Genomic DNA, 288,358 nt, shown 5'->3' with positions numbered 1-288,358 from the left:
ACGCGTTTCGTCACTTCCGACTTTTTCACAAGGGATCTTGTGAAAAAGTCGGAAGTGACGAAACGCGTCAGGGTCGTGACGTCAGACGCTCAGACGCTGTAGCCGGAAGGAGCAGCGCGGCCATTTTTGTATCTGTGTGTAATAGCGAACGGAGGGGGAGAGATGGACGGTATTATCTAAGAATGTAAGTCTACCTAATTAAAGTATACTTTTTATTATACTCCACTGAGTCTGCTCCTATTTTCCCCGCGAGATACGGGGACCTCGGTGCTTTTGGGGATTTGACCTTGGAAGAAAGAGGGACCCCACTGTCCATTCCTGAGAGGAAGACGCACCTCGCAGGAAGGTTACCTTGGGGATTAAAGAATCTTATATGTCCTCTACTGACTACAAGAGGGTAATTGCAATCATATCCCCCAACAGAGTGTGGCACTGCTTTGGCACTAATGTCACGGATGTTATATTTTAGATTACACTGTGTGGTTTATTTTCACGATTGCAGTGTTATTTCACTAGGAGCACAGTATTGAGGTGATTCCACCTTTATTTATCCATTTATTTATATTGATCACTGGTGTGATTGCATGACACCATTTCACTATATTATGTATTAAGGATAATGCACTATATTATTTTTTGTTTTTTTGAGGATCGTTTGGATTGAGTAGGAAGATTTTGGACATTTTTTGGACATTTACTACACATTTGGACTATTGCTATATATTTTTGAATTTTATTTTTTTATTTTTTTCTTCTATTTTGGACTTTAAACATATATTTTCTATTGTGGATTGAGGTGTGTGCATTTATGTATATAGGATTGTGGGAGAGGGTTACATTGGATTATTGAAAAGGTTTTTGTTATAATATCATATTGGGCTAGTTTTACTGATGGAGATATTTCAGAAAAATCACCTCATTGTGGCCACTAGATGGAGCCGGTCATAGGAAATCACTGTGTTACTTAACATAGGGCCTGATGTTGTCACAGCTGGAGGAATGATTGTCTCATTGGTCCAATGAATGTTCTATAAATAGAGCCCTTGGTTTCCTTCATCAGACAGGGCTACATACTAATCCCTGAGGTCACACTCCCGCACTCTGAGGTCACACTCCCGCACCCTGAGGTCACGCTCCCACACCCTGAGGTCACGCTCCCACACCCTGAGGTCACGCTCCCGCACCCTGAGGTCACATTCCTGCACCCTGAGGTCACGCTCCCGCACCCTGAGGTCACACTCCCGCACTCTGAGGTCACACTCCCGCACTCTGAGGTCACACTCCCGCACCCTGAGGTCACACTCCCGCACTCTGAGGTCACACTCCCGCACTCTGAGGTCACACTCCCGCACTCTGAGGTCACACTTCCGCACCCTGAGGTCACACTCCCGCACTCTGAGGTCACACTCCCGCACTCTGAGGTCACACTCCCGCACTCTGAGGTCACACTCCCGCACTCTGAGGTCACACCCCCGCACTCTGAGGTCACACTCCCGAACTCTGAGGTCACACTCCCGCACTCTGAGACAGATAAAACTTTATTTTGGTGGTATTCAGTGCTGGAATTTTTATTTTTTTGCTATATAAATGAAAATGTCCAAAAATTAAAAAAAAAAGTGATTTTCCTATGAAATTTTGCAAATAAATAATCTTTCTTCATAAATCAGCCAACATTTATTCATCTATCTTTTAAGTAAAAAAAATAACCCAAAATTATAATTTTTCAAAAAATTTTTTTACATTTTTATTTTTTTTATATTATTATTTATGTTTTTTTTACACCCATAAAGGCTGTAAAAGCAATAATTTCTCCTTCTCTCTGGCTGCATTCTTTCAGCCATTGAGAAATACTGTGAGAGCTGTGATTGGTCAGAGCTTGTCACATGGTACAAGTCTGTTGGGAATAGCCCTGTACCATGTGACCTCGGTGATCATTCACAGATTTCACTAGTAGTAAGCAATGATGTCAGGAAGTGACGTCTTCCTTACTACTGTTCATGTGATCACTTGTCTTCAGTTCACTGGTCTTCCCAGTAAATGGCTGTGCAGGGAGGGGGTGTGAGGACAAGTCTGGTGATTGGATGAGAGCAGACTGAGCTCCCAGCAAAGCTACAAAACTGACCACACTGAGCTCTCATGCCTAATGTGGTCAGTTTTAATTGGGCATCAGAGGGACTGGCAGGATCACCAGGGATCTCACACAAAGGAGGCAATACAGAGAGAAGAGGAGACGTCTTCATACCAGGACATGGGACAGCCGGCACAGATCAGGAATAGGACATGTTGGAGGAACATATTCTTTGAAGGAGAAGTTCAGGCAAAGCTCTTTTGTCTGTACTTCTCCTGTGGATCAGAGGAGTGCAGTTCATTCTGAACTCCTGTGACCCGTTTTCAGGTGAAGCCCGCTGTCAGCTAACGTCACTCAGCCGGTCCAGTCTGGGGAAAGATCCCGAGATCAGAGTCTGGACCAGCCGCACCCTCCCCCTCCACAGCCCAGTGAGTGTGGGGGGGGGCAGGGCAGAGAGCTGTGATTCCAGATCATCATATACTAAGCAGGATTTGGATCCCGGTGGAGAACTTTCACCCCAAGAAAAAATGAGGGTGAGGTCAGCAGAGGAGCCCATAGTAAAGGAGGAAACTGTGAAATGTTTTCTTCAGAAGGTCGGAGTTTACTGGACAAGTGAATGTAAAATACACCATCAACGCGTTTCATGGCTTCAAAGTGTCACTTCATCAGGACAGGTGTAAGAAGACGATATAAAAATAGGGAATGAAGTAACAGTCCAGTATATGGTATTATAAAGACCCGAGTCACATACAATTCATGGACAGGACTGAGATTTATAGCATTCAGGATTTGTATGATGTTACACAAGGTGAAGAGATATATGGAGAGGATGATCAATACATGGAGAAATCAATCTATTCTATCATAGAAGGGAATCAATAGATCAATAAATGACATCAACCAATCAATAAGATCCATTTCACGGGATAGATTTATCATTCTGTGCACTGGTTATGTTGGAGGATCAAACCGTGATCACTGGATATTGGAAACATTCCTATTGATCTGATGATTGCTGGCATGGATTCCTGATTGATTATTGCTGGGAATAAAGTCCAATAAACACGCAGATTTGATGGGATTATTGATAGAAAAATCTCTTCATATTCCATGGAATAAATATGTGTAGAATAGTTTGGATTTGATGGAATAAATCTCTATAAAAAGACTTTGTGGGGTTTGTTGGTTCTTTTCTATTCCTCTCTAGGTCTGGATTTCAGGAAGAAGAAACAATTCCTCCAATTTCTAGTGGATGGTGAGGAGGGGAGAGATTTGGGGGAGTTTTGTACATACAGGAGGTAATAGAGAGAATCCGGCTAGTAATTGATGAGAGGAGATTTCACTGGAGAGTTCCATTGGTGAGAATTCAGGGCTGGGGGCACTGCTGGGGCCTGGAGGGTTCTGATTGGACCACCAGTACATGTGTCATATTAATCTGGGGGTGTGCACTGCTGGGGCCTGGAGGGTTCTGATTGGACATCCAGTACACATGCCCTATTAATCTGGGGGTGTGCACTACTGAGGTGTGAAGTGTTCTGATTGGACCAGCAGTACATGTGCCATATAAATCTGGGGGTGTGCACTGCTGGGGCCTGGAGGGTTCTGATTGGACCAGCAGTACAGGTGCCATATAAATCTGGGGGTGTGCACTGCTGGGGCCTGGAGGGTTCTGATTGGACCAGCAGTACAGGTGCCATATAAATCTGGGGGTGTGCACTGCTGGGGCCTGGAGGGTTCTGATTGGACCAGCAGTACAGGTGCCATATAAATCTGGGGGTGTGCATAAATCTCCCACTTTTGGTCTAAGTTCATTGCCAATGTGTATGCAATTGCACTGCGTGTTGGCAGATTGCATGGAGATTGTAAAGTAGCAGATCTGCCAGACAGAGATCTGTGTGTGTGTGGTGGCCCAGAAGAACAGTCTGCAGACAAACTGTTGGCTGGTGGCAAGCTACCATTTGTGGTGTGTCTGGTGTGGGGGGGTGTGGACAGTGAAAGAGTGATTAACACCGGGGTTCTGGCTTGTAGGATAGCTGGAGGAATCCTGGAAGGGTGTGCCAATTGCTAGACAGCTCCCCCACCCTTAGAGTGCACAAGATTGTATGTAACCTTTGTGTCTGCCTGTGTGTGGTCAGCCAGCTGGATTGGAGAGTCTCCCTCTAGTGGTGACCAGAGGTAGTGCGGGCTGTGAATGTGTATCATGGCCAGCCTTATATGCTCAGAGTCCCCCTCACTCCCTCTGTACCCCAGTCACACATGTGCACGCCTCGGTTATCTAGTCGCTGTGGTCATGTGTTTTTATCCCTGACACACCCTATAACTGATGGCCTGGTGGAGCTTCCCCAGTCCTCTATGGGCACTCTCCATTTTAGTTACTCTATGGGAATCCTCTTCGGGAGCTCCTAGACATAGCCAAGGAAACCTGGGAGGGGGAGCAGACACCCCACAAAGGTGTCATTGAGCATATCATATGCAGGACAGGATTACAGCGATCACGTCTATTGTAGAAGAACACGAAGTTCACACCCAGGAAGCCCAACAAAGAATATACAATGGGGTTTTCTCATCTGGTGACCGGGTCCTGGTGTTGGTTCCCACTGTTGAAAGCAAGTTCCTGGCTAAGTAAAAGGCTCCTTTGAAGTGGTTAAAATAGTTGGGGAGGTGAATTACAAAGTATATCAATCGGATAAAAGAAATCCTGAGCAGATATACCATGTACACCTGTTATACCCCTGGAAGGGTAGGGTGGCACTGACTGTGGGGTCTGCCCCTGGAACTCCTGGGAGTACTGAGTCCCCTCTAGTCCCTGAAGTCACAATTCCAGACAGACTGTCTCATTCCCAAAAGCAGGGAGCTAGAGAGTTCCTGATAAGGAACAGAGACACATTTTCAGAGTTACCTGGTATGACTTCAGTGGTTTAGGATGATATTATTACTGAACCTGGAGTCCGTGACAAACTCAAATCATACCGATTCCTGAAGCTAGGAGAAAGGACATCAGTGACAAAGTCAACAGGATGCTGGAGTTAGACATCATTGAGGGGTCTAATAGTGACTGGTCTAGTCCCATCATTTTAGTCCCAAAACCAGACGGTACTTTGAGGTTCTGTAATGACTTCAGAAAGATTAATTTAGTGACACAATTTACCACGTACCCTATCCTCAGGTAGATGAGCTCATGGACAGGCTTGGGAAGGGCTGTGTTCCTGAGCACTATGAACTTGACAAAAGCATACTGGCAAATCCTCCTGACTGAATGTGCCAGTGAAAAGATTGCATTTGTGACCCCCTCAGGGTTCATATAATATAAAGAAATGCCTTTTGGTTTACAAAATGCCCCATCAACACTTCAGAGGGCTATGGACAGGACCCTAGGACCTCCTCAACAGTATGGAGCAGTCTATCTGGATGCCATAGTGATACATAGCACTGAATGGGAATCTCACTTGCCCCTTGTCCAGGTGGTCTTGGATTCTCTCTTCAAGGAAGGTTTTATGGCAAATGCTGTATATTTGGGCTACACTATTGGACAAGGAGTCATAAAACAAAATAGAAGCCATCCAAGAATGGCCATGTCCTGCAAACAAAAAGCATATCTGAACCTTCCTTGGTATTGCGGGGTACTATAGGAGGTCTGTCCAAAATTTAGCAACTCTATCAGCTCTACTGGCTGACCTTACAAAAGGGAAAGACTTAGTAATGGTAAAATGGTACCCAGTGGCAGAAGAGTCTTCCCAAGTCCTGAAGAGGGCCCCCTTGTGCACACCCAGTACTGTACATCCCTGATTTTTCCAAGGATTTATGTGGTTTAAATGGATGCATCTGATGTATCGTAATGAACATGGAAAGAAATATGTTGTAATTGACAAGAAATGTTTAGCCATAAAGTGGGCCTTGGATGCTCTAAGATACTATTTGTTAGGGTGAGTTTGACCTGATAGCTGACCATGATCCCCTCAATGGATGGCCCAAAAGAAGGAAACAAATAGACGGGTGAACTGGTGGTTTTTGGCTCCTCAAGATTATTCCTTCATGGTAAAACACAGACCAGGGGCTAATATGGGAAATGTAGATGCCCGGTCCCGGGTTCACTCCTGTTGGGCCACATCTGTCCCAACCCTGGGGTTGAATCAAGGGGGATATGTAGCAGAGTGTCTCAGAGGGAGCTGGGAAAAGTTCTGTTCAGGGTCCATACATCTCCCAGGCTCCTCCTCATACTCTCTGATCCTTGGTCCAGCTCAGGTTTTACGCCTCTCCCTGGGTGTAATTTATACTCACCAGAAACATGCAGTCAGAGCTCTCATACCTGGGAACAGACAAGTCGTGTCTGGGAGAGATGGAAGGTTGGTGGAAGCTGTAAAACTGCATCTTTGGAGACTGACAAGCACTAGGCTTGCTCACCCTGATAGTACAAGAAATGGCCGCTGCCCCAGTCTATAACTGGCCTTCACAGCAAGGAGCACTTGAACGGGCAACACATGTCACACAACAAAAGAGAAAAGTTCCCGGCTCAACTTACCAGCCAGCCTGCAAACAAACCAAATTACCCCGTCTAACAGTATGCGTTAAAAACAGGGGTTTAGTTAGCACACATTTGCAATCACATTGTAAGCTACAGAGCCACGTCACGGCACCCCGTTATTCTGTAGTCCTAACTCTACAAATTTTGTGAGCCCCCATAGTAGAGGCATTTGTATTTAATAGCTAGACCAAGGGCAGGTGGACCTGAGGGATTCCACCCCTCCTTAAAGGTACCGGAGCGCACCGGACACCCAGCTTATAGCACAATGGTAGCCAAGGTGTCCAGTGTGTCTTCTCCCCAACAATTCAACAGAACAAAGAATGGCCACTGCCCCAGTACCCTGATAGTCAGGAATCGTGTTTGTGTAGTTAGTGCCGGGACACGGCTAGGATTTTGGTTTTGAGGTTTTTGCCGTTACTTTGTGGAACATTGTACAGCACCTGTAATCAGCACCAATAAACACTGCACTGTGTGACACCACATTGCTGGACTGGTATCTGTCCCTGAAAGTGTGCCCATCCCAGGGAGCTTTGTACCCGCTACCCATCCCCAGCCCACGATTCAGAAACATTGAACTGCAATTTCCACTGCTCTGACCAGTCTTCCAGCAACACCAAATCCTGTTCCATGTTACAGGTACCTCCAAGTTCTATATGTACTCTGGGGGTCCCTGTGGAAGTCCATGTGTGGACATTTCTACCTATGATAAATGACAGGCTAAACCCACCTGGAGACTTTCTCCACACCTGGAGTGTGCTGAGTTCTTGGAGAACGTCTACACAGTGTTTCCAGATTGGCTTTATCACCCCAACGAGCTCGCTCCAGTTCATGGATGTCATCATTATGTTTGGAGGATCTCACCAGTCAGGAGCCTTTCCTGTCATCCTACATGTTCCCTTCTGAGGATTGTTCTATCCTTCCAAACAAATGTATGAAATCATGGATGAGTCCTCCTTCTATGTGATCTAGAAGATCTTCAATCACAATGTCTTTATGGATGAAGTGGATGGCCCAGTTTATATATTATTTATTGCTTTACAGCTTTATTCCCTCCAGGATTCATTCTTTATTTATAGAACCATTCAAGGAAGTGTTCTTACTTTGAGAGATCTCCACCACCATTCCTCTGTGACCATTACATCCTTGTCATTTATGTCTAACATCTTCATTATGAGTGGATTGATAGATATTCTTATACTTTAGGATGTATTTTTGCATTTTCTTCAACAAAAGGATCAGGTTTGGTGGTATCTGTTTTAATAGCTATACATTGGTTTTTGTGTTCTGTGATTTTAAGACTTTTCTATATGTAATAAAATATCTTTATTAAACATAAGAGCTATTTATTATTATTATTATTATTTTTTAACTTTCCTGGTAGCCCTGTAAGGTAGATGGGTCCTGTAGCCATGTAAGGTAGGTAGGGTCCTAGGGCCCCTTCTCTTCTCCATCTACACCTCCTCCCTTGGCCAACTCATACACTCTCACGGCTTCAACTACCATCTCTATGCCGACGACACACAAATCTATCTCTCAACCCCCCACCTCACCCCCTCGGTCTCTGCCCGAATCACACACCTACTGAGCGACATATCAGACTGGATGCCGCTCCACTTCCTTAAACTGAACCTCTCCAAAACCGAGTTTCTTGTCTTCCCCCCAGCCCGGACACCACCCCCCACTGACTTCTCCATCATGTCCAACAACGACACCATCAAACCCGCCCCCCAGGCCAGAGTACTTGGTGTCATTCTGGACTCCAACCTATCCTTCCAGCCCCAAGTCCAATCTTTAACAAACTCATGCAGACTCCACCTCCGCAACATGCAGACTCCACCTCCGCAACATGCAGACTCCACCTCCGCAACATGCAGACTCCACCTCCGCAACATCGCCAAAATCCGCACGTTCCTAACCCCAGAAACCACTAAACAGCTCATCCACTCCCTCATCATATCACGACTCGACTACTGCAACTCCCTCCTCACTGGCCTGCCTCGCCGCTGGCTATCCCCGCTTCAGTCCATCCTGAATACGGCTGCCAGACTCATTCACCTTTCCAACCGCTCCGTTTCCGCCACCCCCCTCTGCCAATCCCTCCACTGGCCTCCACCCCCCTCTGCCAATCCCTCCACTGGCTTCCGATTGCGCAACGGATCAAATTCAAAATCCTAACACTGATGTACAAAGCCGTCCACCATACTGCCCCGAACTACATCACTGACCTAATATCCAAGTACCACCCAACACGCACACTCCGCTCCTCACAAGACCTCCTTCTCTCTAGTTCCCTGGTCTCCTCCTCCCATGCCCGCCTCCAGGACTTCTCCAGGGTGTCACCCATCCTCTGGAACTCCCTGCCCCAACCCATCAGATTATTACCTACTCTCCTCTCCTTTAGGCGCACCCTGAAAACCCATCTCTTCAGGGAAGCCTACCCCACCCCCTGCTATCCTGCCGACCTCCTCCACTCCTCCTACCACTCCATCCCCCACAGCTATCTCCTCCTGTACCACCATCCCCTCCCTCCTAGATTGTAAGCTCCAAAGAGCAGGGCCCTCGAACCCCTCATGTTTTGCATTGTATTGGTATTGTTCTGTCACATGTTCTGTCCCCCTCTGTAATGTACAGCGCTGAGCGAACTATTGGCGCTTTATAAATACTGTATAATAATAATGTAGGCCAGCTTTGTGAGCAAGATATATTATCATCAACTCCTCCCCCTGAAGGGGTTCATCTATATATTACCTCCTCTGCTGCTAGATCCAGGAATGTCAACTCTCTGCTTCCTCCTGATTTACCTCTCCCCTAAAATGTCCTGTCTGTATCTGACATCACTTCCTGTCTGTACCTGACATCACTTCCTGTCTGTTCTTGACATCACTTCCTGTCTGTACCTGACATCACTTCCTGTCTGTCTTCCATAGAGACTTCCTGTCTGAGTAGAAGTGAGATCCCCACCTTGTGGAGCTCAGAGGAACTGCAGCCCCGAGAAGCGTCTGGTAGTGTGACCCCGGCCTTGTGCTGAGTGTGTATGGACTGTAGATCCTTATAGAGGGGTCACCTCCACTCCCACCAAGGGGGACAGAAATATATGACTGCTCGGGGGAGGGGTTTTGGCCCCTTTGATTTTGCAGTAACATTGATTGCAGATTTAGTCCTGTAGAACATCTGGTATATGGATACAAAGCCCCCCAGCTGGGAGTAAAGGGTGGAAATGGCTGGTGACCCCCAGATTTGGGCAATGATGTCATCACTATAAATGGATAAAACCCGCGCTATGTGTAACAACTCCAAACCTACAAAAACCTTCTAGCGGACTGCTGCTGTAACAAAGGGAAGGATTCCCTGTCATCTAGAAGAGCATTATGTGTCACAGCGCTGTCCTATTGTGTGTGCACAGAAATCATCACAAATACACTACAAATATGTGGAGACATTCAGAGATAAAGAGCTCGGGGCTCCAAATCCTATTCTCTGCACATCCACTGCTTCCACTTTACACCCACTTCATTGGTCTTATGGGGTTTATCAATAAATGAAGGAAACTGAACCGTGTGCAAATCCATCCACAACATAAAGTGCTTTGTGCTCAAGATGCTGCTCCCTGCACATCCACTGCTTCCACTTTACACCCACTTCATTCATCTCATCAGATTTGCTGCTATAGGAAATCATCTCAAATCCTGTGCAAATCCATGGAGACAGACAGTATTATGTGCTCAGTATAGTGTTCTCTGCAAGTCCACCGCTTCCACTTTGCATCTACTTCAATCCACTTATTTTACTCCAAAAATCCACCAATCAGTGAAAAGTTGATAAGGTGTGGAAGTGCTCCGCCCTGCAAACTGTGTGGGCTGTAGTGTAGCCCCGCCTTCTTCCACCTCTTGTACACAGGATGGTGAGGGCGCCCCCTAGTAGTGCTTCCCCCTCACCACACCAATAGGACTCCCAGCTTTTCAGCTCCCAGAGTCACAAACATCCTTCACACTCTCCTCATCTCCGATGGTAAAGGAACCGGATCCTCCTCGCTCACTCCTGCAAGTCTGCTGCGGGTTCTGTCAGTCTCCCTCCTAGACTCCGCCTCCGACCGCCATTCCAGCAGGAGCTCCGCCTCTAAATACACACTCAGGGAGGAGAGAAAGGGGAACCCGACATCTTGTGACACCTTTTATTACATGGAAATACGAAAATCAACAGGACTAATGCAATCACATTTACTGCAAAATCAGAGGAGCCAAAATCCCTCCCCTGAGCAGTCAGGCTGCAGGAGATCTGCTGAGACATAGAGAGGGAAATGGGAGCTAATAGGCTGCAGGAGATCCGCTGAGACATAGAGAGGGAAATGGGAGCTAATAGGCTGCAGGAGATCCGCTGAGACGTAGAGAGGGAAATGGGAACTAATAGGCTGCAGGAGATCCGCTGAAACATAGAGAGGGAAATGGGAGCTAATAGGCTGCAGGAGATCTGCTGAGACAATGAAATGTGTGTGAAATGGATGGATGTGCAGACACTCCCAGAAGATGATGTCATTATGAGTGGATTGATATATATTTTTGCATTGTCCCCCCCAGAAGGATCAGGTTTGGCGGGATCGCTCTCATTAGCTATACATTTGTATTTTGTGTTCTGTGTTTGTAAGACTTTTCTATATGTAATAAGAGATGTTTGTTGAACAGTTGGTTACATAAGAGTTACATTTATTTCTTCTTCCTTTATTCAGTAATGTTTCATCTCCCGTAGTATCCCTGTAAGGTACATATTATACAGGAAGGGGGATTATGGGATGGATCTCGGGGCTGCAGTTCCTCTGAACTCCACAAGGTGCTGATCTCACCTATACTCACACAGGAAGTCTCTATGGAATACAGACAGGAAGTGATGTCAGGCACAGACAAGAAGTCTCTATGGAATACAGACAGGAAGTGATGTCAGGTACAGACAGGAAGTGATGTCCCGTACAGACAGGAAGTAGAGAGGAGACATTGGTGGAAGTGGCAGCAGAGGAGGTAAAAAGATGTTATGTTTTATTTACACCCAGTAACCCCCATCATGTCCGTCCTCTTCCTCCATAGTCACGTCCGTCCTCTTCCTCCATAGTCACATCCGTCCTCTTCCTCCATAGTCACGTCCGTCCTCCTCCTCCATAGTCACATCCATCCTCTTCCTCCATAGTCATGTCCGTCCTCTTCCTCCATATTCACATCCGTCCTCTTCCTCCATAGTCACGTCCGTCCTCCTCCTCCATAGTCACGTCCGTCCTCTTCCTCCATAGTCACGTCCGTCCTCCTCCTCCATAGTCACGTCCGTCCTCTTCCTCCATAGTCACGTCCGTCCTCTTCCTCCATAGTCATGTCCGTCCTCTTCCTCCATAGTCACTGTGACGTCTTTTATCTCCAGCAGATGATGATACACACATATATAGTGTGGGAACCCAGATGAACCCCTTCAGGGGCAGAACATTCCCCCACTTCCGGGGCCGGAACATTCTCCTCATTGTGGAGATAAATTCTAGTAATATGGTCCTCTAAACAAACAGCACTGACAATAAATAGACAAGACAAGGACCATCCTGACCATACATGGCCTACAAAGGACAATGATGACACTACACAGGCAGCCAATGGGCAATCATTACACTATGCAGCCAACACAATGATGGAGTGCCGGGGTCAGGAGTATGGAGCATAGAGCCCCTTACATTGCTGCTCAGGAGGAAGGAAACATTCCTTTGTAACAGAAAATGTATATAAATCTGAGGCTCTTTTAGGAATATCTGGGGTTTCAAAAATGAAAGTGGCTTTATAGCGATTAAAACATTTAATATGTGTAACATTGCGCTTTTTATCTCCTCCTCACCTCTCCCGCCTGTCTCCAGCACCCGGGGACTAGCAGGGAGGGGAGACTCCTTGCAGTGTAATGAGAACCGATTGGCTGCTCCTCAGAAAAGGGGAGTGTCCTGTTTATCCTTTCTTCCTTTCACTCCCAGAGCTGTTTTTACATTTTTTGCACATGTCTAAAAAATTATTTTAGTCCTGAAGATGACACAAAACCCCCAAAATATCGATTTTCTGAAAGTAGAGACTTTAGAGAATATAATAGCGGTAGTTCTATTTTTTATGTCACAAAATATTATCACAAAGTCTAGGAAATGCAAAATTTCAGTAAAAAATACACTTAAGTTAATTTCAGGGCACAAAAAGCAATAAATGACCCATTTATGTGTAAAAATATAAAAGCTGAGGTTGCAGCGAGTAAATAGATATCCAACATGTCAAACCTTAAGTTGTGTGTGCTGAAATGGTGACAACCTTTAGTCCCCGGTATTATCTATAGGGGACACATTTATAGCCCCTTCTAGGTCATCAGTATAGAGTACGGAGGAGGTCTGCTCCTAGAATTATCCTCTCATTCTGGTGTGACCGGCGATATGTAACGTGTATCACAATCAATGTTATCACGTGTAGGCGCTCCAGCGTGTGCGCTTACGTTTGGGCGTGCATATATGTGGGGGTGGGGGGCCTCAAACATTTTTAAGGGAAGAAGTTATGTACTTGGGTGTAACTTTCATTCTTTACAATTAAAAAAAAAAACATTTTTACTTAAGGGGACAAAGTCCTCTATGAGAGGACTTTTGATGACAGGTTCTCTTTATTGGGACATCCAGGGTCTAAAAGACCCACAATGTCTCCCCTGTACTCCATTGGATGTAATGTAGAGCACATCGCACCGCATTACATTCTTTGTCGGCCTCGAGGGTAGGAAAATCTGTCATAACGTCACTTCTGGGTCAGGACAAGAAGGGAGTGAACGTGTCCGCTCTCCTCCGTTGTCACTTACCTGGTGTGAGAGGCCAATGGAGAGAGGGCTTCCCTTGCAGCTAAGTTCCAGACTCCCCTGAGAGTGGGACAGCAGGAGTCAGGACCAAAGTGGCACAGGTCACCTGTAGGAGTGCTTGTTGGTGGTCCACTCAGGAGCACAGCTGATGCACTGAGATGCAGACAGGTGGCACCTGTGTGAGGTATGGAAGCCCTTCCGGGGAACAGAGGATTACTGGATAGCCGGTTCAAAGTCAAGGTTCCGTACCAGGTGGAGATCAGAACAGACATAGTCAGATGTGATAGCCAAGGTCATACACAGAGGAGCAAGAGAGAATATCCATTAGCCAAGCCGAGGTCAGGTCAGGGTTTAAGCAGAGAAGACAGGTCCAGGAGCAAGCCGAGTCAGTAACAGGAAATCACAGATCACAGTAGTACAGGAACAAGGTACTGGGGAGCCAGAGAGTAGTGCAGGGCTTCCTTATAAAGTCTATTTGCTGCCAAATTTGAGCCGATGTGAACTTCTGCGGCCATGCAAGGTACTGGCAGGGGTGTCAGGTCGCCTAACACCTCTGCCAAGGACAGAGCCCTGACAGTTCCCCCCCCCATAAAGGGCAGCCTCTGGATGCCTACTTGAGCCATCTTGTCTGGATATTTGGAGTAGAACTCCTGGAGAAGTCTGGGGGCATGTACAGTGGGGATCGAAAGTTTGGGCACCCCAGCTAACAATTTGTATTAATGTGCATAAAGAAGCCAAGGAAAGATGGAAAAATCTCCAAAAGGCATCAAATTACAGATTAGACATTCTTATAATATGTCAACAAAAGTTAGATTTTATTTCCATCATTTACACTTTCAAAATAACAGAAGACAAAAAAATGGCGTCTGCAAAAGTTTGGGCCCCCTGCAGAGTTAATATCTTGTACTGCCCCCTTTGGCAAGTATCACGGCTTGTAAACGCTTTTTGTAGCCAGCCAAGAGTCTTTCAATTCTTGTTTGAGGTATCTTTGCCCATTCTTCCTTACAAAAGTCTTTTAGTTCTTTGAGATTTCTGGGCTGTCTGTCACGCACTGCTCTGTTAAGGTCTATCCATAGATTTTCAATTATGTTGAGGTCAGGAGATTGTGAAGGCCATGGCAAAACTTTCAGTTTACGCCTCTTGATGTAATCCCCCGTGGATTTCGAGGTGTGTTTAGGATCATTATCCATTTGTAGAAGCCATCCTCTCTTTAACTTCAGCTTTTTCACAGATGGCATCAAGTTACCATCCAAAATTTGCTGAAATTTTATTGAATCCATTTTTCCTTCTACTCATGAGATGTTCCCTGTGCCACTGGCTGCAACACAACCCCAAAGCATGATTGATCCAACCCCATGCTTAACAGTTGGACAGAGGTTCTTTTCATTCAATTCTGTGCCCCTTCTTCTCCAAACGTACCTTTGCTCATTCCGGCCAAAAAGTTCCATTTTAACCTCATCGTTCCACAGAACTTGTTTCCAAAATGCATCAGGCTTGTCTATATGTTCATTTGCAAAGTTCAAACGATGATTTTTGTGGTGAGGACGTAGAAGAGGTTTTCTTCTGATGACTCTTCCATGAAGACCATATTTGTACAAGTATCTCTTTATAGTGGAATAGTGACCACAACTCCAGTGTCTGCCAGATCTTTCTGGAGGGATCGTGCAGTCAAACGTGGGTTTTGAATTGTTTTTCTCACAATCCTGCGAGCTGTTCTGTCTGATATTTTTCTTGGTCTTCCAGATCTTGCTTTAACTTCCACTGTTCCTGATGACTGCCATTTCTTAATTACATTCCGAACAGAGGATATTGACATCTGAAAACGCTTTGCTATCTTCTTATAGCCTTCTCCAGCTTTGTGAGTGTCAACTATTTTCAGTTTCAGTTTTCTAGACAACTGCTTAGAAGAACCCATGGTGCTGATTGTTGGGGCAAGGTCAGATGAGTCTGGGCATTTAAAACCTTTGAGATTGACATCACCTGGTCTTCCCAGACGATGATTGACAACAATCCATGACACTGGCAGGTCTCAGCTTTGCAAAGGGGGCAGTGCATGCTATAAATTCTGCAGGGTGCCCAAACTTTTGCAGACGCCATTTTTTTGTTTTCTGTTATTTTGAAAGTGTAAATGATGGAAATAAAATCTAACTTTTGTTGACATATTATAAGAATGTCTAATCTGTAATTTGATGCCTTTTGGAGATTTTTCCATCTTTGCTTGGCTTCTTTATGCACATTAATAAAATTTTTTAGCTGGGGTGCCCAAACTTTCGATCCCCACTGTATGTTGTCTTTGGTTCCCAGGAGCTTTCTTCAGGAGAGTACCCCTTCCATTTGATCAAGTACTGGATCTGCCTTCCTCACTTCTTGCAGTCCAGGATTGATTCTATCTCATATTCTGCATCCTCCCCAACTGTTATTGGTGGCGGAGGAGGTTCCACTCTTCCCGGAAATGGATCATGAACTGCTGGCTTGAGCAGAAAAACATGGAAGACTGGGTGAATCCCATATGATTCGGGAAGAGATAGCTCATATGCCACTGGATTGATTACTTGTTTGATCCGAAAGGGCCCAATGTATCTTGGTCCCAACTTCCACGATGGGCAAGGAAGTTTTAGGTTGGCTGTTGATAGCCAAGTCTGGTCTCCAACCTGCAGAGAAGGATTTCCCCTCCATTTCTTGTCATAGTATCTTTTGTAGTCAGTTTGCAATCTTTGTACGGATTCCTGGAGAGCTCAATAGTTGTCCTGTATCCTGCTGATTCTGTCATGAACTGCAGGTACCGAGGTTTTGAGTATGGTATCCAGCAGGCAAGAAGGGTGGAATCCGTAATTGGCCCAAAATTGTGACTGATTCGTAGCGAAATGGACGGAATTATTGTATGCAAATTATGCTAATGGGAGTAGAGATGTCCAATCATCCTGGGAAAAGGCGGAGAAACATTGTAGATATTGTTCCAACGTTTGGTTAGTTTGTTCAGTTTGTTTGCCCATTACTTTGAGGGTGGTAGGCCAATGATAGGCAGAGTTCAACTTTCAGAGTTTTACATAAGGCTCTCCAGAACCTGGAGGTAAATTGAACCCCTCGGTCAAACACGATATTGCTGGGCAGTTCGTGTAGCTTAACGATTTCCTTAATAAAGATATGTGCCGTCTCAGGCACCAAAGGAGTTCCTATCATTGGCAGAAAAGGGGTCATCTTGGATAGCCAATATATCACTACTAGGATGGTAGCAAACCCCTCAGAAGATGGCAAGTCTACAATAAAGTCCATTGCGATCATTTCCCAGGGATGATTAGGAATGGATAGGGGCCTCAGCAACCCCCATGCCTTGGCTTTGTCTCCCTTGCTACGTAGACATACTGTGCAGGATTTTACATAGGTTCTGCAGTCCTGACTTAAGTTGGGCCACCAAAACGATTGCTGGATCAGATCCATTTTTTTTGGGCTCCAAAGTGACCAGCCAGTTGATGGTCATGGAATGTCTTGAAAACTTGGGATCTTACCTCATGGGGTGCAAAGATCTTATCCTGGTACCACAGAAAGCCATCCTGCCTTCTTAACAAGTTCTGCTCAGGTTCGGCGCACCATGCAGATGCCTGTTCAATCAAAAGCTTCAGACTGGGCTGGATCAACAAAAAATGTTGGGCCGACAGTATGGTATCAGGAGGCGGTAGGTGATGTGAAAATTGAACCTGGAGAAATATAGGGTCCATCTAGCTTGCCGTAATCTTAGGCTCTTGGCAGATCTTAAATATTCTAGATAATTATGATTTGTGAAGATCATGATTGGGTGACTAGCTCCTTCCAAAAGGTACCTCCATTCTTTGAATGCCATTTTGATCGCCAAACGTTCCCTGTTGCCTACGTTGTAGTGCCTTTCAGCTTGGCTTAGTTTATTAAAGCAAAAAGCTACCGGATGGAGCAGAGCTTTTGGGCCTTGGCTCCTGTAGCCACCTCTGATGCGTCCACCTCCAGGATGAAGGGAAGTGTTGGCTCTGGGTGTTGTAATACAGGAGCAGAAGTGAACTGCTTTTTTAGCTGCTCAAAGGCTGTCTGTGCTTCCTGGCTCCAGAGAAAACTTGCATGCTGGCGAGTGAGTTGGGTAATGGGGGCTATAATGGTTGAGAAGCCCTTGATCAACTTCCGATAAATGTTGGCAAAGCCCACAAATCTTTGGACCACTTTTTTGTCACTAGGTGCAAGCCAATCCAATATGGCTTAGATTTTCTGAGGATCCATAGAGATTCCTTCAGTAGAGATTATGAGCCCAAGGACCTGGATGGACTGCTTCTCAAATTCACACTTTCCCGCCTTAGCATACAGACCATGCATCCTTAGTGTAGTCAGTACACTTTTAACATGGTCTCAGTGGAGTTCCAATGAGTTGGAGAAAATCAGGATATCGTCCAGGTAGGCGATCAAGAAGAGATTGAGGTATTCCCTGAAGATATCATCCACAAAGTGTTGGAATGTTGCAGGGGTGTTGCACAATCCAAACGACATCACTAGGTACTCAAAGTGCCCAAAGCGTGTTCTGAAACTGGTCTTCCACCCATTGCCCTCCCTAATCTGGCTAAATTGTAGGCTCCTCATGAATCTAGCTTGCTGAACACTCGGGCTGTCCAAAACCTCTGAACTGACTCAGGAACAAGAGGGAGTGGGTACCAATTTTTAATGGTGGTCTTGTTGAGTTTCCTATAATCGGTACAGGGACGGAGAGACTGGTCCTTTTTTTCAATGAAAAAAATACCTGCCCTGGCAGGTGAGGAAGAGGGACGGATGAATCCTGGCAAGGTTCTCGTCAATATATTGTTGGAGAGCTTTCAGTTCTATTTCGGATAGTGGGAGGCTTTGCCCAAAGGGTATTTCTGCCCCTGGAAGCTGCTCAATAGGGCTATCATGTGATCGTTGAGATGGTAAAGCGTCAGCTTTCCCTTTATCAAATACATCAAGGAAATGGTGGTAGGCAGGGGGAACAGATTGACTGGCATCTGATGTAGGCTGAACTGAGAGGTACACAGGGAAATTGGTGAGTGTGTGAGTGCCGCAGTGCTGAAGGCAGTAATTTGATGTGGAGGTGACTTCTTTCTTGAGCCAGTTGATTTAAGGATTGTGAGCTTGCAACCAAGGTATTTCTAGGATGGCTGGAAACATGGGAGGTCTCAGGACGTCGAAGCGGATGAATTCCTGATGGACAGAGTCAGTTGTGGCTAGGATGGGAATGGTTTCTTGGGTAATGGGTGATGAGCTAGGATTGGTGCCATCTGCTAGGAGTACATCAAGCCTTTGTGTTTTAGGACAAAGAGGAATACCTAGGTTCTGGGCAAGGTGGATGTCCAAGAAACAACTACAGGCTCCCGAATCAATGATTGCCCGCAACTTGACTACCTTTCCAGCCACCTGTAATGACATGGGTAGAATGACATGGGTGGTTAAGGTTCTGGATAAGTGGATATATGAAGGATGAGGCTGGCTGGACTTACTTGGTCGCACTGGGCAGTTGTGTAAGAAATGGCCCATGGCCCCATGACATAAATGTAAGATTCAAGTAGTTGAGATGTGATCAGTAGAAATATGTCATTATATATTTAGTTTCAGTCCATGTTATTAAAGATAAGTGTTCAGGATTCAGTCAGAGACATATGTTCACCAATTAGCATCTGAAAGGACAGAGCAGCTCAAAAGCTAGAGGTGACACCTAGATGTCAATAAAACGTTGTCACCTATGTAGCCAGAGATTGCCACCTTCTTGAAAACTAAAAGAAGAGCTCCAGCCATTTTGGCTTTGGGAAAAAGCAGGAGACCAGGAGAGGGCTCCGCTTTGTCTGCTAGCTATGATTTATATCCACAGATCAGAGGAATATATTTAATCTCTCATAAAAGATTCAATATTAGTTCCAGAGAGATGAAAATACTTTCTTCTGATTGGACACACTGTAAGCTACATCTGCATGTAAAACTGTATTTGTAGCCTCTGTAGAATCCCAGAGAAACACAGAAAACAGTTATATGGTGCCTGATTGCAACAGCTGAACAGATTGGTACTGTCACGATCGGATTGATGCGCTGGTGTTGGAAATTCTATCCCTGACTTGGTGATTCAAACCATTCCTGGTCCAATCGACTTTAGGCACTTCAGTACCTCGAATGTCCTGTGGGCTGGTACAGGAACACCCCCCAAGGTTGATTGGCCAAGGGCTAATGTCCAGCCTACGTCCATATTTCCATAAATTGAGGACCCTGAGATATGGATGGGGTGACTCGTACGGAGCCGGTTCTATTTGACTGGTGAATTGCAGACTTTCTCTGACTTGCTTCATTCACAGGATAACTCTTGGTAAAAGTTTTATTTCTGTTTTTATTCCCTTTAATGTTATAGTGAATAGCCAATTGTGTGTCTTTTTGTATGTTCTGTATTATTTGAAACTTTTTATACTTTGTACATATTTTATGCACTGCCCACTTTTGGGATATTAAATCATAAAATTAATAAGTGACTTCTGGGTACTTAAGCTCCGGCTCATATCTCCAGAGAGATTATTGTATTACAGTGTCTATATATGCTCGGTTTAAGTTCATTGCCAATCTGTATGCAATTGCACTGTGTGTGGGCAAGTGCGTGCGGTGTGGATCTGTGACAGCCCCGCAGTAAAGGCATAGGTTGCCTTGCCGTCTGCGTAATCTTTCCACTGGAGTTAAGGCAGGTCGGAGAAGGCCAATTAGCATGGGTTCTACTTCAGGATTTCCGATAGGCAGAGAAATAGGGACAGAATCCACTGGTCTTGGAACCCTTGGCAGAACCCTTGGCAAAAGGTCTGGGTACGTTTAGAACATCTCTCCCGTAGCTGTCAATCCAATTGGGTAGCGAGTTGAATAAGGTTCTCCAAGGAGGAGGGAGCCTCCACCCTAGCTAATTCATCCTTGAGGGACTCAGACAGACCTAGATGGAACTGGTATTTTAGGGCTGCGTCATTCCACCCGGTATTGGTGGACCATTTGTGGAATTTCACAATGTAGTCCTCCACAGCCCATCGGCCTTGTTGTAGAGCATGAAGGGCGGATTCAGCAGTAGAGGTCTTCTGGGGGTCATCATAAAGAGCTGCCATGGTTTCAAAGAATGTGATCACTGACTTCAGCGCTGGGTCCTTTTGTTCCAGTAAGCTGTGTGCCCTTGAGGTTTGTCAGATAGGAGAGAAATGATGAACCCCACTTTAACTGCCGCAAGTGAGAAGGTCCTGGGTTGCAGTGCAAAATACAACTCACAAGCATTCTTGAAGGCTCAGAATTTACATTGGTCCCCAGCAAGCATTCCGGAATGGTAACTCTAGGTAGTACCAAAGTGGGTGTAACAGTGGAAGGCGAACTGGCTGGTCCCACTGTAGGGATAGGACTAGGCAATGGATTCTGGTCTGCAGAAGGTGCAGTGGTAGTGAGTAAATGAAGATGTCCCTCCAGCTGAAAATATCCCTCCTGCAGATCCTTGACCACTTGCGTAAGTACCGTCATCTGTTGTCACAGGGCCTCTAATGCGGAAGCACCTCTCTCGGCCTCAGACATAATGGCTGGTTGATACTATCACGTACCTGGTGAGAGACGCCAATGGAGAGAGGGCTTCCCTTATGGCTAAGTTCCAGACTCCCCTGAGAGTGGGACAGCAGGAGTCAGGACCAAAGTGGCATAGGTCACCTGTAGGAGTGCTTGTTGGTGGTCCACCCAGGAGCACAGCTGATGCACTGAGATGAGGTCTGCAGACAGGTGGCACCTGTGCGAGGTATGCAAGCCCTTCCGGGGAACAGGATTACTGGATAGCCGGTTTAAAGCCAAGATCCAGTACCGGGTGGAGATCAGAAGAGACATAGTCAGATGGGATAGCTGAGGTCATACACAGAGGAGCAAGAGAGAATATCCGTTAGCCCAGCTGAAGTCATACACAGAAGAGAAAGAGAAAATATCTGTTAGCCAGCCGAGGTCAGGTCAGGTCAGGGTTTAAGCAGAGAAGACAGGTCCAGGAGCAAGCCAAGTCAGTAACAGGAAATCACAGTTCACAGTGGAACAGGAACAAGGTACTGGGGAGCCAGAGATCAATCAGAACCTGAGAGTAGTGCAGGGTTTCCTTATAAAGGCCGTTTGCCACCAAATTTGAGCCAATGGGAACTTCTGCGGCCATGCAAGGTATTGGCAGGGGTGCCAGGTCTCTTAACACCTCTGCTGAGGACAGAGCCCTGACATCTGTCCCCTCTACCCTCCGGCACCTGCTGAACTGCACCCACAAATGGGCAAGCAGAGCCGGGGAAGCATAGTAGGTACAGGAGAGGATCACACACACGGGGTGGCAGAGGCTGGCACCTGAAAGGAGAGCCCTGCGGCTTGCCCTCAGCAGGGATAAAGGTTAAAAACAATACTTGCCCGGCACCCAGAACTACATGTCCCGGGCGTCGGGTGATGTAAAGTGACCATCCCTGCATGATGAGCCGACATTGACCTCACAGCACTGCCTCAGAGCAAACAAGTCATAGGAAGGATCAGATTTATCATTCCTTGTCTGCAGATCTAAAACTCATCAAAACCAGTTCAGAGACCAAACAAACCCAACAGAGAAAAGGGTCCTCGGACCTCAAAACTGTAGTAAACACTAAACAGTCCAAACTAAATGTCTTCCCATGGGGGGAGTAGTCCTTCAATGTCCAGCAACCCTCCTATTCCCCCCTCACATCCACATCCTATTATTGTGTGACCAATACCATCCAAATCATTCTTACTTTCATTTCCCAAAGTTATCCGTCTACAAGGAGACCTGTATAGATCACATGATGGCACCAATGAGGATGGAGGAGGACCGGAGTCACATGACTGAGAAGATACTAAACCTCACCCTGGAGATCATCTACCTGCTGACCGGAGAGGTGAGGAGGATTCTGGGAGGTCACATGACATCACTCTTATCTCTATTAATAAAACATAGACCTGACCGGAGAGGTGAGGAGGATTCTGGGAGGTCACATGACATCACTCTTATCTCTATTAATAAAACACAGACCTGACCGGAGAGGTGAGGAGGATTCTGGGAGGTCACATGACATCACTCTTATCTCTATTAATAAAAAACAGACCTGACCGGAGAGGTGAGGAGGATTCTGGGAGGTCACATGACATCACTCTTATCTCTATTAATAAAACAGACCTGACCGGAGAGGTGAGGAGGATTCTGGGAGTCTAACATGATATTCCTATTGGTTCCTCAATACAGAGATTTCCTCTTCTGAAGTCAGGTGATCATATGACCATCACAGTGCCTCCATGTGACTCCCTAAACCCTGAGAGACACAACATGCAGAAGATTCTAGAAGTCACCAAGAAGATGATGGAGCTGCTGACAGGAGAGGTGAGCGTAGCTGGGAAAACTGGGACATTATCCAATCACTGATAGTATCATTAGGATCTGTACATTATCTGCATTGTTACCATTGAAAGGATTTGTGTTATGCATTCAGAGTGGAATCCTCGGGGATGAGAATATTGTTAAAGAGGAGGATGAGGAGTATGGAGTGATGGAGGAGTTTTCAGAAGGACACAAGGATATGATGGAGCCACCTAATACCAGGAACCCACCAGAGAGATGTCCCCGTCCTCTGTATTCCCCGGATTCCAAACAGGAAGATCACACCATCCCTCCTCATTACAAGGTTGGTTGTACAGAACATCTTGAACATGGATTTGAGGAGATAATATGTGGATTTTTCATGTTAGCTTATATTTATATATTATGAGAAATTTCGAATTTTCATGATTTAGAGTGGAGATCCAATCGATATAGAATTTGAGGTGAAAGCAGAAGAAGAAGAGGCGTATGTGAGGGATGATCAGCAGTCTATGGAGGAGGATGGAATAACGGGGACATTTATAGAGGAGGACACTCCTACAGAGATCAGCACAGGTGGGTCATGAACACTAAATCCATTCCTCCACCCATACTGCTCACTGATTGGTCCAGAGTAGGGCGGGGACTGGGTGATATCAGCCTGTAATCCCCTGGTCACTTTCCTGAGCTGTGTTCCCCGTCCTGTATTCCTGGATTTCTCTCGGACAATCTTCCTTCTCTGTGCTGCAGACACAATTTATGTATCTAGACTGGATTTATGGAGGTTCTGGGGTTCAGCTGGCAGAAAAATGTTCATTTTCACCCTAGACAATCCTAGACCTAGGCCCGTAGGGCATGTTCTTTTGATCTTTTGCACAATGTCCAAGTCTAGTAAGATCTCTGACAGAACATTTCTCCCAGGCTGTGCCGGGTGGAGGGATATGTCTGTAGTGTCTCAGACCCAAGTCACTGAGTGCAGTCTCAGGAGATGGGAGGCAGCGGTGTGGGATCTCTGCAACTTGTCTTGTGTAGACATTTAAAGTGGTTGTAAACCCTCCTGTAATCCCCTCATCACTGTCCCTCCTATAAAAGACAGCTCTGGTTGTTTCCTCACTCTCTGACTAAGGTCCATGAATAAAGAAATGACCTGGTAGGAGATCAGAGGAGCCATTTCCTAGTTCCCTTGAGGGTGGAATTGTAAGCTCCTTAGAGACCAAGCTGCCTGATGTGGGCGGAGTCCTGGTTTGGGGGAACCAATCAGCTCCTGTCTAGTAATCCTCTTTGCCTTTGTATTTTAGTCCATGGCCGGGAGATGAGGAAAACCTTCGAGGATTGTCTCACTTTGTCTCCAGACTGGAAAGTAGAAGATGAGGACATCACACAGTTTAGTCCAGGAGAAAACCCGGCTCCCTCCAATGTCCATCAGGCACCACCCAGTGTAGATGGACCATCAAATTCCTCGTATACTGAGGAACCTCAGACTGTGCGGTACTGGGCCGGCTTTCCAACAGCAAAGAGCTTCTCCTGTACTGAGTGTGGGAAGAGGTTCCATTCTAAATCCAATCTTAATGCGCATGAAAGATCTCACACGGGGGAGAAGCCGTATTCCTGTCCTGAGTGCGGGAAATGTTTTTCACAGAAATCCAGTCTTAACAAACATCAGAGATCTCACAAAAGGGAGAAGCCGTATTCCTGTCCTGAGTGCGGGAAATGTTTTTCAAGGAAGTCCCATCTTTACACACATCAGAGATCTCACACGGGGGAGAAGCTGTATTCCTGTCTTGAGTGCGGGAAATGTTTTTCACAGATGTCCAATCTTTATAGACATCAGCGTTTTCATACAGGTGAGAAGCCATATTCCTGTCCTGAGTGCGGGAAGTATTTCTGTTCTAAATCCAATCTTAATGTGCATAAAAGATCTCACACGGGGGAGAAGCCATATTCTTGTACTGAGTGCAGTAAATGTTTTTCACAGATGTATCAACTTTATAAACATCAGAGATCTCACATGGGGGAGAAGCTATATTCCTGTCCAGAGTGTGGGAAATTTTTTTCAGACAAGTCCAGTCTTCACACACATCAGAAATCTCACACAAAGGAGAAGTCATATTCCTGTCCTGAGTGTGGGAAATGTTTTTCACAGATGTCCAGTCTGCACACACATCAGAGATCTCACACGGGGGAGAAACCATATTCCTGTCCTGAATGCGGGAAATGTTTTTCAATGAAGTTCAGTCTTCACATACATCAGAGATCTCACACAGGGGAGAAGCCGTATTCCTGTCCTGAGTGTGGGAAATGTTTTTCAGAGAAGTCCAGTCTGCACAAACATCAGAGATCTCACACAGGGGAGAAGCCGTATTCCTGTCCTGAGTGTGGGAAATGTTTTTCACAGAAGTCCAGTCTGCTCACACATCAGAGATCTCACACGGGAGAGAAGCCGTATTCCTGTCCTGAGTGTGAGAAATGTTTTTCAGAGAAGTCCAGTCTGCTCAAACATCGGAGATCTCACACAGGGGAGAAGCCATATTCCTGTCCTGAGTGCAGGAAATGTTTTTCATGGAGGTCCAATCTCTCCAAACATCAGAGATCTCACACAGGGGAGTAATCACTTTCCTGTCTTGAATGAGGGAAATGTTCCTCACTGAAGTCCTGTCTTCCTGTACATCAGGGGTCACACACAACCCTGGAAATGTATTAGAGCCTTGAGTGCGGGAAATGTCTTCTAGATGAATGTTGCTGGACAACCCAGCTCTCATGTGGGGAAGAAGCACACTTTGATATACACGTCAGATACAGGTAAAACTCGAAAAATTAGAATATCGTGCAAAAGTTCATTTATGTCAGTAATGCAACAAAGGTGAAACTAATATATGAGACTCATTACATGCAAAGCAAGATAGTTCAAGCCGTGATTTGTCATCATTGTGATGATTATGGCTTACAGCTCATGAAAACCCCAAATCCACAATCTCAGAAAATGAGAATCTTGTGAAAAGGTGGGATAATCTCGGCTCAAAGTGTCCCACTCTAATCAGCTCATTCAGCCATAACACCTGCAAAGGGTTCCTGAGCCTTTAAATGGTCTCTCAGTCTGGTTCAGTAGGAATCACAATCATGGGAAAGACTGCTGACCTGACACCATCACTGACACCCTCCATAAGGAGGGAAAGCCTCAAAAGGGAATTGCAGAAGAAGTTGGATGTTCCCAAAGTGTTGTATCAAAGCACATTAATAGAAAGTTATGTGGAAGGGAAAAGTGTGGAAGAAAAAGGTGCACAAGCAGCAGGGATGACCGCAGCCTGGAGAGGATTGTCAGGAAATGACCATTCAAAAGTGTTGGGGACTTTCACAAGGAGTGGACTGAGGCTGGAGTCAGTGCATCAAGAGCCCCCACACACAGACGGATCCTGGACATGGGCTTCAAATGTCATATTCCTCTTGTCAAGCCGCTCCTGAACAACAAGCAACGTCAGAAGCGTCTTACCTGGGCTAAAGAAAAACAGACCTGGTCTGCTGCTCAGTGGTCCAAAGTCCTCTTTTCTGATGAGAGCAACTTTTGCATCTCATTTGGAAACCAAGAACCCCGAGTATGGAGGAAGAATGGAGAGGCCCAAGGACCCCGAGTATGGAGGAAGAATGGAGAGGCCCAAGGACCCCGAGTATGGAGCAAGAATGGAGAGGCACAAGGACCCCGAGTATGGAGGAGGAATGGAGAGGCCCAAGGACTCCGAATATGGAGGAAGAATGGAGAGGCCCAAGGACCCCGAGTATGGAGCAAGAATGGAGAGGCACAAGGACCCCGAGTATGGAGGAAGAATGGAGAGGCCCAAGGACCCCGAGTATGGAGGAGGAATGGAGAGGCACAAGGACCCCGAGTATGGAGGAAGAATGGAGAGGCCCAAGGACCCCGAGTATGGAGGAAGAATGGAGAGGCCCAAGGACCCCGAGTATGGAGGAGGAATGGAGAGGCACAAGGACCCCGAGTATGGAGGAAGAATGGAGAGGCCCGAGGACCCCGAGTATGGAGGAAGAATGGAGAGGCCCGAGGACCCCGAGTATGGAGGAAGAATGGAGAGGCACGAGGACCCCGAGTATGGAGGAAGAATGGAGAGGCACGAGGACCCCGAGTATGGAGGAAGAATGGAGAGGCACAAGGGCCCCGAGTATGGAGGAAGAATGGAGAGGCACAAGGGCCCCGAGTATGGAGGAAGAATGGAGAGGCCCAAGGACCCCGAGTATGGAGGAAGAATGGAGAGGCACAAGGACCCCGAGTATGGAGGAAGAATGGAGAGGCACACACTGCAAGATGCTTGAAGTCCAGTGTGAAGTTTCCACAGTCTGTGTTGATTTGGGGAGCCATGTCATCTCCTGGTGTTGGCCCACTGTGCTTCATTAAGTCCAGGGTCACCGCAGCCGTCTAGCAGGAGATTTTGGAGCACTTCATGCTTCCTTCCGCAGACGAGCTTTATGGGGATGCTGACTTCATTTTCCAGCAGGACTTGGCACCTCCCACACTGTCAAAAGCACCAAAACCTGGTTCAATGACCGTGGGATTACTGTGCTTGATTGGCCAGCAAACTCGCCTGACCTGAACCCCATAGAGAATCTATGGGGCATTGCCAAGAGAAAGATGAGAGACATGAGACCGAACAATGCAGAAGAGCTGAAGGCCGCTATTGAAGCATCCTGGTCTTCCATAACACCTCAGCAGTGCCACAGGCTGATAGCTTCCATGCCACGCCACATTGAGGCAGTGATTGCTGCAAAAGGGGCCCAAACCAAGTACTGAGTACATATGCAGCTTCTACTTTTCAGAGGTGCAATATTGTTCTATGTACAATCCGTGTTTTATTGATTGCATGGAATATTCTCATTTTCTGAGATTGTGGATTTGGGGTTTTCATGAGCTGTAAGCCATAATCATCACAATGATGACAAATCACGGCTTGAACTATCTTGCTTTGCATGGAATGAGTCTCATATATTAGTTTCACCTTTTAAGTTGCTGCACTGAGGTCACACTCCCGCACTCTGAGGTCACACTCCCGCACTCTGAGGTCACACTCCCGCACTCTGAGGTCACACTCCCGCACTCTGAGACTGGTAAAACTTTATTTTGATGGTATTTATTCACCGCTGGAATTTTTATCTTTTTGCTATATAAATGAAAATGTCCAAAAATTTTGAAAAAAGTGTTTTTCTTATAAAAGTTTGCAAATAAATAATCTTTCTTCATAAATCTTGGCCAAAATGTATTCAGATATCTTTTTAGTAAAAAAACAAAAAACAAATTAGTTTTTAACCAAAAATTATAATTTTTCCAAATAAAATTTACATTTTTGTTTTTTTACACCCTTAAAGGCTGTAAAAGCAATAATTTCTCCTTCTCTCCGGCTGCATTCCTGCAGCCATTGAGAAATACTGTGAGAGCTGTATTCACATGGTACAAGTCTGTTGGGAATAGCCCTGCACCATGTGACCTCGGTGATCATTCACAGATTTCACTAGTAGTAAGCAATGATATCAGGAAGTGACATCTTGCTTACTACTATTCATGTGATCACTTGTCTTCTGTTCACTGGTCTTCCCAGTGAATGGCTGTGTAGGGAGGGGGGTGTCAGGACAAGTCTGATGATTGGAGGAGAGCAGACTGAGCTCCCAGCACAGCTACAAAACTGACCACACTGAGCTGTCATGCCTAGTATGGTCAGGTTTAATAGGAAATCAGAGGGACTGGCAGGATCACCGGGGATCTCACACAAAGGAAGCAATACAGAGAGAAGAGGAGACGTCTTCATACCAGGACATGGGACAGCCGGCACAGATCAGGAATAGGACATGTTGGAGGAACATATTCTTTGAAGGAGAAGTTCAGGCAAAGCTCTTTTGTCTGTACTTCTCCTGTGGATCAGAGGAGTGCAGTTCATTCTGATCTCCTGTGACCCATTTTCAGGCGAAGCCCACTGTCAGCTGACGTCACTCAGCCAGTCCAGGCTGGGGAAAGATCCCGACATCAGAGTCTGGACCAGCTGCACCCTCCCCCTCCACAGCCCAGTGAGTGTGGGGGGGGCAGGGCAGAGAGCAGTGACTGACAGTCACCACTCTCTGCTCAGAATGGCTGTGAGAACTCATGTTCAGCAATCACATGATCGCTGAGTTCTCACACTTGGACCCGGCGGGGGATGGGAGCAGCATCCACCTAGGGGCAAGGATGATTTTACAAAGTCAAGAAATAAATGCCATACTTTTCTGGCCTTTAGATGGCGCTAAGTATCATAGAAACTAGAACCATCTTATTGCCAAATGTGGTATTCTCCATTTTATATCCATGGAAACCATTCACCCCGCCCAGCACAGAGCCTACTCCCTCTACTCCCCCCATCCCATTCACACAGAGGGAATGACAGGCACATTCACCGGGTGTATTGCTGTGCAATTGTTTTATGGACAGACTCCTAGATGATTACAGCTACTTATATAGGGCCATCAATTTACATATTACCCATCAGTCCCCGCCCCCGAGGAGCCTACAGTCCAAGGTCCTAACTCACATTCATACATACACATACTAGGGGCCAATATAGACAGGAGCCAATTACCTTCCAGCATGTCTTTGGAGTGTGGGAGGAAACTGGAGTACCCAGAAGAAACCCACGCAGGCACAGGGAGAACATGCATACTCCACACAGGTAGGGAAGTGGTTGGGATTCAAATCAATGACTAGAGCTGCTAGGAGGAAGTGCTAACCACTGAGCCACTGTGCTGCAGAATATGTTTCTATAAAGGTGGGAAGTATGTAGCAGTGAATAGACCTCCCAGCAATGTTATTACCAGGCTGCAGCTAGGGGGAGCTCTAATGTGTACAGTGTGACCCCAGCAGAGGGATCCCATCTAGCCCACATTAACCCTCTCACTGCCAGAGCTGTTTCTGCATGATTTTGCACACATGGGAAAATGCAGATTTTGGTCCTGAAGATGAGATAAACCCCCAAACATCTATTCTGTGACATCAGAGGCCCTGGAGAATACAATGGTGAGAGTTCTGATTATTTATGTCACATGATATTCGCTCCATCAGTACAAAATACACTAAATGTAATGTTTGAGAACACAAATACATTATTTTACCAATTGTTTGTAATATATAAAAGATGAGGTTGTGCCGAGTCAATAGATACCCAACATGTCCAGCCCTAAGATGGGGTGTGCCATTGAGATGATAAAAAACGTTGTTACTGAACAATGGCCCCTAGGTGGCACTTGAACCCTTTCCCTGCCATGGATGTACTGATGTCCTACTGACCTACAGAACTGCCTCCAGCTGGTCAGGTGACTACAACATACTGTCATGGCTTTCCCCCTTCTGCTATGAGTGCCTGGTCTGCTGAGCTTCCCTCCACTCCACAGCCCCTCTGCCTGTCCTCTAAGATGGCTCCCCACAGCTCTAACATCCCCTTGCAGCACTTATCCCCCCACAGCACCCATCCCCCACAGCACCCATCCCCCACAGCACGGATCCCCCCACAGCACTGATCCTCCCTATGCTGCACTGATCCCCCCACAGCACCCGTCCCCCCTCCTCCCATCACCGTTCCATCTGTGGCTCCCCTGCATCTGGTTTCTTCTCTCCCCTCCCACTGGCTTCAGCTGCTGCAGGGGAGCCATAAGGAGATCAAAATGTCCAAATACTTCCCCATCACTGAAACTCCCTCCCTGTGCTGGGACCTCCTACCGATACCCCAGCCCCCCTCTGCAGTGCTGCTGTCTGACTTCCCCTCCTGCCCCCCACACTGGCTGCTGCTAGGGTTGGAGATCAGTGTGGTGTTCAGGATGGAGAGTGGGGGGTTGGCATATCATGTTTACCAGCCCCTTTCTGAATGAACACAGTGAGTGATTGGTACTGATCACTCCTGTGGTCATTCACTGAAGCATAGTAAAGGGTGTTTCCTGGGCTTCAGTTTTGTGAATGAATAGGTGCCTCTGTACAGGATCTTCCTACAAATCCCACCCATAGAACAATATTGGAGATAACAGCAGTATTGTCCTCACCAATCACAGCCCGGATATTTCCCAGTATAGGTCAGGAGGGGTTATAGTACAATAAGGGGCCCATAGACATGACATGACAGAAACCCTCATAGATATGACTTTGTCATCTGATCTATCAGAAAATGACCAGATTGGAGGACAGTCTCATGTCTGGGGGGTACCTGCACACAGTGGGGGCTCCTCAGGGGATATTGTGATTGGACAGGGCAGAATACCCTATAGGTCCCCCTCATAAACCAACACTGGGAGGAGTCTGTGTACTCCTCCCCCTCCCCTCTGCATACAATTAAAGTAGACCTGTCATGAGAGCAATATGTAGAAATCCTCCAAACCATCAGGAGACAGGAAAAGAGGATAAAAGACCATGGAAGAGATGGGACTGAGTGTAGTGATGGATACCAGAAGGTGGGAGATGGTTCTAGAAGATGGGGAGAAGTACGGTGCATGTACTCACATCTGGGAGGTTGTGGGGAACCCATCCAGGGATCAGACAACCTATCTGAGGACTTGTGGGGAATATGTCTGTCTCCTCACTGAAGTCAATGGGTGGTCACCCTCCATGGTCATCGGGGAATTCCGGATCATCATATACTAAGCAGGATTTGGACCCCGGGGGGAGAACTTTCACCCCAAGAAAAAATGAGGGTGAGGTCAGCAGAGGAGCCCCATAGTAAAGGAGGAAACTCTGAAATGTTTTCTTCAGAAGGTCGGAGTTTACTGGACAAGTGAATGTAAAATACACCATCAACGCGTTTCATGGCTTCAAAGTGTCACTTCATCAGGACAGGTGTAAGAAGACGATATAAAAATAGGGAATGAAGTAACAGTCCAGTATATGGTATTATAAAGACCCGAGTCACATACAATTCATGGACAGGACTGAGATTTATAGCATTCAGGATTTGTATGATGTTAGACAAGGTGAAGAGATATATGGAGAGGATGATCAATACATGGAGAAATCAATCTATTCTATCATAGAAGGGAATCAATAGATCAATCAATGACATCAACCAATCAATAAGATCCATTTCATGGGATAGATTTATCATCCTGTGCACTGGTTATGTTGGAGGATCAAACCGTGATCACTGGATATTGGAAACATTCCTATTGATCTGATGATTGCCGGCATGGATTCCTGATTGATTATTGCTGGGAATAAAGTCCAATAAACACGCAGATTTGATGGGATTATTGATAGAAAAATCTCTTCATATTCCATGGAATAAATATGTGTAGAATAGTTTGGATTTGATGGAATAAATCTCTATAAAAAGACTTTGTGTGGTTTGTTGGTTCTTTTCTATTCCTCTCTAGGTCTGGATTTCAGGAAGAAGAAACAATTCCTCCAATTTCTAGTGGATGGTGAGGAGGGGAGAGATTTGGGTGAGTTTTGTACATACAGGAGGTAATAGAGAGAATCCGGCTAGTAATTGATGAGAGGAGATTTCACTGGAGAGTTCCATTGTTGAGAATTCAGGGCTGGGGGCACTGCTGGGGCCTGGAGGGTTCTGATTGGATCACCAGTACACGTGTCATATTAATCTGGTGGTGTGCACTGCTGGGGCCTGGAGGGTTCTGATTGGATCACCAGTACACATGTTGTATTAATCTGGGGGTGTGCACTGCTGGGGCCTGGAGGGTTCTGATTGGACCACCAGTACACGTGTCATATTAATCTGGGGGTGTGTACTGCTGGGGCCTGGAGGGTTCTGATTGGACCACCAGTACACGTTTCATATTAATCTGGTGGTGTGCACTGGTGGGTCCTGGAGGGTTCTGATTGGACCACCAGTACATGTGCCATATAAATCTGGGGGTGTGCATAAATCTCCCACTTTTGGTCTAAGTTCATTGCCAATGTGTATGCAATTGTACTGTGTGTTGGCAGATTGCATGGAGATTGTAAAGTAGCAGATCTGCCAGACAGAGATCTGTGTGTGTGGTGGCCCAGAAGATCAGTCTGCCGACAAACTGTTGGGTGGTGGCAAGCTACCGTTTGTGGTGTCTGGTGTGGAGGTGTGTGGACAGTTGAAGAGTGATGAACATCGAGGTGCTAGCTTGTAAGATAGCTGGAGGAATCCTAAAAGGGTGTGCCAATTGCTAGACTGCTCCCCAACCCTTAGAGTGCACCAGATTGTATGTAAGATTCGTATCTGCCTGTGTGTGGTCAGCCAGCTGGATAGGAAAATCTCCCTCTAGTGGTGACCAGAGGTAGTGCGGGCTGTGAAATTGTATCATGGTCAGTCTTATATGCTCAGAGTCCCCCTCACTCCCTCTGTACCCCAGTCACACATGTGCACGCCTTGGTTATCTAGTCGCTGTGGGCGTGTTTTTATCCCTGACACACCCTCATACTGATGGCCTGGTGGAGCTTCCCCAGTCCTCTAAGGGGCACTCTCCATTTGAGTTACTCTATGGGAATCATCCTCGGGAGCTCCTAGACATAGCCAAGGAAATCTGGGAAGGGGAGCAGGCACCCCACAAACGTGTCATTGAGTATATGGCTCATATGCAGGACAGGATTACAGCGATCACGTCTATTGTAGAAGAACACGAAGTTCACACCCAGGAAGCCCAACAAAGAATATACAATGGGGTTTTCTCATCTGGTGACCGGGTCCTGGTGTTGGTTCCTACTGTTGAAAGCAAGTTCCTGGCTAAGTAAAAGGGTCCTTTGAAGTGGTTAAAAGAGTTGGGGAATTACAAAGTATATCAACCGGATAATAGAAATCCTGAGCAGATATACCATGTACACCTGTAAGCCCCTGGAAGGATAGGGTGGCACTGACTGTGGGGTCTGCCCCTGGAACTCCTGGGAGTACTGAGTCCCCTCTAGTCCCTGAAGTCACAATTCCAGACAGACTGTCTCATTCCAAAAAGCAGGGAGCTAGAGAGTTCCTGATAAGGAACAGAGACACATTTTCAGAGTTACCTGGTATGACTTCAGTGGTCTAGGATGATATTATTACTGAACTTGGGTTCCGTGACAAACTCAAACCATACCGATTCCTGAAGCTAGGAGAAAGGACATCAGTGACAAAGTCAAGAGGATGCTGGAGCTAGACATCATTGAGGAGTCTAATAGTGACTGGTCTAGTCCTATCATTTTAGTCCCAAAACCAGACGGTACTTTGAGGTTCTGTAATGACTTCAGAAAGATTAATTTAGTGACACAATTTAACACGTACCCTATCCTCAGGGTAGATGAGCTCAGGGACAGGCTTGGGAAGGCCCGTTTCATGACCACTATGGACTTGACAAAAGCATACTGGCAAATCCTCCTGACTGAAAGTGCCAGTGAAAAGATTGCATTTGTGACCCCCTCAGGGTTCGTATAATATAAAGAAATGCCTTTTGGTTTACAAAATGCCCCGTCAACACTTCAGAGGGCTATGGACAGGACCCTAGGACCTCCTCAACAGTATGGAGCAGTCTATCTGGATGACATAGTGATACATAGCACTGAATGGGACTCTCACTTGCCCCATTTCCAGGTGGTCTTGGATTCTCTCTTCAAGGAAGGTTTTTTGGCAAATGCTGTATATTTGGGCTACACTATTGGACAAGACGTCATAAAACAAAATAGAAGCCATCCAAGAATGGCCATGTCCTGCAAACAAAAAGCATATCTGAACCTTCCTTGGTATTGCGGGGTACTATAGAAGGTCTATCCAAAATTTAGCAACTCTATCAGCTCTACTGGCTGACCTTACAAAAGGGAAAGACTTTGTAATGGTAAAATGGTACCCAGTGGCAGAAGAGTCTTCCCAAGTCCTGAAGAGGGCCCCCTTGTGCACACCCAGTACTGTACATCCCTGATTTTTCCAAGGATTTATGTGGTTTAAATGGATGCATCTGATGTATCGTAATGAACATGGAAAGAAATATGTTGTAATTGACAAGAAATGTTTAGCCATAAAGTGGGCCTTGGATGCTCTAAGATACTATTTGTTAGGGTGAGTTTGACCTGATAGCTGACCATGATCCCCTCAATGGATGGCCCAAAAGAAGGAGACAAATAGACGGGTGAACTGGTGGTTTTTGGCTCCTCAAGATTATTCCTTCATGGTAAAACACAGACCAGGGGCTAAGATGGGAAATGTAGATGCCCGGTCCCGGGTTCACTCCTGTTGGGCCACAGCTGTGCCAACCCTGGGGATGAAACAAGGGGGGATATGTAGCAGAGTGTCTCAGAGGGAGCTGGGAAAATCCTCTTCTGGGTTCACACATCTCCCAGGCTCCTCTCATACACTTATAGGAATCTCTGATCCTTGGTCCAGCTCAGGTTTCATGCCTCTCCCCGGGTGTAATTTATACTCACCAGAAACATGCAGTCAGAGCTCTCATACCTGGGAACAGACAAGTCAAGTCAGGGCCTGGACTGAGCGAAGTATAAGGGAGGGCCAGCATGACTGGGGCGTGCAGACGAGGCAGAGAGTGTAATTTGGGTGGAGTATTGGCAAGGAAATGGGGATGGGGGGTGGTTACTTACTTGATTGGTGTAGGCAGCATTGTGGGTGGTCTTGCAGGTTTTGAATTGGGGGGTTGTGTCTTGTCGGAGTCAGTCGGAGCTTGTGCCATCACGGAGGTGGTTTCTTCTTTTGCTGGTACCTGCGGCGGGAAACAAATACTAGGCCATGAGTGACTTGGACGGGATGCTATCCCAATTGCGGGCGGCAGCTGAAGCCAATGGCTCAGGGTGGTTAAGGGAGAGGCTGTCAGACATGCTGCAAGGCCCCAGGCCCGCGTCACCAGGCCCTTCTACTGGGCGCACACGTGCTCGGCGGTCTGTGCCTCCGGTGCGCTTTAGCCCAGAGGTGACAGCTAGGGTTCTGCGCCGTTCTGGGAGCCCCTTAGGGGACCCTCCAGCTCCGCCGGTGAAGCGTCGGCCTGCTTCTCCGGGGAGGGCTGGGAGGAATCCTCGTCGCTGGCGGACCCCTGGCAGGAGCACATCTACCACCACCCGCTCCCCAGCCAACTCACCTCTTAATCTGGACCATGCGGCTGGCCCTGCAGGCTCCGGGCCTACAGCGGTGGCAGCCCGGCGTGGGAGGAGTGGCGGGCGGCCTTCAGCGGGGACTGGGTCAGCGTCCCCTAGGAGCAGAGGATCGGGCTCTCCGGATTCACGGCGGGCCCAGGAGGGTGCCGCCTCGTCACAGGCCGGGACCACGAGGTCGGGGCCATCTTTGCGTGCGGTTCGAGCACGCAGTGGGCGGGGCTTAGCGGCTCGGAGCTCTGGGCCGGCAGCCGGTGATGACATGGCCCCTGTTTTAGGCCCGGGCTTTGGAGCCGGGGATCCACGTCTCCCTCACCGGCCTGCGGCTGCTGGGCTCCCCTCTGCCGCCCAGCGGGCCTCCCTGAAGTCGGCGGTGCGGAGCGAGAGGTGGGCGGGGCCTGATGACGTCACTCCCGGGCGCCAGCTGGGCTCGGGAGCTGGGAGGAGACCTTCTGCTGGAGCTCAGCCTGCGGCTGCTGGGCGTGTCTTGGTGGCCCAGCGAGCCTCTCGAGGGGGGGCGGGGGGTGCTGAGGTCACCCCTCTGCGCCGCAATGCTTCAGGAGCAGGAGAAGGCCCCCTGTCGGTTGGGGCTTCGGCTGCTTCCCAGCGAGCCCAGCGTGGGAGGAATGATCGGGCGGCTCTGGGCTCTGGTGCGGTGGATGCTGCCAGCCGTTCAGTGTGCCGACCGGACCCAGGAGCCGGTGAAGAGCCCGGAGCGAGGCCTGGTGCGGCCTGGGATCCGGTGGATGCGGAGCGAAGATCCGAAGGGGAGCTCAGCGGTTCTGAGGAAGATGCGGTCCATTCATCTCTGCCTGGCTCTGGATTGGCGGCTGTGGGTCCCGGCGAACGACTGCAGCCTGGTGAGTTAAATTCAGGGGCTGTTTCTTTGTCTTCTTTAGTCTCTCTGTTTGAGGGGTTTCGGGACCAGGGGAGTGGCGTTTCTGTTTTGGCGGAGAGGGGGTTTGGGGCTGCAGGGCTTAACGTGGGGTCTTTGGAGGGTTCCCCGGGGGCTGATGGTGTTGTCGGTATGATGTTGTCCGGCTTCAGGGAAGTGTTGGCACGTTGTGAGGCGGGGTTGGTCGCTAGGACTTCGGCGCCACCTTTGGCTGCTTGGTCGGGAATGCTAGGTGCGGCATCAGGGAGCGGTGTCGGCCCCGGGGGTGGTAGATACGAAGCTGCTGGGGTTCCCCCGCAGGTGTTTACGGTGGCTGGGCCGCAGGTCTCTGGAGTCGCGGCCGCAGTGCGTTCGGCGGTGGTGGGTTCTGTTAGCTCTGGTTCTGAGGCTCTGAGGGGTGAAGCGGCGGCGGATCACGCTGGGGTTGACGGCGGAGATAAAGGGGTTACGGGGTGTGATGGTGTGCGTTTGGCAGACGCTGCAAAATGCGAGGTTTATGTGTGCTTCGAGGGGCCCTTGGGGGCTCATCTGAAGCCGGAGGTGAAGGAGCGCATTTGGGGGGGCGAGTATGTGGAAATATTTTCTTTATTACCGTTGGAGAAATTCAACTTAGATAAAGTTCGGCCAGATGAGGGTAAGAGGGAGGAGGAAGAAAAGCGGCGATATCGGTTGATTCCCCGCTCGTTCTCTAATTGGCTTCAGGCATTTGCCATTTTGGCAAGCGTTATTGGAGAGAAGTCGCCTGAGCATTGTTCCCCACTTTTTTGTTACTTGGATGCCATAGGGGAAGCTCAGAGGGTTTATGGGGGCATCGCGTGGTTACGTTATGACGAGCAGTTTCGTCAGCGTATGGCGGTTAGGCCATCTTTGCGGTGGGACCATAAAGATATCGGGCTGTGGATGAAACTCATGACTCCCGTGAGGACCACGGCTCATCCCTTTCAGGGGGGGGCCGGAAGTGCAGCCACGGTTGCGCAGCCGGCCGTGCTTAGAAAGGGCTATTGCTGGCAGTTTAATGAGGGATCGTGCAGGTTTGGATCCGGCTGCCGATTCCGTCATGAGTGCTCGGGTTGTGGGGGGGCCCATACATTGTCCCGGTGTTTCAAGCAAGGGCGGGGGAGAGGTGGTGACACTGGAAAAAGGGAAGTCGCCGGTGAGGGTAGGAAGGATGTTGCCGTTTTTAAAGCGGTACCCTGATCAGGCGGCGGCGACCCTGTTGCGGCGGGGTTTTTCGGAAGGTTTTTGATCCCCTGTCTACTGGCGGTAGTTCCTCCAGCGGCGGATAATTTGAAGTCGGCGCGGTTGCATCCGGAGGTTATTAGGGCAAAAATTGACAAGGAGGTGTCCTTGGGCCGCATGGCTGGCCCGTTTGTGGACCCCCCTATGCCTAATTTGGTAATTTCGCCGCTGGGTGTTGTTCCCAAAAAAGAGCCTAATAAATATAGACTCATTCATCACCTGTCTCATCCGCGGGGGGGTTCGGTCAATGATGCTATTGACCCAGGTTTGTGTTCTGTTTCCTACACTTCTTTTGACGCGGCGATTTCATGGGTGCGGCGGTTTGGTCGGGGTGCCCTGTTGGCAAAAACTGATATTGAGGCGGCGTTTCGCCTTTTGCCGGTGCATCCTAGTTGTCTCCGATTGCTGGGTTGCAAATGGGAGGGGTGCATATTTGTTGATCGTTGCTTGCCTATGGGCTGCGCCATTTCTTGTTCTCTATTTGAGACTTTTAGTTCTTTTCTTGAATGGGCGGTTGGGGATGTTTCTGGGCTCGCATCTGTCATCCATTATTTGGATGATTTTTTGTGTATTGGCCCTCCGGGTAGTTCCATTTGTGCGTCGCTACTGAGCACGGTGGAACATGTGTTTGAGCATTTTGGCGTTCCTTTGGCTTCGGATAAGACGGTGGGTCCGACAACGGAATTGTGTTTCTTGGGAATTATTGTTGATACTGAAGCCATGGAATGTCGTTTGCCGCAGGATAAATTGAGGGAGCTCCGGGGGTTGGTGAGTTCGGTGGGTCAGTGCAGGAAGATTCGGCTTCGGGACTTGCAGTCGTTACTAGGCAAGTTAAATTTTGCTTGTCGCATCATGCCCATGGGGCGTATATTTTCCAGGCGTTTGGCGGCGGCCACGGCTGGTGTGGCGGCCCCGCATCACAGGGTTCGGCTGCGAGGTGAGCTACGGGATGATTTGGGGGTATGGAGGTCGTTTCTCGATTCCTATAATGGAAGATCACTTTGGTTGGATGGGGTCGTGTCCAATTTTGATTTGGAACTCTTTACGGATGCGGCGGGCTCGGCCGGTTTTGGGGCCTATTTTCAGGGTCAGTGGTGTGCGGGTTCGTGGCCTTTGCAATGGCGGGAGGAAGGTCTGTTGCGTAATCTGACATTACTGGAGCTTTTCCCCATCGTTTTAGCTGTTTCTTTGTGGAGTGCTGTTTTCCGGAATAAACGAATTCGTTTTCATTGTGATAATTTGAGCGTGGTTCATGCCATTAACCGTGTTTCGGCCACGTCTCGGCCGGTGGTTCGTATGTTGCAGCGGTTGGTTTTGGACTGTTTGGGTCTCAATTGTTTTATTTCGGCTGTACATGTTCCGGGCGTGGATAACTCCATTGCTGATGCTCTATCTCGTTTTCAGTGGGATCGATTCCGTCGGTTGGCACCAGAAGCGGAGCAACGCGGTATCGATTGTCCAGATCACTTGTGGAGCATTGCCTTGCCTCTTCAGCGGCCTTGATTCAGACGTCGGTTTGCGCGTCCACTTGGGTTTTCTATGAGAAGGTGTGGCGGGAATGGCTGGAGCTGGTGAGTGAGGTGGGGGGTGGTTTAGGGGTGGATGATGCCCTATGCCTCCTGCTTTATTTCATCGGCAGGAATTTTGAAAGGGGTGTTTCCGCGACTTTGATGTCTCGCAAGCTGGCGGGGTTGGCTTTTCATTTCAAACTGGCGGGGGGTCGTGACGTGACAAAGGATTTCCTTGTTCGGCAGGCTATGCGGGGGTACAGGAAGGGCCGTTCCATCCCTGATTCTAGACGGCCGGTGTCTTTTGAGGTTCTTCAAGTGGTGGTTGGCCAGTTGGATTGTATTTGTTCCTCGTTGTATGAGGCGATTTTGTTCCGTGCGGCTTTTGTGCTGGCATTTTTTGGGGCATTTCGGGTTGGGGAGTTGGTGAGTCGGACTAAGTGGGGCGAGGGTGGTTTGGCCGTAGATGAGGTGGTCTTGTTGGGTAGTGGGGTGCGAATTTTTCTGCGCAAGTCAAAAACGGACCGTTTGGGTCGGGGTACCTGGGTGGAATTGGCTGAGATTCCGAGTTCTCGGATTTGTCCGGTACGGGCGGTTAGGGAATTTCTCGAGGTGAGACCTGACCTTCCTGGGGTTTTCTTTTTGCATACGAATGGGATGGCTCTGTCTCGATTCCAATTTGGGGCAGTGTTTAAACGGTGTTTGCAGTCTGCCGGGTTGGGTGTGGAACATTACTCGTCTCATTCGTTTCGCATTGGGGCAGCTACGGAGGCCGCCCGCTGGGGTTTAGGTGATCAAGTGGTTCGTCGGATTGGGCGGTGGGATTCGGATAGGTTCAAGTTGTATGTGCGTCCTCAGTTCTTGTGAGTTAAAAAAAAAAAAAAAAGTTTTTGGTGTTGTTGTGTTGGTCTCTGTGGTACTTGTATTTTGTTACCTCTGTGTTTTTTTTTTGTTTGTTTTGTGGGGGCCTTTGTGGTGAAGGTTCTACCTCCTCCCTTCTTTTGTGTGTTTCTTTGCAGGTTCCGAAGGCTGCTTGGTATGGATCTTGGGCCATTCATATGTTTTTTGGGGGGCTAAGAGGGCGGATGTTCGTCCAGAGGGTCGGCAACTGGGATTTGAGAGGGGGGAGGCTAGGCTTCGTTGGCTTGGAGTGCCGGGAATGTTGTGGTCCAGGGTGGTCCCGGAAATTCATCACTATTCCCGTTTGGACCGGCCTCCCGATGTTTTGGTATTGCATGTGGGGGGTAATGATCTCGGGTTGCGCTCCATGCGGGAGGTTATCCGGGACATTAAGTTTGATTTTTTGCGGATTCGGTCCTTTTTCCCGGGCACAGTGCTGGTATGGTCGGATATAGTGGCCCGTGCTTATTGGCGGATGGCCCGCTCCGTTGAAAAAATTAATAGGGCTCGAGTTAAGGTGAATAAGGAGGTGGCGCGTTTTGTGGTGAGGAATGGTGGCCTAGCAGTCCGTCATAGGGAGTTGGAGGAGGAGTCCTGGCGATATTTGCGCTCGGATGGGGTGCATCTTAATGCAGTTGGGATTGATCTGTGGTCCTTGGGCCTGCAGGATGGTATCCAGCGTGGATTACGTGTGTGGCGGGCTACACGAGTGTAAGGGTTCACACTCGTGTGCTGTGGCAGGGGTCGATGGGTCTTTGAAGGCGGTGGTGGAGTGACAAGTTGAGGAATTATGGGTTGGGCCCATCGTAGGTATGGGTGTCCCTTCCCAATAAAAGGTCATATTGGTAATGTGGGAGTTAATTTGGCTGTATCTGGGTTAAGTAACAGTATTATTGTCCCCGAGGCGGTGTAGTAGCGGCTGGGGGCCTTTCATTGAGTAATAGATACAGCCGAGTTGGTGATGGGAGTAATGGTGCCTTCAGAGACCTCGGACCCGGGTGGTAATGTAATAAAATATTATGTTGAGTTATGTTAAATAAATGGCTGCTATGGCCGGTTTTACACCAAAAGTGAGTTGCGTGTTTATTTGGGGAGAGGGAAGGTTTTTGAAGGGGTGGTGGTGTTTAAAGGGGGTAGGTAAGTATTAGCCTCGGGATTCTGCAAGTCCAACAGTCAAGTCAGGGCCTGGACTGAGCGAAGTATAAGGGAGGGCCAGCATGACTGGGGCGTGCAGACGAGGCAGAGAGTGTAATTTGGGTGGAGTATTGGCAAGGAAATGGGGATGGGGGGTGGTTACTTACTTGATTGGTGTAGGCAGCATTGTGGGTGGTCTTGCAGGTTTTGAATTGGGGGGTTGTGTCTTGTCGGAGTCAGTCGGAGCTTGTGCCATCACGGAGGTGGTTTCTCCCGCCCTCCCGCCCTGAAGTTGGTTTGTCTTCTGTTTGTTGTGTTGGTTATAGTTTTGTCATTGTGTTTGTTCTGGTGTTGTTTTTGTTGTTTGGTGGTTGTTCGTGGTGTTTGTTTTATGTGGGTTCATGGCGTTTGTTCACGGTTCAGGATAGCTGTTGTGTCCTGAAGTGTTTGTTCGTTTGTCATGGCAGCTGGCAGGGGTCGATGGGTCTTTGAAGGCGGTGGTGGAGTGACAAGTTGAGGAATTATGGGTTGGGCCCATCGTAGGTATGGGTGTCCCTTCCCAATAAAAGGTCATATTGGTAATGTGGGAGTTAATTTGGCTGTATCTGGGTTAAGTAACAGTATTATTGTCCCCGAGGCGGTGTAGTAGCGGCTGGGGGCCTTTCATTGAGTAATAGATACAGCCGAGTTGGTGATGGGAGTAATGGTGCCTTCAGAGACCTCGGACCCGGGTGGTAATGTAATAAAATATTATGTTGAGTTATGTTAAATAAATGGCTGCTATGGCCGGTTTTACACCAAAAGTGAGTTGCGTGTTTATTTGGGGAGAGGGAAGGTTTTTGAAGGGGTGGTGGTGTTTAAAGGGGGTAGGTAAGTATTAGCCTCGGGATTCTGCAAGTCCAACAGTCATGTCTGGGAGAGATGGAAGGTTGGTGGAAGCTGTAAAACTGCATCTTTGGAGACTGACAAGCACTAGGCTTGCTCACCCTGATAGTACAAGAAATGGCCGCTGCCCCAGTCTATAACTGGCCTTCACAGCAAGGAGCACTTGAACGGGCAACGCATGTCACACAACAAAAGAGAAACGTTCCCGGCTCAACTTGCCAGCCAGCCTGCAAACAAACCAAATTACCCCGTCTAACAGTATGCCTTAAAACGGGTTTAGTTAGCACACATTTGCAATCACATTGTAAGCTACAGAGACTCGTCACGGCACCCCGTTATTCTGTAGTCATAACTCTACAAACTAATTGAACCCCCATAGTAGAGGCATGTGATGGGAGTGACTTTTGGGGGTGGGGGGACCTCTGTATCATCTTCCCAAATTCCCATTATGTTTAAGGCACCCTGTGCCTGTTAAGGGGTACAGGGTGTGTATGTGAAGGTCTGAGTCTTGTGTATAGTGTGTGTTCCTTTGTTCTCGGCCACATGGCTGTCCATTGTCTGTTTGCCATGTGATACCCCCCATTGTGCTGTGCCTTCCTGTCCAGCCAACTATTATGGGATGTACTGTTTGTGTATTGGTGTGGGGGTTGGTCAATGTCCTTTGCCGCATGGCTGCATCCCATTGTTCTGTGTCTTGGTTGGATGGGGAGGGGTGATGAGGTGTTTTCTGCCTATACTGTAGCCCTTCCCACTGATAGGGTGGGCTGATAATGTGTTTCCTGTCCCTGGTTGTCTTTCCCCGCCCTCTGTATAAAACATGTTGTTTGTGTACAATAAAAGGTGTTGGCTTTCTGTATTAAGAAGAGCTGGGTGCTGTCTTTTTCCTGAGGGATTTCAAGGGTGTGGTCCGTGGATGGTGTTCGGACAGGGGAAGCTGCGGTATAACGGAATATACCCAAGTGCGGTCGGGTACCGGTTCTGTTACAAGGCACATGTATTTAATGGATAGACCAGGGGCAGGTGGACCTGTAGGAACCCACCCCTCTTTAACCACTCCAAGTTCAGACACTTTCACCCCCTTCCTGCCCAGGCCAAGTTTCAGCTTTCAGCGCTGTCACACTTTGAATGACAATTGTGCGGTCATGCAACACTGTACCCATATGATTTTTTTAGCATTTTTTGAGACAGATAAAACTTTATTTTGTTGGTATTTATTCAGCAATGGGATTTTTATTTTTTTGCTTTATAAATGCAAAAGTCCAAAAATTTTGAAAAAAAGTGTTTCATCATACATCTTGGCCAAAATGTATTCCATTATCTTTTTAGTAAAACAAAAATAACCCAAATTAGTTTATAACCAAAAATTATAATTTTTAAAAAATATTTTAACATTTTTATTTTATTTTTTTATATTATTATTTTTTTTATTTTTTTTAACATACTGTCACCATGGTGACACTGTACTACCTGTGGGGGGTGATGAAGATTTTTTAAATTATTTTTTACACTGATTGCTTTTACACTCATAAAGAGGAATAATTTCTCCTTCTCTCTGGCTGCATTCTTGCAGCCATTGAGAAGTACTGTGTGAGCTGTGATTGGTCACAGCTTGTCACATAGTACAAGGCTGTTGTGAATAGCCCTGTACCATGTCACCTCTGTGATCATTTACAGATTTCACACGTAGTAAGCAATGATGTCAGAAGTGACATGTGATCACTGATTGGCCAATCAGTGATCACATGATCGTGACCTCGCACAGAGGTCCCGTACGATGAACGGTGTTCCACTGTGTCTGGAGGACACAGCGGGCACCGGATTGCGGTGCTGCATGCTCCCAGGGAGCGCACACAAGCAGGGGGCGGGGAGGCCATTTAAAAATGGCCACCCACCCCTGCACTGCCACCGTCCGGCCGTTTATATACAACAGCCGGACAGGAGGTGGTTAAAGGTACAGGAGCGCACCGGACACCCAGCGTATAGCACAATGGCAGCTAAGATATCCAGTGTGTCTCCTCCCCAATAATTCAACAGAACAAAAAATGGCCACTGCCCCAGTACCCTGATAGTCAGGAATCGTGTTTGTGTAGTTAGTGCCGGGACACGGCTAGGATTTTGGTTTTGAGGGTTTTGCCGTTACTTTGTGGAACATTGTACAGCACCTGTAATCAGCACCAATAAACACTGCACTGTGTGACACCACATCACTGGACTGGTATCTGTCCCTGAAAGTGTGCCCATCCCAGGGAGCTTTGTACCCGATACCCATCCCCAGCCCACGATTCAGAAACATTGAACTGCAATTTCCACTGCTCTCACCAGTCTTCCTGCAACACCAACTCCTGTTCCATGTTACAGATACCTCCAAGTTCTATATGTAGTCTCGGGGGTCCCTGTGGAAGTCCATGTGTGGACATTTCTACCTATGATAAATGACAGGCTAAACCCACCTGGAGACTTTCTCCACACCTGGAGTGTGCTGAGTTCTTGGAGAACGTCTACACAGTGTTTCCAGATTGGCTTTATCACCCCAACGAGCTCGCTCCAGTTCATGGATGTCATCATTATGTTTGGAGGATCTCACCAGTCAGGAGCCTTTCCTGTCATCCTACATGTTCCCTTCTGAGGATTGTTCTATCCTTCCAAACAAATGTATGAAATCATGGATGAGTCCTCCTTCTATGTGATCTAGAAGATCTTCAATCACAATGTCTTTATGGATGAAGTGGATGGCCCAGTTTATATATTATTTATTGCTTTACAGCTTTATTCCCTCCAGGATTCATTCTTTATTTATAGAACCATTCAAGGAAGTGTTCTTACTTTGAGAGATCTCCACCACCATTCCTCTGTGACCATTACATCCTTGTCATTTATGTCTAACATCTTCATTATCAGTGGATTGATAGATATTTTTATACTTTAAATAATATTTTTACATTTTCTTCACCAAAAAGATTGATTTCAGAGGGAATCTGTTTTAATTTGTCTTCTATATGTAATAAAATATCTTTGTTAAAGTGTTGGTTCCATAAGAGCTAGAATGATTTGTTCTTCCTTATCTTGTGTTATATATGAATTTCCCTGGTAGCCGTGTAAGGTAGATATGTTACAGGAATGATTATTCAGGCTCCATTCACACCAATGCGTTTTTTAGTTCTTTTTGCTTTTTACAAAAAACCCACTGCAGTCCACATAACATGGCTTCCTATGGGACACGTTCACATCTAAGCTTTTTTGAGTTGCTGTGTTTTTGGAAAGGGCCCGGGACTTTTTTAAAAGCAAAAAGCAGCATTTTTGCTACAATAGAATTCAATGGAGAATCTGCTGAAATGCATGGTTGTGCATTTTTGCATTTTTATTCTGCCCAACAAAAAAAAAGTCCACTTTAAAAAAGGAAAAAAAAAAGACCTAAACAAAACGTGATAAAAACACGTCACAAACGTATCAACATGCAAGTGCACAATCCAAACGCATCATGTTCCTGAGTTACAAATGGCTGTGTGTATAAGTGGGTGCTGCAGCGACCGTCGGCTGGAACTGAACAGAATCAGCGAGGGAGAATGTCACCAGCACACCGAGGATCACCAATACGGGTCCAAAAGTATTAATGAACGATCACATAGTTACAGCAAGGCAATGCTTTGGAGACTCGCAGGACTCCTCCGTCACATGCCTGATGAAGGCTTCCTGCGAGACTCTGAAACATTGCCTTGCAGTAACTATGTGATCGTTCATTAAAACTTTTGGACCCATATTGGTGATCCTCGGTGTGCTGGTGATATTCTCCCTTACAAACATATCAAAAACACATTAAAAAACGCAAAATGAACTGCGAAAAGAACAAAAAGCAAACCGCAAAGGTGTGAACAGAGCCTTACAGATGTTTCTCGGGGCTGCAGTTCCTCTGAGCTCCACAAGGTGGAGATCTCACTTCTATCCAGACAGGAAGTCTCTATGGAAGACAGACAGGAAGTGATGTCAGGTAAAGACAGGAAGTGATGTCAGGTACAGACAGGAAGTGTAGTCAGGTACAGACAGGAAGTGATGTCGGGCAGGAAGTTTGAAGTGGCTTTGAAGCAGAGAAGAGACATTACCAGAAGTGACAGCAGAGGAGGTAATAAGATATTATTTCCTATTTACACCCAGTAACCCTCGTCATGTCTGTCCTCTGCCTCCATAGTCACGTCCGTCCTCTTCCTCCATAGTCACGCCCGTCCTCTTCCTCCATAGTCACGTCGGTCCTCTTCCTCCATAGTCACGTCCGTCCTCTTCCTCCATAGTCTCGTCCGTCTTCTTCTTCCATAGTCATGACCGTCCTCTTCCTCCATAGTCACGTCTGTCCTCTTCCTCCATAGTCACGTCCGTCCTCTTCCTCCATAGTCACGTCCTTCCTCTTCCTCCATAGTCACGTCCGTCCTCTTCCTCCATAGTCACGTCTGTCCTCTTCCTCCATAGTCACATCCGTCCTCTTCCTCCATAGTCACGTCCGTCCTCTTCCTCCATAGTCACGTCCGTCCTCTTCCTCCATAGTCACGTCTGTCCTCTTCCTCCATAGTCACGTCTGTCCTCTTCCTCCATAGTCATGTCCATTCTCTTCCTCCATAGTCTCGTCGGTCCTCTTCCTCCATAGTCACGTCCGTCCTCTTCCTCCATAGTCATGTCGGTCCTCTTCCTCCTCCATAGTCATGTCCATCCTCTTCCTCCATAGTCACGTCCGTCCTCTTCCTCCATAGTCACGTCCGTCTTCCTCCTCCATAGTCATGTCCATCCTCTTCCTCCATAGTCACTGTGACATCTTTTATCTCTCTCCAGCAGATGATGATACACACAAATATAGTGTGGGAACCCAGATGAACCCCTTCAGGGGCAGAACATTCCCCCACTTCCGGGGCCGGAACATTCTCCTCATTGTGGAGATAAATTCTAGTAATATGGTCCTCTAAACAAACAGCACTGACAATAAATAGACAAGACAAGGACCATCCTGACCATACATGGCCTACAAAGGGCAACGATGACACTACACAGGCAGCCAATGGGCAATCATTACACTATGCAGCCAACACAATGATGGAGTGCCGGGGTCAGGAGTATGGAACATAGAGCCCCTTACATTGCTGCTCAGGAGGAAGAAAATATTCCCCAGCCGGCCATGAAGAATATGTTCCATCATTGGTGTCAGAGGGAGGAAAATGAAGGAAGAAGAGGAGCTGAGGGGTTTCTGAGGAGGTAGTGGGTCTAAAGAACTCTGGATCCTCTGAGGGTTTCCTGCATCTAAAGGACTCTGGGACCTCTGAGGAGGTGGAGTAGCTGAAGAACTTTGGGAGCCTGTTAGGAAGTAATAGGGCTGAACAACTCTGAGAGGTTAGTGGGGCTGAAGGACTGTGGGGGCCTCTGAGGGGTATTCAGGCTGCAAGGCTCTGAGGTAAGAGGGGGCTTTAGGGCTCATAGGAACACTTGGTCTCTGATGGTCCTCCCACCCCTCCTTCACTTACTTTTCTGACCTCCTTAAAGAACTCCTGCCAGCACATGTAGGGAGTCTTCACCTCTCCATCTCACTGGTCAAGATACAAAATAGAACAAAGAAGGACACTTGGTCCTTGGGGAGGTCTGTTTGCATAGCATTAATGCTTAATGGGCGGACAGTCCAATACCTTCCCATACCACAGAATCTGGCAGTGCCCGGTACTGGAATTCAGAGCCAGAAAAATCCACTGCCCCTCTGTACAATGTCCTGGAAATTTCAGAATACTTGGCAACTAAGAGATCAAACCCTTCCCCCCTGCTGTCCTCCTCCTACCCACACATAGAAGAGATGAGAACAGACTCCTCCCCCACAGCTCTCTACTCCAGGATCGTATTTATAATTCCTTGTCTGCAGATCTAAAACTCATCAAAACCAGTTCAGAGACCAAACAAACCCAACAGAGAAAAGGGGATTTCTGATGCAGCAGGTCAAGAGGGTCCCGGGACCTTGAAAATTTTGTAAACCCTAAACAGTCCAGATTAAATATCTTCCCATGGGGGGAGTAATTCTTCAATGTCCAGCAACCCTCCTATTCCCCCCTCACATCCACATTCTATTATTGTGTGACCAATACCATCCAAATCATTCTTACTTTCATTTCCCAAAGTTATCCGTCTACAAGGAGACCTGTATAGATCACATGATGGCACCAATGAGGATGGAGGAGGACCGGAGTCACATGACTGAGAAGATACTAAACCTCACCCTGGAGATCATCTACCTGCTGACCGGAGAGGTGAGGAGGATTCTGGGAGGTCACATGACATCACTTTTATCTCTATTAATAAAATGCAGACCTGTCCGGAGAGGTGAGGAGGATTCTGGGAGATCACATGACATCACTCTCATCTCTATTAATAAAACACAGACCTGACCGGAGAGGTGAGGAGGATTCTGGGAGTCTAACATGACATTCCTATTGGTTCCTCAATACATAGATTTCCTCTTCTGAAGTCAGGTGATCATATGACCATCACAGCGCCTCCATGTGACTCCCTAAACCCTGAGAGACACAACATGCAGAAGATTCTAGAAGTCACCAAGAAGATGATGGAGCTGCTGACAGGAGAGGTGAGCGGTGCCGGGAATTCTGGGACATTCTCCAGTAACAGACAAGGGATGTGTCTGGATGGTGACTGTATCATTGTGTGTGTCAGGTTCCTATAAGGTGTCAGGGTGTCACTGTCTATTTCTCCATGGAGGAGTGGGAGTATTTAGAAGGACACAAGGATCTCTACAAGGACGTCATGATGGACAATCAGCCGCCCCTCACATCACCGGGTAAGAGGAGACTTTATTGTAAAGGAGAGAGCAGTACGGAGGATCCACCTAGATCCCCCATCATCTGATAAACACATAGAAACAATGGATTCAGTCAGTGTGTGTGTTTCCTACAGATGGATCCAGTCATGGGAACCCACCAGAGAGATGTCCCCGTCCTCTGTATTCCCGGGATTCCACACAGGAAGGTCACACCATCCCTCACCATCATCAGGTAGATGAGGAACAATCACTGATAGTATCATTAGGATCTGTACATTATCTGCATTGTTACCATTGATGCCATTTTTATTATATATTCAGAGTGGAAACCTGAGAGAATTTGAGGTGAAAGCAGAAGAAGAAGAGGTGTATGTGAGGGATGATCAGCAGTCTATGGAGGAGGATGGAATAACGGGGACATTTATAGAGGAGGACACTCCTACAGAGATCAGCACAGGTGGGTCATGAACACTAAATCCATTCCTCCACCCATACTGCTCACTGATTGGTCCAGAGTAGGGCGGGGACTGGGTGATATCAGCCTGTAATCCCCTGGTCACTTTCCTGAGCTGTGTTCCCCGTCCTGTATTCCTGGATTTCTCTCGGATAATCTTCCTTCTCTGTGCTGCAGACACAATTGATGTCTCTAGACTGGATTTATGGAGGTTCTGGGGATCAGCTGGCAGCAAAATGTTGGTGTTCACAATAGGTGTGGATTGACCTGGGACATGTGTATTGGGTCTTCTACCCCTTATCATGGGGCTAACAGGATCTCTGACAGAACATTTCTCCCAGGGTTTCTTACTCTTTTATTTCCTGGCTGTGCCGGGTGGAGGGATATGTCTGTAGTGTCTCAGACCCAAGTCACTGAGTGCAGTCTCAGGAGATGGGAGGCAGCGGTGTGGGATCTCTGCAACTTGTCTACAGCAAACATTTAAGCTTCCACTGATTACTGAATACAATATTATGAGTCCTGAATCTTACACTATAAATATACTAAAGAAAAAATGCTGCACCTACATCTTTATCAATAAGTGCTAAAAGTGCAAATTTCATGCAAATATACTACAGTATATTGCCAAAAGTATTTTCCCCGCCCTCCCAATCATGTGATTCAGGTGTTCCAATCCCCTCCATATCATGTGATTCAGGTGTTCCAATCCCCTCCATGGACACAGGTGTATACAATCAAGCCCCTAGGCATGCAGACGGCTTCTATAAACATTTGTGTAAGAATGGGTCGCTCTCAGGAGCTCAGTGACTCCAAGCGTGGTCCACCTGTGCAATAAGTCCATTCGGGACATTTCCTGGCTACTTAATATTCCACGCTCAACTGTTATAACAAAGTGGAAGCAACTGGGAACAACAGCAATTCAGCCACCAAGTGGTAGGCCACGTAACATGACAGAGCATGGTCTTAAGCACACCGTGCGCAGAAGTCACCAACTGTCTGCAGAGTCAATAGCGAAAGACCTCCAAACTTGGTGTGGCCTTCACATGAGCCCAATAACAGTGTGTAGAGAGCTTCATGGAATGGGTTTCCATGGCCGAGCAGCTGCATCCAAGCCTTCCATCACCAAGTGCAATGGAAAGCATCAGATTTTGTGGTGTAAAGCACGCCACCACTGGACTCTAGAGCAGTGGAGACGTGTTCTCTGGAGGGACCAACCACGCTTCTGTGTCTGGCAATCCAATGGATGTGTCTGGGTTTGGTGGTTGCCAGGAGAACGGTACTTGCCTGACTGCATTGGGCCAAGTGTAAAATTTGTTGGAAGGGGATTATGGTGTGGAGTTGTTTTTTAGGGGTTGGGCTTGGCCCCCTAGTTCCAGTGAAGGGAACTCTTAAGGCAACATTTTGGACAATTTCATGCACCCAACTTTGTGAGAAGAGTTTGGGGATGGCCCCTTCCTGTTCCAACATGACTGCACACCAGTGCACAAAGCAAGGTCCATAAAGACATGGAGGAGCCGGTTTGGGGTGGAGGAACTTGACTGTCCTGCACACAGTCCTGACCTCAACCCCATAGAACACCTTTGGGATGAATTAGAGCGGAGACTGTGAGCCAGGCCTCCTCCCCCGACATCAGTGCCTGACCTGACAAATGTGCTTCTGGAAGAATGGTCCAACCTTCCCATAGACACCCTCCTAAACCTTGTGGACGGCCTTCCCAGAAGAGTAGAAGCTGTTATAGCTGCAAAGGGCGGGGCCAACTCAATATTGAACCCTACGGACTAAGACTGGGGGGCCATTAAAGGTCATGTGTGTGGGAAGGGCGGGGCCAACTCAATATTGAACCCTACGGACTAAGACTGGGAGGACAATAAAGGTCATGTGCGTGGAAAGGGCGGGGCCAACTCTCAATATTGAACCCTACGGACTAAGACTGGGGGGCCATTAAAGGTCATGTGTGTGGAATGGCAGGCCGCCCAATACTTGGGGCAATATAGTGTATCATAGGTAGAAATGTCCACACATGGACTTCCTCAGTGACCCCTAAGACTACGTATGTAACTTGTATCAGGTCTCCAGGTGGATTTAGTCTGTAATATATCATAGGTAGACTCATCTCTTCAGGGAAGTCTATCACACCTCCAACTAACAACTAAACTTTTAATTCTTCCATCAGCTCATCCCCCACACTTATTACCTTTTGTACCACTTACCCCACCCAGTTAGATTGTCTGTCTCTGTATATAGCGGTGTCTAACTGTGACTTCCATAGATGTCGGAAATAATGTTTAATATTTATATATTATAACTAGTTTTAATAGTATATAACTTATCACATTGTATGGTATATGTCTGCACTATTCATTAATTAGAGGCACAGGATAATACACTCCTAACTTTTTGACTCTTACACTGTATAATTTATATTGTACATTACATCCTCCTGACCCCTGCACTATATACTCTGTTGTACATTACATACTCCTGACCCCAGCACTATATACTCTATGTTGTACATTACATACTCCTGACCCCTGCACTATATACTCTATGTTGTACATTCCATACTCCTGACCCCTGCACTATATACTCTATGTTGTACATTACATACTCCTGACCCCTGCACTATATACTCTGTTATACATTACATACTCCTGACCCCTGCACTATATACTTTATGTTGTACATTACATACTCCTGACCCCTGCACTATATACTCTGTGTTGTACATTACATACTCCTGACTCCAGCAATATATATCTATGATGTGCATTACATACTCCTGACCCCTGCACTATATACTCTATATTGTACATTACATACTCCTGACCCCTGCACTATATACTCTATATTGTACATTACATACTCCTGACCCCTGCACTATATACTCTATGTTGTACATTACATACTCCTGACCCCTGCACTATATACTCTATGTTGTACATTACATACTCCTGACCCCTGCACTATATAATCTTTGTTGTACATTACATACTCCTGACCCCTGCACTATATACTCCATGTTGTACATTACATACTCCTGACCCCTGCACTATATAATCTTTGTTGTACATTACATACTGCTGACCCCTGCACTATATACTCCATGTTGTACATTACATACACCTGACCCCTGCACTATATACTCCATGTTGTACATTACATACTCCTGACCCCTGCACTATATACTCCATGTTGTACATTACATACACCTGACCCCTGCACTATATACTCCATGTTGTACATTACATACTCCTGACCCCTGCACTATATACTCTATGTTGTACATTACATACTCCTGACCCCTGCACTATATACTCTATGTTGTACATTACATCCTCCTGACCCCTGCACTATATACTCTTGTACGTTGCATCATTCTGATATTATATAGTTCAAACCTTAGGCATCCTATATAAGTTGTACATTACATCGGCCTTACTTCTGTTCCCCCCCCATTTCCTCCCTGCTGGACATATCGGATGATGTGATTGGAGCACAGACTTTTACATGGTGATAATAATGTGATAACATCCTCCAACTTTGGACCCTTAAACAGAAAGTGATAATGAGGGAGGAGTCAATACCCCAATGATGGTGGTCTTCAGGATCAGTCCAGTCTTCATCTTGGTTGTTCTCCCCCCATCCTCACTCTCTGACCTCTGGTGTCAGAGAATCCTATGACATCACACTGACCTCACAGCTCCTCCTCCAATGTCCCTCCAACCAGAGTCAGAGAACCCTATGACATCACACTGACCTCACAGCTCCTCCCCCCAATGTCCCTCCATCCAGAGTCAGAGAACCCTATGACTGTCTCTGTGCTGCAGACACAATTTATGTATCATTATTTTCCTCACTCTCTGACTAAGGTCCATGAATAAAGAAATGACCTGGTAGGAGATCAGAGGAGCCATTTCCTAGTTCCCTTGAGGGTGGAATTGTAAGCTCCTCAGAGACCAAGCTGCCTGATGTGGGTGGAGTCCTGGTTTGGGGGAACCAATCAGCTCCTGTCTAGTAATCCTCTTTGTCTTTGTATTTTAGTCCATGGCCGGGAGATGAGGAAAACCTCCGAGGATTGTCTCACTTTGTCTCCAGACTGGAAAGTAGAAGATGAGGACATCACACAGTATAGTCCAGGAGAAAACCCGACTCCCTCCAATGTCCATCCGGAACCACCCAGTGTAGATGGACCATCGGATTCCTCGTATCCTGAGGAACCTCAGACTGTGCGGGACCGGGCCGGCCTTCCAACAGGGAAGAGCTTCTCCTGTACTGAATGCGGGAAATGTTTCAGTTATAAATCCCATCTTAATGTGCATAAAAGATCTCACACGGGGGAGAAGCTGTTTTCCTGTCCTGAGTGCGAGAAATGTTTTTCATGCAAGTCTCATCTTTCCATACATCAGAGATCTCACACGGGGGAGAAGCCGTATTCCTGTCTTGAGTGCGGGAAATCTTTTTCTGATAAGTCCAATCTTTACACACATCAGAGATCTCACAAAGGAGAGAAGCCATATACCTGTTCTGAGTGCGGGAAATGTTTTTCACAGAAGTCCAGTCTTTACAGACATCAGAGATCTCACACGGGGGAGAAGCCATATTCTTGTCCTGAGTGTGGGAAATGTTTTTCACGGAATTGGCATCTTTCCAGACATCAGAGATCTCACACAGGGAGAAGCCACTTTCCTGTCCTGAGTGAGGGAAATGTTCCTCACTGAAGTCCTGTCTTCCTGTATATTAGCGGTCCCACACAACCCTGGAGGTGTATTAGTGCCTTGAGTGCGGGAAATGTCTTGCAGATGAATGTTGCTGGACATCCCAGCTCTCATGTGGGGAAGAAGCACACCCTGATATACACCTCAGATATACTCCATGGCTGATCTTCATCATGGAAGAAACAGTTCATAAGGAGATCAGAGGCCCCCAAAGACATGGATGAAGTGTGGGACTGGGTTCTCCATTGATAGCAGGAGAAGAATAAAAATGGAGTCCTGCCCTGTGATTGGCTGAGTACATTTTGTGGTGGGAGATTTCACAAACACTTAGAGGCCTGTTTAAAAATAAATATTTCTACCTCCTGTATACCGGACACTTCCCCCCCTTCCTGCCCAGGCCGACTGGTAACTATCAGCGCTCTCACACTTTGAATGACAATTACACCGTCATGCAACATTGTACCTAAATTATATTTTTGTAATTTTTTCACACAAATAGATATTTATTTTGGTGGTACTAAACACCACTTTTTACCATTTTTACTTGTTTTTACAAATAAATCGTCTTTCCTTCTAAATGTAGACAAAGGTGTATTCTGCGCCATTTCTTGGGTACAATAACCCCAATCAGTGTCTATGATTCAGTGTGTAGGAGAGTTATAGAGTCTACAAACTATGGGATAGATGTCTGAAAATCCATCATGTCTGATGACGGCAGATCTCATTTCTGAGGACCAAAAACACCAGAACGGTACAAATTGTCAGAACTTTATCTGTGAGGAAATAATCCGTATACAATTCATGGAAACAGGCGGGATCTGGAATGAAGGAGATTCCCTACTAATTCTCACAAAGTAACCGACATCCCAGTTCTGTATTTGTGATAATTGGAAGACAAAATAAAAAGCAATAATGTGCAAAAATATATATTTATTAATAATATAAATCAGTACAAAATGGGGATGAAATATAATAGGTGATGATAAATAATAAACAATACAAGATAACAGTACAATGATCTAATCCACAATAATGGGGAGAAATACAAGCCAGCAATTACTTCCAAATATTAATGAATTACATCCAACTGTCTGGAAATGTCGTGTAAGAAATCTGTATATACTGTATACATCCGGATAAACCATTGACTAGGAGCCAGAATCAGCTTCAGGGATATGTAAAATCAATCTTCCCCAGAGGAGGGAAATGATAATAATTTATACTGCAGGTAAAATGACGTCACATCCCCTCCTGTGCTCACCAGAACCGTTATCGGACTAAACAATGTATCTGGAGATATAAGGGGAGTACAAGTTATCTGAGGAAAATGAAAGTTCTAGTTCCCAATATGGACTATATGGTGTCAGTGATGTCAGCTTTCAGTGCGCTCACTTCAGGGGGTGTCTGTGTCCGTCTGTTGCCCCTTGTCTCCTGTCTTGTGAGGTCTTGTTTTGTGATGTGTGTCCTCTTCTCTGTCCGTCTCTTACTTTTATCCCTCCAAATAAAACCTAGGCGGGCAAAGCTCATCTCTCCTCACAATGACGTCAGACTAGGTGCTATTTTCTCTACTAATTGATTTCAGTGACCTGAAGGGGGCAGTATAGGATGAGGAATTCTCTGACATGTCTTCTGGAACATGACAAGGGTTGACCTTTAACCTCGGCTGGTAAGGACATGACTACATTAGAGAGAACTGCTTTTCTGCCAGGTTTGGTGTCACACAGACTGGTACCCATGTCACTGCTAATAATGTATTACTGAAAGTGGTTGTAAACCTAAAAAACACAAATCAGTCTAATCCTGCAGTTGGGTAGATTTTACCTTTACTGAGCCATTCCGCTTAGTCTGGTATCTTGAAGCAATCCCTTTCTCCAGAAATCCCACCTGATCTTCTGAGCAGAATAAATCTGACACCAGCAGAAATATGGTGTCACCACTCCCCTTCTCCTGTGAGTGACAGGCTGTGCTGAGGATGAGACCAGTATGAGCCTCCATGTAATACACTGCAGGGGGTGGGGGAGGGGGTGTCCTCTCCATACTGGTCTCTGCCTTCACAAGATCCACAACTCAGCACTCATCAGCACCAGTGATTGTTCTTGAGCCGAGGCTGGAGGGGGGTATAACTGGGGGATTGTGTGACATCACATCTCCGCCTACTATTCTCTGGTCCTAAGCCACGCCCACAGACCAGCAGATTTTGGAGGGCGGAGACAAGCTAAAGGAGCATTTTTCTGAGGTACACTCACAGCTGTATGGATGTTTACATTAAAATGTATTCATTTATGGAAAAAAGTACATTTTTTTAAAATATTTGGGGTTTACAACCACTTTAAGTGATTCTGGAAAAAACAAATCTACCTAAATATCCTACAAAATGATGAGGTCATTATACTGAGACTTCTTATCTCACGTCTTCTGTAACATAACAACGTTGTCATACAATGAACTCAAACTAATACTTTATAATGTTACAAACAGAATATCCCCAATATATCAATATGTATTCATTGTTAAACCATTTCATATAAATATATATATGTGGAAATGGAATATAGTAATATAAACCTGGATGACATAAGTAAGCAAGCATTCACTTCATGTAATACTAATAATAATACAAGTGACATTGTTGGATCAGATATTCCTGTCACATAATAATAACACCATACACAATGTAAGGTATAATATGCACTCTTTCCAGAGGATCATGGGAAATAATCATTGTGACCAGTTCTTGTGTCCTTTGTTCAATCTAGACATGGACTCATCCATTTATCTTACCACTTGGTGTCATGTCTAGTCTTCATCTTGTAGCCGTCTGATCCCACCATACCTCCCCCCAGATTTATAACCTGGGAACATAAGCTGTAACCACCTTGGAATGCTCTTAGAATCTGTGTTCAGAAACCATGAAATAGAATATACAGAACAAAATGGCTTCCAGCATGTCCATGTAGAGATGATAAGTTCAGGTCTTCCTGTTTCATTCTGTGAGCCCAGAACAGTTCCGTCATTTCCCCCCTTTTTCTCCATGGTATTCAGGTGAACAACCTAAGACATATCTGGGACAAAGGTCGGAATATAAGTCATTTACTCCAAAGAGTGAGGCCTTTCTTCATCCTGGATTGAGGAATGTTTTCCTCTTTTCATCCAAACTGATAACGGCATGGTGGAGTCTTAATAAAAATTTAATTTAACTGCAAAGTAGTTGTTTCCACCATCATACCCAACATCATGAATACAAAGCTTGTAATCAAAAATCTGATGAATCGCTTTGGTCGTTGATTTGTAGACATTGGTTGAGTAGTGAATGTTTTCCTGGTGTTCCAACATGACCCGTACTCTTGCTTGAGCTCGGTTTATGTGGCAGTATTCCATTCTTGTATTTCCACAAGTTGTAGCTGGGATATGTGGTAGTTTCTCTCAATGGATATCTTTGGGTCCAAATTGACAAAGATCTTCTGAGATAATATCTCTCTTTCTGTTACTAAGAATCCTGGAACATCTTTCCTGATGAGGGACCCGGTCCAATGATAGGTTCGGACTTGAGGTGGACACCAAGGATTAAGTCCATCAAAACGATCGCTGTGTCTTTGGTATCCATCCGCATCTTTACCAAATAATGATCTGGTCTGTTTGGACCTTCAGTCTTGATCAATATGGATTCAATATGAATTTTATTAAAGAAAAACAGTTTTAATATGTATTTTTATCAATTAATTAATTCATGAATTACGTATTCTAGCTATGCTGGATATTAACTGATTGGCCACATTATTATGGCATTCTGCTATAATTGGTAAGTCCAATAAAACTGCATAGGACTTCAGATATGAACATCTGGATGTTGAGAGAAAAACATCAGAATGTTCAATCATTATAGTAACATTCTCTTATGGTACAAATACATAATCTTCTTCTACATCACCTTGCATCATTCTCAGTTGAGACCTAGGATGACAAGCACAGAATCGATTAATATGAACCCATTTGTCCACACAATATCCATTTATGATAATTCTTATTTTATATACCACAGGTAATTTTGTTTCAGTAATAGTATACGGACCTTTCCATGAAGGAAGACATTTCTTTTCCTTGACTCTATCTGGAGCACAGTTGTATAAATACACTCTATCACTTACTTCATGCTTCTTCTTGGTAGTTTTGAGATGGTAATAAGTTTTGTTGCTTACCACGGCTTTCTCTAGATTCTTCTGTGCAAAGGCAAAAGCATGTTGTAGGTGATGTCGAAGGTTTTCCACATATTGATGTGTCGTGGCTGCATTGATCAGGGTATGGTCAGATGTGTGATACAACAGAAGTTGTGGAAGTACATTTTCCTTCCTATCATCAACTCAAATGGTGACATCTTGGTTGTGGTACTTGGAGTTGCTCTAATAGCCATGAGCACTAAAGGTAACGTCATATCCCAGTCTTTACCTGATTCTTTCATGAATTTCTTCAGGATGTTGATGATTGACTGGTTATAGCATTCTACTTCTCTGCTAGATGCTGGACGATAGGCAATGTGTAACTTGCATTTGACACCTGAAATTTTCCACATCTTAGACATTACCTCACTTGTAAAATGGATCCAAATGCTGCCATGATCCAAATCAATCCTTTGAGGAAGACCAAGTCTGGAAAATACATGGTTAATGAGTGACGTGGCACATGTTTCAGTGGTATTATTGGGAGCCGGTAAACATTCTACCTACTTAGTAAATAAACAAGTGACTGTCAACATGTATTTGTTTCCTGTAGATGATTTTGTGACAGGACCAATAAAATCAATCTGCAAATTGGACCATGGCAATGAGAAACCCTTCTTCTGAAGTTGGACATGATGGCTGAAACTGAACACAAACTAGACAACCCTGACAGTAGGTTTGAACATTCTTCAACATATGAGGGCAGTAAGCATAATCCCGGAGTAATTCGTAGGGAATCTTCTCACCTCGGTGACCTGCTGTAGGTGCTTCATGATCATGTTGTAACATGAGTCCTCTACATATAGTGGGGACTCCCCATTGTTGGACACCATTTTTGGATGTTCTTATCAGTAATCCATCTCTAATACTGAATTGAAATTTGCATGTCACTAATAATTGGTGGTCTTCTTCTTGGGCGTAGTCTTCCTCCAATATAGGGGTGTTAACAGGGTCTTCTATGTAAGTGAATATAAATGCAGAGCACAAATAAATGCAATCAGATGCAGTGGTACTAATACCTAGTGTGAGGCGTTGAACGCATGTGCAAACATGTGCATGATCAGCAAACTGTATTCATACCATCATATAAATAAATAGATAGAAGATACAAATGAGTATAATCAATGCAATATGTACAAAACCTTGTGTCAGAAGTGATAAACGTATGTGCATAGATGTGCGTGGTTACCTGACACCTATATCCTATATCCCATGTACTAGTATATAATCATATATCTTCTAAACCATATTTATAAAGTGACCAATCACCTCCACATAATATAGTCCTTCATGTGCATCAACGTGGGAAGTCCTTTGTATACAGTGCTCACAATCCACCGTCCAATACTCCTCCAAAATGACATTGATCTGTGCCTTTACCTGCACGGTGCTTCAAGTGATAACCAATGATCACATTCCTGCTCATTCACATCCAGATGAAGGGCTCTTGTGTCACCCTTTAGTGTGCATACACCCCGGACACACTATTGCCCTCACCTTCAGGTTTGTCCTGCATCCCAGGTCATACTGCATTTTTCCCCTTTTAACCCGGGCAGGTATACTGGTACAAACTGCTCACCACCCTCAGCTCTTTAAAACTCTCCAACTCCGCTCCATATCATAGAAAAGAACACTCCAAATAGTGTAATATTGCCAATAAAATACCTTTATAAAAATAATATAATAATGAACTCATATTTAAAAGTGTCCACCTGGGACATTGCAGGGTGAAATCTCTATTGGGATATGTGATGATCCTATACCAAGATGGCGGCCCATGCACTTCCGGTATTACTGTTTGACATCATCGGCATATAGGGGGCAGTATAGGATTGGGAAGGATTTGGGTTTCTCTGACATGTCTTCTGCAACATCTACGATTGGCTCATAACCCTTTGGACTGGTAACCTGTAGGCACCTGCCGATCTACTATTGGCTTATAAACCTGTGGGGTGGTAACCTGTAGGCACCTGCTGATCTATGATTGGCTTATAACCCTGTGGGGTGGTAACCTGTAGGCACCTGCTGATCTACGATTGGCTCATACCCCTGAGTATCCTGATCAGATGATGATTGCGGCACTCCCAATGTTGTTCATGTAATGGAGTGCACAGTGTGTTCCATCCAAGAAGGGCAGCAAGGTAGAAGCCGGCAATTACAGGCCAGTGAGTCTAACATTGGTGGTAGCCAAGTTAATGGAATCACTCCTGAAAGGAAGGATCATTGATCATCTAGAAACACACAACTTGCTGGATCCAAAGCAGCATGGCTTTACTGGGGGCAGACCATGGCAGACTCATCTGATTGGACTTTTTGCCTATATCACCAATGATTTGGACCAGGGTGGTGCTGTGGACATAGAATATCTTGATTCCAGCAAGGCATGTGATATAGTTCCACATAATGATCTAATACAAAAGTTGGACAAGCTAGGACTTAGACCTTGGGGGGTTCAGTGGATGTGCAGCTGGATAAAGGAGAGATACCAGAGTGTGGTTGTAAATGGGGTTCACTCAGAACAGAGAGCAGTCACTAGTGGTGTACCCCAAGGTTCTGTACTGGGAGCTGTTCTATGTAATCTATATGTAAGTGGTTGTTGGGTAAGGGGATGTAAAGGGATGTTGGGTAAGGGGATGTCTCTTTGCTGATGACACAAAGGTGTGTAATAAGGAGGATATCCCTGGAGGTGTCTGTAACATGGAACAGGATTTGGCATTGCTGGATGATTGGTCAGAGAAGTGGAAATTGCAGTTCAATGTTTCTAAATGTAACATAATGCACCTAGGGAAAAAGAATCCCTTGAGAGAGTACAACATGGGGGTTATGTTGCTTGACAGCACTTCAAAAGAAAAGGATTTGGGGTACTTATTTAGATCTTTATATCAGTAAAGGGGTCACCGGCAGGAGGAAGGAGGTCCCGATTTCCCTATATAAATCTTTATATTACTAGAGGGGTCACCAGCAGGAGGAAGGTGGTCCCGACTCCTCTATATAGATCTTTATATTACTAGAGGGGTCACCGGCAGGAGGAAGGAGGTCCTGATTCCTCTATATAGATCTATATATCACTAGAGGGGTCACCGGCGGGAGAAAGGAGGTCCCAATTCCTTTATATAGATCTTTATATCACTAGAGGGGTCACCAGCAGGAGGAAGGAGGTCCCGATTCCTCTATATAGATCTTTATATTACTAGAGGGGTCACCGGCAGGAGGAAGGAGGTCCCGATTCCTCTATATAGATCTTTCTATCACTAGAGGGGTCACCGGCAGGAGAAAGGAGGTCCCGATTCCTCTATATAGATCTTTCTATCACTAGAGGGGTCACCAGCAACCTCACTTAGAATACTGTGTCCAGTTCTGGAGACCTCACTTACATAAAGGTATTGATAAGATAGAACGAGTCCAGAGACGGGGAATACAAATAGTGATATCAGGAGAGACTTCAGGAACGTAACATGTCCAGTCTGGAGGAGAGAAGGGAAAGGGGAGACATGACTGAAACCTTTAAATACAACAAGGGAGTGAATAAGGTTCAGGAGGGCAGGATTTTCAATATGAAACCAAAATGAAGAACACGAGGACATGACCTCCAACTAACTGGAGGAAAGTTCACAACTAATCTCAGAAAGTATTATTTTACTGAAAGAGTAGTAGATGCTTGGAATACATTTCCAGTAGAGGTAGTGAGCCAGTGACAAATCACAGAGATCATCACAATAGTACACAATGAATGGCTATGAATGAAAGCTATTCATTGTGTACAACTGTCATGTGATCAATGTGATTGGTCATAGCAATCACATGGTACTGGGCTGGTCTGGTACAATGATCTGTCATCTGGTGGACACAGCAGGTGACATATCAAGATACAGCAGAGCCACTAGACTTGGAGGACTTCATATGATGTCCACCCAGGATGGGAGAGATCCCGCTCAGCTGTCATTCTGCTATAGGTCTGGTGGGAAGCAGTTCATTACAGGGGACACTGTACAGGTTCTATATGTAGTCTCGGGGGCCCCTGTGGAAGTCCATGTGTGGACATTTCTACCTATGATAAATGACAGGCTAAACCCACCTGGAGACTTTCTCCACACCTGGAGTGTGCTGAGTTCTTGGAGAACGTCTACACAGTGTTTCCAGATTGGCTTTATCACCCCAACGAGCTCGCTCCAGTTCATGGATGTCATCATTATGTTTGGAGGATCTCACCAGTCAGGAGCCTTTCCTGTCATCCTACATGTTCCCTTCTGAGGATTGTTCTATCCTTCCAAACAAATGTATGAAATCATGGATGAGTCCTCCTTCTATGTGATCTAGAAGATCTTCAATCACAATGTCTTTATGGATGAAGTGGATGGCCCAGTTTATATATTATTTATTGCTTTACAGCTTTATTCCCTCCAGGATTCATTCTTTATTTATAGAACCATTCAAGGAAGTGTTCTTACTTTGAGAGGTCTCCACCACCATTCCTCTGTGACCATTACATCCTTGTCATTTATGTCTAACATCTTCATTATCAGTGGATTGATAGATATTCTTATACTTTAGGATGTATTTTTGCATATTTTACCCAAAAATATCTGTTTTGGAGGTCTCTGTTTTATTATGTATTTTGTTTTTATCTTGTGTTCTGTGTCTTTAAGACTTTTCTATCTGTAGTAAAATATATTATTTAAACAGTTGGTTGCATAAGAGTTAGGTTTATTGTTTCTTACTTTTTTTAGTTCTTTTTGATCTTCCCTGGTATCTCTGTAAGGTAGATACAATGCAGGAATGTTATTAGGGATGTTTCTCGGGGCTGCAGTTCCTATGAAATCCACAAGATGGTGATCTCATTTCTCCCCAGACAGGACTTCTCTATGGGATACAGACAGGAAGTGATGTCAGGTACAGACAGGAAGTGATGTCAGGTACAGACAGGAAGTGATGTCAGGTACAGGCAGGACATTCCGAGAGGTGAGTTGGGAGGAAGCAGATCGGAAACATTTGTGGACGTGGCAGCAGAGGAGGTAATAAGATGTTATTTCTTATTTACACCCAGTAACCCCCGTCATGTCTGTCCTCTTCCTCCATAGTCATGTCTGTCCTCTCCCTCCATAGTCACGTCCGTCCTCTTCCTCCATAGTCACGCCCGTCCTCTTCCTCCATGGTTACGCCCATCCTCTTCCTCCACGGTCACGTCCGTCCTCTTCCTCTACAGTCACGTCCGTCCTCTTCTTCCACAGTCACGTCCGTCCTCTTCCTCCACAGTCACGTCCGTCCTCTTCCTCCACAGTCACGTCCGTCCTCTTCCTCCACAGTCACGTCCGTCCTCTTCCTCCACAGCCACGTCCGTCCTCTTCGTCCACAGTCACGTCCGTCCTCTTCCTCCACAGTCACGTCCGTCCTCTTCCTCCATAGCCATGTCCGTCCTCTTCCTCCATAGTCACGTCCGTCCTCTTCCTCCATAGTCACGTCTGTCCTCTTCCTCCATAGTCATGTCCGTCCTCTTCCTCCATAGTCACTGTGACGTCTTTTATCTCCAGCAGATGATGATACACACATATATAGTGTGGGAACCCAGATGAACCCCTTCAGGGGCAGAACATTCCCCCACTTCCGGGGCCGGAACATTCTCCTCATTGTGGAGATAAATTCTAGTAATATGGTCCTCTAAACAAACAGCACTGACAATAAATAGACAAGACAAGGACCATCCTGACCATACATGGCCTACAAAGGGCAATGATGACACTACACAGGCAGCCAATGGGCAATCATTACACTATGCAGCCAACACAATGATGGAGTGCCGGGGTCAGGAGTATGGAGCATAGGGCCCCTTACATTGCTGTATTTACTTTCCAGACCTCCTTACAGAACTCCTATCAGGAAAGGAAGACAACCTTCACCTTCTTACCATCTCATTGTTTTCCAGTATACCAAGTGGAATGAAGGAGGGCAGTCCTTCACCCCTTAGTGGTCACTTGTTCTTAGAGGAGGTCTGTTGGTGCATTATCGACTAAAAGGTAGTCAGGGGTCAGTGCTGAACATCTTCAGGAGACACTCCAATACCTTCCCATGACACAGGCTCTGGCAGTGCCCGGTGCTGGAATTCAGAGCCCCAGGAACCCACCACCACTCTGTACAATGTCCTGGATATCACAGTATACTTGGCAATAAATGAACTAACCCTTCCCTTATGTTGTTCTCTTCCTACCCACGATGGGCTGTCATTGGAGGGAAGAGAACAGACTCCTCCCCCAGAGCTCTCTATTACACCAGTAGCATCCTCCTGCTATCCCATCCAATCCCTTCTCTTATTGCAGAGAGTGACAGTGACATCACTCCTGTCAGTCAGCAGGCTGCTAGAGATTGGAGCCTTGCAGTCAGAGTTCTGGCTATTAAAGTCAGCAAATCCGGCCAAAAGTCCTCAAGTTCCCCTTCCTGGACATCATGATGAGCCGACATTGACCTCACAGCACTGCCTCAGAGCAAACAGGTCATAGGAAGGATCGTATTTATCATTCCTTGTCTGCAGATCTAAAACTAATGAAAACCAGTTCAGAGACCAAACAAACCCAACAGAGAAAAGGGGATTTCTGATCTGGCAGGTCAAGATTGTCCCAGGACCTCCAAGATGTAGCAAATACTAAACAGTTCAGATTAAATGTCTTCTCATGGGGGGAGTAGTTCTTCAATGTCCAGCAACCCTCCTATTCCCCCCTCACATCCACATCCTATTATTGTGTGACCAATACCATCCAAATCATTCTTACTTTCATTTCCCAAAGTTATCCGTCTACAAGGAGACCTGTATAGATCACATGATGGCACCAATGAGGATGGAGGAGGACCGGAGTCACATGACTGAGAAGATACTAAACCTCACCCTGGAGATCATCTACCTGCTGACCGGAGAGGTGAGGAGGATTCTGGGAGGTCACATGTCATCACTCTCATCTCTATTAATAAAACACAGACCTGACCTGAGAGGTGAGGAGGATTCTGGGAGGTCACATGACATCACTCTCATCTCTATTAATAAAACACGGACCTGACCGGAGAGGTGAGGAGGATTCTGGGAGGTCACATGACATCACTCTCACCTCTATTAATAAAACACAGACCTGACCGGAGAGGTGAGGAGGATTCTGGGAGGTCACATGACATCACTGTCATCTCTATTAATAAAACACAGACCTGACCGGAGAGGTGAGGAGGATTCTGGGAGTCTAACATGATATTCCTATTGGTTCCTCAATACAGAGATTTCCTCTTCTGAAGTCAGGTGATCATATGACCATCACAGTGCCTCCATGTGACTCCCTAAACCCTGAGAGACACAACATGCAGAAGATTCTAGAAGTCACCAAGAAGATGATGGAGCTGCTGACAGGAGAGGTGAGCGGTGCCGGGAATTCTGGGACATTCTCCAGTAACAGACAAGGAATGTGTCTGGATGGTGACTGTATCATTGTGTGTGTCAGGTTCCTATAAGGTGTCAGGGTGTCACTGTCTATTTCTCCATGGAGGAGTGGGAGTATTTAGAAGGACACAAGGATCTCTACAAGGACGTCATGATGGACAATCAGCCGCCCCTCACATCACCGGGTAAGAGGAGACTTTATTGTAAAGGAGAGAGCAGTACGGAGGATCCACCTAGATCCCCCATCATCTGATAAACACATAGAAACAATGGATTCAGTCAGTGTGTGTGTTTCCTACAGATGGATCCAGTCATGGGAACCCACCAGAGAGATGTCCCCGTCCTCTGTATTCCCGGGATTCCACACAGGAAGGTCACACCATCCCTCACCATCATCAGGTAGATGATGACAATTATTGGTAGTTGTGATTTATACACAGCATGTTTGTTACAATGAATGTTTTATTATATCTTTCAGAGTGGAATCCTCGGGGATGAGAATATTGATGTTAAAGAAGAGTATAAAGAGGAGGATGAGGAGTATGGAGTGATGGAGGAGTTTTCAGAAGGACACAAGGATATCATGGAGCCACCTAATACCAGGAACCCACCAGAGAGATGTCCCCGTCCTCTGTATTCCCGGGATTCCACACAGGAAGGTCACACCATCCCTCACTATTACAAGGTTGGTGGGATGGAGAATCTAGAACATGGACTCATGGAGACAATGTGTGGATATTTTATGTGAGTTTATATTTTACAGATGATATTTTCTCTCATTTCCTTGATTTAGAGTGGAGATCCAATCGATATAGAATTTGAGGTGAAAGCAGAAGAAGAAGAGGCGTATGTGAGGGATGATCAGCAGTCTATGGAGGAGGATGGAATAACGGGGACATTTATAGAGGAGGACACTCCTACAGAGATCAGCACAGGTGGGTCATGAACACTAAATCCATTCCTCCACCCATACTGCTCACTGATTGGTCCAGATGATAAAGTTCTCATTGGATCTCTCACTGTCTTTCTGGTATGGGGGAACCAATCAGCTCCTGTCTAGTAATCCTCTTTGTCTTTGTATTTTAGTCCATGGCCGGGAGATGAGGAAAACCTCCGAGGATTGTCTCACTTTGTCTCCAGACTGGAAAGTAGAAGATGAGGACATCACACAGTATAGTCCAGGAGAAAACCCGGCTCCCTCCAATGTCCATCCGGCACCACCCAGTGTAGATGGACCATCGGATTCCTCGTATCCTGAGGAACCTCAGACTGTGCGGGACCGGGCCGGCCTTCCAACAGGGAAGAGGTTTTCCTGTACTGAGTGCGGGAAATGTTTCCGTTATAAATCCAACCTTAATTCACATGAAAGATCTCACACAGGGAAGAAGCCGTATTCCTGTCCTGAGTGTGGAAAATGTTTTTCAAAGAAGTCGATTCTTTACAAACATCAGAGAACTCACACGGGGGAGAAGCCATATGCCTGTCCTGAGTGTGGGAAATGTTTTTCATTGAAGTCCAGTCTTTACACACATCAGAGATCTCACACAGGGGAAAAGCCATATTCCTGTCCTGAGTGTGGGAAATGTTTTTCACATAAGTCCAGTCTTTACACACATCAGAGATCTCACACAGGGGAGAAGCCGTATTCCTGTCCTGAGTGCGGGAAATGTTTTTCAGCTAAGTCCAATCTTTACACACATCAGAGATCTCACACTGGGGAGAAGGCATATTCCTGTCCTGAGTGTGGGAAATGTTTTTCAGTGAAGTCCAATCTTTCCAAACATCAGAGATCTCACACGGGGAAGAAGCCGCTGTATTCCTGTCTTGAGTGTGGGAAATGTTTTTCAGATAAGTTCAATCTTTACACACATCAGAGATCTCACACAGGGGAGAAGCCGTATTCTTGTCCTGAGTGTGGGAAATGTTATTCACAGAAGTCCAATCTTTACATACATCAGAAATCTCACACCGGGGAGAAGGCATATTCCTGTCCTGAGTGCCGGAAATGTTTTTCAGTGAAGTCCAGTCTTTACAAACATCAAAGAGTTCACACAGGAGAGAAGCCATATTTCTGTCCTGAGTGTGGGAAATGTTTTTCACAGAAGTCCAATCTTTCCAGACATCAGAGATCTCACACGGGGGAGAAGCCATATTCCTGTTTTGAGTGCGGGAAATGTTTTTCAGATAAGTCCCATCTTTACACACATCAGAGATCTCACACAGGGGAGAAGCCATATTCCTGTTTTGAGTGCGGGAAATGTTTTTCAGATAAGTCCAATCTTTACACACATCAGAGATCTCACATTGGGGAGAAGCCGTATTCCTGTCCTGAGTGTGGGAAATGTTTTTCAGCTAAGTCCAATCTTTACACACATCAGAGATCTCACACGAGGGAGAAGCCGTATTCCTGTCCTGAGTGCAGGAAATGTTTTTCACAGAAATCCCATCTTATCGCACATCAGGGATGCCACATGGGGGAGAAGCCGTATTCCTGTCCTGAGTGCGGGAAATGTTTTTCAGAGAAGTCAAGTCTTTCCAAACATCAGAGATCTCACATGGGAGAAGCCACATTCCTGTCCTGAGTGAGGGAAATGTTCCTCACTGAAGTCCTGTCTTCCTATACATCAGGGGTACCACACAACCCTGGAGGTGTATTAGTGCCTTGAGTGCGGGAAATGTCTTCTAGATGAATGTTGCTGGACATCCCAGCTCTCATGTGGGGAAGAAGCACACCCTGATATACACCTCAGATATACTCCATGGCTGATCTTCATCATGGAAGAAACAGTTGATAAGGAGATGAGAGGCCCCCAAAGACATGGATGAAGTGCAGTAAATGTCGGGGTGCAGAGTGGTCAGTAGATCCTGGAAATGAAGGACACAACTTCAGCCCTTCTTGGGTGTCGGAGTTGCGTTTCCTGATAATGATATAGCGGGTTACAGAGCTAGAAGCCGGGAGAGCCCAGATCTCGTTATCGGGGAACTTTACACAGACAACAAGAACTTCTGAAGTTGATGTCCTTCATTTCAAGGCTCTACAGAACAGTGGTGACCCCGAAGCGTCTCTCTGTCTTCAGTCCATCCTTCTCCCATCCCCCAACAGAAGGGAAGGAGAACTCCGCCCCAAACTAGGGGGGAACTTTCCTCTCATTATTTCCCTTTGCTTCTGTGTGGGTTTGGGTGGTTGGAGGAGTGCGGCACGAGACGGAACACAGCTTGTTGTTCTATGTCTACATATGGGGTCTGGGTAGAGGGGATCCACCGGAAAATATTTCTACTCTTTGATTTTGTGCAAATCGTTTCTGTTTTCACTTTGAAGGGCGATATTATGTGTGGTTTGTAAAAGGGATTGGCCCAATAGATACCACCCCACTTAGAGAATAGATGAACTAATATGACCAGCATTCATTCAGCCATGTCACATGGTGTAATTTTATTTCACACAGTAATTTCCTATGATCATTGGCTCAACCTAGTGGCCATAATGTATTGAACTGTTTTTCCTGATTGATGTGTTTTTGAATAATACTTCATTATGGCCACTAGAGGGAGCTGATGATTATAGGAAATCAGTGTTTATTAAAATACAGCATTTGTCATGGCTGGACACATGCTTGTCTCTCTCCCCCGACATATTTTTAGTGTACTATGTGAGGGGCGGTGTCATACAAGTATCGGAGATCACATTCATACATTTATGAGTATAGTAGACATTAAAGACATAAAACCTCAGGACTAAACCAACTATTTATTTAAAACAAAAAAAAATCCCTATTCATCCTTTAGGTGGCGCTAAGTATCATAGTAATTCGCTCCACCTACTATATGAAAGGGTTAATAGTTCACTCACTTTTGCTTTGTGCCTACTAACTGGTTTGTTGTACATACAAGATGTTCCCGTGGGATGTGAATGCTGGTATCCATGCACACATTTCTTGTTTATAGAGATCACAGAAGTCACTATCCTGTTGTATTTTTGTTATGACGTGCCATGGAGTAGTTTACTGAAATCTCTATTCTGTATTCTGATTGGTGCTTTATGGAAACCACCTGAAATATGCCGCGTTATCATTTATTACTTAAAGCTTGATGAATAATAAAGAAGTCACATTTTGCATCACACATCTAGATGTCTGACTTGCATTATTCCCAAAGTACTTTGAACTGGATGTTTGTATGGAGGAGGAGGCCGGCATAAATTGATGTTCCTGACAGAAGTGGTGTCAGAAGTGGGATAGGATCGGCCATCGGAGGTAAGTGAGCATTTGTTGTCTTCCTTTGCCCTGATTGCCCCCTATCTCCACCAAGCCTCTGTGCTGCGGTAGCACGAGCAATTGTCCGCTGGAGCTTTGGGAGCTCGCGGGGTTAAACAGAACCTAGGTTGATGTATAAGAAATGTGTGTATGTCCTCCATACAATCATACAGAGTAGTGTGTTCAGTGATTATGTACGCTTGTAACTAGAGAAACTGTTCTGTAGATGGATTCTAAGTCTCTGTAGGACTGTGAGACGCCCCATCTACTCAGCGAGGAGATTTCTCCATTGACCTGGGATAGGTGAAAGCATGGTGACAGTCTGAAGGAGTCACAATAGGGGTGTATCTGTCCAGGTGATTTTCAGCCTTGAAGCACTTGTGCAGTTGAGAAAAAATTTGTCGGAGCTCTATGTGAGTTCAGTCCAGCTTCACCCGGCACAAAGAGTCATCACTGGGAGAGAAACACATAGGCCAGCTCACATACAGTGAAGGAAATGCGTATTTGCTCCCCTGCTGATGTTGAATGTTCACCCCTCACACAGAAATGATCGGTCTAAAAATCGAATGTTCGGTGTATTGTAACACTGAGAGACAGAATAGCAACACAAAATTCAAAAGAAATGCATGTCTAACAAATGATGACGGATCTGCATGTTCATGAGGGAAAGAAGGATTTGATCCCCTATCATTCAGCAGGATTTCTGGCTCCCAGGTGTCTCTCATACAGGTAACAAGCTGAGATTAGAAGCAGTCTCTTAAAGGGAGTGCTGCTAATCTCATTGTGTTACCTGTATAAAAGACACCTGTCCACAGAAGCCATCAAACCATCAGATTCCAAACTCTCCACCATGGCAAAGACCAAAGAGCTGTCCAAGGATGTCAGAGACAAGATGGTAGACCTACACAAGGCTGGACTGGGCTACCAAACTATGGCCAAGCAGCTTGGTGAGAAGGTGACAACAGTTGGTGCAATCATTCACAAATGGAAGAAACACAAAACAAGTGTCAGTCTCCCTAGGTCTGGTGCCCCATGCAAGATCTCACCTCGTGGAGTGTCAATGATCATGAGAACAGTGAGGAATCATCCCAGAACTACACGTGAGGATCTTGTCAATGATCTCCAGGCAGCTGGGACCACAGTCACCAAGAAAACAATTGGTAACACACTACGCCGACAAGGACTGAAATCCTGCAGTGCCCGCACGGTCCCTCTGCTCAAGAAAGCCCATGTCCAGCCCGTCTGAAGTCTGCCACTGAACATCTGAATGATGCAGAGGAGGACTGGTGGGAAGTGTTGTGGTCAGAGGAGACCAAAATCCAGCTCTTTGGCATCAACTCAACTCACCGTGTTTGGAGGAGAAGGAATGCTGCCTATGACCCCAAGAACACCATCCCAACTGTGAAACATGGTGGTGGAAACATTCTGCTTTGGGGGTGTTTTTCTGCTAAGGGGACAGGACAACTGCACCGCATCAAAGGGATGATGGACGGGGCAATGTACCATCAAATCTTGGGTGAGAACCTTCTTCCCTCAGCCAAGGCATTGAAAATGGGTCATGGATGGGTGTTCCAGCATGACAATGACCCAAAACACACGGCCAAGGCAACAAAGGAGCGGCTCAAGAAGAAACACATTAAGGTCCTGGAGTGGCCTAGCCAGTCTCCACACCTTCATCCGATTGAAAATCTGTGGAGGGAGCTGGAATTTTGAGTTGCCAAATGTCAGCCACCAAACCTTAATGACTTGGAGAGGATCTGCCAAGAGGAGTGGGCCAAAATCCCTCCTGAGATGTGTGCGAACCTGGTGGCCAACTACAGGAAACGTCTGACCTCTGTGATTGCCAACAAGAGATTGCCACCAAGTACTAAGTCATATTTTGTGAAGGGGATCAAATACTTATTTCCCTCATGAACATTCAAATCAGTGCAGAATTTGTTAGACGCATTTCTGCTGAATTTGTTGTTGAAATTCTGTCCCTCAGTGTTACACCGAACATTCGATTTTTAGACTGATCATTTCTGTGTGAGGGGCGAACATTAAAAATCAGCAGGGGATCAAATACTTATTTCCTTCACTGTAATATCGCATCTTTGCTTTGCAGTGATGATGGGAAACTCCCAAGGTAAGGGGAAGTACCCAGACCCTCCGGAGCCACCGTGTAAAGTATTCAGAGGAAGAAAACCTGTTAAAGAAATTTACTAAGGAAGATGGATCAGCTCTAGAAAAATCCCAACTACCAGCTAATGAAACATGTAAAGAGTATGTTGCCTGAGTGTCAGTTTGGATTTTTATGTTGTCCAATGGGTGGACAGCCTGGTGGGGTGGAGTTCAACCATGGGGAGTGCCAGTCCTTTTCCCAGAGATGGGGACAAGGATGATTTTCACATGGATATGATAAAGGGGATATATTTAGGGGACAAAACTGCCTTTCCCTATATATGTGAGGGGGAGCATTGAATTGGTTGAAGTATGCCCCAGGATATAAATGCCTGAAACCAATCCCTTCTGCCCCAGTAGCTAAACAGACTAATTATTATTATTATACAGGATTTATATAGTGCCAACGCTATTTATGGCACTTATCGCCTGCCACTGCACTTCCTGATTATACTCAGTTGTATCCTCAGCTCCCTAAGGATGAGGATTATTTGTTGTCACATAATAGGAGGAGACATGCATTACATTCTGCCCCAAGAGTCTCCCACCAATGAAGGAGGCCATTTGGCAGTGATCGGTGGTGATGGGGAAGGTTCTTCAGAAGAAGAGTCAGGTTCAAGTGTATCAATGCGTGAAATGAATAAAGAGTGGAAAGAAACAAAAGTTACATTGGGAAGGACATTAGACCAGATGCAGCAAACTGTGGCTGCTCTGACACCCAGGACCAAGAAGGAGGAAAATAAAAAAGGCAAAGTAGTAAGCAAGGCAATGAAATCAGGAGGACAGACATCAATGGTAAAAGAGCAGACAGTACAGGAGAGGGACGCAGCAAGTGAGATGTCAGAAGATTCAACAGGAGAGGTGAGTCAGCAGGAGCAAGATAATTCAGAAGAATTCGGTAAGTATTATTTGAGGTCCAGAAAAGACGCAGAAGATGACGAGGGAGCCACCCAAGCTTACCCTTCCATCATTGTGGGATGTGATGTGGTGATCAAGCCAATGGTAATGAATGACGTTAATGGCATTATAAAGGGTTTCCTGATCCTCAGAAAAACCCCACTGCTGCCATTAACTACTTGAAAAGAGCAATGCAGGGGCAACAATGTTCACAACAGGACATGAGGATAATCATCGATGGAATTTTGGGATATGATATGGAATCAGGTTGGGATTGGCCACCATGCTTCATGAGCCATTTGGACTGACTGTGGACTATGAGTGGAGAATTGGCGTAGGACAGAAACAGATGTGGAAGGAGTTAATTGCAGAAATTTACAGTCACTAGCTACAGTAGTTGCTTGTAAGCAGAGCAGTAGGGAATCAATTATGGAGTTCCTAAAAAGATTTAAGAAGGTCTGGAAAGAAGAGGCAGGATGAAATCTGACAACACAAGAGTTAGGAATTATATATATATATACAGGCAGTTATACAGGCATAGAAATGGGAGTGGAGGCATCTATGGCTATGACATTGGGACATAACACCGTGTTACATACCACACATCACGTATTACAAATTCTGAAGAATCTTCCCACACAACACATGACAGCCCAAAGAGCCAGTGTGTATGAGGTCATTCTCACTTTCACTGTTCATGTATCTATTAAATACTCCTCTCCAAGTTCAGGACCAATTACTGTTTTAGACGGCATGCTTGGTTTGAAGTCAGAATCTGAGATTCCTCCTGAGAAACATGATTGTGTTCCAGTTATAAATGAAGACACTACTCCCAGAGCCGACATGTTGGAAGAGCCAGTAGAAGGGAATATTGATATCTTTGTAGATGGTTCATGTACAAGACCTAATGACAATGTCTACTTGGCAGGTTGTTCAACTCCCAGATAAGGTATGGGAAGCAAAGCCCTGCCTTATCTCAGCACAGGCTGCAGAACTCATAGCCCTGACCTGTGTCTGTGAATTATTTGAAGGAAAGATGTTAACATTTACACAGATTCCAAGTACACATTTGATGTAGTGCAGGATTTTGGCAAGATTTGGCAGGGGATCTCATGCATCTTTAGTGAATGATCTTTTTGAAGCCATACACAAACCCCGTACTATTGCTGGTATCACATGTAAAGCCCACACATCTTCACATGACCCCATAGCTCTGGGTAATGCATTGGCTGACTGTACAAGGAAGCTGCTTTGCAGTCTTCACAGGAGTCTGCCAGCCTTGTTTTGACTATGTTAGAGCCGCGCATGCTCCCGGAACAACAGTTACTCACAGAATTACAGTACACAGCTGCTAAAGAGGATATTCAATATTGGAAAGACAAAGGTATGACATTGGACTAGAATGGTCTGATGTCCAAAGAGGGGATCATAGGGATACCTCAGCACAGTGCACCGGTGCTTATAGCAGTTTCATGGCATAGGGCACAGAGGATGGCAGAGGACTTTGCAGGAAATGAAAAAGCATTTTGTATTCAGAATTTGTCCCAACGGGTGCAAGATCAGTTAGGAAGGTGTGTTATTTGTTTGAGGAACAATAATACAGGACAACAGTATGGCCAACATGACCATCTTCCTCCACCACAGGGTCCTTTTGAGGAATTACAGATTGATTTTACACACATGCCTAACAAGAGAGGTAAGTATCTGCTGGTTATAGTGGATACATTTTCCAAATGGCCGGAGGTTTTTATCACTAACAAAGAGGATGCGTCCACTGTGGCCAAAATGTTGTGCAAGGAAATTATCTCAAGATGGAGATGCCCTCTGGTGATTCAGACAAGAGCCCATCATTCACATCCAAAGTGACTCAACAGGTAGCCAAATAAATGGTTATTCAGTGGAAATTTCACATCCCTTATCACCCACAGAGTTCAGGAATGGTAGAGAGGATGAACAGGATGATTAAGGAGAATTTGAGGAAAGCTACTGGAGGTACATTTGTTAAGTGGGAGATTTATCTGCCTGCAGTGTTGGCTGAAATCAGGATAACACCAAACAAAACAACTAAATTGTCAGCTTTTGAAATTTTAATGGGCAGACCATTTCCTACCCCATGGACCAAAGGTCTGCTGGTGATTATTATCTGGAGAATTAGAGCTGATCCAAGAAACATATGTGATGAATCGTATAAGGCTTTTGAATGGCATCTACAGTGATGTTTCTCTTTCTTTTCTGCTTCCCTCACAGGAACCAACACATCCTTTCATGCCTGGAGACCATGTGGTTGTTAAAGGCCTACATAAGCACAAGGTCCTGGACCCACCTTATGGGGAGCCCACAGTGATAACAGCCGTGACCCGTACAGCAGTTCTGACTGTGGATTCTCAGGCCTGGATCCATGTGTCAAGGATAAAGAAAGTCCTGGACTCTCTTCCACCAGAGGTGTTGACTACAAAGAGGGTGAAGAAGGTGTCAAACACCCTGAAGCAGATGTGTTAGAGAGAGAAGAAGGTGATATAGTTCTATTAGAAGACAGACGGACTGAGACTATTTAAGATGTCCATACTTTTGCATCCATAAACCTCTTGGAAAATCTTCCTTTTAATAGGTTGTCTTACAGTGATTGTGTTTCTCTGATTTGGGTGATTAGTACGTTATTATCACCTGCAGGACTTGATGTACATTTGCCCGCAGCCCCAAAAGACTGACCCCTTGTCCCAACGCAGACATCCACGTGAACTGTTAAATCAACCAGAGAATGTCTGGGTTCATATGGCAAGGAGAGTGATGAATGTTCCCAATTTCCATCTGTCAGAGATGCTGCCGATCATTTAACTACATGTTTGATGGCCATTCCCACCCCAACCTCGGTTTTGTTGGACATTTTCAGAGTAATGACTAATGATACTGATGTAAGAATGGATGATGGACCATCTATGTCATTGTATGAGGACTGTCAGAACTGTCCAGGTCCATATAAAGGCTGGGAATATATGACTGGTATGAAAACGTTGAATGTTCCCCCAGGAGATGTGTTACAATATGACATGTGATTCTGAAGAGATTCCCCGGTGTTGGGATCTCAGATTTCCATATGGCCCACATCACACAACCCGATCTCCTCAGGACAGGATTTTCTGTACGTCTAATAGAACATGTAGTTCAGTACATAACCCAATGAGCTGTCATCATGTTCTATCACAGCCCAGCCACACTCAGCAGGTCACACTACCTTTAGGATGGTTGTTTTCTTGTGGAAATCCCACATATTCATATATTCCAGGAATATTACTGGAGGGCCTTGTACTTGGAGCCGTCTGAGTATGATATTGCCTGAGCATCCTAAAGCTATGGAGAAGGATCTAAGATCAAGAAGGAGGACCGAGATTGGATCAGAAGATTGTATATCAGACATTACACTGCTTTCCAAAGCTGAATACACTAGTTTAGTTGGATCTATTGTATGTAGTCTGGATAAAAGTCTGAATCGTACTTCTATGGCTTTGCAGGAACTGTTACTCCACCTCCAAGGAACCCGTAAAGCTGTTCTTCAGAATCCAGTGACTATAGATGATTTACTGCTTAACAATGATCATGGTTGGGAACATTGTGACGGAATGTAAGTGATCATGCCACCTCTATACAATCACATATAAAGGCTTTACATGACTTGTCCTCAGGAATTAAACAGGATGTTCCTGGTAATGGGTGGGACGGGGTATTTGGATGGATACCCGGCCTAGGAAGATTGAGACAAATAATGGGTGGTCTGATAATAGCATGTTGTGGCCTATTTGGCATGTGCTGCTAGTATGAATCCATGCCTGAAGAAGGAAATGAAGGGGTCTGCTGAAAGAAAATTCATTGGACGAATATGATAAAAATTAATATTTAACACATTGATTTCCTATGACCGTCAGCTCCATCTAGTGACCATAAGGAGGTATTATTCAAATGAAATACCTCAATCAGTAAAAGTAGTGCAATACTGCATTATAGCCACTAGATGGAGCCAAGAAATTCAGAGTATGAAATAAAACACGGCCAATATTCAACCCAGCTGGGCGAATGCCAGTCACATTCGTTCAACTAAATCTTTTTTTTTTAAATAGATCTCTAAGTGTTTATGAAATCTCCCACCACAAAATGTACTCATCCAATCACAGGTCATGACTCCATTTTTATTCTTCTGCTGCTATCAATGGCCAACCCCATCCCACACATCATCCATGTCTTTGGGGGCCTCTGATCTCCTTATCAACTGTTTCTTCCATGATGAAGATCAGCCATGGAGTATATCTGAGGTGTATATCAGGGTGTGCTTATTCTCCACATGAGAGCTGGGATGTCCAACAACATTCATCTAGAAGACATTTCCCGCACTCAAGGCACTAATACACATCCAGGGTTGTGTGGGACCCCTGATGTACAGGAAGACAGGACTTCAGTGAGGAACATTTCCCTCACTAAGGATAGGGAAGTGGCTTCTTCCCTCGCATGAGATCTCTGATGGCTGGAAAGATTGGACTTCTGTAAAAAACATTTCCCGCACTCGGGACAGGAATACGGCTTCTCTCCCGTGTGAGATCTCTGATGTCTGTAAAGACTGGATTTATCTGAAAAACTTTTCCCACACTCAGGACAAGAATATGGCTTCTCCCCCGTGTGAGATCTTTGATGTATGTAAATATGGGACTTCTGTGAAAATTTTTTCCCGCACTCAAGACAGGAATACGGCTTCTCCCCAGTGTGAGATCTCTGATGTGTGTAAAGATGGGACTTCTGTGAAAAACATTTCCCGCAGTCAGGACAGGAATACGGCTTCTCCCCCGTGTGAGATCTTTTATGCACATTAAGATGGTATGTAGAACAGAACCTCTTCCCGCACTCAATACAGTAGAATCTCTTCCCTGTTGGAAGGCCGGCCCGGTCCCGCACAGTCTGAGGTTCCTCAGGATCCGAGGAATCCGATGGTCCATCTACACTGGGTGGTGCCGGATGGACATTGGAGGGAGCCGGGTTTTCTCCTGGACTATACTGTGTGATGTCCTCATCTTCTACTTTCCAGTCTGGAGACAAAGTGAGACAATCCTCGGAGGTTTTCCTCATCTCCCGGCCATGGACTAAAATACAAAGACAAAGAGGATTACTAGACAGGAGCTGATTGGTTCCCCCAAACCAGGACTCCGCCCACATCAGGCAGCTTGGTCTTTGAGGAGCTTACAATTCCACCCTCAAGGGAACTAGGAAATGGCTCCTCTGATCTCCTACCAGGTCATTTCTTTATTCATGGACCTTAGTCAGAGAGTGAGGAAACAACCAGAACGGTCTTTTATAGGAGGGACAGTGATGAGGGGATTATAGGACGAGGGTCCCCACCCCCTCTATCACTCATCGCCATCTTCCCAACACAAGAAGTACTGCACTTTCTTATTTACTCCATGATTTAGTCATGAAGAACAGCGAGGCTGAGCCCCACCAGAGGTCAGAGAGTGAGGATGGGGGAGAACAACCAAGATGAAGACTGGACTGATCCTGAAGACCACCATCATTGGGGTATTGACTCCTCCCTCATTATCACTTTCTGTTTAAGGGTCCAAAGTTGGAGGATGTTATCACATTATTATCACCATGTAAAAGTCTGTGCTCCAATCACATCATCTGATTTAAAATGTCCAGCTGGGAGGAAATGGGGGGAACAAAGGAGAATCCATATTATGTGTATATATAACAGTGGGGGGAGGGGGACAGCAGAAGTCAGGAGTATGGAATGTACAACATAGAGTATATAGTGCAGGGGTCAGGAGTATGTAATGTACAACATAGAGTATATAGTGCAAGGGTCAGGAGTATGTAATGTACAACATAGAGTATATAGTGCAGGGGTCAGGAGTATGTAATGTACAACATAGAGTATATAGTGCAGGGGTCAGGAGTATGGAATGTACAACATAGAGTATATAGTGCAGGGGTCAGGAGAATGTAATGTACAACATGGAGTATATAGTGCAGGGGTCAGGAGTATGTAATGTACAACATAGAGTATCTAGTGCAGGGGTCAGGAGTATGTAATGTACAACATAGAGTATATAGTGCAGGGGTCAGGAGTATGTAATGTACAACATAGAGTATATAGTGCAGGGGACAGGAGTATGTAATGCACAACATAGAGTATATAGTGCAGGGGTCAGAAGTATGTAATGCACAACAGAGTATATAGTGCAGGGCTCAGGAGTATGTAATGTACAACATAGAGTATATAGTGCAGGGGTCAGGAGTATGTAATGTACAACATAGAGTATATAGTGCAGGGGTCAGGAGTATGTAATGTACAACATAGAGTATATAGTGCAGGGGTCAGGAGTATGTAATGTACAACATAGAGTATATAGTGCAGGGGTCAGGAGTATGTAATGTACAACATAGAGTATATAGTGCAGGGGTCAGGAGTATGTAATGTACAACATAGAGTGTATATAGTGCAGGGGTCAGGAGTATGTAATGTACAACAGAGTATATAGTGCAGGGGTCAGGAGGATGTAATGTACAACATAGAGTATATAGTGCAGGGGTCAGGACTATGGAATGTACAATATAAAATATACAGTATAACGGTCAGGACTCATAATATAGGTATTCAGTTATCTTTAGAAGCTTAAATGTTTACTGTAGACAAGTTGCAGAGATCCCACACCGCTGCCTCCCATCTCCTGAGACTGCACTCAGCGACTTGGGGCTGAGACACTACAGACATATCCCTCCACCCGGCACAGCCAGCAGATAAAAGAGCAAGGAACCCTGGGAGAAATGTTCTTTCAGAGATCTTACTAGACCCGTGCATGGGGAAGAGTACCCAAATCACATGTCCCAGGTGTCTATGTCAAGTAACACTCATGAATCAGAATTATGCTGGCAGCTGAACCCCAGAACCTCCATAAATCCAGTCTAGATACATAAATTGTGTCTGCAGCACAGAGAAGGAAGATTATCCGAGAGAAATCCAGGAATACAGGACGGGGAACACAGCTCAGGAAAGTGACCAGGGGATTACAGGCTGATATCACCCAGTCCCCGCCCTACTCTGGACCAATCAGTGAGCAGTATGGGTGGAGGAATGGATTTAGTGTTCATGACCCACCTGTGCTGATCTCTGTAGGAGTGTCCTCCTCTATAAATGTCCCCGTTATTCCATCCTCCTCCATAGACTGCTGATCATCCCTCACATACGCCTCTTCTTCTTCTTCTTCTTTAACCTCAACTTTGATGTCTAGCAGATCTTCACTCTAAACCAAGAAAATGAGAGAAGAGGTCACCTGTAAAATATAAGCTCACATAAAAATTCCATATATTGTCCCAAGTCCATGCTCTCCACCCCACCAACCTTGTAACAGTGAGGGATGGTGTGACCTTCCTGTGTGGAATCCCGGGAATACAGAGGACGGGGACATCTCTCTGGTGGGTTCCTGGTATTAGGTGGCTCCATCATATCCTTGTGTCCTTCTGAAAACTCCTCCATCACTCCATACTCCTCATCCTCCTCTTTATACTCTTCTTTAACATCAATATTCTCATCCCCGAGGATTCCACTCTGAAAGATATAATAAAACATTCATTGTAACAAACATGCTGTGTATAAATCACAACTACCAATAATTGTCATCATCTACCTGATGATGGTGAGGGATGGTGTGACCTTCCTGTGTGGAATCCCAGGAATACAGAGGACGGGGACATCTCTCTGGTGGGTTCCCATGACTGGATCCATCTGTAGGAAACACACACACTGACTGAATCCATTGTTTCTATGTGTTTATCAGATGATGGGGGATCTAGGTGGATCCTCCGTACTGCTCTCTCCTTTACAATAAAGTCTCCTCTTACCCGGTGATGTGAGGGGCGGCTGATTGTCCATCATGACGTCCTTGTAGAGATCCTTGTGTCCTTCTAAATACTCCCACTCCTCCATGGAGAAATAGACAGTGACACCCTGACACCTTATAGGAACCTGACACACACAATGATACAGTCACCATCCAGACACATCCCTTGTCTGTTACTGGAGAATGTCCCAGAATTCCCGGCACCGCTCACCTCTCCTGTCAGCAGCTCCATCATCTTCTTGGTGACTTCTAGAATCTTCTGCATGTTGTGTCTCTCAGGGTTTAGGGAGTCACATGGAGGCACTGTGATGGTCATATGATCACCTGACTTCAGAAGAGGAAATCTCTGTATTGAGGAACCAATAGGAATATCATGTTAGAATCCCAGAATCCTCCTCACCTCTCCGGTCAGGTCTGTGTTTTATTAATAGAGATAAGAGTGATGTCATGTGACCTCCCAGAATCCTCCTCACCTCTCCGGTCAGCAGGTAGATGATCTCCAGGGTGAGGTTTAGTATCTTCTCAGTCATGTGACTCTGGTCCTCCTCCATTTTCATTGGTGGGGTCATGTGGGTGTCTCTGTAGACGGTTAGCAGAGAATTATCTGGACTGTATTGGTTGTACAATATTAGGAGGGGAATAGAAGTGGTAAAAAGTAAGAATGCCCCCGATGGGTGTTAGAAGAAGATTGGGTTTCTTAGAAGATCTAACTATAAAAAACATTTTCATGATCATTCATCCAGAAAATCTGTATAAACAATTTTTCCTCCTCCTAATAAATGTTATTTTATTATATGCAGTAGTGAAACACCTCATTGGGGTCAATAGTTGGAGCTGAGGAGCTCAAGAAATAACACATCTTTGTAATAATAGATATGATGTAACAATTCTAGAGAACACTAGAGGGAATAACAAATAACTATAACCAATGGGTGTGCAGCATATACATGTTGATGCAGCCTGCCATCGCCATACAGTAAACAGTGAGAAATAAAAACCCTAAACATCTCCATCACCATAATATGAATAAAAGCCAGGCTTTCCACCTCCATCAAAATACTACAAAGACAGAGATACCTCATGTGAGAGGTGGATTTGCTGCACAGGGAGACAGTGGGGGGACAGCAGCTGCCACACAGGGATATAGTGGGGGGAGAGTATTTGCTGCACAGGGAGATAGTAGGCAGAGTGAAGTTGCTGCACGGGGAGATAGTAGGAAGAGAGCAGTTGCTGCACAGGGAGATATTAGGAGGAGAGCAGTTACTGCACGGGTAGATAGCGGGGGGAGAGCAGTTGCTGTATGGGGAGATAGTGGGGGGAGAGCAGTTGCTGAATGGGGAGATAAGAGGAGGAGAGCAGTTGCTGCAAGGGGAGACAGTGGGGGGAGTTCAGTTACTGCATGGGGAGATCATAGGGGGAGTTCAGTTGCTGCATGGGGAGATAGTATGAAGAGTGCAGTTGCTGCACGGGGACATAGTGGGGAGATAGTAGGAAGAGAGCAGTTGCTGCACAGGGAGATAATAGGGGGAGATCAGTTGCTGCATGGGGAGATAGTAGGAGAACAGTTGCTGCACGGGGAGATAGTGGGGAAGAGCAGTTGCTGCATGGGGAGATAGTAGGAGGAGAGCAGTCACTTCATGGGGAGATAGTAGAGGGAATTCAGTTATTATATGGGGAGATAGTAGGGGGGAGTTCAGTTGCTGCATAGGGAGATGAGGAGGAGAGCAGTTGCTGCATGGGGAGACAGCGGGGGGAGTTAAGTTACTGCACGGGGAGATAGTAGGGGGAGAGCACTTGCTGCACAGGGAGATAGTAGGGGGAGAGCAGTTGCTGCACGGGGAGATAGTAGGGGGAGAGCACTTGCTGCACGGGGAGATAGTAGGGGGAGAGCAGTTGCTGCACGGGGAGATAGTAGGGGGAGAGCAGTTGCTGCACAGGGAGATAGTAGGGGGAGAGCAGTTGCTGCACGGGGAGATAGTAGGGGGAGAGCAGTTGCTGCACAGGGATATAGTAAGGGGAGAGCAGTTGCTGCACAAGCAGATAGTAGGGGGAGAGCAGTTTCTGCAGGACATAATGGTAGTAGGGCTGTACAAACTAGAAGCAGGGTACACCAACCATCTAATGCAGCCACAGCACACACAGGAGGATAATGATTGGCTGAATAAGTGACCAATCATCTCCAACTCCTTCACAATGGTCTTGGGTCAAACGCCTCAAAAAATGATAATGAAAATGAAATCCCATCCTGTCTGGATAGACGACTCCGGACACAAACTGTCAGGAATCCCCGCTGCGACGGGCTCGGCGCAGGCGCAGTGCACCGCTCCGTGTCAGAATGCGGGCACTGAGACCTGGCCGTCCGCGGCGAGGGAGTTCGCGCATGCGCAGTGGGGACCGCGGGCGCGCGCGTGGCACCAATGGCAGCGCAGGGCGGGATATTTAAATGGCCCTGAGCTGTCATTCAGTGCCTTCTGGTCTTTCCTTGTATCCTGTATCTGCGAACCTGTTCTAGTAAGTTATTGACCCGGATTATACCTGACCTTGTTGCCTTCTCCTGCCCAGACCCTTGCTTTGCCTGACCTCTCTCCTGAATGCCCCTGTTTGGATCTGACCTTCCGTTGCTGACCTGGCGTGTGACCCGACTACTCTCTGCCCGCTGCCTTGTACTGCTCCGTCCCCACTGTTACCGACCCGGCCCGTTTGACCCCGCACTTGCTCAGCCATCCATCCATCCATCCCGACGGGATCACCCGACCTCCTCACATCAGGCTCTTCCCTGCGGGAGCCCCTGGCGAATACCGCTACCACTGACGGGCGTGCTCAGTAGCCACGACCTGGTCTCGGGGTACTTCAAGTCCATCCCCACCATCAGGGGCTCTGGTGAACACGTACCCTGGGGCTTAGATACCGTGCGCTGGGGACGCCTGGCCAGTGGAGTGCTAGTGGTACCGCCTGGTGGTCCCTTACAGTACCAGAAGGCCATGACTGAGCCTGGAGGAGGGTCAGCCCCGCTGGGAGATATTTGCAGGCACCTATCAGCCCTGACACAGGCTGTGGCAACCTTGCAGGACAAATGCACGCACCTGGAAAACCGTTTCCAGACCCGCTCTGCATCTGGCCCTGCTCCACAGGCCCCTGTTTCCGCTCCCCCGGTAGAAGAAGCTCTGGGGCCAGCTTCAGGGGCCTCTGCTCCTCTACCGAGGGTTGAACCCCGAGTACCACTGCCTGAGCGTTTTCACGGGGACCGAACACGCTTCAGGTCTTTTCGGGATTCCTGCCTCCTGTTTTTTGAATTGCAACCCCGCACCTTCCTAACGGAATCAGTGAAAGTGGGATTTTTAATTTCACTATTGCAGGGTGAACCCCAAGATTGGGCCCATCGGTTAAGGGCAAACCATGACCCTCACCTGGGAACGGTCAGCGGTTTTTTTGAAGCTATGGCCATCCTTTATGATGATCCACAGCGGGCAGCCTCTGCTGAAGCAATGTTATCCACGCTTCGACAGGGCCGCCGGGCGGCAGAAGAATACGCCTCTGAATTTAGGTGTTGGATGGGGGACACACGCTGGAACGAGTTCGCGTTGCGACACCAGTTCCGTATGGGTCTGTCAGAGCCCTTGAAGGATGAGCTGGCCCGAGTGGGGGTTCCCGAGTCACTAGAAGACCTAATAGCCCTGACGATTCAAATAGACCGTAGACTGCGGGAACGCAGGTTGGAGAGGTCCGGTCAGGGTCACGGAAATGCATGGGGTCCAATTCCAGGCCCCAGCCAACAAACCAGAACAAAGATCCAGAACCCACTTCCAGGAGATGCGCAGGAACCAATGCAACTAGGCCTGGCTCGGCCTAAATTATCGCCAGAAGAACGCCAGCGGAGACGCTCTCTGAACCTCTGCTTCTACTGCGGTGAAGCCGATCATATGGTACGATCCTGCCCTCAGAAAATGAGTAAGTGCACCTCTTTTTCTTCTCTGGCTATTGGCAAGGTCAGTCCGTCCCAATACTTAGTGGTGCCCCTCTCCTTTCAGCTTCCAGAAAGGACCGTGGAGGTGACGGCCATAGTTGATTCAGGGGCATGCAGTTGTTTCCTGGATTTAGATTTTGCTCATCAGCAGGGGATTCCCCTCCAGCCCAGAAAACGGGGCTTTACCATATTTCTGGCAGATGGCTCCCAGATAAAGTCAGGAGTAGTTAACCAGGAAACTCCCCCTATCGCCACTACCATTGCTAACCAGCATCAGGAATTCCTCCGCCTAGATGCCATTGCGTCACCTCTTTTTCCAGTCATTTTGGGACTCCCTTGGTTGCGGGCCCATAACCCCCAAATTGACTGGGAAACCGGGTCTATCTTGTTCCCGTCCCTGTATTGTCAGGAACACTGTCACACTGCGGGCTCTGCAGCCCCCCAGGTCCTCCTGTGCTCCGAGGGAGACTCCGACCTGAAACAGGTTATTCCCGCAGCATACCACGAATTCTTAGATGTATTCAGTAAACGGGGGGCAGACACCTTGCCCCCCCACCGCCCGTATGACTGTCCAATTGATCTGTTGCCCGGCTCCGAGATCCCTTTTGGACGGATTTTTCCCCTGTCTGAGCTAGAATTGGGGGCCCTGAAGGAATACATAGAGGACAGTCTCCAGAAGGGGTTCATCCGTGCCTCTACTTCACCAGCCGGAGCGGGGATCTTCTTTGTAGAGAAAAAAGACAAATCTCTGCGACCCTGCATTGACTATCGTGAACTGAACAGAGTCACGATTAAAAATCGTTACCCTCTGCCATTGGTACCCGAATTATTTCAGAGCCTGAAGGCTGCGACAATATTTACTAAACTAGATCTCAGGGGGGCCTACAACTTGGTTCGCATAAGGGAAGGGGATGAGTGGAAGACAGCATTTCGTACCCGGTTTGGGCATTTCGAATATCTGGTAATGCCATTTGGACTGTGCAATGCCCCAGCCACATTCCAACATTTTGTAAACGACATTTTCCGGGATTACCTTGACGTTTTTGTAATAGTTTACCTAGACGATATACTGATCTTCTCATCCTCTCTGGAGGATCACAGAATACACGTGACAAAGGTTTTGGGTCGATTGCGCCAGCATGGGTTATACGCCAAAGCAGAGAAGTGCAGTTTCGAGCAGTCCAGCATCGCGTTTCTGGGGTTGATTATCTCCACCACGGGAATCGCAATGGACCCTCAGAAGGTCTCTGCAATTTTGGATTGGCCTGTGCCCACAGACAAAAAGGGCATCCAGCGCTTTATAGGCTTTGCGAATTTCTATCGGAAATTCATTAGGAACTTCTCGGGTCTGGTCTCCCCCATAACTCAGCTAACCAAACTTGGAACCCGCTTCAGATGGACGCCGGAGGCTCAGGAAGCCTTTGAGGCCTTGAAAAAACTATTTACCACGGCACCCATTTTGGGCCATCCAGACGCTTCCCTGCCCTACGTACTGGAGGTAGACGCATCTGAGAATGCGGTGGGTTCCATCCTGTCCCAGAGAAAAGGCACCAAAGAATTACTCCACCCCATAGCGTTCTTCTCGAGGAAGCTCACCCCAGCCGAGAAGAACTACGATATTGGTGATCGGGAGTTGTTAGCCATCAAAACGGCACTGGAAGAATGGAGGTACTTGCTGGAAGGGGCCTCACACCCCATCTTGATCCTCACTGATCATAAAAACCTCGAGTACCTGAGGACTGCCAAACGGTTACGTCCGCGGCAGGCAAGATGGGCACTGTTTTTCTCCAGATTCATATTCCATATCACTTACAGGCCAGGGTCCAAAAATACAAAACCCGATGCGCTATCACGCATGTTCGAAGACTCCAAAGAAGAACCGGTACCTGATACTATTCTGTCCTCAGGGAATTTCTTGGCTCTCCAAACTGACCTTCGGTCCAAACTAATGGATGCATCCACGACCACAGTGACCCCAGCTGGGGTACCCCTCCAAAATAAGGGGGGACTCCTCTGGAAGGAAGGATTGATCATGGTACCCGAAGAGGTCCGAACCCTTGTCTTGGGGCAGTGTCATGACCATCCAATGGCGGGACACTTTGGCCCAGCGAAGACCCTGGAACTTCTCCAACGTTCCTTTTGGTGGCCAAACATGGCCAAGGATTGCAGGCTCTACGTAAAATCTTGCACCATCTGTCAGAAGAACAAGCCATCGAGGAACAAGGCCTGGGGGCTGCTGCGGCCCTTGCCGATCCCCGAGCGACCTTGGCAAAGGATCGCAATGGACTTTATAGTCGAGCTCCCCCCGTCTCAAGACCACACCGCGATCCTCGTAGTCATTGATCGGTTATCGAAAATGGCTCACTTTTTACCGTTAAAGAAGACTCCGTCAGCAGCCGAGACTGCGCGAATTTTTATCCAGGAAGTTATAAGACTACATGGAATTCTGGAGGACATCGTCTCGGATCGAGGGGTCCAATTCACGTCTAAATTTTGGAGGGCACTGTGTAAGGCCTTGGATATCAAATTATCCCTCTCCTCTGCGTTCCACCCCCAGACCAATGGACAGACCGAGAGGACCAACCAGACCCTAGAACAGTACCTGCGTTGCTACACATCCTTCCTACAGGATAATTGGCTACCACTCCTACCCCTGGCGGAGTTCGCGTACAACAACGCCAACCATTCCGCAACAGGGCAATCACCGTTTTTTTCAAACTACGGATTTCACCCTGTCTTTCTCCCTGACTTGGTCCCTGAATGCCCAGTTCCGGCGACACAGGACACGCTAGCTTTCTTCTCCTCCAACAATAAGATACTACAGGAGGCTATTGCTCGGGCCCAGGAGGACTACAAGAAGGCGTTTAACAAAAGACGAAGAGGGGACCTGGTGCTGCAGCCCGGGGATAAAGTGTGGTTGGCAACAACAAACTTGAAAATGCTATGTCCATCAAAGAAATTAGGACCAAAGTTCATAGGCCCCTTTTGCATAAAGCGGGCGGTCAATGAGGTGGCATACGAACTTGTCCTCCCTGACACACTCAAGATACACCCGGTCTTCCATGTGTCCTTGCTGAAACCAGTAATCCCCGATGCCTTCCCAGAACGAGAATCTCGACCTCCGGAGGCCATAACGGTCGAAGGTGAAGAAGAATTTGAGGTGGAATCAATCCTGAAGTGCCGAAGGAGGGGGGGTCAGACCCAATTTTTTATTAAATGGAAGGGCTATGGCCCTGAGGATAATTCATGGGAACCAGCCCGTAATGTCCATGCACCCCGACTTGTCCGGAGGTTCCTTCGTGATCACCCGTGGTGGAGAGATCGGGTGGGCACCCAGAGGTTGCCCGTAGGGGGGGGGCAATGTCAGGAATCCCCGCTGCGACGGGCTCGGCGCAGGCGCAGTGCACCGCTCCGTGTCAGAATGCGGGCACTGAGACCTGGCCGTCCGCGGCGAGGGAGTTCGCGCATGCGCAGTGGGGACCGCGGGCGCGCGCGTGGCACCAATGGCAGCGCAGGGCGGGATATTTAAACGGCCCTGAGCTGTCATTCAGTGCCTTCTGGTCTTCCCTTGTATCCTGTATCTGCGAACCTGTTCTAGTAAGTTATTGACCCGGATTATACCTGACCTTGTTGCCTTCTCCTGCCCAGACCCTTGCTTTGCCTGACCTCTCTCCTGAATGCCCCTGTTTGGATCTGACCTTCCGTTGCTGACCTGGCGTGTGACCCGACTACTCTCTGCCCGCTGCCTTGTACTGCTCCGTCCCCACTGTTACCGACCCGGCCCGTTTGACCCCGCACTTGCTCAGCCATCCATCCATCCCGACGGGATCACCCGACCTCCTCACATCAGGCTCTTCCCTGCGGGAGCCCCTGGCGAATACCGCTACCACTGACGGGCGTGCTCAGTAGCCACGACCTGGTCTCGGGGTACTTCAAGTCCATCCCCACCATCAGGGGCTCTGGTGAACACGTACCCTGGGGCTTAGATACCGTGCGCTGGGGACGCCTGGCCAGTGGAGTGCTAGTGGTACCGCCTGGTGGTCCCTTACAGAATGTCATAGAACTGTCAGAAATAGACTATTTCTAACAGTTCTGGGACACTCACTCCATACAGCGGTTGAAACATTGTATCTATTTGTTTCCATAAATGACATTCTGCAGATACACTTAGAGGAGCTCTGCAGATACACTTTTTGCCGGCTTGGAATTAATCTTATTTTCATCCTACTTCTTCTTCTTCATCCTCATCCTCATAAGAAGAAGAAGAGGATGAGGATGAAGAAGAAGAAGAAGTAGGATGAAAATAAGAATAATTCCAAGCCGGCAAAAAGTGTATCTGCAGAGTTCCTCTAAGTGTATCTGCAGAATGTCATTTATGGAAAAAAATAGATACAATGTTTCAACCGCTGTATGGAAGGAATGTCCCAGAACTGTCATAAATAGTCTATTTCTGACAGTTCTGGGACATTCCCTCCATACAGCGGTTTCCGGCAAAAAGTGTATGTGCAGAGTTCCTCTATTCTGCAGATACACTTAGAGGAGCTCTGCACATACACTTTTTGCCGGCTTGGAATTATTCTTATTTTCATCCTACTTCTTCTTCTTCTTCTTCATCCTCATCCTCTTCTTCTTCTTCTGAGGATGAGGATGAAGAAGTAGAAGAAGAAGAAGAAGTAGGATGAAAATAAGAATTCCAAACCGGCAAAAAGTGTATGTGCAGAGTTCCTCTATTTCTGACAGTTCTCTGACAGCTTCTTCACATGTACAGCGGTTGAAACATCTGTATCCTAAATGGAAACTAATAGATACAATGTTTCAACCGCTTTACATGTGTTCCTTCTGTCAGAGAACTGTCAGAAATAGCGGAGCTCACTGCAGGGACACTTTTGCCGGCTGATCGGGAAATATTCGATTCGCGCACCCGAAGTAGGCAAAATTTCGGATTCGACGCAAATCGAATATTTCCTGAAATTCGACTCGAATTCCGGTTCGCCTGGTTCGATTCGCTCATCTCTAATCACAATGACTGTGGAGGAAGAGGACGGACATGACTATGGAGCAAGAGGACGGATGTGACTATGGAGGAAGAGGATGGACATGACTATGGAGGAAGAGGATGGACATGATGGGGGGTTACTGGGTGTAAATAGGAAATACCATCTTATTACCTCCTCTGCTGCTACTTCCACCGATGTCTCTTTTTCTTTGTGCCACACGGAACTTTGTCTTTATTTCAGGTCACTTCCTGCCTGTACCTGACATCACTTCCTGTCTGTACCTGACATCACTTCCTGTCTGTACCTGACATCACTTCTTATCTGTCTTCCATAGAGACTTCCTGTCTGGGTAGAAGTGAGATCCCCACCTTGTGGAGCTCAGAGGAACTGCAGCCCCGAGAAGCATCTGGTAGTGTAGATCTCATTTGCTGCCATAAGTTTTTGAAGATTGAAGAAAAAAAACAAAAGAAATGTTTCTATTTTTTTTTATATTTCAAAACCTTTTGAGAAAAAATGAGATCTGCAAAATACTCCCCATGCCTCTTTTTAAATTCCCTGGGGTGTCTACTTTCAAGAAAGGGGTCATTTGGGGGGGTTTGGCGCTATCCTGGCATGTCAGGGCCTCCGAAACTGTGATAGGTAGTGAGGAAGTGAAATGAGGAAGTTACGCACCTTCAGGCTTTCAAAGTGGTCATTGGATTTCAGGCTCCTGTATGTGGCTAGGCTCCCAAAATGTCTCACACATATGGTATCCCCATACTCGGTAGAAGTAGCAGAATGTATTTTGGGGTGTAATTCTACATATACCCATGGCTTATGTGACAAATATATAATTTACATGACAACTTTGTGTAAAAAAACATTTTTGTAATTTTCCAGAAACTTGTGGAAATAAAAAAAATCTTCCATGGACTCAATATGCCTCTCAGCAGATAGCTTAGGGTGTCTACTTTCTGAAAAGGGGTCATTTGGGGGTGTTTGTACTATCCTGGTATTTGGGGGTGTTTGTACTATCCTGGTATTTGGGGGTGTTTGTACTATCCTGGTATTTGAGGGTGTTTGTACTATCCTGGTATTTGGGGGTGTTTGTACTATCCTGGTATTTGAGGGTGTTTGTACTGTCCTGGTATTTGAGGGTGTTTGTACTGTCCTGGTATTTGAGGGTGTTTGTACTATCCTGGTATTTGGGGGTGTTTGTACTATCCTGGTAGTTTAGCACCTCAGGAAATGTGATGGCAGTCAGAATGTAAAAGCTGTAAATTCCATTATCTCTCCCATAGTTTGTAGACACTATAACTTTCACACAAAGCAATCAATATACAATTATTGGGAATATTTTTAACCAAAGATATGTAGCAGAATATTTTAGTATTTTTTAATATTTTTATGACAGAAATGAGAAAATGTTTTTTTTTTCAAAACTTTTTTTTTCAAAATGTTTTTTGTTTATAGCACCAAAAATAAATATTGCACAGGTGATCAAATACCACGGAAAGAAAGCTCAAAAGGACGTAAATTTCATTTATTTACTGTATTGCATGACCGCGCAATTGTCAGTAACACTAGTGCAGCGCTGTATAGCAAAAAATGGTGTAAATTCCATTATCTATCCCATAGTTTGTAGATATAACTATCACACAAAGCAATCAATATACACTTATTGGGATTTTTCACCAAAAACATGGAGCAGAATACATTTTGGCCTAAATTTATGACTAACTTTGAGTTTACTATATATTTTTTATAGCCGAAAGTAAACAATTTGGTTTTTCTTCAAAATGTTCGGTATTTTTTTGATTGTAGCGCGAAAAATAAAAAGCGCACAGGTGATGAAACACCACCAAAAGAAAGCTCTATTTGTGTGAAAAAAGGATGTAAATATTGTTTGGGTGAAGCATTGCATGACCGCGCAATTATCAGTGGAATTAGTGCAGCTCTGAATATCAAAAAGAGGCGTGGTCAGGAAGGGGGGAAAATCCTTTGGAAGGCAAGGGGTTAATCTTGTCCAGCAAAAAAAAAATTAAAATTAAAATTTCGTCATAAATTTCGTCCAGAATGTATTCTGCTCCGTGTCTTTGCTAAAAATAAAACCCCAATCCATGTAAATGAATCGGTTTCTGTGAAAGTTTCAGCGTCTACAAATGGCGGGATAGATACTGGAATTGTATTTTTTTTACTAGTGTGATAGATATTTTGGGCCTACAGTAATTTTTACCATCATTGTGAACTTGTTTTTTTTTCAAGAAATATTTATTAGGTTTTTTGTCAATAAAAAAAAAAAGAAAACATCGTCATTTGGGTGTTACAAACAGGGAGAACAGGTGACATTAATGACGGGATAGACATTGCAGATGATGTACATAGAGCATTGCTGGGTTCTGCTCTCCAATGTGTGTTGGAGTGAGGAGACCGGGGATCACATCAACATCTATACATCCTACAATACATCCTACAAATGTACAAAAGGGACATAAAAGAAAGACAAAGGAATAGGAATACAGCAGAGGGCTTAAGAAGGGGGAGGGGCGGAGAAGGGAGGGAGGGGTTGGAAGGAAGGGGGTAGGGAGGGAGGGGGGTGGAAAGAAGGGGGGAAGGGCAGAAAGAAAAGGGAGCTAGAAAGGGAATAAAAAGGAATCCCCTGATCTCTGATGTGTGGGATTAGAGAGGGATAAATAGACATAGAAGTATAGCCGGAACCTCTAGTGGAGCATCTAAGTATCACGTTGTTCAGCGACCCCTTGAAGGGGAGGGAGGGGGTGGATCCTAAGAACATCATGGCCTCATGCTCATATGACAAGTTGGATTTAGATGGGTTGACCTCCGTGGAGCAGAGGGATCTCAGGACCACTAATGCCTTAATAAATACATTATCCATACGTTTTAGTCAGAAGTGGAGACAGTGTTCTGGAGGGCGGTGTAGGTGGGGGCAGGATCTGCCATAGCATTTTCCAGAAGGCTTCTTTGTTCAGATAGAATGTTCTTGATACGTATATTTGCCATTTTCATGCGAAAGAGTCCGATTTGTTTGGACAGGATGAGAAAAGATCAAGTTTGTCTGTGTGGAGGAGGCGGATGAGATCCTTTTTGACGTCAGATATGGTTGGTGGTGTACCATCTACCCATTTTTTCAGGATGGCACGTCTTGCCATCAGGAGGCAAGTAGACATCCAAGACTTGTTTTGTTGAGGAAGTGAGTTGAGGCCCCTGTGAAGCATGAAAAGGGTAGAGTCCAAATTGCCGAATAGTAGATGTATTGGAGATTCAGGGAGTTTAACTCCTGTCACAAATTGGATGAAAGATAGCGCTTGATCCCAAAATGTGGAGATAGGATGGCAAGTCCAAAATCTGTGTTTAAGATTTGGTAGGTTACAGAGGCAGAGAGGACATTGAGACGTGTTCGATGCGGACTTGGAGGAAGAGCGAGGCATGTAGGCCCGATGCATAATTTTCAGTTGCTGTTCCTGACAGAACTCGTTCGTAACATAGGCACAGGTGGTGTTGAAGCCTGCCAACATGTGTTCCACAGTAAGTCCTGGAAGTCCTTGACCCATGAGGTCACAGATGTAGACTCTAAAGGTTTAGTAAAGCAAAGGTTAAGTGGGGAGTAAATATCTGAAGTCTTGAACCTGCCTCTGCTCAACAGAGTGTCAACCAATGTGGTTTGAAAAAGAGAAGGCTTGTCAGGAGCTAGTGATTTAACAAAGTTTATTACTTGCATTGCATATATAAAATGGTGTGAGGGCAAGTCCAGGGTCCCTAATGTCCGCAGGATTGGTGGAGGTTTACCGGAGGAAGAGTCAAAGATTGTGGAACAAGTGTAAGGTCCTGGGTGTGCCATTAGCGTAGGCCGCGTATTGTTGTGGATGAGGGAAAGATGGATTACCATGAATAGGGAGGTAGAGGGAAACCCATGGGGACTTTCCCAATTTGCGTCTGATTTCTCTCCAGGCCACAAAAGTGTCATGTAAAAGAGGATTGTTTTTTAGGGGAGTTGGAAGCTGGTTTATATTGCATGTAAAATAGCAGCTACATTGTGCGGGTTACCATGTCAGATTGTAGCTGGTGGAGTAAATGGACGACTTGGATAGCCAGTGCAGACTGATGTGTAAGAGACATGCAAGGTTATATATGTGAATGTTGGGAAGGCCCGATCTCCCCTCGCTCCTCCAGTATGTGAATGTTGGGAAGGCCCAATCCCCCCTCGCTCCTCCGGTATGTGAATGTTGGGAAGGCCCGATCCCTCCTCGCTCCTCCGGTATGTGAATGTTGGGAAGGCCCGATCCCCCCTCGCTCCTCCGGTATGTGAATGTTGGGAAGGCCCGATCCCCCCTCGCTCCTCCGGTATGTGAATGTTGGGAAGGCCCGATCCCCCTTCGCTCCTCCGGTATGTGAATGTTGGGAATGCCCGATCCCTCCTCGCTCCTCCGGACATAGAGGTTTTGCAAAGCTATGCGTGGACGGCGACCCCTCCAGAGAAATTGTGAGAGAGCTGTGTATAGTTTGGTTACGTCTCCATGCCGGAGTAGTAGAGGAATGGATTGAAGTGGATAAAGTACTTCGCACACGTGGAAACAGCTAGCAGACGCCTCTACCCTTCCCCACTTCCCATCTATTTATCACACGTGGACACCGCTAGCAGACAACTTTACCCTCCCCCACTTCCCATCTACTCATCACATGTGGACACCGCTAGCAGACACCTCTACCCTCCCCCACTTCTGCTCTACTTCTCACACGTGGACACTGCTAGCAGACACCTCTACCCTCCCCCACTTCCGCTCTACTTCTCATATGTGGACACAGCTAGCAGACACCTTTACCCTCCCCCACTTCCCATCTACTTATCACACGTGGACACTGCTAGCAGACACCTCTACCCTCCCCTACTTCCGCTCTACTTCTCACACGTGGACACCGCTAGAGACACCTTTACCCTCCCCCACTTCTCATCTACTTCTCACACGTGGACACTGCTAGCAGACACCTCTACCCTCCCCCACTTCTGCTCTACTTCTCACACGTGGACACCGCTAGCAGACACCTCTACCCTCCCCCACTTCTCATCTACTTCTCACACGTGGACACTGCTAGCAGACACCTCAACCCCACTTCACCCAAGGAGATCCCATTACCCCATCTTCTCTGCAGATTTGACCCAGTCATTATCATCCCCTATACTCCAACTGTTGAAGGGCCCCATCTATAGCCGGCAGAAGATGAACTCTCCTTGATCTCCATATACTGTATATCCATCAGTAACTCAGAGATGCTCCCACTTTCCATTAGCCAATCCCTGCTCCTCATCCCTCCACACCCGCCCCATATACAGTCCAGGCGTGGCAGTCCCGGGAGTGCAGCTGTAGCTGTGTGAAGCCTGAATGTCCCAGTAGGAGGAGTTCTGCCCGCAGTGTGAGCTGCACTCCTGGAGGACCCTGTTCCAGTCTATGCTGCACCACCCCCAGCTTCATGATTGGCCTTCCTCTGCCTCATTGTCTGATATCAATTGTCCGTGTATTGCTACATGTTGGGGATTTCTGCTACAAATCTGAACTAGGAATAGAGAAAGGGAGAAAGGATGGCGCTCTACTTCCTGCTCTCTGTTCTTTCCATCCCCCATCAACCAATCACAATGTGTCCACAATCACCATGGAAATGATCAGATCAATAAAACGTTTGTCATAGACAGACCATCATGTGCCGATCATATACACAGACATTTGTATCACGGGAAACATACAAGAAACATGTATGGAGAAAGACACGGGAAAGTCCCAATATGTGCATTCACCAATCACTCCTTCATTCCCGGTATACACACAATTCCATTGCTTCCATGTGTACACCATCAGTCACTCTTCTAGAATTGGGACATTTTATTACCACCCACCTCTTCAGTGATCCCCCACCATGCAAGTATTGTCCTCACCTACAACTGTGGGCCTAATGAGTGCTTGGAACATTTGTCCACAAAGTATTATAATAGACCTCCAAGTGCTTGTGAAATCTCCCACCACAAAATGTACTCAGCCAATCCCAGGGCAGGACTCTATTTTTATTCTTCTCCTGCTATCAATGGCCAACCCGGTCCCACACTTCATCCATGTCTTTGGGGACCTCAGATCTCCTTATCAACTGTTTCTTCCATGATGAAGATCAGCCATGGAGTATATCTGAGGTGTATATCAGGGTGTGCTTCTTCCCCACATGAGAGCTGGGATGTCCAGCAACATTCATCTAGAAGACATTTCCCACACTCAAGGCACTAATACACCTCCAGGGTTGTGTGGGACCCCTGATGTACAGGAAGACAGGACTTCAGTGAGGAATATTTCCCTCACTCAGGACAGGAATATGGCTTCTCCCATGTGTGAGATGTCTGATGTCTGGAAAGATGCGACTTCACTGAAAAACATTTCCCGCACTTAGGACAGGAATACGGCTTCTCCCCCGTGTGAGATCTCTGATGTGTGTAAAGATGGGACTTCTGTGAAAAACATTTCCCGCACTCAGGACAGGAATACGGCTTCTCCCCCGTGTGAGATCTCTGATGTGTGTAAAGATGGGACTTCTGTGAAAAACATTTCCCACACTCAGGACAGGAATGCAACTTTTCCCCCGTGTGAAATCTCTGATGGCTGTAAAGATTGGACTTCTGTGAAAAACATTTCCCGCACTCAGGACAGGAATATGGCTTCTCCCCTGTATGAGACATCTGATGTTTGTAAAGATTGGACTTCACGGAAAAACATTTACTGCACTCAAGACAGGAATATGGCTTCTCCCCCGTGTGAGATCTCTGATGTCTGTAAAGACTGGACTTCTCTGAGAAACATTTCTCACACTCAGAACAGGAATACAGCTTTTCCCCCGTGTGATATCTCTGATGCTTGTGAAAATGGGATTTCAATGAGAAAAATTTCCCACACTCAGAACAGGAATATGGTTTCTCCCCTGTGTGAGATCTCTGATGTGTGTAAAGATTGGTCTTCTGTGAAAAACATTTCCCGCACTCAGGACAGGAATACGGTTTCTCTCCTGTATGAGATCTCTGATGTGTGTAAAGAATAGACCTATCTGAAAAAAATTTCCCACACTCATGACAGGAATACGGCTTCTCCCCTGTGTGAGATCTTTGATGTGTGTAAAGAGTGGACTTCTGTGAAAAAAATTTCCCGCACTCAGAACAGGAATGCGGTTTCTCCCCCGTGTGAGATCTCTGATGTGTGTATAGACTGGACTTCTGTGAAAAACATTTCCCGCACTCAGGACAGGAATATGGCTTCTCTCCCGTGTGAGTTCTTTTATGCACATTAAGATGGCATTTAAAATGAAATCCCTTCCCGCACTCAGTACAGGAGAATATCTTCCCTGTTGGAAGGCCGGCCCGGTCCCGCACTGTCTGAGGTTCCTCAGGATACGAGGAATCCGATGGTCCATCTACACTGGGTGGTGCCGGATGGACATTGGAGGGAGCCGGGTTTTCTCCTGGACTATACTGTGTGATGTCCTCATCTTCTACTTTCCAGTCTGGAGACAAAGTGAGACAATCCTCGGAGGTTTTCCTCATCTCCCGGCCATGGACTAAAATGCAAAGACAAAGAGGGTTACTAGACAGGAGCTGATTGGTTCCCCCAAACCAGGACTCCGCCCACATCAGGCAGCTTGGTCTCTGAGGAGCTTACAAGTCCACCCTCAAGGGAACTAGGAAATGGCTCCTCTGATCTCCTACCAGGTCATTTCTTTATTCATGGACCTTAGTCAGAGAGTGAGGAAACTACCAGAACTGTCTTTTATAGGAGGGACAGTGATGAGGGGATTATAGGATGAGGGTCCCCACCCGCTCTATCACTCATCGCCATCTTCCCAACACAAGAAGTACTGCACTTCCTTATTTAGTCCATGATTTAGTCATGAAGAACAGCGGGGCTGAGCCCCACCAGAGGTCAGAGAGTGAGGATGGGGGGAGAACAACCAAGATGAAGACTGGACTGATCCTGAAGACCACCATCATTGGGGTATTGACTCCTCCCTCATTATCACTTTCTGTTTTAGGGTCCAAAGTTGGAGCATGTTATCACATTATTATCACCATGTAAACGTCTGTGCTCCAATCACATCATCCGATATAAAATGTCCAGCTGGGAGGAAATGGGTGTAACAAAAGAGAATCCATATTATGTCAAAGAACAGAAAAAAGAATAATTAACGAGCGCTTGGAGATGTATAACAAGCAGCTGGCATAAAAGGCACAAACCTCAAACCTTCACACTAAGACAATATCACATGCAGCGCTATAAAAAGTAAAAAGTAACATATACAGTAATATGTGATGGACTACTAGTGCTTAGTAGTGATTTATAGGTGTCCACATAGTATAATGCAATAGTCCCAATAAACTGTGCAGGACGTGATGAACTCCGTGCTGTGAAGTGTTTAATACTATGCACTCACCAGAAAGCGCATAATATGCGCATTTGAGTTGTCAGACCACTCCTGGTCCCAGAAAAGTTGAACCTGTATGGATCATCTGGCAAGCTGTCACTCTTTCACTCCTTGGCCAGCAGGGGGATTCCCGACATCCAGAAACCCTTATAGGGCTAATCCAGGTTCCTTAACCAGGGCACTCATATGAAGTATCCACCTTAAGAGAGGGGGGGCTTGACCAGAAAGCCCACCCCAAAAAATACTGATAGTGTAGTATGTTCCAACAAAGGTTCTTTATTGAAGATAATGTAAACACAGGTCACTCACAGAATTTCCCAGATTCAAAGATGGCCGCCGGCCTCCACGAGGTACGGAACGGCGTGACGTCACCGGCTAGGCTCCACCCTGACGCGTTTCGTGCGGACGAGCACGTTATCAAAGGAGTGACAGAGTGACAGCTTGCCAGATGAGCCATACAGGTTCAACTTTTCTGGGACCAGGAGTGGTCTGACAACTCAAATGCGCATATTATGCGCTTTCTGGTGAGTGCATAGTATTAAACACTTCACAGCACGGAGTTCATCACGTCCTGCACAGTTTATTGGGACTATTGCATTATACTATGTGGACACCTATAAATCACTACTAAGCACTAGTAGTCCATCACATATTACTGTATATGTTACTTTTTACTTTTTATAGCGCTGCATGTGATAATCCATATTATGTGTATATATAGCAGTGGGGGGAGGGGGGGAGAGCAGAAGTCAGAACCATGGAATCTACAACAGAGTATATAGTGCAGGGGTCAGGAGGATGTAATGTACAACATAAAGTATATAGTGCAGGGGTCAGGAGGATGTAATGTACAATATAAATTATATAGTGTAAGGGTCAGGACTCATAATATTGGTATTCAGCAATCAGTGGTGGCCTAGATGTTCACATGAGACAAGCTGCAGAGGTCTCACACTGCTGCCTCCTGTCTCCTGAGACTGAATCCATTGTTTCTATGTGTTTATCAGATGATGGGGTATCTAGGTGGATCCTCCGTACTGCTCTCTCCTTTACAATAAAGTCTCCTCTTACCTGGTGATGTGAGGGGCGGCTGATTGTCCATCATGACGTCCTTGTAGAGATCCTTGTGTCCTTCTAAATACTCCCACTCCTCCATGGAGAAATAGACAGTGACACCCTGACACCTTATAGGAACCTGACACACACAATGATACAGTCACCATCCAGACACATCCCTTGTCTGTTACTGGAGAATGTCCCAGAATTCCCGGCACCGCTCACCTCTCCTGTCAGCAGCTCCATCATCTTCTTGGTGACTTCTAGAATCTTCTGTGTCTTCTGTCTTGTAGGGATCAGGGATGGAGGTAGGGGGATGGTGATGGGATTCTGGATTCTCGAGGATCTTGTGGTCATACGATGAGATCTCCTTCTTGTGTCATTGTCGGTAGATTTCTTCATGACTCCTGTACAGTTCTGTGTGATACAAAGAGGTCTTACCTGTCCATAATGGACAACAAGAGGAAGTACTTGGTATAGCAGAGTCCAATGTTTGGTGAAAGGATTGGTGCAAAGCTGAAGGTTTTGGTTCTGTTAGTCCTGATGCCATCAGGTGGTCTGACATTGAGCTGTACAATAGAGATGGTCTGCATCCCTCACACAAGGGCGCTCAGCTCCTTACTATGGAATTTAGGAGGTTTTTGGACATGCATTTAAACTGAGAAATGGGGGCAGAGATGTCATTGTTGAGGATCATTTCTGTCTCCAGCAGGCTGAAACAAGTGTGAGGTTGGTGTTGTTCAGGACAGAGTTGCTCGAAGTTTAGGCAACAAGCTTTGTGAGCTGACAGCTCTTATGTCTAGGGACCACTTGTACCTTCTTGTAATTACAGAGACATGGTTCAAGGATTCAGATGACTGGGAACTATACCAGGCTATACACTATACAGGAAAGACAGAGTAGGGGGGAGGGGAGGTGGAGTTGTCATATATGTCAGAAATAGCATATGGAGAACATTAATTCAAACAACAAATGAAATACTGGAAACCTTCTGGGTCTGCCTTCCAACCAGAGAGGGATCTTCCCTTAGAATTGGTGTCATATACAGACCCCCAGGACAGACTGAAGATTAGGAGGACTTCTTGATTGATGAGATAACTCAAATGGCAATGAAGGGGGAGGTTTTTATTATGGGTGACGTCACCACGCCTGACATTAACTGGAAATCTCAAACTGCTATTACAAGCATTACAGGGATGTAATGGAAGCACTGAATGGTGCTTCTCTAAAACAGTAAAAAGTCCAACCCAAGGTGATCATATTCTAGACCTAGTACTGACAAATGGGGATCGACTGTCTAATGTTGAGGTGGGAGAAAATTTGGGTTCTAATGATCACCAATGTCTTTGGTTTGATATTAAAATAAGAACTGAAAAATCATATACAAAAACAAAAGATTTAGATTCCAAAAAGACAAATTTTGGTGAATTGGGTGAATTTCTAAAAAATGAGTTGAAAGGTTGGAGTAAAAGGACCGGAGTAAGTAATCAGTGGGCTCTGTTAGAGTCTACCATCCTGGAGGCAACTAGATTATATGTCAGGCAAGTTAGTAAGAATAAACAGAAGAGACAACCAATATGGTTCACTAAAGAGAGAAGTAGGATAGTAAAGGAAAAGAAATCATCATATAGGAGATTCAAGGAAACAGGAGGTGGAGGTGACAGAGAAGAGTATAAAAATGTACAAAAGGAGGCCAAACACATTATCAGCGCTGCCAAAGCACAGAAAGAGGAGGAAATTGCTAAATCTATGAAGAAAGGAGATAAAACATTTTATAGCTACATTAGTGATAGAAAAAATACGATGAGATCACTAAAATTAAAACTGGGCACAACACCTACTATGTGTTGAGGGAGACCTGAATGTAGCAAACCACTTAAACAATGACTTTTGTTTAGTCTTCTCAGAAATAAATTATACTAATAATAAGTTGGGAAATCATATTGGTTCTAGTAATGATGGATCATTTTTAGGTTTTCTGGAGACAGAGGTAGCAGAGGAAGTTGCTCCATTAAAGCTTAACCCCTTGGCGCCGGCGTCTCCTTGCCCTTTGAGGGTTTCAGAAGCCGGGAGGAGGATGGGGTTTTTGTCAGGGAGCGAGGAGCCAGACACACGAGGTGCAATTAAAGGTAGGTTTATTGTACAAAAACAAGACATAGTCTATGCAAGTCCAACAGCAACAGCAGATGACTGGGTAGGACAGTAGCCAGGAAAAATGGTCGCCAGAGCCGGGGTCAGAAGCCAGGAAGGATGATCGCCAGAGCCGGGGTTCAGAAGCCAGGAAGGATGATCGCCAGAGCCGGGGTCAGAAGCCAGGAAGGATGATCGCCAGAGCCGGGGTCAGAAGCCAGGAAGGAGTCTTGCCAAAACCGAGTCGGTATCCAGGAGAGCAATGAGAAACTAACAGGAGCTTGTTGCAATGCAACAAACAGGACACGAATGCAATGAGCAGCTGCAGACATCAGGCTTAAATGTGATAAGCCACCACCTCCTGGAGGAGGAGCCACAGAGGCCTGAAAGCATTAAGGATCCCACAATGCTTTGCAGACACCTAAGATGGATGCCAGCACACGGAGCAGCACAAACCCTGAGGAAAGGTAGGACCTTGATAGTACCTCCTCCTCAAGGACCCCTCCCCCTCCGTGGCTCAACATAAGGCTTCTGGGGAAAGCGGGCGTGAAAAGAGTGGAGGAGGGCAGGAGCATGAACATCCATGGAAGGAACCCAGGAACTCACCTTGGGACCATAACCACGCCAATGGACCAGGAACTGCACCCGACCGCGGACCAACCGAGAATCCAGGATGCGGCTCACCTCATACTCCTCATGACCGTCAACCTGGATAGGATGAGGCCGAGGCGGAGAGGCAGTAAAGAGATTACAGACCAGAGGCTTCAACAGGGATACGTGGAAGACATTGGAGATACGCATCCCAGGAGGAAGAGCAAGGGCATAGGCAACCGGGTACACCCTGCGGAGGATGCAGAAAGGACCAACATAACGGGGAGCCAGTTTCGGTGCAGGCACCTGAAGATTGAGGTTACGAGTGGACAACCACACCCAATCTCCGACCTGGTATGAAGGAGCGGGCAACCATCTACGATCAGCCTGGAGCTTCTGGCTAGAGATGAGCGAATTATTCAAAAATTTGATTCGGCTGATTCGCCGAATTTCAGGAAGAAATTCGATTCAATGCGAATTAATTCGCTACGAAGTTAACTTATAAAAAGGGTTTCTAGGCTTCAGAGAGCCTTTAAATTAGTGCAGAACACTGTACCTTTAATTTAAATGCCCTTGGAGATGAGGAAGGAGAAGGAGAAGGATGAGAAGAAGGAGAAGGATGAGAAGAAGGAGAAGGATGAGAAGAAGGAGAAGGAGAAGGATGAGAAGAAGGAGAAGGATGAGAAGAAGGAGAAGGAGAAGGATGAGAAGAAGGAGAAGGAGAAGGATGAGAAGATGGAGAAGGAGAAGGATGAGAAGAAGGAGAAGGAGAAGGATGAGAAGAAGGAGAAGGATGAGAAGAAGGAGAAGGATGAGAAGAAGGAGAAGGAGAAGGATGAGAAGGATGAGAAGAAGGAGAAGGATGAGAAGAAGGATGAGAAGAAGGAGAAGGATGAGAAGAAGGATGAGAAGAAGGAGAAGGATAAGAAGAAGGAGAAGGATGAGAAGAAGGAGAAGGATGAGAAGAAGGATGAGAAGAAGGAGAAGGATGAGAAGAAGGAGAAGGAGAAGAAATGAGAAGAAGGAGAAGGATGAGAAGAAGGAGAAGGAGAAGGATGAGAAGAAGGAGAAGGATGAGAAGAAGGAGAAGGAGAAGGATGAGAAGAAGGAGAAGGATGAGAAGAAGGAGAAGGAGAAGGAGAAGGATGAGAAGAAGGATGAGAAGAAGGAGAAGGATGAGAAGAAGAAGGATGAGAAGAAGGAGAAGGATGAGAAGAAGGAGAAGGATGAGAAGAAGGAGAAGGATGAGAAGAAGGATGAGAAGAAGGATGAGAAGAAGGAGAAGGATGAGAAGAAGGACAGTTCTGTGACAGTTTCTGTCTATTTCTGACAGTTCTGGGACATTCACTCCATACAGCGGTTGAAACATTGTATCTATTTGTTTCCATAAATGGATCCATTTATGGAAACAAATAGATACAATGTTTCAACCGCTGTATGGAGTGAATGTCACAGAACTGTCAGAAATAGCGGAGCTCTGCAGATACACTTAGAGGAGCTCTGCAGATACACTTTTTGCCGGCTTGGAATTATTCTTATTTTCATCCTACTTCTTCTTCTTCTTCTTCTTCTTCTTCTTCTTCTTCATCCTCATCCTCTTCTTCTTCTTCTGAGGATGAGGATGAGGATGAAGAAGAAGAAGAAGAAGAAGTAGGATGAAAATAAGATTAATTCCAAGCTGGCAAAAAGTGTATCTGCAGAGTTCCTCTAAGTGTATCTGCAGAATAGAGGAGCTCTGCAGATACACTTTTTGCCGGCTTGGAATTATTCTTATTTTCATCCTACTTCTTCTTCTTCATCCTCATCCTCTTCTTCTTCTTCTGAGGATGAGGATGAAGAAGAAGAAGAAGAAGAAGAAGAAGTAGGATGAAAATAAGATTAATTCCAAGCCGGCAAAAAGTGTATCTGCAGAGCTCCTCTAAGTGTATCTGCAGAGCTCCTCTAAGTGTATCTGCAGAATAGAGGAGCTCTGCAGATACACTTTTTGCCGGCTTGGAATTATTCTTATTTTCATCCTACTTCTTCTTCTTCATCCTCATCCTCAGAAGAAGAAGAAGAGGATGAGGATGAAGAGGAAGAAGAAGAAGAAGTAGGATGAAAATAAGAATAATTCCAAGCCGGCAAAAAGTGTATCTGCAGAGCTCCTCTATTCTGCAGATACACTTAGAGGAGCTCTGCAGATACACTTTTTGCCGGCTTGGAATTATTCTTATTTTCATCCTACTTCTTCTTCTTCTTCTTCATCCTCATCCTCTTCTTCTTCTTCTGAGGATGAGGATGAAGAAGAAGAAGAAGTAGGATGAAAATAAGATTAATTCCAAGCCGGCAAAAAGTGTATGTGCAGAGCTCCTCTAAGTGTATCTGCAGAGCTCCTCTAAGTGTATCTGCAGAATAGAGGAGCTCTGCAGATACACTTTTTGCCGGCTTGGAATTCTTCTTATTTTCATCCTACTTCTTCTTCTTCATCCTCATCCTCTTCTTCTTCTTCTGAGGATGAGGATGAAGAAGAAGAAGAAGAAGAAGTAGGATGAAAATAAGAATTCCAAACCGGCAAAAAGTGTATGTGCAGAGTTCCTCTATTTCTGACAGTTCTCTGACAGCTTCTTCACATGTACAGCGGTTGAAACATCTGTATCCTAAATGGAAACTAATAGATACAATGTTTCAACCGCTGTACATGTGAAGGAACTGTCAGAGAAATGTCAGAAATAGCGGAGCTCTCTGCAGGGACACTTTTGCCGGCTGATCGGGAAAAATCCGATTCGCGCACCCGAAGTAGGCAAATATTCGGATTCGACACGAATCGAATTTTTCCTGAAATTCGTATCGAATTCCGGTTCGCCTGGTTCGATTCGCTCATCTCTACTTCTGGCGCTGTGCTGAGTCCTTCAAGGACCTCTGGATCTGCCCCCATGAGGAACGCAGGGCAGCAAGATGGTTATCCACAGCCGGAATGTGCTGTGGCGAGAACAACTCAGCCAATACAGCGGGTTGGAACTCATAGTTGGCCATGAAGGGAGACATCCCAGAGGAGGAGTTGACAGCCGAGTTCCTCGCAAACTCTGCCCATGGCAGGAGATCGACCCAATTGTCTTGATGGTCTGATATATAGCAGCGAAGGAATTGTTCCAGGGCCTGGTTGGAACGCTCCACAGCCCCATTGGACTGCGGGTGGTAGGCCGAAGAGAAGGAGAGCTCGATACCCAACTGGGAGCAGAAGGCGCGCCAGAACCTGGACACAAACTGACTCCCGTGGTCCGAGACAATCACCTTGGGCAACCCATGCAAGCAAAAGGTCTCCCTGGTGAAAACCGTAGCCAGTTCTTGCGCAGTTGGCAATTTTTTTAACGGAACACAATGGCACATCTTGGAAAAACAATCAATGACCATAAGAATGACCGTATGGCCTTGAGACGCAGGGAGGTCCACAATAATATCCATGCCCAGGTGTGACCAGGGACTCTCCCCATTGGGAATGGGTTGCAGAAGGCCCAATGGAAGATGCCGAGGAGATTTATTCTGGGCACAGACCGAACATGCCGCTACATATGAGGCAATGTCAGAATGGAGAGATGGCCACCAGAATAACCGAGAAACGACCCAGGACAACTGGTTCCTACCTGGATGACTGGCAGTCTTGGAATTATGGTAGGTACGCAGCAAGCGGGTATGCAATCCCTCAGGTATGAAACATCTGCCAGTCGGTCTCTCAGGAAGAGCATCAGTTTTAGCCGCCAAAATCTGCTCCCCAAGGGGAGAAGTCTAGTTGGTAAGAATGGCAGCCAGGATCTGGTCCGGAGGTATGACCGAGGTAGGCTCAGAGTCCTCCCTGGATAGCTCAGAGTATTGCCATGACAAGGCATCAGCCTTGACATTCTTGGAGCAAGGCAAATAGGAGACCACATAGTTAAAGCGCGACAAGAACAGAGCCCATCTGGCCTGACGGGGCATCAACCTCTTAGCCTCTGAGAGATACGTCAGGTTCTTGTGGTCAGTGAGAATGAGAACCAGAACCACAGAACCCTCGATCAGGTGCCTCCATTCCTTGAGAGCCTGAATAATGGCCAACAACTCCCTGTTTCCAATCTGGTAGTTGCATTCTGCGGAGGGAAGCTTCCTGGAGTAGAACCCACAGGGAAGTAGGGGTCCATTGGGTGACCGATGCTGAGACAAGAGGGCGCCTACTCCAGTCCCAGATGCATCAACCTCGAGGACAAAAGGCAACCCAGGATTGGGGTGAGACAGTATCGGAGCCAAAGCGAAGGCGGATTTCAGAGCTTCGAAAGCTAAAATGGCCTCGGGTGACCACTTGTGAGGATTACTGCCCTTGTTGGTCATATCTGAGAGAGGCTTGGCCAGCGTGGAGAATTTCCTGATAAACTTCCGATAATAGTTGGCGAATCCCAAAAAGTGCTGAATGGACCAAAGACCACTGGGACGAGGCCACTGCAGAACCGACGAAACCTTCTGAGGGTCCATGGAAAAACCCACAGCAGAAATGATTTAGCCCAAAAAGGCAACCTGGGATCTGTGAAATTCACACTTCTTGAGCTTACAGAAAAGCTCATTCTCACGTAACCATTGCAGCACCCGCTTAACATCCTGGATGTGAGACTCCATAGACGCAGAGTAAACCAGGATGTCATCCAAGTAAACCACCACGCATTGCTGCAACAAGTCACGAAAGACATCATTAATAAACTCCTGAAAGACTGCGGGCGCGTTACACAACCTGAAGGGCATAACCAGGGATTCATAGTGACCGGTTCTGGTGTTGAACGCGGTCTTCCACTCGTCACCCTCCTCGATCCGTACGAGGTTGTACACAGCCCTAAGTTCGAGTTTAGTAAAGACCGTTGCTCCCTTGAGGCGGTCAAACAACTCGGTAATCAATGGAATTGGGTAAGCATTCTTAATCATGATTCGATTGAGGCCCCTAAAATCAATGCAATGCTTCAACTCACCGCCCTTCTTTTTCATGAAGAAAAAGCCAGCTCCTGCTGGAAAAGTAGACTTGCAAATGTGCCCCCAGGAAAGCGCATCCGCAACGTACTCCTCCATGGCCTGATTCTCCGCAACCAAAAGAGGATACACCCTGCCATGCGGAGGAGTGGCACCGGGTTGTAAGGTTATGGCACAATCGTATGGACGATGAAGAGGCAGAGCACCGGAGTGCACCTTGTCAAACACGTCCAGGTACTCCCCATATTCAGTGGGCAACACAGAGTCTGAGGAGGCACACAACACCTTAACAGGTCCACGGATGCAACCGGCCCCACACTGTGGCGACCATGAGAGAATCTTGGCCGACCACCAATCAAAGGTCGGATTGTGCTTCTGAAGCCAGGGATAGCCCAAAACTACGGAGTAGTGCGGGGAAGAAATTACCTGGAAACGGGCCAACTACCTGTGAACAGCCCCAATAACTACTTCAACCGGCAGGGTCTCGTGGGTAACCTGCGACGGTTGCAGGGACCTGCCATCTATTGCCTCGAGGACCAATGGAGTAACTCGAGCTTGCAGAGGAATGGAGTACTGGGCAGCAAACAAACTGTCCATAAACAACCCGCCAGCCCCAGAGTCTACCAACGCCTGGGCCGTCACCAAGCCTTCCGCCCAAGAGAGGACAACGGTGATTAGCGGTTTATCCTTACGGGAAACCGGGGATGAGAAAACTCCACCCAAGATCTTCCCCCGACAGGATCTCAGGTGCGAGCGTTTCCCAGACGGACTGGACAGGACTGCCGAAAATGCCCACCGAGACCACAGTACAGGCAGCGACCCTCCCGACGCCGAGCGGCCCGCCCCTCTTGGAAAGGCGGGCAAACCCCAGCTGCATGGGCTCACCGCCAGACAAGCCATCCCCAGGAGGCGTGGGAGGAGAGGGAGGAATGGGTGAAACAGAAAACGTAGGCGCCAATTGGTTAGGAGGCCTCCGCAGATGCTCCTTACATGAAGGCCTCTCTCTGAGCCTGGTGTCAATCAGGATTAGCAAGGAAGTGCCTCTAGCTCCACAGGCAGTTCTTTGGCTGCAATGTTGTCCTTCAACGCATCTGAGAGACCATGAGAGAAAGCAGCCACCAGAGCCTCATTGTTCCAACCCACCTCTGCCACCAGGGTATGAAATTCTATGGCGTACTCGGCAACGGTTCATGAACCCTGATGCATGGACATGAGCAGCTTAGCAGCAGAGGCGGAGCGAGCAGGCACATCGAATACCGTACGGAAGGAGGCAACAAAACCAGTAGTGAGATTAGGAAGCCCACCTTTGACCTCTCCGTAGGAAAAGCATGGGGTATCAATTCAAAATATATGCCCACTTGGTTAAGGAAACCCCGACACTGACTCGGCTCACCCCCCAAGCGCTGTGGAAGGGGGGCTGAACCAGTCATGCCTCTGGGCACCGCAGGTGCGGCAGCAGATGCGGAGGTAGGCGCAACAACCAGAGCGACATCGGAAGCAACCACAGGAGTGAAAACCAGCCTAATAGCACCAGGAGCAAGGTGCGCTGTGCGTGCAAGCAGGGTTTGCAATGCCTGAGCGAACTGATCCAACAAACGATCCTGCTGATCAAGTCTGGCAACCAACATAGGGAACAAGAGCGTACCTGCAACGTCAGGATTCATGGCATTCATGTAGTGTCAGGGAGCGAGGAGCCAGACACATGAGGTGCAATTAAAGGTAGGGTTATTGTACAAAAGCAAGACAGAGTCTATGCAAGTCCAACAGCAACAGTGGATGACTGGGTAGGACAGTAGCCAGGAAGAATGGTCGCCAGAGCCGGGGTCAGAAGCCAGGAAGGATGATCACCAGAGCCGGGGTCAGAAGCCAGGAAGGATGATCGCCAGAGCCGGGTTCAGAAGCCAGGAAGGATGATCGCCAAAACCGAGTTGGTATCCAGGAGAGCAATGAGAAACTAACAGGAGCTTGTTGCAATGCAACAGACAGGACACGAATGCAATGAGCAGCTGCAGACAGCAGGCTTAAATGTGATAAGCCGCCACCTCCTGGAGGAGGAGCCGCAGAGGCCTGAAAGCATAAAGGATACCACAATGCTTTGCAGATACCTAAGATGGATGACAGCACATAGAGCAGCACAAACCCTGAGGAAAGGTAGGACCTTGACAGTTTTAGGGTCACGTGACCACCGTGATTATCTGTCACACATGATCGGGAAAGGTCCTGATAACAAGAGGAGATCCGGACCTTTCCGTGAGTACCAGACATGTGTGCTGGGAGCATGCAGGGCATGCACTCTCAGCACATATGGTTTTCTTAATTGCACGCAAATGAGCGGCCGCTTGGCATCAAGGCCCAGATGCCAGGGGGCCACACATTTGCATGCAGCCGGCGCTAAGAGGTTAATAAAGCAATGGGCCCTGATGGATCATCCCAGAGTTCTCAGAGAACCTCGAGGTCTAGTTGTTGGACCAGTAACTGATCAATCTCTCCTAACAGGAGAAGTTCCCCATGACTGGCGGAGGGCGTATATTGTACTGATCCACAAGAAGGGCAGCAAGGTAGAAGCCGGCAATTACAGGCCAGTAAGTCTAACATGGGTGGTAGTCAAGTTAATGGAATCACTCCTGAAAGGAAGGATTATTGATCTAAAAACACATAACTTGCTGGATCCAAAGCAGCATGGCTTTGCTGAGGGCAGATCATGTCAGACTCATCTGATTGGACTTTTTGACTACTATATTACCAATGTTTTGGACCAGGGTGGTGCTATGGACATAGAATATCTTGATTTCAGCAAGGCATGTGATACAGTTCCACATAACGATCTAATACAAGAGTTGGACAAGCTAGGACTTAGCCCTTTGGTGGTTCAGTGGATGTGCAGTTGGCTAAAAGATACCATGGTGTGGTTGTAAATGGGGTTCACTCGGAACAGAGAGCAGTCACTAGTGGTGTACCCCAAGACTCTGTACTGGGTCCTGTTCTATGTAATCTATATGTAAGGGATAGAACTAAAGGGTTGTTGGGTAAGGGGATGTCTCTTTGCTGATGACACAAAGATGTGTAATAGGGAGGATATCCCTGGAGGTGTCTGTAACATGGAACAGGATCTGCCATTGCTGGAAGATTGGTCAAAAAAGTGGAAATTTCAATTCAATGTTTATAAATGTAAAATAATGCACCTAGGGAAAAATAATCCCTTGAGAGAGAACAACATTGGGGTGCAGTGTTGGCCAGCACTGCAGAGGAAAAGGATTTGGGGGGTACTTATTTCAGATGATTTCAAAATGAGCAAACAATGTGGCCAGGCAGTGGGGAAAGCAAAACAATTTCTAGGATGCATCACTAGAGGGGTCCACAGAAGGAGGAAGGAGGTCCCGATTCCTCTATATATTTCATTATATCACTAGAGGGGTCACCAGCAGGAGGAAGGAGGTCCTGATTCCTCTATATAGATCTTTATATCACTAGAGGGGTCACCAGTGGGAAGAAGGAGGTCTCAATTCCTTTATATAGATATTTATATCACTAGAGGGGTCCACAGAAGGAGGTCCTGATTCCTCTATATAGATTATTATTATTATACAGTATTTATAAAGTGCCAATGGTTCGCTCAGCGCTGTACATTACAAAGGAGGACAGAACATGTGACAGAACAATACCAATACAATGCAAAACATGAGGGGATTGAGGGCCCTGCTCTTTCGAGCTTACAATCTAGGAGGGAGGGGATAGGGGCACAGGAGGAGATAGCTGTGGGGGATGGAGTGGTAGGAAGAGTGGAGGAGGTCGGCAAGTTAGCAGGGGGTGGGGTAGGCTTCCCTGAAGAGATGGGTTTTCAGGGTGCACCTAAAGGAGAGGAGAGTAGGTGATAATCTAATGGGTTGGGGCAGGGAGTTCCAGAGGATGGGTGACACCCTGGAGAAGTCCTGGAGGCGGGCATGGGAGGAGGAGACCAGGGAACTAGAGAGAAGGAGGTCTTGTGAGGAGCGGAGTGTGCGTGTTGGGCGGTACTTGGATATTAGGTCAGTGATGTCGTTCGGGGCAGTATGATGGACGGCTTTGTACGTCAGTGTTAGGATTTTGAATTTGATCCATTGCGCAATCGGAAGCCAGTGGAGGGATTGGCAGAGGGGGGTGGCGGAAATGGAGCGGTTGGAAAGGTGAATGAGTCTGGCAGCCGTATTCAGGATGGACTGAAGCGGGGATAGCCAGCGGCGAGGCAGGCCAGTGAGGAGGGAGTTGCAGTAGTCGAGTCGTGATATGATGAGGGAGTGGATGAGCTGTTTAGTGGTTTCTGGGGTTAGGAACGTGTAGATTTTGGCGATGTTGCGGAGGTGGAGTCTGCATGAGTTTGTTAAAGGTTGGACTTGGGGCTGGAAGGATAGTGTGGAGTCCAGAATGACACCAAGTACTCTGGCCTGCGGGGCGGGTTTGATGGTGGCGTTGTTGGATGTGACGAAGAAGTCAATGAGGGGTGGGGTCCGGGCTGGGGAGAAGACAAGAAACTCGGTTTTGGAGAGGTTCAGTTTAAGGAAGTGGAGCGACATCCAGTCTGATATGTCGCTCAGTAGGTGTGTGATTCGGGCGGAGACCGAGGGGGTGAGGTGGGGGGTTGAGAGATAGATTTGTGTGTCGTCAGCATAGAGGTGGTAGTTGAAGCCGTGAGAGTGTATAAGTTGGCCAAGGGAGGAGGTGTAGATGGAGAAGAGAAGGGGCCCAAGGACAGAGCCTTGAGGGACCCCAACAGAGAGGGGGAGTGAGGGGGAGGTGGTAGCATTATAGGTAACACTGAAAGAGCGTTGTGACAGGTAGGATGAGAGCCAGGAGAGAGCAGAATCTCTGAGGCCGAGGGAGTGTAGTTTTTTGAGGAAGAGGGGTGGTGGACTGTGTCGAAGGTCGCAGAGAGGTCAAGGAGTAGGAGCACTGAATAGTGGCCATTAGCTTTGGCGGTTAGCAGGTCGTTGGAGAGTTTGAATAAGGCGGTTTCGGTGGAGTGTAGGGGACGGAAGCCAGACTGTAGGGGATCGAGGAGGTTGCTGTCGTTGAGGTGAGAGCTTAGGCGGGTGTAGACTAGGCGCTCGAGGAGTTTAGATGTAAGTGGGAGCAGGGAGATGGGTCTGAGGTTGTTCGGGTCATTGGGGTCCAGGGAGGGCTTTTTAAGTATGGGGGTGATGTGTGCATGTTTCAGTGGGGAGGGGAAAGTGCCGGAGGAGAGGGAGAGATTAAAGATGTGGGTGAGGAAGCGTAGGATGGAGGGGGAGGGAGGTCGTAGGAGTTGTGAGGGGATAGGGTCGAGGGGGCAGGTGGTGAGATGGGCATCAGAGAGGATCTTGGAGAATTCCTCGATGGTAGTAAGGTCAGAGGTGCTGATTGTTGGGGGGGCTTCAGTATGAGGAATGTAGGGTGGGGTGGAAGTGGGGGTCAGAGCAGTGGTGGGGCCATGGGAGAGGGGTGATGAGGGGGTAGCTGAGTGAGGGGGAACGGGGTTGGAGGGAGTTTGAGCAGCGACAAAGTCTCTGCAGGTTATGTCGAGGGAGAGGGGTGATGAGGGGGTAGCTGAGTGAGGGGGAACGGGGTTGGAGGGAGTTTGAGCAGCGACAAAGTCTCTGCAGGTTATGTCGAGGGAGAGGGGGGGTGAGGGGGTAGCTGTGTGAGAGGGGACGGGTTGAGAGGGCGTGTGAGTTGCGGCGATGTCCTTGCAAATTGTGTCAATCTTGTTTTTGAAGTGATTGGCAATCTCAAGGGCAGTGAGTGAGATGCTGGGTGGAGGTGGGGGTGGCGAGAGTAGAGAGTTGAAGGTGGAGAAGAGTCAGCGAGGATTGGAGGAGAGGGTCTTGATGAGGGTCAGGAAGTAGGCTTGTTTGGCTGCGTGGAGGGAGGAGGTGTAGGTGCGGAAGGCAGATTTGTAACAGGTGAAGGCTTGTTGGGATTTGGTTTTGTGCCATAGTCGCTCCAGGGCACGACTGCATCGTTTGAGGGTTTTGGTGTGATTAGTCTGCCAGGGCTGGAGCGGTCGGGGTCTGATGTTGCGTGTGGTTGAAGGCGCTATTGAGACAGCGCGTTGTTGTAGGCAGTCATAGCCAAGTCGGGGCAGGACAGGGGGAGGATGCTGTTGTGGAGTTGATCAGCTGCAGAGTGGAGGGGGGCAGGGTTAAGGTTACGGCTGGTAGTAGTGTGACATTTGGAGGGGTAGGCGTTGGAGGACAAAGAGATAGAGAAGGTAATCAGGTTGTGGTCAGAGAGAGGGAAGGGGGTGTTAGTGAGGTTGTGGGGAGCGCACTAGAGGGCTCACCGGCAGGAGGTCCCGATTCCCTTTTATAGATCTTTATATCACTAGAGGAGTCACCAGCAGGAGGAAGGACATTCCAATTCCTCTATATAGATCTTTATATAGCTAGAGGGGTCACCGGTGGGATGAAGGAGGTCCCGATTCCTCTATATAGATCTTTATATCAATAGAGGTGTCACCTGCGGGAGGAAGGAGGTCCTGTTTCCTCTATATAGATCTTTATATCACTAGAGGGGTCACCTGCAGGAGGAAGGAGGTCCCTATTCCTCTGTATAGATATTTTTATCACTAGAGGGGTCACCGGTGGGAGGAGGGAGGAAGGAGGTCCCGATTCCCCTATATAGATCTTTATATCACTAGAGAGGTCACCGGCAGGAGGAAGGAGGTCCCGATTCCCCTATATAGATCTTTATATCACTAGAGGGGTTACCGGCAGCAGGAAGAAGGTCCCGACTCCTCCATATAGATCTTTATATCACTAGAGGGGTCACCAGCAGGAGGAAGGAGGTCCCGATTCCTCTATATAGATCTTTATATCACAAGGGGGGTCACCGGCATGAGGAAGGAGATTATGATTCCCCTATAAAGATCTATATATCACAAAGGGGGTCACCGGCATGAGGAAGGAGATTATGATTCCCCTATATAGATCTTTATATCACTAGAGGGGTCACCGGCAGGAGGAAGGAGGTCCTGATTCCTCTATAAAGATCTTTATATCACTAGAGGGGTCACCGGCAGGAGGAAGGAGGTCCTGATTCCTCTATAAAGATCTTTATATCACTAGAGGGGTCACCGGCAGGAGGAAGGAGGTCCCGATCCCTCTATATAGATCTTTATATCACTAGAGGTGTCACTGACATGAGGAAGGAGGTCCCGATTCCCCTATGAAGATCTATATATCACTAGAGGGGTCACCGGCAGGAGGAAGGAGGTCCCTATTCCTCTGTATAGATATTTTTATCACTAGAGGGGCCACCGGTGGGAGGAAGGAGGTCTCGATTTCCCTATATAGATCTTTATATCACTAGAGGGGTCACTGGTGAGAGGAAGGAGGTCCTGATTCCCCTATATAGATCTTTATATCACTAGAGGGGTCACCGGCAGGAGGAAGGGGGGTCCTGAATCCTCTATATAGATCTTTATATCAATAGAGGGGTCACCGGCAGGAGGAAGGAGGTCCTGATTCCTTCTATATAGATCTTTATATCACTAGAGGGGTCCTTATTCCCCTATATACAGTAGATCTTTAGTTGGACCTCATTTAGAATACTGTGTCCAGTTTTGGAGACCTTATAAAAAGATATTGATAAGATAGAACGAGTCCAGAGACGGGGAACAAAAATGGTGAAAGGTCTGGGGGGGATAGAACATATCAGGAGAGACTTCAGGAACGTAACATGTCCAGTCTGGAGGAGAAAAGGGAAAGGGGAGACATGACTGAAACCTTTACACTAAGGGGGTAAATACGGTTCAGGAGGGCAGGATTTTCAACATGAAACCAAAATGAAGAACACGAGGAAATGGCCTCCAACTAACTGGAGGAAAGTTCACAACCAATCTCAGAAAGTAATATTTTACTGACAGAGTAGTTGATGCTTGGAGTAAACTTCCAGCAGAGGTAGTGAGCCAGTCAACAGCAAATAGTTTCAAAGATGCTTGGGACAAACATAGATCTATACTAAAAAACAACTACCTCCCCAAAAACATATAGGGAATATAGGTCAAATGCACTTTAATATCAACCTGAAATCCAACCAGCTCTCCTCTGCAAGTACCTTATTGGCTCCTTCTCCCATTCCCCATCAGAAATCCATGTCCCTGAGGAAGTTACGATTCATGATGTACCATGAAGGAAGGAAGTGTGGTGACATCATTTCTGGTCAGACGGTGGCTGCCATCTTGGTACACCTGTCCCTGTGTATGTTATTACCAATGCTTGTATGGGTCTGCTGGCCCAATTTTGAGTATTCTATACTCGGTTTTTATACATTTAATATGGACATATTAAAGGACACTATGAGATGTCCTTTGATTTTTTTTGAACATGGATTTCTGATGAGGAATTGGAGAAGGAGCCAGTAAAGTACTTACAGAGGAGAGCTGGTTGGATTTCGGGTTGATATTAAAGCACATTTGATGTATATTCCCTATAGGTCAAAATTGGGAGGGGAGCGTGCACGCTAGCAGGCGGAGGATTCTTCCAAGTCACGTGTGGAAAATATTATTATTATTATACAGGATTTATATAGCAGTTTGCTCAGTGCTTTACAATATAATGAGAGACAATACAGCAACAATACAAGAGGGAAAGGAGGGCCCTGCTCCTTGGAGCTTACAATCTAGGAGGGAGGGGCTAGTGGTACAAAAGGTAGTAACTGTGGGGGGTGGACTGGTTGGAAGAGTAGAAGATTCTATTATTAGCTGATGGCAGGATAGGCTTCCCTGAAGAGATAGGTTTTCATAGATCGTCTAAAAGTGATCAGAGTAGGCGATAGTCTGATAAATTGGGGTAGAGAGTTCCAGAGGATGGGGGAAGCTCTGGATAAGTCCTGGAGATGAGCATGGGAGGAGGAGACAAGGGAGCTAGAGAGTAGGAGGTCTTGCGAGGAGTGGAGAGTATGGTTTTGGTGATATTTGGAGACAAGATTGGTGATGTAATTTGGGGCAGAGTTATAAATGGCTTTATACTGTACGTTATTGTTAATGTTTTGAATTGTATCCATTGGGCAATGGGAAGCCAGTGGAGGGATTGGCAGATACGGAACGGTTAGTAAGGTGGATGAGCAGCATTCATGATAGGCTGAAGAGGGGATAGCCTGCGATGAGGTAGGTCATTGAGGAGGGAGTTACAATAGTCAAGGCGAGATATAACAAGGGAGTGAATAAGTTGCTTAGTGGTTTCCGAGGTTAGGAACGGGCGTATCTTGGAGATGTTGTGGAGATGAAGTCTACATGATTAGGACAGTGATTGGATTTGGGGCTGAAAGGAAAGATGGGAGTTTATGATTACATCTAGCACCCTGGCATGAATGGAGGGACTGATGGTTGTATTATTGGTCTTGATGGAGAAGTCAGGGGAGGGGGCACGGACTGGGGAAATACTAAGAGCTCAGTTTTGGAAAGATTGAATTTGAGGAAGTGGAGTGACATCCATGCAGATATATGTCACTTAGTAGGATAGTAATGCAAGAGGAGACTGAAGGGGTGAGGTGAGGAGGAGACTGAAGGGGTGAGGTGAGGAGTAGAAAGATAGATTTGTGTGCGATCAGCATAGAGATGGTACTTAAACCCATGGGAGTTTATCAAGTGACCAAGGGAGAAGAGAAGGGGTCCAAGGACAGAACCTTGAAGGACCACTACAGAAAGATGGAATGAAGAGGAGAAGGTAGCGTTATAGGTAACGCTGAAGGAGCACTGCAATAGGTAGGAGGAGAACCAGGAGAGAGCGGAGTCTCTGAGGCCAAGAGAGTGGAGTTTTCTGAAGAGGAGGGGATGGTCAACCATATCAAAAGCCGCAGAGAAGTCAAGTAGTAAGAGTATGGAGTAGTGGTCATTGGTTGGGATGAGTATGGAGTAGTGGTCATTAGTTGGGATGAGTATGGAGTAGTGGCCATTGGTTGGGATGAGTACGGAGTAGTGGCCATTGGTTGGGATGAGTACGGAGTAGTGGTCATTGGTTGGGATTAGTACGGAGTAGTGGCCATTGGTTTTAGCAGTTAGTAAATAATTAGTGAGTTTTAGTAGGGCAGTTTCAGTGGAGTGTAGTGAGCGAAAGCCAGACTGTAAAGGGTCAAGAAGGTTGTTGTCGGTGAGGTGGGAGCTCAGGCCATTGTAGACTAAGAGGAGTTTAGAAGTAAATGGCAGCAGGGAGATGGGTCTGAAGTAGTTCAGGTTTGTGGGGTCCAGGGAGGGCTTTTTAAGTATGGGAGTGATGTGTGCATGCTTTAGAGGGGTGGGGAAGGCACCAGTAGAGAGGGAGAGATTGATGATGTGAGTGAGGGAGCATAGGATGGAGGAGGAGGGTGACCGTAGTTGTTGTGAGGAGACAGGATCCAGGGGGCAGGTAGTGAGACGGGCTTCTGAGAAAACCTTAGTGACCTCTTCAGTAGTAGCGAGGTCAGAAGAGGAAAGTGTTGAGGGAGGTTTAGTATAAGGTATGCTAAGTGGGATGGATGTCTGTGCAGTGGAGATGCCCCTACGAATTGCATCAATCTTGTTTTTTAAATGATTTACAATCTCGTGAGCAGTGAATAAGGTACTGGGTGGAGGTGGAGGTACTGGGTTGAGGTGGAGAAAGTAGAGAGTTAAAAGTAGGGAAGAGACGACAAGGACTGGATGACAAGATATTAATAAGAATGACAAAGTCGTCTTGTTTGGCAGCATGGAGGGAGGAATTGTATGTGAAGAAAGCAGATTTATATCGGGTGAATGCTTGTTGAGATTTGGTTGTACGCCACAATCGCTCCAGCGCACGACTATGTCATTTAAGATTTCTGGTGGTGCTGATATGAAGATTTTTCTGCATTACAGATCTTGATTTGTACTGCATTTACAGACATTTATTCACAGACTGTCACTGTGTTGAGGGCTCAGCCGGGTGTGTGTTTAATGGAATTTTATTATCTTTATATTTTTTGTGCATTGTTATATATATTATTATTTATGCCTTGATATATATTACTCAGACTATCTATTTGCACATTTGTTGAAGTTGCACTCACTGATTTGTTCACATTTGGTGTTGCCTAGCAGGACATCCATTCTCTCTGGATCTTTTCCTTCCCTTGTGTTTGGTGATTCTCTAGGTATGCACTTCTATCACCTTAGTTAGGGGCTCTGTCAGGTGTTTACTTTATGGTTAGCTTTAGTGAGTAGCGCAGCACTATTTATCTCTCCATTTATTTTGTAGTGTTGTAGGAACGCAGTTTGGTGTTTGCAGACACTCTTAGTTCATCATATTAGGTTTGGCAGCACAAGAGGATTTTTTATTTATTTAACCCCTTCATTACACTCACCTCTCCAGTCAGCAGGCTGAGGATCTCCAGGGTGAGCTTCAATATCGTCTCATTCCAGGGAAATTCCTTCCTTACAATCTTCCTGAAAGTCTGCTGATGGTCCATCATGAGGTCCTTGTAGAGATCCTTGTGTCCTTCTAAATACTCCCACTCCTCCATGGAGAAATAGACAGTGACACCCTGACACCTTATAGGAACCTGACACACACAATGATACAGTCATCATCCAGACACATCCCTTGTCTGTTACTGGAGAATGTCCCAGAATTCCCAGCACCGCTCACCTCTCCTGTCAGCAGCTCCATTATCTTCTTGGTGACTTCTAGAATCTTCTGCATGTTGTGTCTCTCAGGGTTTAGGGAGTCACATGGAGGCACTGTGATGGTCATATGATCACCTGACTTCAGAAGAGGAAATCTCTGTATTGAGGAACCAATAAGAATATCATGTTAGAATCCCAGAATCCTCCTCACCTCTCCAGTCAGGTCTCTGTATTATTAATAGAGATAAGAGTGATGTCATGTGACCTCCCAGAATACTCCTCACCTCTCCGGTCAGGTCTGTGTTTTATTAATAGAGATAAGAGTGATGTCATGTGACCTCCCAGAATCCTCCTCACCTCTCCGGTCAGGTCTGCATTTTATTAATAGAGATAATAGTGATGTCATGTGACCTCCCAGAATCCTCCTCACCTCTCCGGTCAGCAGGTAGATGATCTCCAGGGTGAGGTTTAGTATCTTCTCAGTCATGTGACTCCGGTCCTCCTCCATCCTCATTGGTGCCATCATGTGATCTATACAGGTCTCCTTGTAGACGGATAACTTTGGGAAATGAAAGTAAGAATGATTTGGATGGTATTGGTCACACAATAATAGGATGTGGATGTGAGGGGGGAATAGGAGGGTTGCTGGACATTGAAGAACTACTCCCCCAAGGGAAGACATTAGTCAGGACTGTTTAGTATTTGCTACATCTTGGATGTCCCGGAACCCGCTTGACCTACCGTATCAGAAATCCCCTTTTCTCTGTTGGGTTTATTTGGTCTCTGAACTGGGTTTGATGAGTTTTAGATCTTCAAACAAGAAATGATAAATAACTCCTGAGAGACCCCTCAGCTCCTCTACTTCCCTCAGACCCCTCAGTATTTCCCTCCCTCTGACACCAATGATGGAACATATTCTTCATGGCCGGCTGGGGAATGTTTCCTTCCTCCTGAGCAGCAATGTAAGGGGCTCTATGCTCCATACTCCTGACCCCGGCACTCCATCATTGTGTTGGCTGCATAGTGTAATGATTGCCCATTGGCTGCCTGTGTAGTGTCATCATTGCCCTTTGTAGGCCATGTATGGTCAGGATGGTCCTTGTCTTGTCTATTTATTGTCAGTGCTGTTTGTTTAGAGGACCATATTACTAGAATTTATCTCCACAATGAGGAGAATGTTCCGGCCCCGGAAGTGGGGGAATGTTCTGCCCCTGAAAGGGTTAATCTGGGTTCCCACACTATATATGTGTGTATCATCATCTGCTGGAGATAAAAGACGTCACAGTGACTATGGAGGAAGAGGACAGACATGACTATGGAGGAAGAGGACGGACATGACTATGGAGGAAGAGGAAGGCCATAACGGGTGGGTTACTGGGTGTAAATAGAACATAACATCTTCTGATGACCTCCCATCCTATGCCCTTCTGACCCCTGTACACTGCCCAACTATTCTTTTACGCTCTTCTGTTCACCTCCCATCCTGTGCCCTGCTGACCCCTGTACACTGCCCAACTGATTCCATTACACTCTTCTGCTGACCTCCCATCCTGTGCCTTGCTGACCCATGAACACTGCCCTACTGATTCCTTTACACTCCTCTGGTTACCTTCCATCCTGTGCCCTGCTGACCCCTGTACACTGCTCAACTGATTCCTTTACACTCTCCTGCTGACCTCCCATCCTGTGCCCTGCTGACCCCTGTACACTGCTCAACTGATTCCTTTACACTCTTCTGCTGACCTCCCATACTGTGCCCTGCTGACCCCTGTACACTGCCCAACTGATTCCTTTACACTCTTCTGCTGACCTCCCATCCTGTGCCCTGCTGACCCCTGTACACTATCCAACCGATTCCTTTACACTCTCCTGCCACCTTCTCATCCTGTGCCCTGCTGACCCCTGTACACTGCCCAACTGATTCCTTTACATTCTTCTGCTGACCTCCCATCCTGAGCTCTGCTGACCCCTGTACACTGCTTTGCAAACTGCTGACCCTATCCTCCACCCCCTGACATTTTATAACTGCACCCCCACATCAGAACGGCTAGATCCGGCCCTGGTTTGTAAGGCTAAAAATACCTTGTTCCATGCGGTGGAACCCCTGTGTGTGTCTGTGTGTGATTTCTATTCTCTATTCCCAGAGCCCTGGATATTCTGCTTTCCCGAGGAAGACATTGAAACATTTTGTGAAGTTGTCCACCTTCTCAGCGAACTCTTCTAGTCTATGGAGGGGACCATACAGATCTACATACAAAGATCCGAACACACAACGATCGAATAACCCCAACAATACCAAATACTCACCAACTCCTAATCCTCTTCTCTTCTACATGACAGCTGGAGGGGGTTATGGGGGCCGAATCAGCCTCTCCCCAGTATAGGGAGGTGAGATGACTACAGGTTTGTGCTAAAGGAACTGAAATCTGCTGACATTTCCTGTTATGGGAATTCCACAATAACAGCCGAGTCCTTATCACTGTCAGCAATGTGTATGTGTAATATCCCTCCCCCTGTTCTACCGGCCAATCACATACCACGAAGGACTATTTCCTCATCATTTCTGTTCTCTACAAACCCCGAGAGAGAAATCTACAACCCAGACACCTTCCCAGCCAGAAATCTTCATCTACAAATACATTTCTACTGAACCAGAGGAGCTTACACTCTAATGTCCCCTCCCTCACAGTCACATCAGTCTCTGTACCAGAGCAGCTTACACACTAATGTCCCCTCCCCCACAGTCACATCAGTCTCTGTACCAGAGGAGCTTACACTCTAATGTCCCTTCCCCCACAGTCACATCAGTCTCTGTACCAGAGGAGCTTACACACTAATGTCCCCTCCCCCACAGTCACATCAGTCTCCGTACCAGAGGAGCTTACACTCTAATGTCCCCTCCCCCACAGTCACATCAGTCTCCGTACCAGAGGAGTTTACACACTAATGTCCCCTCCCCCACAGTCACATCAGTCTCCGTACCAGAGGAGCTTACACTCTAATGTCCCCTCCCCCACAGTCACATCAGTCTCTGTACCAGAGGAGTTTACACACTAATGTCCCCTCCCCCACAGTCACATCAGTCTCTGTACCAGAGGAGCTTACACTCTAATGTTCCCTCCCCCACAGTCACATCAGTCTGTGTACCAGAGGAGCTTACACTCTAATGTCCCCTCCCCCACAGTCACATCAGTCTCTGTACCAGAGGAGCTTACACTCTAATGTCCCCTCCCCCACAGTCACATCAGTCTCTGTACCAGAGGAGCTTACACTCTAATGTCCCCTCCCCCACAGTCACATCAATCTCTGTACCAGAGGAGCTTACACTCTAATGTCCCCTCCCCCAGTCACATCAGTCTCTGTACCAGAGGAGCTTACACTCTAATGTCCCCTCCCCCATAGTCACATCAGTCTCTGTACCAGAGGAGCTTACACTCTAATGTCCCCTCCCCCACAGTCACATCAGTCTCTGTACAGAGGAGCTTACACTCTAATGTCCCCTCCCCCACAGTCACATCTCTGTACCAGAGGAGCTTACACTCTAATGTCCCCTCCCCTAGTCACATCAGTCTCTGTACCAGAGGAGCTTACACTCTAATGTCCCCTCCCCCACAGTCACATCAGTCTCGGTACAGAGGAGCTTACACTCTAATGTCCCCTCCCCCACAGTCACATCAGTCTCTGTACCGGAGGAGCTTACACTCTAATTCCCCCTCCCCCACAGTCACATCAGTCTCTGTACCAGAGGAGATTACACTCTAATGTCCCCTCCCCCAGTCACATCAATCTCTGTACCAGAGGAGATTACACTCTAATGTCCCCTCCCCCAGTCACATCAGTCTCTGTACCAGAGGAGCTTACACTCTAATGTCCCCTCCCCCACAGCCACATCAGTCTCTGTATAGAGGAGCTTACACTCTAATGTCCCCTCCCCCACAGTCACATCAGTCCCTGTACCAGAGGAACTTACACTCTAATGCCCCTCCCCCACAGTCACATCAGTCCCTGTACCAGAGGAACTTACGCTCTAATGCCCCCTCCCCCACAGTCACATCAGTCTCTTTACCAGAGAAGCTTACGCTCTAATGTCCCCTCCCCCACAGTCACATCAGTCTCTGTACCAGAGGAGCTTACACTCTAATGTCCCCTCCCTCACAGTTACATCAGTCTCTTTACCAGAGGAGCTTACACTCTAATGTCCCCTCCCTCACAGTCACATTAGTATCTGTACCAGAGGAGCTTACACTCTAATGTCCCCTCCCCCACAGTCACATTAGTATCTGTACCAGAGAAGCTTACACTCTAATGTCCCCTCCCCCACAAACACTATTATTATACATTTATATAGCTCTGACATACCATAGTGCTGTACAGAGAACACTGAACCAGTCTTGTAGGTAGGTAGGTAGGTGGTCTTTTTCCTTTTCCTTAGGGTCCCCTCTGGATACCAATGGTCACACCTGGACACAGCTAGGAGATCTGGGAAAGTGAAGTCACCTCAGTTGTGATCACAAGCACTTCAGCTATGTTGGTATAACATGGGGGATGTTATAGTGTATCCTCCGGGCAGACTCCACATATCACCTTCACACCATCCAATCACATACATGTACATTATGTTCACCTTTAGTCAGCAATTATTTGTATGACGTCTGCATTACACCCACGTCTCTGCCTTATCTGTCACACCATATCTGGCCCAACCTGACCACGGCTATCATCTGGCCCAATGCCCAGACCACGGCTATCATCTGACCCTACACCCTGACCACGGCTATCATCTGATCCTACACCCTGACCACGGCTATAATATGGACCTACACCCAAGCTGTGGTTACAACTTTTCAGGACTGACAGTAAAGATTATCTGCTTTTTTGTAAAGTTTGCAAAAACACTCATTTCTACCTAGAGCTGGCCTAGACAGTTGTGTTAGTGTGTACAAAGATCATATATATGTGTGTTACACAAGCATCTTGTATCAGTGTGTACAAAATAGATTCAGTTATATTCCATTAATACTTTCAAGTCCCATCTGTCTCTGTACCACAGGAGCTTACACTCTAATGTCCCCTCCCCCACAGTCCCATCAGTCTCTGTACCAGAGGATCTTACACTCTAATGTCCCCTCCCCCACAGTCCCATCAGTCTCTGTACCAGAGGAGCTTACACTCTAATGTCCCCTCCCCCACAGTCCCATCAGTCTCTGTACCAGAGGAGCTTACACTCTAATGTCCCCTCCCCCACACTCCCATCAGTCTCTGTACCAGAGGAGCTTACACTCTAATGTCCCCTCCCCCACAGTCACATCAGTCTCTGTACCAGAGGAGCTTACACTCTAATGTCCCCTCCCCCACAGTCCGATCAGTCTCTGTACCAGAGGATCTTACACTCTAATGTCCCCTCCCCCACACTCCCATCAGTCTCTGTACCAGAGGAGCTTACACTCTAATGTCCCCTCCCCCACAGTCCCATCAGTCTCTGTACCAGAGGATCTTACACTCTAATGTCCCCTCCCCCACAGTCCCATCAGTCTCTGTACCAGAGGAGCTTACACTCTGCACCAGAGAGGTTGTGGTGCAGTTGCTCTCTATCTCCAGACCCTAGGGGGTTTGGAGATGGAGAAACATGGCCAATTCTGGGATAGACAATATGGGAAATATATGCGAGCGCACCTACAAAGAAAGTATAGCAGCTGTACACCAGGTAACCATAAAACCTCTAAAACAATGTAAAACAAAAGTGCAACGCTGAAAAAAAGACACTATAAATATAAATCATTAAATAAACAGTTCATATGGTGATTTCAAGTGACATCAGGTGCTTTCATATAATCGTATCCTTCTGGTGGTAAGGTGCTGTGAGATAAGGTGCAGAAAGAATGCACACTCACCAGAACGCACAATTTAATGAGCGTTTGTAAATATATGTTTCTCCTGAGGTCATCTGCTGGTCAGGGTGATGTCTGGAATCCAATATCCTCCCTTCAGTGGTCCTGGATGTTTATCAAGGTGGTCCAGTATACCCCTCAGGTAGTAGCCTATGGACTGCTCTGTAGTGGTAGGGAAAGCTCCTTCTCCAGTGGTCAGGTGGATGGCTGTGGATTGATACTCCCCAAGGGAGTCAAAGCAGAGACATCTCCATAGTGTAGTAAGTATATACTTTATTAGGGCAAAACGAGGATATATAGAATAAAATTCAGTAGATGTACAAGCGATTACATGGACTAACCGTCCAGTGTTAAAGATGGCCGCCGGAGCTCCATGATGCTCCGGCGGCGTGACGTCACGGCATTGCTGGCTCCTCCTACGCGTTTCGTGCGCACGCACGCCATCTGGGGGGATTTGCCAATAACGCCGAGCCGTGTGACACCAATTTATATGCTAGGTGCATGCGCATTAGGGAGGCGCCATATTGTAGAAGCCTAATTCATGGACGTCCGTGCAATCGTACGGGCGCCATTTTCTGTTGGTTGTTTCTAAATCCAAAATAACATTGCAGCTGCGATGTATCTATTACACTGGCAGTAGTTAATTATTTTGTATATAGACGTGGACAACTGCCATCCATTGTCCCTATATACTATATTTCACCTATCAAGGCTGCTCAACATGCATTCTTATTATAATAATTAGAAATAGTTTGCAAAATTGAAAAAAATGGACATTGAAACACCTTGTCAATCAACCAGTAAACCTGGTATTCATTTGAAGAAAATGCCAATTAATTTCAAATAGAAAATATAGCACTAGCATATAAATAGTCTATATTTACAATAAAAATCCATTGCATCATGACATGATAAAATTAGATTATAATCAAAATATTCATAACAAAGTTACAATCAAGGTAATACAAATTATTGTTGTTGTTCCTAAATGATAACCATAACTAATTTTATTATATATAAAATAGTATTAAAATAGTAATAAAATATATCTACTTAAAATATATATATAAAAATTATTTTATTTTATTAAAACTTAATATAAAACCCACATGTAATCACATCATGATTCTAAAGAGCACATCTGATATTTTAAATATTTTAAAAGGTATCAGACCATATTTTATCTTATTCTATTCTGTTAGAACCCCAAATAAAACATAAATCCGAGAGATATTAACAATTATTAAGGAAGCAATTCAAGTCTATATCTATATTGTGGCTTTTGGGTGCAGGGTCCGGAGCTCATGTATCCAACGTGTTTCAAGTTGTGAAACAACCCGCAGTTTATTGACCCCCCTCCAATGTGGTTGTACCGCATCTATTCCAACAAATTGTAAGGACGAAGGGTCTTTATTATGTTTCTGTTTGAAATGATAGGACAAGGAATGATCCTTATAACACTTTTTAATGTTATTGACGTGTTCTCTCAGTCTGTCACGTAAACGTCTAGTTGTACGTCCCACGTACTGGAGTTTACACGAACATTCAAGGATGTAAACTACGTTCTTACTGTAACACGTAATGCATTTATCAATATTGTATGTTCTACCCGTAGTACATGAAATAAAAGAATATAGTTTATGTTTTCTTATGTTATTGGTTGTGCATATGACGCACTTATTACAAGGATAAAATCCTTTTAGATTTGATGCAAAAGAAATTTTCTCGGGGATTTATGACATTCGGTGCTAATCGATGTCGCAGGGCCACAGCTTTTTTATATCTAATTTCTGGCTTATCTGGTAGAATTTTAAAAAGAATAGGATCCGTCATCAGAACATTCCAATTTTTATTAATTATACGTTTAATAGCTCTATGCTGTATGGAATATGTGGTTATGAAAGGACAAGTCAAGGATTTATTTGGCGTTCCTTTGTTCTCTAGTAGCATACTTCTGTCTGTATTTGCTACTTGCTGAATTGTGTTATCCAGATTTTGTTGGGAGTATCCTTTTTCCAGGAATTTTGTCTTAAGAATCTTAGCTTGTGTGTGATATGTGTTGAGTTCTGTGCAGTTCCTGCGAATTCTTAAAAATTGGCCTTTCGGGATATTTGCCAACCATGTGGGATGGTGGCAACTTTCAAGCGGAATGAAACTGTTCCTGTCAGTTTTTTTAAAAAAGGACTCAGTTACAATCATGCCATTAACATTCGATAGTGTCAGGTCAAGGAAATGTATTTCTTTAGTACTATAAGAATAACTAAATTCAATATTAAGTTTATTGTCATTGAGTGTGGTAAAAACATTTCATAAAGATTCCTCCTCCCCATTCCATAATAAAAACACATCGTCTATAAATCTTTTGTAAAATATTAACTCTGGCCAGTCTCTGGCATAAATTAAAAACTCCTCCCAGTAGGCCATAAAAAGATTTGCTAAACTGGGGGCAAATTTTGCCCCCATAGCTATGCCTTTGGTTTGGAGAAAGTAGTTGCGGTCAAACCAAAAATAGGTATTCTGCATAGCGAACTGTAATAGTGATAGAATATACTCCATATGTGAGGGGGACAAAGTACTATGAGTGTCCAGGAAATATTTGGTAGCTTCCATCCCATCAGCATGTGCGATGTTACTATATAGGGAAGTGACATCCGCTGTTACTAGAAAAGTCTGAGGTGAAATCCTAATATCTTTCATATCATTAAGAATATGTTTTGTGTCTTTTAGAAAGGAAGGGGTTTGTGTTACTAGCGGCTGCAGGAAATAGTCTATATATTCTCCTGCTTTTGAGAATAATGATCCTATTCCACTGATGATAGGTCGTCCTGGTGGTTTCACCGGATTCTTGTGTACTTTCGGAAGTATATAGAACACAGGAAGTTTCGGAGCTGAAGGACATAAAAAATCCTTCTCTTTTTTATTTATTATGCCATCTTCAAATCCCCTTTTTATGATATTTTTCAAACCCTTTTTAAGAGTTGGTAGGGGATTGTTAGGTAAGCGTATGTAGGTGGTGGTATCGTTGAGGATTTTATATGCTTCCTCAAGATAATCTGATTTTTGAAGTATAACCACCCCTCCTCCTTTGTCCGCTGGTCTAATAACTAAGTCTTTTCTTTCTAAAAGAAGATCGATCGCTTTGGTAGTGTCTGTATTGGGAGTCTGTTTTAATTTGAGCTCATCCAGATCTTTTAATACCAGTTCTCTAAAGATATTAACATGAGACCTGGATTGGGGTGGGGGGTTATAGGTTGAAGCATTTCTTAACGTTGAACAGTTAGCAGTGTTATTATGATTGTAAGTAATAGGATTAGAGTAGAAATACCGTTTTAGGGAAAGCTGTCGTGAAAATCTATGAACATCAATGTAAGTTTGAAATTTATTTAACTTTTTCTTTGGAGCAAATTTCAACCCCTTATCTAGGAGCTGTAGCTCCGGTTGCGTTAATACTGTATTGCTCAAATTGAAAATACCTTGACCTGCTAAGTTTTCCTTCTTTTGCCTGTGTCTGTTGACCCTTTTGCCACCCCTCTTCCCTCTGCGGAACCGCTTCTTTTCCGGATCCTTCCTTCCCCTAAAAAATGCACCTGAGGTGTTCTGTTTGGGCCATGGTTATATGATGTCCTTGGCGGTGTATATTGATGGTTCCTATTATCATAATAATCCCTATTGTATTGTGTAGCTGATGGTTTAGTTTTTGGGTTAGAGGGCATCTGATTATAGTACCTTGAGGATGCTCCTGTTCCTTGCTGGTGGGGATATTGCTTCTTATTAGGGTAGTGTTGCCAATTACCAGACTGATTTTGTTGAGTGTGGTATGGGTGTTCATAAGCAGGATGCCATTGCAAGTTCCGTGAACCTACATTCTGGTCGGCAATTGGTTCAAATCTATTATAAGTTGGAACATTGTACTGACTGGGTTTCCTGTTATTTCTAGGAGACTGGTATTGTTGATATGCAGGTTTGTGTCTATTGTCAGATTGTGCTTTTTTAGGTTTCCCCTTATTATTATCAGTAGGGTTTGTTACTGTTTGGGAAGTATCTTCATCGGATTGCCATTTGAAAACTACATTATCTTGATAGTCCTTAAAGTCTCTAGTATACTTTTTCTTTTTCTTTATTTTTTGTTCTTTTTCTATATTTTCAAGGTATTTCTTTACTTTATCGGATTCTTTTTTATATTCTTCCGTATCTCTATATGGAATCGTGGAGCTCCGGCGGCCATCTTTAACACTGGACGGTTAGTCCATGTAATCGCTTGTACATCTACTGAATTTTATTCTATATATCCTCGTTTTGCCCTAATAAAGTATATACTTACTACACTATGGAGATGTCTCTGCTTTGACTCCCTTGGGGAGTATCAATCCACAGCCATCCACCTGACCACTGGAGAAGGAGCTTTCCCTACCACTACAGAGCAGTCCATAGGCTACTACCTGAGGGGTATACTGGACCACCTTGATAAACAACCAGGACCACTGAAGGGAGGATATTGGATTCCAGACATCACCCTGACCAGCAGATGACCTCAGGAGAAACATATATTTACAAACGCTCATTAAATTGTGCGTTCTGGTGAGTGTGCATTCTTTCTGCACCTTATCTCACAGCACCTTACCACCAGAAGGATACGATTATATGAAAGCACCTGATGTCACTTGAAATCACCATATGAACTGTTTATTTAATGATTTATATTTATAGTGTCTTTTTTTCAGCGTTGCACTTTTGTTTTACATTGTTTTAGAGGTTTTATGGTTACCTGGTGTACAGCTGCTATACTTTCTTTGTAGGTGCGCTCGCATATATTTCCCATATTGTCTATCCCAGAATTGGCCATGTTTCTCTATCTCCAGACTCCCTAGGGTCTGGAGATAGAGAGCAACTGCACCACAACCTCTCTGGTGCAGAGTGTAAGCTCCTCTGGTACAGAGACTGATGGGACTGTGGGGGAGGGGACATTAGAGTGTAAGATCCTCTGGTACAGAGACTGATGTGACTGTGGGGGAGGGGACATTAGAGTGTAAGCTTCTCTGGTACAGAGACTGATGTGACTGTGGGGGAGGGGACATTAGAGTGTAAGCTCCTGTGGTACAGAGACAGATGGGACTTGAAAGTATTAATGGAATATAACTGAATCTATTTTGTACACACTGATACAAGATGCTTGTGTAACACACATATATATGATCTTTGTACACACTAACACAACTGTCTAGGCCAGCTCTAGGTAGAAATGAGTGTTTTTGCAAACTTTACAAAAAAGCAGATAATCTTTACTGTCAGTCCTGAAAAGTTGTAACCACAGCTTGGGTGTAGGATCAGATTATGGCCGTGGTCAGGGCGTAGGATCAGATTATGGCCGTGGTCTGGGCATTGGGCCAGATGATAGCCGTGGTCAGGGCGTAGGGTCAGATGATAGCCGTGGTCAGGACGTAGGGTCAGATGATAGCCGTGGTCAGGGCGTTGGGCCAGATATGGTGTGACAGATAAGGCAGAGACGTGGGTGTAATGCAGACGTCATACAAATAATTGCTGAGTAAAGGTGAACATAATGTACTGTATGTGATTGGATGGTGTGAAGGTGATATGTGGAGTCTGCCCGGAGGATACACTATAACATCCCCCATGTTATACCAACATTGCTGAAGTGCTTGTGATCACAACTGAGGTGACTTCACTTTCCCAGATCTCCTAGCTGTGTCCAGGTGTGACCATTGGTATCCAGAGGGGACCCTAAGGAAAAGGAAAAAGACCACCTACCTACCTACCTACAAGACTGGCTCAGTGTTCTCTGTACAGCACTATGGTATGTCAGAGCTATATAAATGTATAATAGTGTTTGTGGGGGAGGGGACATTAGAGTGTAAGCTCCTCTATACAGAGACTGATGTGGCTGTGGGGGAGGGGACATTAGAGTATAAGCTCCTCTGGAACAGAGACTGATGTGACTGTGGGGGGAGGGGACATTAGAGTGTAAATTTTTTGTTTATTAAAATCTTGCAAACAAAAAACATCATAAAAATCATATTTACATATATACAGAATAAAAATATGTATTTTTAAACAAAACCAGCTTACTTCAGCAAAATAACAAATCCTGACCGTCACCTAAACACCCCCTCAGGCTAAGAAACGATTAAACATTCACCCCACACATTGATCCCACACATTCACCCCACACATTGATCCCACACATTCATCCCATACATCAATCCCATGCATGCAGCCTTTCTTCAAAAATCTGATGTTACAAAATCTAGGGGACGTGAAAGGACAGAAAGAGAAGCCACGCCCCCAGAGACTGACAGACAGCAGCTACAGGGACCTGACATTCCTCCACGCCTTTGTCCAGGCTCCCGGCCGCCACCTGTCCTTCTCAAGACCCCGAATCTTCCCAACCTCACCCAGAATGTTGTTCACCACCACCTCGACAGGAAGGACTTTTTTGCGAATGGAAACCTGACACCGTGCATTCCACGTGTGGTAACGGACTACTAAGCTAACTAGAAAAAGTGTCTCAAAATCAAAATCCCGGTGAGTCTGAAAGGCACCGTAAGACCACTCCGCGTAACTCAAGCGGGAAAGGAAAGGGATCCCCAGAGCCCCACCCACCCGCTTGTAGACTTCTATATTGAAGGGGCACTGAAGCAAGAAATGGTCCATCGTCTCCTCCACCCCACCGCACTCCACTCTTGGACAACCACGGTTCTCCGCAGAGCGATGCTTCAGGTTGCCCTTCACATAGAGTCTGCCATGGAACGAGAGCCAGGCCAAATCCCGAAACTTTAAAGGGATTCTCTCCAGATTCATCAAACGCAGACCCTCCCTCATAACCGGGCCTGGGCAATCCCTCAAGGCCAATGGCTCGCTAAAGGCAGATTCAACAACCCTCCTCTCCAGGGCCTTCCTAGGAAGAGATTTAATTTCCTCCGCCGTCACTCGCCATTGCCGAAGCATTTTCAGACACGGGGCAACATAAGCCGGGAGCTTACCATGTTGGACCCTCAGGCTTTTCACTGGCCCACCATTCTCCCAGCTCCGTAGAAAAGGCCTAAACCAGGACTGAAAAATACCAACCCACCCAGGCAGTTCCTCTGCCAGCATGCTACCAAAATTATGTTTCAAAAACATCAGAGAAAAGAAAACCACCGGGTTGACCATACCTAGGCCACCCATCCGCCTGGGAAGGTAGGTTACAGACCTCTTAATGAGGTTCAGTTTGTGCCCCCATAACAGCTGGAAGAAACAACTGTAGATCCTCGCATAGAGAGACACTGGCAAAACACAGACAAAGCTGACATACAGAAATACCGGGATCAGGTAAGTTTTAATCAGGTCAATCCTTTCCCTGTAAGAGAGTTTCCAATCCTTCCAGCTGGCCACCTTGGCATCGGCATCTTGTAGCCTGCTTACCCAATTTGCAAGGCCGTAATCACCGGGACCAAATCTGATGCCTAATACTTTAATTTCCTGCTGGGGCTCTGGGAAGGCGTCCGGAAGGGTAAAGCCTTCGCCTTCCTCTCCCATCCAGAAAACCTCACTCTTATCCTGATTGATCTTTGAGCCAGATGCCTCAGCATACTGTTCCATCACCGAGACCACCTCCTCTGCCTCCTGCGTCCCGGAGATGAAAACAGACACGTCATCAGCATAGGCCACGACCCTCAGAGGGGGCTCCCCAGGAATGCCCAAAGGAACTCCACACAACGGTCCGCTCTCTAACCTCCGAATGAAGGGATCGATTACAAACGCATATAGCAGAGGACTCAAAGGACACCCCTGACGCACACCTGAGCCAACCTCAAAGGGTCGTCCAATCCAACCATTCACAAGCATGAAGCTTTCAGCCCCTCTGTATAAGGTCTTTAGCCAATCGATAAAGCCCCCCTCCAGGCCATACTTGCCAAGAAGCAGCCATAGGTACTCATGATTGACTCGATCAAAAGCTTTGGCCTGATCCAATGCCAGCAGGAACTTTCCCCAGCCTGCAGCCCTGCACCGCTCCAGGGCCTCCCGGACAGCTAACACCGCTGAAAAAGTGTTTCTTCCCTGAACCGAACAGTGCTGATGGCGAGAAAGTAAATTGCCCGCAACAGACGATAAACGCCAGAAAATAATTTTTGCCAATATCTTCCTATCAACATTGAGAAGGCTAATGGGCCGCCAATTCTCAATTCTCGAGGAATCCTTACCCTTTGACAGAAGAATCACTGCAGATTGTCGCATGGAGGGAGAGAGCGAACCCTCTCTCAGACAGCCATTAAACACCTCCACCAAATATGGGGCCAGAGTCACCTTAAAGTGCTTATAAAACTCGGCTGTCAATCCGTCTGGCCCAGGCGACTTCTTCATGGCAAGCTGATCAATAGCTTTCACCACCTCATCTGCCGTGATGTCCTCTGTCAAACTCACAAGAGAACTGCCATTTCCCAGTCCTGGAGTAGAGTCCAGAAAACCCGACATGCTCGCCCGATCGAGGTCCCTCCTACCCAGGAGGTCAGCATAATATGACCTGGAGGTTTCCAGGATCCCTGACTTGGACTTTGCCAGGGAACCCGTACTGTCAACCAGGCCTACAACTGACTTAACTGCTCTACCTTGTTTGCAGTTCTGGTAAGGGTCGGGCGAGTGATATTTCCCATAATCCCTTTCCAGAACCAAAGAGGCATGCCTGTCATATTGACACTGCCTGAGCAAGAGTTTAACCTCAGAGATCGCTTCTGGATCTCCATTATTCGAGACAAGCCGATCGAGCTTCCTCCGCAGACGCTGGTAGGTGACATACTTATCAAGCTGTTTATTCCTTCCTATGGCCTTGAAAAACCCAACGATCCTTCGTTTTGTAAGCTCCCACCACTCGGACTTACTGCTGCAAACGTCCATGATTGATACCTGTGCCTGAAAAAAATCCTCAAAGGATTGACTCACCTTCTCATCGTCCAGGAGTGCCGAATTCAGCTTCCAGGTACCCCTCCCCTTAGGTGGTGTATCGGGGCCACTCAGAGTCACAGACAGAATACAGTGATCGGAAAACTCTACCGCCTGACACACTGGTGCCGAGAAGGCGGAGTTCCCCTTTAAAAAAAACCTATCTATTCTACTCTGACTGGAACCTCTCTGAAAAGTGAATCCCGTGTCGTCTGGGCAGCAATGAATGTGCACATCAACCAGACCTGCCTCTCTAGCTATTTTGTTTAAAAAAAACCCGTCACAGTCCAGCCTGACTCCGGTCCCTCTCCTGTCCTTAGTCCTAGTGACGGTGTTAAAGTCACCACCGAAGACAACTTGCTGGGCTGTAAAAAGGAAAGGCTTGATCTTCATGAAGAGGCATTTCCTGTCCCATTTTGTCTGGGGCCCATAGATGTTAATCAGGCGCAGGTCCTGCCCCCCCATGGAGACGTCTAAGACCATGCATCTCCCCATTTCTACCTCAATAATCCGCCGACAGGTTACCATGCCGGAAAAAAGTACCGCAACTCCAGTGTGAGGCTCGGCCGCAAGAGACCAGAAGGAGGGGCCGCGCCTCCACTCCTTCTTCGCCATATGAACATCCCCCAAACTGGACAACCTGGTCTCTTGCAAAAAGAAAATGTCAGCATCAAACCTGCTGAGCAAAAATAAGGCCATGTTACGAGCGCTTACTGATTTTATGCTGGCGACATTAATGGTCGCCACCTTCAAAGGAGTGGGAACCGCCATCAGGATGATCGAGGTACCCGTTTCTTAGCCTGCTTACCCCCCTCCCTACTTGGAGACCCTACACGCTTCATAGTCCTCTGTGTTTCCTCCTCCATGGAAACCAGAGACTCATCCCCTGAAGATCCCTCATCCTCCACCTCAGATAACACTTCAAATGTGTTTGACACCTCCACCCTCCCAGGGTCAGGTACAGGCACATCCTTCTTCCGCTTCTTCTTCCCAGACTTCCTTTTTGCCTCCAACCACTCCATATCATCATTTGATAAACCGGCCCGCAAAGCCCCCTCCCCTTCCCTTCCACCATCACCAACAACATCATCCACCCCACTCTCTCCACTCACCACAGCAGTCCCCCCAACCTTCACCCCAACACCCCCACCATCATTCACTCCACCCCCCAGCGCCTCACGCGCTCTGACCCTCTGACGCCGGGGAGGGGGGGTCGGTGCAACCATACACATTGGTCCAGTTCCCTCCACAGCCCCCACTACCTCTGGGGAAACTGACACAGGAGGATCAGACACAACATCCACGGACACTGACTCAGGGGGCACAACACAAGGAGATGACACATTAGAGGGACCATCAGACACTGGGACCACAGGGACAGAGACATTGGGGACCCCTGGCACAGCCTCCCTCTCCTGTGCCTCCTCCATGTCTAGACGAAAAAACTCTTCCACCAAAGCTGACTGGTTGTGCATGGCCTCAGGGCACCGGTTGTACGAATGGCCAACCTTATCACACAGATTGCACCTGATGATATTACAATCCTTAGCCAGATGCCCCAGATCCTGACATAGGGAGCACTTCATCTCTGGACATGAGGAGGCGAAGTGACCCCGAGAACCAGATGCCCCAGATCCTGACATAGGGAGCACTTCATCTCTGGACATGAGGAGGCGAAGTGACCCCGAGAACCGCACTTATTGCAGAGCTTGGGCTGTCCAGGGTAGAACACCACAATCCTGTCCTTCCCAATGAAGGCTGAGGAGGGCAGATGCTGGACCACATTCCCACACACATACAACCTCATCTGCACCGACCACCCACCAGTCCATATCCCTCTCTCATCCACAATCTTCCTCAGGGGTGCAAGTAGCTCCCCAAATCTCCTCAGCCAGACAGCCAAGTCAGCCGAAGGAATGGACTCATTCCGTACTAGAATGGTGACCGTCTTCACTAGAGGTTGGCGTGAGACAACCTTTGGGACAAGTCCCCTCCACTCCGGCAGACCCTTATACATGTGTTCATACTTCTCCCAGAATATATCCAGAGACTCGGGGCGCACAAAGGACAGATCATACTCATAGGATCCTACAGGGCTGATCAAGGCGAAGATGTCATCCGCCCTAAACCCCATCTCCAAAATCCTGTCCACCACCGACATCCTGACCGGGGGAGCACCCCCACCTTCCCATCTGAGCTGCACCAAATTCCTCCTCCTGAAGGACAGGGGTGCAGATGGCAGACCTGCAGCAGACCTCCCCCCAGAGCTGACAGCATGATGTGACCCCCTCCTCCCAGCCAGAGCCCCAGCATAGGTCTTATTTGCAGCATTAGATGTAGTGGACCTTAAAGCTGCACCCCGCCCATTGGTTGCAGGAACCTCAGAGCCCCCGCTCTGCAGACCACCATCAGAGGCAGCAGCAGTCCCTCCATCCACCAACACACAGGCATTCCCCTTTCCAGCACTGCAAGCACTCTTATCATCCATATGTTTCCTTTCACTCGTGGCACTACTGCTCCCAGCAGACCCACTCACACCAGATGCTCCTGTCTCCCCCTCCCCCAACATACTCCTCTTAGGCAAAAGCCTTCCACTCCTGGTCACTCTCCCCTGGGTTTCAGCAACCCCTTTCAGAGTGCTGCTGACAATTTCCCTCCCATTTTCTGCTGCATTTGCAGCCATCAGCAGAGGTTGTCCAGCAATAGTCTCAGATCCCCCCTTTACCTTCCCCCCAGCAGAGTCCACAGTCACAGGGTTCCTGGTATCAGAGTCCTCAGTCCCAGCAGAGTGCAGTCCTGCAGGCACAGCAGCCATCTTCCCTGCAGAGCTCTGTGCACACACAGGAGGATTTCCCTCCAAAACACTGCAGTGCACATGGCTGTCCACACTGGAGTCCAAAATGGCACTTTTAATAAAGCGCGGCTTTTCTGTTTTTTTCTCCTTTACAGGACCAGGTACAGAGTCCTCACCGTCATCTTCATCCTCAGAGTCCTCAGAAAAACGGAAAGTTCTTCCAATTAGGGAAGACTCCAATTCCTCAATGTACTTTAGCAGCCCTCCACCATATTCCTCTACCTCCTGTGCTGTTCCTCCAGCTTGCTGTGGAGGGAGGGGGGCAGAGGCTGACATTTCCTCCAGGGAAGCAGATCCTGAGGTGGATGGGATAGCAGGGGCAGCATCCAGGACCCCCTCCACACTCTCCACCCGTACTGCCACCGCCGATGCTGGATCCTTACCGGAGTCTCCCTTCATCTTCCGGAACCTCTCCTCATTCCGGAACTTTTCTCTGAAAGCTCCGCTCTTCTCCTTCAGCGTCTTTACCAGATTCTGCTGCTTCTTAATGGCGACCTCCAAACCCTTCATCTCCGGCTTCATACTCTGCCTCTTGCTGCTCCATGACGTCCTCCAAACCCTTCATCTCCGGCTTCATGCTCTGCCTCTTGCTGCTCCATGACTTGTCATGGAGAACTTTCTTTTTCTTGTAGTCAGTTTTTAGACTCACCAACTTTTCCTCCTCCTTTGCGATTCTCACCAGATAATCAGCAACCCGCTCTCTAAAAACAGGGAGGGATTCCCCACTTTTAGGGCCACAGCCAAGGTCTTCAGGTGCTGGTAAAGTATGGGAAGGCAAGCTGGGTCCCTCAGGGGGAGCATGGTCTGAGCCTAGCCCAGAAGAGGCCATGTTTCTGGGGCCAGGCGAGCAGGCCTGGCCCCCTAGTGTCTGGAGAGGGAGAGCACCTGCAACACAACCTCTCTGGTGCAGAGTGGAAGCTCCTCTGGTGCAGAGACTGATGTGACTGTGGGGGAGGGGACATTAGAGTGTAAGCTCCTCTGGTAAAGAGACTGATGTGACTGTGGGGAAAGGACATTAGAGTGTAAGCTCCTCTGGTAAAGAGACTGATGTGACTGTGGGGGAGGGGACATTAGAGTGTAAGATTCTCTGGTACAGAGACTGATGTGACTGTGGGGGAGGGGACATTAGAGTGTAAGCTCCTCTGGTAAAGAGACTGATGTGACTACGGGGGAGGGGACATTAGAGTGTAAGCTCCTCTGGTAAAGAGAATGATGTGACTGTGGGGGAGGGGACATTAGAGTGTAAGCTCCTCCGGTAGAGAGACTGATGTGACTGTGGGGGAGGGGACATTAGAGTGTAAGCTCCTCCGGTAGAGAGACTGATGTGACTGTGGGGGAGGGGACATTAGAGTGTAAGCTCCTCTGGTACAGAGACTGATGTGACTGTGTGGGAGGGGACATTAGAGTGTAAGCTCCTCCGGTAGAGAGACTGATGTGACTGTGGGGGAGGGGACATTAGAGTGTAAGCTCCTCTGGTACAGAGACTGATGTGACTGTGTGGGAGGGGACATTAGAGTGTAAGCTCCTCTGGTACAGAGACTGATGTGACTGTGTGGGAGGGGACATTAGAGTGTAAGCTCCTCCGGTAAAGAGACTGATGTGACTGTGAGGGAGGGGACATTAGAGCGTAAGCTTCTCTGGTAAAGAGACTGATGTGACTGTGGGGGAGGGGACATTAGAGCGTAAGCTCCTCTGGTACAGAGACTGATGTGACTGTGGGGGAGGGGACATTAGAGTGTAAGCTCCTCTGGTACAGAGACTGATGGGATTGTGGGGGAGGGGACATTAGAGCGTAAGCTCCTCTGTACAGAGACTGATGTGACTGTGGGGGAGGGGACATTAGAGTGTAAGCTCCTCTATACAGAGACTGATGTGGCTGTGGGGGAGGGGACATTAGAGTGTAAGCTCCTCTGGTACAGAGACTGATGTGACTGTGGGGGGAGGGGACATTAGAGTGTAAGCTCCTCTGGTACAGAGATTGATGTGACTGTGGGGGAGGGGACATTAGAGTGTAAGCACTTCTGTACAGACACTGATGTGACTGTGGGGGAGGGGACATTAGAGTGTAAGCTCCTCTGGTACAGAGACTGATGTGACTGTGGGGGAGGACCATTAGAGTGTAAGCTCCTCTGGTACAGAGACTGATGTGACTGGGGGAGGGGACATTAGAGTGTAAGCTCCTCTGGTACAGAGATTGATGTGACTGTGGGGGAGGGGACATTAGAGTTTAAGCTCCTCTGGTACAGAAACTGATGTGACTGGGGGAGGGGAAATTAGAGTGTAAGCTCCTCTGGTACAGAGATTGATGTGACTGTGGGGGAGGGGACATTAGAGTGTAAGCTCCTCTGGTACAGAGACTGATGTGACTGTGGGGGAGGGGACATTAGAGTGTAAGCTCCTCTGGTACAGAGACTGATGTGACTGTGGGGGAGGGGACATTAGAGTGTAAGCTCCTCTGGTACAGAGACTGATGTGACTGTGGGGGAGGGGACATTAGAGTGTAAGCTCCTCTGGTACAGAGACTGATGTGACTGTGGGGGAGGGGACATTAGAGTGTAAGCTCCTCTGGTACAGAGACTGATGTGACTGTGGGGGAGGGGACATTAGAGTGTAAGTTCCTCTGTACAGAGACTGATGTGACTGTGGGGGAGGGGACATTAGAGTGTAAGCTCCTCTGGTGCATAGACTGATGTGACTGTGGGGGAGGGAACATTAGAGTGTAAGCTCCTCTGGTACAGAGACTGATGTGACTGTGGGGGAGGGGACATTAGAGCGTAAGCTCCTCTGGTACAGAGACTGATGTGACTGTGGGGGAGGGGACATTAGAGTGTAAGCTCCTCTGGTACAGAGACTGATGTGACTGTGGGGGAGGGGACATTAGTGTGTAAGCTGCTCTGGTACAGAGACTGATGTGACTGTGGGGGAGGGAACATTAGAGTGTAAGCTCCTCTGGTTCAGTAGAAATGTCTTTGTAGATGAAGATTTCTGGCTGGGAAGGTGTCTAGGTTGGAGATTTCTCTTTCGGGGTTTGTAGAGAACAGAAATGATGAGGAAATAGTCCTTCGTGGTATGTGATTGGCCGGTAGAACAGGGGGAGGGATATTACACATACACATTGCTGACAGTGATAAGGACTCGGCTGTTATTGTGGAATTCCCATAACGGGAAATGTCAGCAGATTTCAGTCCCTTTAGCACAAACCTGTAGTCATCTCACCTCCCTATACCGGGGAGAGGCTGATTCGGCCCCCATAACCCCCTCCAGCTGTCATGTAGAAGAGAAGAGGATTAGGAGTTGGTGAGTATTTGGTATTGTTGGGGTTATTCGATCGTTGTGTGTTCGGATCTTTGTATGTAGATCTGTTTGGTCCCCTCCATAGATTAGAAGAGTTCGCTGAGAAGGTGGACAACTTCACAAAATGTTTCAATGTCTTCCTCGGGAAAGCAGAATATCCAGGGCTCTGGGAATAGAGAATAGAAATCACACACATACACACACAGGGGTTCCACCGCATGGAACAAGGTATTTTTAGACTTACAAACCAGGGCCGGGTCTAGCCAGTCTGATGTGGGGGTGCAGTTATAAAATTTCAGGGGGTGGAGGATAGGGTCAGCAGTTTGCAAAGCAGTGTACAGGGGTCAGCAGGGCACAGGATGGGAGGTCAGCAGAAGAGTGTAAAGGAATCAGTTGGGCAGTGTACAGGGGTCAGCAGAGCTCAGGATGGGAGGTCAGAAGAAGAGTGTAAAGGAATCAGTTGGGCAGTGTACAGGGGTCAGCAGAGCACAGGATGGGAGGTCAGCAGAAGAGTGTAAAGGAATCAGTTGGGCAGTGTACAGGGGTCAGCAGGGCACAGGATGGGAGGTCAGCAGAAGAGTGTAAAGGAATCAGTTGGCAGTGTAAATGGGTCAGCAGGGCACAGGATGGGAGGTCAGCAGAAGAGTGTAAAGGAATCAGTTGGGCAGTGTACAGGGGTCAGCAGGGCACAGGATGGGAGGTCAGCAGAAGTGTAAAGGAATCAGTTGGGCAGTGTACAGGGGTCAGCAGGGCACAGGATGGGAGGTCAGCAGAAGAGTGTAATGGAATCAGTTGGGCAGTGTACAGGGGTCAGCAAGGCACAGGATGGGAGGTCAGCAGAAGAGTGTAATGCAATCAGTTGGGAGGTGTACAGGGGTCAGCAGGGCACAGGATGAGAAGGTGGCAGGAGAGTGTAAAGTTATCGGTTGGATAGTGTACAGGGGTCAGCAGGGCACAGGATGGGGGGTCAGCAGAAGAGTGTAAAGGAATCAGTTGGGCAGTGTACAGGGGTCAGCAGGGCACAGGATGGGAGGTCAGCAGGAGAGTGTAAAGGAATAGTTGGGCAGTGTACAGGGGTCAGCAGGGCACAGCATGGGAGGTCAGCAGAAGTGTAAAGGAATCAGTTGGGCAGTGTACAGGGGTCAGCAGGGCACAGGATGGGAGGTCAGCAGAAGAGTGTAAAGGAATCAGTTGGGCAGTGTACAGGGGTCAGCAGGGCACAGGATGAGAAGGTGGCAGGAGAGTGTAAAGTTATCGGTTGGATAGTGTACAGGGGTCAGCAGGGCACAGGATGGGGGGTCAGCAGAAGAGTGTAAAGGAATCAGTTGGGCAGTGTACAGGGGTCAGCAGGACACAGGATGGGAGGTCAGTAGAAGAGTGTAAAGGAATTGGTTGGGCAGTGTACAGGGGTCAGCAGGGCACAGGATGGGAGGTCAGCAGAAGAGTGTAAATGAATCAGTTGGGCAGTGTACAGGGGTCAGCAGAGCTCATGATGGGAGGTCAGCAGGAGAGTGTAAAGGAATCAGTTGGGCAGTGTACAGGGATCAACAGGGCACAGGATGGGAGGGCGGCAGAAGAGTGTAAAGGAATCAGTAGGGCAGTGTACAGGGGTCAGCAGGGCACAGGATGGAAGATCAGCAGAAGAGTGTAAAGGAATCAGTAGGGCAGTGTACAGGGGTCAGCAGGGCACAGGATGGGAGGTCAGCAGAAGAGTGTAAAGGAATCGGTTGAGCAGTGTACAGGGGTCAGCAGGGCACGGGATGGAAGATCAGCAGAAGAGTGTAAAGGAATCAGTAGGGCAGTGTACAGGGGTCAGCAGGGCACAGGATGGGAGGTCAGCAGAAGAGTGTAAAGGAATCAGTTGGATAGTGTACAGGGGTCAGCAGGGCACAGGATGGGAGGTCAGCAGAAGAGTGTAAAGGAATCAGTTAGCAGTGTAAAGGGATCAGCAGGGCACAGGATGGGAGGTCGGCAGAAGTGTAAAGGAATCAGTTGGGCAGTGTACAGGGGTCAGCAGGGCACAGGATGGGGGGTCAGCAGAAGAGTGTAATGGAATCAGTTGGGCAGTGTACAGGGGTCAGCAGGGCACAGGATGGGAGGTCAGCAGAAGAGTGTAATGGAATCAGTTGGGCAGTGTACAGGGGTCAGCAGGGAACAGGATGGGAGGTCAGCAGAAGAGTGTAATGGAATCAGTTGGGCAGTGTACAGGGGTCAGCAGGGCACAGGATGAGAAGGTGGCAGGAGAGTGTAAAGGAATTGGTTGGATAGTGTACAGGGGTCAGCAGGGCACAGGATGGGAGGTCAGCAGAAGAGTGTAAATGAATAGTTCAGCAGTGTACAGGGGTCAGCAGGGCACAGGATGGGAGGTCAGCAGAAGAGTGTAAAGGAATCAGATGGGCAGTGTACAGGGGTCAGCAGGGCACAGGATGGGAGGTCAGCAGAAGAGTGTAAAGGAATCAGTTGGGCAGTGTACAGGGGTCAGCAGGGCACAGGATGGGAGGTCAGCAGAAGAGTGTAAAGGAATCAATTGGGCAGTGTAAAGGGGTCAGCAGGGCACAGGATGGAAGGAAAGCAGAAGAGTGTAAAGGAATCAGTTGGGCATTGTTCACGGGTCAGCAGGGCACAGGATGGAAGGAAAGCAGAAGAGTGTAAAGGAATCAGTTGGGCAGTGTTCACGGGTCAGCAGGGCACAGGATGGGAGGTCAGCAGAAGAGTGTAAAGGAATCAGTTGGGCAGTGTACAGGGGTCAGCAGGGCACAGGATGGGAGTACAGCATAACAGTGTAAAGGAATAAGTTGGGCAGTGTACAGGGGTAAGCAGGGCACAGGATGGAAGGAAAGCAGAAGAGTGTAAAGGAATCAGTTGGGCAGTGTTCACGGGTCAGCAGGGCACAGGATGGGAGGTCAGCAGAAGAGTGTAAAGGAATCAGTTGGGCAGTGTAAAGGGGTCAGCAGGGCACAGGATGGGAGGTCGGCAGAAGTGTCAAGGAATCAGTTGGGCAGTGTACAGGGTTCAGCAGGGCACAGGATGGGAGGTCAGCAGAAGAGTGTAAAGGAATCAGTTGGGCAGTGTACAGGGGTCAGCAGGGCACAGGATGGGAGGTCAGCAGAAGAGTGTAAAGGAGTCAGTTGGCAGTGTAAAGGGGTCAGCAGGGCACAGGATGGGAGGTCAGCAGAAGAGTGTAAAGGAATCAGTTGGGCAGTGTACAAGGGTCAGCAGGGCACAGGATGGGAGGTCAGCAGAAGAGTGTAAAGGAATCGGTTGGATAGTGTACAGGGGTCAGCAGGGCACAGGATGGGAGGTCAGCAGAAGAGTGTAAAGGAATCAGTTGGGCAGTGTACAGGGGTCAGCAGGGCACAGGATGGAAGGTAAGAAGAAGAGTGTAAAGGAATCAGTTGGGCAGTGTTCACGGGTCAGCAGGGCACAGGATGGGAGGTCAGCAGAAGAGTGTAAAGGAATCAGTTGGGCAGTGTACAGCGGTCAGCAGGGCACAGGATGGGAGGTCAGCAGAACAGTGTAAAGGAATAAGTTGGGCAGTGTACAGGGGTCAGCAGGGCACAGGATGGGAGGTCAGCAGAAGAGTGTAAAGGAATCAGTTGGGCAGTGTACAAGGGTCAGCAGGGCACAGGATGGGAGGTCAGCAGAAGAGTGTAAAGGAATCAGTTGGGCAGTGTAAAGGGGTCAGCAGGGCACAGGATGGGAGGTCGGCAGAAGTGTAAAGGAATCAGTTGGGCAGTGTACAGGGGTCAGCAGGACACAGGATGGGGGGTCAGCAGAAGAGTGTAAAGGAATCAGTTGGGCAGTGTACAGGGGTCAGCAGGACACAGGATGGGAGGTCAGTAGAAGAGTGTAAAGGAATTGGTTGGGCAGTGTACAGGGGTCAGCAGGGCACAGGATGGGAGGTCAGCAGAAGAGTGTAAATGAATCAGTTGGGCAGTGTACAGGGGTCAGCAGAGCTCATGATGGGAGGTCAGCAGGAGAGTGTAAAGGAATCAGTTGGGCAGTGTACAGGGATCAACAGGGCACAGGATGGGAGGGCGGCAGAAGAGTGTAAAGGAATCAGTAGGGCAGTGTACAGGGGTCAGCAGGGCACAGGATGGAAGATCAGAAGAAGAGTGTAAAGGAATCAGTAGGGCAGTGTACAGGGGTCAGCAGGGCACAGGATGGGAGGTCAGCAGAAGAGTGTAAAGGAATCGGTTGAGCAGTGTACAGGGGTCAGCAGGGCACAGGATGGAAGATCAGCAGAAGAGTGTAAAGGAATCAGTAGGGCAGTGTACAGGGGTCAGCAGGGCACAGGATGGGAGGTCAGCAGAAGAGTGTAAAGGAATCAGTTGGATAGTGTACAGGGGTCAGCAGGGCACAGGATGGGAGGTCAGCAGAAGAGTGTAAAGGAATCAGTTGGCAGTGTAAAGGGATCAGCAGGGCACAGGATGGGAGGTCGGCAGAAGTGTAAAGGAATCAGTTGGGCAGTGTACAGGGGTCAGCAGGGCACAGGATGGGGGGTCAGCAGAAGAGTGTAATGGAATCAGTTGGGCAGTGTACAGGGGTCAGCAGGGCACAGGATGGGAGGTCAGCAGAAGAGTGTAAAGGAATCAGTTGGCAGTGTAAAGGGATCAGCAGGGCACAGGATGGGAGGTCGGCAGAAGTGTAAAGGAATCAGTTGGGCAGTGTACAGGGGTCAGCAGGGCACAGGATGGGGGGTCAGCAGAAGAGTGTAATGGAATCAGTTGGGCAGTGTACAGGGGTCAGCAGGGCACAGGATGGGAGGTCAGCAGAAGAGTGTAATGGAATCAGTTGGGCAGTGTACAGGGGTCAGCAGGGAACAGGATGGGAGGTCAGCAGAAGAGTGTAATGGAATCAGTTGGGCAGTGTACAGGGGTCAGCAGGGCACAAGATGAGAAGGTGGCAGGAGAGTGTAAAGGAATTGGTTGGATAGTGTACAGGGGTCAGCAGGGCACAGGATGGGAGGTAAGCAGAAGAGTGTAAATGAATAGTTCAGCAGTGTACAGGGGTCAGCAGGGCACAGGATGGGAGGTCAGCAGAAGAGTGTAAAGGAATCAGATGGGCAGTGTACAGGGGTCAGCAAGGCACAGGATGGGAGGTCAGCAGAAGAGTGTAAAGGAATCAGTTGGGCAGTGTACAGGGGTCAGCAGGGCACAGGATGGGAGGTCAGCAGAAGAGTGTAAAGGAATCAATTGGGCAGTGTAAAGGGGTCAGCAGGGCACAGGATGGAATGAAAGCAGAAGAGTGTAAAGGAATCAGTTGGGCATTGTTCACGGGTCAGCAGGGCACAGGATGGAAGGAAAGCAGAAGAGTGTAAAGGAATCAGTTGGGCAGTGTTCACGGGTCAGCAGGGCACAGGATGGGAGGTCAGCAGAAGAGTGTAAAGGAATCAGTTGGGCAGTGTACAGGGGTCAGCAGGGCACAGGATGGGAGTACAGCATAACAGTGTAAAGGAATAAGTTGGGCAGTGTACAGGGGTCAGCAGGGCACAGGATGGAAGGAAAGCAGAAGAGTGTAAAGGAATCAGTTGGGCAGTGTTCACGGGTCAGCAGGGCACAGGATGGGAGGTCAGCAGAAGAGTGTAAAGGAATCAGTTGGGCAGTGTAAAGGGGTCAGCAGGGCACAGGATGGGAGGTCGGCAGAAGTGTCAAGGAATCAGTTGGGCAGTGTACAGGGTTCAGCAGGGCACAGGATGGGAGGTCAGCAGAAGAGTGTAAAGGAATCAGTTGGGCAGTGTACAGGGGTCAGCAGGGCACAGGATGGAAGGTAAGCAGAAGAGTGTAAAGGAATCAGTTGGGCAGTGTTCACGGGTCAGCAGGGCACAGGATGGGAGGTCAGCAGAAGAGTGTAAAGGAATCAGTTGGGCAGTGTACAGCGGTCAGCAGGGCACAGGATGGGAGGTCAGCAGAACAGTGTAAAGGAATAAGTTGGGCAGTGTACAGGGGTCAGCAGGGCACAGGATGGGAGGTCAGCAGAAGAGTGTAAAGGAATCAGTTGGGCAGTGTACAAGGGTCAGCAGGGCACAGGATGGGAGGTCAGCAGAAGAGTGTAAAGGAATCAGTTGGGCAGTGTAAAGGGGTCAGCAGGGCACAGGATGGGAGGTCGGCAGAAGTGTAAAGGAATCAGTTGGGCAGTGTACAGGGGTCAGCAGGGCACAGGATGGGAGGTCAGCAGAAGAGTGTAAAGGAATCAGTTGGGCAGTGTACAGGGGTCAGCAGGGCACAGCATGGGAGGTCAGCAGAAGAGTGTAAAGGAGTCAGTTGGGCAGTGTACAGGGGTCAGCAGGGCACAGGATGGGAGGTCAGCAGAAGAGTGTAAAGGAACCAGTTGGGCAGTGTACAGGGGTCAGCAGGGCACAGGATGGGAGGTCAGCAGAAGAGTGTAAAGGAACCAGTTGGGCAGTGTACAGGGGTCAGCGGGGTACAGGATGGGAGGTCAGCAGAAGAGTGTAAAGGAATCAGTTGGGCAGTGTAAAGGGGTCAGCAGGGCACAGGATGGGAGGTCGGCAGAAGTGTAAAGGAATCAGTTGGGCAGTGTACAGGGGTCAGCAGGGCACAGAATGGGAGGTCAGCAGAAGAGTGTAAAGGAATCAGTTGGGCAGTGTACAGGGGTCAGCAGGGCACAGCATGGGAGGTCAGCAGAAGAGTGTAAAGGAGTCAGTTGGGCAGTGTACAGGGGTCAGCAGGGCACAGGATGGGAGGTCAGCAGAAGAGTGTAAAGGAACCAGTTGGGCAGTGTACAGGGGTCAGCAGGGCACAGGATGGGAGGTCAGCAGAAGAGTGTAAAGGAACCAGTTGGGCAGTGTACAGGGTTCAGCGGGGTACAGGATGGGAGGTAAGCAGAAGAGTGTAAAGGAATCGGTTGAGCAGTGTACAGGGGTCAGCAGGGCACAGGATGGGAGGTCAGCAGAAGAGTGTAAAGGAATAGGTTGGGCAGTGTACAGGGGTCAGCAGGGCACAGGATGGGAGATCAGCAGAAGAGTGTAAAGGAATCAGTAGGGGAGTGTACAGGGGTCAGCAGGGCACAGGATGGGAGGTCAGCAGAAGAGTGTAAAGGAATCAGTTGGGCAGTGTACAGGGGTCAGCAGGGCACAGGATGGGAGGTCAGCAGAAGAGTGTAAAGGAATCAGTTGGCAGTGTAAAGGGATCAGCAGGGCACAGGATGGGAGGTCGTCAGAAGTGTAAAGGAATCGGTTGGGCAGTGTACAGGGGTCAGCAGGGCACAGGATGGGGGGTCAGCAGAAGAGTGTAAAGGAATCAGTTGGGCAGTGTACAGGGATCAGCAGGACACAGGATGGGAGGTCAGTAGAAGAGTGTAATGCAATCAGTTGGGCAGTGTACAGGGGTCAGCAGGGCACAGGATGGGAGGTCAGCAGAAGAGTGTAAAGGAATCAGTTGGGCAGTGTAAATGGGTCAGCAGGGCACAGGATGGGATGTCAGCAGAAGAGTGTAAAGGAATCAGTTGGGCAGTGTACAGGGGTCAGCAGGGCACAGGATGGGAGGTCAGCAGAAGAGTGTAAAGGAATCAGTTGGGCAGTGTAAAGGGGTCAGCAGGGCACAGGATGGAAGGAAAGCAGAAGAGTGTAAAGGAATCAGTTGGGCATTGTTCACGGGTCAGCAGGGCACAGGATGGAAGGAAAGCAGAAGAGTGTAAAGGAATCAGTTGGGCAGTGTTCACGGGTCAGCAGGGCACAGGATGGGAGGTCAGCAGAAGAGTGTAAAGGAATCAGTTGGGCAGTGTACAGGGGTCAGCAGGGCACAGGATGGGAGTTCAGCATTACAGTGTAAAGGAATAAGTTGGGCAGTGTACAGGGGTCAGCAGGGCACAGGATGGGAGGTCAGCAGAAGAGTGTAAAGGAATCAGTTGGGCAGTGTAAAGGGGTCAGCAGGGCACAGGATGGGAGGTCGGCAGAAGTGTAAAGGAATCAGTTGGGCAGTGTACAGGGTTCAGCAGGGCACAGGATGGGAGGTCAGCAGAAGAGTGTAAAGGAATCAGTTGGGCAGTGTACAGGGGTCAGCAGGGCACAGGATGGGAGGTCAGCAGAAGAGTGTAAAGGAGTCAGTTGGGCAGTGTAAAGGGGTCAGCAGGGCACAGGATGGGAGGTCAGCAGAAGAGTGTAAAGGAATCAGTTGGGCAGTGTACAAGGGTCAGCAGGGCACAGGATGGGAGGTCAGCAGAAGAGTGTAAAGGAATCGGTTGGGCAGTGTACAGGGGTCAGCAGGGCACAGGATGGGAGGTCAGCAGAAGAGTGTAAAGGATTCAGTTGGGCAGTGTACAGGGGTCAGCAGGGCACAGGATGGAAGGTAAGCAGAAGAGTGTAAAGGAATCAGTTGGGCAGTGTTCACGGGTCAGCAGGGCACAGGATGGGAGGTCAGCAGAAGAGTGTAAAGGAATCAGTTGGGCAGTGTACAGCGGTCAGCAGGGCACAGGATGGGAGGTCAGCAGAACAGTGTAAAGGAATAAGTTGGGCAGTGTACAGGGGTCAGCAGGGCACAGGATGGGAGGTCAGCAGAAGAGTGTAAAGGAATCAGTTGGGCAGTGTACAAGGGTCAGCAGGGCACAGGATGGGAGGTCAGCAGAAGAGTGTAAAGGAATCAGTTGGGCAGTGTAAAGGGGTCAGCAGGGCACAGGATGGGAGGTCGGCAGAAGTGTAAAGGAATCAGTTGGGCAGTGTACAGGGGTCAGCAGGGCACAGGATGGGAGGTCAGCAGAAGAGTGTAAAGGAATCAGTTGGGCAGTGTACAGGGCTCAGCAGGGCACAGCATGGGAGGTCAGCAGAAGAGTGTAAAGGAGTCAGTTGGGCAGTGTACAGGGGTCAGCAGGGCACAGGATGGGAGGTCAGCAGAAGAGTGTAAAGGAACCAGTTGGGCAGTGTACAGGGGTCAGCAGGGCACAGGATGGGAGGTCAGCAGAAGAGTGTAAAGGAACCAGTTGGGCAGTGTACAGGGGTCAGCGGGGTACAGGATGGGAGGTCAGCAGAAGAGTGTAAAGGAATCAGTTGGGCAGTGTAAAGGGGTCAGCAGGGCACAGGATGGGAGGTCGGCAGAAGTGTAAAGGAATCAGTTGGGCAGTGTACAGGGGTCAGCAGGGCACAGAATGGGAGGTCAGCAGAAGAGTGTAAAGGAATCAGTTGGGCAGTGTACAGGGGTCAGCAGGGCACAGCATGGGAGGTCAGCAGAAGAGTGTAAAGGAGTCAGTTGGGCAGTGTACAGGGGTCAGAGAGGGCACAGGATGGGAGGTCAGCAGAAGAGTGTAAAGGAACCAGTTGGGCAGTGTACAGGGGTCAGCAGGGCACAGGATGGGAGGTCAGCAGAAGAGTGTAAAGGAACCAGTTGAGCAGTGTACAGGGTTCAGCGGGGTACAGGATGGGAGGTAAGCAGAAGAGTGTAAAGGAATCGGTTGAGCAGTGTACAGGGGTCAGCAGGGCACAGGATGGGAGGTCAGCAGAAGAGTGTAAAGGAATAGGTTGGGCAGTGTACAGGGGTCAGCAGGGCACAGGATGGGAGATCAGCAGAAGAGTGTAAAGGAATCAGTAGGGGAGTGTACAGGGGTCAGCAGGGCACAGGATGGGAGGTCAGCAGAAGAGTGTAAAGGAATCAGTTGGGCAGTGTACAGGGGTCAGCAGGGCACAGGATGGGAGGTCAGCAGAAGAGTGTAAAGGAATCAGTTGGCAGTGTAAAGGGATCAGCAGGGCACAGGATGGGAGGTCGGCAGAAGTGTAAAGGAATCAGTTGGGCAGTGTACAGGGGTCAGCAGGGCACAGGATGGGAGATCAGCAGAAGAGTGTAAAGGAGTCAGTTGGGCAGTGTACAGGGGTCAGCAGGGCACAGGATGGGAGGTCAGCAGAAGAGTGTAAAGGAATCAGTTGGGCAGTGTAAAGGGGTCAGCAGGGCACAGGATGGGATGTCAGCAGAAGAGTGTAAAGGAATCAGTTGGGCAGTGTACAGGGGTCAGCAGGGCACAGGATGGGAGGTCAGCAGAAGAGTGTAATGGAATCAGTTGGGCAGTGTACAGGGGTCAGCAGGGCACAAGATGAGAAGGTGGCAGAAGAGTGTAAAGGAATTGGTTGGATAGTGTACAGGGGTCAGCAGGGCACAGGATGGGAGGTCAGCAGAAGAGTGTAAATGAATAGTTGAGCAGTGTACAGGGGTCAGCAGGGCACAGGATGGGAGGTCAGCAGAAGAGTGTAAAGGAATCAGATGGGCAGTGTACAGGGGTCAGCAGGGCACAGGATGGGAGGTCAGCAGAAGAGTGTAAAGGAATCAGTTGGGCAGTGTACAGGGGTCAGCAGGGCACAGGATGGGAGGTCAGCAGAAGAGTGTAAAGGAGTCAGTTGGGCAGTGTAAAGGGGTCAGCAGGGCACAGGATGGGAGGTCAGCAGGAGAGTGTAAAGGAATAGTTGGGCAGTGTACAGGGGTCAGCAGGGCACAGGATGGGAGGTCAGCAGAAGAGTGTAATGGAATCAGTTGGGCAGTGTACAGGGGTCAGCAGGGCACAGGATGGGAGGTCAGCAGAAGAGTGTAAAGGAATCAGTTGGGCAGTGTACAGGGGTCAGCAAGGCACATGATGGGGGGTCAGCAGAAGAGTGTAATGGAATCAGTTGGGCAGTGTACAGGGGTCAGCAGGGCACAGGATGAGAAGGTGGCAGGAGAGTGTAAAGTTATCGGTTGGATAGTGTACAGGGGTCAGCAGGGCACAGGATGGGGGGTCAGCAGAAGAGTGTAAAGGAATCAGTTGGGCAGTGTACAGGGGTCAGCAGGACACAGGATGGGAGGTCAGCAGAAGAGTGTATAGGAATTGGTTGGGCAGTGTACAGGGGTCAGCAGGGCACAGGATGGGAGGTCAGCAGAAGAGTGTAAAGGAATCAGTTGGGCAGTGTACAGGGGTCAGCAGGGCACAGGATGGGAGGTCAGCAGAAGAGTGTAAAGGAATCGGTTGGATAGTGTACAGGGGTCAGCAGGGCACAGCATGGGAGGTCAGCAGAAGAGTGTAAAGGAATCAGTTGGGCAGTGTACAGGGGTCAGCAGGGCAGAGGATGGGAGGTCAGCAGAAGAGTGTAAAGGAATCGGTTGGATAGTGTACAGGGGTCAGCAGGGCACAGAATGGGAGGTAAGCAGAAGAGTGTAAAGGAATCAGTTTGGCACTGTACAGGGGTCAGCAGGACACAGGATGGGAGGTCAGCAGAAGAGTGTAAAGTAATCAGTTGGGCAGTGTATAGGGGTCAGCAGGGCACAGGATGGGAGGTCAGCAGAAGAGTGTAAAGGAATCAGTTGGGCAGTGTACAGGGGTCAGCAGGGCACAGGATGGGAGGTCAGCAGAAGAGTGTAATGGAATCATTTGGGCAGTGTACAGGGGTCAGCAGGGCACAGGATGGGAGGTCAGCAGAAGAGTGTAAAGGAATCAGTTGGGCAGTGTACAGGGGTCAGCAAGGCACATGATGGGGGGTCAGCAGAAGAGTGTAATGGAATCAGTTGGGCAGTGTACAGGGGTCAGCAGGGCACAGGATGAGAAGGTGGCAGGAGAGTGTAAAGTTATCGGTTGGATAGTGTACAGGGGTCAGCAGGGCACAGGATGGGGGGTCAGCAGAAGAGTGTAAAGGAATCAGTTGGGCAGTGTACAGGGGTCAGCAGGACACAGGATGGGAGGTCAGTAGAAGAGTGTATAGGAATTGGTTGGGCAGTGTACAGGGGTCAGCAGGGCACAGGATGGGAGGTCAGCAGAAGAGTGTAAAGGAATCAGTTGGGCAGTGTACAGGGGTCAGCAGGGCACAGGATGGGAGGTCAGCAGAAGAGTGTAAAGGAATCGGTTGGATAGTGTACAGGGGTCAGCAGGGCACAGCATGGGAGGTCAGCAGAAGAGTGTAAAGGAATCAGTTGGGCAGTGTACAGGGGTCAGCAGGGCAGAGGATGGGAGGTCAGCAGAAGAGTGTAAAGGAATCGGTTGGATAGTGTACAGGGGTCAGCAGGGCACAGAATGGGAGGTAAGCAGAAGAGTGTAAAGGAATCAGTTTGGCAGTGTACAGGGGTCAGCAGGACACAGGATGGGAGGTCAGCAGAAGAGTGTAAAGTAATCAGTTGGGCAGTGTATAGGGGTCAGCAGGGCACAGGATGGGAGGTCAGCAGAAGAGTGTAAAGGAATCAGTTGGGCAGTGTACAGGGGTCAGCAGGGCACAGGATGGGAGGTCAGCAGAAGAGTGTAAAGGAATCAGATGGACAGTGTACAGGGGTCAGCAGGGCACAGGATGGGAGGTCTGCAGAAGAGTGTAAAGGAATCAGATGGACAGTGTACAGGGGTCAGCAGGGCACAGGATGGGAGGTCATTAGAATAGTGTAAATGAATAGTTGGGCAGTGTACAGGGGTCAGCAGGGCACAGGATGGGAGATCAGCAGAAGAGTGTAAAGGAATCAGTAGGGGAGTGTACAGGGGTCAGCAGGGCACAGGATGGGAGGTCAGCAGAAGAGTGTAAAGGAATCAGTTGGGCAGTGTACAGGGGTCAGCAGGGCACAGGATGGGAGGTCAGCAGAAGAGTGTAAAGGAATCAGTTGGCAGTGTAAAGGGATCAGCAGGGCACAGGATGGGAGGTCGTCAGAAGTGTAAAGGAATCGGTTGGGCAGTGTACAGGGGTCAGCAGGGCACAGGATGGGGGGTCAGCAGAAGAGTGTAAAGGAATCAGTTGGGCAGTGTACAGGGATCAGCAGGACACAGGATGGGATGTCAGCAGAAGAGTGTAAAGGAATCAGTTGGGCAGTGTACAGGGGTCAGCAGGGCACAGGATGGGAGGTCAGCAGAAGAGTGTAATGGAATCAGTTGGGCAGTGTACAGGGGTCAGCAGGGCACAGGATGGGAGGTCAGCAGAAGAGTGTAATGGAATCAGTTGGGCAGTGTACAGGGGTCAGCAAGGCACAGGATGGGAGGTCAGCAGAAGAGTGTAATGCAATCAGTTGGGCAGTGTACAGGGGTCAGCAGGGCACAGGATGAGAAGGTGGCAGGAGAGTGTAAAGTTATCGGTTGGATAGTGTACAGGGGTCAGCAGGGCACAGGATGGGGGGTCAGCAGAAGAGTGTAAAGGAATCAGTTGGGCAGTGTACAGGGGTCAGCAGGGCACAGGATGGGAGGTCAGCAGGAGAGTGTAAAGGAATAGTTGGGCAGTGTACAGGGGTCAGCAGGGCACAGCATGGGAGGTCAGCAGAAGTGTAAAGGAATCAGTTGGGCAGTGTACAGGGGTCAGCAGGGCACAGGATGGGAGGTCAGCAGAAGAGTGTAAAGGAATCAGTTGGGCAGTGTACAGGGGTCAGCATGGCACAGGATGGGAGGTCAGCAGAAGAGTGTAATGCAATCAGTTGGGCAGTGTACAGGGGTCAGCAGGGCACAGGATGAGAAGGTGGCAGGAGAGTGTAAAGTTATCGGTTGGATAGTGTACAGGGGTCAGCAGGGCACAGGATGGGGGGTCAGCAGAAGAGTGTAAAGGAATCAGTTGGGCAGTGTACAGGGGTCAGCAGGGCACAGGATGGGAGGTCAGCAGAAGAGTGTAAAGGAATTGGTTGGGCAGTGTACAGGGGTCAGCAGGGCACAGGATGGGAGGTCAGCAGAAGAGTGTAAATGAATCAGTTGGGCAGTGTAAAGGGGTCAGCAGAGCTCATGATGGGAGGTCAGCAGGAGAGTGTAAAGGAATCAGTTGGGCAGTGTACAGGGATCAACAGGGCACAGGATGGGAGGGCGGCAGAAGAGTGTAAAGGAATCAGTAGGGCAGTGTACAGGGGTCAGCAGGGTACAGGATGGGAGGTCAGCAGAAGAGTGTAAAGGAATCGGTTGAGCAGTGTACAGGGGTCAGCAGGGCACAGGATGGAAGATCAGCAGAAGAGTGTAAAGGAATCAGTAGGGCAGTGTACAGGGGTCAGCAGGGCACAGGATGGGAGGTCAGCAGAAGAGTGTAAAGGAATCAGTTGGATAGTGTACAGGGGTCAGCAGGGCACAGGATGGGAGGTCAGCAGAAGAGTGTAATGGAATCAGTTGGGCAGTGTACAGGGGTCAGCAGGGCACAGGATGGGAGGTCAGCAGAAGAGTGTAATGGAATCAGTTGGGCAGTGTACAGGGGTCAGCAGGGCACAGGATGAGAAGGTGGCAGGAGAGTGTAAAGGAATTGGTTGGATAGTGTACAGGGGTCAGCAGGGCACAGGATGGGAGGTCAGCAGAAGAGTGTAAATGAATAGTTCAGCAGTGTACAGGGGTCAGCAGGGCACAGGATGGGAGGTCAGCAGAAGAGTGTAAAGGAATCAGATGGGCAGTGTACAGGGGTCAGCAGGGCACAGGATGGGAGGTCAGCAGAAGAGTGTAAAGGAATCAGTTGGGCAGTGTACAGGGGTCAGCAGGGCACAGGATGGGAGGTCAGCAGAAGAGTGTAAAGGAATCAGTTGGGCAGTGTAAAGGGGTCAGCAGGGCACAGGATGGAAGGAAAGCAGAAGAGTGTAAAGGAATCAGTTGGGCATTGTTCACGGGTCAGCAGGGCACAGGATGGAAGGAAAGCAGAAGAGTGTAAAGGAATCAGTTGGGCAGTGTTCACGGGTCAGCAGGGCACAGGATGGGAGGTCAGCAGAAGAGTGTAAAGGAATCAGTTGGGCAGTGTACAGGGGTCAGCAGGGCACAGGATGGGAGTTCAGCATAACAGTGTAAAGGAATAAGTTGGGCAGTGTACAGGGGTCAGCAGGGCACAGGATTGGAGGTCAGCAGAAGAGTGTAAAGGAATCAGTTGGGCAGTGTAAAGGGGTCAGCAGGGCACAGGATGGGAGGTCGGCAGAAGTGTCAAGGAATCAGTTGGGCAGTGTACAGGGTTCAGCAGGGCACAGGATGGGAGGTCAGCAGAAGAGTGTAAAGGAATCAGTTGGGCAGTGTACAGGGGTCAGCAGGGCACAGGATGGGAGGTCAGCAGAAGAGTGTAAAGGAGTCAGTTGGGCAGTGTACAAGGGTCAGCAGGGCACAGGATGGGAGGTCAGCAGAAGAGTGTAAAGGAATCAGTTGGGCAGTGTACAAGGGTCAGCAGGGCACAGGATGGGAGGTCAGCAGAAGAGTGTAAAGGAATCGGTTGGATAGTGTACAGGGGTCAGCAGGGCACAGGATGGGAGGTCAGCAGAAGAGTGTAAAGGAATCAGTTGGGCAGTGTACAGGGGTCAGCAGGGCACAGGATGGAAGGTAAGCAGAAGAGTGTAAAGGAATCAGTTGGGCAGTGTTCACGGGTCAGCAGGGCACAGGATGGGAGGTCAGCAGAAGAGTGTAAAGGAATCAGTTGGGCAGTGTACAGCGGTCAGCAGGGCACAGGATGGGAGGTCAGCAGAACAGTGTAAAGGAATAAGTTGGGCAGTGTACAGGGGTCAGCAGGGCACAGGATGGGAGGTCAGCAGAAGAGTGTAAAGGAATCAGTTGGGCAGTGTACAAGGGTCAGCAGGGCACAGGATGGGAGGTCAGCAGAAGAGTGTAAAGGAATCAGTTGGGCAGTGTAAAGGGGTCAGCAGGGCACAGGATGGGAGGTCGGCAGAAGTGTAAAGGAATCAGTTGGGCAGTGTACAGGGGTCAGCAGGGCACAGGATGGGAGGTCAGCAGAAGAGTGTAAAGGAATCAGTTGGGCAGTGTACAGGGGTCAGCAAGGCACAGGATGGGAGGTCAGCAGAAGAGTGTAATGCAATCAGTTGGGCAGTGTACAGGGGTCAGCAGGGCACAGGATGAGAAGGTGGTAGGAGAGTGTAAAGTTATCGGTTGGATAGTGTACAGGGGTCAGCAGGGCACAGGATGGGGGGTCAGCAGAAGAGTGTAAAGGAATCAGTTGGGCAGTGTACAGGGGTCAGCAGGACACAGGATGGGAGGTCAGTAGAAGAGTGTAAAGGAATTGGTTGGGCAGTGTACAGGGGTCAGCAGGGCACAGGATGGGAGGTCAGCAGAAGAGTGTAAATGAATCAGTTGGGCAGTGTAAAGGGGTCAGCAGAGCTCATGATGGGAGGTCAGCAGGAGAGTGTAAAGGAATCAGTTGGGCAGTGTACAGGGATCAACAGGGCACAGGATGGGAGGGCGGCAGAAGAGTGTAAAGGAATCAGTAGGGCAGTGTACAGGGGTCAGCAGGGTACAGGATGGGAGGTCAGCAGAAGAGTGTAAAGGAATCGGTTGAGCAGTGTACAGGGGTCAGCAGGGCACAGGATGGAAGATCAGCAGAAGAGTGTAAAGGAATCAGTAGGGCAGTGTACAGGGGTCAGCAGGGCACAGGATGGGAGGTCAGCAGAAGAGTGTAAAGGAATCAGTTGGATAGTGTACAGGGGTCAGCAGGGCACAGGATGGGAGGTCAGCAGAAGAGTGTAAAGGAATCAGTTGGCAGTGTAAAGGGATCAGCAGGGCACTGGATGGGAGGTCGGCAGAAGTGTAAAGGAATCAGTTGGGCAGTGTACAGGGGTCAGCAGGGCACAGGATGGGGGGTCAGCAGAAGAGTGTAATGGAATCAGTTGGGCAGTGTACAGGGGTCAGCAGGGCACAGGATGGGAGGTCAGCAGAAGAGTGTAATGGAATCAGTTGGGCAGTGTACAGGGGTCAGCAGGGCACAGGATGAGAAGGTGGCAGGAGAGTGTAAAGGAATTGGTTGGATAGTGTACAGGGGTCAGCAGGGCACAGGATGGGAGGTCAGCAGAAGAGTGTAAATGAATAGTTCAGCAGTGTACAGGGGTCAGCAGGGCACAGGATGGGAGGTCAGCAGAAGAGTGTAAAGGAATCAGATGGGCAGTGTACAGGGGTCAGCAGGGCACAGGATGGGAGGTCAGCAGAAGAGTGTAAAGGAATCAGTTGGGCAGTGTACAGGGGTCAGCAGGGCACAGGATGGGAGGTCAGCAGAAGAGTGTAAAGGAATCAGTTGGGCAGTGTAAAGGGGTCAGCAGGGCACAGGATGGAAGGAAAGCAGAAGAGTGTAAAGGAATCAGTTGGGCATTGTTCACGGGTCAGCAGGGCACAGGATGGAAGGAAAGCAGAAGAGTGTAAAGGAATCAGTTGGGCAGTGTTCACGGGTCAGCAGGGCACAGGATGGGAGGTCAGCAGAAGAGTGTAAAGGAATCAGTTGGGCAGTGTACAGGGGTCAGCAGGGCACAGGATGGGAGTTCAGCATAACAGTGTAAAGGAATAAGTTGGGCAGTGTACAGGGGTCAGCAGGGCACAGGATGGGAGGTCAGCAGAAGAGTGTAAAGGAATCAGTTGGGCAGTGTAAAGGGGTCAGCAGGGCACAGAATGGGAGGTCGGCAGAAGTGTCAAGGAATCAGTTGGGCAGTGTACAGGGTTCAGCAGGGCACAGGATGGGAGGTCAGCAGAAGAGTGTAAAGGAATCAGTTGGGCAGTGTACAGGGGTCAGCAGGGCACAGGATGGGAGGTCAGCAGAAGAGTGTAAAGGAGTCAGTTGGGCAGTGTAAAGGGGTCAGCAGGGCACAGGATGGGAGGTCAGCAGAAGAGTGTAAAGGAATCAGTTGGGCAGTGTACAAGGGTCAGCAGGGCACAGGATGGGAGGTCAGCAGAAGAGTGTAAAGGAATCGGTTGGATAGTGTACAGGGGTCAGCAGGGCACAGGATGGGAGGTCAGCAGAAGAGTGTAAAGGAATCAGTTGGGCAGTGTACAGGGGTCAGCAGGGCACAGGATGGAAGGTAAGCAGAAGAGTGTAAAGGAATCAGTTGGGCAGTGTTCACGGGTCAGCAGGGCACAGGATGGGAGGTCAGCAGAAGAGTGTAAAGGAATCAGTTGGGCAGTGTACAGCGGTCAGCAGGGCACAGGATGGGAGGTCAGCAGAACAGTGTAAAGGAATAAGTTGGGCAGTGTACAGGGGTCAGCAGGGCACAGGATGGGAGGTCAGCAGAAGAGTGTAAAGGAATCAGTTGGGCAGTGTACAAGGGTCAGCAGGGCACAGGATGGGAGGTCAGCAGAAGAGTGTAAAGGAATCAGTTGGGCAGTGTAAAGGGGTCAGCAGGGCACAGGATGGGAGGTCGGCAGAAGTGTAAAGGAATCAGTTCGGCAGTGTACAGGGGTCAGCAGGGCACAGGATGGGAGGTCAGCAGAAGAGTGTAAAGGAATCAGTTGGGCAGTGTACAGGGGTCAGCAGGGCACAGGATGGGAGGTCAGCAGAAGAGTGTAAAGGAGTCAGTTGGGCAGTGTACAGGGGTCAGCAGGGCACAGGATGGGAGGTCAGCAGAAGAGTGTAAAGGAACCAGTTGGGCAGTGTACAGGGGTCAGCAGGGCACAGGATGGGAGGTCAGCAGAAGAGTGTAAAGGAACCAGTTGGGCAGTGTACAGGGGTCAGCGGGGTACAGGATGGGAGGTCAGCAGAAGAGTGTAAAGGAATCAGTTGGGCAGTGTAAAGGGGTCAGCAGGGCACAGGATGGGAGGTCGGCAGAAGTGTAAAGGAATCAGTTGGGCAGTGTACAGGGGTCAGCAGGGCACAGAATGGGAGGTCAGCAGAAGTGTGTAAAGGAATCAGTTGGGCAGTGTACAGGGGTCAGCAGGGCACAGCATGGAAGGTCAGCAGAAGAGTGTAAAGGAGTCAGTTGGGCAGTGTACAGGGGTCAGCAGGGCACAGGATGGGAGGTCAGCAGAAGAGTGTAAAGGAACCAGTTGGGCAGTGTACAGGGGTCAGCAGGGCACAGGATGGGAGGTCAGCAGAAGAGTGTAAAGGAACCAGTTGGGCAGTGTACAGGGTTCAGCGGGGTACAGGATGGGAGGTAAGCAGAAGAGTGTAAAGGAATCGGTTGAGCAGTGTACAGGGGTCAGCAGGGCACAGGATGGGAGGTCAGCAGAAGAGTGTAAAGGAATAGGTTGGGCAGTGTACAGGGGTCAGCAGGGCACAGGATGGGAGATCAGCAGAAGAGTGTAAAGGAATCAGTAGGGGAGTGTACAGGGGTCAGCAGGGCACAGGATGGGAGGTCAGCAGAAGAGTGTAAAGGAATCAGTTGGGCAGTGTACAGGGGTCAGCAGGGCACAGGATGGGAGGTCAGCAGAAGAGTGTAAAGGAATCAGTTGGCAGTGTAAAGGGATCAGCAGGGCACAGGATGGGAGGTCATTAGAATAGTGTAAATGAATAGTTGGGCAGTGTACAGGGGTCAGCAGGGCACAGGATGGGAGATCAGCAGAAGAGTGTAAAGGAATCAGTAGGGGCGTGTACAGGGGTCAGCAGGGCACAGGATGGGAGGTCAGCAGAAGAGTGTAAAGGAATCAGTTGGGCAGTGTACAGGGGTCAGCAGGGCACAGGATGGGAGGTCAGCAGAAGAGTGTAAAGGAATCAGTTGGCAGTGTAAAGGGATCAGCAGGGCACAGGATGGGAGGTCGGCAGAAGTGTAAAGGAATAGTTGGGCAGTGTACAGGGGTCAGCAGGACACAGGATGGGAGGTCAGCAGAAGAGTGTAAAGGAACCAGTTGGGCAGTGTACAGGGGTCAGCAGGGCACAGGATGGGAGGTCAGCAGAAGAGTGTAAAGGAATCGGTTGGATAGTGTACAGGGGTCAGCAGGGCACAGCATGGGCGGTCAGCAGAAGAGTGTAAAGGAATCAGTTGGGCAGTGTACAGGGGTCAGCAGGGCACAGGATGGGAGGTCAGCAGAAGAGTGTAAAGGAATCGGTTGGATAGTGTACAGGGGTCAGCAGGGCACAGAATGGGAGGTAAGCAGAAGAGTGTAAAGGAATCAGTTTGGCAGTGTACAGGGGTCAGCAGGGCACAGGATGGGAGGTCAGCAGAAGAGTGTAAAGTAATCAGTTGGGCAGTGTATAGGGGTCAGCAGGGCACAGGATGGGAGGTCAGCAGAAGAGTGTAAAGGAATCAGTTGGGCAGTGTACAGGGGTCAGCAGGGCACAGGATGGGAGGTCAGCAGAAGAGTGTAAAGGAATCAGATGGACAGTGTACAGGGGCCATCAGGACACAGGATAGGAGGTCAGCAGAAGATGTTATGTTCTATTTACACCCAGTAACCCACCCGTTATGGCCTTCCTCTTCCTCCATAGTCACGTCCGTCCTCTTCCTCCATAGTCATGTCTGTCCTCTTCCTCCATAGTCATGTCTGTCCTCTTCCTCCATAGTCACGTCCGTCCTCTTCCTCCATAGTCATGTCCATCCTCTTCCTCCATAGTCACGTCCGTCCTCTTCCTCCATAGTCACTGTGACGTCTTTTATCTCCAGCAGATGATGATACACACATATATAGTGTGGGAACCCAGATGAACCCCTTCAGGGGCAGAACATTCCCCCACTTCCGGGGCCGGAACATTCTCCTCATTGTGGAGATAAATTCTAGTAATATGGTCCTCTAAACAAACAGCACTGACAATAAATAGACAAGACAAGGACCATCCTGACCATACATGGCCTACAAAGGGCAATGATGACACTACACAGGCAGCCAATGGGCAATCATTACACTATGCAGCCAACACAATGATGGAGTGCCGGGGTCAGGAGTATGGAGCATAGAGCCCCTTACATTGCTGCTCAGGAGAGGAAAACATTCCCCAGCCGGCCATGAAGAATATGTTCCATCATTGGTGTCAGAGGGAGGGAAATACTGAGGGGTCTGAGGGAAGTAGAGGAGCTGAGGGGTCTCTCAGGGGTTACTGAGGATGAGGGACTTTAGGTCCTTTAAGGGGTAGTGGAGCTCAAGGGCTTTGAGGGGGTAGAGTAGCTGAAGGAATCTGGTTTGATAGTGTTGGTGGGGAGCAGAGCTCTGAGGGAAGAGAAGGTTGTCAGGCTTAGGGGGACTCTGAGGTAGGGAGGGGGGCTCTTGGTGATTGCTCTCCCACCTGCATTTACTTTCCAGACCTGCTTACAGAACTCCTACCAGGAAAGGAAGACAACCTTCACCGGTCATGTGGAATTAAGGAGGGCAGTCTTTCCCCCTTTGGTGGACACCTGTTCCTACAGGAGGTCTGTTGGTGCATTATCAACTAAAAAGTAGTCAGGGGTCAGTGCTATACATCTTCAGGAGACACTCCAATACCTCCCATGACACAGGCTCTGGCAGTGCCCGGTGCTGGAATTCAGAGCCCCAGGAACCCACCACCACTCTGTACAATGTCCTGGATGCTACAGTATATTTGGCAACAAAGAGAACTAACCATGGCTCTAACCCCTTCCTTATGTTGTTCTCCTCCTACCCACAATGGGCTGTCATTGGAGAGAAGAGAACAGACTCCTCCCCCAAAGCTCTCTACTACACCAGCACCATCCTCCTGCTATCCAATCCCTTCTCTTATTGCAGAGAGTGACAGTGACATCACTCCTGTCAGTCAGCAGGCTGCTGGAGATTGGAGCCTTGCAGCTGGAGTTCTGGCTATCAAAGTCAGCAACTCTGGGTAAAAGTCATCAAGTTCCCCTTCCTGGACATCATGATAAGCTGACATTGATCTCACAGCACTGCCTCAGAGCAAACAAGTCATAGGAAGGATCAGATTTATCATTCCTTGTCTGCAGATCTAAAACTCATCAAAACCAGTTCAGAGACCAAACAAACCCAACAGAGAAAAGGGGATTTCTGATGCAGCAGGTCAAGATTGTCCCAGGACCTCCAAGATGTAGCAAATACTAAACAGTTCAAATGAAATATCTTCCCATGGGGGGGGGGGGTAGTTCTTCAATGTCCAGCAACCCTCCTATTCCCCCCTCACATCCTATTATTGTGTGACCAATACCATCCAAATCATTCTTACTTTCATTTCCCAAAGTTATCCGTCTACAAGGAGACCTGTATAGATCACATGATGGCACCAATGAGGATTGAGGAGGACCGGAGTCACATGACTGAGAAGATACTAAACCTCACCCTGGAGATCATCTACCTGCTGACCGGAGAGGTGAGGAGGATTCTGGGAGGTCACATGACATCACTCTCATCTCTATTAATAAAACACAGACCTGACCGGAGAGGTGAGGAGGATTCTGGGAGGTCACATGACATCACTCTTATCTCTGTTAATAAAACACAGACCTGACCGGAGAGGTGAGGAGGATTCTGGGAGTCTAACATGATATTCCTATTGGATCCCCAATACAGAGATTTCCTCTTCTGAAGTCAGGTGATCATATGACCATCACAGTGCCTCCATGTGACTCCCTAAACCCTGAGAGACACAACATGCAGAAGATTCTAGAAGTCACCAAGAAGATGATGGAGCTGCTGACAGGAGAGGTGAGCGGTGCCGGGAATTCTGGGACATTCTCCAGTAACAGACAAGGGATGTGTCTGGATGGTGACTGTATCATTGTGTGTGTCAGGTTCCTATAAGGTGTCAGGGTGTCACTGTCTATTTCTCCATGGAGGAGTGGGAGTATTTAGAAGGACACAAGGATCTCTACAAGGACGTCATGATGGACAATCAGCCGCCCCTCACATCACCGGGTAAGAGGAGACTTTATTGTAAAGGAGAGAGCAGTACGGAGGATCCACCTAGATCCCCCATCATCTGATAAACACATAGAAACAATGGATTCAGTCAGTGTGTGTGTTTCCTACAGATGGATCCAGTCATGGGAACCCACCAGAGAGATGTCCCCGTCCTCTGTATTCCCGGGATTCCACACAGGAAGGTCACACCATCCCTCACCATCATCAGGTAGATGATGACAATTATTGGTAGTTGTGATTTATACACAGCATGTTTGTTACAATGAATGTTTTATTATATCTTTCAGAGTGGAATCCTCGGGGATGATAATATTGATGTTAAAGAAGAGTATAAAGAGGAGGATGAGGAGTATGGAGTGATGGAGGAGTTTTCAGAAGGACACAAGGATATGATGGAGCCACCTAATACCAGGAACCCACCAGAGAGATGTCCCCGTCCTCTGTATTCCCGGGATTCCACACAGGAAGGTCACACCATCCCTCACTATTACAAGGTTGGTGGGATGGAGCATCTAGAACATGGATTCATAGACACAATGTGTGGATATTTTTATGTGAGCTGATATTTTACAGATGATATTTTCTCTCATTTCCTTGATTTAGAGTGGAGATCCAATCGATATAGAATTTGAGGTGAAAGCAGAAGAAGAAGAGGCGTATGTGAGGGATGATCAGCAGTCTATGGAGGAGGATGGAATAACGGGGACATTTATAGAGGAGGACACTCCTACAGAGATCAGCACAGGTGGGTCATGAACACTAAATCCATTCCTCCACCCATACTGCTCACTGATTGGTCCAGAGTAGGGCGGGGACTGGGTGATATCAGCCTGTAATCCCCTGGTCACTTTCCTGAGCTGTGTTCCCCGTCCTGTATTCCTGGATTTCTCTCGGATTATCTTCCTTCTCTGTGCTGCAGACACAATTTATGTATCTAGACTGGATTTATGGAGGTTCTGGGGTTCAGCCGGCAGCAAAATGTTGATTTTTACTCTAAGCATTGCATAATGTAGGCACCCAGGACATGTGACTGGGGTCTCCTGCCTTGTGCCTGACTCCTCCAGGGGACCTTCTCTGTTATCTGCTGGCTGTGCCGGGTGGAGGGATATGTCTGTAGTGTCTCAGACCCAAGTCACTGAGTGCAGTCTCAGGAGATGGGAGGCAGCGGTGTGGGACCTACATAGTTACATAGTTAGTCTGGCTGAAAAAAGACATCCATCTAGTTGTACCATTAAAAATAAAAGTTATAATCCGACACCCACAGCTGATCCACCAGAAGGCAAAAACCCAGCAAAGCGCGATCCAATCTGCTCCTGCAGGGGAAAAAATTCCTTCCTGATCCCCCTGAGAGGCAATCGGATATTCCCTGGATCAACTTTCCCTATAAATGTTATATCCAGTTATATTCTGTGTATCCAAGAAAGAATCCAGGACTTTCCTACAGCAATCCCCCCCTTATGTATTATACATGGAGATCATATCCCCCCCTTATGTATTATACATGGAGATCATATCCCCCTTATGTATTATACATGGAGATCATATCCCCCCCCTTATGTATTATACATGGAGATCATATCCCCCCCTATGTATTATACATGGAGATCATATCCCCCCTTATGTATTATACATGGAGATCATATCCCCCCCCCCTTATGTATTATACATGGAGATCATATCCCCCTTATGTATTATACATGGTGATCATATCCCCCTTATGTATTATACATGGAGATCATATCCCCCTTATGTATTATACATGGAGATCATATCCCCCCTTATGTATTATACATGGAGATCATATCCCCCCTTATGTATTATACATGGAGATCATATCCCCCTTATATATTATACATGGAGATCATATCCCCCCTTATGTATTATACATGGAGATCATATCCCCACCCCTTATATATTATACATGGAGATCATATCCCCCCTTATGTATTATACATGGAGATCATATCCCCCTTATGTATTATACATGGAGATCATATCCCCCTTATGTATTATACATGGAGATCATATCCCCCTTATGTATTATACATGGAGATCATATCCCCCCCCTATGTATTATACATGGAGATCATATCCCCCCCTTATGTATTATACATGGAGATCATATCCCCCTTATGTATTATACAGGGAGATCATATCCCCCTTATGTATTATACATGGTGATCATATCCCCCCTTATGTATTATACATGGAGATCATATCCCCCCCTTATGTATTATACATGGAGATCATATCCCCCCTTATGTATTATACATGGAGATCATATCCCCCCTTATGTATTATACACGGAGATCATATCCCCCTTATGTATTATACATAGTAATCATATCCCCCCCTTATGTATTATACATGGAGATCATATCCCCCTTATGTATTATACATGGAGATCATATCCCCCTTATGTATTATACATGAAGGTCATATCCCCCCTTATGTATTATACATGGAGATCATATCCCCCCTTATGTATTATACATGGTGATCATATCCCCCTTATGTATTATACATGGAGATCATATCCCCCCTTATGTATTATACATGGTGATCATATCCCCCCTTATGTATTATACATGGAGATCATATCCCCCCTTATGTATTATACATGGTGATCATATCCCCCTTATGTATTATACATGGTGATCATATCCCCCCTTATGTATTATACATGGAGATCATATCCCCCCCTTATGTATTATACATGGAGATCATATCCCCCCTTATGTAATATACATGGAGATCATATCCCCCTTATGTATTATACATGGAGATCATATCCCCCTTATGTATTATACATGGAGATCATATCCACCCTTATGTATTATACATGGAGATCATATCCCTCCCTTATGTATTATACATGGAGATCATATCCCCCCCCCTTATGTATTATACATGGAGATCATATCCCCCCCCCTTATGTATTATACATGGAGATCATATCCCCCCTTATGTATTATACATGGAGATCATATCCCCCCTTATGTATTATACATGGAGATCATATCCCCCTTATGTATTATACATGGAGATCATATCCCCCCTTATGTATTATACATGGAGATCATATCCCCCCCCCCTTATGTATTATACATGGAGATCATATCCCCCCCCCCTTATGTATTATACATGGAGATCATATCCCCCCTTATGTATTATACATGGAGATCACATCCCCCCTTATGTATTATACATGGTGATCATATCCCCCCTTATGTATTATACATGGAGATCATATCCCCCCTTATGTATTATACATGGATATCATATCCTCCCCTTATGTATTATACATGGAGATCATATCCCCCTTATGTATTATACATGGTGATCATATCCCCCTTATGTATTATACATGGAGATCATATCCCCCTTATGTATTATACATGGAGATCATATCCCCCCTTATGTATTATACATGGAGATCATATCCCCCCTTATATATTATACATGGAGATCATATCCCCCCCTTATGTATTATACATGGAGATCATATCCCCCCTTATGTATTATACATGGAGATCATATCCCCCCCTTATGTATTATACATGGAGATCATATCCCCCTTATGTATTATACATGGAGATCATATCCCCCCTTATGTATTATACATGGAGATCATATCCCCCCTTATGTATTATACATGGAGATCATATCCCCCCTTATGTATTATACATGGAGATCATATCCCCCCTTATGTATTATACATGGAGATCATATCCCCCCTTATGTATTATACATGGAGATCATATCCCCCCCTTATGTATTATACATGGAGATCATATCCCCCCTTATGTATTATACATGGAGATCATATCCCCCCTTATGTATTATACATGGAGATCATATCCCCCTTATGTATTATACATGGAGATCATATCCCCCCTTATGTATTATACATGGAGATCATATCCCCCCTTATGTATTATACATGGAGATCATATCCCCCCTTATGTATTATACATGGAGATCATATCCCCCCTTATGTATTATACATGGAGATCATATCCCCCCCTTAATCTCCTCTTTTCAGTAGAGAATACATTCAGTTCCTCTAATTTCTCCTCATAGCTGATCTCCTCCATGCCTCGTATCCGTTTGGTTGCCCTTCTCTGTACTTCCTCCAGTTCCCCAATGTTCTTTTTGTGAATTGGAGCCCAAAACTGAACTGCATATTCCATATGAGGTATTACTAATGATTTGTACCGGGGGGAGGGGGGGTGATATCTCTCTCTCTGGAGTCTATACCTCTCCTAATACAAGAGAGGATTTTTCTCGCTTTAGAACCCGCAGCTTTTCATTGCTGCCATTATTAAGCTTGTGATCTACTAGAACCCCCAGATCCTTCTGCACCATTGACCCATCCAGATCCTTCTCCACCACTGACCCCTACCCCTCCAGATCCTTCTCCACAATTGCCCCCCAGATCCTTCTCCACCATTGACCCTCCCAGATCCTTCTACACCATGGACCCCCCCAGATCCTTCTCCACCACTGACCCCTACCCCTCCAGATCCTTCTCCACAATTGCCCCCCAGATCCTTCTCCACCATTGACCCTCCCAGATCCTTTTCCACCATTGACCCCCCATCTTTCTCCACCATTGTCCCCCAGATCCTTCTCCACCATTGACCCCAACAGATCCTGCTCCACCATTGACTCCTCCAGGTCCTTCTCCACCATTGACCCCCCCAGATCCTTCTCCACCATTGACCCCCCCCAGATAGTTCTCCACCATTGACTCCCCCCAGTTGTACCCCCCTAGTATGTATGATGCATATTCTTAGCCCCCCCAAGTGCAAAACCTTACATTTATCAACATTAAATCTCATTGGCCCCATAGCCCCCCAATTACACAGAGCATTGAGGTCGGCTTGTAAGTTGGAGACATCCTGTAAGGACGTTATTCCCCGGCACAGCTTGGTGTCATCTGCAAAGACTGGAATGGGATTTATAATCTCACACCCCATATTGTTTATATATATATTAATAAGTAAGGGGCCCAACACTGATCCCTGGGGTACCCCACTAATAACACTGAACCCTTGGGGTACCCCACTAATAACACTGAACCCTGGGGTACCCCACTAATAACACTGAACCCTTGGGGTACCCCACTAATAACACTGAACCTTGGGGTACCCCACTAAAAACACTGAACACTGGGGTACCCCACTAATAACACTGAACCTTGGGGTACCCCACTAATAACACTGAATCCTGGGGTACACCACTAATAACACTGAACCTTGGGGTACCCCACTAATAACACTGAACCCTTGGGGTACCCCACTAATAACACTGAACCCTGGAGTACCCCACTAATAACACTGAACCTTGGGGTACACCACTAATAACACTGAACCCTTGGGGTACCCCACTAATAACACTGAACCTTGGGTTACCCCACTAATACTGAACCTTGGGGTACCCCACTAAAAACACTGAACGCTGGGGTACCCCACTAATAACACTGAACCTTGGGAAACCCCACTAATAACACTGAACCTTGGGGAACCCCACTAATAACACTCAACCCTGGGGAACCCCACTAATAACACTGAACCATAGGGTACCTCAATAATAACACTGAACCCTGGGGTACCCCATTAATAACACTGACCCTTGGGGTACCCCACTAATAACACTGAACCATAGGGTACCCCACTAATAACACTGAACCTTGGGGTACCCCACTAATCCCACTGAACCTTGAGGTACCCCACTAATAACACTGAACCTTGGGGTACCCCACTAATAACACTAAACCTTGGGGTACCCCACTAATAACACTAAACCTTGGGGTACACTACTAATACACTAATAACACTGAACCTTGCAATACCCCACTAATAACATTGAACCTTGGGGTACACCAATGTTGACACTGAACTTTGGGGTACCCCACTAATAACACTGAACCTTGGGGTACCCCACTAATAACATTGAACTTTTGGGTACTCCACTGACACCCCCAGACCATTCAGAGTATGAATCATTAACCACTACTCTCTGAATATGATCTTTCAGCCAGTTTTCTATCCATTTACATTCAGATTTTTCCACCCCATTAGCCGTGTGTGGGGAACTGTGTCCAAGTATACCACGTCCACCGCCACCCCTCTGTCCAAGTATACCACGTCCACCGCCACCCCTCTGTCCAAGTATACCACGTCCACCGCCACCCCTCTGTCCAAGTATACCACGTCCACCGCCACCCCTCTGTCCAAGTATACCACGTCCACCGCCACCCCTCTGTCCAAGTATACCACGTCCACCGCCACCCCTCCGTCTAAGTATACCACATCCACCGCCATCCCTCTGTCCAAGTATACCATGTTCACATACACCCCTCTGTCCAAGTATACCACGTCCACTGCCACCCCTTTGTCCAAGTATACCACGTCCACCGCCACCCCTCTGTCTAAGTGTACCACCCCCCCCACCCCCCCTCTGTCCAAGTATACCACGTCCACTGCCACCCCTCTGTCCAAGTATACTGCATCCACAGCTACCCATCTGTCCAAGTATACCATGTCCACCTCCACCCATTTGTCGAAGTATACCACATCCACCGCTACCCCTTGTCCAAGTATACCGTCATCCACAGCCACTCCTCTGTCAAAGTATACCACACCCTCCACCACCCCCCTGTCCAATTATACCACATCCACCACCACCCCTCTGTCTAAGTATAGCGCGTCCACAGCCACCCCTCTGTCCAAGTATAGAGCATCCACAGCCACCCCTTTGTCCAAGTATACCACATCCACCGCTACCCCTCTCTCTAAGTGTAACACACCCCCCACCACCCCTCTGTCCAAGTATACCACGTTCACAGCCACCCCTCTGTCCAAGTATACCGCGTCTACCGCCACCCCTTTGTCCAAGTATACCACACCCCCCACCACCCCTCTGTCCAAGTATACCACGTCCACAGCCACCCCTCTGTACAAGTATACCACGTCCACTGCCAATCCTCTGTCCAAGTTTACCACGTCCACCGCCACCCTTTTGTCCACATATACTGCATCCACAGCCACCCCTCTGTCCAAGTATGCCACGTCCACCACCACCCCTTTGTCCAAGTATACTGCATCCTCCACCACCCCTCTGTCCAAGTATACCACGTTCACCGGGAATAATAGTATATAGTAAGCGCTCATATACAATGCAAAGCAGCTGAACATATAGGAAAACACATAAAAGTCCCAAAATACATAAATAAAAGAAATGCAGCGCTCATTTCTTTTATTTACTTTTATTTATACCACGTTCACCGCCACCCCTCTGTCCAAGTATACCACGGTCACCGCCATCCCTCTATCCAAGTATACCACGTCCTCCGCCATCCCTCTATCCAAGTATACCATGTTCACCTCCACCCCTCTGTTCAAGTATACCATGTCTACAGCCACTCCTCTCTCCAATTATAACATGTCCACCACCACCCCTCTGTCCAAGTATACCTTGTCCACAGCCACCCCTTTGTCCAAGTATACCACGTCGACAGTCACCCCTCTGTCCAAGTATATCACATCCACAGTCACCCCTCTGTCCAAGTATACCACGTCCACCGCCACCCCTCTGTCCTAGTATACCATGTCCACCGCCACCCCTCTGTCCAAGTATACCACGTCCACCGCCACCCCTCTGTCCAAGTATACCACGTTCACAACCACCCCTCTGTCCAAGTATACCACGTCCACCGTCACCCCTCTGTCCAAGTATACCACGTCCACCGCCACCCCTCTGTCCAAGTATACCACGTCCACCACCACCCCTCTGTCCAAGTATACCACATCCACAGCCATTCCTCTGTCCAAGTATACCACGTTCACAGCAACTCCTCTGTCCAAGTATACCACTTTCGCCGCCAATCCTCTGTCCAAGTATACCACATCCCCTGCCACCCCTCTGTCTAAGTATACCACGTCCACAGTCATCCCTCTGTCCACGTATATCACAGCCACCACCACCGCTCTGTCCAATGATTTGCTCACCTCCAACCTAACCTGTTTCAGGATGGTTTAATACCAGCTCACCTCTACATGTTGTCTACAGTAAACATTTAAGCTTCCACTGATTACAGAATACTAATACTGAGAGTCCTGACCCTGATACTATATAACTTGTACATTACATCCTCCTGACCCCTGCACTATATACTCTATGTTGTACATTACATCCTCCTGACCCCTGCACTATATACTCTATGTTGTACATTACATACTCCTGACCCCTGCACTATATACTCTGTTGTACATTACATCCTCCTGAGCCCTGCACTGTATACTCTATGTTGTACATTACATACTCCTGACCCCTGTAGGTGATCAAATACTTATTTACCACCATAATTTGCAAATAAATTCTTTCCAGATCAGCCAATGTGATTGTCTGGATTTGTTTTCTCATTTTGTCTCTCATAGTTGAGGTCTCCCTATGATGCCAATTACAGGCCTCTCTAATCTTTATAAGTGGGAGAACTTGCACAATTGGTGGCTGACTAAATACTTTTTTGCCCAACTATATACTTTATGTTGCACATTACATACTCCTGACCCCTGCACTATATACTCTATGTTGTACATTACATACTCCTGACCTCTGCACTATATACTCTATGTTGTACATTACATACTCCTGACCCCTGCACTATATACTCTATGTTGTACATGACATCCTCCTGACCCCTGCACTATATACTCTATGTTGTACATGACATCCTCCTGACCCCTGCACTATATACTCTATGTTGTACATTACATACTCCTGACCCCTGCACTATATACTCTGTGTTGTACATTACATACTCCTGACCCCTGCACTATATACTCTATGTTGTACATTACATCCTCCTGACCCCTGCACTATATACTCTATGTTGTACATTACATACTCCTGACCCCTGCACTATATACTCTATGTTGTACATTACATCCTCCTGACCCCTGCACTATATACTCTATGTTGTACATTACATCCTCCTGACCCCTGCACTATATACACTATATTGTACATTACATACTCCTGACCCCTGCACTATATACTCTGTGTTGTACGTTGCATACTCCTGACCCCTGCACTATATACTCTGTGTTGTACGTTGCATACTCCTGACCCCTGCACTATATACTCTGTGTTGTACTTTGCATACTCCTGACCCCTGCACTATATACTCTATGTTGTACATTACATACTCCTGACCCCTGCACTATATACTCCATGTTGTACATTACATACTCCTGACCCCTGCACTATATACTCTGTTGTACATTACATACTCCTGACCCCTGCACTATATACTCTATGTTGTACATTACATACTCCTGACCCCTGAACTATATACTCTGTGTTGTACATTACATACTCCTGACCCCTGCACTATATACTGTATGTTGTACATTACATACTCCTGATCCCTGCACTATATACTCTATGTTGTACATTACATACTCCTGACCCCTGCACTATATACTCTATGTTGTACATTACATACTCCTGACCCCTGCACTATATACTCTATGTTGTACATTCCATAGTCCTGACTTCTGCTCTCCCCCTCCCCCTACTGCTATATATACACATAATATGGATTCTCTTTTGTTACACTTATTTCCTCCCAGCTGGACATTTTATATCGGATGATGTGATTGGAGCACAGACTTTTACATGGTGATAATAATGTGATAACATCCTCCAACTTTGGACCCTTAAACAGAAAGTGATAATGAGGGAGGAGTCAATACCCCAATGATGTTGGGAAGATGGCGATGAGTGATAGAGGGGGTGGGGACCCTCGTCCTATAATCCCCTCATCACTGCCCCTCCTATAAAAGACAGTTCTGGTTGTGTCCTCACTCTCTGACTAAGGTCCATGAATAAAGAAATGACCTGGTAGGAGATCAGAGGAGCCATTTCCTAGTTCCCTTGAGGGTGGAATTGTAAGCTCCCCAGAGACCAAGCTGCCTGATGTGGGCGGAGTCCTGGTTTGGAGGAACCAATCAGCTCCTGTCTAGTAATCCTCTTTGTCTTTGTATTTTAGTCCATGGCCGGGAGATGAGGAAAACCTCCGAGGATTGTCTCACTTTGTCTCCAGACTGGAAAGTAGAAGATGAGGACATCACACAGTATAGTCCAGGAGAAAACCCGGCTCCCTCCAATGTCCATCCGGCACCACCCAGTGTAGATGGACCATCGGATTCCTCGTATCCTGAGGAACCTCAGACTGTGCGGGACCGGGCCGGCCATCCAACAGGGAAGAGGTTCTCCTGTACTGAGTGCGGGAAGAGGTTCTGTTCTAAATCTGGTCTTAATGTGCATGAAAGATCTCACACGGGGGAGAAGCCATATTCCTGTCCTGAGTGCGGGAAATGTTTTTCAGTGAAGTCCCATCTTTACAGACATCAGAGATCTCACACGGGTAAGAAGCCGTATTCCTGTCCTGAGTGTGGGAAATGTTTTTCACAGATGTCCAATCTTTACACACATCAGAGATCTCACACGGGGGAGAAGCTGTATTCCTGTCCAGAGTGTGGGAAATGTTTTTCACGGAAGTCCAGTCTTCACACACATCAGAGATATCACACGGGGGAGAAGCCATATTCTTGTCATGTGTGTGGGAAACGTTTTACACAGATATCCCATCTTTACACACATCAGAGATCTCATACGGGGGAGAAGCTGTATTCCTGTCCTGAGTGCGGGAAATGTTTTTCAGTGAAGTCCAGTCTTTACACACATCAGCGATCTCACACGGGGGAGAAGCCATATTCCTGTCCTGTGTGTGGGAAATGTTTTTCAAAGAAGACCAATCTTTCCAGACATCAGAAATCTCACATGGGGACAAAGCTATATTCCTGTTCTGAGTGCGGAAAATGTTTTTCATGGAAGTCCAATCTTTATACACATCAGAGATCTCACACAGGGAAAAAGCCGTATTCCTGTTCTGAGTGCGGGAAATGTTTTTCAGTGAAGTCCAGTCTTTACACACATCAGAGATCTCACACAGGGGAGAAGCCGTATTCCTGTCCAGAGTGCGGGAAATGTTTTTCACAGAAGTCCAATCTTTACACACATCAGAGATCTCATACGGGGGAGAAGCCATATTCTTGTACAGAGTGCAAGAAATGTTTTATAGACAAGTCTAGTCTTCACAAACATCAGAGATCTCACACGGGGGAGAAGCCATATTCCTGTCCTGAGTGTGGAAAATGTTTTTCACAGAAGTCCCATCTTTCCAAACATCAGAGATCTCACACGGGGGAGAAGCCACTTTCCTGTCCTGAGTGAGGGAAATGTTCCTCACTGAAGTCCTGTCTTCCTGTACATCAGGGGTCCCACACAACCCTGGAGGTGTATTAGTGCCTTGAGTGTGGGAAATGTCTTCTAGATGAATGTTGCTGGACATCCCAGCTCTCATGTGGGGAAGAAGCACACCCTGATATACACCTCAGATATACTCCATGGCTGATCTTCATCATGGAAGAAACAGTTGATAAGGAGATGAGAGGCCCCCAAAGACATGGATGAAGTGCAGTAAATGTCGGGGTGCAGAGTGGTCAGTAGATCCTGGAAATGAAGGACACAACTTCAGCCCTTCTTGGGTGTCGGAGTTGCGTTTCCTGATAATGATATAGCGGGTTACAGAGCTAGAAGCCGGGAGAGCCCAGATCTCGTTATCGGGGAACTTTACACAGACAACAAGAACTTCTGAAGTTGATGTCCTTCATTTCAAGGCTCTACAGAACAGTGGTGACCCCGAAGCGTCTCTCTGTCTTCAGTCCATCCTTCTCCCATCCCCCAACAGGAGGGAAGGAGAACTCCACCCCAAACTAGGGGGGAACTTTCCTCTCATTATTTCCCTTTGCTTCTGTGTGGGTTTGGGTGGTTGGAGGAGTGCGGCACGAGAGGGAACACAGCTTGTTGTTCTATGTCTACATATGGTGTCTGGGTAGAGGGGATCCACCGGAAAATATTTCTACTCTTTGATTTTGTGCAAATCGTTTCTGTTTTCACTTTGAAGGGCGATATTATGTGTGGTTTGTAAAAGGGATTGGCCCAATAGATACCACCCCACTTAGAGAATAGATTAACTAAAATGACCAGCAATCATTCAGCCATGTCACATGTTGGGATCTTTTCATACAGTGATTTCCTATGATCATTGGCTCCATCTAGTGGCCATAATGCGGTATTGAACTGTTTTTCCTGAATGAGGCATTTTGGAGTTGGAGCTGACGATTATAAAGAAGTCACTGAGTTTATTAAATACGGCAATAATTTGTCACGGCTGGACACATGCTTGTCACCTCCCCCAACATATTATTAGTGTGCTATGTGAGGGGCGGTGTCATACAAATACCGGAGATCACACCCCCCAACATATTATTAGTGTACTATGTGAGGGGCGGTGTCATACAAATACCGGAGATCACACCCCCCCAACATATTATTAGTGTGCTATGTGAGGGGCGGTGTCATACAAATACCGGAGATCACACCCCCAACATATTATTAGTGTACTATGTGAGGGGGGGTGTCATACAAATACTGGAGATCACACCCCCCCAACATATTATTAGTGTACTATGTGAGGGGCGGTGTCATACAAATACCGGAGATCAGACCCCCCAACATATTATTAGTGTACTATGTGAGGGGCGGTGTCATACAAATACCGGAGATCACACCCCCCAACATATTATTAGTGTGCTATGTGAGGGGCGGTGTCATACAAATACCGGAGATCACACCCCCAACATATTATTAGTGTACTATGTGAGGGGCGGTGTCATACAAATACCGGAGATCACCCCCCCAACATATTATTAGTGTGCTATGTGAGGGGCGGTGTCATACAAATACCGGAGATCACACCCCCCCAACATATTATTAGTGTGCTATGTGAGGGGCGGTGTCATACAAATACCGGAGATCACACCCCCAACATATTATTAGTGTACTATGTGAGGGGGGGTGTCATACAAATACTGGAGATCACTCTCATACATTTATGAGTTGAAGAACATAAATAAATAAAACCATATCATTAATCCAATCATTGATAGAAAACCCAAAATTCCTCATTTGGCCTTTAGATGGCGCTAAGTATCATAGTAATCAGCACCACCTAGTGTACAAGGGCAACATGTTTCATTTGAAATCAATGGGAAATATTCATCCCGCTCAGCAAATAGACTCCTAACATTCACCATTCCCCATTCACACAGGAGGAATGGACATGCACTTTCACCAGGTGAATGGTTCTACACATTCTATGAATAGACCCCCAAATGTCAGGAGACGTTTCTATAAAGACGGGAAGTATGGAGCAGAGAAATGAATAGACCTCCCAGCAATGTTATTACCAGGCTGCAGCTTACATTATTATTACATTACATTGAGTTTATATAGCGCCAAAGGGTTTGCTCAGCGCTGTACAATAGAAGGGGGGACAGTACATGAAACATTACAGCAGCTACGAACAGCACACGAGGGGTAAGAGGGCCCTACTCTTTCGAGCTTACAATCTGGGAGGGAGGGGGTAGTGGTACAGGAGGAAGTGGCTGTGGGGGATGGAGTGGTAGGAGGAATGAAGAACGGCTGTTAGGTGAGGGTGGAGTAGGCTTCCCTGAAGAGGTGGGTTTTCAGGGAGCGCCTGAAGGTGAGGAGGGAAGGTGACAGTCTGATGGATTGGGGTAGTGAGTTCCAGAGGATGGGGGAGGACCTGGAGAAGTCTTGCAGACGTGCGTGTGAGGAGGAGACCAGGGAGCAAGATAGAAGGAGGTCCTGTGAAGAGCGAAGGGTACGGGTAGGGTGGTACTTGGGAATCAGGTCGGTGAGGTAGTTAGGGGCAGTGTTGTGAATGGCTTTGTAGGTCAGAGTGAGTAGTTTGAATTTGATGCGTTGGGCGATAGGGAGCCAGTGGAGGGAGAGGCAGAGGGGGGTGGCAGAGGTGGAGCGGCTGGTGAGGTGGATGAGTCTGGCAGCTGAGTTCAGGATGGTCTGAAGCGGGGAGAGTTTGCACTGGGGTAGGCCGGTGAGGAGGGAGTTGCAGTAGTCAAGGCGTGAGATAATCAGGGAGTGCACAAGTAGTTTAGCGGTGTCTGGGGTAAGGAAGGTGCGTATTTTGGCGATATTGCGGAGGTGGAGCCTGCATGTGTTTGTGAGTGATTTGACATGAGGTTGGAAGGAGAGGTTAGAGTCCAGAATGACCCCAAGGACTTTGGCTTGCGGGGCGGGATTGATGGTGGTGATGTTAGTAGTGATGGATAGGATGGGGGGGGGGGCGCGGGCAGGAGGGAAGACGAGAAGCTCGGTTTTGGAGAGGTTGAGTTTGAGGAAATGGAGCGACATCCAGTCAGAGATGTCGTTTAGGAGGTGAGTGATGCGGGCGGAGAAAGTGGAGGTGAGGTGAGGGGTGGAGAGGTAAATTTGAGTGTCATCTGCATAGAGATGGTAGTTGAAGCCGTGGGAGTGTATGAGTTTGCCAAGGGAGGAGGTGTAGATGGAGAAGAGAAGGGGTCCAAGGACAGAGCCCTGGGGGACCCCAACAGAGAGGGGGAGGGAAGGGGAGGTGGCACCATTGTAGGAAACGCTGAAGGAGCGTCGGGATAGGTAAGAGGAGAACCAGGAGAGAGCGGTGTCTCTGACGCCAAGGGAGAATAGTTTATTAAGGAGGAGGGGGTGGTCAACTGTGTCGAAGGCCGCGGAGAGGTCTAGGAGGAGGAGGACAGAGTAGTCGCCTTTGGCTTTGGCGGTAAGTAGGTCATTGGTGATTTTGAGGAGGGCGGTTTCGGTGGAGTGTAGGGGACGGAAGCCGGACTGTAGTGGATCAAGGAGGTTGTTGTCAGTTAGGTGGGCGCTTAGGCGGTTGTAGACTAAGCGCTCCAGGAGTTTGGAAGTGAGTGGCAGCAGGGAGATGGGTCTGAGGTTGTTTGGGTCAGAGGGGTCCAGGGAGGGCTTTTTGAGTATGGGGGTGATGTGCGCATGCTTTAGGGGGAGGGGAATACGCCGGTAGAGAGGGAGAGATTGAAGATGTGGGTGAGGGAGCAGATGAGGGAAGAGGGGGGTGACTGGAGGAGTCGAGAGGGGATAGGGTCTAGGGGGCAGGTAGTGAGGCGGGCTTCAGAGAAGACCCTGGTGACTTCCTCAGTGGTAGCGGGGCTGAAGGAGTGCAGAGCTGGTGGGGTTACGGTAAGCGGGGTCTTGGGTGTGGAGGGGGGCAGTGCGGTTGCGAGGTCAGAGGAGGGAAGAGATGAGGGGGAGATAGGGGGGGGAGGCTAGGTGGGGAGGTAGATTGCGAGTTGACTATGTCCTGACGGATAGCATCAATTTTATTGTGGAAATGAGTGGCAATCTCGTGGGCGGTGAGTGAGGTACTGAGTGGAGGAGGGGGGGGAGAGAGCAGGGAGTTGAAGGTGGAGAAGAGTCGGCGAGGGCAGGTGGAGAGGGTGTTAATCAGGTTTACGAAGTAAGCCTGCTTGGCGGCGTGGAGGGAGGAGGTGTAAGTGAGGAAGGCAGATTTGTAGAGGGAGAATGAACGGGGGGACCTGGTTTTGCGCCATAGTCTCTCCAGCGCACGACTGCGACGTTTGAGGCATTTAGTGTGGTCGTTCTGCCATGGTTGGAGCGGTCTGGGTTTGATGTAGCGTGTGGTTAGGGGTGCCAGAGAGTCTAGGGTAGCTGATAGTGAGTCGTTGTACGTGTTAGTGGCTAGGTCAGGACATGACAGTGGAAGGATTCTGTCGTGTAGGCGGTCGGCAGCTGAGTGGAGGGGGGCCGGGTTCAGCTAGGGGGAGCTCTAATGTCACCCCAGCAGAGGGATCCCATCTAGCCCACATTAACCCTCTCACTGCCAGAGCTGTTTTTGCATGATTTTGCACACATGGGAAAATGCAGATTTTGGTCCTGAAGATGAGATAAACCCCCAAACATCTATTCTGTGACATCAGAGGCCCTGGAGAATAAAATGGTGGTGATTGTTAAGGTGTTCCCCGTACACAGATTCCCCTTCATATCCGCCTTTATTTCCTCCTTTCCCCCATTTTCTATGTTGGGATCTTTTCTACAATACTTTGTTATAATAATGGAACACGTTGTGTATTGTATTGTACACCAATAATAATGACTCCGCCCCCACATTCCAGACAAGGGATCTTCCTAACCAATCGGATTTCTGCCTTTACTATTTTCTGATTTTATGATTACAATCTTGTTAAAAGTAAAAATATAATAAAGAGTAGAAAAAAAAATTGTGTGTGTCGGTGTAACGATGAAACATTTCTCATAGGTGACTTCAAAAGCCTTTACAGGTCATCAGTTTACGGTTAATCATGAATAATGTCCCAGAGTGCAGGGCTCAGGAGACTATTATATACAGCCCTGCAAACTAAGTGTAGTGGTCAGGAGTATATGATTATTATTATACAGGATTTATATGGCACCAACAGTCTGCTCAGCGCTGTACAATATAAGGGGGGCGGTACAATTACAATACATTTCAGTACAGAAGGAATAGGAGGGCCCGGCTCATGGAGCTTACAATCTGAAGGAAGGGGGAGGGGATACAAAAGGTGATAGCTGTGGGGGATGATCTGGTGGAGGAGATTCAAGTACAGTTCTTAGGTGGGGGTGGGGTAGGCTTCCTTGAATAAGTGGGTTTTCAAAGATCGCCTAAAGGCAGACAGGGTGGGGACTGACCAGACATATTGTGGTAGGGAGTTCCAGAGGATGGGAGAGGCTCTGGAGAAGTCCTGGAGGCGAGCATGGGAGGAGGTGATGAGGGAGATAGAGAGGAGGATATCATGGGAGGTGCGGAGCTGGCGATTTGGTCAGTATCTGTGGATGAGGATGGTGATGTAGCTAGGGGCAGGATTGTGGATGGCTTTGTAAGTTGTGGTTAGTATTTTGAATTTTATATGTTGGGTTAGTGGAAGCCAGTGAAGGGATTGGCAGAGAGGGGCAGCAGTCACTGATCGGTTGGTGAGGTGTATGAGTCTAGCAGCAGTCGCTGATCCGTTGGTGAGGTGTATGAGTCTAGCAGCAGTCGCTGATCCGTTGGTGAGGTATATGACTCTAGCGGCAGTCACTGATCGGTTGGTAAGGTGTATGAGTCTAGCGGCAGTCTCTGATCGGTTGGTAAGGTGTATGAGTCTAGTGGCAGTCGCTGATCGGTTGGTAAGGTGTATGAGTCTAGTGGCAGTCGCTGATCGGTTGGTGAGGTGTATGAGTCTAGCGGCAGTCGCTGATCGGTTGGTAAGGTGTATGAATCTAGCAGCGTTCACTGATTGGTTGGTAAGGTGTATGAGTCTAGCGGCAGTCGCTGATCGGTTGGTAAGGTGTATGAGCCTAGCGGCAGTCGCTGATTGGTTGGTAAGGTGTATGAGTCTAGCAGCAGTCCCTGATCGGTTGGTGAGGTGTATGAGTCTAGCAGCAGTTGCTGATTGGTTGGTAAGGTGTATGAGTCTAGCAGCAGTTGTTGATCGAACGGTAAGATGAATAAGGAAAACATTAAACAAGAATGGAGTACATAGGAGGACACCACGGAGGAAGCCATTGCTGTCCAATAAGAAGATTGCAGCACGTTTGAAGTTTGCAAAAGAGCACCTGGATGTTCCACAGCACTACTGGCAGAATATACTGTGGACAGATGAAACCAAGATTGAGTTGTTTGGGAAGAACACACAACACTATGTGTGGAGGAAAAAAGGCACAGCACACCAACATCAAAACCTCATCCCCACTGTGAAACATGGCGGAGGGAGCATCATGGTTTGGGGCTGCTTTGCTGCCTCAGGGCCTGGACGGATTGTTGTCATTGATGGGAAAATGAATTCCAGAGTTTATCAAGACATTTTGCAGGAAAACGTACGACCATCTGTTCGCCAACTGAAGCTCCGCAGAGGATGGGTGATGCAACAGGACAATAACCCAAATCATACAAGTAATTCAACAAAACAATGGCTGCAACAGCACAGAATACGCCTTCTGGAGTGGCCCAGTCAGAGTCCTGACCTCAACCCGATGGAAATGCTGTGGCATGACCTTAAGAGAGCGATTCACACCAGACATCCCAAGAATATTGCTACACTGAAACAGTTTTGTGAAGAGGAGTGGTCCAAAATGACTCCAGATCGTTGTGCAGGTCTGATCTGCAACTACAGGAAACGTTTGGTTGAGGTTATTGCTGCCAACGGAGGGTCAACCAGTTATTAAGTCCAAAGGTTCACATACTTTTTCCTCCCTGCACTGTGAATGTTTACATGTTATGTGCAATTAAACCATGGCAACATCTAATGTTTGTGTAGTATTATGTTCAGCAGACTGTGTTCTTCTATTGTTGTGACTTAGATGACGTTCAGAGCACATTTTATGCCCAATTCATGCAAAACTCCACGTAGTCCCAAGGGGTTCACATACTTTTTCTTGCAACTGTATATACATGGAAAGTAGCACAGCAAAGAGATAACAAGGAGAAGTTAAAAGGTTAAGTTACTTGCCATGTTCAGCCTTAAGGTAAGCAGATCTAAGTTGCAGAGCGAAGGGTCTTTGATCTCCTGCTGTTACAATGTTAAAATTAGGAGATCTCTTTAGCTTTTTTTTTTAGGCCTGTTAGCCTGAGTTTTTAAAAGTCCCCCAGCAGGGGAAATGGCTCTGAGTAACTGACCAATACGCTGTTTAGGGAGGGGTCAGTCGAGCGAACTCTGAATTAGAACCAACATCTGTCATAATCCATGATATGAAACGGAAAACCAGATCTGTTAAAAATGTTATCTTGTTTGTGCTTCTGGGGAATGCCTTGAACTCTTGAGAAGGTTCTGCCATCCATTCCTGAGGTGTGAAATCAAACAGGTCCCTTGGACAGAGAGTCTGCTGTTTCTATGGGGGGGCTTTGTAGTGCTGGACCCCCTGCTGCTCCAGTCTGCCAGCAACTTTTAACACTTACACATCTGTCCCTGTGCCTCTCAGGAAGGGAGGAGATAAGGAATAAAGGATTGAGGAATACTTCTAATAAAACAGGGGAACTCCACGTCCATCTCTGATGAGCAAGTTTGCTACAATGCCATTTGGACTTTGCAACGTTTCAGCATTTTATCAACAATGTTTTTCGTGATCTGTTGGACCAATTTGTGATTGCCTATCTGGATGGTATCCTTATCTCTTACGATAATTGGGAGGAGCACCGCACACATGTTTGCACAGTTTTTGAAAGATTAAGGAAAAATAGACTTTACATTAAATTGGAGAAATGTGAGTTCCAGTTCTTAGGCTATATCATTTCTCCAGAGGGCGTGAGCATGGATCCCGAGAAAATCAAAGCAGTGGTAGATTGGTCAGCACCTGGAAATGTTAAGGAAATTCAACGTTTCGGCAGGTTTGCCAACTTTTACAGAAAATTTATAAGAAACTTTTCTAGAGTGATAGCTCCAATCACACAGCTTACAAAGAAAGGGGTACCCTTCATGTGGACCTCTGAGGCACAAGCTGCGTTTGAAAAACTGAAAACTCTTTTCACTTCTGCACCAATCTTGGTACATCCCGATCCTGAACTACCCTTTATAGTGGAAGTGGATGCCTCCAATTCTGCCGTGGGAGCGATCCTGTCTCAGTGAAGTGGTGAAAAAATGCAGCTTCATCCTTGTGCCTTCTTCTCCCGTTTGATGTCCTCAGCCGAAAGAAATTACGACATTGGGAATAAAGAGTTACTGGCAATTAAGGAAGCCTTTTCTGAATGGAGGCATCTGCTAGAAGGGGCTAATCATCCTGTAACTGTTCTCACTGACCATAAAAATCTGGAATTTATTTGTTCGGCCAAGAGATTGTCTTCTAGACAAGCTCGCTGGTCTCTATTCTTTTTCAGATTTAATTTTATTATATCATATCGACCGGGATCGAGGAATGGTAAGGCTGATGCCTTATCAAGGATGCTGTCCAAGCCTCCCCTGGAGGGCAACTCCGAATGTTCTATCCTAACACAAAAGAACTTCCTAGGGGCCACAAGTGCAAAGACATTCTTGAGTCTTCTCAAAGAGGGGTATGAGAATGACCCACTTCTCAATGATCCTCCTAGGGACATGAACCTGGTGTACAAGAATGGCTTTTGGATTCAAGGACATCATCTTTATGTACCTGAGTCTGTTCGGGTGGAAGCTCTCAAGTTGGTTCATGATTCCAAACTTGCTGGGCATTTTGGAGTTACTAAGACCTGAAGAACTGTTGTCACGTTCCTTTTGGTGGCCGGGGTACAAGAAGGATGTCAAACGCTATGTGGCCTCATGCTTGACCTTTGCACACAATAAAACTCCCCGAGCCTCTCCTTTGGGGTTGCTTCAGCCACTCCCTGTTCCATCGAGACCATGGGGGTCTATTTCTATGGATTTTGTGGTAGATCTACCTCCCTCAAAAGAAATGACCACCATTTTGGTGGTGGTTGACCGTCTCACAAAGATGGCCCATTTTGTTCCAGTGAAGGGGGTGCCCACTGCTGAACAGACTGCAGAACTAATGGTTCGAGAAGTATTTAAACTGCATGGAATCCCTGATGATGTAGTGTCTGACAGAGGTTTGCAGTTTACTTCGAAATTATGGAAAAGCTTTTGCTCAGCCTTGAGTGTTACAATCAATCTGTCCTCTGCTTTTCATCCCCAGTCTAATGGTCAGACTGAGAGAACTAATCAAACAATGGAGCAGTATCTTCGATGCTTTGTCACTTATCTTCAGGATGACTGGGTGGACTGTCTTCCCACTGCAGAGTTTGCATACAACAATTCTAAACATAGTTCCACCTCTCAAAGTCCCTTTTTACTTAAACACCGGTTACCATCCAGTTCTTATTCCTGATCTCCCTATCACAACTCCAATTCCTGCTGTTACCAACAGACTAACTACATTGCAGGAGATTCAGGAGAAATTGATTGAGACTTTGAGGGAAGCTCAGGAATATTACAAAAAGACGGCTGACAGACACCGGAGAGAACTTCCGTTTCATGTGGGTGACAAAGTTTGGTTATCAACAAAGAAATTGAAGGTACATGTGCCATCTGCTAAGCTGGGTCAAAAGTTTGTGGGTCCTTTTCAGATTTCTGCTCAGATCAACCCAGTCACCTTTCGCTTAAAACTTCCCGACAGTATGAAGATTCACCCGGTTTTTCATGTATCGCTTTTCAAACCATTTCACGACAATCCTTTTCTCTGGAAGAATTCTTCTACCTCCTCCACCTGTTGAGGTACAGGGTGAAGAAGAATATGTGGTGGAGAAGATTCTTGATTCTAGGTGGTTTAGAGGAAAGTTGCAATATCTTGTCCAATGGGAAGGATATGGGCAAAAGGAAAATTCTTGGGAGCCTGAGGAAAATGTTTATGCTCCTAGACTAACAAGAGAATTCCACCAGAGGTTTCCACACAAGCCTGGTCCTAAGACGTCCAGGGGATGTCCTGTGAGTTGGGGAGTACTGTCAGAGCCTGGAATCGAACCTGGGCCTTCTGCAGTGAGAGACAATGTTTCTTCTCACTGAGCCACCTGGAATTCTGGACAGCTCCCTTGACAATTCTTTGGATGATCCTGCCTTGGCCCTGTTTTCTCTTGAACCTTGAACTCCTTGCTCCTCCCATGAACTTCCTATATAAGCCATTCCTCTGCACTTCCTCTTTCTCCGCTTCTTTTTTGATCCCTGAACTGTTTGATCCGCTTTTGGTTCCCAGCCTATTCATTCCCTGGTGGGGTGATCCTGAGATCTGCGACCTGGCATTCACACGCAGCCAAATCCATCTCCACCATTAGGAGCTCTGGGGAAGACCGGTGGATGCTTAGACCCCGCACCTCAGGTGAGCCTCTGTCATGCCCAGGGTGGGCCGCTGGTGTACCAATCCTGCTGGTTTCAGGTAAGCCTTACAACTGCTGTAGCAACTGGTCTCTGAACCTGACCCAGACCGTGGCAGGTTCATTGGTAACATCAATCAAGGTTTCTTTGTGACCTCAGTCAAGGTTCCTTAGTGACTTCAATCAATCAAGGTTTCTTGGTGACCTCAATCAAGGTTCCTTGGTTATTTCAATCAATCAAGGTTCCTTGGTGACATCAATCAATCTATCAAGGTTCTTTGGTGAACTCAGATGATCTTGATCAGCTATCCTGATCAGTGTTTTCTCAGCACTAGCTTTTGAGGCCAGACCCTCCTGGACTGTACATGTGAGACTAGCCTGGAATGTAACCATTGGGCACTGGGCTTTTCATTCTGGTGCTCTCCAGGCCAGGGTGTACTGTTTTAGTTAGCTAAGGAGTGCTTTCGGGTCCAGAGTTGTGCTGCGATCACAGGTCTGATCCTGTCTTTGAAGAATAACTTAGTGAGCAGAGCCAGTTGTGATAAAGCACTGGGAGCTACCTCATTGATGGCCACCATTTTTAAATTTCCCACCACTAAGAGTTAAGGATGAGGAATCAAGTGCTGATGGCATTCACTGGGTGGAGCTCTGACTTCTCTTTCTCTCTATTCAACTTGGAGGAAGCATCATTCTGCCGTTGCTCTTGAAGCATCACATGGATCTCCCTGCCTACAATGACTTGGTCACCCCCGGCCACCTGAAACCCTCAGCCCAAGCTGCCTGGGTTTATGAGACTTAAAACCTTGCCTCACATTGGGCCTAGTTGAATTACCACTGTGCAAACACACCATGTCTTCACTAAGACAGCCAGGACTGTACCACTGCCAAGGATGAACACGGCTTATAGTCCTAGAGTGCTTCCTTCCCAGAAGGAATTGTCACCTGTAATTCAGAACCTTGGACCCCTATTGTCACTGGATCATCTTTATTGAAGTCTACCAAAGCTCTCTCGTGTGTGGCCAAGGTATCCCCCATGTCCACAGGGACCTCAGTCTCCCCTTTGGACTTTCTGGCTGTTTTTGCTCAGATATCGGTGCACTCTACCCTCAAAGGCTCTAAATGGTCCCCTGCAGATTATGTCTGTGATTGGCCTTAAACTTCTATTCATGTTGGCCATGTTGACCTTGTCACTGTATCTGAGAATTCCAACAGTCTACCTCTGGTTGGGGTCATTGCAGTCTCCTGAAGTGGACACAGATTTAACGTGGTTGTTTCAAACCTTATAGATGTACTACCCGTCATCTGGAGAATCAGCCTTTTGTTCCAGGCCTTGGGTTTTTTAAAGGTCACTGTTGGGCAAGGTTGCTCATTTCCTTTAGGGCAGGGGTGTCAAACTGGCGGCCCTCCAGCTGTTGCAAAACTGCAAGTCCCATCATGCCTCTGCCTTTGGGAGTCATGCTTGTAACTGTCAATCTTGCAATGTCTCATGAGACTTGAAGTTTGGCAACAGTTGGAGGGTCATCAGTTTGACACCTGTGCTTTAGGGTTCTAAATCCTCCCATTATAAGTCAGGATCATTCTCCCTCCCTCATCTTTCAGGGTGTGTAGGGTGCCAAGGGATTACGCTCATAAGTTAGACTCCCTTTTTCAATTGTAACTCAGTCCTTGTCATCAATCCCTCATGCCTGGGAGCCTGAACTTGGGGCAAAACATGAAAAATGGTCTCTCTAGACTAAGTACTTCTAGATATTACCTGTCTCCCTTTTTGTATGAAAGGGGTATTTCTTCCCTTCACCATGAAAGTCTTGGGGCTCCAATCTGTTTCCTGAGAACAGTTCCCGTCTCATCAAGCATCCTCTCCATGACTTGGTACTCTGACCTGAGCTCCACTGGAAATCCCTCACATGTTGAAGAGTCTTCCACTATGGAAAGGTCTGGGAGTTTTCCCTGTGGCAGGCCTAGTGGCCTAGTCCCTATGCTGTACTGCACTGAGAGTGTTACGTTTCACTATGCTGTCCTCTTCGGAGATAAGAATTTGCCATCTGGTTCTCTTCTGATTCAGTACCTGAAAGCTGTTGATTTCCCACCTGGCAGGAAGATTTAATTGCTGGATGGCCCTGTGCTCTCCACATTGTCAGCAAGAAGATCATGCTTGGGTCCTGCTGCTAATTCACCCAGCAGGTAGGGAGTCTGCCTGGAGACCTTTGTGGGACCTGGTCACTGGAGGGTAAGTTCTCATTTGATGACCGATGTGCAGTTCCTCCAGACTCCTTCCCTTGATCCTGTTCCTAATCAGGTAGACAATCTAGGATCCCTTCCCCCCATTCCCCTCTCCTCAGCTGAGGATGCTTTGTTGGACCATGTTCTGTGATTAGATGTAGGCAGTTTTGCTTAGAGGCACCGATGGGTGTTTAGGCACATGGGTCCCTGTGCATCCTTATGACCTGCTGGTGTTTTGTGCACCATATGGGTTGCACCATATTTCTTCTCTCTGCTTACCCCTGTGGAGGTGTCTTGGCACTTTTTCCTCTTCTAGTCAAACCCTTAGCTACTCTTAGGGTTCTTTCCTACCAGCCTTCAAGAGCTGCCTGGCTGTCTGATATGAAGGATGGGACATTCTGTGTAGTCTGACTCTCTCTCTTTTATATGAAGGACGGGACATTCTGGGTAGTCTGTCTCACTCTGACAGGAAGGATGGGAGATTCTGTGTAGTCTGTCTTGGTCTCTGATATGAAGGATGGGACATTCTGGGTAGTCTGTCTCGGTCTCTGATATGAAGAATGGGACATTCTGGGTAGTCTGTCTCTCTCTGATATGAAGGACGGGACATTCTGGGTAGTCTGTCTCTCTCTGATAGGAAGGACGGGACGTTCTGGGTAGTCTGTCTCTCTCTGATATGAAGGACGGGACATTCTGGGTAGTCTGTCTCTCTCTGATAGGAAGGATGGGAGCAGGAGCGGACTGACAACTCATGGGGCCTCCGGGCAATAGGGGATCATGGGGCCCCTGTGCCCTTGCCCAAACTAAAAAAAGCCTATGAAAAAGGTACCAGGGGCATCTCATGGGGCCCCCTACTGATCCTGGGCCCTCGGGCAGTGCCTGAGTTTCCAAATGGTCAGTCCGCCCCTGGATGGGAGATTCTGGGTAGTCTGTCTTGATCTCTGATATGAAGGACGGGACATTCTGGGTAGTCTGTCTCTCTCTGATATGAAGGATGGGTCATTCTGGGTAGTCTGTCTCTCTCTGATATGAAGGATGGGACATTCTGGGTAGTCTGTCTCTCTCTGATATGAAGGATGGGACATTCTGGGTAGTCTCTCTCTCTCTCTCTCTCTCTCTCTCTCTCTCATATGAAGGACGGGACATTCTGGGTAGTCTGTCTCTCTCCGATATGAAGGATGGGACATTCTGGGGCTGCAGTTCCTCTGAACTCCACAAGATGGTGATCTCATTTCTACTACCCAGACAGGACTTCTCTATGGAATACAGACAGGAAGTGATGTCGGGTACTGATAGGAAGTGATGTCAGGAACAGACAGGAAGTGATCTGGAATAAAGAGAAGAAGTTCTGTGCAGTCTGAAGGAGATCGGAGAGGTTGCTTGACATGGCAGTAGAGGAGGTAATTATTATTATACAGGATTTATGGTGCTAACAGTTTGCTCAGCGCTTTACAATATAACGGGAGACAATACAGCAACAATACAGATCAATACAAGAGAGTTAGGAGGGCCTGATCCTGGGAGCTTACAATCTAGGAGGGAGGGGCTAGTAGTACAAAATGTTGTAACTGTGTGGGATGGACTGGTAGGAGGAGTAGAAGATTCCATTATTAGCTGAGGGCAGGATAGGCTTCCCTGAAGAGATAGGTTTTCAGAGATCGCCTAAAAGTGAGCAGAGTAGGTGATAGTCTGATAGATTGGGGTAGAGAGTTCCAGAGGATGGGGGAAGCTCTGGACAAGTCCTGGAGATGAGCATGGGAGGAGGAGACAAGGGAGCTAGAGAGTAGGAGATCTTGCGAGGAGCTGAGAGGATGGTTTGGGTGATATTTAGAGATGAGATCGGTGATGTAATTTGGGGCGGAGTTATAAATGGCTTTATATGTTATTGTTAATGTTTTGAATTCTATCCATTGGGCAATGGGAAGCCAGTGGAGGGATTGGCAGAGAGGGGTGGAGGCCAGTGGAGGGATTGGCAGAGAGGGGTGGAGGACACTGAGTGGAGGTCAGCGGAGGGATTGGCTGAGAGGGGTGGCAGATATGGAGCAGTTAGTAAGGTGGATGAGTCTGCAGCAGCATTCATAATAGACTGAAGAGGGGATAGCCTGTGATGAGTTGGCCAATGAGGAGGGAGTTACAATAGTCAAGGTGAGAGATAACCAGGGAGTGAATAAGTTGCTTAGTAGTTTCTGAGGTTAAGAACCACCATATCTTGGAGATGTTGTGGAGGTTGGAGGTGTTGCGGAGGTGAAGTCTACAAGATTTGGACAGTGATTGGATTTGGGACTGAAAGGACAGATGGGAGTCTAGGATTACACCTCGTACCCTGGCATGAGGGGAGGGACTGATGATTGTGTTATTGATATTGATGGAGAAGTCGGGGGGGGGGGGGGGTCACGGGCTGGAGGGAATACTAAGAGCTCAGTTTTGGAAAGATTGAGTTTGAGGAAGTGGAGTGATATCCATGATGATATGTCACTTAGTAGGTTAGTAATGCGAGAGGAGACTGAAGGGGTGAGGTGAGGAGGAGACTGAAGGGGTGAGGTGAGGAGGAGACTGAAGGGGTGAGGTGAGGAGGAGACTGAAGGGGTGAGGTGAGGGGTAGAAAGATAGATTTGTGTGTCATCAGTATAGAGATGGTACTTAAAGCCATGGGAGTTTATCAAGTGACCAAGGGAGGAGGTGTAGATGGAGAAGAGAAGGGGTCCAAGGACAGAACCTTGAGGGACCCCTACAGAGAGAGGGAGTGAAGCGGAAGAGGCAGAGTTACTGGTAACACTGAAGGAGCGCTGCGATAGGTAGGAGGAGAACCAGGAGAGAGCAGAGTCTCGGAGGCCAAGAGAGTGTAGTTTTTTGAGGAGGAGAGGATGGTCAACCGTATCAAAAGCCGCAGAGAGGTTAAGTAGTAAGAGTAGTGGCCATTGGCTGGGATGAGTACGGAGTAGTGGCCATTGGCTGGGATGAGTACGGAGTAGTGGCCATTGGCTGGGATGAGTACAGAGTAGTGGCCATTGGCTGGGATGAGTACGGAGTAGTGGCCATTGGTTGGGATGAGTACGGAGTAGTGGCCATTGTTTGGGATGAGTACGAAGTAGTGGCCATTGTTTGGGATGAGTAGTGGCCATTGTTTGGGATGAGTAGTGGCCATTGTTTGGGATGAGTACGGAGTAGTGGCCATTGTTTGGGATGAGTACGGAGTAGTGGCCGTTGTTTGGGATGAGTACGGAGTAGTGGCCGTTGTTTGGGATGAATACGGAGTAGTGGCCATTGGTTGGGATTAGTATAGAGTAGTGGCCATTGGTTTTAGCAGTTAGTAGATCATTAGTGAGGTTTAGTAGGGCAGTTTCAGTGGAGTGTAGTGAGCGAAAGCCAGACTGTAAAGGGTGAAGAAGGTTGTTGTCAGTGAGGTGGGAGCTCAGGCGATTGTAGACTAAGCGTTCTAGGAGTTTAGAGGTAAATGGCAGCAGGGAGATGGGTCTTAAGTTGTTCAGGTTGGTGGGGTCCAGGGAGGGCTTGTTAAGTATGGGAGTGATGTGTGCATGCTTTAGAGGGGAGGGGAAGGCACCAGTAGAGAGGGAAAGATTGAAAATGTGAGTGAGGGAGCATAGGATGAAAGAAGAGGGTGAGCACAGTAGTTGTGAGGGGACAGGATCCAGGGGGCAGGTGGTGAGACAGACTTCTGAGAAAACCTTAGTGACCTCTTCAGTAGTAGCGAGGTCAAAAGAGGAAAGTGTTGAGGGAGGTTTAGTATAAGGTATGCTAAGTGGGATGGATGTCTGTGCAGTGGTGATGTCCCTACAAATTGCATCAATCTTATTTTTGAAATTATTTGCAATCTCGTGAGCAGTGAGTGAGGTACTGGGTGGAGGTGGAGAAAGTAGAGAGTTAAAAGTAGAGAAGAGACAACGAGGACTGGATGACAAGGTATTGATGAGAGTGACAGTCGTCTTGTTTGGCAGCATGGAGGGAGGAATTGTATGTGAAGAAAGCAGATTTATATCAGGTGAATGCTTGCTGGGATTTGGTTTTATGTCACAATCGCTCCAACGCACGACTATGTCGTTTAAGATGTCTGGTGTGGTCAGTCTGCCACAGATGTAACAGTCGGGGCCTGATGCTTCGTGTTGTTAGAGGAGCAAGTGAGTCCAGTGTGGATGATAGTGAACTGTTGTAGACAGCAGTGGCCAGGTCAGGGCAGGACAGGGGAGAGATTCTGTCATAGAGTTGGTCAGTTGCAGAGTGGAAAGGAGCCGGGTTCAAGTTGTGAAGGTTTCTGCGGGTAATTGTTTGCTGCTTGGAGGGATAGGTGTTTGAAGATGAGGAGACTGTGAAGGTGATGAGATTGTGATCAGAGAGAGGAAAGGGGGTGTTTGTGAGGTTGTAGGGAGTGCAAAGATGGGAGAAAACAAGGTCTAATGTATTCCCATCAGAGTGAGTGGAGGACGGTATACATTGTACTAATGCAAAAGATGAGGTTATGTTGAAGAGTTGGGATGTAGCCGGGTTGTTCACATTAACAGGGATGGTAAAATCTCAGAGAATGATAGCGGGTATTTCAGAGGAGAGAAAGTAGGGTGTCCAGGCGGAGAAATCATCAAGAAAGCGGGACACGGGTCCAGGAGGCCAATAGATCACTGCAATCCTCAGAGAAATGGGAGAAAACAGCCGGATGCAGTGAGTCTCGAAAGAAGAGAAGGATAGAGAGGGAGGGTTAGGGAGGACTTGAAAGGTGCTCAGTGGGGATAGAAGTAAACCAACCCCACCACCTTTCTGACTACTGGGTCTGGGTGAGTGGGTCCAGAGGAGGCCTCCATAGGGAAGTGCTGCGGTGGAAGTGTTTTGCCTCAAAACAAAGTGTTTTTAACACTACTACAATCGCTCACTAATACACGGATTAGGTTTAATAAATATTAAAGCAAAACATGATTTATTGAATAAGTTCTGTTAGTATAATAACATAAGAATTGTCAGAATTGCAAATCATATTTAGATCATATTATAGCAAGAATAAAGCATCAATACATCACCGGATATTGTAGCATCACCCACTGCCCAGTGACTGGGGGACTCCAACAGTCAGCAAAGGGGAATCCGGGAAATCACCGCAAGGCACGTCTGCCGCATCTTCAATGAGTCCCAAATTCCCCTAGAATCCCCCGTCTTTTATATACATAGTTTGGAATGACTTTATCTACTGCCATGCGCAGTATCTCCTGGTTATATAACGTCATGTATGATTCTGCGGAGTAGTTAGAGTCAACACGTGATCGGCTGTGCCATCACGCGTAGTTACCTATTTTGATGGAATGCACATCTGGTGAATATCAGCCACATCTCTGGTTTCAACTGGTTTTAACTGGTTTAATGTACACTTCCAACATGTTATTTTGAACTCCAGTTACCCATCTAATGGTTATAATCCTTAGCATTATGACAGTTGAGTGTCAATCACTTCTCATCCATACATCCTATACACTCATGTCACATATGTATCACAGGAAGCAGAATCTGCTGCTTGGAGTCAGGTTTCTGTAATTGCTAGTAGGTTAAGGGAGCGGGAGACAAAAAGGTCATGGACAGAGGTGAGATTATTACAGAGCGGGCATTCCAGAGTGCACATGAAAAAGGGAGGGTGGTTTTTGGGAGCACGGGGACTCCTATTAAATTGAGGGGATTGCAGCTATTCCTGGATGAAAGAGGATGCCTGGTGGGGGGGTGAAATACTGGAGGACCAGGGTTTGGGGAGATATCCCCAGAGGTTAGGAGAAGGAGGGTGCCTGGTGTGGGGCTGAGATACTGGAGGACCAGGGTTTGGGGAGATATCCCCAGATGTTAGGAGAAGGAGGGTGCAGAAAGTAAGATGGGAGCGGGATGTACACGAGCGCACATGTCTTCCAGTCCTGGTGTTTGGGTCAGCAGGGGAGTGAAGTATCAGCAGGAGGTGATGAGAGCAGTAGTAGGGAGATGGTAGCAGTGAGGGGGAGATGTACAAGTCCTGGGGTAGAGCAGAGGGGTAAAGAAGTGAGATTTTGAGAACGCAGGAAAGTAATATGAAAGGAGGAGTAGAGGGGACATATTAAAGGTACACGGAGTGGGACTCAGACTTGTAGGAGATGTTTCCCGGGGTGTTTGCTTGCAGTCTGTCCAGCATGCAGGAGAGTTTCTTGTATCTTCCTGCTGCTTGAGTTCTGCTTTAGTTCAACTGCTTCTTAGCACTCCATCAACGCAGCACTCACTCAAAAGCAGCACCCCATCAGTGACTGTGCCCCCCCCCATCAGTGATCTCCCCCCATAAGCTGTTCTAAATTTCTAGGGAGATGGCCAAATGAGCACTCATCTCCGCCCCAATTAGGAACTGATAAGGATCACATGAATGGGGGGGATGATTCTAAAGCACAGACCAGGCAGAGACTACAATCATAAAATGGTAATAAGATGTTATGTTCTATTTACACCCAGTAACCCCCCGTCATGTCCGTCCTCTTCCTCCATAGTCATGTCCGTCCTCTTTGTCAAGGTCCTACCTTTCCTCAGGGCTTGTGCTTCTCCATGTGCTGGCATCCATCTTAGGTGTCTGCAAAGCATTGTGGGATCCTTTATGCTTTCAGCCCTCTGCGGCTCCTCCTCCAGGAGGTGGCGGCTTATCACATATAAGTCTGCTGTTTGTAGCTGTCCATTGCATTTGTGTCCTGTCTTTTGCATAGCAGCAAGCTCGTTTTGTTTCTCATTGCTCTCCTGGATAACAACTCGGCTTTGGCAAGACTCCTTCCTGGCTTCTGACCCCGGCTCTGGTGACCATCCTTCCTGGCTTCTGATCCCGGCTCTGGCGATCATTCTTCCTGGCTTCTGACCCCGGCTCTGGCGACCATTCTTCCTGGCTTCTGACCCCGGCTCTGGCGACCATCCTTCCTGGCTTCTGACCCCGGCTCTGGCGACCATCCTTCCTGGCTTCTGACCCCGGCTCTGGCGACCATCCTTCCTGGCTTCTGACCCCGGCTCTGGCGACCATCCTTCCTGGCTTCTGACCCCGGCTCTGGCGACCATCCTTCCTGGCTTCTGACCCCGGCTCTGGCGACCATCCTTCCTGGCTTCTGACCCCGGCTCTGGCGACCATCCTTCCTGGCTTCTGACCCCGGCTCTGGCGACCATCCTTCCTGGCTACTGTCCTATCAAGTCATCCGCTGTTGCTGTTGGACTTGCATAGACTCTGTCTTGTTTTTGTATAATAAACCTACCTTTAATTGCACTTCCTTGTGTCTGGCTCCTCGCTCCCTGACACTGCACAAATGCCATGAATCCTGACGGTGCAGGTACGCCCTCGCTCCCTATGTTGGTTGCCAGACTTGATCAGCAGGATCTCTTGTTGGATCAATTCGCTCAGGCTTTGCAGACGCTGCTTGCACGCACAGCGCACCTTACTCCTGGTGCTATTAGGCCGGTTGTCACTCCTGTGGTCACTCCCGCTGTTGCTCCGGTTGTTGCGCCTACCTCCGCACCTGTGGTGCCCAGAGGTATGACTGGTTCAGCCCCCCTTCCACATCGCTTTGGGGATGAGCCGAGTCAGTGTCGGGGTTTCCTTATCCAAGTGTGCATATATTTTGAATTGATACCCCACGTTTTTCCTACTGAGAGGTCAAAGGTGGGCTTCCTAATCTCGCTGCTCTCGGACAAGGCCTTGGCCTGGGCAAATCCTGTATGGGAGAACAATAACCCTGTGATTCACGAGTTTGCCGGTTTTGTTGCCTCCTTCCGTAAGGTATTTGATGTGCCTGCTCGCTCTGCCTCTGCTGCTAAGCTGCTCATGTCCATGCATCTGGGATCACGAACCGTTGCCGAGTACGCCATAGAATTTCGTACCCTGGCAGCAGAGGTGGGTTGGAACAATGAGGCTCTGGTCTCTGCTTTCTCTCATGGTCTCTCAGAAGCATTGAAGGACAAGATTGGAGCCAAAGAACTGCCTGTGGAGCTTGAAGCACTCATTTCCTTCCTAATCCTGATTGACACCAGGCTCAGGGAGAGGTCTTCACTTTAAGGAGCGTCTGTAGAGGCCTCCTAACCGATTGGCACCTATGTTTTCTGTCCCACCCATTCCTCCCTCTCCTCCCACGCCTCCTGGGGATGGCTTGTCTGGCGGTGAGCCCATGCAGCTGGGGTTTGCTCGCCTTTCGGCGTCGGGAGGGTCGCTGCCTGTACTGTGGTCTCGGTGGGCATTTTTGGCTGTCCTGTCCGGTCCTTCTGGGAAACGCTCGCACCTGAGATCCTGTCGGGGGCAGATCTTGGGTGGAGTTTCCTCGTCCCCGGTTTCCCCGCAAAGATAAACCGCTAATCACCGTTGTCCTCTATTGGGAAGAAGGCTCGGTGATGGCCCAGGCGTTGGTAGACTCTGGTGCTGGCGGGTTCTTTATGGACAGTTCATTTGCTGCTCAGTATTCCATTCCTCTGCAGGCTCGAGTTACTCCATTGGTCCTCGAGGCGATAGATGTCAGGCCCCTGCAACCGTCGCAGGTTACCCACGAGACCCTGCCGGTTGAAGTAGCTATTGGGGCTGTTCACAGGGAGCTGGCCTGTTTCCAGGTAATATCTTCCCCGCACTACTCAGTGGTTTTGGGATATCCCTGGCTTCAGAAGCACAATCCAACCTTTGATTGGCGGTCGGCCGAGATTCTCTCGTGGTCTCCACAGTGTGGGGCCCGTTACATCCGTGGACCTGTTTAAGGTGTTTTGTGCCTCCTCGGACTCCGTGTTGCCCACTGACTACGGGGAGTACCTGGATGTGTTTGACAAGGTGCGTGCCGGTGCTCTGCCTCCTCATCGTCCATACGATTGTGGCATAACCTTACAACCTGGTGCCACTCCTCCTCGTGGCAGGGTGTATCCTCTTTCAGTTGCGGAGAATCAGGCCATGGAGGAGTACGTTGCGGATGCGTTTTCCCGGGGGCACATTCGCAAGTCTACTTCTCCAGCAGGAGCTGGCTTTTTCTTCGTGAAAAAGAAGGGCGGTGAATTGAGGCCTTGCATCGATTTTAGGGGTCTCAATTGAATCACGATTAAGAACGCTTACCCAATTCCGTTGATTACCGAGTTGTTCAACTGCCTCAAGGGAGCAACGGTCTTTACTAAACTCAACCTTAGGGCTGCATACAACCTCGTACAGATCAAGGAGGGCGAAGAGTGGAAGACCGCGTTCAACACCAGAACCAGCCACTGTGAATCCCTGGTGATGCCCTTCGGGTTGTGTAACGTGCCCGCGGTCTTTCAGGAGTTCATTAATTATGTCTTTCGTGACATGTTGCAGCAGTGCATGGTGGCTTACTTGGACGACATCCTGGTTTACTCTGCGTCTATGGAGTCTCATATCCAGGATGTTAAGCGGGTGCTGCAACGGTTACGTGAGAAGGAGCTTTTCTGTAAGCTCAAGAAGTGTGAATTTCACAGATCCCAGATTGCCTTTTTGGGCTAAATCATTTCCGCTGTGGGTTTTTCCATGGACCCTCAGAAGGTTTTGGCGGTTCTGCAGTGGCCTCGTCCCAGTAGTCTTCGGTCCATTCAGTGCTTTTTGGGATTCACCAACTATTATCGGAAGTTTATCAGAAACTTCTCCACGCTAGCCAAGCCTCTCTCAGATCTGACCAAGAAAGGCAGTAATCCCCAAGAGTGGTCATCCGAGGCCATCTCCGCTTTCGAAGCTCTGAAATCCGCCTTCGCTTCGGCTCCGATACTGTCTCATCCCAATCCTGGGTTGCCTTTTTGTCCTCAAAGTTGATGCATCTGAGACGGGAGTAGGCGCCCTCCTGTCTCAACGTTTGGTCACCAGATGGACCCCTACTTCCCTGTGGGTTCTACTCCAGGAAGCTTTCCTCTGCAGAATGCAACTACCAGATTGAAGACAGGGAGTTGTTGGCTATTCAGGCTCTCAAGGAATGGAGGCACCTGCTCGAGGGTTCTTGGGTTCCAGTTCTTATTCTCTCTGACCACAAGAACCTGACGTATCTCTCGGAAGCTAAGAGGTTGACGCCCTATCAGGCCAGATGGGCTCTGTTCTTGTCGCGTTTTAACTATGTGGTCTCCTATTTGCCTGGCTCCAAGAATGTCAGGGCTGATACCTTGTCACGGCAATACTCTGAACTGTCCAGGGAGGACACTGAGCCGACCTCGGTGATAACTCCGGATCAGATCCTGGCTGCCATTTGTACCAGCCTGACTTCTCCACTTGGGGAGCAGATTTTGGCGGCTAAAACTGATGCTCCCTCTGAGAGACCGGCTGGTAAATGTTTCGTACCTGAGGGATTGCGCACCCGCTTGCTGCATACCTACCATAACTCCAAGACTGCCGGTCATCCAGGGAGGAACCAGTTGTCCTGGGTCATTTCTCATTTATTCTGGTGGCCATCTCTCCGTTCCGACATCTCCTCATATATGTAGCGGCATGTTCTGTCTGTGCCCAGAATAAATCTCCTCGGCATCTTCCATTGGGCCTTCTGCAACCCATTCCCAATGGGAAGCATCCCTGGTCACACCTAAGCATGGATTATATTGTAGACCTCCCTGCGTCTTGAGGCCATACGGTCATTCTTTTGGTCATTGATCGTTTCTCCAAGATGTGCCATTGTGTTCCGTTCAAGAAAATTGATGACTGCGCAAGAACTGGCTATGGTTTTTGCCAGGGAGATCTTTTGCTTGCATGGGTTGCCTAAGGTGATAGTCTCGGACCGTGGGAGCCAGTTTGTGTCAAGGTTCTGGCGCGCCTTCTGCTCCCAGTTGGGTATCAAGCACTCCTTCTCTTCGGCCTACCACCCACAGTCCAATGGGGCTGCGGAGCGTTCCAACCAGGCCCTGTAACAATTCCTTCGCTGCTATATCTCAGACCATCAAGACAATTGGGTTGATTTCCTGCCATGGGCAGAGTTTGCGAGGAACTCTGCTGTCAACTCCTCCTCCGGGATGTCTCCCTTCATGGCCAACTATGGGTTCCAACCCGTTTTGTATTGCCTGAGTTTTTCTCGCCACAGGACATTCCGGCTGTGGATAACCATCTTGCTGCCCTGCCTGCCTCATGGGGGCAGATCCAGAGGTCCTTGAAGGATTCAGCTCAGCGCCAGAAGCTCCAGGCTGATCGTAGACCGTTGCCCGCTCCTTCATACCAGGTCGGAGATCGGGTGTGGTTGTCCACTCGTAACCTCAATCTTTGGGTGCCCACACCGAAACTGGCTCCCCGTTTTGTTTGTCCTTTCCGCATCCTCCGCAGGGTGAACCCGGTTGCCTATGCCCTTGCTCTTCCTCCTGGGATGCGTATCTCCAATATCTTCCACGTATCCCTGTTGAAGCCTCTGGTCTGTAATCGCTTTACTGCCTCTCCGACTTGTCCTCATCCTATCCGGGTTGACTGTCATGAGGAGTATGAGCATCCTGGACTTTTGGTTTGTCCACGGTCGGGTGAAGTTCCTGGTCCATTGGCGTGGTTATGGTCCCGAGGAGCGTTCCTGGGTTCCTTCCGCGGATGTTCATGCTCCTGCCCTCCTCCGCGCTTTTCACGCCCGCTTTCCCCAGAAGCCTTATGTTGAGCCACGGAGGGCCCTTGAGGAGGAGTTACTGTCAAGGTCCTACCTTTCCTCAGGGCTTGTGCTGCTCCATGTGCTGGCATCCATCTTAGGTGTCTGCAAAGCATTGTGGGATCCTTTATGCTTTCAGCCCTCTTCGGCTCCTCCCAGGAGGTGGCGGCTTATCACATTTAAGTCTGCTGTTTGTAGCTGTCCATTCCATTCGTGTCCTGTCTGTTGCACAGCAGCAAGCTCCTGTTTTGTTTCTCATTGCTCTCCTGGATACTGACTCGGCTTTGGCAAGACTCCTTCCTGGCTTCTGACCCCGGCTCTGGCGACCATCCTTCCTGGCTTCTGACCCCAGATCTGGCGACCATCCTTCCTGGCTACTGTCCTATCAAGTCATCCGCTGTTGCTGTTTGACTTGCATAGACTCTGTCTTGTGTTTGTATAATAAACCTACCTTTAATTGCACCTCCTTGTGTGCCTGGCTCCTCGCTCCCTGACATTCTTCCTCCATAGTCATGTCTGTCCTCTTCCTCTATAGTCATTGTGACGTCTTTTATCTCCAGCAGATGATGATACACACATGTTGATGATACATATCAATATTTAGAAGGACACAAGGATCTCTACAAGGACATCATGATGGACAATCAGCCGCCCCTCACATCACCGGGTAAGAGGAGACTTTATTGTAAAGGAGAGAGCAGTACGGAGGATCCACCTAGATCCCCCATCATCTGATAAACACATAGAAACAATGGATTCAGTCAGTGTGTGTGTTTCCTACAGATGGATCCAGTCATGGGAACCCACCAGAGAGATGTCCCCGTCCTCTGTATTCCCGGGATTCCACACAGGAAGGTCACACCATCCCTCACCATCATCAGGTAGATGAGGAACAATCACTGATAGTATCATTAGGATCTGTACATTATCTGCATTGTTACCATTGATGGCATTTTTATTATATATTCAGAGTGGAAACCTGAGAGATCCTAAAGTTGAGGTTAAAGAAGAGATAAAAGAGGAGGATGAGGAGTATGGAGTGATGGAGGAGTTTCCAGAAGGACACAAGGATATGATGGAGCCACCTAATACCAGGAACCCACCAGAGAGATGTCCCCGTCCTCTGTATTCCCGGGATTCAACACAGGAAGGTCACACCATCCCTCACCATCATCAGGTAGATGATGACAATTATTGGTAGTTGTGATTTATACACAGCATGTTTGTTACAATTAATGTTTTATTATATCTTTCAGAGTGGAATCCTCGGGGATTATAATATTGTTGTTACAGAAGAGTATAAAGAGGAGGATGAGGAGTATGGAGTGATGGAGGAGTTTTCAGAAGGACACAAGGATATGATGGAGCCACCTAATACCAGGAACCCACCAGAGAGATGTCCCCGTCCTCTTTATTCCCGGGATTCCACACAGGAAGGTCACACCATCCCTCACCATTACAAGGTTGGTGGGATGGAGCATCTACAACATGGACTCATGGAGACAATGTGTGGAGTTTTTTTTTATGTAACCTTATATCTTACAGATGATATTTTCTCTCATTTCCTTGATTTAGAGTGGAGATCCAATCGATATAGAATTTGAGGTGAAAGCAGAAGAAGAAGAGGCGTATGTGAGGGATGATCAGCAGTCTATGGAGGAGGATGGAATAACGGGGACATTTATAGAGGAGGACACTCCTACAGAGATCAGCACAGGTGGGTCATGAACACTAAATCCATTCCTCCACCCATACTGCTCACTGATTGGTCCAGAGTAGGGCGGGGACTGGGTGATATCAGCCTGTAATCCCCTGGTCACTTTCCTGAGCTGTGTTCCCCGTCCTGTATTCCTGGATTTCTCTCGGATAATCTTCCTTCTCTGTGCTGCAGACACAATTTATGTATCTAGACTGGATTTATGGAGGTTCTGGGGTTCAGCTGGCAGCAAAATGTTCATTTTTAAGCATTGCATAATGTAGGCACCCAGGACATGTGACTGGGGTCTCCTGCCTTGTGCCTGACTCCTCCAGGGGACCTTCTCTGTTATCTGCTGGCTGTGCCGGGTGGAGGGATATGTCTGTAGTGTCTCAGACCCAAGTCACTGAGTGCAGTCTCAGGAGATGGGAGGCAGCGGTGTGGGACCTACATAGTTAGTCTGGCTGAAAAAAGACAGTCTATCTAGTTGTACCATTAAAAATTATAATCCTACACCCACAGCTTATCCACCAGAAGGCAAAGACCCAGCAAAGCGCGATCCAATCTGCTCCTGCAGGGGAAAAAATCCTTCCTGACCCCCTGAGAGGCAATCGGATATTCCCTGGATCAACTTTCCCTATAAATGTTATATCCAGTTATATTCTGTGTATCCAAGAAAGAATCCAGGACTTTCCTACAGCAACCCCCCCTTATGTATTATACATGGAGATCATATCCCCCCTTATGTATTATACATGGAGATCATATACCCCCTTATGTATTATACATGGAGATCATATCCCCCCCTTATGTATTATACATGGAGATCATACCCCCCTTATGTATTATACATGGAGATCATATCCCCCCCTTATGTATTATACATGGAGATCATATCCCCCCTTATGTATTATACATGGAGATCATATCCCCCCTTATGTATTATACATGGAGATCATATCCCCCCTTATGTATTATACATGGAGATCATATCCCCCCTTATGTATTATACATGGAGATCATATCCCCCTTATGTATTATACATGATGATCGTATCCCCCCTTATGTATTATACATGATGATCGTATCCCCCCTTATGTATTATACATGGAGATCATATCCCCCCTTATGTATTATACATGGAGATCATATCCCCCCTTATGTATTGTACATGGAGATCATATCCCCCCTTATGTATTATACATGAAGATCATATCCCCCTTATGTATTATACATGGAGATCATATCCCCCCCTTATGTATTATACATGGAAATCATATCCCCCCTTATGTATTATACATGGAGATCATATCCCCCCTTATGTATTATACATGGAGATCATATCCCCCTTATGTATTATACATGGAGATCATATCCCCCCCTTATGTATTATAAATGGAGATCATATCCCCCCCTTATGTATTATACATGGAGATCATATCCCCCCTTATGTATTATACATGGAGATCATATCCCCCCTTAATCTCCTCTTCTCAGTAGAGAATACATTCAGTTCCTCTAATCTCTCCTCATAGCTGATCTCCTCCATGCCTCGTATCAGTTTGGTTGTCCTTCTCTGTACTTTCTCCAGTTCCCCAATGTTCTTTTTGTGAATTGGAGCCCAAAACTGAACTGCATATTCCAGATGAGGTCTTACTAATGATTTGTACCGGGGGGGGAGGGGAGGGGGGGTGATATCTCTCTCTCTGGAGTCTATACTTCTCCTAATACAAGAGAGGATTTTGCTCAGTTTTGAAACCGCAGCTTGCATTGCATGTGATCTGCCAGAACCCCCAGATCCTTCTCCACCATTGACCCCCCCAGTTGTACCCCCCTAGTATGTATGATGCATATTCTTAGCCCCCCAAGTGCAGAACCTTACATTTATCACCATTAGCCCTCATTGGCCCCATAGTCCCCCAATTACACAGAGCATTGAGGTCGGCTTGTAAGTTGGAGACATCCTGTAAGGACGTTATTCCCCGGCACAGCTTGGTGTCATCTGCAAAGACTGGAATGGGATTTATAATCTCACACCCCATATTGTTTATAAATATATTAATAAGTAAGGGTCCCAACACTGATCCCTGGGGTACCCCACTAATGACACTGAGCCTTGGGGTACCCCACTAATAACACTGAACCTTGGGGTACCCCACTAATAACATTGAACCTTGGGGTACACCACTAATAGCACTGAACCTTGGGGTACCCCACTAATAACACTGAACCTTGGGGTACCCCACTAATAACACTGAACCTTGGGGTACCCCACTAATAGCACTGAACCTTGGGGTACCCCACTAATGACACTGAGCCCTTGGGGTACCCCACTAATAACACTGAGCCCTTGGGGTACCCCACTAATAGCACTGAACCTTGGGGTACCCCACTGACACTGAGCCTTGGGGTACCCCACTAATAACACTGAGCCTTGGGGTACCCCACTAATAACACTGAACCTTGGGGTACCCCACTAGATACACTGAACCCTGGGGTACCCCACTAATAACACTGAACCCTTGGGGTACCCCACTAATAACACTGAACCTTGGGGTACCCCACTAATAGCACTAAACCTTGGGGTACCCCACTAATAACACTGAACCTTGGGGTACCCCACTAATAACATTGAACCTTGGGGTACCCCACTAATAACACTGAACCTTGGGGTACCCCACTAATAACACTGAGCCTTGGTCTACCCCATTAATGACACTGAGCCTTGGTCTACCTCACTAATGACACTGGGCCTTGGGGTACCCCACTAATGACATTGAACCTTAGGGTACCCCACTAACCCCTTCCATACCGGGCACTTTTACCCCCTTCCTGTCCAGGCCAATGTTTAGGTTTCAGCGCTCTCACACTTTGAATGAAATTGCGCGATCATACAACACTGTACCCAAATTAAAATTTTGGGGGATATCTGTGCCGTCCTGACATTTGGGAGATATCTGTACTGTTCTGACATTTGGGGGGATATCTGTGCCGTCCTGACATTTGGGGGGATATCTGTACCGTCCTGACATTTGGGGGGATATCTGTACTGTCCTGACATTTGGGGGATATCTGTACTGTTCTGACATTCTTGGACCTCAATAAATGAGATTGGCTGTCAGTACTTCAGGATTGATCAATATTCAGATCTATCCCATAGTTTGTGAACTCTATAACTTTCCTACAAACTAAATAATACATCCTAATTTGGGTTATTTTCACCAAAGACATGGAGCAGAATAGATCTCGGCCTAAATTTATGAAGAACAATTATTTATTTGCAAACTTTTATAACAGAAACAAAGAAAAACGTGTTTTATTTTCAAAATGTTTGTTCTTCTTTTGGGAAGAAAATGAAGCCATCCATTGTATACAACTGTCATGTGACCTGCAGTGATTGGTCACAGCAGGTCACATGGTACCTACAACGGGGCCGTTACACAGATCTGTCATTGGCCGTGTCCGAGGTACATGGCCGGTGACAGATCCTGCCGCTGCATGGCTCTGCGGTCATGCAAACTGCGCATGTCTGGAAGGATGCCATATGGCTTCCACGCGGAGGGATGAGGTGCTCGCTCGGCCACCATCTGGCCATAGGCCGAGCGGGAACCAGCTAATCACACTGAACCTTGGGGTACCCCACTAATAACACTGAACCTTGGGGTACCCCACTAATAACACTGAACCCTGGGGTACCCCACTAATAACACTGAGCCTTGGGGTACACCACTAATAACACTGAACCTTGGGGTACACCACTAATAACACTGAACCCTGGGGTACCCCACTAACACTGAACCTTGGGGTACCCCACTAATAACACTGAACCTTGGGGTACCCCACTAATAACACTGAACCTTGGGGTACCCCACTAATAACACTGAACCTTGGGGTACCCCACTAATAACACTGAACCTTGGGGTACCCCACTAATAACACTGAAGCTTGCGTTACTCCACTAATAACACTGAAGCTTGGGGTACCCCACTAATCACACTGAGCCTTGGGGTACCCCACTAATCACACTGAGCCTTAGGTTACCCCACTAATGACATTGAACGTTGGTGAACCCCACTAATTACACTGAACCCTGGGGTACCCCGCTAACTGAACCTTTGGGTACAACGCTAATCACACTGAACCTTGGGGTACCTCAATAATACTGAACATTGGGGTTCCCCACTAATAACACTGAACCTTGGGGTACCCCACTAACCCCTTCCATACTGGGCACTTTTACCCCCTTCCTGCCCAGGCCAATTTTTAGGTTTCAGCGCTCTCACACTTTGACATACAACATTGTTCCCAAACTAAAATTTGGGAGATATCTGTACTGTTCTGACATTTGGGGGATATCGGTACCGTCCTGACATTTGGGGGATATCTGTACTGTCCTGACGTTTGGGGGATATCGGTACCATCCTAACATTTGGGGGATTTCTGTACTGTCCTGACATTTGGGGGATATCTGTACTGTTCTGACATTTGGGGGATATCTGTACCATCCTAACATTTGGGGGATTTCTGTACTGTTCTGACATTTGGGGGATATCGGTACCGTCCTGACATTTGGGGGATATCGGTACCGTCCTGACATTTGGGGGATATCGGTACCATCCTAACATTTGGGGGATTTCTGTACTGTCCTGACATTTGGGGGATATCTGTACTGTTCTGACATTTGGGGGATATCTGTACCATCCTAACATTTGGGGGATTTCTGTACTGTCCTGACATTTGGGGGATATCTGTACCGTTCTGACATTCTTGGTCCTTAATAAAATAGACTGGCTGTCAGTACTTCAGGATTGATCAATTTTCAGATCTATCCCATAGTTTGTGAACTCTATAACTTTCCTACAAACTAAATCATAAATCCTAATTTGGGTTATTTTCACCAAAGACATGGAGCAGAATACATCTCGGCCTAAATTTATGAAGAACAATTATTTATTTGAAAACTTTTATAACAGAAACAAAGAAAAACGTGTTTTAATTTCAAAATGTTTGTTCTTCTTTTGGGAAGAAAATGAAGCCATCCATTGTATACAACTGTCATGTGACCTGCAGTGATTGGTCACAGCAGGTCACATGGTACTTACAACGGATGGTACTTACATGGTACTTACACAGATCTGTCACCGGCTGTGTCCGAGGTGCACGGCCAGTGACAGATCATGCCGCTGTGCTGTGAGATGGGGAAACTGCTTTCATTGTTTGAACACTGATTGAGGTGAATTAAAAATGTTCTGACTGACATTCTGCAGTTGAGCCACAAGATGTCACTGTTTATTGTAGCAGCCTCAGACTGCATAGAGACTTCTATGTTCATGAAGGGGTGGGGTTTTGGACTTGGAGAGTGAGCAGGGGAAGGAGAGGAGAGCAGCCATGCTTGAGAGAGAGAAGATGGCTGAGTGACTTTGAGAATCCATTGCCATCCAGCTGTGATGATGGCCCTCTGTAATCAGAAATTCACTTGAGTGAAGCTGATGGTGTTGAAGACGCTAACCCTGTTCAAAGAAAGGAAGATTTGCTGCCAGGATGCTGATGAGGACAGAGGAGCAAAGCAACATGTACTGCTGATGACATTGCATGCCTGTTGAAGAGACGTTTGTTCTGTTCAGAGTCACCAGCGGATGCAAAGCAGACCCGGGTCGGTAAGATTGTGCACGCATCTCATTTCAGTGTTGGCGCCTATAGGACTGAGACAGGCCTATAGTAAGTTAGGGTCTCTGTTTGTGTCAGGCTACAAGTGTTGTTATTGATCATTGGAAGGACTCCACAACTTAAAGTGACATTTTAGATTGGAGAGCTGATAAAATCCTACAAACTCAAGCCAGACTGGTGTTTTGCTCAGAAGGAATACTCAGGGACGTGCTACAGGACCAGTTATGGGAGGGGGAATACTGTAGATTTGTGTAAGATTGTAAGCTGTTGTGCTGCACCGCAGGCTAGCCCATACCGTACCCCCATACACTGATTCCTGCTCTGTAGGGTAATAACAGGTAAGGTGTGGCAGCTTAGTTGTGCCCCCAGTAGGTAAATTACTACACTTTCTACCTTCATCCATCAGGAGGCGCCGTGCTGTGCAGCACAAGGGTCTCAGCCTCTGGGCTGGGTGTATGTAAATATATTGTATGTTCCCAGCATTTGTGGTTGTGTTTATTTGCCACATCTAAGTAAAATTCTGTTGTGGCAAAAGCTGGTGTTGGGGTTGCTTTCCTCGTTCGTGACTTCACTGTATCCTGGGGAGCCCACCCCGGTACATGGCTTACAGCGCGGCTCTGCGGGCATGCAAACTGCGCATGTCTGGAAGGATGCCATATGGCTTCCACCCAGAGGAACGAGGTGCTCGCCCAGCCACCATCTGGCCATAGGCCGGGCGGGTACCGGCTAATCACACGGAACCTTGGGGTACACCACTGATGACACTGAACCTTGGAGTACCCCATTAATATCACTGAACCTTGGGGTACCCCACTAATCACACTGAACCGTGGGGTACACCACTGATGACACTTAACCTTGGGGTACCCCACTAATAACACTGAACCTTGGGGTACACCAATGATGCTGAACCTTGGGGTACACCACTGATGACACTGAACCTTGGGGTACCCCACTAATACCACTGAACCTTGGGGTATACCACTGATGACACTGAACCTTGGGGTACCCCACTGACAACCCCAGACCCTTCAGAGTATGAATCATTAACCACTACTCTCTGAATACAATCTTTTAGCCAGTTTTCTATCCATTTACATTCGGATTTTCCAGCCTGTAGACTTTACCTTACACATTAGCCGTGTGTGGGGAACTGTGTCCAAGTATACCACGTCCACCGCCACCCCTCTGTCCAAGTATACCACGTCCACCACCACCCCTCTGTCCATGTATACCACGTCTACCGCCACCCCTCTGTCCATGTATACCACGTCCACCACCACCCCTCTGTCCATGTATACCACGTCTACCGCCACCCCTCTGTCCAAGTATACCACATCCACCATCACCCCTCTGTCCCAAGTATTCCACAGCCATCCCTCTGTCCAAGTATACCACGTCCACCCCTCTGTCCATGTATTATTATTATTATTATACAGTATTTATATAGCGCCAACAGTTCGCTCAGCGCTGTACATTACAATGGGAGACAATACATGCGACAATACAATGAGATACATGAGGGGTTCGAGGGCTCTGCTCCTTGGAGCTTACAATCTAGGAGGAAGGGGATAGTGGTACAGGAGGAAGTGGCTATGGGTATTGGAGTGGTAGGAAGAGAGGAGGAGATCAGCAATTAGGTGAGGGCAGGGTAGGCTTCCCTGAAGAGGTAGGTTTTCAGGGTGCGCCTAGAGGAGAGTAGGTGATAGGCTTATGGGTTGGGGCAGGGAGTTACAGAGGATGGGTGATGCCCTGGAGAAGTCCTGGAGGTGGGCATGGGAGGAGGAGACCAGGGAACTAGAGAGAAGGAGGTCTTGTGAGAAGCGGAGAGTTTGTTTTGGGTGGTACTTGGATATTAGGTCAGTGATGTAGTTCGGGGCAGTATGGTGGACAGCTTTGTACGTCAATGTTAGGATTTTGAATTTGATCCGTTGCGCAATCGGAAGCCAGTGGAGGGATTGGCAGAGGGGGGTGGCGGATACGGAGCGGTTGGAAAGGTGAATGAGTCTGGCTGCCGTATTCAGGATTGATTGAAGTGGGGCGGAGACTGAAGGGGTGAGGCGACAGGTAAAGAGAGAGATTTGCGTGTCGTGGGTGTAGAGGTGGTAGTTGAATCCATGGGAGTGTATGAGTTGGCCAAGGGAGGAGGTGTAGATGGAGAAGAGAAGGGGCCCAAGGACAGAGCCTTGAGACCCCAACAGAGAGGGGGAGTGAGGGGGAGGTGGTAGCATTATAGGTAACGCTGAAGGAGCGCTGTGATAGGTAGGATGAGAGCCAGGAGAGAGCGGAGTCTCTGATGCCAAGGGAGTGTAGTTTATTAAGGAGGAGGGGGTGGTCAACTGTGTCAAAAGCTGTGGAGAGGTCAAGGAGTAGGAGCACTGAATAGTGGCCATTAGCTTTGGCGGTTAGCAGGTCGTTGGAGAGTTTGAGTAAGGCAGTTTCGGTGGAGTGTAGGGGACAGAAGCCAGACTGTAGGGGATCGAGGAGGTTGTTATCATTGAGGTGAGAGCTTAGGCGATTGTAGACTAGGCGCTCGAGGAGTTTGGATGTAAATGGCAGCAGGGAGATGGGTCTAAGGTTGTCCAGGGAGGGCTTTTTGAGTATGGGAGTGATGTGTGCATGTTTCAGAGGGGAGGGGAATGCACCAGTAGAGAGGGAAAGATTAAAGATGTTGGTGAGGGAGCATAGGATAGAGGAGGAGGGAGGTCGTAGGAGTTGTGTGGGGGCTGGTGGTGAGGCGGGCCTCATCCTCCACCACCCCTCTGCCCAAGTATACCACATCCACCGCCACCCCTCTGCCCAAGTATACCACATCCACCGCCACCCCTCTGCCCAAGTATACCACGTCCACCGCCACCCCTCTGCCCAAGTATACCACGTCCACCGCCACCCCTCCGCCCAAGGATTTGCTCACCTCCAATCTAATGTGTTTCATGATGGTTTAATCCCAGATCACCTCTACATGTTGTCTACAGTAAACATTTAAGCTTCCACTGATTACAGAATACTAATACTGTGAGTCCTGACCCTTATACTATATAACTTGTACATTACATCCTCCTGACCCCTGCACTATATACTCTATGTTGTACATTACATCCTCCTGACCCCTGCACTATATTCTCTATGTTGTACATTACATACTCCTGACCCCTGCACTATATACTCTATGTTGTACATTACATCCCCCTGACCCCTGCACTATATACTCTATGTTGTACATTACATACTTCTGACCCCTGCACTATATACTCTGTTGTACATTATGTACTCCTGACCCCTGCACTATATACTTTGTTGTACATTAAATACTCCTGACCCCTGCACTATATACTCTGTTGTACGTTACATCCTCCTGACCCTTGCACTTTATATTTTACGTTACATACTCCTGACCCCTGCACTATATACTCTATGTTGTACAGTACATACTCCTGACCCCTGCAATATATACTATGTTGTACATTCAATACTTCTGACCCCTGCACTATATACTCTGTTGTACATTAAATACTCCTGACCCCTGCACTATATACTTTGTGTTGTATATTAAATTCTTCTGACCCCTGCACTATATACTCTATGTTGTACATTACATACTCCTGACCCCTGCACTATATACTCTATGTTGTACATTACATACTCCTGACTTCTGCTCTCCCCCTCCCCCCACTGCTATATATACACATAATATGGATTCTCTTTTGTTACACCCATTTCCTCCCAGCTGGACATTTTATATCGGATGATGTGATTGGAGCACAGACTTTTACATGGTGCTAATAATATGATAACATCCTCCAACTTTGGACCCTTAAACAGAAAGTGATAATGAGGGAGGAGTCAATACCCCAATGATGGTGGTCTTCGGGATCAGTCCAGTCTTCATCTTGGTTGTTCTCCCCCCATCTTCACTCTCTGACCTCTGGTGGGGCTCAGCCCTGCTGTTCTTCATGACTAAATCATGGACTAAATAAGGAAGTGCAGTACTTCTTGCGTTGGAAAGATGGTGATGAGTGATAGAGGGGGTGGGGACCCTCGTCTTATAATCCCCTCATCACTGTCCCTCCTATAAAAGACAGTTCTGGTTGTTTCCTCACTCTCTGACTAAGGTCCATGAATAAAGAAATGACCTGGTAGGAGATCAGAGGAGCCATTTCCTAGTTCCCTTGAGGGTGGAATTGTAAGCTCCTCAGAGAACAAAACTGCCTGATGTGGGCGGAGTCCTAGTTTGGGGAAACCAATCAGCTCTTGTCTAGTAATCCTCTTTGTCTTTGTATTTTAGTCCATGGTCGGGAGATGAGGAAAACCTCTGAGGATTGTCTCACTTTGTCTCCAGACTGGAAAGTAGAAGATGAGGACATCACACAGTATAGTCCAGGAGAAAACCCGGCTCCCTCCAATGTCCATCCGGCACCACCCAGTATAGATGGACCATCGGATTCCTCGTATCCTGAGGAACTTCAGACTGTGCGGGACCGGGCCGGCCTTCCTACAGGGAAGAGCTTCTCCTGTACTGAGTGCGGGAAGAGCTTCCGTTATAAATCCCGTCTTAATAGGCATAAAAGATCTCACGCGGGGGAGAAGCCGTATTCCTGTCCTGAGTGCGGGAAATGTTTTTCACAAAAGTACCATCTTTACACACATCAGAGATCTCACACAGGGGAGAAGCCGTATTCCTGTCCTGAGTGTGGGAAATGTTTTTCAGTTAAGTCCGATCTTCACAAACATCAGAGATCTCATACGGGGGAGAAGCCGTATTCCTGTCCTGAGTGTGGGAAATGTTTTTCACAGAAGTCCAGTCTTTACAAACATCAGAGATCTCACACGGGTGAAAAGCCATATTTCTGTCCTGAGTGTGGGAAATGTTTTTCACAGAAGTTCATTCTGCACAAACATCAGAGATCACACACAGGGGAGAAGCTGTATTCTTGTCCTGAGTGCGGGAAATGTTTTTCACAGAAGTCCGATCTTTACACACATCAGCGATCCCACGCGGGGGAGAAGCCGTATTCCTGTCATGAGTGCGGGAGATGTTTTTCACAGAAATCCAATCTTTCCACACATCAGCGATCTCACACAGGTGAGAAGCCACATTCCTGTCCTGTGTGCGGGAAATGTTTTTCACAGAAGGCCCATCTTTCCACACATCAGAGATCTCACACAGGGGAGAAGCCATTTTCCTGTCATGAGTGTGGGAAATGTTTTTCAGTGAAGTCCATTCTTTACATACATCAACGATCTCACACGGGGGAGAAGCCGTATTCCTGTACTGAGTGTGGGAAATGTTTTTCAGTGAGGTCCCATCTTTCCATTCATCAGAGATCTCACACAGGGGAGAAGCCGTATTCCTGTTCTGAGTGCGGGAAAGGTTTTTCAGATAAGTCCCATCTTCACAGACATCAGAGATCTCACACGGGGGAGTAGCCGTATTCCTGTCCTGAGTGATGGAAATGTTCCTCACTGAAGTCCTGTCCTCCTGTACATCAGGGGCCCCACACAACCCTGGAGGTGTATTAGTGCCTTGAGTGCGGGAAATGGATGTTTCTGGACATCCCAGCTCTCATGTGGGGAAGAAGCACACCCTGATATACACCTCAGATATACTCCATGACTGATCTTCATCTTGGAAGAAACCGTTCATAAGGAGATCAGAGGTCACCAAAGACATGGATGAAGTGTGGGACTGGGTTGGCCATTGATAGCAGGAGAAGAATAAAAATGGAATCCTGACCTAGAGCACTGGGCTGACTTCTCATTGGGGTGCAGCCTATATACTAGAGATGGTTTGCACCTAAATGGAAGGGGGTCTGCTATGCTGGGGGAGGGGTTTATGGGAAGTCTGGAGGAGTATATAATCTAGGATGGAGGGGGGAGGGAGAATTCAATTATAACAGGGTGGACAGATCACACGGGGGTCAGTACTTATTGGGGGGTGGAATGGGGAAAGATGGGGGGAGGGCTATGGCAAATGATAAGAAAGTTCCCATGTTACAACCAGTGGAATTGGTACCATTTGTATGAAAATAAAAAATTCACAAAATCCGTGTGAACAAGGTGTCAGTGAATGGACAAGGTGTCAGTAAATGAACAAGGTGTCAGTGAATGAACAAGGTGTCAGTGAATGAAAGTGTTTGTTCCCCAATGCCAGAAGTGTGCCCAGCACAATAGGTGAGTTGGAAGGTTTGGTGCATGAAGAGAACTAGGATTGAATTGGTATTGCTGAATCTTGGCTTCATTCCTCACATGACTGGGCCATTCATATTCCTGGCTAGGTTCTCTTTCGGAGAGACGGGGGAAATAGGAAAGGTGGTGGTGTCTGTCTCTATGTGAGAAGTGATCTCAGAGCGAGTGTGAAAGAGGACCTAGTTGATGGAGAGTGTGATGAGGCTGAAGTATTATGGGTGGAACTGCACATGGGGGGGCGGTACTACAAAGGTCATCATTGGAGTTTGTTATAGGCCTCCCAGTGTTAATGAGGAGGTGGAGACTCAGCTCCTCCCACAGATGGAAAGGGCTGCAAGGGCTGGGACAGTGATAATAATGGGGGATGGTAACTACCCGGAAAGTGACTGGAGTAATGGTACTGCAGTAACAGTTAAAGGGCAAAAGTTTTTAAACCTACTACAGGACAATTTTATGGTCCAATTCATAGAGGCCCCTACTAGGAATGATGTTCTGCTGGACCTGGTCATCTCCAACCATGCAGAGCTTATTATGAATGTCCATATAAAAGAACATTGGGTAGCAGTGACCATAACATGATTTCATTTATTGTTACCTGTAAACAGCAAGCATATACAGGAAAAATAAAAATGCTCAACTTTAAGAGAGCTAATATTCCAAGGCTGAGAGCTGCTCTCCAGGACTTAGACTGGGAGGGAATATTGCCATCACAATGAACACAACACAGAAATGGGAGTTCTTCAAAAAGACTGTATGTGACCACACTGCAAAATATATTCCCATGGGAACAAGTATAAAAGGCTACAAATCCAACCTATGTGGCTTACGGCCAAAGTTACAAAAGCGATAGATAATAAGAAAAGAGCTTTTATTAAATATAACAATGAAGGAACGCGATCATCGTTTACACATTACAAAGAATAGAACAGAATATGCAAAAAGGAAATAAAAGAGCAACAACTGAAAACGAACAACAGAAAGATATCAGGACGACCCCAAAACATTCCTCCAATATATGAATAGTAGAAAGGTCCGGTCCCAGCATGTAGGCCCTTTACAGAACCATCTAGAGGGGGTGACTGGGGACAAAGAGAAGGACAATGTATGAAATCCCTTCTTCAGCTCTGTGTATACAAAGGAGCATGGGGGGGCTCTTGTCCATAATGGGGGGTGGTACTGACACCCCCCAGATGATCCACATTGGCTCACAATTGATATGATCCAGAAATATTTAGACAGAATAAAGGTGAATAAAGCCCCTGGACCGGATGGCAGACACCCACGGGGCCTTAAAGAATTCAGCTCTGTTATCTCACAGCCATTGTTTCTCATTGTTAGGGACTCTTTAACCATTAGCCGCCCGGCCAATGGCCGTTTGGCGGCTTCAGATGTGCCTCTTCATTCCGGGTGCACGCCATTTGGCGTGCTCCCGCACATGCGCCGTTTGCGGTAATGCAGAGCGGCGCAGCAGTGCGATCTGTCACCGGCCGTGCGCCTCGGACACGGCCGATGACAGATCCGAGTACCGGCTCCCGTTGCTGGTACCATGTGACCTGCTGTGACCAATCACAGCAGGTCACATGACAGTTGTATACAATGGATGGCTTCATTCATGATGCCATCCATTGTATACTAGTGCCTAGCTGTGAATGGTCACAGATAATCACATGCACATGTCATGTGATTAGCTGTGACCAAATCACAGCTAAGCACAAAAAAAAAAAAAAAAAAAGCTGAATGAATCGATTTCATTCAGGTAAATGCTTGCTTATAGCAAAGTAATTCTTTGCTATAAGCAAATTGTGTAAAAAAAAAAAAAATACTGATCACTTCCCCAAAGTAGTACAGTGTTACTATGGTAACATTGTACTACTTTGGTCATAGTGAAATATGAAAAAAAATCTTAAAAAAAAAAAAAAAAAAGTAATAAAAAATTTAAAAAAAATATATATATGTATATATTTTTTTTTCATACTATCACCAGTCAGTGTCCCTGTTCACCGCCATGCCAGTTATATGATGACGCTGTACTGCACTGGTGACAGTATGTAAAAAAAAAAATAGTGAAAATAATTTGTTTAATTTTTTCATTTTCCGAAAAATTATGACATAAAAATACAACTTCAAAAAACTTGCCATGCCTCTTATGAAGTACGTCGGACTGTCTACTCTGCAAAAAGGGGTCATTTGGGGGATATCTGTACTGTTCTGACATTTGGGGGATATCTGTACCATCCTGGCATTTGGGGGATATCTGTACTGTTCTGACATTTGGGGGATATCTGTACCATCCTGACATTTGGGGGATATCTGTACTGTTCTGACATTTGGGGGATATCTGTACTGTTCTGACATTCTTGGACCTCAAGAAATTAGATTGGCTGTCAGTACTTCAGGATTGATCAATATTCAGATCTATACCATAGTTTGTGAACTCTATAACTTTCCTACAAACTAAATAATACATCCTAATTTGGGTTATTTTCACCAAAGACATGTAGCAGAATAGATCTCGGCCTAAATTTATGAAGAACAATTATTTATTTGTAAACTTTTATAACAGAAACAAAGAAAAATGTGTTTTTTTTTCAAAATTTTTGGTCTTTTTTTGTTAATTTAGCAAAAAATAAAAACCCCAGCGGTGATTAAATACCACCAAAAGAAAGCTCTAGTTGTGTGAAGAAAATGATAACATTTTAGTTTGGGTACAGTGTTGTATGACCGCGCAATTGTCATTCAAAGTGTGAGAGCGCTGAAACCTGAAAACTGGCCTGGGCAGGAAGGTGTAAAATTGCCCGGTATGGAAGAGGTTAATGACTGGCATAGTACCACTGGATTGGTGTAAGGCCAATGTGGGGCCAATATTTATAAAGGGGACAAAATCTTTCCCAAGTAATTATAGACCTGTTAGTGTAACTTCTATAGTTGGGAAGATACTGGAGAGTTTAATAAAAGACCACAGAGAGGAGTTCTTGCTGGAAACAAATATTGTAAGCCACAGACAGCATGGATTCATGAACTTCAAAAAAATATAGGTTGCGCTTAAATACATACAAAAAATTTAACAAAACAATAAGAAACAATATATTAAATCAAAATAAAATCCAGCAAAAACAAAAAATTCCAAAAGTTCAAATAATAAATAATGTCCAAAATAATAATTCACCACATGAATCCACCACCAAAAATGGTTAAATAGAACTCCCCAGAGTAATATGCTGATTGTTGAAAAACCAGCATATAGTACTTGTTACTCTGGGAGAAATAAATATTATGTTGACAGCAACCCTGACAAAATGAGGGATGAACTCCAACAGATGATGTGCTGCAAAGCTGAAAATCCACTTCAAAGGTGATTTAGTATCCAAACTGAGAGATGATCAGACCGTCACTCGAAAGAAAAAAGTGACCAATCATGGTGCAGTATGTTTTAAAAGGCATCAAACTTTAATGAAGAAATGCACTTCCAAGCAAGGTGTCCAGACTGACACCAGTATAAACAGTGTGTGTGATGAATACAAGCGACTCAGACCCAGCTAAACATGCACATGCAACGTGCAAACAGACCAGGAGTGTTCTGAACGTCACATCCAAAGGCACCGCCCTACGCATTTCGTCATCGACGTCCTCACGGAGCGGATGGATGTGAGACGTCAGCTGTTCATTAAATATTCACTGCACCAGACTGACAGCTGGTGACTAATGGGAGCGACAAAGCAAGCAATCCTATCCCAAAACAACAAGCTGTCATGTAAACAAATGGATACAATAGATGGGTAAAATGTAACAATGTGGTAAATAACAAACATGACTTCAATATAAGCAGATAAAAGATCATTGGGAACATAAACATCTTGGGAGACAGTAACAAAATAGATACATGTGTCATTCAACATAAACACATGTATCTTGTAATGCACGTTGATGTCTCTGCACACCTATCTAAACAAAAACCTAATATATCTAACGTAAGAATGTATATAAAAATATCTATACAAAACATAAACATGATAAAGAAACATTAAAAAAAAAAAAAACATTTAACGTGGCATTGTCAAATACAGTTGTGTCCAAAATTATTCAACCCCCACTGAAATTGAGTGTTTTGGCCAGTTTGACATTGCTTTTGATCATTCAGTCATCTTGCTTACATTTACATTAAAGAGGCACTTGTAGGTCAGACAAATATAACATAACAGTTATAATGAAATAACCACAAATGTCTTTTCTGTGCTCACAGCATTATCAGTTTTATTCAACCCCCAAGTGACATTCAATCTTAGTACTTAGTACAGCATCCTTTTACAGTTATAACAGCTTTTAAACGTGAAGCATAGCTTGACACAAGTGTCTTGCAGCGATCTACGGGTATCTTCGCCCATTCTTCATGGGCAAAGGCCTCCAGTTCAGTCACATTCTTAGGCTTGCGCACTGCAACTGCTTTCTTTAAGTCCCACCAGAGGTTCTCAATCGGATTTAAGTCTGGTGACTGCGATGGCCACTCCAAAATGTTCCAGCCTTTCCTCTGCAACCATGCTCTAGTGGACTTGGAGGTATGCTTGGGATCATTGTCCTGTTGAAAGGTCCAACGTCTCCCAAGCCTCAGGTGTGTGACGGACTGCATCACGTTTCCATCCAATATCTCCTGGTACTGAAGAGAATTCATGGTACCTTGCACACGCTGAAGCTTCCCTGTACCTGCAGAAGCAAAACAGCCCCAAAGCATGATTGACCCTCCACCATGCTTCACAGTAGGCAAGGTGTTCTTTTCATCATAGGCCTTGTTCTTCCTCCTCCAAACATAGCGTTGATCCATGGGCCCAAACAGTTCTAATTTTGTTTCATCAGTCCACAGAACACTATCCCACAACTTTTGTGGTTTGTCCACATGGCTTTTGGCATACTGCAGTCGACTCTTCTTATTCTTTGGAGACAGCAAGGGGGTACGCCTGGGAGTTCTGGCACGGAGGCCTTCATTACGCAGTGTGCGTCTTATTGTCTGGGCTGAAACTTCTGTACCCACATCTGACAAATCTTTTCTCAGTTCCTCAGCAGTCACACGGGGACTTCTCTCCACTCTACGCTTCAGGTAGCGCACAGCAGTCGAAGTCAGCATCTTCTTTCTGCCACGACCAGGTAGCGTTTCAACAGTGCCCTTTGCCTTGAATTTGCGAATGATGCTTCCTAAGGTGTCTCTTGGTATGTTTAACATCTTTGCAATCTTCTTATAGCCATTGCCCTTCCTGTGAAGAGAAATCACCTCTTCTCTTGTCTTCCTGGACCATTCTCTTGCCTTCACCATGTTTGTAACCACACCAGTAAATGTCTAGAAGGAGCTGAGTATCACAGTCATTTTAAAGCTGCCTAATTGGTGCTTATTATGCTTGATTGCTGCTCGGTGACATCCACAGGTGTTTTCAATACCTGATGGAAAGCACCTGTATGAACCTCTGTTCTTCAGAGTGGTAGTCTTTAAGGGGTTGAATAATTGTGGCAATGAAGAAACCACATAAGAACCATTTACTACTGTATTACATAAACAATTGATGTCATTTTAGTTGCATTTGGGTAGTTACAACGTCCTTGTAGGATTTGATTCTGAATACAATTCCAAATGTACACTATAGTCCCTAAACCCCTTTACAGCATTGGGGGTTGAATAATTTTGGACACAACTGTAGATACTAAAAGAGAATTCTGATCAAAAATGAAAAGGATTGTAATACTAATCAACAAGGATAGATAATAATTAAGGGGAACTCTAATACAATAAATAAACTAAAATACTAAAATAAAGGGAACAACTCATGAAAAAATATCTTATGAAAAGAGAAAAAAAAGGGGACTAGGGGACCGTAATATAAAATATCGCAAAAAATGGCATAAAAAAATCAAAATAAAAACAAACGTCAAAAATTAGTGAGAAAACAATTAAGATCAATATCAACGTTCATTCCATTGGGTTTAAGAGCATTCAATTCATAAATCCAATAAGTTTCCTTCTTGGAAATATTATTAATTAAATCTGTGCCCCTCCAATGTGATTTAGCCAAATCAATACCATAAAAGGTTAATAAACTCGGATCACAATTATGTTTCATCTTAAAATGCTTCAAAACACTGTGTTTTTCGAAACCCTTTTTTATATTGGCAATATGTTCAGCTATTCTAGTTTTAAGACATCTCCCTGTCCGCCCCACGTATGGAAGGTGGCACGGACATTCTAGGATATAAACTACATGGGTTGAATTGCAAGGAATCAGGGAATTGATTTTATATTCTTTATTAGAACAAAACGAATTAAAGATTTTTCTTTGACTCTGCGTACTGTTCTGCAACATATACATTTGTTGCAATAAAAGAAACCTTTTAAATTTGGAAATAACTCTACTCTTTTAGGGGGATCTATAACATTCTGGGCTCTTCTTGTCCTTAATGACCTATTTTTCCTATAGACAAATATTGTTTTTTTAGGAATAATTTTCTTTAAGGTATCATCTTGTCACAAAATAGGCCAATATTTTTTAAAACCTCTTTCAACCTTACGATATTGCATATTAAAATTGGTAATAAAGCTGATATTGTTCTCAAATTCCTTAGATAACTTATTATTCAAAAGGGACTCTCTATTTTTTTCATTAATTAAATTTCTTTCTTTAAGAAGAAAAGGCCTCTCATATCCCTTCTCCACAAATCTGTCAATAATAATATCTGTTTGATTGATATAGTCTGTTTTCACTACAACTTCTTTTCATTCTCATAAATTGGCTCCTAGGTGTATTGTGAAGCCATCTAGGATGGTGTCCACTAATTGCAGGAATATAGCTATTTTTATCAACTTCCTTGAAAAAAGTTTTAGTCAAAATTTCACCATCGCTTTTATATAATATGAGGTCAAGGAAATGAATCTGATTCAGATCGCTAGTTACCGTAAATCTTAACCCCTCGCCCTCCAGAGGATTTACCCCCCTTCCTGACCACGCCTCTTTTTGCTACTCGGCGCTGCACTTATTCAACTGATAATTGCGCGGTCATGCAATGCTGCACCCAAATGAAATTTACGTCCTTTTTTTCACACAAATAGAGCTTTCTTTCGGTGGTATTTGATCACCTGTGCGCTTTTTATTTTTCACGCTATAAACAAAAAAAGGCCCAAAATTTTGAAGAAAAACAATATTTTTTACTTTCAGCTATAAAAAATATATAGTAAACTCAAAGTTGGTTATAAATTTAGGCCAAAATGTATTCTCCATGTTTTTGGTAAAAAAAATCCCAATAAGTGTATATTGATTGCTTTGTGTGATAGTTATAGTGTCTACAAACTATGGGATAGATACTGCAATTTACGCCATTTTTTTGCTATACAGCGCTGTGCTAGTTTAACGGACAATTGCGCGGTCATGCAATGCGGTACATAAATGAAATTTACATCCTTTTTTTCCCCACAAATTGAGCTTTCTTTTGGTGGTATTTGATTGCCTGTGCGGTTTTTATTTTTTGCGCTATAAAAAAAAAGGCTGACAATTTTAAGGAAAAAAAAACAATATTTTGGACTTTTTGCTATAAAACATGTCCAGTAAAAAAAAATGTAAAAATCAAATTTAGTCATAAATTTCTGCCAAAATGTATTCTGCGACGTCTTTGCTAAAAAAACCCAATACGTGTAAATTAATTGGTTTACGTGAACGTTATAGCGTTTACAAATGGCGGAAAGATACTGGGATTTTTAGTTTTTTTTTATATTAATAATGGCGGCAATCAGCGACTTATGGCGGGACTGTGGCGGACATTCTGACATTGGGGGTACTGACTTGGGGTCACTGACATCCCCAGTGACACCAATACAGTGATCAGTGCAAAAAAAAAACACTGACACTGTACTAATGGCACTGGGGAGGAAGGGGTTAAGTTTATTATTCAGGGAAATGGTTAACTGTGTGAGGGGAGTGTTTTACTAGGGGGCGGGGTGTGTACTGCAGGGAACACCGCTGATCGGGAGAGAGAAACTCTTCTGTCCTGATCAGCGTGTCCTGGAGCTGTCAGGGAACTGACAGAAAGCACAGCTACTGCAGCTGTGCTCTCTGTCAGCAATTGCTGCCGATCGCTGGGACATAGCCGGTAACGACTGGCTGTAACCTGGCGACTGACATCTGCGGCCTCGCGCGTGCCCCCTACCTGTTTTAAAAACACATGTTGTAAAATGTGGTTTTGCCCAGTTGTGTCGCCCTGCCACCGTGTTTCTACAGTGGCTGGGTGGCATGCGGTTAAACCATACACATTATTATTGATCTGTTCAATAAAATTATTCAGATGTTCATAGATGCCATTCAATATTATGATAATATCATCAATGTATCGCCTGTACAGCGCCATCTCTGGCCATTTGTCATAGATTCACTCTTCCTCCCATTTATCCATTACCAAATTGTAGTGGATTGTAGTGGATTCATGAAAGACAGAAGTTGTCACACAAATCTGCTTTCTTTTTATGAGGCGGTGAGCAAAACCTTGGCCAGAGGGGTGGCGGTGGACGTGGTATGCTTGGACAGAGGGGTGGCGATGGACGTGGTATACTTGGACAGAGGGGTGGCTGTAGACTTGGTATACTTGGACAGAGGGGTGGGGGTGGATGTGGTATACTTGGAAAAAGGAATGGCGGTGGACGTGGTATACTTGGACAGAGGGGTGGCGGTGGATGTGGTATACTTGGACAGAGGGGTGGCACTGGACGTGGTATACTTGGACAGAGGGGTGGCGCTGGATGTGGTATACTTGGACAGAGGGGTGGCGGTGGACGTGGTATACTTGGACAGAGGGGTGGCGGTGGATGTGGTATACTTGGACAGAGGGGTGGCGGTGGACGTGGTATACTTGGACAGAGGGGTGGCGCTGGATGTGGTATACTTGGACAGAGGGGTGGCGGTGGACATGGTATACTTGGACAGAGGGCTTGCGGTGGACGTGGTATACTTGGACAGAGGGTTGACTGTGGACGTGGTATACTTGGACAGAGGGCTGGCTGTGGACGTGGTATACTTGGACAAAGGGGTGGCGCTGGATGTGGTATACTTGGACAGAGGGCTGGCTGTGGATGTGGTATACTTGGACAAAGGGGTGGCGCTGGATGTGGTATACTCGGACAGAGAGGTGGCTGTGGACGTGGTATACTTGGACAGAGAGGTGGCTGTGGACATGGTATACTCGGGCAGAGAAGTGGCGGTTGACGTGGTGTACTTGGACAGAGGGGTGGCGGTAGACGTGGTGTACTTGGACAGAGGGGTGGTTTTGGACGTGGTATACTTGGACAGAGGTGTGGCGGTTGATGTGGTATACTTGGACAAAGGGGTGGCGGTGGACGTGGTATACTTGGACAGAGGGTTGGTGGTGGACGTCGTATACTTGGACAGAGGGGTGGCGGTGGATGTGGTATACTTGGACAGAGGGATGGCAGTGGTCGTGGTATACTTAGACAGAGGGGTAGCGGTGGACATGGTATACTTGGACAGAGGGGTGGCGGTGGACGTGGTATACTTAGACAGAGGGGTGGCGGTGGACGTGGTATACTTGGACAGAGGGGTGGCGGTGGACGTGGTATACTTGGACACAGTTCCCCACACACGGCCAATGTGTAAGGTAAAGTATATGGGCTGGAAAAATCTGAATGTAAATGGATAGAAAACTGACTAAAAGATCGTATTCAGAGAGTAGTGGTTAATGATTCATACTCTGAATGGTCTGGGGGTGTCAGTGGTGTACCCCAAGGTTCAGTGGTATTAGTGGGTACCCCAGGGTTCATGTCAGTGGGGTACCCCAAGGTTCTGTGTTATTAGTGGGGTAACCCAAGGATCAGTGTTATTAGTAGGGTACCCAGGGTTCAGTGTTAGTGGGGCACCCCAGGGTTCAGTGTTATTGGTGGTGTACCCCAAGGTTCAGTGTTATTAGTGGGGTACCCCAAGGTTCAGTGTTATTAGTGGGGTACCCCAGGGTTCAGTGTTATTAGTGGGGTACCCCAAGGTTCAGTGTTATTAGTGGGGTACCCCAAGGTTCAGTGTTAGGCCCCTTACTTATTAATATATATATAAACAATATGGGGTGTGAGATTATAAACCCCATTCCAGTCTTTGCAGATGACACCAAGCTGTGCCGGGGAATAACGTCCTTACAGGATGTCTCCAACTTACAAGCCGACCTCAATGCTCTGTGTAATGAGATGTTGTAACATGAGTCCTCTACATATAGTGGGGACCCCCCATTGTTGGACACCATTTTTGGATGTTCTTATCAGTAATCCATCTCTAATACTGAATTGAGATTTGGATGTCACTAATAATTGGTGGTCTTCTTTTTGGGTGTAGTCTTCCTCCACTATAGGGCTGTTACAGGGTCTTCTATGTGTTTATTATTATTATACAGGATTTATGGCACCAACAGTTTGTGCAGCACTGTACAATATAAGGGGGGCGGTACAATTACAATACATTTCAGTACAGAAGGAATAGGAGGGCCCGGCTCGAGGAGCTTACAATCTGAAGGAAGGGGGAGGGGATACAAAAGGTGATAGCTGCGGGGGATGATCCGGTGGAGGTGATTCAAGTACAGTTCTTAGGTGGGGGTGGTGTAGGCTTCCTTGAATAAGTGGGTTTTCAAACATCGTCTAAAGGCAGACAGGGTGGGGGCTGACTGGACATGCTGTGGTAGGGAGTTCCAGAGGATGGGAGAGGCTCTGGAGAAGTCCTGGAGGCGAGCATGGGAGGAGGTGATAAGGGAGATAGAGAGGAGGATATCATGGGGGGAGCAGAGCTGGCGATTTGGGCAGTATCTGTGGATGAGGATGGTGATGTAGCTAGGGGCAGGATTGTGGATGGCTTTATAAGTTGTGGTTAGTATTTTGAATTTTATATGTTGGGTTAGTGGAAGCCAGTGAAGGGATTGGCAGAGAGGGGCAGCAGTCACTGATCGGTTGGTAAAGTGTATGGCCGTGATTTACTAAAAATTGAGTCTACCAGCAGACGCTGAACATTCAGGCAGACTCAATTAAATCAATCAAGACCTGTCAGTCTTCTGAGTGGCGTCTAGCAATCTCATTGACGAACGTCTACTTTGCTGTTAGTAAATGTGGAATCGCGTCTGGCACATTTTTAGGTGCAATACCGGATATGTTCACTAGATGGTGCACAAGCGCAGGCTTTGTAGCGGCGTTTTTCTGTTTGCATATGAGAATACTTAGAATGCTGGCAGCTATGGGTTAGTCATCCAGCTCCAGCCATCCATCCATCCATCAGGGTGGGTGACAAAATGGTCCTGGGGAGGAATTAGCTCAGCCACAGGAGCCAGAAAGGTGCTTAATAGTGTAGTACACTGTCACAAGGGTGGTTTACCTTTCACAAGTTCATGCACTACTGTCCGTCACGGAGAGACCACACGTGCCATTCATAGGCACTCTCTGAGTTGGTATTCTCACACCAAGGACATTCCATTATTCAGGAATGATTAGATGAACTTTTTTTTAGCACCATTTACCATTTTACATCATCATTAATGGGCAGCACAGTGGCTTAGTGGTTAGCACATCTGCCTTGCAGTAAATGGGTCATGGGTTCAATTCCTAACCATGGCACCTCCTGCATGGAGTTTGCATGTTCTCCCTGTGCTTGCGTGGGTTTCCTTCGAGTACTCCAGTTTCCTCCCACACTCCAAAGACATGCTGGTAGGTGAATTGATTCTTGTCCAAATTGGCCCTAGTATATGGGAGTTAGGGACCTTAGATTGTACACCCCTTGAGGTTTAGGGACTGATGTGAATGTACAATGTATGTGTAAAGCACTGCATAAATTGACAGCGCTATGTACAGTAAGTACCTGAAATAAATAAATTATTGCACTTTTCTGATTTTAAATGCGTTTATGATTGATAACATGCATTTATAGCGCTGCACTATTACTGTAACATATTTCTATTCTGGGACTGTTGCCAATACCCTGAGTGCTAGCTGCTACCTTCATATCTATACCTAGATTTATATTTATCTTGTGTAATACCATTTTAGTAGTCTATATCATTTGACCAGCGCTCGCTTTATCATTTTTAAACAATGTAACTATTCTACATTGCAGTTCAAACTCTGTTTCCTACAGTGGCTTAGTGGTTAGAACTCAGAATTTACAGCATTTGGGTCATGGATTCTAATCCCAGTCATGGCTGCATTCCAGTTTGCATGCTTTCCCTGTATGGATGTGTTTCTGCAAAACACTCCAAAGACATGCTGTTAGGTTAATTGGGCCTAGTACATGGCTGAGTTTTTGCCCTTAGATTGTAAGCTCCTTGACATTTATGAATGTTAAAAAAAATGGAGATAAATTGTCTGGGTTGTGTCAGTGCCAGGAATATTGATCAATCAATTAAGGTTTTGCCTAATGACAAAAAAGTAGAAAGGGAGTGACTCTTACCTGCATCCCGTTCTTCTGACAAGTTGGAAATGTGCAAGTTTCATGCTGTGTATATTTCATTGTAACTTTTTTATCTTCTTTTAAACCTTTCTCCTTATATAACTTGACCCCCTCCCCCACCCCATCATCACCTGTCCCATATGCAAATCTAGGGATCACGCCCCACTCTTTTTAACTATTTATTTACTGATCAAGTGAATGTGTCTCATTTTATATCAGCTGCAGCTCATATCTCACATTATTATAGGATTGCTGATTGTATCTCACCACTAGTCTGATTGAATTCACAATTCCTGGTCAGTCCCGTTCCCTGACCTCTAATAATCTTTAGGGCCAGTTCACACTACATGTGTTTCAGTTGCTTTTTCGGCATCACAAAGAAGGTTATATGGTTGTCAATGTCAGTTCACATCAGCGCTTGCATTTTCAGTGCATTGCAGGTGCTGTAAACAAAGTTGACCACGCTGCATTGTTTCTGCACAGAACTGTACTGGAACACGTTGAAATGCCCTTGAATGTACTAAAACGCACATGTCCCTAATTAAATTGAATAAAAAGAAAGTAGAAAAAACTAACTGGAAGGGATACAAAAATGCAATGCAACGTGTCCAAAACGCATCCAAAATGTATTGGAACACATTAAACATGCCAAAAGGGCATGCAAAAACGCATCAGGAACACATTTAGACTGTTTCTATAGTGTGAACTGGCCCTTAGGACTTGTTCACACCATTGGTGGTGCAGAAATGCATGCAAGAACACACATTTTCCAGCACAGCAAAGAAATGCAATGCCCTCTGTAGATGTGCGCAGGTAACATGATGAAAATGCAATTGCACCTACACACCTCTATTAAAAACAGCCCCATTCGCAGCCACCAAAACGCATGGCACCACACTACTGTGCGGTTAGGTGTAACACACTTTTACAATAACATGCCTGCAGTAATTTTGCATGTTCCCACACATTAGGCAGCCCATTGAAATTAATGAGCTGAGGAAAAAAAAGTAAAAAATGCCCCATTCACACAGGTCCTCTGTCCTGTACAGCATGAATGAGGGGGTTGTTTATGTGGCTGGAGCCACCTGTTACACTATGGGGACACAGCAGCTGTATGAACACAGGTTGTCATCTGACAGGTGTGAAGGCATGGGGAAGTGGCCCTGAATGCTCACTGTCTGTGTTCAGGGCTGTACACCTTCACCATGTGCTTGTCAAATTATGACCTGCAGCATTTCCATAGTGTAACATAGGTTGCCTGCAAACGGCGATAGCCACAAAAACCAACCACTGATTCCCACTCTACAGGCCACAGCACCCATGTGAATGAGCCCCAACACCTCCATTACACACACAGCTTTATTTATTAACTCAGTACAGTTTTATCATTTAGATTTCACAGGAATATGGTTGGGATTATGTCCATTAATAATGTTTTTAGTGTATTTTTACCATAAATATAATTTGGATATTTGCTCTGGCGGTGGGGGCTGTCAGGTATACTGTACGGGGCCCCGTGATATCTAGCAGTGGCCCTGGGTGTATGCTTGTGTCTGTGCCACCTGTATAGTTAGGAAGAACCTTGAACCTCTGCTATGCACCTCAATGGATCTAGGAATTGGACATGTTTTCAACTGAAAATACAACAATTATTAGTAATGTTTCCCCAGCAAATGAGGATCAGCTCCTCGGTGGAGAACAGCGATCTCGCCATGTCCAGATGTGGCCTGGAATTCCACAAAAGAACAATTCACAAAACTAAAAAATAGACTTGTAAATGACCACTAAACTCTCCTAACTACACTCCCATCCACTCACACTCCCCATTACCACTTCCGGGTGTGTGCAAACGTCCTGCCGCCAATGTCATGACGTATTTCCGGTATGACAGCTTCTCTAGCGCCTCCTCCAACAACCATCTTGGCGTTTATTTGTGCACCATAGCAATTTTACATGCGGCTCCACTGTGTATATGATATTTGCAAATATATGTTTGCAGTTCTATTGTGGATTTGGCATTGGTGAATGTATGCTTGCAGCTCTACTGTGTATATGACATTGGTGAATGTATGCTTGCAGCTATACTGTGTATATGACATTGGTGAATGTATGCCTGCAGCTATACTGTGTATATGACATTGGTGAATGTATGTTTGCAGCTCTACTGTTTATATGACATTGGTGAATGTATGCTTGCAGCTATACTGTGTATATGACTTTGGTGAATGTATGCTTGCAGCTATACTGTGTATATGACATTGGTGAATGTATGTTTGTATCTCTACTGTGTATGACATTGGTGAATGTATGCTTGCAGCTATACTGTGTATATGACATTGGTGAATGTATGTTTGCAGCTATACTGTGTATATGACATTGGTGAATGTATGCTTGCAGCTATACTGTGTATATGACATTGGTGAATGTATGTTTGCAGCTATACTGTGTATATGACATTGGTGAATGTATGCTTGCAGCTATACTGTGTATATGACATTGGCAAATATATATTTGCCGGTAAAGGCCCAAAGTCAATATAAATTGGGGGCCCAATTTATTACTGTTAAGAGGATTGTAGAAAAAGAATAGCTAGCTGCACATTGAACACGACCTATTCATTGGTACATAACATGGTCTTGTGGTGCAATAGGGGGCTTTTGGTTGGTTAGTTTGGACATACTTGCATATGTGCACTCTAACAAGGAAGATTTGGGCATATTATATAGCTAGGAAAAATAAGTGTTAAGGGTGTGAGTACATTTATTTATTTCAGATACTTATATAGCGCTGTCAATCTACACAGCACTTTACATATATATGTGGTAAATTCACATCAGTCCCTAACCCTCAAGGGGCGTACTATCTAAGGTCCCTAACTTACATTCATACATATACTAGGGCCAATTTTGACAGGATCCAATTAACCTACCAGCATGTCTTTAAAGTGTGGGAGGAAAACCAAGTACCTGGAGGAAAAAGGCACAGGGAGAACATGCAAACTCCAGGCAGGAGGTGCTATGGTTGGGATTTGAACCAACGACCCTAGTACTGCCAGGTGGAAGAGCTAACCATTTAGCCACTGTGCTACATTCAACTACAACATGAAATAATCCCCCAAAAAATACATAGTCCAAATGTTTATTGATCAAATACACATTCCACATTTATTTGGACAGCAACAACAAATAAGTACATTCAATATCTCGGTAAAAAAAAAAAAAAAGCAGGATTGATGTTGCTAAAATAGAACGGTCCTGCTCATAAGAGCTTACAATCTAAAAGACTATACTTCTAATGAACTGTGCTTTCACAGGTTACAGCAGGAAACAAACAGTTAATAGGAATCACTTGGGCTTATCCACAATACAAGCTGCAGATCGAAATATCTATATAAAAATACATACGTGCCAAAATAAAAATACCTCCCACCTCCCCAAATCCCCCACACATACATTTCTCACCATGTTTGTCTGAAAACTGCATTTCATTCTAAATAAAGCAAACTTGGAAGAGCAGAGCAATGGACATGTGTTAGGATTACAATGCAAAGATAATAAACACAATCATTGTACAATAACACACAAACACACCTTAGAAGGAAGAACATGCAAAACATTTACAGCCCACATCAAAACACAGCGTGAGTGTGACCTGGGGCAATTCACCACAATATCTCTTCCTCCCCCCCAAACCACCACAGACAAGGACTTGCAGAAATAATGTGCCTGTACAAGGAAAAAACAGCCACTACTGCATCTCTATATATAAGGTAGGCCACACCCACCACTGTCATTCATTGGGTCAGAGAAAGTGTTTGCACCTGATGAATCCTCTTCCCACCTGCGTTAACCCTTGGTATACAGGCCCCACAAATCAGAGTCAGAAAGAAAGCCACAGTGAACTGTACCTGTGCAGCATACAACAGAACATTGAACAGGGATGTGAAGGGAACCCTATTGGCAATATTTCTTGGCCCTATGGGCACAATTCCCTCCAGATTATCGCATGAGTTAAGGCAGTCACATGACCACATCTCGCATGCAGTACTGAAAATGTCAATTCACTTTTGCTAGTATACGACATTTTCCATAAATCGGAAAAACACTCAGGAAATCAAACATAAAAAGGCCTTACACCGCGGTCACATCAAAGCCGATTTAGAAATTGTGCGACGTACAGTGAAGATGCTGATTTCCTTACGATTTGCAAGACATCTGACACAGATATCTATGCAAATCGTCATAAAAGTAGTACATGTACTACTATAGAAATCAGTGTCGGAAACGCACCCATGTGACCGCTCTAATAGCAGACAATAGGGTGCGACTTGGCATACGATTTGCAAGTCGCATGCCATGCAAATCGCATGCCAAGTCACATCCAGGGTGCACGATTTCAGGTGCGATTTGGGAATTGAAATTGTACCTGATATCCAATCTAATGAATGTGGATGTGAGTGTCTTAACGTAAGCGATTTGCTGCAGCACAATTTCAAAAGTAGTTCTCGTCTAACTTTTTCAGCATTTTGTAGCGATTTCACATATAGACTACAATAGAAATCGCAATGCAAAACACAATTGAAAACGCAATAACTTATTGGTAAATCTACAGAAAACACGGTGAAATTGCCAACAAAAATCACAATTTTAAATCACATCTAGTGTGAACCAAGCAGGCAATTCAACAAAGGAAATAAATCTTTGAAGGCGTGCGGTATCTGCATGCTCAGATAAGGGTCTGATATGGATTTGGGGGGGACTCCATGCCATTATTTTATTTTATTTTTTTAATCCATTTCTTTCGCTCACTCTTCTCATGTTTGACAAACTTTCCCAAAAGGATGTGGAGTGCAAACCAGCATTATCCAATCAATCATTAGTCCAGGCCCTTATCTCATCCCATCGTTTGACATTCACATAAGGTGCAGCATTGAAGGTGATTGAACAGACAAGGCCTCATTCTAATTCACATTCTAGGGATCATTTAAACAGAAAGCAAAGATGCTGCCACCAGCACATGTATGTTAGGGTAGTCACACAGAGATCATGCAAATTCATTGCTGTGGTTGGGATTCAAACCAACAACCCTAGCGTTGTGAGACAGCAGTGCTAACCACTAATCCACGGAGCTGTTGAACACTAATCCTGCCTGTATTTCTGTGGTGTGAATCAATCCTAGGTCCCTGGGCAAGGTCAGTGTAACTACCAGATATCTCCAATGTGACACAAATGTTGTGCTATGTTACCAATTCAGATGTATGTTGGTTCTATGTATCCCAATACAAAGGATTGCAATACTAATACAGGCGTACCTCGGTGTACCAACACCTCGGTTAACGTAATTTTTGGTTTACGAATGAAAATCCATTGAAAATAATGCCTCGGTTTACACAATTGTTAATTATTTTTTTCGCAATATAAAGTGTATGTCGGCGCTGATTTTCAAATGCAAATGCCGCCTTTTTTTTTTCTTCACTATAGTTCACAAGCTTAGAAGTCACTTTCCCCGAAGTTACAGAAAACTTTGTATCTTTTAATAAACTCAAAGTAAACATTGTTTCCTTTAGGGATATAAATTCCAAGAAAACTTTCTCTTTTAGCTGGGGGAAGTGACAGGTGAATTTCTGAGCTATAGTGAAGAAAAAAAAAGGGAGAACTACATTTAAAAACCAGCACCATAATAAATAAAAAACAGCATGGGGTCCCCCCTCCCATCCACACCAAGCCCTTCGAGTCTGGTATGGATATTAATGGGTAACTCCACGCCAAAATTAAATAAAAAACAGCTTGGGGATCCCCCAATATCCATACCAGACCCTTAACCGAGCATGCAGCCCAGTAGGTCAGGAAAGGAGGGGACGAGCGAGCGCCCCCCCCCTCCTGAACCATACCAGGCCACATGCCCTCAACATGGGGGCTCCCCCCCAAAGCACCTTGTCCCCATGTTAATGGGGACAAGGGCCTCTTCCGTTAGTGGGTTAATTGGTCGGCCATTTTTCGGGATTTTGGCATATTTTGTTTATCAGTAAAGTTGGAAATTTTGTTTTCCAAATTTACTGATAAAAAAAATGTGCCAAAATCCCAAAAAACGGCCAACCAATTAACCCACTAACGGCCTGAAAATCGTTCGGTTTTTTTTTCGGCAGAAAAATCGGCCGAATTTAGATCCATCTATGGCCTGCTTTAGATGGATCTAAAATCGGCCGAAAGAAAAATCGGCTGATTTTCGGGCCGTTAGTGGGTTAATTGGTCAGCCATTTCTTGGGATTTTGCAACTTTTTTTAATCAGTAAATTTGGATAAAAATCGGACGATTTTTGCAGATCGGCCGATTTTAGCGGCAATGATCGGCAAATTGGCTGATCTTTTAACAGATAAAAAATCTGCACATGAGCCATGACCTGCAAGAAAAAGAAGAAGAAAATGAAAAAGCAGAATAAAAAAAAAGAAGAAAAAGAAAAATGCAGGCCATAGATGGGGCGAAAACTGACCGTTTAAAAAAAAATAAAAATCGGTTGTTCAATGGGCCGACGTTACCACCAACGGTAAAAAAAATTGTCCGATTTTCGCCCCGTCTACGGCCGGCAAATATAATAGCGAAGTAATTACTTCTGTCCCTGCAGAGAGCTGCGCTATTATATTTGACATTAAAAAGTACAGAGACTGCAACATTGTATCTATATGTATCCGAATAAAAACATCTGCATCCGAAATGGATACAAATAGATACAATGTTGCAACCTTTTATACTTTTTAATGTCAAATATAATAGCGGAGCTCTCTGCAGGGACAGAAGGAATGTTTCAGCTGTCATCGGGGTTTCCCACTGACAGCTGAATTTTAAATTATTTCTGTGAATTAAATAAATAATAAAAAAAACAGCGTGGGGTCCCCCCTCCCATCCATACCAAGCCCTTCGGGGGTCCCCCCTCCCATCCATACCAAGCCCTTCGGGGGTCCCCCCTCCCATTCCTATCAAGCCCTTCAGGTCTGGTATGGATGTTAAGGAGTAACTCGAAGTCGAAAATAAAAAAAAAAAACAGCGTGGAGTACCCCCCAATATCCATGCCAGACCCTTATCCGAGCATGCAGCCCGGCAGGTCAGGAAAGGGGGGGACGAGCAAGCGCCCCCCCTCCTGAACCATACCAGGCCACATGCCCTCAACATGGGGGGGTGCTTTGGGGCAGAGGGGGCTCCCCCCCAAAGCACCTTGTCCCCATGTCGATGAGGACAAGGGCCTCTTCCCCACAACCCTGGCCGGTGGTTGTGGGGGTCTGCGGGCGGGGGGCTTATCAGAATCTGGAAGCCCCCTTTAACAAAGGGGCCCCCAGATTTCAGCCCCCCCTACGTGAGTGAGTCTGCGGTACATCATCCACTCATTCACAAAAAAACTAAGTGTGGTGTAAAAAAAACACAGTACAGGGTCTTTGACAAGTCCTTTATTAAAACAATGTCCCCCGAAGTAGATCCAACGTCAATCACGGCAGCGGGGACCCGAAAAAACAGAAAAAAAAATCTGGTCCCGTCGGAGGCGTCCAGCCTTCTGAAAAAAAGGCTAGCTGACAGTTCTTAAATAGGTTTTGGGCGGGGCCAGCCGTGGACATCATCCGAGAAACCCCGCCCAATGTAACATCATTGATGTCACATGGGGCGGGGTTTCTCGGATGATTCTCTGCTTTTATGTATATCTTTGTTTTTATCTTGTGTTCTGTGTCTTTAAGACTTTTCTATCTGTAGTAAAATATATTTTTTAAACAGTTGGTTGCATAAAAGTTAGTTTTATTGTTTCTTACTTTTTTTAGTTATTTTGGCTCTTCCCTGATATCTCTGTAAGGTAGATACAATGCAGGAATGGGTATTAGGGGACATTTCTGGGGGCTGCAGTTCCTCTGAACTCCACAAGATGGTGATCTCATTTCTACTACCCAGACAGGACTTCTCTATGGAATACAGACAGGAAGTGATGTCAGGAACAGACAGGAAGTGATGTCAGGAACATACAGGAAGTCATTTGGACTAAAGGCAGGCTGTGCCATGTAGTGTGAATGAGATTGGAGACGTTGGTGGACGTGGCAACAGAGGAGGTAATAAGATGTTATGTTCTATTTATACCCAGTAACCCCCATCATGTCCGTCCTCTTCCTCCATAGTCACGTCCGTCCTCTTTCTCCATAGTCATGTCCGTCCTCTTCCTCCATAGTCACGTCTGTCCTCTTCCTCCATAGTCATGTCCGTCCTCTTCCTCCACAGTCACTGTGACGTCTTATCTTCAGCACATAATGATACACACATGTTGATGATATACATCAATATTTAGAAGGACACAAGGATCTCTACAAGGACGTCATGATGGACAATCAGCCGCCCCTCACATCACCGGGTAAGAGGAGACTTTATTGTAAAGGAGAGAGCAGTACGGAGGATCCACCTAGATCCCCCATCATCTGATAAACACATAGAAACAATGGATTCAGTCAGTGTGTGTGTTTCCTACAGATGGATCCAGTCATGGGAACCCACCAGAGAGATGTCCCCGTCCTCTGTATTCCCGGGATTCCACACAGGAAGGTCACACCATCCCTCCCCATCATCAGGTAGATGATGACAATTTTTGGTAGTTGTGATTTATACACAGCATGTTTGTTACAATGAATGTTTTATTATATCTTTCAGAGTGGAATCCTCGGGGATGATAATATTGATGTTAAAGAAGAGTATAAAGAGGAGGATGAGGAGTATGGAGTGATGGAGGAGTTTTCAGAAGGACACAAGGATATGATGGAGCCACCTAATACCAGGAACCCACCAGAGAGATGTCCCCGTCCTCTGTATTCCCGGGATTCCACACAAGAAGGTCACACCATCCCTCCCCATTGCAAGGTTGGTGGGATGGAGAATCTAGAACATGGACTTGTAGAGACAATGTGTGGATATTTTATGTGACCTTATATTTTACAGATGATATTTTCTCTCATTTCCTTGATTTAGAGTGGAGATCCAATCGATATAGAATTTGAGGTGAAAGCAGAAGAAGAAGAGGCGTATGTGAGGGATGATCAGCAGTCTATGGAGGAGGATGGAATAACGGGGACATTTATAGAGGAGGACACTCCTACAGAGATCAGCACAGGTGGGTCATGAACACTAAATCCATTCCTCCACCCATACTGCTCACTGATTGGTCCAGAGTAGGGCGGGGACTGGGTGATATCAGCCTGTAATCCCCTGGTCACTTTCCTGAGCTGTGTTCCCCGTCCTGTATTCCTGGATTTCTCTCGGATAATCTTCCTTCTCTGTGCTGCAGACACAATTTATGTATCTAGACTGGATTTATGGAGGTTCTGGGGTTCAGCTGGCAGCAAAATGTTCATTTCACCATAAATGTTACTAGACCTAGGCACCTGGGGTGTGTGCTATTGATCTTCTTCTCCATGCCCGGGTCTAGTAATATCTCTGACAGAACATTTCTCCCAGGGTTCCTTGCTCTGTGTTCTGCTGGCTGTGCCGGGTGGAGGGATATGTCTGTATAGTCTCAGACCCAAGTCACTGAGTGCAGTCTCAGGAGATGGGAGGCAGCGGTGTGGGATCTCTGCAACTTGTCTACAGTAAACATTTAAAGTGGTTGTAATCCCTCCATATACCCAGTGCAGTGACTGGCCTCAGGTGATACACAGAGATAAAACAAATCCTCCTACATATGTTGCACCTTTTTATCTGCAGTACTCTCTTCTCTACAACTGTTCAAAGCCCAGAATGTGTACAGCTTGTATGAGAAGTCAGAAAAAAAGAGACAGAGAGCTAAAGTCACATTCTGTAGAGCTCAGTGATGTGAGCTCTGAAAGATGATTGGAGGGAAGGTACACTTTCACACAGGAACAGAGCTGAGGCTGTCAATCACAGGCTGTGTGCTGGAGCTTCTTCCCTTTCACATTTCTTCTCTTGGTGTCAGGAAGACTTGTCAGAAGTGATTCATGCTGATCACAGAGGAAGGAGACAGCAGAAAGAAATGACTCTTAGTGCTCTGGAGTGAGACAAGTACACACTGTAGAGGGATATGTTTGTTCATATTCCATGTCTGAGGGTTACAACCACTGTAAGTGATCTCTGATTACTAAACACCAATTTGATGTGATCCTTACACTATGTATTAGTGTGGCCCCCTTGTCCTGAATAGAGGTACTGTGTGGGTTTAGTTTGTGGCTGGGCTGTACTTGGCTCAGGCTGATTGTATAGTTCTTCACTTGGTTTCTCCCTAAGTTTAGGTTGTCTTGTGATGTCTCACTGTGGCCAGTAGATGTCACTGCTATCACTGGACATAGGATGAGGTGGCGGCTGCATTCCTTTTCTTTGGCTTTTTCCGTTTTCACCTGGTGATCTGGCCAGTAACACACCTTCTGTATTAGAGCGCCCCCACTGTGGAGACAGCAGCATGGTCAGTCTGGGGGGAGGGGAGTGTTAGATGTACTAGCAGATATAAAAACAGTAACTAATTGAAGCCAAACTCCAGATCACACTTCATAATCAGTTACATCAAACAGTTTTTTTCTTTTGGGATAAAAGTTTTACATGAATAAATAAAAGCTGATCATTGTAAGCCCCCTGTCAGTGGTAAATGGTCTGCCTCATCCCTGGAACTGATACATTCTGCTGCAGAGTTTTTATAAAACAGATTTACTGGCTAGATCACCAGATGAATATAGAAGAAAACTAATACTGTTTAGTCCTAACTTTTGTATCTTTTATGATAAGTTGTACATTACATACAGTTGTGACCAAAATTATTCAACCCCCACTGAAATTGAGTGTTTTGGCCAGTTTGACATTGCTTTTGATCATTCAGTCATCTTGCTTACATTTACATTAAAGAGGCACTTGTAGGTCAGACAAATATAACATAACAGTTATAATGAAATAACCACAAATGTCTTTTCTGTGCTCACAGCATTATCAGTTTTATTCAACCCCCAAGTGACATTCAATCTTAGTACTTAGTACAGCATCCTTTTACAGTTATAACAGCTTTTAAACGTGAAGCATAGCTTGACACAAGTGTCTTGCAGCGATCTACGGGTATCTTCGCCCATTCTTCATGGGCAAAGGCCTCCAGTTCAGTCACATTCTTAGGCTTGCGCACTGCAACTGCTTTCTTTAAGTCCCACCAGAGGTTCTCAATCGGATTTAAGTCTGGTGACTGCGATGGCCACTCCAAAATGTTCCAGCCTTTCCTCTGCAACCATGCTCTAGTGGACTTGGAGGTATGCTTGGGATCATTGTCCTGTTGAAAGGTCCAACGTCTCCCAAGCCTCAGGTGTGTGACGGACTGCATCACGTTTCCATCCAATATCTCCTGGTACTGAAGAGAATTCATGGTACCTTGCACACGCTGAAGCTTCCCTGTACCTGCAGAAGCAAAACAGCCCCAAAGCATGATTGACCCTCCACCATGCTTCACAGTAGGCAAGGTGTTCTTTTCATCATAGGCCTTGTTCTTCCTCCTCCAAACATAGCGTTGATCCATGGGCCCAAACAGTTCTAATTTTGTTTCATCAGTCCACAGAACACTATCCCACAACTTTTGTGGTTTGTCCACATGGCTTTTGGCATACTGCAGTCGACTCTTCTTATTCTTTGGAGACAGCAAGGGGGTACGCCTGGGAGTTCTGGCACGGAGGCCTTCATTACGCAGTGTGCGTCTTATTGTCTGGGCTGAAACTTCTGTACCCACATCTGACAAATCTTTTCTCAGTTCCTCAGCAGTCACACGGGGACTTCTCTCCACTCTACGCTTCAGGTAGCGCACAGCAGTCGAAGTCAGCATCTTCTTTCTGCCACGACCAGGTAGCGTTTCAACAGTGCCCTTTGCCTTGAATTTGCGAATGATGCTTCCTAAGGTGTCTCTTGGTATGTTTAACATCTTTGCAATCTTCTTATAGCCATTGCCCTTCCTGTGAAGAGAAATCACCTCTTCTCTTGTCTTCCTGGACCATTCTCTTGCCTTCACCATGTTTGTAACCACACCAGTAAATGTCTAGAAGGAGCTGAGTATCACAGTCATTTTAAAGCTGCCTAATTGGTGCTTATTATGCTTGATTGCTGCTCGGTGACATCCACAGGTGTTTTCAATACCTGATGGAAAGCACCTGTATGAACCTCTGTTCTTCAGAGTGGTAGTCTTTAAGGGGTTGAATAATTGTGGCAATGAAGAAACCACATAAGAACCATTTACTACTGTATTACATAAACAATTGATGTCATTTTAGTTGCATTTGGGTAGTTACAACGTCCTTGTAGGATTTGATTCTGAATACAATTCCAAATGTACACTATAGTCCCTAAACCCCTTTACAGCATTGGGGGTTGAATAATTTTGGTCACAACTGTACAGTGAAGGAAATGCGTATTTGCTCCCCGGCTGATGGTGAATGTTCGCCCCTCACACAGAAATGATCGGTCTAACAATGGAATGTTCGCCCCTCACACAGAAATGATCGGTCTAACAATGGAATGTTCGCCCCTCACACAGAAATGATCGGTCTAACAATGGAATGTTCGGTGTAACACTGAGAGACAGAATACAACAACAAATTCAGCAGAAATGCGTCTAACAAATGATGACGGATCTGCATGTTCATGAGGGAAAGATTTGATCCCCTATCATTCAGCAGGATTTCTGGCTCCCAGGTGTCTTTCATACAGGTAACAAGCTGAGATTAGAAGCAGTCTTTTAAAGGGAGTGCTGCTAATCTCATTGTGTTACCTGTATAAAAGACACCTGTCCACAGGAGCAATCAAACCATCAGATTCCAAACTCTCCACCATGGCAAAGACCAAAGAGCTGTCCAAGGATGTCAGGGACAAGATGGTAGACCTACACAAGGCTGGACTGGGCTACCAAACTATGGCCAAGCAGCTTGGTGAGAAGGTGACAACAGTTGGTGCAATCATTCACAAATGGAAGAAACACAAAACAAGTGTCAGTCTCCCTAGGTCTGGTGCACCATGCAAGATCTCACCTCGTGGAGTGTCAATGATCATGAGAACAGTGAGGAATCATCCCAGAACTACACGTCAGGATCTTGTCAATGATCTCCAGGCAGCTGGGACCGCAGTCACCAAGAAAACAATTGGTAACACACTACGCCGACAAGGACTGAAATCCTGCAGTGCCCGCACGGTCCCTCTGCTCAAGAAAGCACATGTCCAGGCCAGTCTGAAGTCTGCCACTGAACATCTGAATGATGCAGAGGAGGACTGGTGGGAAGTGTTGTGGTCAGAAGAGACCAAAATCCAGCTCTTTGGCATCAACTCAACTCGCCGTGTTTGGAGGAGGAGTAGGAATGCTGCCTATGACCCCAAGAACACCATCCCAACTGTGAAACATGGTGGTGGAAACATTCTGCTTTGGGGGTGTCAGGGATCACTGTCGCGATGGGCTCGGCACAGGTGCAGTGCACCGCCCTGTGTCGGAATGCGGGCACTGAGACCTGGCCGACCGCGGCGAGTGAGTTTGCGCATGCGCAGTAGGGACCGCGGGCGCGCACGTGGCACCAATGACAGCGCAGGGCGGGATATTTAAATGGCCCTGAGCTGTCATTCAGTGCCTTCTGGTCTTACCTGCATTCTGTATCCTGCGAACCTGTACCTAGTAAGTTGTTGACCCGGATTGTTCTTGACCTGCTGTTGCTGACCTGGCGTGTGACCCTACGATTCTCTGCCCACTGTCTTGTACAGTACTGTCCTCTCTGTTACCGACTCAGCCTGTCTGACTTCGCACTTGCTCAGCCATCCATCCATCCCATCGGGGTCACCCGACCTCATATCAGGCTCTCCCCTGTTGGAGCCCCTGGCGAACACCCCTACCACTGACGGGTGTGCTCAGTAGTCTTGACCTGGTCTCGGGGTACTCCAAGTCCATCCCCACCATCAGGGGCCCTGGTGAACAAGTACCCTGGGGCTTAGATTCCACGCTCTGGGGATACCTGACCAGTGGAGTGCTAGTGGTGCCGCTAGGCGGTCCGTTACAGGGGGTGTCTTTCTGCTAAGGGGACAGGACAACTGCACCGCATCAAAGGGACGATGGACGGGGCAATGTACCATCATATCTTGGGTGAGAACCTTCTTCCCTCAGCCAAGGCATTGAAAATGGGTGGTGGATGGGTGTTCCAGCATGACAATGACCCAAAACACACGTCCAAGGCAACAAAGGAGCGGCTCAAGAAGAAGCACATTAAGGTCCTGGAGTGGCCTAGCCCGTCTCCACACCTTCATCCGATTGAAAATCTGTGGAGGGAGCTGAAAGTTCGAGTTGCCAAACGTCATCCACCAAACCTTAATGACTTGGAGAGGATCTGCCAAGAGGAGTGGGCCAAAATCCCTCCTGAGATGTGTGCAAACCTGGGGGCCAACTCCAGGAAACGTCTGACCTCTGTGATTGCCAACAAGGGATTGGCCACCAAGTACTAAGTCATGTTTTGTGAAGGGGATCAAATCCTTCTTTCCCTCATGAACATGCAGATCAGTCATCATTTGTTAGACGCATTTCTGCTGAATTTGTTGTTGTATTCTGTCTCTCAGTGTTACACCGAACATTCCATTGTTAGACCGATCATTTCTGTGTGAGGGGCGAACATTCCATTGTTAGACCGATCGTTTCTGTGTGAGGGGCGAACATTCCATTGTTAGACCGATCGTTTCTGTGTGAGGGGCGAACATTCCATTGTTAGACCGATCGTTTCTGTGTGAGGGGCGAACATTCCATTGTTAGACCGATCGTTTCTGTGTGAGGGGCGAACATTCCATTGTTAGACCGATCATTTCTGTGTGAGGGGCGAACATTCAACATCAGCGGGGGAGCAAATACACATTTCCTTCACTTTAGGCCTTAATTATTTTTCACCCATTTCCTCCCAGCTGGACATTTTATATCGGATGATGTGATTGGAGCACAGACTTTTACATGGTGATAATAATGTGATAACATCCTCCAACTTTGGACCCTTAAACAGAAAGTGATAATGAGGGAGGAGTCAATACCCCAATGATGGTGGTCTTCAGGATCAGTCCAGTCTTCATCTTGGTTGTTCTCCCCCCATCCTCACTCTCTGACCTCTGGTGGGGCTCAGCCCCGCTGTTCTTCATGACTAAATCATGGAGTAAATAAGGAAGTGCAGTACTTCTTGTGTTGGGAAGATGGCGATGAGTGATAGAGGGGGTGGGGACCCTCGTCCTATAATCCCCTCATCACTGTCCCTCCTATAAAAGACACTTCTGGTTGTTTCCTCACTCTCTGACTAAGGTCCATGAATAAAGAAATGACCTGGTAGGAGATCAGAGGAGCCATTTCCTAGTTCCCTTGAGGGTGGAATTGTAAGTTCCTCAGAGACCAAGCTGCCTGATGTGGGTGGAGTCCTAGTTTGGAGGAACCAATCAGCTCCTGTCTAGTAATCCTCTTTGTCTTTGTATTTTAGTCCATGGCCGGGAGATGAGGAAAACCTCCGAGGATTGTCTCACTTTGTCTCCAGACTGGAAAGTAGACGATGAGGACATCACACAGTATAGTCCAGGAGAAAACCCGACTCCCTCCAATGTCCATCCGGCACCACCCAGTGTAGATGGACCATCGGATTCCTCGTATCCTGAGGAACCTCAGACTGTGCGGGACCGGACCGGCCTTCCAACAGGGAAGAGCTTCTCCTGTACTGAGTGCGGGAACGGTTTCTGTTCTAAATTCGGTCATAATCTGCATAAAATATCTCACACGGGGGAGAAACCGTATTCCTGTCCTGAGTGTGGGAAATTTTTTTCAAAGAAGTCACATCTTTGCAGACATCAGAAATCTCACACAGGGGAGAAGCCATATTCCTGTCCTGAGTGCGGGAAGGGTTTCCATCATAAATCCCATCTTAATGTGCATGAAAGATCTCACACGGGGGAGAAGCCGTATTCCTGTCCTGAGTGCGGGAAATGTTTTTCAGTGAAGTCCAATCTTTACACACATCAAAGATCTCACATGGGGGAGAAGCCGTATTCCTGTCCTGAGTGTGGGAAATTTTTTTCAGCGAAGTCCAGTCTTTACAGACATCAGAGGTCTCACACAGGGGAGAAGTTATTTTTCTGTCCTGAGTGTGGGAAATGTTTTTCAGAGAAGTCCAAACTTCATAGTCATCAGAGATCTCACACGGGAGAGAAGCCGTATTCCTGTCCTGAGTGTGGGAAATGCTTTTCACTGAAGTCCCATCTTTACAGACATCAGAGATCTCATACGGGGGAGAAGCCGTATTCCTGTCCTGAGTGCGGGAAATGTTTTTCATTGAAGTCCCTTCTTCACACACATCAGAGATCTCATACAGGTGAGAAGCCATATTCCTGTCCTGAGTGCAGGAAATGTTTTTCACAGATGTCCAGTCTTCACAGACATCAGAGATCTCACACGGGTGAGAAGCCATATTACTGTCTTGAGTGTGGAAAATGTTTTGCGCGGAAGTCCATTCTTCATAAACATCAGAAATCTCACAAGGGGGAGAAGCCGCATTCATGTCCTGAGTGCGGGAAATGTTTTTCACAGATGTCCACTCTTTACAGACATCAGAGATCTCACACGGGGGAGAAGCCACATTCCTGTCCTGAGTGTGGGAAATGTTTTGCAGTGAAGTCCAATCTTTACAGACATCAGAAATCTCACACAAGGGAGAAGCCACATTCCTGTCCTGAGTGTGGGAAATGTTTTTCAGTGAAGTCCAATCTTCACACACATCAGAGATCTCACACGGGGGAGAAGCCACTTTCCTGTCCTGAGTGAGGGAAATTTTCCTCACTGAAGTCCTGCCTTCCTGTATATCAGGGGTCCCACACAACCCTGGAGGTGTATTAGTGCCTTGAGTGCGGGAAATGTCTTCTAGATGAATGTTGCTGGACATCCCAGCTCTCATGTGGGGAAGAAGCACACCCTGATATACACCTCAGATATACTCCATGGCTGATCTTCATCATGGAAGAAACAGTTGATAAGGAGATGAGAGGCCCCCAAAGACATGGATGAAGTGTGGGACCGGGTTGGCCATTGATGGCAGGAGAAGAAGTTTTCAATGTATTTTCCATCAATGGAAGACATTCTAGCAGTTCAGATGTGATCCTAATAACATTGGTTCCCCCATTCACACAGGAGGAATGGACATGAACTCTCACTGAGGGAATTGCTATACAAACATTCTATGAATAGACCCCCAAATGTCAGGAGACGTTTCTATAAAGACGGGAAGTATGGAGCAGAGAAATGAATAGACCTCCCAGCAATGTTATTACCAGGCTGCAGCTAGGGGGAGCTCTAATGTCACCCCAGCAGAGGGATCCCATCTAGCCCACATTAACCCTCTCACTGCCAGAGCTGTTTCTGCATGATTTTGCACACATGGGAAAATGCAGATTTTGGTCCTGAAGATGAGATAAACCCCCAAACATCTATTCTGTGACATCAGAGGCCCTGGAGAATAAAATGGTGGTGATTGTTAAGGTGTTCCCCGTACACAGATTCCCCTTCATATCCGCCTTTATTTCCTCCTTTCCCCCATTTTCTATGTTGGGATCTTTTCTACAATATTTTGTTATAATAATGGAACACGTTGTGTATTGTATTGTACACCAATAATGACTCCGCCCCCACATTCCAGACAAGGGATCTTCCTGACCAATCCGATTCCTTCCTTTACTATTTCCTGATTTTTATGCTTCAATCTTGTTAAATGTAAAATTATAATAAAACATTTATTGAACAAAAACTATTGTGTGTGTCGGTGCAATGATGGCAAACTTCAATATAGAACATTGCTCCTCGGTGACACCTCACACCCTTCAATAACGGCGCAGAGTGCGGGGGTCAGCAGTATATCATATACAGCCCACCATACAGAGTGCAGAGGGGGCTGTAGTGTGCCCCCCCTCCTGATCCATACCAGACCACATGTCCACAACATGGGGGTCACCTTACCAGCGGGGATTCCCCCAGGTATAGCACCTTGTCTGGTGGCTGTGGGGATCTGTGGGTGGGGGTCATATTGGATTCTGGAAACCCCCTTTAATAACAGGGGGCCCCCCTATACCGTCCCCCCATGTGAATGAGTATGGGGTATATAGTACCCGACAATAGCACCAGCCCAATGACAGCTCCCTAAACTGTCATCATCTACATAAGTGAAGGGACAGGGATGGTGGGACCTTATTACCCAAATGTGACCATATTTGGTCAGTGATGTCACTGCTTTCCCCGCCCCCTTCCTTACATGGCAGGGATTCCCAATGACATCACTGATTCCTGGGGGTGTGGCCGCTGTACCCATCCATGTCTTCCTCAGGCACCAGTGACAGCGGGAAGCTGTTATATATAGAAGTGGTAGAAATGTCTCTTCTATGTGTGATGATCGGCTCCTGCAAAACACGGGACCGGAACAGGCAAAGTTTGGTTTGTACTGTCGTCTCATCCCTACTCTCCGACAACTAAACCCAGAGATCATCCCAAGTGGTCATTGTATTTGTCCCTTACATTGCTGACCAATGGGAGAAGGACCCTCTTATATCAGTGGTCAGTGTAGTGGTCCCTTACATTGGTGACCAATGGGAGAAGGACCCCTTATATCAGTGGTCAGTGTACTGGTCCCTTACATTGGTGACCAATGGGAGAAGGACCCCCTTATATCAGTGGTCAGTGTACTGGTCCCTTACATTGGTGACCAATGGGAGAAGGACCCCTTATATCAGTGGTCAGTGTAGTGGTCCCTTACATTGGTGACCAATGGGAGAAGGACCCCCTTATATCAGTGGTCCATGTAGCGGTCCCTTACATTGGTGACCAATGGGAGAAGGACCCCCTTATATCAGTGGTCAGTGTAATGGTCCCTTACATTGGTGACCAATGGAAGAAGGAACCCCTTTTATCAGTGGTCAGTGTAGTGGTCCCTTAAATTTTGTGACCAATTGGAAGATTCCCTTTTATCAGTGGTCAATGTAGTGGCCCCTTACATTTTGTTACCAATTGGAGAAGGATTCCCCTTTTATCAGTGGTCAGTGTAATGGTCCCTTACATTTTGTGACCAATTGGGGAAGGATTCCCTTTTATCAGTGGTCAGTGTAGTGGCCCCTTACAAAAGACTAGAAGGTCTAAAAAAAAACTAAATGTGAATGAATCACCAGGACCAGATGGGTTGCACCTGAGAGTCCTCAAAGAATGTAGCCAGGTTATTGATAGACAGTCATTCTTCATCTTTAGGAAAGCTTACTGACCGGAATGGTGGCAGCAGTTTGGTGAAAATCTAACGTGGTTCCAGTATTCCAGAAAGGACCGAGATACATATCTGGAAGCTCCAAGCCAGTCAGCCTAACATCAATAGTTTGTAAACTATTGGAGGGATGATAAGGGACCATACCCAAGAATTTGCTGATGAACATAGTATCATTAGTAGTAACCAGCATGGATTTATGGGAAAAGATCGTTCTTGTCAGACCAACCTATTAACAATCTATGAGGAGGTGAGCTGTGATCTGGATAAAGGAACCCCCGTGGATGTAGAAGCAACGAGGATTGTGTCACTTCCAGAGTCACTCAGATGTAAACAAGACATTTCCAGCTTGTGAAAGCATCAGAATGAACTGATCTTGGTTTGATTGGATGTTTTTATGGTCAGATTGGGATCTGGGGTCCAATAGACCGCAGATGTCTCAGTACAGAGAACCTGTCTGATAGCAATAAAAGTAATAAATAAATTGGGACAGTGTAAAAAAATAGAAAAAAAATTAAAAGAAAAAAATGAAAGCACCCCCCCCCCCCTTGTTTGCACACAAAGGCTAACACATACGGAATTCCACCATGCATTGTAAACGGTGTTCTCACCACACGTGTCTCCACACAGGTATGGCTGGAAATGTCAGAGTGAGAGTGATAATTCCGGCATCAGACCTCCTGTGTAACTCTACACTGGTAACCTGACTGACACCTATGAGGGGTATTTAGGCCCCGTAGTTTGGCGCCGTTCCACTGGCATTTGTAATTGTAAAGCGTGACATGTTAGGTATCTATTTACTCGGCATAACATCATCTTTTACCCCCAAAACTGTATTATATTGTGTTTGCTGCACTAACATGAGGTAAAGTTTCTTTTCTAAAAAATGTACATTAAAGAAAATCTGCAGAAATACGGAGCGACAAATATTGTACCAGCAACCATGTTCCTCTCCAGGGTCTCTGCTTATATATAATATTTGGGGGCTCTCAGTCATTTCCCAGCAAATAATGACTTTTACATGTTGGAATGTCAGAATTGGCCGGGTAGGGAAGTATTAATAATAAATACAATAAATAATCGTCTCCTGACATTTAGGAGTCTATTAATAAATGGAACAACAACTCCCCCAGGTAGAAGTGCCGGTACAGTCCATTCCTTCTGTGTGAATGGGATGGGGGGACCAATGGTAGGAGGCTCTTTGCTGAGCTGCTTGAAGGGTTTCCATCCATTTCACATGGAAAATACCACATTTGTCTATTAGATGGTGAGAATTCCTAGGATACTTAGCGTCATCTGAAGGCCAAATGCAGAATTTACCATTTTAAATCAATGGCTGGTTTCATAGCGCTGGTTTAATCCCCTGATGCAGAGCGCACGCAAATTAGTGACCTCTCAGACCACACCTGGGATTTTTTCTGTGTGTACCTGTCTTTGTGCTGGGAGCACACCGCATGGCGCACTCCCAGCACAAAGACCGGGGTGTCAGTGAGAGCCCCGGGTCCTGGAACTCTCAATTCTGGGTCACATGATCGCTGTGACAGCCCCTGATTGGCTATCACAGTGATCAGTCACTATGAAGCCCACCCCCTTGTTTTCTCTCTTTGAATGGAAGAGAGATACATTGTATCATTATATATGTTACACATTGTGTAAAATACCGTATTGTCTTGATATTTTATTAACTTGTATTGGTGAGAAAAGCTCAAAATAGAAAGTCCTTCCAACTCTTGCATAAACTCAAAAATTGATTTAATAATAATTGCATAAAATTAGAAATAAAATATTGGAATACAGAATGTTTAAATAATGTCCAAAAATATAGTTCTGTTCTTGAGATAAATATTATATGTAATTGTGTATGTGTGTGGTGTGAATAAGTAGGCTCTCTTAGCCTTGGTTCCAAAAAAAGTGTGTGTCCAAAGTCTTTGTTCTGCTCTAAAAAAGGAGCAATTCAGCCCCCACCATCTCCTAAAAGTGGGCTGGTATTCTCTTGTAGTCCCACAATGATAAATGACAACAGATGAATTAGTCTTCTTCCCTCCCCTCAGAGTCTGAGTGAAACTTTAGCTTACAGAGATGGGGGAGGGATAGCTAGACTAATTACTACCACATGTTGCTAGAATGTAGAGAAAAAACCCAAGATATATATATATATATATATATATATATATACATCTCCACATATATATATTCACAGACTATATAAAGTCTATTTATCTTACTTTTCCCAATCTAGAACAAATAGAAATATAACAACTCAATTATCCTATTAAGATCCAACTCATCCATACATATGTTAGTACTGTTAATAAGCAGATATTAGATATTAGGTTAAGGAAAGCTTCTAACATTTCCCTCAAAATGATCGATTTATCAGATCTTAATCATTTTCCTTATCTTAATCCATTTATACACATTCTAGTCACTTTCGTATCCATTCATGCGTTTTTAGATCTTAAGATAACTGATCTGAACATATATTCAACTTGATTCTATAATGGGAAAATGAATTATTTGATAAACCTTTTGTATTGTATCACATAAAAATATTTTAACCCTTATTATTTTCCTTTCACCAAATAATTTATCCCCTTAATAAATGTAATATTATAGCACAATACTTTAAAGTATGTATGTCACTTAAAAAATAGATGTTTCATATTTTCCCTCCAAAATATATGTGTAGCACACAGTTCTATAATCCATACATCTTTTCAAATTACCTTATCAACATTTAACCATAACATATGTTCCCTAACTTCAATTCATTCATGTATATCAAATGTTTTTTTTTAAATATACATATAACAATGTATTCCAAGATACCACTTGCTACACGTCTGGACGTGCCTTGGTCTATCACCACGGCTTATCCTCTTGGACATTTAACCCATGTTTTGCCCTCTTGACTGTCTTCATACACACCACGTCTTAAGCTATATGTCTATCTTTCTAGCACGACTCATTCAACATGAAGTGAGCCATTTATCCACAAGTATACACTCTACTTCCCCGTTTTATCTTACCCAAAGCCCTCCCCTCCCCCCCTTTTTTTTCTCTTCTTTCTTTCTCTCCTTCCCCTTCCTTTCTATCCTATACACTTACCTTTCCCACTATACTACCCTACATACCCTTCTCTAACTAACCCCCTCTCTGTCCGTTCTCTAGTTCACACCTGTATCCAAATCCTATCACTTATATATCACAAACAATACAGAGCATTGATCTTCAAACAGGTGTGCTATACTCCACTTAACTCAAATATCCAATCCATGGACACACGAAACATAACAGACACAACATCATGTGCTGTTCTTACTCAACATTTCACACTCCCTGATATAGAAACCTGCTCATAGGTCAGAAGACAATCTATCTCAATGCTTATCTCCTATACTCTGTATATTTGCTGGACTGTAATATTATGTTGTCATAATATCTTACACCATTCTGATCTGTATTGCTTTTTAAGCTTTGACCCATCTGCGAAATGGGAGGTGACATGCTATGTTTTGTTCAGATTTGGTTCCATAACTGTATATGCACTGTTATGCCTTCTTTCTTCTAATAAAAATATTTTTTGGAAAAAAAAAAACAATGTAAAGCTGTCTCAGTTTTTCTATATGTACCTTAGGAAAACTTATCTCTAGCTTAATTAACAACAGATGTTCTGACTAATTAGAGTGACTCTGTTGTAACAAAAGTTTAACCCTTTCACTTCTGAAAGTACATAGTGTGTGATTGTAAATGTTTGTGTGAAAACTGATCTCATCTTGATATGGTAAACAAATCATGTCAAAATAAAATGTACACACAAAAAAAAATATACAGTGGGGATCGAAAGTTTGGGCACCCCAGCTAAAAATTTGTATTAATGTGCATAAAGAAGCCAAGGAAAGATGTAAAAATCTTCAAAAGGCATCAAATTACAGATTAGACATTCTTATAATATGTCAACAAAAGTTAGATTTTATTTCCATCATTTACACTTTTAAAATAACAGAAAACAAAAAAATGGCGTCTGCAAAAGTTTGGGCACTCTGCAGAATTTATAGCATGCACTGCCCCCTTTGCAAAGCTGAGACCTGCCAGTGTCATGGATTGTTCTCAATCATCGTCTGGGAAGACCAGGTGATGTCAATCTCAAAGGTTTTAAATGCCCAGACTTATCTGACCTTGCCCCAACAATCAGCACCATGGGTTCTTCTAAGCAGTTGTCTAGAAAACTGAAACTGAAAATAGTTGACGCTCACAAAGCTGGAGAAGGCTATAAGAAGATAGCAAAGCGTTTTCAGATGTCAATATCCTCTGTTCGGAATGTAATTAAGAAATGGCAGTCATCAGGAACAGTGGAAGTTAAAGCAAGATCTGGAAGACCAAGAAAAATATCAGACAGAACAGCTCGCAGGATTGTGAGAAAAACAATTCAAAACCCACGTTTCACTGCACGATCCCTCCAGAAAGATCTGGCAGACACTGGAGTTGTGGTCACTATTCCACTATAAAGAGATACTTGTACAAATATGGTCTTCATGGAAGAGTCATCAGAAGAAAACCTCTTCTACGTCCTCACCACAAAAATCATTGTTTGAACTTTTCAAATGAACATATAGACAAGCCTGATGCATTTTGGAAACAAGTTCTGTGGACCGATGAGGTTAAAATTGAACTTTTTGGCCAGACTGAGCAAAGGTACGTTTGGAGAAGAAGGGGCACAGAATTGAATGAAAAGAACCTCTGTCCAACTGTTAAGCATGGGGTTGGATCAATCATTCTTTGGGGTTGTGTTGCAGCCAGTGGCACTGGGAACATCTCACGAGTAGAAGGAAAAACGGATTCAATAAAATTTCAGCAAATTTTGGATGGTAACTTGATGCCATCTGTGAAAAAGCTGAAGTTAAAGAGAGGATGGCTTCTACAAATGGATAATGATCCTAAACACACCTCGAAATCCACGGGGGATTACATCAAGAGGCGTAAACTGAAGGTTTTGCCATGGCCTTCACAATCTCCTGACCTCAACATAATTGAAAATCTATGGATAGACCTTAAAAGAGCAGTGCGTGACAGACAGCCCAGAAATCTCAAAGAACTGGAAGACTTTTGTAAGGAAGAATGGGCAAAGATACCTCAAACAAGAATTGAAAGACTCTTGGCTGGCTACAAAAAGCGTTTACAAGCCGTGATACTTGCCAAAGGGGGCAGTACAAGATATTAACTCTGCAGGGTGCCCAAACTTTTGCAGATGCCATTTTTTTGTTTTCTGTTATTTTGAAAGTGTAAATGATGGAAATAAAATCTAACTTTTGTTGACATATTATAAGAATGTCTAATCTGTAATTTGATGCCTTTTGGAGATTTTTCCATCTTTCCTTGGCTTCTTTATGCACATTAATACAAATTTTTAGCTGGGGTGCCCAAACTTTCCATCCCCACTGTATCTGACGAATGAATTATTTCATCAGTAGTCAAAAGTCAATTGTTTTATAAGTTCTTCCTCTATGAGATGCCTTGAGAATTCTTGTCTTCTTCTAGCGCTCTGTAAAGTTAAAATAACTTTATTGAACATAAAAAGACAACAAAAACTATGATGAGTGAATTATTTTTGCAAAGCTTCTTCCAGAATAGATTTCCTTTTTGGAAAATGTACTATCATCTGAAAGGTTTAGAAATATTTGAGTTTTCTTTTAGCAGTTACTCTTAAGTCATTTCCTGTAACAGAAATGCAGTATCATTATTTTGGCATTGATCATTTTACATTGGTTAATCCTCTTACATTAATCTATTAATATCACATATCACAATCACAAGCATTTCTAGTCATGACATGGAAGACATATTTTTATTATAACATTTCTTATTGACTTGTAGTGTTCTATTTTTCCTAAAATGGCCTAAATTCTTCTACAAATGTTCTGTGAATTTAAATATAACAGGACGCTACATCTCCATTATTGGTCATGATTCAAAACCTTGGTTTCAAAAACAAAGAAAGGTTTTGTATCTACCCAGAGATGACAAAGGACTGCCTTTGATCTTATCTCTATAACATTGGAAATATGCGTAACTGTTTTTTGTGTTGACTTACTTCTTGTAGTATTGTACTGATCTGCAGTAATACATACTGGTTTAAAACTTTTCTCACTTCTTATACTGAAAACATGAGGTACAAACTTCTCACCTACAGCTGTGCAAACATGTGTTGGTATGTTTTCCTGAAAATGTCTTTTTGTTACATCTATCTGAATGTGTTTGGATGACAGTGTTTTGTACCATATAGGATCATTTTCATGATAAATGTCTGTTGAACCATCTTCCTCTAGGAGTTTCAGTGATGAATCAGGTGTCTGTAATATGATCTTACTAGATCTCACAATGTTTTCAGTTACCTTGACTGCAAAGAAAACACTTAACAATTTTTTCATATGTGCATCAAAGTTTTTTTCCATATTTGTCAAAGTTCTTGAGAAGAAACCTATTATTTTCTGATCACCTTCTTTCAATTGTGACAAAGTTGCTGAGATTGCATTATTGGTTACAAACATTGGTTTCTAAAACAAAAGGAATTTTACTACAAAACTCAGCAGTACTCAATGTAGTAGCATTCTGCAGATCTCTTTTCAATAGTTCAAAGGCTTCTTTCTCAGTTTGATCCCATTGATCAAACACACCATGTTTTTGTCTCAAACGATCAAATAATGATCTAGACTTTCCTGCAAAATTGGGTATAAAATCTTTACAATGATTTACTTCACAAAATAAATAGAAAAAGCGCCACACTATTTAAAATAATTAGAGATGAGCGAATTATTCAAAAATTCGATTCGGCTAATTCGCCGAATTTGAGGAAGAAATTCGATTCGATGCGAATTAATTCGCTACGAATTTAACTTATTAAAAGGGTTTCTAGGCTTCAGAGAGCCTTTAAATTAGTGCAGAACACTGTACCTTTAATTTAAATGCCCTTGGAGATGAGGAAGGACAAGGAGAAGGAGAAGGATGAGAAGAAGAAGAAGGAGAAGGATGAGAAGAAGGAGAAGGAGAAGGATGAGAAGAAGGAGAAGGATGAGAATAAGGAGAAGGATGAGAAGAAGGAGAAGGATGAGAAGAAGGAGAAGGATGAGAAGATGGAGAAGGAGAAGGATGAGAAGAAGGAGAAGGAGAAGGATGAGAAGAAGGAGAAGGAGAAGGATGAGAAGAAGGAGAAGGATGAGAAGAAGGAGAAGGATGAGAAGAAGGAGAAGGAGAAGGATGAGAAGAAGGAGAAGGATAAGGAGAAGGATGAGAAGAAGGAGAAGGATGAGAAGAAGGAGAAGGAGAAGGATGAGAAGAAGGAGAAGGATGAGAAGAAGGATGAGAAGAAGGATGAGAAGAAGGAGAAGGATGAGAAGAAGAAGAAGGATGAGAAGAAGGAGAAGGATGAGAAGAAGGAGAAGGATGAGAAGAAGGATGAGAAGAAGGAGAAGGATGAGAAGAAGGATGAGAAGAAGGAGAAGGATGAGAAGAAGGAGAAGGAGAAGGATGAGAAGATGGAGAAGGATGAGAAGAAGGAGAAGGATGAGAAGAAGGAGAAGGATGAGAAGAAGGAGTTTCAACCTCTGTATGGAGGGAATGTCACAGAACTGTCAGAAATAGCCTATTTCTGACAGTTCTGTGACATTCCCTCCATACAGCGGTTGAAACATTGTATCTATTTGTTTCCATAAATGGAAACAAATAGATACAATGTTTCAACCGCTGTATGGAGGGAATGTCACAGAACTGTCAGAAATAGCGGAGCTCTGCAGATACACTTAGCGGAGCTCTGCAGATACACTTTTTGCCGGCTTGGAATTCTTCTTATTTTCATCCTACTTCTTCTTCTTCTTCTTCTTCATCCTCATCCTCTTCTTCTGAGGATGAGGATGAAGAAGAAGAAGAAGAAGTAGGATGAAAATAAGAAGAATTCCAAGCCGGCAAAAAGTGTATCTGCAGAGCTCCTCTAAGTGTATCTGCAGAATAGAGGAGCTCTGCAGATACACTTTTTGCCGGCTTGGAATTCTTCTTATTTTCATCCTACTTCTTCTTCTTCTTCTTCATCCTCATCCTCAGAAGAAGAAGAAGAGGATGAGGATGAAGAGGAAGAAGAAGAAGAAGTAGGATGAAAATAAGAAGAATTCCAAGCCGGCAAAAAGTGTATCTGCAGAGCTCCTCTAAGTGTATCTGCAGAATAGAGGAGCTCTGCAGATACACTTTTTGCCGGCTTGGAATTCTTCTTATTTTCATCCTACTTCTTCTTCTTCATCCTCATCCTCAGAAGAAGAAGAAGAGGATGAGGATGAAGAAGAAGAAGTAGGATGAAAATAAGAAGAATTCCAAGCCGGCAAAAAGTGTATCTGCAGAGCTCCTCTAAGTGTATCTGCAGAATAGAGGAGCTCTGCAGATACACTTTTTGCCGGCTTGGAATTCTTATTTTTATCCTACTTCTTCTTCATCCTCATCCTCAGAAGAAGAGGATGAGGATGAAGAGGAAGAAGAAGAAGAAGTAGGATGAAAATAAGAAGAATTCCAAGCCGGCAAAAAGTGTATCTGCAGAGCTCCTCTATTCTGCAGATACACTTAGAGGAGCTCTGCAGATACACTTTTTGCCGGCTTGGAATTCTTCTTATTTTCATCCTACTTCTTCTTCTTCTTCTTCATCCTCATCCTCTTCTTCTTCTTCTGAGGATGAGGATGAAGAAGAAGAAGAAGAAGTAGGATGAAAATAAGAATAATTCCAAACCGGCAAAAAGTGTATCTGCAGAGTTCCTCTATTTCTGACAGTTCTCTGACTTTCACATGTACAGCGGTTGAAACATTGTATCTGTTTCCGAATAAAAACATCTGTATCCTAAATGGAAACAAATAGATACAATGTTTCAACTGCTGTACATGTGAAGGAACTGTCAGAGAACTGTCAGAAATAGCGGAGCTCTCTGCAGGGACACTTTTGCCGGCTGATCGGGAAAAATCCGATTCGCGCACCCGAAGTAGGCTAATATTCGGATTCGACACGAATCGAATTTTTCCTGAAATTCGAATCGAATTCCACTTCGCCTGGTTCGATTCGCTCATCTCTAAAAATAATAAACTATGTGTCAGCAGCAACACCCACCAAAAAAAATTATATATACAAACAATTAATTTGGCAAAGTGAACAAAATCTCATAAGGGTATGCGCTAAAAAAATTTTTATATATATATATATATATATATATCTATCTCACCATATATTAAGTGTCCAAAATAAACTAGTGTCCAAAACAAAATCTAAATATTCTCTGTGACTTCATAACACTGTGAATAATCCACCACCAAATGAATTAAATGAACTCACCAGAGCTATATGCTGATCAAATTATAGAGCAGCAATAGCACTTGTGCTCTGGGAGCGGTGAATGAACGATGTCCAGATATTAGATGTGGTAATTCTTAATCACGTCCAGGTAATCAATAATGGTGAACAGTAGGAGGGATAATGTATCACTACCAAAAGCAATACTCTGCAGCCAAGGATCTCATGATGAGTCTCTCCATTTAATTCCATACCTCCATATATGCATGAATCACACTCAGGGACAAAGGAAAAAGCATGATGGTGCAGTACGTTTAAAACATATGTAAATTTAATAAAAGCTCAAACAACTCACAAAAAAGGTGTCCAGACAGACACCAGCTTAAACAGCAATGCACAGCAATGAGGTGATGAACGATCCCCGCTCACCGCGGATCACCTCCGCCCCTTGATGACGTTGTGGTGACGAAACGTGTTGGGCGTGGGCTACTCGATGTTGACGTCAGAACGTTCTTTTCCCAGTGTTTGTCGGAGGTGATCCTGAAATCAACTGATAAAGAATATGAATTATCAGCTTTCTTGACAGGCCAAATACAATTATTCACCACTGATTGTACTTTCTTTAAATTCCTTGCTGTAAAAACTCATCTATAATGGAAGAAATTGGATTAATTGATTCTAATGGCAATTTGTATTGAGGTTGAGGCTTAGGGTCTCTACCTTCAATGTCAGCTTCAAAATCTTTAAACAAACCTGCATCATTTTTGCTTTGACTTCAAAGATCTTTATGTGATCTAACCAATTGTTCCAATTCAAGATTGGTTCCTGTATGGGGCCATTTATGATCTGAAGACATGTCAGCAGTTGCTGTACAAATACTTCCAACATTACTATACATGGAAGAATCAATTAACGTTGATTTGGGCCTAGATGGATCTCTCCATAACGTTGAAGTACATAAATCAATTATCAAACTGAGTTTACTAATCACATCAATACCAAGAATGTTCTGTGCACCATGACAATATCAGATGTTTATGTTAGTTTTCAGAAATCCTGGAATCTCAAAAGTCACATTAGAAACTTTCCTCGCAACTAAACTACATTTTCCACTAAAATCAAGTAAATTGCATTTTGGAGAATTGGCATTTACAGGTAATTTATGTTTATGTTTTATGTACCTACTAAAAACATTATGTTCCTGCCATTCAATACACCCTGTACATATGGCCTTCCACTTTCATCCAATAAAATTGAAGCAACATATTCTAACGGTAAAGGAGAAGAATCTCGATTTGATCCTGACTCTAATTTTGGAAATGGCAATAAACAATTCCTATTAATGACAACAGCACTGTGTACCATATTGTTCAAGCTGTTGTTGACACTCAGTGAACTGATCTCTTTGACTTCTGAGGCATAAGGCAACTCAGACAGACTATTGTTGGAACATGGAGGAGCAGATTGTTCAGAAATTGTATTTTCACTTTCTAATTCCAAAGTTTTTCTTTGTAAATCTAATACATATTGAACACAATCTCTTTTCAAATGACTAAATCATTTACAATAATAGTATTTCCTGTCTGCTCTGAGACCCTAGGTCTGCCTGTGACATGTTCATCACCATAATTGGGTGTGGCCAAGCACGTGGTCTCTCTCTGATCTCCATTTTGAATAGCTACACTTTCCATCTTCTGATTGTTTAGTTTAATTTGTCTGCTAACTGTATCTATAACTTTGGCTGCTTGATCTAAATCATTTTTTCCGGCAGCAAATAAGAGATGCTGGATATAGATACTTAAATTTTTTAACAAAAGCTTTTATCATAGCAGAACTCTCATTGGCCAAATTAAATATCATTTGGGTATACTTTGGAAAATCTATTTTTACAATCAAAAGGATCATCATTGATCGTATCTCTAAAGGAGTCTAAGATTTCCAGGGAAGGAGTTTCCTCCCCAGTTGTACATAGCAATAACTGACGCAATCGGTCTGATGCATTGCTATGAATTTCCACATCATCCTCATTAATATATGGGGTTTTGGTGAATCCACATGCCATAAAGCTGGGAAGCCATAATCTGAAGAAAACATTTCTTTGCTCCTCATTCAGGCAAAAGTTATTGCACAAAATTTCAAAAACTTCTGTATTATGAAAAGCATCCGCTTTCATGTCATAGGCTGGCATATCCTGCAAAATTTTCATGAGCTGATCAAGGATCTTAAGATGAAGTTCTGCAGCTTTATCCATTAATTTTCTCTTAAGCATTGCTTCATGATCCTGCAGATCATCTTCTATAAACTGGATGTCTGCTATTAAAGATTTTTGTCTGCCTTGCCTCTGGCTAGTATTTACACAAATTCTTTTTATATCAGTCATGGTGTGACAGATGTCCCGCTCCCCCCTTGGCTCACCTTCATCCCCCTCCACCTCTCATCCTGTCGTGGTCCTTTGAAGCCGGGCTGCTCAGGATAAGAGGTGTGACTCCTGTCACCCCTGTCACTTATATTCCCCCATCCGGCTTGGCCGGCGGGAGGAAGGTAGTTTCCCACAGTGAGGTTCACACCCCTCCGCGAACCTCCCGCAGGGATGTTCAGGGCCACGGCAGTCAGCCTGATGCTGCACGGCCCCGGCATCTGCAGCGCGGGCATTAAAGTTCCTGCGCTTGCAGATACCGACAAAGGCCGCGCTCTCGAGAGCAAGGCCCATGTCAAGGGGGGCATGCCTCATTGCCGGGCGACAAGGCATGCCACCCACGGTTGCCAGGATGACCAAGGAGCGTCCTGCATCGGCTTAAGAAGGCCGATGCTGGGCTCCCTGGTTGTTCGTTCTGCTGCACAGCCACTGAGAAGTCTCTGCTGCGGCGAGACTCTCACGGCCACTCTGCAAAAGCCTGATACTGGGCTGCCACTCTGCAATAACCAGGGATGTGGGGGAGAATTACCACCCACTGTCCCCTGACTGGCATCTGCTGTGATTCCGGGCATCCCTGCCGGAGCCGTGAGTGTATTCACCCCTGTTTTATTCCCCTGAACTGTTCCTGTACTCTATCTCCATTTCCCTGCTTGGATTATAAACTGTTGTAGAGTCTCTAACTTTGCCCCTGGGACCCGATTACAACTGTTTTGATCCCTCTCCTTGCTACTTCCCCATACCAGGTACTGCCACGCTCCCTGCAGACCCCAACTGAGTGACTGTCATTTGCTTTAATAAAGCTTTGTGTGTTTGCCATCTGCTTTGTGTGTTCTGTCCTGCCTACTCTGTCACAATATCATTCTGTAGTTCAGAAAGCTGAATGTCTTTCGTTTGAATTGCACTTTGCAGGTTAACTGTTTGCTCAAAGTCTGGCAATTAGCATATACACAGTTATCTTCCTCTGACTTATTCTTTACACAAGCAGCAATCCTAGGAACCTCCAAAATCATGGCGTTAAAAACATTAACTAACTTCATTACATTTCTAACTTGTTTGCTCAATTTCTTAAAGGAAAACCTAGATTTTTCTATGTTAATATTAGCCTGTAAGCACTCATTATACATGTACCGCCAAAGTTCATCATCTTTAACAAATTTAGACAGATTTTGGAATTCTAATTTACTCTCTCTAGATAATTCATCGATAAAATCCATTACTTACCGATTAAGAAGGTCTTTCTTCATGTAACGTTCCTTTTCTCTCTTGGTGGGAAATTACATCACCAAGGAACAGCGTTTTCTTGCATCTGCACAAAATTCTCACCAATTCTGATTCTAGGCTGATTTCGATTATGCCAAAGGGTCATCTGCTGAAGGCTTTTATTTCTCCTGAAAGCTTGACTTCATATTTTGCTGACCTTGCAGCAATCTTCTCTCTCATCAAGGTGAAGGATAAAAAAAGTAAAAAACGATCGATATTCGAAAAAAATCAAACTGGTCTGACTCGCCACTGTAAAATACCAGATTTTCTCGATGTTTTGTTAACTTGTATTGATGAGAAAAGTCCAAAATAGAAAGTCCTTCCAACTCTTTCATAAACTCAAAAATGTGTTTAATAATAATATTGCATACAATTAGAAATAAAATATTGGAATACAAAATGTTTAGATAATGTCCAAAAAATAGAGTTATGTTCTTGAGATACAAATTGTATGTAAAATTGTTTGTGTAGTGTGAATCTGTAGGCTCCTTAGCCCAACTTCTAAAAAGTGTGCCACCAAAAAGTCTTTGTTCTGCTCTATAAAGGAGCAATTCAGCCCCCACCTTCTCCTAAAAGTTGGCTGGTTTTCCTCTCTGGTTCTTATAGTCCCACAATAATATCTGGTGACAGATGTATAGAACAAACCTTCAGTCTTCTCCCCTCCCCTAGGAGAGAGTCTGAAAATGAATCCTTGGGACCTCTAATCAAAACTTCACTGACATTCCATCTGTCAGGGGGGATGGGATGTGTTACACATACATATATATATATATATATATATATATATATATATATATATATATATATATATAATTTCCTAAAAATATTCTTAATATAAAAGTTATATCATATATAAATATCCTAATCAAGAAATATTACAGTATAAAATGTGTATGCTTAACATGTATCAAGTAGATTCTTACAAATCTCTATTAGTGAAACTTTAGCTCCTACCCACAGAGATGGGGGAGGAAAGCTAGCAAACCAATTCATGACTAATTACTACCACGTTACTAGAATGTAGAGAAAAGATCCAACACATTCATACATATGTTAGTAATGTCAATAAGCAGATATTAGGTTATGGAAGGCTTCTAACAGGAACATTTCCCTCACTCAGGACAGGAAAGTGGCTTCTCTCCCGTGTGAGACTTCTGATGTGTGTAAAGACTGGACTTCTCTGAAAAACATTTCCCGCAATCAAGACAGGAAAATTGCTTTTCAACCACATGAGACTTCTGATGTCTGACAAGTTTTGATTTTACTACAAAACATTTCCCACACTCAGGACAGGAATATGGCTTCTCTCCTGTGTGCAATTTCTGATGATAATAAAGATTGGGCTTCTTTGAAAAACATTTCCCACACTCAGAACAGAAATATGGCTTCTCCCCTGTGTGAGATCTCTGATGTGTGTACAGACTGGACTTATCTGAAAAACATTTCCTACACTCAGAACAGGAATATGGCTTCTCCCCCGTGTGGGATCTCTGATGCCTGGAAAGATGGGACTTCGCTGAAAAACATTTCCCACACTCAGGACACAAATATGGCTTCTCCCCCGTGTGGGATCTCTGATGTCTGGAAAGATGGGACTTCACTGAAAAACATTTCCCGCACTCAGGACAGGAATACGGCTTTTCCCCCGTGTGACATATTTTATGCACATTAAGATTGTACTTAGAACAGAAACCCTTCCCACACTCAGTACAGGAGAATCGCTTCCCTGTTGGAAGGCCGGCCCGGTCCCGCACAGTCTGAGGTTCCTCAGGATACGAGGAATCCGATGGTCCAGCTACACTGGGTGGTGCCGGATGGACATTGGAGGGAGCCGGGTTTTCTCCTGGACTATACTGTGTGATGTCCTCATCTTCTACTTTCCAGTCTGGAGACAAAGTGAGACAATCCTCAGAGGTTTTCCTCATCTCCCGGCCATGGACTAAAATACAAAGACAAAGAGGATTACTAGACAGGAGCTGATTGGTTCCCCCAAACCAGGACTCCACCCACATCAGGCAGCTTGGTCTCTGAGGAGCTTACAATTCCACCCTCAAGGGAACTAGGAAATGGCTCCTCTGATCTCCTACCAGGTCATTTCTTTATTCATGGACCTTAGTCAGAGAGTGAGGAAACAACCAGAACTGTCTTTTATAGGAGGGACAGTGATGAGGGGATTATAGGACGAGGGTCCCCACCCCCTCTATCACTCATTGCCAAGGTGAAGACTGGACTGATCCTGAAGACCACCATCATTGGGGTATTGACTCCTCCCTCATTATCACTTTCTGTTTAAGGGTCCAAAGTTGGAGGATGTTATCACATTATTATCACCATGTAAAAGTCTGTGCTCCAATCACATCATCCGATATAAAATGTCCAGCTGGGAGGAAATGGGTGTAAAATAATTAAGACCTATGTAATGTCCAACTTATATAGGATACAAAAGTTAGGACTATACAGTATTAGTTTTCTTCTATATTTATCTGGTGATCTAGCCAGTAAATCTGTTGTTTTATAAAGACCATTTACCACTGACAGGGGGCTTATAATGATCAGCTTTTATTTATTCATGTAAAACGTTTATCCCAAAAAGAAAAACCTGTTTGATGAAACTGATTATGAAGTGTGAGCTGGAGTTTGGCTTCAATTAGTTACTGTTTTTAAATCTGCTAGTACATCTAACACCCTCCTGCCCCCAGACTGACCATGCTGCTGTCTCCACAGTGGGGGCGCTCTAATACAGAAGGTGTGTTACTGGCCAGATCACCAGGTGAACACAGGGAAAGAAGCCAAAGAAAAGGAATGCAGCCGCCACATCCAATGATTGGTAAGCTATAATATGGGACATTTGTGGTTTAACCGCTTGCCGACCCTCCCACAGTGTTGTTACTGCAGCAGGGCGGCACCTGTACGCACAATGCTGTCTTTTAACGTCGCTGTGCAAAACAGGTAGGGAGCGCGCGTGAGGCGTGTGCCCGCTCTACCCTACCTGCCGATTGTGGCAGCGGGTGTCTGTCACCGGCTCCGGGCGGGTCATTTCCCGCGGGGTGCCGGTGATTACAAGTAATCACTGACAGATAGCAGGGCTGCAGTGTTTACATTACAGCTCTGCTATCTGTCAGTTCCAAACACGCTGAACCTGAGAGAAGACTTAATCTCTAGGGATCAGTGTGTTCCCTTCAGTACACACCCCCACCCACTAGTAAAACACTCCCCTCACACAGTTAACCCTTTCATTACCTAAAAAATGTTAACCCCTTCCTCCCCAGTGCCATTAGTACAGGGTCAGTGGTTTTTTTTGCACTGATCACTGTATTGGTGTCACTGGGGATGTCAGTTACCCCAGGTCAAAATGTCTGCCGCAGTCCCGCCATAAATCGCTGATCACTGTCATAAATCGCTGATCACTGTCATAAATCGCTGATCACCGCTATAAGTTCCATTATTAGTATAACTAAAAATAAAAATTCCAGTATCTTTCCCGCCATTTGTAAACGTTATAACTTTCACATAAACCAATTCATTTACACGTATTGGGATTATTTTGTAGCAAAGACATGTCGCAGAATGCATTTTGGTAGAAATTTATGACTAAATTTGATTTTTAAATTTTTTTACTGGATATGTTTTATAGCAAAAAGTCCAAAATATTGTTTTTTTTCTCAAAATTGTCAGCCTTTTTTTATAGCGCAAAAAATAAAAAAAACGCACAGGCGATTAAATACCACCGAAAGAAAGCTCAATTTGTGGGAAAAAAAGGATGTAACTTTCATTTATGTACCGTATTGCATGACTGCGCAATTGTCCGTTAAACTAGCGCAGCGCTGTATAGCAAAAAATGGAGTAAATTGCAGTATCTATCCCATAGTTTGTAGACGCTATAACTGTCACACAAAGCTATCAATATACACTTATTGGGATTTTTTTTACCAAAAACATGGAGCAGAATACATTTTGGCCTAAATTTATAACCAACTTTGAGTTTACTATATATTTTTTATAGCTGAAAGTAAAAAATATAATTTTTCTTCAAAATTTTTTTTTTTTTTTATATATAGTGTGAAAAATAAAAAAAAGTGCACAGATAATCAAATACCACCGAAAGAAAGCTCTATTTGTGTGAAAAAAAGGATGTAAATTTCATTTGGGTACAGCATTGCATGACCGCGCAATTATCAGTGGAATTAGTGCAGCGCTGAGTAGCAAAAAGAGGCGTGGTCATTAAGGGGGGTAAATCCTCAGGAGGGCAAGGGGTTGGTGAAATCTCATCCTATGTCCAGTGATAGCAGTGACATCTACTGGCCACAGTGAGACATCACAAGACAACCTAAACTTAGGGAGAAACCAAGTGAAGAACTATACAATCAGCCTGAGCCAAGTACAGCCCAGCCACAAACTAAACCCACATAGTACCTCTATTCAGGACAAGGGGGGCGATACTAATAAATAGTGTAAGGATCACATCAAATTGGTGTTTAGTAATCAGAGATCACTTACAGGGGTTGTAACCCTCAGACATGGAATATGAACAAACATATCCCTCTACAGTGTGTACTTGTCTCACTCCAGAGCAATAAGAGCCATTTCTGTCTGCTGTCTCCTTCCTCTGTGATCAGCAGCTGAGTCACTTCTAACAAATCTTCCTGACACCAAGAAAAAAAAAAGATGACAGGGGAGGGAGCTCCAGCACATAGCCTCTGATTGACAGCCTCAGCTCTGTTCCTGTGTGAAGGAAGTGTGTCCCTTCCCATCAATTGTTTCTCAGAGCTCATTTCACTGAGCTCTGAAGAGAGTGACTTCAGCTCTCTGCCCCCTTTTTTCTGACTTCTCAGACAAGCTGTAAATATTCTAGACTTTGAACAAATATAGAGAAGAAAGTGCTACAAATAAACAGGTACAACGTATGTAGGAGGATTTTTTTTTATCTCTGTGTATCACCTGAGGCCAGTCACTGCACTGGGTATATGGAGGGTTTACAACCACTTTAAATGTTTACTGTAGACAAGTTGCAGAGATCCCACACCGCTGCCTCCCATCTCCTGAGACTGCACTCAGTGACTTGGGTCTGAGACACTACAGACATATCCCTCCACCCGGCACAGCCAGCAGATAACAGAGAAGGTCCCCTGGAGGAGTCAGGCACAAGGCAGGAGACCCCAGTCACATGTCCTGGGTGCTACATTATGCAATGCTTAGAGCGGGTGTCGGCAACCCGCGGCTCCGGAGCCGCATGCGGCTCTTTTTCACCTTTCCTGCGGCTCCGGAGCACACTGCCCACCAGGTGACAGGCAATAGGGTCGGCAAGCCGCGGCTCTTTTAATGCAGCTCTTCTATGTGCCGGGCGCCCGCTCCCCTCCCTCCTCCAAACATTGGCTGTCAGGATGTAGGCGGGGCAGCGTGACGAACTCCTCTCCTCTCACAGTCCACCCTGAAGACCAGAACGGCGCGGGAACACAGCTAGAGGAATGCGCAGAGCAAAAGTAAGTGAATTGACACAGGGGGGATGAATTACTATAGGGGGGATGAATTACTATGGGGGATGAATTACTATATGGGGGATGAATTACTATATGGGGAATGAATTACTATAGGGGGGATGAATTACTATATGGGGGATGAATTACTATAGGGGGGATGAATTACTATGGGGGATGTATTACTATGGGGGATGAATTAATTACTATATGGGGGATGAATTACTATGGGGGATGAATTAATTACTATATGGGGGATGAATTACTATGGGGGATGAATTGCTATATGGGGGATGAATTACTATATGGGGGATGAATTACTATGGGGGATGAATTACTATATGGGGGATGAATTACTATATGGGGGATGAATTACTATATGGGGGATGAATTACTATATGGGGGATGAATTACTATATGGGGGATGAATTACTATAGGGGGGATGAATTACTATATGGGGGATGAATTACTATATGGGGGATGAATTACTATATGGGGGATGAATTACTATAGGGGGGATGAATTACTATATGGGGGATGAATTACTATATGGGGGATGAATTACTATGGGGGGATGAATTACTATATGGGGGATGAATTACTATGGGGGATGAATTACTATATGGGGGATGTATTTTCAGTTTTAAAAATGTTTCTCTCAAAATAAATTTCAATTGTGGTTTTGGCGAGATTTGGCTCAGTTGAAAAAAAAGGTTGCCCACCACTGACCTAAGGCTATGATTGTGATTATGACGATACACTGTGGCCCTGGTTAACCCTTTGCTTACTGGGCCCTTAAACCCCCTTCATGACCAGAGCGCTTTTTGCAATATATGCAGTGTCGGATTTGTTTTAAATGTTGCAATGGTTTTGCGGCTCCCAGTCTTTTTTTCCCTCTCGGAAACGGGTCCAAGTGGCTCTTTATGTCTTAAAGGTTGCAGACCCCTGGCTTAGAGTAAAAATCAACATTTTTCTGCCAGCTGAACCCCAGAACCTCCATAAATCCAGTCTAGATACATAAATTGTGTCTGCAGCACAGAGAAGGAAGATTATCCGAGAGAAATCCAGGAATACAGGACGGGGAACACAGCTCAGGAAAGTGACCAGGGGATTACAGGCTGATATCACCCAGTCCCCGCCCTACTCTGGACCAATCAGTGAGCAGTATGGGTGGAGGAATGGATTTAGTGTTCATGACCCACCTGTGCTGATCTCTGTAGGAGTGTCCTCCTCTATAAATGTCCCCGTTATTCCATCCTCCTCCATAGACTGCTGATCATCCCTCACATACGCCTCTTCTTCTTCTGCTTTCACCTCAAATTCTCTCAGGTCTCCACTCTGAATATATAATAAAAATGCCATCAATGGTAACAATGCAGATAATGTACAGATCCTAATGATACTATCAGTGATTGTTCCTCATCTACCTGATGATGGTGAGGGATGGTGTGACCTTCCTGTGTGGAATCCCGGGAATACAGAGGACGGGGACATCTCTCTGGTGGGTTCCCATGACTGGATCCATCTGTAGGAAACACACACACTGACTGAATCCATTGTTTCTATGTGTTTATCAGATGATGGGGGATCTAGGTGGATCCTCCGTACTGCTCTCTCCTTTACAATAAAGTCTCCTCTTACCCGGTGATGTGAGGGGCGGCTGATTGTCCATCATGACGTCCTTGTAGAGATCCTTGTGTCCTTCTAAATACTCCCACTCCTCCATGGAGAAATAGACAGTGACACCCTGACACCTTATAGGAACCTGACACACACAATGATACAGTCACCATCCAGACACATCCCTTGTCTGTTACTGGAGAATGTCCCAGAATTCCCGGCACCGCTCACCTCTCCTGTCAGCAGCTCCATCATCTTCTTGGTGACTTCTAGAATCTTCTGCATGTTGTGTCTCTCAGGGTTTAGGGAGTCACATGGAGGCACTGTGATGGTTATATGATCACCTGACTTCAGAAGAGGAAATCTCTGTATTGAGGAACAAATAGAATATCATGTTAGAATCCCAGAATCCTCCTCACCTCTCCGGTCAGGTCAGGTCTGTGTGATGTCATGTGACCTCCCAGAATCCTCCTCACCTCTCCGGTCAGGTCTGTGTGATGTCATGTGACCTCCCAGAATCCTCCTCACCTCTCCGGTCAGGTCTGTGTGTAGGAATCGTGCACACAGAGACTGAGGCGGCCCTCCGTTTTGTTAATAATTTTCTATGTTATACCATTTCTAACTCCCAAAGCAGGCTACCCCCTCCATCTTGTAGATCTCTCATCCCCCTCCCGTGCTGTGGGGTGACATGTGGCCTGAGTGATGAGAAGGGTCACTGAACTTCAAAAGACCTTCCAAGGGGTTGTAAACACAGACTTACTTTTAAAAACTCACTTTACATATAAGTTGATATCTTCACGTAGGACATAACTACCTAAACATGGAGCCTATATTCAGAAGGCTCAGTTTGAGACCATTCTCCTGGTATGTGACACCCCTTAGCTGACCTACAGAGAAAAGCAGAAAAGTATATCTCTTGAACCATTTAAGTGCATATTTCATGTTTCATCTCTAACCATTCTGCAGATGTGGCTGAGTATTAATATACTAGTGACCAGGCCGGCAAATGTACCTAGGAAAAGTTATGAGCCAAAATATAAGCTAGGAGAGATTCTGCTTGTAACTTAGGTCTCCACCCAACACCCCTCCCCAAAAGGAGACCATTGGTTACTACTCCAAAGAGACACCCTGCTGGGATTTGCTAGAAAAAGGCTGTTATGCTTGGAGTGTGGATGAGAGAAGAGAAGATTCTCCTGCTTTTAACATCGAGACTAGCAGTAGAGCCAAGAAATTGGCTCATGAGACTTGAAACTGCATAACCCAAGGCTTTTTGGCTAGTACTCATCTACCTAAACTTCTGTTATCTCTTTGCGGTGTTATTGCTCTCTATATATTTATATATATATTGGTTACATCTTTTTTCTGTAAATCTTTTTATTGCACCCTTTTGACCTTTTAGTAATAAATCTTACTTTCTGAAAGTGTTGAACTGTTTCTAAAGCTCTTTAATGCAACTTAAGAATTCCTGCCGCTGAAGAGCGCTACTGTGTGTGTTTAACCCTCTGTATAACCTGTCTGCAGTGACAGTGGTATACAGATGATTATTTCAACCACCCTAGTGTTATTGCTGATATTGCCGAGTTTCCTCTTTCTCTGTACAAAAAGGAGGTTGGGGCAATGTGAAGGGTTAATTGCGTAATTAACCTGACCCAGTAACAATCGTGCTCAGGCTGCCGGTACATAGATTTGTGGTCCAGTTAGCTGGAAAATCATTGTGCAGGGTGCAGCTGGGCGTGGCATTGTTACGCACCTGACATCGCGGTTTTAGATTGGCTAGTCCTTCGGTCACGAGTCTGGTGAGAGGGGCAGAGATTTGATATCGCAATCGTCACACTGTGTATTATTAATAGACATAAGAGTGCTGTCATGTGACCTCCCAGAATCCTCCTCACCTCTCCGGTCAGGTCTGTGTTTTTTTTTTAATACAGATCAAAGTGATGTCATGTGACCTCCCAGAATCCTCCTCACCTCTCCGGTCAGGTCTGTGTTTTATTAAAAAAGTTGAGAGTGATGTCATGTGACCTCCCAGAATCCTCCTCACCTCTCCGGTCAGGTCTGTGTTTTATTAATAGAGATAAGAGTGATGTCATGTGACCTCCCAGAATCCTCCTCACCTCTCCGGTCAGGTCTGTGTTTTATTAATAGAGATGAGAGTGATGTCATGTGACCTCCCAGAATCCTCCTCACCTCTCCGGTCAGCAGGTAGATGATCTCCAGGGTGAGGTTTAGTATCTTCTCAGTCATGTGACTCCGGTCCTCCTCCATCCTCATTGGTGCCATCATGTGATCTATACAGGTCTCCTTGTAGACGGATAACTTTGGGAAATGAAAGTAAGAATGATTTGGATGGTATTGGTCACACAATAATAGGATGTGGATGTGAGGGGGGAATAGGAGGGTTGCTGGACATGGAAGAATTACTCCCCCATGGGAAGACATTTTGTTTGGACAGTTTAGTGTTTGATGCATATTTGAGGTCCCGGGACCCTCTTGTCCTGCCAGATCAGAAATCCCCTTTTCTCTGTTGGGTTTGTTTGGTCTCTGAACTGGTTTTGATGAGTTTTAGATCTGCAGACAAGGAATGATAAATACAATCCTTCCTATGACTTGTTTGCTCTGAGGCAGTGCTGTGAGGTCAATGTCGGCTCATCATGAGGTCCAGGAAGGGGAACTTGATGACTTTTGGCCGGAGTTGCTGGAAAATCAGGATAATTGGCAGAACTCCGACTGCAAGGCTCCAATCTGTGGCAGCCTGCTGACTGACAGGAGTGATGTCACTGTCACTCTCTGCAGTAAAAGAAGAGCTTGGATGGGATAGCAGGAGGATGGTGCTGGTGGAGTAGAGAGCTGTGGGGGAGGAGCCTGTTCTCTTCCCTCCAATGACAGCCTAGTGTGGGTAGAAGGAGGACAGGAGGGGGACAGGTTTGGATACCAAGTATACTGTAATATCCAGGACATTGTACAGAGTGGTGGTGGTTCTGGAGCTCTGAATTCCAGCACCGGGCACTGCCAGAGCCTGTGTCATGGGAAGGTATTGGAGTGTCTCCTGAAGATGTTCAGCACTGACCCCTGACTACCTTTTAGTTGATAATGCACCAACAGACCTCCTCTAAGAACAAGTGCCCACCAAGTGGTGAAGGTCCGCCCTCCTTCATTCCACTTGGTATCTTGGAATATATTATTTGACCAGTGAGATGGTCAGAAGGTGAAGGTTGTCTTCCTTTCCTGGCAGGAGTTCTGTAAGGAGGTCTGGAAAGTAAGTGCAGGTAAGAGGACAATCAGAGACCAAGAGCCCCCCTCCCTACCTTATTGTCCCCCTGAGCCTGACAAACGTCTCTTTCCTCAGAGCCCTGCTCCCTGCCAACCCTATCCTACCAGATTCCTTCAGCTACTCAAACCCCTAAAAGCCCTTGAACTCCACTACCCCCTCAGGGGCCCCAAAGTTCCTCATCCTCAGTAACCCCTGAGAGACCCCCTCAGCTCCTCTACTTCCCTCAGACCCCTCAGTATTTTCCTCCCTCTGACACCAATGATGGAACATATTCTTCATGGCAGGCTGGGGAATGTTTTCTTCCTCCTTCCCAGCAATGTAAGGGGCTCTATGCTCCATACTCCTGACCCCGGCACTCCATCATTGTGTTGGCTGCATAGTGTAATGATTGCCCATTGGCTGCCTGTGTAGTGTCATCATTGCCCTTTGTAGGCCATGTATGGTCAGGATGGTCCTTGTCTTGTCTATTTATTGTCAGTGCTGTTTGTTTAGAGCAGCGGTTCTCAACCTGGGGGTCGCGACCCCTTTGGGGGTCGAACGACCATTTCACAGGGGTCGCCTAAGACCATCGGAAAACACATATTTCCGATGGTCTTAGGAACCGAGACACCGCTCCTGTCTCAGGCGATCTGTGGGCGGGATGATATGCTGCCCCTGTCACATGGCCACACCTCCGGGATCACTCAACAGCTCCGCCTCCTCGCCGCTGATTGGCCACCGGAACTGTAGCTCAGGAGAGGCACACAGGCGGCCAATCACCGGCGAGGAGGTGGAGCTTGGAGAGGAGGAGCCGAGCGCCAGCGCGCGGAGATCAAAGAAGATCGAGGGATCTGCAGGAGCGAGTGAAGAGAGAGGCCAGAGAAGGAAGACAGCTGACAGGTAAGTGAGAGAGAGCGAGCCCAGGCTGGAGCAGGAGTCAGCAAAGTAAGTATCATTGGTGTCAGTGGGAGGGATAGTGCCCCATCATTTGTGTCACTAATACCAACGATGGGGCACTATTCCTCCCACTGACACCAACGATGGGGCACTATTCCTCCCCCCACTGACACCAACGATGGGGCACTATTCCTCCCCCCACTGACACCAAGAATGGGGCACTATTCCTCCCCCCACCGACACCAACGATGGGGCACTATTCCCCCCCCCCACTGACCCCAACGATGGGTCACTATTCCCCCCCCCACTGACCCCAATGATGGGCCACTATTCCCCCCCCTGACCCCAATGATGGGGCACTATTCCCCCTCCACCACACTGACATCAATGATGGGGCACTATTCCTCCCACCGACACCAATGATGGGGCACTATTCCTCCCACTGACACCAATGATGGGGCACTATTCCCCCCCCTGACCCCAATGATGGGGCACTATTCCCCCTCCACCACACTGACATCAATGATGGGGCACTATTCCTCCCACCGACACCAAGGATGGGGCACTATTCCTCCCACCGACACCAACGATGGGGCACTATTCCTCCCACCGACACCAACGATGGGGCACTATTCCTCCCACCGACACCAACGATGGGGCACTATTCCTCCCACCGACACCAATGATGGGGCACTATTCCCCCCACCGACACCAATGATGGGGCACTATTCCTCCCACTGACACCAATGATGGGACACTATTCCTCCCACTGACACCAATGATGGGGCACTATTCCTCCCACTGACACCAATGATGGGGCACTATTCCTCCCACTGACACCAATGATGAGGCACTATTCCTCCCACTGACACCAATGATGGGGCACTATTCCTCCCACTGACACCAACGATGGGGCACTATTCCTTCCACTGACACCAATGATGGGGCACTATTTCTCCCACTGACACCAATGATGGGACACTATTCCTCCCACTAATGCCAATGATGGGGCACTATTCCTCCACTGATACCAATGATGGGGCACTATTCCTCCCACTGACACCAATGATGGGGCACTATTTCTCCCACTGACACCAATGATGGGACACTATTCCTCCCACTGACACCAATGATGGGACACTATTCCTCCCACTGACACCAATGATGGGACACTATTCCTCCCACTAATGCCAATGATGGGGCACTATTCCTCCCACTGACACCAATGATGGGGCACTATTCCTCCCACTGACACCAATGATGGGGCACTATTCCTCCCACTGACACCAATGATGGGGACACTATTCCTCCCACTAATGCCAATGATGGAGCACTATTCCTCCCGCTGACACCAATGATGGGGACACTATTCCTCCCACTGATACCAATGATGGGGCACTATTCCTCCCACTGACACCAATGATGGGGACACTATTCCTCCCACTGATACCAACGATGGGACACTATTCCTCCCACTGACACCAACGATGGGGCACTATTCCTCCCACTGATACCAACGATGGGACACTATTCCTGACACTGACATCAGTGATGGGGCACTATTCCTCCCACTGACACCAACGATGGGGCACTATTCCTCCCACTGATACCAATGATGGGGCACTATTCCTCCCACTGATACCAATGATGGGGCACTATTCCTCCCACTGACACCAATGATGGGGCACTATTCCTCCCACTGACACCAATGATGGGGCACTATTCCTCCCACTGATACCAATGATGGGGCACTATTCCTCCCACTGATACCAACGATGGGGCACTATTCCTCCCACTGATACCAACGATGGGACACTATTCCTGACACTGACATCAGTGATGGGACACTATTCCTCCCACTGATACCAACGATGGGACACTATTCCTCCCACTGACACCAATGATGGGGCACTATTCCTCCCACTGACACCAATGATGGGGCACTATTCCTCCCACTGATACCAATGATGGGGCACTATTCCTCCCACTGATACCAACGATGGGGCACTATTCCTCCCACTGATACCAACGATGGGGCACTATTCCTCCCACTGATACCAACGATGGGACACTATTCCTCCCACTGACACCAATGATGGGGCACTATTCCTCCCACTGACACCAATGATGGGGCACTATTCCTCCCACTGACACCAATGATGGGGCACTATTCCTCCCACTGACACCAATGATGGGGCACTATTCCTCCCACTGACACCAATGATGGGGCACTATTCCTCCCACTGATACCAATGATGGGGCACTATTCCTCCCACTGATACCAACGATGGGGCACTATTCCTCCCACTGATACCAACGATGGGACACTATTCCTGACACTGACATCAGTGATGGGACACTATTCCTCCCACTGATACCAACGATGGGACACTATTCCTCCCACTGACACCAATGATGGGGCACTATTCCTCCCACTGACACCAATGATGGGGCACTATTCCTCCCACTGATACCAACGATGGGGCACTATTCCTCCCACTGATACCAACGATGGGACACTATTCCTGACACTGACATCAATGATGGGGCACTATTCCTCCCACTGACACCAATGATGGGGCACTATTCCTCCCACTGATACCAACGATGGGACACTATTCCTCCCACTGATACCAACGATGGGACACTATTCCTCCCACTGATACCAATGATGGGGCACTATTCCTCCCACTGATACCAACGATGGGACACTATTCCTCCCACTGATACCAACGATGGGACACTATTCCTCCCACTGACACCAATGATGGGGTGCTATTCCTCCCACTGATACCAATGATGGGGCACTATTCCTCCCACTGATACCAACGATGGGGCACTATTCCTCCCACTGATACCAACGATGGGACACTATTCCTGACACTGACATCAATGATGGGGCACTATTCCTCCCACTGACACCAATGATGGGACACTATTCCTGACACTGACATCAATGATGGGGCACTATTCCTCCCACTGATACCAACGATGGGACACTATTCCTCCCACTGATACCAATGATGGGGCACTATTCCTCCCACTGACACCAATGATGGGGCACTATTCCCCCCACTGACACCAATGATGGGGCACTATTCCTCCCACTGACACCAATGATGGGGCACTATTCCCCCCACTGACACCAATGATGGGGCACTATTCCTCCCACTGACACCAACGATGGGACACTATTCCTGACACTGACATCAGTGATGGGGCACTATTCCTCCCACTGACACCAATGATGGGGCACTATTCCTCCCACTGATACCAACGATGGGACACTATTCCTCCCACTGACATCAGTGATGTGGCACTATTCCTCCCACTGACACCAATGATGGGGCACTATTCCTCCCACTGATACCAATGATGGGGCACTATTCCCCCCACTGACACCAATGATGGGGCACTATTCCTCCCACTGACACCAACGATGGGACACTATTCCTCCCACTGACACCAATGATGGAGCACTATTCCTTCCACTGACACCAATGATGGGGCACTATTCCTCCCACTGACACCAATGATGGGGCACTATTCCTCCCACTGATACCAACGATGGGACACTATTCCTCCCACTGACATCAGTGATGTGGCACTAGTCCTCCCACTGCAAAATTACAGTTATGAAGTAGCAACGAAAATAATTTTATGGTTGGGGGTCACCACAACATGAGGAACTGTATTAAGGGGTCGCGGCATTAGAAAGGTTGAGAACCACTGGTTTAGAGGACCACATTACTAGAATTTATCTCCACAATGAGGAGAATGTTCCGGCCCCGGAAGTGGGGAATGTTCTGCCCCTGAAGGGGTTCATCTGGGTTCCCACACTATATATGTGTGTATCATCATCTGCTGGAGATAAAAGACGTCGTAGTGACTATGGAGGAAGAGGACGGACATGACTATGGAGGAAGAGGACGGACGTGACTATGGAGGAAGAGGACGGACGTGACTATGGAGGAAGAGGACGGACGTGACTATGGAGGAAGAGGACGGACGTGACTATGGAGGAAGAGGACGGACGTGACTATGGAGGAAGAGGACGGACGTGACTATGGAGGAAGAGGACGGACGTGACTATGGAGGAAGAGGAAGGACGTGACTATGGAGGAAGAGGACGGACGTGACTATGGAGGAAGAGGACGGACGTGACTATGGAGGAAGAGGACGGATGTGACTATGGAGGAAAAGGACGGACGTGACTATGGAGGAAGAGGACGGATGTGACTATGGAGTAAGAGGACGGACATGATGGGGGGTTACTGGGTGTAAATATAAAATAACATCTTATTACCTCCTCTGCTGCTACTTCGACCACTGTCTCCTCGCTGCTTCCTATGGTATGGAACTTCCTGTCTTTTTGCAGATTACTTCCTGTCTGTACCTGACATCACTTCCTGTCTGTACCTGACATCACTTCCTGTCTGTGTTCTATAATAACTTCTTTTCTGGATAGAAGTGAGATCACCACCTTGTGGAGTTCAGAGGAACTGCAGCCCCAAGAAATATTAAAATATTCGTTCCTTTGGTTTCCATGAAAGATCAAAAATAACTAAAAAAAACTGAGAAAAAAAAAAACTATCTCTTATGCAACCAACTATTTATTTTCTAATATTTATATTGAAATTTTTCAAGTTACAGAAAATGTAACAGACAAGTGTATGTTATAAGGTATGAAATCTCCCCAACAAACAGGCGGATGAATAAACAACAGACATCCCGCAGGGAAGCAGGAAATGTGTGCAATAATGACTGGAGACGTCACATAGAACATTCCCAGCATTAAGTCCACCTTGTACAGGGGAAGCAATAATAGGAGACATATGGATCACACAGAGCATTCATCATACACACCACACATAGTGCACAACACATACAACATGGAACTACACTAGCACCAGAACATGGGAAATAAAAGAGACAGCAGAAAGGAAGAAAAGAGGGTAACAGTAATGAGAGGAGAGAAGAGAGAAGAAGAGAGAAGAGGAGGAGAGGAGGATAGAAGAGGAGGAGAGGAGGATAGAAGAGGAGGAGAGGGGAGGGGAGGAGGAGGAGAGGAGAGGAAGAGGAGAAAGAGAAGGGAGGAGGAGGAGAGGAGAGGAGGAGAGGGGAGGAGGAGGAGAGGACAGGAGGAGAGGGGAGGAGGAGGAGAGGAGAGGAGGAGGAGAAAGGGAAGGGAGGAGGAGGAGAGGGGAGGAGAAGAGGAGAGAAGGAGAGGAGAGGGGAGGAGAGAAGAGAAAAGAGGAGAAGGGAGAGGGGAGGGGAGGGGAGAGGGGAGGGCAGGGCAGGTGAGAAGAGAGAGAGATGGAGAGGAGAAGAGAGGAGGAGGAGAGGAGAGAAGAGAAGGGGGAGGGGAAAGGGGAGGAGAGTAGAGGGGAGGAGGAGGAGAGGAGAAGAAAGGAGAGGGGAGTAGAGGGGAGAGGAGAGGGGAGGGCAGGGGAGAGGGTAGAGGAGGAGAGAGGAGAGCGCAGGGGAGTGGAGAGGGTAGAGGAGATGGGAGGGGAGGGAAGAGGAGATGGCAGAGGAAAGGAGAGGGGAGGGGAGTGCAGGGGAGAGGAGAGGGGAGGGGAGGGCAGGGGAGAGGGTAGAGGAGGAGAGAGGAGAGTGCAGGGGAGTGGAGAGGGTAGAGGAGGGGGGAGGGAAAGGGGAGGGGAGAGGGGAGGGAAGAGGAGATGGCAGAGGAAAGGAGAGGAGAGGGGAGGGGAGTGCAGGGGAGAGGAGAGGGGAGGGGAGAGAGGAGGGAAGAGGAGAGAAGAGGGAAGGAGAGAAAAGGAGGGAAGGAGAAGAGAGCCAAATCAGGAAGTACTAGAGCACGGATATGTATGGACTCCACGGATCCCACGTTTTATCACACATGTTGGTATTATGATGTAAAACACAGGTGAGTCTGTCGTTAATCAGGATCCAATCTCATTTGTTGTGAACATATTGAAGCGGAATAATTGATCTCTTCTAATATTCAGCAATAGTGATTCTCGCTGCTAACAGCATAGAAGTAAGACACTTAACCCCTCGCCTACCGGGCAGTTCTATCCCCTTCCTGACCAGGACAATTTTCAGCTTTCAGCGTTGTAGAACTTTGAATGACAATTGCGCAGTCATGCAACACTGTACCCATGTGAAACTTATACCATTTGTTTTTCACACAAATAGAGTTTTCTTTTGATGGTATTTACTCACTGCTGGGTGTTTTAATTTTTGAGCTATAAACAAAAAAAAGCAAAAATTTTGAAAAAAAAAGGGTTTTTTTTGTTTCTATTATAAAATTTTGCAAACAGTTAATTTTTCTCCTTCACTGATGTGCGCTGATGAGACTGCACTGATAGGCAGCACTGATAGGCAGCACTGATGGGCACTGATGTGCAGCAATGATAGGCAGCACTGATGGGCACTGATGTGCAGCAATGATAGGCAGCACTGATGGGCACTGATGAGGTGGCACAGATAGGCAGAACTTATAGGCGGCACTGATGCTGATGCACTGATATGCAACAATGTTGGGCACTGATAGAAAGCACTCATAGGCACTGAGAGGTGGCACTGATGGATGGCACTGACTTACGGCACTGCTGGGTGGCACTGCTGGGCGGCAATGGTGGGCACCTCTGGGCACTTGTGGGCGGAACTGCAGGGCACAGGTGACTGGCACTGCTTGGCACTGATCATCAGTGCCCTGATGATCGGTGCTGATCCCTCCTCTGACAATTGCTGGTTATCAGCAGTACTTTCCTCATGCTGTGACAGTGTGAGGAAAGTGCAGCCGATAACTGGCAACTACATTTCCTGGTGATCTGCTGTGTCATTGGACACAGCTGATCATGTGGTAATAGGCCGCTGTGATTGGCCTTTTACCACATCACATGATCAGCTGTGTCCGTAGGACACAGCGATCATGGAGATCACAGAGTGCATGCCTCCAAGGGCATGCGGGAGGGCGTGTTCTGGGAGGACGTCATATGACACTCCCAGAACTAGCCGGCCACAGTGAAGCCATCATTTGGCTATATGCAGTTGGCAAGTGGTTAAGGGTCTTCTTTTGGTACTGTAAGTGGAAATTTATGGAAGAGGGCCGTTTCCGGGGCCCTACCAACATTAACCCCCATCACCCTGTACATAAGGTTAAACATGTGGGTCCAAAATCTAGTAACTATCAGACATTATACAAAAATCTTATTTGTGCCAGTCAATGTTTAAAATCCAAAATTAAAGTCCAAATAAATGAATCCTCCGTGTCCAACTTCAACCTCCCCATAAATCCAGATAAGATGTGTACCTAAAAAAAACGGAAAAACTAAAAATAGTGTATTACCTTCAATATCATCTGGTATAACTTTACCAACAATAATATATACTTAACAAAATATGCACAAAATAAAAATAAAAACAAGATTCAAATCGTGAGCAACACATGAATCGTGAAATCACTCCGTGTACACTATAAATATATATAAATGTGAACAATCAGTGTACACTCATAAAACAAAAAAATAAATAAAATTAAAATAAATAAATAAAATAAAGGAAATAAATAAATAAAATGATATAAATTGTGAACACTTCTAAATAGCTGAAATGCATACAATTACCCTCATTAGAGTAATAGCGAGCCTTTAAAGAGTACACCCTGGACTGTCACTCCAGTGTTGTAGTCACTCCCCGGACTGTCACTCCAGTGTTGTAGTCGCTCCCCGGACTGTCACTCCTGTGTTGTAGTCGCTCCCCGGACTGTCACTCCAGTGTTGTAGTCGCTCCCCGGACTGTCATTCCAGTGTTGTAGTCGCTCCCTGGAATGTCACTCCAGTGTTGTAGTCGCTCCCTGGACTGTCACTCCAGTGTTGTAGTCGCTCCCTGGAATGTCACTCCAGTGTTGTAGTCGCTCCCTGGACTGTCACTCCAGTGTTGTAGTCGCTCCCCGGACTGTCACTCCAGTGTTGTAGTCGCTCCCCGGACTGTCACTCCAGTGTTGTAGTCGCTCCCCGGACTGTCACTCCAGTGTTGTAGTCGCTCCCCGGACTGTCACTCCAGTGTTGTAGGCGCTCCCCGGACTGTCACTCCGGTGTTGTAGTCGCTCCCCGGACTGTCACTCCAGTGTTGTAGTCGCTCCCCGGACTGTCACTCCAGTGTTGTAGTCGCTCCCCGGACTGTCACTCCAGTGTTGTAGTCGCTCCCCGGACTGTCACTCCAGTGTTGTAGTCGCTCCCCGGACTCTCACTCCAGTGTTGTAGTCCCTCCCCGGACTCTCACTCCAGTGTTGTAGTCGCTCCCCGGACTGTCACTCCAGTGTTGTAGTCCCTCCCCGGACTCTCACTCCAGTGTTGTAGTCACTCCCTGGACTCTCACTCCAGTATGTAACAGATGGGGTTCCAATCCTTAGGCAAACATCTCATGACTCCATCATCCCCAAGTTTAGCCCAGTTCATCTCTGGCTACTTGGCAGCCACCAGCACATGGGCAGCCCTCCAACAAGTCTCTCTCAACACTCCGGTTTGTCTCGCCATGTGAAGAATTTATGATTCCTCCATCGTAGCTGTTTTTCCATTTTTGTGGCGAGACAAAGATTAAGCTCCAAACGAGCCTGTTGTACCTTAAGTAACAAGTCGGGGGTTGGAGTCATTTTACGTTGGGCCAGTAAAGCCTCGTATTCCTTAGTTTGGCAGAGATCAACTCTTCACGAGATCACTTCAGTCTATAGGCTCTTTGGATACAAAAACCTCTGATAGAAGCTTTATGGTTGTGAGCTCTAGAGAAATGAGAGTAGTCTCTAGAAGTAGGATTGGCCTCTCTCCATGCATCCACCAAATTATAGCCATATAAAAGTTGTGCAAATTTGTGACTTTGTTTCGGGGGGACACAAGTTTGGTAGCATGAGATTTATCAAGCGTTTGATCTAAAGCCAAATTTGAATCCCCCACTAAAATGACATCGCCTTCCAGTTCCGGAGCTAAAGATTGAAACAGGGATCGAAAAAAGGCTAATTGATTCACATTAGGCGTGTAGTAAATCAGGAAAGTCACTAAGTTTCCCCCCAAGTGGCCTTTAACCAATAGACATCGCCCTTCCTTGTCTCATATCACTTTAGATTCAGTAAAAGAGAACCGCCGGGCCAAACAGAGCGCTACCCCTCGATCTTTGTCAGATGCATTAGCAAAAAAGCACACAAGGAAGTCTCTATGAATATAACGTGGTGTGAAAGAGGAGACAAAATGGGTTTCCTGCAGAACAACTATATCAGCTCCCAGGGACTTATAATTATTATTATACAGTATTTATAAAGCGCCAATAGTTCGCTCAGCGCTGTACATTACAAAGGGGGACAGAACATGTGACAGAACAATAACAATACAATGCAAAACATGAGGGGATCGAGGGCCCTGCTCTTTCGAGCTTACAATCTAGGAGGGAGGGGATGGAGGTACAGGAGGAGATAGCTGTGGGGGATGGAGTGGTAGGAAGAGTGGAGGAGATCGGCTGTTAGGTGAGGGCGGGGTAGGCTTCCCTGAAGAGATGGGTTTTCAGGGTGCGCCTAAAGGAGAGGAGAGTAGGTGATAATCTGATGGGTTGGGGCAGGGAGTTCCAGAGGATGGGTGACACCCTGGAGAAGTCCTGGAGGCGGGCGTGGGAGGAGGAGACCAGGGAACTAGAGAGAAGGAGGTCTTGTGAGGAGCGGAGTGTGCGCAGTGATGTAGTTCAGGGCAGTATGGTGGACAGCTTTGTACGTCAGTGTTAGGATTTTGAATTTGATCCGTTGCGCAATCGGAAGCCAGTGGAGGGATTGGCAGAGGGGGGTGGCAGAAATGGAGTGGTTGGAAAGGTGAATGAGTCTGGCAGCCGTATTCAGGATGGACTGAAGCGGGGATAGCCAGCGGTGAAGCAGGTCAGTGAGGAGGGAGTTGCAGTAGTCGAGTCGTGATATGATGAGGGAGTGGATGAGCTGTTTAGTGGTTTCTGGGGTTAGGAACGTGCGGATTTTGGAGATGTTGCAGAGGTGGAGTCTGCATGAGTTTGTTAAAGATTGGACTTGGGGCTGGAAGGATAGGTTGGAGTCCAGAATGACACCAAGTACTCTGGCCTGCAGGGCGGGTTTGATGGTGGCGTTGTTAGATGTGATGGAGAAGTCAATGGGGGGTGGTATCTGGGCTGGGGAGAAGACAAGAAACTTGGTTTTGGAGAGGTTCAGTTTAAGGAAGTGGAGCGACATCCAGTCTGATATGTCGCTCAGTAGGTGTGTGATTCGGGCGGAGACCGAGGTGGTGAGGTGGGGGGTTGAGAGATAGATTTGTGTGTTGTCAGCATATAGGTGGTAGTTGAAGCAGTGAGAGAGTATGAGTTGGCCAAGGGAGGAGGTGTAGATGGAGAAGAGAAGGGGCCCGAGGACAGAGCCTTGAGGGACCCCAACAGAGAGGGTGAGTGAGGGGGAGGTGGTAGCATTATAGGTAACACTGAAGGAGCATTGTGACAGGTAGGATGAGAGCCAGGAGAGAGCAGAATCTCTGAGGCCGAGGGAGTGTAGTTTTTTGAGGAGGAGGGGGTGGTCGACTGTGTCGAAGGCCGCAGAGAGGTCAAGGAGTAGGAGCACTGAATAGTGGCCATTAGCTTTGGTGGTTAGCAGGTCATTGGAGAGTTTGAGTAAGGCAGTTTCGGTGGAGTGTAGGGGATGGAAGCCGGACTGTAGGGGATCAAGGAGGTTGTTGTCGTTGAGGTGAGATCATAGGCGGGTGTAGACTAGGCGCTCGAGGAGTTTAGATGTAAATTGGAGCAGGGAGATGGGTCTCTGGTTGTTCGGGTCATTGGAGTTCAGGGAGGGCTTTTTAAGTATGGGGGTGATGTGTGCATGCTTCAGAGGGGAGGAGAAAGTGCCGGAGGAGAGGGAGAGATTAAAGATGTGGATGAGGGAGCGTAGGATGGAGGGGGAAGGAGGTCGTAGGAGTTGTGAGGGGATAGGGTCGAGAGGGCATGTGGTGAGGCGGGCATCAGAGAGGATCTTGGAGACTTCCTCGATGGTAGTAAGGTCAAAGGTGTGAAGTGTTGGGGGGGCTTCAGTATGAGGAATGCAGGGTGGGGTGGAAGTGGAGGTCAGAGCAGTGGTGGGACCGTGGGAGAGGGGTGATGGGGGGGTAGCTGAGTGAGGGGGAACGGGGTTGGAGGGAGTTTAAGCAGCGACAAAGTCCCTGCGGGTTATGTCGAGGGAGAGGGGGGATGAGGGGGGACGGGTTGAGAGGGCGTGTGAATTGCGGCAATGTCCTTGCAAATTGTGTCAATCTTCTTTTTGAAGTGATTGGCAATCTCAAGGGCAGTGAGTGAGGTGCTGGGTGCAGGTGGGGGTGGCGAGAGTAGAGAGTTGAAGGTGGAGAAGAGTGCGCGAGGATAATGAGAAAAAACCTTGAGATGCTTAGAGGGGGATCCCAAACTTGCACATTATATTAGAGTAAGGGAACAATGCCACTATTAGGTCTTAAGGTGGACATAGAAAAATGCAAGACAGCGATGGGGAGACCCACACATCCCCGTAGGGGAGATCGAGAATCCAGAACCAAATGAAAATTCCCGAGATGACCCTCAAAGAAAAGCAATTAAAAAAGTGAGGAAAAAAAGGAAGAAATAGGGGAGAGACAAAAGACACCCAGAAAATGGCTATCGTCAGTTCAAGTGGTAAAACAACGATATGCAGCAGAAAACAGTAAAACACCAAATAACCCAGACACAAGGTCAAGGACTGGAAGAGTCTCCACCAAAGCATAGCAGTGGGGAGAGTCTTCCAATTAGGAAGAGCACATAGACGCTTCCCAGCACCATGGGGTCTGTAACAGACATGTATAAGAAAGGTTCCTAACCCCAGAGAAATAGAATACCTGACATATATCCAATCTAGCCAGTAAACAGGTAAAAAGCAATAAAATTAAAAAACATAATATTTGGAATAACAATTCAAAGAAGAACAAGGGCGGAGGACAATGTCCCATAACAAGACCATGTAGAGGTCCCCGCCCAATAGAAATCAACTAGTAGCCAGCAGGTTCCTCAAGGACCTAACGTGGAGTAGCAGGTTTCTTCTTCCTTGAAGTGGGTGACCACAGAGGTGAAAGTGGGGGAGGAGGGCCATCAACCCTGGGCTGGTTCTGTGGGGAGGGGCTAAGGGAAATAAAGCCCAGATTCAACAAGTTTCTCTCCTTCAATGAGAGATGAGTTAGTAAAGGCAGCACACTGTACACACGTTACACGTAATTACACACATGGATCCTCTTCATGGTCCTACATGTTAACCCCTTCCCAGCCAGTGTCATTAGTCCAGTGACAGTGTATGGGATTATCAGTGATCACTCCACTAGGGGACGGCCCACAGTACATATACTGCCACAAAGCGGCCCCTGTGCGCAGGATCACGTTTATAACCGTCATCCTATTTACTTGCTAGGGGCGCGCGCGGCATGCAACCGTCCTACCCGCGGCACCGATCGTGACCACGGGTGTCAATCAGCGGGTCCTGACCAGTGATTACTCGCCAGAGCCCGGCAAACACTCACAGGCAGGAAGGCTGCATTGTTTTCAATGCAGCTCTCATCCCTGTCAGTTTCCAGCACACTGTTCCAGAGAGCAGCTTTCAGTTTTCCGGATCAGTGTGATCCTGTGAAGCACACCTACCCCCGCCCACTAGTAAAACACTCCCCTCACACAGGTAACCCTTTGATTGCCTAAAAATGTTAACCCCTTCCTCCCCAGTGCCATTAGTACAGTGTCAGTGCTTTTTTTTTTGCACTGATCACTGTATTGGTGTCACTCAGGATGTCAGTGATCCCAAGTCAGTTCCCCCCCTGTCAGAATGTCCGCCGCAGTCCCACAGTCCCGCCATAAGTCGCTGATCGCAGCTATTAGTATAAAAATAAAAAAAATCCAGTATCTATACCGCCATTTGTAAACGCTATAACTTTCACGTAAACCAATTAATTTACACGTATTGGAATTTTTTTTTAGCAAAGACAAGGAGCAGAATACATTTTGGCCCAAATTTGACAAAATTAAATTTTTACATTTTTTTACTGGACATGTTTTATAGCAAACAGTCCAAAATATAGTTTTTTTTCCTCAAAATTGTCAGTCTTTCTTTTTTATAGCGCAAAAAATAAAAAGTTCACAGGCGATCAAATACCACCAAAACAAAAACCCAATTCATGTGGAAAAAAATTAAGTAAATTTCATTTTGGTGCATCATTGCACGACCGTGCAATTGTCAGTAAATTAATGAAGCGCCGTAAAACAAACCGCTTCTGTAACGGCTTCCTGACCGCCCTATAGCAGAAATACTGCTACAGGGCAGCACAAGTGCGCATAATCACATATATATATATGTAAAAAAACAAAACCTCAGCGCTCAGGACTTCCTATTTACCATACAAAACCCCGTGAGATGCTGCTGTGCACAGGTACAAAAGACCAAAAACTCTTAACAATGAAAACCAGCGCAAACCCACATGATCAATTACATTACTCAGTGTAAAAAAACATTAATGTGCTAATAAAATTATATATAATAAATTATATATAAATTATGTTGATACAAAAATATATATATAAAATTATGAGTCCAGTGAAAAAACAAAGTGACAAAAAAATCAGAAAAATACCCAGAAAGTATATATATATATATATATAATTAAAGTCCCGTGACAAAATTAATCAAATTAATTTATAATATATTTTCCATTTGATTCTTCCGTGTTACGGATCCCTTCACCATCCACCAGTGCAGAAATCAACATTAACCGCACTCACCAGATAATGGTGAGTCACACGCCTTTCAGGATTGTTAAGGGCTCCTGGACCCCCTTTACTTTCTCTGAGACCTCCAAGTGTTGTTTCCTCTCATGTCTAGGTACCTCTTCTGCTTACTCCTCTCACCGAATCCCCCAAAGGAAAATCAGGAAGAAGAAAAGACCATAGCGTGATACCGCAGTAACTTCTCCTCAAATTAATCTCTCCAGACCACTCACATTCTTTTGCGGGATATAGCCCGCTTTTTATTCAAAACAACAGCGATTCTCTTCAAAATTGATCCACTTTTCATGTACACCGATTATATAAGGATTATATAAGGACCCCACAGTTTAGTGTGCAGCAGGATGGCAGACCTCAGCTACAGACTCTTCTCCTTAGACTAAGATGGCCCCTTGGAACGCACCGCTCAGCGTGCGCTCCACTCACCGGAAATGACGTCAGACGACGGACCAGGCAACCGAAACGCGTTTCGCCCCACCCACAGGGCGTTATCAAGTCTTGATAACGCCCTGTGGGTGGGGCGAAACGCGTTGACGCACTTCCGGTTGCCTGGTCCGTCGTCTGACGTCATTTCCGGTGAGTGGAGCGCACGCTGAGCGGTGCGTTCCAAGGGGCCATCTTAGTCTAAGGAGAAGAGTCTGTAGCTGAGGTCTGCCATCCTGCTGCACACTAAACTGTGGGGTCCTTATATAATCCTTATATAATCGGTGTACATGAAAAGTGGATCAATTTTGAAGAGAATCGCTGTTGTTTTGAATAAAAAGCGGGCTATATCCCGCAAAAGAATGTGAGTGGTCTGGAGAGATTAATTTGAGGAGAAGTTACTGCGGTATCACGCTATGGTCTTTTCTTCTTCCTGATTTTCCTTTGGGGGATTCGGTGAGAGGAGTAAGCAGAAGAGGTACCTAGACATGAGAGGAAACAACACTTGGAGGTCTCAGAGAAAGTAAAGGGGGTCCAGGAGCCCTTAACAATCCTGAAAGGCGTGTGACTCACCATTATCTGGTGAGTGCGGTTAATGTTGATTTCTGCACTGGTGGATGGTGAAGGGATCCGTAACACGGAAGAATCAAATGGAAAATATATTATAAATTAATTTGATTAATTTTGTCACGGGACTTTAATTATATATATATATATATATACTTTCTGGGTATTTTTCTGATTTTTTTGTCACTTTGTTTTTTCACTTGACTCATAATTTTATATATATATTTTTGTATCAACATAATTTATATATAATTTATTATATATAATTTTATTAGCACATTAATGTTTTTTTACACTGAGTAATGTAATTGATCATGTGGGTTTGCGCTGGTTTTCATTGTTAAGACATATATATATATACATGATTCGTGCTCCCGTGGTTTTCATGCCCCTCCCAGATGGCATCAGATTGCCCATTAGTACACCAGTCATCACATTTAACCCCTTGATTGCCAGGAAGATGCTCATACACAATAAACCTCCATTGCTAGTATAGTGTCTAAACGGATCAATATCTTTGATCAGATCAGCACTATACCAGTGTTCACATTAGTATAGTGTCCCCAAAAATGCAGCGTTAGTGGGATCAGCCCTGGCACCTGCGTTTAGCCCTTACACTTACCCCCCTTCTCCCCCAGCAAGTGCAGTGTCAGTAGGTCACTGTCACTTGATACATTGCACACAAAACCGCAGTGTTGGCAGAATCAGGCCTGATCTCTGCTAGCACTTGCCCTTAAATTTTGATGACTCTCATGTGCAGCAGAGTGCCAGTACTAGTGCCACGCTAACTTTTGGTGAACTGGCGAGCACCAGCGGCCTAGTACATCCTGGTCTTTCACATACCAGCACTGCAGTATCACTTGGTGATGTGGCAAGTCCCATAAGTACAGTACAAGCTGGTGCAGTGGTGAGCACAACCAAAGTTGCACACAGGCCTGTAGAACCCATGGTGTCCTTCCAGATGTGCTTGCAAATCCCGATTAGCAGCCCACAAATTCTGCAGCACCCGTACTTCCCCCATTCACTGCCCAACTCGGAATTCAGGTGGAAACAGCAAATTTAACTACTCCTATCACATACCTGGTGATGGAGGCCAATAGAGAGAGGGCTTCCCTTGCAGCTAACTTCTGGACTCCCCTGAGAGTGGGACAGTGGGAGTCAGGCCCAAAGTGGCACAGGTCACCTGTAGGAGTGCTGGTTGGTGGTCCACTCAGAAGCACAGCTGGTGCACGGAGATAGGTCTGCAGACAGGAGGTGCCTGTGCGTGGTATGCAAGCCCTTCCAGGATTTGGATGTTTACGGAGTAGTCGGTTCAAGCCAAGGTCAGGTACGAGGTGGGAATCAGAGCGGACGTAGACAGATGGGAAAGCCAAGGTCATTCACAGAGGAGTGAGAAAGAGAGTATCCGTAAGCCAAGCCGAAGTCAGGGGTAAATCAGAGTAGACAGGTCCAGCAATTTATATGCAGAACAATTTATCGCCACCAACCCAAATTCAAACCTTGCCAGACCATTCGCATAGAAGCTCAATACAGTTTCCAAATTAAAACATTTTTGGGCCTAACCCTCAACATGGGCATTACTAAAGAAAAACGATTTGCAGTTGTATTGGTCTACAGACCCGATTCATCATAGGTCTGTGTTCTCTGCTGCCATGGCCAGGCATAGATATGAGAGTATAATGTGTTTTATGCATTTCAATGACAATACACTGAGTTGTCCTTGAGGTGACCCTGAATTTGACCGGCTCCACAAAATTCAGCCCGTCGCAAATCACCTTAACCAAAAATTTGCAGATGTCTATACTCCCCAGCAAAACATCTGCATTGATGAGTCCCTCATTCATTTTTCTGGCTGCCTTGCATTCAAACAATTTCTCCCCAGCAAGCGTGCCAGATATGGGCTCACGATGTAGAAGACCTGTGAGAGGACAACAGGCTATACTTATAAGTTTCAGATGTACGAAGGAAAAGATAGTCACGTGGAGCCCCCTGGATGCCCAGACTACATGGGGAGCAGTGGCAAGATAGTTTGGGACTTGGTGTCATCCTTTTTCCATATGGGGTACCACTTATACGTGGACAATTTTTATTCAAGCGTGCCACTATTTAGACATTTGTACAATCTTGGAATTGAGGCATGTGGCACCATGTGACCTAATGTGTGCCCACCATTAGAAGTGGGTGGATGCAGGGCGGTATATTCTAATGGTGGGCATACCACACACTTTTTCTGGCACAGATTTCTTCTCTTTTTTTCATTCAGCCCACAGTCTACATACAAAAAAAAGAACATAACATATATACCCAACAAGGACCAGCGACGTACTGGTATATCACTGGACTTTGGTTATACCAGGATAATGCCTACAGCTGCAGGCCTCATCCTGGTATCAATTTTTTCAGCCAGTGATTGGTTTTCATGTAAAAGCAATCCTAGTGGCTAATTAGCTGCAGGTTTTCTTTAACAAGCATCAGGAGATGATGCCCCCCCCCTCCCCTGCTGCCTTCCAAAGCCTTCTTTGGCAGCCCCGTGCCATCGGGGGAACCTGAGAATGCAGATAGTGTTTCTGCCAGCTGACCATAGAGCTGATTGGAGACCAGAATGATGCCAATCATCTCTATAGTCTAAGAAATCGGAAGCTATGAGCATTTCATTACTTCAGTTTCGCAGGTTATAAACAGCGCCATTTGTAAATTGGGAAAGCATCTGATCACACTGATCTTGGTGAGATTAGATAATGTAAGGGCAGAGGAGATATCCAGAGTCTGATAGACCCCAGATTTCTCAAAAAAGAATATATGACAATGCCCATTGAGGTTATAGGGGATATCTGCATTCCCTGTGATAGCATTGAAAGTGATAAAAAAAATGAAAGGGACAGTGTAAAAATAATTAAAAAAATCAAAATAAGTTACAAAAAAAAAAATACCCTCACACACACGCGCACCTGCGTTTGTGAGCATTGACCCTGTGCCAGTATGGAAACAGCGGTTGCACCATGCATGTGAGGTATCACCACAAACGTCAGATGAAGGGCAGTAATTCTAACACTAGACCTCCTCTGTAAATCTAAAATGGTAGCTTGTAAAGTCTTTTAAAGAGTTAACTATGGATATTAAAAACTTATGCAGTTTGTCGCCATTGCACGGGGCATGTGCAGTTTTAAAGCATGTCATGTTTGGTATCTATTCGGCATACCATTATCTTTTATATTTTACCAAATAATTGGACAATATATTGTGTTTTTGTGCATTAAAAGTAAAAAAAGTGTATTTTTTTTAAAATTGTGTTTGAAAAATCGCTGTGCGAGTACAATGTGACAAAAAATTTCAGTACTATGTGACATAAAAAATTGCAGCACCCACCATTTTATTCACTAGGGTGTTTGACAAACAAACTTTTTTTTTTTTACACAAAATTGTCACTTAAATGATTTATTGCTCACACATGCCATGGGTATATGTGGAATTACTCCCCAAAATATATTCTGCTACTTCTCCTGAGTATGGGGGTACCACATGTGAGAGACGTTTTGGCAGTCCAGCCAAGTACAGGACCCCAAAATCTAATAAGCACCTTCAGGCTTTTAAAGGGCTTTATTTCCTCATTACACTTCCTGACTACCTATCACAGTTTCGGAGGCCCTGAAATGCCAGGATAGCACCAAACCCCCCCCCAAATGACCCCTTTTTGGAAAGTAACAAACAAGAAACAAGAGATCCCTGTGCTCAAAGAGATCCCTGCCCTTTTTGGAAAGTAGACACCCCAAGGAATTTGATAGGAAGCATGGTGAGTATTTTTCAGATCTCGTTTGTTGCCACAGGGTTTTGAAAATTGAAGAAAAAAAAAACAAAAACATATTTTTTCTTTTCTTTTTTTTATATTTAAAAACCTTGTGAGAAAAAATGAGATTTGCAAAATACTCACCATGCCTCTTTTTAAATTCCTTCGGGTGTCTACTTTCCAAAAAGGGTCATTTGGGGGGGATGGTGCTATCCTGCATGTCAGAGCCTTTGAAACTGTGATAGGTATTGAGAAAGTGAAATGAGGACATTATGCACCTTCAGGCTTTCAAAGTGGTCATTGGATTTCAGGCTCCTGTATGTGGCTAGGCTCCATAAAAGTCTCACACATGTGGTACCCCCATACTCGGTAGAAGTAGCAGAATGTATTTTGGGGTGTAATTCCACATATGCCCATGGCTTGTGTGACAAATATATCATTTAAATGACAACTTTGGGTTAAAAAATTTTTTTTCGTAGTTTTCTAAAAACTTGTGGAAAAAAATAAATCTTTCATGGACTCAATATCTTCTCAGCAAAAAGCTTAGGGTGTCTACTTTCTGAAAAGGGGTCATTTGGGAGTGTTTGTACTATCCTGGTATGTTAGCACCTCAGGAAATATGATGGGCAGTCAGAAAGTAAAAGCTGTGTTAATTCCATTATCTCTCCCATAGTTTGTAGACGCTATAACTATCACACAAAGCAATCAATATAAAATTATTGGGATTATTTTTAACCAAAAACATGGAGCAGAATACATTTTGACCTAAATTTATGACAACATTTTAGTTTTTTGGATATTTTTTATGACAGAAATGAGAAAATATTGTTTTTTTTTTTCAAAACTTCCTTTGTGTATAGTGGCAAAAATAAAAAGAGCACAAGTGATAAAATACCACTGAAAGAAAGCTCTACTGGTGTGAAAAAAGGACGTAAATTTCATTTATGTACCATATTGCATGACCGCGCAATTGTTAGTCAAACTAGCACAGAGCTGTATATCAAATAAATGGTGTAAATTCCATTATCTATCCCATAGTTTGTAGATATAACTATCACACAAAGCAATCAATATACACTTATTGAGATTTTTCACCAAAAACATGGAGCAGAATACATTTTGGCCTAAATTTATGACTAACTTTGAGTTTACTGTATATTTTTTATAGCAGAAATTAAAAAAATTTAGTTTTTTTTTCAAAATTTTCGGTCTTTTTTTGTTTGTAGCATGAAAAATAAAAAGCGCACAGGTGATCAAATACCACCGAAAGAAAGCTCTATTTGTGTGAAAAAAAGGACGTAAATTTTGTTTGGGTGCAGCATTGCACGACCAATTATCAGTTGAATTAGTGCAGCGCCAAATAGCAAAAAGAGGCCTGGTCAGGAAGGGGGTAAATCCTCTGGAGGGCAAGTGGTTAATCATGTGCAGTAAAAAAAAATGTGAAAAAAAATTTTGCCATAAATTTCGGCCAGAATGTATTCTGCTCCGTGTCTTTGCTAAAAATAAAATCCCAATCCGTGTAAATGAATCGGTTTCTGTGAAAGTTACAGCGTCTACAAATGGCGGGATAGATACTGGAATTGTATTTTTGTTACTAGTGTGATAGATATTTTGGGCCTACAATAATTTTTACCATCATTGTGAACTTTTGATAGAAGTCTCAGTTCCTGCAACTTCCCGAAACTGCACTTTCTAAGTGGACATTGACTGTATATAAGATTTCCCATGTGTTTTATCACCCCAACACCCCGTCACGTGGACTGGCTGTCCCTGTGCTCTCCCTCCCCCTCGCTGCATCCCCCCCATCCTGCACACAGCCTTTAAAGCAGGCCGTGCAGGATGAGGGGAGGGGACCCCTGCGGCAAGGATCACAGCCCCTCCGGAAATCTAGGCAGGGGAGCTGTGATCCCCCACGAAGAGACCCCGGTGGCAGCCCACCAGGATGTCTCCGCGCAACCCCGATGGGCAGAGTGCAGTCAGAGGGGCTTCCCGCACTCTGCACCGCCAAAGACAAAGGCCGCGTTCATGAGAGTGTGGCCTGAGTCAAAGGGGCGTGCCTCATTGCCCTGGCAACGTGGGGCTGGGCTGGACATTGCCGGGGCAACCGGGAAGCATCCTGGGCGGCCTTAAAAGGGCCATCGCAGGACCCGGCCGGAGTCTTCTTTGCCTGCCGCCACCGCTGCTCGTTGGGAGGTCCGAGTGGGGACCAGACCTCTGCCAAAATAACCGCTGGGCACTCTGCAAGAGACTCTTCTTCCCCCCTGAACAGGTCAGAACTAAGACTCCCAGGACTTGGAGCACCCACTGCCACTCTGCTAATACTCCAGGGCTGGGAGTACCGCTGACACTCTGCTCATACTCCAAATACTCCAGGGCTGGGAGTACCGCTGACACTCTGCTAATACTCCAGGGCTGGGAGCACTGCTGACACCCTGATAATACTCCA

The 288,358-nt window shown here is 46.5% G+C and overlaps 3 protein-coding genes across 3 annotated transcripts; 1 reads left to right on the top strand and 2 right to left on the bottom strand.

Moving 5' to 3' along the window:
* Nucleotides 1–80,427: 80,427 nt before the first annotated feature.
* Nucleotides 80,428–86,602, bottom strand: LOC149461883 (uncharacterized). The gene is made up of 3 exons (XM_089677731.1): nucleotides 86,591–86,602; nucleotides 80,682–80,888; nucleotides 80,428–80,583 (listed from the first exon to the last, which is right to left on the bottom strand). Exons 1-3 carry the CDS (start codon nucleotides 86,600–86,602, stop codon nucleotides 80,428–80,430), a joined length of 375 nt encoding a protein of 124 aa, XP_089533857.1.
* A 694-nt stretch (nucleotides 86,603–87,296) lies between these two features.
* LOC149461882 (uncharacterized) lies at nucleotides 87,297–241,707 on the top strand. Its single transcript, XM_089677730.1, has 3 exons — nucleotides 87,297–87,651; nucleotides 172,317–173,518; nucleotides 239,327–241,707. Exons 1-3 carry the CDS (start codon nucleotides 87,297–87,299, stop codon nucleotides 240,650–240,652), a joined length of 2,883 nt encoding a protein of 960 aa, XP_089533856.1. The 3' UTR covers nucleotides 240,653–241,707.
* An 11,040-nt stretch (nucleotides 241,708–252,747) lies between these two features.
* LOC149461881 (uncharacterized) lies at nucleotides 252,748–258,049 on the bottom strand. The gene is made up of 2 exons (XM_089677643.1): nucleotides 256,076–258,049; nucleotides 252,748–252,988 (listed from the first exon to the last, which is right to left on the bottom strand). Exon 1 carries the CDS (start codon nucleotides 258,037–258,039, stop codon nucleotides 257,227–257,229), a length of 813 nt encoding a protein of 270 aa, XP_089533769.1. The 5' UTR covers nucleotides 258,040–258,049; the 3' UTR covers nucleotides 252,748–252,988; nucleotides 256,076–257,226.
* Nucleotides 258,050–288,358: the final 30,309 nt, after the last annotated feature.

This window comes from Staurois parvus, unplaced genomic scaffold (assembly GCF_062004578.1).
Source record: "Staurois parvus isolate SC_StPar_1 unplaced genomic scaffold, SC_StPar_1.0 ptg000191l, whole genome shotgun sequence".
Taxonomy (NCBI): domain Eukaryota; kingdom Metazoa; phylum Chordata; class Amphibia; order Anura; family Ranidae; genus Staurois; species Staurois parvus.
This window is presented reverse-complemented; position numbering and strand designations above follow the sequence as displayed.

Bases quoted from the DNA above. Each gene is read 5' to 3' on its own strand.
- LOC149461881 (XM_089677643.1), bottom strand. From the start codon at position 258,039: ATGAGGAAAACCTCTGAGGATTGTCTCACTTTGTCTCCAGACTGGAAA.
- LOC149461882 (XM_089677730.1), top strand. From the start codon at position 87,297: ATGGCCAAGGATTGCAGGCTCTACGTAAAATCTTGCACCATCTGTCAG. The intron at 87,652-172,316 runs GTAAGGCCTTGG...TTTGTATTTTAG, and splicing joins TAAATTTTGGAGGGCACTGT to TCCATGGCCGGGAGATGAGG. The intron at 173,519-239,326 runs CAGAGATCTCAC...ATTTTAGTCCAT, and splicing joins AGTCCCATCTTTCCAAACAT to GGCCGGGAGATGAGGAAAAC.
- LOC149461883 (XM_089677731.1), bottom strand. The intron at 80,584-80,681 runs GTTGGTGGGGTG...TTCTTGGTTTAG, and splicing joins CCATCCCTCACTGTTACAAG to AGTGAAGATCTGCTAGACAT.